General features: G+C 40.7%; 3 protein-coding genes and 1 pseudogene across 10 annotated transcripts in view; all 4 read right to left on the bottom strand.

The window, feature by feature from the left end:
* Positions 1 to 11,659, bottom strand: part of LOC128123448 (uncharacterized) — a 33,917-nt gene extending 22,258 nt beyond the window's left edge. Inside the window, exon 1 of the mRNA XM_052759868.1 lies at positions 11,592 to 11,659. Within this exon, the coding sequence (XP_052615828.1) occupies positions 11,592 to 11,659 (68 nt within the window). The remainder of the gene's footprint in view (positions 1 to 11,591) is intronic.
* A 120,938-nt stretch (positions 11,660 to 132,597) lies between these two features.
* Abca8 (ATP binding cassette subfamily A member 8) lies at positions 132,598 to 210,254 on the bottom strand. Of its 3 annotated transcripts, XM_052756479.1 has the most exons (39): positions 209,375 to 210,253; positions 205,089 to 205,190; positions 203,320 to 203,524; positions 193,001 to 193,165; positions 189,556 to 189,659; positions 188,634 to 188,860; positions 185,255 to 185,396; positions 184,806 to 184,991; positions 183,413 to 183,554; positions 179,877 to 180,042; positions 176,776 to 176,834; positions 176,076 to 176,186; positions 175,006 to 175,181; positions 174,460 to 174,579; positions 174,132 to 174,270; positions 173,404 to 173,494; positions 172,634 to 172,773; positions 169,753 to 169,872; positions 167,667 to 167,856; positions 166,237 to 166,403; positions 165,132 to 165,265; positions 163,876 to 164,013; positions 162,933 to 163,040; positions 158,398 to 158,571; positions 157,611 to 157,724; positions 154,485 to 154,604; positions 153,293 to 153,361; positions 152,170 to 152,261; positions 150,259 to 150,379; positions 147,833 to 147,950; positions 145,556 to 145,647; positions 139,563 to 139,723; positions 139,029 to 139,104; positions 138,328 to 138,422; positions 137,533 to 137,652; positions 137,028 to 137,168; positions 135,341 to 135,420; positions 133,504 to 133,559; positions 132,598 to 133,328 (listed from the first exon to the last, which is right to left on the bottom strand). In XM_052756479.1, the coding sequence occupies exons 2-39, from the start codon at positions 205,182 to 205,184 to the stop codon at positions 133,230 to 133,232; spliced, it is 4,854 nt and encodes a 1,617-aa protein (XP_052612439.1). In that variant the 5' UTR covers positions 205,185 to 205,190; positions 209,375 to 210,253; the 3' UTR covers positions 132,598 to 133,229. The 3 variants fall into 3 exon arrangements, with proteins under 3 accessions (XP_052612439.1, XP_052612440.1, XP_052612441.1); XM_052756480.1 differs by lacking the exons at positions 203,320 to 203,524; positions 205,089 to 205,190; positions 209,375 to 210,253 and adding an exon at positions 199,573 to 199,682; XM_052756481.1 differs by lacking the exons at positions 132,598 to 133,328; positions 133,504 to 133,559; positions 135,341 to 135,420; positions 137,028 to 137,168; positions 139,563 to 139,723 and having other exon boundaries at positions 137,539 to 137,652; positions 209,375 to 210,254.
* LOC128123299 (transformer-2 protein homolog alpha-like) lies at positions 161,316 to 162,686 on the bottom strand (annotated as a pseudogene).
* A 2,972-nt stretch (positions 210,255 to 213,226) lies between the features above and the next one.
* Positions 213,227 to 283,839, bottom strand: Abca9 (ATP binding cassette subfamily A member 9). Of its 6 annotated transcripts, none has more exons than XM_052756475.1 (39): positions 283,579 to 283,839; positions 281,380 to 281,535; positions 278,758 to 278,965; positions 275,088 to 275,252; positions 273,737 to 273,840; positions 273,000 to 273,226; positions 269,494 to 269,635; positions 268,718 to 268,903; positions 265,101 to 265,248; positions 262,136 to 262,304; positions 260,721 to 260,779; positions 260,381 to 260,491; positions 257,794 to 257,969; positions 257,365 to 257,484; positions 257,037 to 257,175; positions 256,434 to 256,524; positions 253,930 to 254,069; positions 251,011 to 251,130; positions 249,880 to 250,078; positions 247,569 to 247,735; positions 245,205 to 245,338; positions 243,363 to 243,500; positions 240,539 to 240,646; positions 237,486 to 237,659; positions 235,012 to 235,125; positions 232,340 to 232,459; positions 230,377 to 230,445; positions 228,754 to 228,845; positions 227,069 to 227,204; positions 226,005 to 226,122; positions 224,920 to 225,011; positions 221,950 to 222,110; positions 221,242 to 221,317; positions 221,074 to 221,168; positions 220,256 to 220,375; positions 219,921 to 220,061; positions 218,909 to 218,988; positions 215,031 to 215,086; positions 213,227 to 214,536 (listed from the first exon to the last, which is right to left on the bottom strand). In XM_052756475.1, the coding sequence occupies exons 2-39, from the start codon at positions 281,515 to 281,517 to the stop codon at positions 214,438 to 214,440; spliced, it is 4,932 nt and encodes a 1,643-aa protein (XP_052612435.1). In that variant the 5' UTR covers positions 281,518 to 281,535; positions 283,579 to 283,839; the 3' UTR covers positions 213,227 to 214,437. The 6 variants fall into 6 exon arrangements, with proteins under 6 accessions (XP_052612435.1, XP_052612433.1, XP_052612436.1 ...); XM_052756473.1 differs by having other exon boundaries at positions 281,380 to 281,567; positions 283,579 to 283,838; XM_052756476.1 differs by having other exon boundaries at positions 227,084 to 227,204; positions 281,380 to 281,567; positions 283,579 to 283,836.
* Between the last annotated feature and the right edge of the window lie 4,519 nt (positions 283,840 to 288,358).

Genomic DNA, 288,358 nt, shown 5'->3' with positions numbered 1-288,358 from the left:
TAGATATTATAAAAGGCTTGATATTGTAACTGTAATTCTTGCTTAATAATTGTTTTGCTATATGTAATTTTACTATGCTAAAGTTAAAACCTTACTTTTTGAAAAAAAAGAAAAGGGGAAGTGCTGTGGATATTGCTCTGTATGCTGTGAATGTGTTGCTCTGATTGGTTAATAAATAAAGTGCTGATTGGCCAGTAGCCAGGCAGGAAGTATAAGTGGGACAAGAGAGAAGAGAATTCTGGGAATAGGAAGGCTGAGGAGAGAGACACTGCCAGCTGCCACCATGAGAAGCAAGATGTAAGATACTGGTAAGCCACGAGCCATGTGGCAAGGTATAGATTTATAGAAATGGGTTAATTTAAGATGTAAGATCTAGCTAGCAAGAAGCCTGAGCCATTAGGCCATACAGTTCATAATTACTATAAGCCCCTGTGTGTTCATTTGGGTCTGAGCAGCTGCAGGAGTGATGGACCACAGGAGCCAGGTGGGACCAGGAAAACTTTAGCTACACTGCCAGCTGGTGACCAAGCATTTAAACTCATGAGTTCTATGGGGAGACATTTCATATTCAAATCAGACCAATTTTTTGATCTGGGATGTTCCCCCCCAAACCCATACATTGAAGATACCCAACTCGTGGTATTCCTCTCCCCTTCTCTTTCTGCAGCCTGATGATGAGATGAGCAGCTTTATACTTGGGTCCACTCCTTACCGTGATGACTATCTCACTGTGATGCTTTGACATTCTGACATTCAGGCTCAGAGACAACGGAGCCAACTCACCTAATACTGAGATGGTGAACAGAAGCAAATCTTCCTCCTTCGTGCTGTTAGGGGTGGACTTTTTCTTCTGCATTGAATCACTTTGTATCTTTTAGGATCTTCAAACATGGATGTTCAGGGACTCCCAAGCACCCTTCACCTCACTCTAGAAGAGTCCTCCTGTTCTCCCTGATTCAGATCGGCTCCCATCTCTGTCCTTGCTGTGACTCCTTTCCTAGTGATGTTTCAGACTCCTGAGCCTTTGTGACTTAGCCCAAGTTTCTCCCTCCATCCAGAATGCAGCGGTGTCCTTCCTTCTGCCAACTCTGTTCCTGTCCCCATTCTCCTGGGACTACCTAGGGTCACTTCTTTTGTCTACTGTCCATGACACCTCCCACTCCTACCTCCAGATGCAGACCCATCTTTCCTTTGGTCACCAACACATTGTGAGTAAATTCACTTTTATAATAGCCAGCCACGCTGTAATGGTCAGGTCACATGTCTACTCCTTTATGAGGTTATTGGTTGGTTCCGTGAGGTCCTAGTTTCTGCTTACTTTGAGCACAGTTGTCTCTCTGTCACATGGTGCTGCACTTGGCAAGAGGTAGACAATGTGTATTTGATGGGCAGATGGGAGCAGAGTGGGTGGGTGAGGGTAGAGAGAAACAAAAGCAAGTGATTGAAAATATTAACTACAAGGGAGGGAGAGTTGAGGCATGCTTTTGTGTGTGTGTGTGTGTGTGTGTGTGTGTGTGTGTGTGTGAGAGAGAGAGAGAGAGAGAGAGAGAGAGAGAGAGAGAGAGAGAGAGAGAGAACTAAATTTAGGATTTGGAGTATAATAGGCACTGTCTCTACCGATGGATAAACTATATTCTCAGGTCCCCTTCTCTCCTTTTTGTGATAGGGTCTTATGCAGTCCCAGCTGGCCTCACTGTGTAGCTGAGGATAGCCTTGTACTTCAAATCCTCCTGTCTTTACCTCCTAAATGCTAGGATTACATATGTGTGCCACTGTGTCCATTTATATGGTGCTGGGCACTGAACTCAGGGATGTTTTGTTTTGTTTTGTTTTGTTTTGTGTGTGTGTTGTGTGTATAGGCAAGCATTCTACTAATAGAGCCACATTCCTAACCCCAACTAGCTTTTAAAAAAAGCATTATTTTCACTTTTGAGACAGGGTCTTGCTAATGCAACCAGTTGCACTTGGAATCACCATTTTTCAGTCTCCTGAGTAGCTATGACTACAGGCCTGTACCACTAGGCCTGACTTGCATTATATCTTTTTGAGAAACCTGAAATCCACAGTAATGACCAGAAAATCAATAGAATGCATTTATATCTGAGAAGATTACGTCTGGAGTTGATTAAGGGTGCCTTGGGGTTGAGTCAGAATATCTTAGCACTGGCCAAAGGTGTTCTGGGGTTAGATAGGTTGTCCTGGGATTGGGTTAAGGTGTCCTGGGATTGAATGAATCAGGCTGTCTTGGGATTGGTTAAGAGTGTTCTGGGGGGGGGGGGGTCAGGTTAGTTAAAGTTTTTTAGGATTGAGTCAGGGTATCCAGTAATTGGGTCAAGACTCAGAAGGCAGGACATAACTTTTCTTTGGTATTTTGAGGTTAGTCTGTCTGCAGGAGTACTAAATGATAATATATCTCTTGAATTTAATTATTTTTTTTTCTGCCCAAACCAAAGAAACTAGGTTTGAACACCATCGTCCTAGCTGTGGTTACTGGGATTGAGAAATAATAGACTTCTAGATGGCCCCTTCTGTCCTCTGTCTCTGAAGTACACACACTGATTCTGGGACAGGAACCTGATGTTTTCCTCTTGCATCCAGATGTAAAAATCCGTGCTATTTTCCTTTTATGGGTTTGAACTTGGTTTCTGACATGTGGTTTCCAAAGCCTATACTCCCTTCTGATGTGTCTCTTGTTCCTCTCCAAAGACTCAGCTTAAGCAGTTCCTGTATACACAGCGGTGGGAAACTAGGCATTTTTTTTCCAAAGGAAAACAAAATTGTTAAGCTTAGAAAAACATCTGCTCTGTGTCCACTCAATGGATTCCTCAACATTTCTAGCAAGCTGTGACATTTGAACTGACAACCCTGAGGCATATTTTGGCACATTAAGGAAATCTACACTCAATAAATAAGTGATTATGCATTTCTCCAGTGGCCCATTCCAAAAGTGCGCCACATACCTTGGAATTCTTGTTTATAAAGTAGCAGTGAGGCATTAGCACTCTACCTTATTAGACACATATGCAAATGGATCTGAGCCCACAGGACTCAATTAAGCCAGGCCTTGTCAAGAGGAATGGAGTCATCCAGGAGCTGCTGGGGAGCTGAGATGCTCTTCCAGAAAACAGCTACTGACACTTAAAAATTATGCTCATAAAATATTGATGAGAAAAATAATAATTTTCAAAAGACCCCAAATCCAGGAACTAAGAGGATGTGGCCAAATTTCTATCTTTCTGAAAGTAAGCGTGTTTATTACCACTTCCCTCCATGTAATCAGAAAATATCTTCTGCAATCTTAACAAGCTTTTCTTTGTTAAAAGTAGTGGTATTTTCCCTTTTTTGTTCATTTGTTTCTCATACATGTTTTATTGAAGGTGGAGAGTGTTGTTCATTGGCTCTATGTGTTAACATTTATTTATTTATTTATCTGCTTATTTGTTGTTATCTGTTCTGCCTCCCAGGATCTATGCTATATGTTAGAGGTACAGCAGGACAAAGTCAGTAAATAGGTCAGTAAGGTAACTGCACTTTATGGAAGCTGCCAGAAAGAAATGTAGGAGCTACAGGGGGAGGAGCTGAAATGAGGAGGTTGGAAGAGGCTCTTCGGCAACAGCATTGAAAGCAGAGATCCTGAGGCTTGGAGCAGCCACCCAGACGGAGCCTGGAGATTGCCCAGTGCACAAGGGGTAAACAAAGTCCTTGAAGCAGAGTTTAAGAATATTTGAGGGACAGAGAGAAGCCATTGTGGTCAGAGTGGCTGAGATGGGAAGTGGCTGAGATGAGGCTAAAGAGAAGCCTGAGCCAGGCTACACGGGCCTTATGAGTATTAGCTATGATTTGACATCTTATTCTGAAAGTGATGGAACCAGGCGGGAAACGTGCCATGGTGGAATTTGTACTTTATGAAAATTAATCTGGCTGACCTTTGAGGAGCAGATTGAAGAGGAGAAGGATGAAGTCTGGAGGGAGAGAGAGAGGGAGGCATGGAGGGAGGGAGGGAGGGAGGGAGGAGGGAGGGAGGGAGGAGGTGAGGATTTGGTAGAGTTCACAGGACTAGTGTTGCAGAAGGTGGAGAAGGGAGGCTGGCTGGATGATGGTTTTGGAGGGGATTGAGGAAAGAGAGACTTAAGTGTATTTCTTTGCATATGTATGTGTTCATGTTTACATTCTGGTACACAAGTCTCTACATACACATGTATCTGTATAGAAGCCAGAGGACAACCTTCTGTGCCCTCCTCAGGAACGCGATCCACTTCCTTTGAGATAGCGTCTCTCATTGGCTGGAAACTCACCAGTTAAGCTATACTGGCTCACCAGTGAGTCCAAGGGATCCTCCTGTTTTGAATTCCCCAGTGTTGAGATTGCAGGCAAACATCACTATGACCAGCATTTTTATGTGCATTCTGGTGATCAAACTCTGGTTTCCATGCTGGCAAGGCAAGCACTTTGCCCACTAAGACTCCTTCCCAGTCCCATTGCTAGTGTTTGGAAATGAGCAGCAGGGTTGTTGGTGTTGCTGGATGCCAGAAAACTCTTAAAGAAGGGTTTTCATAGGAAATGCTGAGGATGAAGACATAGGAGCTCTTAAGTTGGGGAAACCTGTTACTAGTGTTATGAAGAAATGATGCCTTATGGCAACACATCGTTTGAATGTAAAGCCTTGTCATTTACTGCTGTAACTCTCAAAATGATGCTAGAAATACTCAAAGAACAGATCACAGAGCTCGAGATGCCTGGTCTGGGGCATTAGAGGTGGTTCAAGTATTGACAATATGTGTAACAAATGATTTAGAGCAGACGGAAGTGCGTAATCTTAGGTTTCTCTTTCTTGCAGCCTGCCTGATCAGATCTTGTTCCTGCTTTTGAACTAGATGAGCTAGAGGACATGCAGGTGCAGGGAGAGTGAAGGCTGTGCTGAAGGAGATGGCCAGAGGCTCTAGAAAGAATGAGGATGACGATTCAAAAGGGAAAAAAGTGAGCTAGCGAGATGACTCAGCGGGCGAAGGTGCTTGCTGCCAAACCCGAGGACCTGAGTGATGCCTCTCTCTCTCTCTCTCTCTCTCTCTCTCTCTCTCTCTCTCTCTCTCTCTCTCTCTCTCTCTCTCTCCCCCTCACCAAATAGATAGGTAATAAAAGACAGAGCACGCCTGACACTCTAAGATAGCACAATCTATTCATTTAGCACTGTCCCTGGAGTTTCAGAATGTATAGCTTCACTTTCTAAAATCTACTCTTCCAGATGAATTTTTTTCTTTCCAAACCAAGTATTTAAACAAAAGGCGAAAGCCCTGAAGCCCCTCATAGCATCCTCCAGCAGAGCTGCCTTCCTATTAAATTTCACAGTTTGCTTTGCTGCCAGCCTGCCCACTGCCGAGGACACACTGTCCTGTGCTTCGCTCGGCTTATCTCAGTTTCTGTTTGCTGTTCTGACAGTGTCCGTGGTGCTTTAGGAAGCATAATATTTGGATGGTTAGTTAGCAGTCGGCAGAGCAGAATGCATAATTTGGGGGAAGACAGAGGGCAAGACACATGAGTAGAAGAACAGAGTGTTACAAGGGGTTTCTGGTTTGGGGGGTCTAGAATTTTGGTGTTGTGCAGGGCTAGTTCTGCTTGTCTGGTATAATGCACTTAAATTTTGGAGTGAGAGAGAAGCCTGAGTTCAGTGCTGAGCTCTGCTGTTTTCTACTGTGTAACTTTAGGCTTGTGACTTCACGTCTTTGAACGCTGTGCTGTCATTAGTAAAGTATGGATAATTATAGATATGCAAATTGCTGGGTTGTTGTGAAGGGTAACGGCTATAACTCATGTAAAGCGCTTAGCATGCTACTTAACTCATGCTGGAAACCACCAAATCTATTATGACCACCATATTATAATAATTGAGCTTCAAATGTGGCTGTCAGTTTGACAGGAAATGCAGTCTGTGTTTGGAACCCTCAAGGACTATAACCCTGATGTCATGAGTGGAGGATGTTGAAATGATGGGTGAGTCTACTCTAATCCAGCAATGCTTGCCAACTGGAAACTCCTGGCCTGTTGCACGCATTCAGTTTTCAAATTCAATTAAAAATTTAAAATTAAACAATTAACGGTAGATGGGTATGGCTAGATGGGTAGATTACAGGTATGGATGAGGTGTGCTTGTAATGCCAGCATCCAAGAGAATCAGGAGGCTGAGGCAGGAATATCCTAAGTTTGAGGCTATCCTAGGCTCCATAGTGATATACTATCAGAGAGAGGTGAGGAGGGGCTAGGGAGATAACTTAATTGGTAAAGTGCTTGCCTTGCAAGACTGAGAACCTGTGTTTGATCCTCAGAATCCATGTTTTTTTTTTTTTTTTAAAGTTGGACATGATGGCATGAGCAGGCAATCCTAATGCTGAGAAGTCAGAGTTAGGTGGATCCCTGAGGCTCACCCTACTTGGCAAGTTCCAGGCTCATGTTTCATAAAACAAGATGGATAGTACCTGAAGAATGATGCTAGAGCTCGTCCTCTGGCCTCCAAAGGTATATGGACACACATGAATGCAATCTGCATGTACACACATTACATCCACATATAAATGAAGAAAAATTTCAGTGGCCAAAATGGGCCCTTTCCTATACAATGTAGATTGTTAGCACTAGAACATAGCCACACACACACACACACACACACACACACACACACACACACACCCTTCTCAGGCAGCCACCTCAGCTGTCACTTCAGAGGCCATCTTTTCCCATGCTTGTCTTCTCTCCCCAGCTACAGGCCTGGCTCAATCTGGTTTCAGTGTTAGACCTTTAAGCAGCTCATAGTCATATTCCTTTGGCATCTCCTTGGCTCCTGAGCTCTTTTAGCCTCAGTTACCCCATCTGCAACCTGGGGATGGTAGTGTTGTTCACCCCCAGAAGGCTCTTACGGAGATGGTGTAACATCAACATAAACAGATTTGCCAGGAGGGAACAGAGACTAGCCACGGTTACCACCAGAAAGCTTTGCCAAGTAGTGGGTGTCAAAGTGACTGACCTTCCTGATAACCCTGTCAGTTCTTGGAGAAGCAGGAAGAAGGACACACATGTCCTCTTGGAGGAGGTAGAGGTGGGCTGTGTAGTCTAGTCAGCATAGAGGGGGCTGCTGACAACTTTACGTGTTTGGAAGTGGTTTCTACAAGATTTCCTCATGGTTCTGTGGGGTAAGACAGTGAGGGATTAAGTTTCCTGGGGCTGCAGAGATGGCGCAGTTGGTAAAGTACTTGCCATGAGGCATGAGGGTCTGACTTTGGATCATCCCTATCGTCCTACAGATGGAGATAAGTGGACCCCCAGAGCCCCCTGGCCAGCCCATCTTCAATAAATTTGATACAGGGTTCAGTGAGAAACTCTGTCTTAAAAAGTAAGGTAGCGAATGATAGAGGAGACACCTGACACTGGCTTCTGGCCTCCACATGCACATATGTGTGCATTCATCTCCCTGAACGTGGACACACAAATAAACCTGTACACAGGCGTACATCAGAACACACATACATACATGCATGCATGCACGCACCAAACACACAGATTCTCTCAAGCTTCACATGAGTGACTGTGGGTACATGGAGCTGCTATTTGTTGAGATACATTGGGTGATTCTAATGCATTGTCCAAATCCCAGGTAACTCTCTCCACATCCAAGGATTCTGCACACATAGGTTCAGGCAGCTGTGGATTGAAAGGCTTCAGAGGGAAAAAATGCATTGGTCCTGCACATGGGAAGACTTACTTTCCACAACCTCATCTCCTAAACTACTCAGCATAACCGTGATTTCCATTGTATCAGGATGACTGAGCATGCATCGGCGGTATGCAGATGCTACACTAGGAGTTTTTCCCTGTTTTAAAATTGATCCTTTGATGGTTTCCTATGTGTATATGCTGTGGGATGGTCTGTATGTCAAGTGTGTTGCTGATTGGTCAATAAATAAATCACTGATTGGCCAGTGGTTAGGCAGGAAGTATAGGCGGGACAAGGAGGAGAATAGAGCTGGGAAGTGGAAGGCTGAGTCAGAGATAGTGCCAGCCGCCACCAGGACAAACAGCATGTGAAGATGCCGGTAAGCCACAAGCCATGTGGTAAGGTATAGATTTATAGAAATGGATTAATTTAAGATATAAGAACAGTTAGCAAGAAGCCTGCCACGGCCATACAGTTTGTAACCAATATAAGTCTCTGTGTTTACTTGGTTGGGTCTGAGCGGCTGTGGGACTGGTGGGTGAGAGAGATTTGTCCTGACTGTGGGCCAGGCAGGAAAACTCTTTTACCACATGTATATGATATGTGTTGATCATATCAACTCCCCTATTCCCCTTCCAACTCTCCCCAGATCCCCCACCACATTCATCTTTATGACTGCTCTTCAGATCCCGCTGAGTCCAATCAGTACTGTCCTCGTGTGCATGGATGTTGGGTTATCCACTGGAGCATGGACAACCCAACAAAGGCCATCTCCCTGAAGAAAACTGACTCTCCCTCTCCCAGCAGTTTCCAACTACCTGAGCTCCCAGCTCTGTTAGAACATTGGTGGGCTTGATCTTATGTGGTCTCAAGCAGATAGCCACAGCTGCTGTGGGCTCTTGAACAACGTGGCTCTGATGTGTCCAGAAGACATGGCTTCTCAGAAGTCCTCCCTGATCTCCGGCTCTTACCACCTTTCTGTCCCCTCTTATCCAATATTTCCTGAGCATGGGGAGAGGGCCTGCTATGGATATCTCATCCAGGCAGACTGACCATTTCACACTTATTCATCCTCTGCACGCTGAACAGTTGCTGGCCTCTGTACTGATTGCCATACTCTGCACAAATGAAATGATACACCATGTATGTGTGGGTCTTGAGCATCTGTGCATGAACCAGTCCCCCAGGGACAACTACATGTATAGACAAACACTGACTTGTCTCCGACATCCAGCTAAGTTGGGCTGCTCCAGAGGGAGCTCAAAAGAAAGTCAGGCAGTGGTGGCTCCCGCCTTTAGTCCCAGCACTTGGGAGGCAGAACCAGGCGGATCTCTGTGAGTTCGAGGCCAGCCTGGGCTACAGAGTGAGTTTCAGGAAAGGCACCAAAGCTACACAGAGAAACCCTGTCTCTAAAAAACAAGAAAAAAAAGAAAGAAAGAAAGAAAGAAAGAAAGAAAGAAAGAAAGAAAGGAAAGAAAGAAAGAAAAGAAAAGAGGGCAGTGGTATTTCCATCCTTCCCTGAGAAGGGGGCTTGGGATCCAGAAGACCTTGATGGAAGGTTGTCTTTGTGCACACTCTCCTGAGTTTGATGCCCGTTCCCTGAGTTTAGCAGGCCTTGGGCTTTGGGTTCATAGCAATCACATAGTCAATCAGTTCCTTGCAGTGTTCTTACACATCTGTGATATCTTGTTTTGATTTATTTTAGCTTGATTTCCCCCTGTATTTCCCTTTTCCTTCTCTTCCTCTTTCCTCCTTCCTTTCCACACCCTTTCCCCCTTCCCTCCTCAGTCCTCTCTTGTTTCATAGTTCTGCCTGTCTTTGAACCCGTGATCCCATTTGCTTCAGCTTCCCAGGTCCTGGGATTATAAGTGGGTTACAGCCTTGCCCCCCCCACCTGTCCTGGCTCATCTTATTTTGAGTAAATGGAAAGTGGTAAGTGTCAGAAAGAGTGGAGAAAATTAGGATGGTTACAGTGTGAAGTGAAACAAAGGAGTCAGGTTTAATGTTCTAAATATCAAGAGGGTATTTTTAGTCTACAGCAAGATGTCATTCTAGAAATAAGCCTCTATGAAGAAGGAAAATACTTTGCCAAGCATCTAGAGACTTTTTTATGTAAGGAGTCCAGTTAGATCATATAAGATCAATGTCACCATATAGAGCAAGCAGAGAAATTGACTAATGGAAATTTCTGGTAGAAAGGAAGAGGAAATGGAAAACATTGGCAAGGGAGGAGGGAGGAAGCAGAGAGACTCTGAGAGAGCACAATGGGTCACTGCAGAATGACTGTGAGCTTCTCCACTCTGCCATGATTAAACAAACTTGGGACAGCACATTAGAGACTCAAGGACCCTTAGAGGCTGTGTAGGAGGGCCAGTCCTCCCTAGCATGCCCACTATGTCTCCACCATGGCCAAGAAGGGTTCCTCGTGGTCTGGATCTCCTGCTACCTTGGTAAGAAGTCACCAACATGTTGAGGACAACACTGTCCTGGCACAGGCTTGGGACCGGGGCGAGTACACAAGAGGGCACAGAGAGCATGGGTCTGAGTGATGCTGGGCATCAGTAGCAGATGTCAACAGGACTCACCATAAAGGACAGTGGAATCAGCTAAACTCCAGCAAAAACTAGTCAGATGCCAGTATGTGGGCAATATGTTGGGGCACCAAAGGCTCCAAGGACCTTTGCCACAGGACACTTCTGTTTTCTTTTCCACCTGGTAAAGTGGGGAGCTTGCAGTCTTCTCAGTGACTGGGTTGGACCTTCCCAGAATCACTCTTCCTCCATAAACAATGCTTTCTAGTTCCTTTTTCTATCTTCTAGAAATTTCCTTTAGTCATTTTTTTTCTTGGCCTGTGTTTGGAGAGGAGGAATGGCCAAAGGGACTTCTGAGAAGGAAAGTTGTGTCCTTTGAATTAAGTGGCTATTTTCTCAATGAAGTTGAGTTCATCTCAGGGTGACCTGTTTCTCACAGGGGCAGCAGAAGGAATCTCTATTAACAATTTCCATTCTTCTCTGCCGTTAGGATAGATGGGGGCTCCAGAGGAACAGAGTATGATTTCAAAAGGAAATAATGAGACAGCTGTTGTGGCATACGCTTTTAATACCAGTGCTCATGAGGCAGAGGCAGGAGAATCTCTGCTGGTTCTAATCTAGCCTGGTCTATATAGTGAGTTCCAGGCCAGCCAAAACTACATAGTGAGACCTTGTATAAAAAACAGTTATGATAGCCGGGCGGTGGTGGCGCACGCCTTTAATCCCAGCACTCGGGAGGCAGAGCCAGGCGGATCTCTGTGAGTTCGAGGCCAGTCTGGGCTACCAAGTGAGTCTCAGGAAAGGCGCAAAGCTACGCAGAGAAACCCTGTCTCGAAAAACCAAAAAAAAAAAAAAAAAAAACCAGTTATGATGAATTTCATCTTCCTAGAAAAGTCTGAGTGTTCTGTGTAAATTTTGACATTTTGGGGGGAGTTCTCTCCCAAGCTTGATCCTTTCCTGAACCTTCATTGTGAGCTGTGGAGTCATCAAGGAAGTGTGGCAGGTGGTTTTCATCTAACATAATCAGTACTTATACTTATTAAGTGATTTTCAATATAATCACATTAAAGGAAATCAATACAAAGAAAAATATCTATCCACAAAACAAAAGTATCCCTTTAATAATGTGTTGTCTTTGCCTGTGTTAAAAACATGGCTCTGGGGGGAGAGGTGAGGTGGCAGGGGTGACTTGGAGGAGAGGAGGGAGGGGAAACTATGGTTGGGATGTATTGTATGAGATAATTTATATATATATATTTGGTTGGCTGACTGACTAAATCTTTTGCCTCAGGAAGTCTGTGCTACCCACATCCTTTGCTCACCCCTGTTGACGCAAAGGGAAAGAGAGGAGCAATTACCTGATGCTGTCATGTGACATCAAGCTCTGGCTCATTTGGGTGCTCTTCCAATTATTGAAATAGGACATTCTTAGGATGGTACCCAGACTCAACAGTTGTGGCAAGCTTTTGCTATTTCTTCCTTCTTAGCCGTTGCCTTTATACAAAGCCCCAGGATTTGTGGGGATTGCTCTCCATCCTTTCTCTGGCATCCTAGATCCTGACTCTGAGGCTCTGGACTCCTTTGGAATGTTGACATTATGATGTGATGGAAAGGGTGTTGGCAATGTCATCCCTAGGATTCCACAGAGTGGAAGCTATAGAACAGATGTTAGCTCTGTGCAACCTCTGCGCGTTTGCCCCGCTGTGTTCTACAGCCCGTGATATTTGGAGGAAGAGTTTTCCTTGGTTGACTGAGGACTGGATGGGCTGCAAACACACAGCCCTGCTTTTGTTTGCTTTGTTCTGATTCAGGAGCATCTGATGTTTTAAGGACTGCTGGGTTGTGTGCTTCCTTTAACTCAGAACTCTGTCCACATCCGAGAGTAGGGGAGGTCCCTGCGTCAGCAGCAGTGACTATCAGAGCTGCAACCGTGGCTGTGGAAACCACTACATGGCTTTTACTGTGTGACCAAAGGTGACCATGTGAATCCAATCAAATGCACAGTGTTCATAATTTTCATCATGGTGTCCTTTCTGACCTGTAAAGAATTTAAAACCATTTTTAAGCTTCCAGATACGCAAGACTATGTTTGTCTAATTCTCAATTTCTCTGTGTCTCTGTCCCCTCTGCCTTTCCTCATCCCTCCTCTCCCCTCCCCTCTCCTTTCCTCTCTTCATCTTCCCTCTTCTCCCAACACTTTCTTTTTTAGAAGGCCATGCCTCTTTCTTTCTTCTGCCTCTTCCTCCTCCTCTTTCTACTATCTCTTCTGCCTTTCTGGAACTCAGCTCCCATCTTGCTATATCGTGGTCAGCTTTTATAATCGATGTGGCTTTAAAAACATTCATGGAAATGTCCTGTTTGGCCTGCGATGTGCTGTCTTTAAAAATATTCCCTGGATAATTGGAAAGAATGCAGATTATTGAAGAGTTGGCAGAATGTTCTACAGATGTGATCACAATCAAGTGTTGTAGGTTCAACTTCCGACATCATTGTTAATTTTTCGATGACTTAATTAATTTGCAATAATTTAATGTTAACTTCACACTTGAAAACATTCACAGTTTTATACTTCTGTTAAAAGTATAAACAAGGGGCTGGAGAGATGGCTCAGAGGTTAAGAGCACTGGCTGCTCTTCCAGAGGTCCTGAGTTCAATTCCCAGCAACCACATGGTGGCTCACAACCATCTGTAATGAGATCTGGTGCCCTCTTCTGGCCTGCAGACATACATGCAGGCAGAACAATGTATACATAATAAATAAATAAAATCTTTAAAAAAAAAAAAAAAAAAAAAGTATAAACAAAACAAAAACCAAAACAAAAACCACACAAACATATAAAGTCAAATACTGGCTTGAGAATGTTTCAAACCAATGTTTAAACCTCAAATTTGTTAGTTTTCTGGTATATTACATAATCGCTTTCCATCTCACTAAATAATGTTATAGTCTGAAGTTTATTTAATCTGAAATTCTATGATTAAAGTATCTTAATTTTATGAATATTTTAAAAATTATAATTTATGTTTCTTTGTTCTGATTACATTTTGTTTGGATTGATGTTTTTGTTTTTTTATTTTTCTGTGCTTTGCTTCAATTCTTTATTCCCATTCAGATTAAGCCAATTTTTCCCAGTGTGTTTCCTTCCTCTCTCACACTTTTCTTTTAGAGTTACTTATTCTATTTAACAAGGATTTCAATGGGTAGCTTACTTCAGCATGCTAAGCAAGCACCCTACCACCTAAGCTCCATCCCAGCTCTCTCTTCAGGTTTATCAGGACCCTAAATTTTGAGCATTTTAATGGCAAGAAAGAACTTTGGTCAAGCCGGTTTCTGCTTTAATTTTCTCCCTCAAGCTGTTACTATTGCTTGTCATAACCTTTGTCATAGTTCATTTTGTCAGTCTGACACAAACCTAGACACACCTGGGAAAAGGGAACTTTAGTTGAGGAATTGCCTCCATCAAATTGGCCTATGGTCATGACTTGGGGTGACATTTTCTTGATTGTTGATTGATGTAGAAGGGCCCAGCCCACTGTGGGTGGTGCCATTCCTAGGCAGGTGGGCCTGGGTTGTATAAGGAAGGAAGCTGAGAAAGCCAGAGGAAGCAATCTAGTAAGCAGTACTCCTCTGCGGTTTCTGCTTTAAGCTCCTGCTTTGAACTCGTGCCCTGGCTTGCCCCTTGTCTCGATTTTAGATTGTAACCTGTAAATTGTAATAAACCCTTTCCTCCTCAAGGTTGCTTTTGGTCATGGTGTTCATCACACCAACAGAAAGCCAACTAGAACAACCATATATTTAACGTATTAGAAGTGCATTTCTGGAACTCGTTTTTACTTTCCCCCGATTGTAATCCAGTTCGTAAACAAGATCACACAGATGGAAAAGAGTGTTCCAACAACCTCATACATATCTAAGAGAAGTGTTGAAGAATGTGAAATTCCTCAAGCCAAGAGCACCTTTATGGATTCAGTTCAAAAAGATTAAGAACCCTTAGAGCTTGTAACATATCTTCTTCTACTTTATATGTTTGTTCATTAAGAAAACTCCATGCAAACACTAAGACACTATAATACATATTTTATTATTTATATGTTATTGTACTTGTGTTCAGACAGTTAACAATATGTTCCTTTGGAATATGTCACCTATTAAATGTCCTGTGATATATTCTTGTTCTTAGTCAATAGATAGATTTATTTATTCTTTATTTATTTAGAGACAGAGTCTTACTGTGTGGCCCAGGCTGGGCTAGATCTCATAGCAACAGTTGCATTCAAATACTGGACAGTGATAGAGATACCGGAGAAAAGGACCAATAAGCAAAATAAGACATTGTGTCTTTTTTTGTGGGATAAAACTTGTGGAAGATTGGTCATTTCACAGAGCCCAGTTTGCTAAATTCCATCCCCAAATGCAATGCTCTTCGCTACTCAACAAACATTAAGGAAGATATATGTAAACATAATTAACCTCAGGGACTCAGGCTTAAATATTAAGCATAGAATCAAAATACTAAACGTTCAAATCCTCCTGAAGGCCGTGCCTCCACCTTGCTTCACGTCTCCCCAGGTGGCAAAGGATGCCCAGTACTTATGCAAGACTGAGCCGTGGTGCTTGGTGCTTGGTACAGGATTGTCCTATATTTGCTTAGCGTCTTCTCTCCCTGGGGTGCGCCTGCCCCCTTCCCTGCCCTCAGGGCTCTGTGCAGGGACAGAATGAAGCTCAGATACAAGCACAGGTAGAGAGATACAGGAGTGCTGTGGTTGAGAGATCGGGTCTGCTGCGGATCTGGTGTTCCCACCGCCTATGTCTGCGAGTCTGGGTAAGTCAGTCAACCTCTCTGCACTAGTGTCTTCATCTTCATGGCGGCTCCTCCTCAAGAAGCGAACACGAGGGTTAAATAAACCAACAGCTCAGGGACATTGAAAATGACAAACCAGATGGTTCAATAATCATTAGTTACTACTCCAGGGTCAAAACCTTTTTGTTGGTTTGAAAGGATAGGTGAAGAGACAAACAGGAAACGCAATAAAATTTAATTAGAATGTTATCTGTATTCAAAGAGATGTATGCGAAAAGGTGTATAGAATTTCCTGGCTTATGGATTATTATATCTTTATTGCTTTATTTTTTTCTAAAATGACTGTGCCTTACTTGTATTCAAAGGCGCTCTGAAGGAGAGCTACTTATATGCTTTCTGTATGTGGATTCAAATGACGGGGCTATAATTGAGAGAGTTTACAGTTGATTCTGGTCATCTTTCTGGGTTCACATTGTTGGTAGGCAGCCAATCAGACAGGTACCCTCCACCTAACAGAAAGCCTGTCTGAGAATTCTAAAGCTTCTTGGTGCTCAGAAAGGACTTCACAGTTCTCAACAACACCCAGGGTAGGATTTCTTCAGAGAGAACCAGGCCATTTTCCCAAGGCCCTTAGGGAACAAAATGTATCTTGTATTCTATTTATTGGGGGAGGGAGGGCTGGATCAGAGAGTCCACAGGGAGTGGAAACCAGAAAACCTGCCTAATAGTATAGGGTATCCCAAATGCCTTTGCTGTACCCACTCTCTCTCTCTTTTTAAACTTTTCTTGTCATTTTTTAAAAAAACAAAAACCGTTCTAATTTCAGTGGAAGCAAACATCTCAGCTTTCCGGAGAAGCCACTGTTCTATGCCATTGTCTTGACCATAATTATTTATCTCCTTTCTCCTTATTTTCAAAAGCACTTCAGGTTGGAGAAAGCAATCCTCTGGAATGTCTTTTGAAGTCTCATGTGACTCTGACTACCGGTGGGTTAGAGACTTCAGCTATGGGCCAGACCTAAGCTGGGCTGATGTAGCAACTGTAAACTGATACTGAAGCAGGAAACGGCACCAAACTGGCTGTTAGTGACTTATCGTGTTCATTCTCTCAACTCTCACCAGAGAAGCATCTATTTGCAGCAGATGGTGATTAGCACAGAGACCCACCACTGGTTATAGTGCAGAGAAGAATTGTGGGGTGCTTTTCCCTAAGTGGGTCTTCTCTATCATACTCCCTCCTCCCAAGACTCAGGGGTCATGGCAGAAGAGACAAGAGTGTAAGAACTAGAGATGGTAGATGGCTATAAGGAAATGGTGTTTTCTGGACACAGCAGAGGAGCTGCCCGTGGGAACTCACAGTGACCATGACAACATGCACAAGCTCTGAGCAAGCTGAAGACAGACCAAATCCCAGCCTGAAGAGGGGAGGTGGGAATGAATTGCTGTTCCTAGAAGAGAAGCGATTGGCAATGGACAGCTGCTGGTAGAGGGAGTCAATTTTCTTTAGGCGGATAACTGCTGGGAAGTTGACCATTCTCCAGTGGAAGGCCACACATCCAAAGATCTATGTGCAGTACAAGTTTGACTTGAAGGATTAATGAAAAAAAAAGAGGACAGAGAGTAGGGTGGGTAGAAAAGGGGTGCAGGGTGGGTCTTTAAGGAGCTGGGGGAGGAGTGGATAGGATGAAACCACATTGTACGGAATTCTTAAAGGACTAATGAAACAACAAAAATCCAACACTGAAGCAGAGGCTGGGGGATGGTTTAGACAGTATGAGGACCTGATCTCAGATCTCCAGCACCCAAAAAGCCAGATGCAACAGCATGTACCTGTGATCCCAGTGCTGTGGAGGAAAGGACTGGAGGATCCCCGGGGCTGACTGGCCAGCTTGTTTTGCTAGCAGTGGTGAGCTCCCCGTTCAGTGAAAGGACTTGTCTCAAAAATTAAGGCAGAGACACAGCAGAAGAAATGCTGCTCCTTTCACACACCCAACATGTAGGACCAGAAATGGGGGCAGGAAACTACCAGGAAAGGACTTACAAACTCCTTCCACGCACCAGATGCCTGCAGAGACCAGTGGCTTCCATTCATCCTTTTTGGGCACAGTACCTCGTGGTGCCTGCTAAACCCAGAGGGATCTGAGATCCCCACCTTACAACTCAGCACAGCCGTGGAGGTGATTGACTCCATAAGTGAGTGCTGCTTTCAACTTCAACTGGAGAAGCATCTTTTGCGGTGAGTACAGAGACTGACTCCTAACTGGTCGAAGTATTGAGAACAAGTGACTGTTGAATGCTCAGCCCTAAATGGGACATCTATGTCGAGCCAATCTGCCTCAGCAGGCTCAGGCAACACTGCAGAAGAAGAGGAGGGAAGAATGGAAGAGCTGGGGGTAGGGAGGAGTGCTGTGCAATGCTGTCTCCTGGATGTGTGTTGCGGAATATTCTTCTTTTTTTTTTTTTTTTTTTAGCGGAATGTTCTTTTAAGGTGTGTTACTTTTGTTTATGTTGCATTTGTTTAACTCTGTGAAGCTGTGTTACTGTGCCTGTCGAAAACACCTGGTGGTCTAATAAAGAACTGAATGGCCAATAGTAAGGTAGGAGAAAGGATAGGCGGGGCTGGCAGGCAGAGAGAATATATAGAAGGAGAAATCTGGGAGGAGGAAGAAGTAGCCAGAGAAGGAGGAGGACTCCAGGAGCCAGCCACCCAGCTACACAGCAAGCCACGGAGTAAGAAACAAAGAAAGGTATACAGGAATAGAAAAGGAAAAGCCCAGAGGCAAAAGATAGATGGGATCATTTAAAGTTAAAGAAAGCTGACAAGAAACAAGCCAAGCTAAAGCTGGGTGTTCATAAGTAAGAGTAAGACTCTGTGATTTCTCTGGGAGCTGGGTGGTGCCCCCCCCACAAAAAAAGGAGTAAAAAAAACAAACAAACAACAACAGATGTGACACGACTTTCACTCATGAACTCACTGAAGGTGTGGTTACCTGTCTACGACCAAAAGATCTACACAAGACCAGTCAGTATTTCAGCAGGCAGCTCCAACTGGACTCAGTGGGTTATTTAAAATCGTAAATGAAAGGCCATGAAGGTGGGAAGGAAATGTGTTGGGGAATGTTCTAGTTTCTTCTCCATGACTGGTAAAGTAGCCTGACAAAATGCAGCCCAGGGAAAAGTGGGTAGATTTTAGCTCACAATTCCAGGTAATAGTCGATTAAAGGGAGGTGAAGGCAGAAACCTTAAACAGCTGTTCACATCCACAGTCAAAAGCAGCTGGCTTCCTTGGTTGGGCTCAGCATAATTCTTCCATTCTCATACAGCTCAAGCCCCTCTATCTAGGGAATGGAATTATCCACAGTGGGCTGGGTCTTCCCACAATCGATTAAGACAATTCCCCCCAGACATGCCCAAAGTCTATGCTAATATAGACAGCTCCCTTATTAAAGCTCTCTTCCCAGACCCTAGTTGAAAAATTTGACAACACTCACAGGTGGTGTTGGGGATTTGAGAGGGAAAGTTGGTAATGGATACGATCAATGTATACCTATATGAAAATTTCAAAGAACAAAAGATTATATAAAAATCAACAACATATGTGTAGAGCAATTGAAGAGGACACCAAACATTGACCTCTGCCCTACACACAGAGGCACATATACACACACAGACACACACATATGCACACATACAAACATTCACATAGGCGTACACGCACTCCCAACACCCCACAGTGGAGAAATTAGCTCTTGTGTAGAGGAACTGAGGATCATCTGAAGAAGTCTAGTTCCAGCCCATCCTGGGGTGAGTGTTGTGTGTGACAGACTTCAAGCAGTACCTACACTCCCTGCAATCCCAGCTCCCATGCTTGTAACCCAGCTCTTGTGGGTTCCTCATTCTGCAAACAAATGCTCTGGGGATTTCCACACACTGCTTCTTACAGTCCCTCAGAACCCTTCACTACCAGACCTTTTCCTGGCTTACCTGATCGTGTTGGAAGTTTGCTTTGGTTTAACAGCAGCAGGGTGGGTGATAAGAGCCTCAATATAGCTATGGGATTGGCACTCCCTCCCCACAATTGTTAATAATGATCGGCTCCGGTCCCATAAAAAGAACTATAACACCAGGAGTGGAAGAAATCGTCCTTTGAGACTTCCCATCCTGAATTTCAATTTTTCAGAGAGGACCAGGGTCAAGACGTGCCCTTTAGATGCAGGGCACGGAGGCTCCGAGAAGTGAATAACAATACGGTCACATGATTTCATTTCCATTTCTAAATGTTTGCAATAGAATATGAAAACAAGAGATTTCAACCCAAGAAACCAAAGCTTATTGCTCTAGGACACAGCAATTTCCTCTGAGTCAGACTAGATGTCATTTGAGGCCACATAAAGCACTGAGTTTCTTATAATTTTTTTTTTTTTTTTTTTAACTGAAGAAGTGCAATGTCTCCCAGTTAATAACAAAAAATGAACCCAGAATTTTGGTCTCTCGATTCCAAGCTCACCATCCCTCTTATGAAGCTACCCAGGTGTCCCCCATAGTTAGGATTGATGGATATAATCTGTTCTGAGGCACTCATTTTTAAATGACCATGCACAAACTATGATTTGATTATTGTGATTTATTTTGTTGTTGTTGGGTACATACATGTGTGTGTCTGGGTACACGTGTGTGTGCAGGTCAGGTGTGGTCCCCAGTCATTTCTTGTCCTGGTTAGCTTTCTATTGCTGTGACAGCCACCATGACCAAAAGGAACTTAAAGAAGAGAGCTTATTTGGGACTAACAGTTCCATCAGGTTGGAGTCCATAATGGCAGGGACAGTGGGCAGCAGACAGGGAGGACAGAGCTGCAAGCTGAGAATTCACATCTCAAAGCACTAGACAGAGAGCAAATTGGAATGGGTGCAAGTCTTTTAAGCACTCATCTTCCACCCCCTACAGTAAGGCCACACCTCCTAAGCCTCCCCAGACAGGGCCATCATCTGACAACCAAACATTCTAATGCCAAAGACTATAGGGGACGTTTGTCATTCAAATCACCACACTTCTCCACCTTATTTCTTTGAGACTAAAGACTAGTCCCTCACTAAACCTGAAGCTTGCTGGTTAGCCTGACTGGTCTACAAGCTGAAGGGACCCTCTTGTCTCTGCCTACCCAGCACTGGGATTCCAGGTACATGAGGCTGTACGTAGTTCTTTACATGGGTACCCAGGATCTTTGTTCTTGTGTGACAAGCCCTTTACTGACTGAGCTATTTCCCCAGACCCACAAATTATTTATTATTATATTTCATATAAAATATTTTAATAATATTATTTTCCCTCTCCCAACTCCTCCCAGGTCAATCCCACCTCCGTACCCATCCAAGTTCATGTTCTCTCTTCCTCTGCCTCTCTCTCTCTCTCTCTCTCTCTCTCTCTCTCTCTCTCAAAAAACCCAAACAAAACAAATATACAAATAAAAACACCACCAAAAAATCAAAAGAAACTTAAAAAAGAAAACAATAAGACAAAAAAAACCAAAAGACAAAAAATGCATGCATGTGCGCACACACACACACACACACACACACACACACACACACACACACACACACACACACAGAGTCCATTTTGTATTGGTCAACTACCTTGGGGCATGGGGCCTGCCTTGGAGTGTGATTTATATACCCAGTGAAACTCCTTTGGAGAAGACTGATTTTCTTTCTCCCAGCAGGTGTTGATTGTAAATAGCTTCTTGGTTAGGTGTGACATTGTGTCCACTCCCCCTTCTCAGTGCTAGGGTTCTGTTTGGTTCGAATCTGTGCAATTCTTTCGTATGATGTCACAATTTCTGTGAGTTCATATAAGTGTCAGCTCCGTTGTGCTGGAAAGTGCATTTCTCATTGGATCTCTTCTCTTGCAGTAGGGCTTAATAGCCCTTCATAGAAATCAAGAGGACTTGCTGGGGCTACCCTGGAAGACACTATCAGGAGATTCTAAGATCCTTCTGGAAGGGGTGAAAGGGAGTCAGAACATCCTAGAGGGGTGGAGATGGAGCCTGAGAAATGCTCTCTGGAAATGTCCTTGGACCTCCATTTTTTTTTTCAGTAGGATCAAGAGTTAGAGAATTGGACCTGGAGAGACGGGCTCAGTAGTTAAGAGCATGTATTGCTCTTGCAGATGACCTGAGGTCAGTTCCCAGCACCCAATAGCAACCCCAACCAGCTATAACTCCTATCCAGGGGCTCTTCTGGCCTCAATGGGCATCACATGCATGTGGCACACACACATGCATACAGTCAAATACTCATACACACAAAATATTAAATAAATCTTTAAATAAAAGAGTTGGAGAAGCAATCATAATACAGGCTGATGGTGCCGCACCCCCCAATTCATCATCAGGACCTGTTGTCATTCAGTATCAGAAGTTCCCACCTTCACAAAGTCTTCTGGGCCAGGCATACTCACATCTATGAATCCAGGGCAGGAGTGTGACCCGGTTCCTTAGGAACCCACACAAGCTCTCAAAGCCTACAGATTCTCTGTAATTATCTCGTATCATCGTTGTGCTAAGAGAATTGTAACCGACTATAATTCATTAGCTCAAGAGTGAAATAAAACTACACCAGGCAGATTCTGCAGGCTGCCTCCATCATAAGCATGACAGGAACTTTCTAGCTTAATTTCCATTTTTTCTGGCACAATGTTCTTACTCTTTCTGAATTAGGCTGTTCTAAGCTCATCCAAGAAAAAGTATCAGTTTCATGTAATGCCCAAGGAAAAAAATGAACCCAGAAAGAGCTGGAAATGCCTCCTTATTATTGAAAGAGAATTAAGGGAGAGCTAGTTACTGTGACTTAGAAGAAAACACTCAAATAAAAACACAGTTTGAATGAATTATATCTGAGGATTGAAGTTAAGTATTTAAGGGTTCACTAGTACACTTCCATGAAGAGAAGGATTTTAATGACTCGGGATGTTGGTGGCTATCTACCTGTGGTCCAGGGATTTATCTTGCTTTCTGTTGCTGTGATAAACACCATGACCAAATGACAACTGGGGAATAAATACTGTATTTGACTTACACCTCCTAATCATAGTCCATCACTGAGAGAAGCCAAGGCAGGAACCCAGGCAGGGCAGGAGCCTGGAGTAGGAACTGAAACAGACCATGGTGGGCTGTTGCTTACTGACTTGCTTCCCGTGGTTTGCTCGGCCTGCTTTCTCACAGAAACCTAGGCCCACCTGCTCAGTCACTGGCCACAGTTGGCCAAACCCTCCCACAACAATCATTAACCAAGAAAATGCATCACAGACCAATCTGATGGAGGCAGTTCCTCAACTGACATTCCTTCCCAGATGACCCCCTTTGGGTCAAGGTGACAAAAAGTGACCATTACACCCAGTGAGGAAACAAATACAGACAGCAGCACTCCAATCAGCAGCACTCCTCATTTATAAAAGTCACACGCATTGTCCCATTTGACCCCTTCAACAATCCTGTATGAGGAATGATGTTTTCTCCGTTCTACAAGCAGGAGAAACTAAAGCCAAGGGATGTCCTGAGACCTAGCTATGTTTCTGGTTATTAGTAAATCCAGGACATTTGAAACATTCTCATTGTTGTGATTTGAATATGGAATGTATTTCCTGGGCTTACGTATGTGAATAATGATTGCTGGTGCTGGTTTTGGGGGGTCGTGGAAACTTTAGGAGGTGGAACCTTGATGGAGGAAGTGGGTTACTGGAGGTTGGTCTTTAAAGATAATGTCCACCCCTGGTTCCAGCCTGAGTGCTATGCATCTTGATCTGCAGAGATGTGAGTAAGTTGTGCCACGAGCTTCTGCCGTGGAACAAACTGCGCTAGCTGCCATGCCTTCTTGCTGTGATGGACTGACAGCCAGGAGGCAGAATAAATACTTGAGGTTGTCACAGCAATAAGAGGAATAACTAAACCCACTTACCTCACTCCGTTGTCCCTTACTTAAAAAATAAGGAATAAAATTATTGTAGTGAAGTGTGATGTTCGTAAAAGTAGAGAGAGCATGACACTGGATATAAAAGTTTGCAAAGAAATGACCCAAAGGAAATTAGCTCATGAAATTGCTACACAAGTAGCAATCCAGATTTGCCAGGCATAATACACATGTAATATTTTTCTACAAGCCTCTCAGTCCACTTTCCCTCCCCAGAACATAGGGAACTGACTATCTACAAAGTTGTTTAGTTGACTGACTTACTTCTTTTAGGACAGACATCAGTCAGCAAAGATTTTATCCCATTCTGTAGGCTGCCTCTTTGGTTGAGTGACAGTTTCCCTAATCCATGTTCCAGGGAACATTGTGGAAGAGGAGGTGGAAAGAATGTAAGAAACTGAGGCTGGAGAAGAGTGCTGTTAAATGCTGGATCTGGATAAAACATAGACATCGAATCATGAACACATCATAGCTATGCTTACCGCTATAAGGTCTACAGGAAATGAGGCTCTTCAATGTTCCAACATTGATGGGGTGGTGTCCATGAGGCCCCACCCTTTCCTGAGGAGCTTTTGGCAGTTTTGAAAGTTAATGATTATTATAGACAGTGTCATTTTTCTTCAGTGGTGTAGCCACTGCTAAGTTGCCCAAGTTCCAATAAATAACACTCTGCTCATGCTCATGTGAGCAACCCTAATTAAACTTTGTGAGGCAGAAGTGGGGACAGGATAAGGACTAGTTGGGAATAAAGAAGTTCAGAGGGAGAAGGAGAAAGATAAGTGTGGTGATATTGTGTTCCCCAAAATATTGTGCACCCTAATAAACTTATCTGGGGTCAGAGAACAGAACAGCCACTAGATATAGAGACCAGAAAATGGTGGCACACATGCCTTTAATCCTAGCATTCCAGAGGCAGAGATCCGTCTGGATCTCTGTGAGTTCAAAGCCACACTGGAAACAGCTAGGCGTGGTAACAAGAGCCTTTAATCCCAGGAAGTGATGGCAGAAAGCAAAAAGGTATTTAAGGCATGAACTAGAGCTGGTTAAGCTTTTAGGCTGTTAGCAGCAGTTCAGCTAAGATCCATTTGGATGAGGACTCAGAGGCTTCCAGTCTGAGGAAACAGGATCAGCTGAGAAATTGGCAAGGTGAGGAAGCTGTGGCTTGTTCTGCTTCTCTGATCTTCCAGCATTCACCCCAATACCCAGCTCCGGGTTTGTTTTTATTAATAAGACCTTTTAAGATTCCTGCTACAGATAAGAGTAGCTAATTGGGGGTGAATATAATCACTATACTTCCTATATCTGTATTAAATTGTAAAGAAATAAAAAAGAACAACCAGTTCAGCTTTGGGGCCACACTGAAACACTGTTACATTGTATCCTCTGAGAAATCTTGGATGGTCACATTCAAAAAGAGGAGCCTACCTAGTCTCTTAAAATGATATTGAAAGAAGATGATGATAATAATTCTCTTTATAAAATGACATTTTATGGGATTTATATATAGATTGTGAGTATAAATTATTATGAGAAAGCCTATTAACAGAAAGGTTTTACCTTCATCTGATCACTAACTATAGCTTGGAGGGAAGCCAGCCTGGAACTCAATGTTCCTTCCTCATTCAATGGCTCTCTTGAGAGGGATGCAATGTCTTCCTGGATTAGAAGAGGACCAACTGAGTCCCTGCATTTCACATCATTCTGTCTCCATCAAACTAATGATAGCAAAAAGATGCAGAGGTGGACAGTCATCCACAGCTCAGAGAGACTCTATGTGGAGCTGCCTTCTATCCCATGTGCATGCCCTTACATGATTATTCCAGAAAGAATCACCCAGTTCTGGTGCACATCCTTAATCCCAGCACTTGGGGGGCAAAGGCAGGCAGATCTCTGAGTTTGAGGTCAACCTGGTCTATAGAGTGAGTTCCAGGACAGCCAGGGCTACAGAGTGAGACTCTATCTCAAACAGTAAAAAAGAACCACCTCAGTGGAAAGTAATGCAGATTTCCAATGAGGACAGGCCACTCTTGCACATTGGATTATGCAGAGTATGGCACACACTCTACACAAAGAATTTTACCAAAGCAGGGCTCTGACCATCCCTGCCCCTCCCACCGGGGGAGTGCATGCAAGATGAGGTGCCTACAGACGGCTTCCTGCTCTGGGGACTAATGACTAGGAGAAACAGCGACGACATAACAATCAGCCTCTTTGCCCTCAGTGATCTTGTATCTCCTCTCTCCCACCTCACCACCTCTCAATGTATTAGGCTGACAGTTGTTTTCTGTGTATTTATGATGATTGCATATTTGTGGCTTTTGTCTCCCATACACCCTCTCAACGGGGTATGGACAGATGTTTTAATTTATGTACCTGTCCACGTCTTCATGTGCACATGCACACTATGGTACACATGTAGAGATCAGAGGACAACACATGAAAGTTGGTTATCTTCCACCATGAGACTTTCAGGGACTGAACTCAAATTCCCAGCCTTGGAAGCAAGCATCTTCAACTACTAAGCACCCTACCAACGCTGGGTAGGCTTTTTCTTCACTTCCAGTCATCTTCTCGTCCCAGGACTTGGGGGTCTCTAGAGGAATGTGTGGAATTGCTTGTTCAGGAAGTGCTGGGTCCTCCGTTTGCTGTTCCTTGCACTCATGGAGGAGGTCTGATTAAACTCTCAGTCAGTTCTGGTTGATGCTATTCACAGCTAATAAGCTCCTGTTATGAGTGAAATGTAGCGTTAGGACCTTTAAGAGAATAAGACAGTGTATGCCTCTCAGTGCCTTTCAGGAAGAAGGAGATTTCTCACCAGCTTTCCATTTGGCAGTTGACAGATCCTGATGGGTATAGGTAGTTGCGAGATGTGTCATCAGTAATCTGTTACTAATAATAAATAGGATGAGTTGTCTTTTAAAAAAACATAAATATGAGTGAATTCAAAGTGACCTTTTTATAGTTCCCCTTTAGATTTTTCTCCTTTATGAGTTGTGATGCTCTAGTTTTCCACTGTATTTGTTTTCCCTTGTTGCACCTGCCCAGCACCGTGTTCCTCTATAAGAACTGATGGTTCCATTTCATTTGAGATGTGAATAAGAGAGGTGGTTATGTGTGTGTGTGTGTGTGTGTGTGTGTGTGTGTGTGTGTGTGTGTGTGTGACATACAGCACCCTGGCTCTGACTCTGTGCCTTTCCCTTGAATGTCAGAAAGATTATTGAATACAGTGTCATTAATGTTGACATTATTGTAGACCCTGCTTATTGGGAGGGCATGTCATAACTAAGAGGATTCGAGCCAAGTTGTCTAAGGGGGACAATATGGGAAATGTTCTGAGTTGCCCAGCATCAGAAACAGAATAATGGGAAGGGAACGGGGGTAGCTGTGTTCTAGACTAGGCAGGTAAAATTCTTGGAGGCCTCTAAATGGAAGGTGATATTATTTAGGTGGTCTCTGTACAGAATGGGGAGCCATCTAAGTTACTCAGATTGAGTACATGAACCAAATAGTTACAGGTGCCAGACACGGAATAATTCTAAAAGGCTCCTGGGTGTATCTTTCCACTGCTTGAAAGCCTTTAATATCATTTCTAAACATAGCACAAGAGCTAACTTCAGAACTGCTTTTTGTTTATTTATTTGTATTATTTTTGTGGAGACAGGGTCTCTAGTCCAGGCTGGCCTCAATTTGCTATGTAGGCCAGGATGACCCTGAGCTTCTGGTGGCCCTGCTTCTGTCTCTGGCTGAGATTAGAGGTGTGCTCCACCATGCCTGGTTTATGTTATGCCAGGGATTGAACTGAGGTCAACAAGCATGCTAGGCAAGAATTCTGCCAACTGTGACCCTATCATTTATGAGGGATAAATAAAACTGGATTATTGTGCTTTAGTTCTGTCATCTAAATAGAGGAAAAGAGTGAGCAACATCTCACAGGTCCATTGCGTCTTGAATAGGCTGAAACACCAGTGCTTAGAACTTAGTACAGAATAAGCATCCAGCACAACTCAACTGCTTGTAAGATTGCTGTTGGCAGCAAGTACTCTTCTGTGAGTGCACATGTGTGCACAGGCGTGTAGAGGGTGATGGGAAGTGCCACGTGTCTTCCTCAACCCCTCTACATTTTATTTTTTGAGACAGAGTCTCCCACTGACTTTGAAGCTCACGGATTCATCTAGACTGGTTGACCACCAAACACCGGGAATCTGCCTGCCTCTGTTGCCTGCCCCACACCGCATCCCAGTGCTGGGGTTATAAATATGAGCCATCTTGCCTGGATTTTATGTGGGTTCCAGAGATCAAAAATTAGCTTTTTTGTACTTACGTAGCAAAGCACTTTGTCCCAGGCCCTGTTGATAGTGCTTCCCCCCCCCCCCACCCCACCCCCCCCCACCCCCTGACCAGGTACATGCCTTGGGGTTGTTTCCTGATAGTGTGAATAAAGTAGGATCACACTTAACACATAAATGCACACCCGTTGAGTGACCCTTGTAGGCACTGTGCAATGTTCTGAGGGAACCGGAGAGGAAAGTCAAAGACATAGTTCCCAGCAATCTTGCAATATTTGAAAAAAATGAAACACACACGTTTGTAAAAAGCAATGAACTATGAAGCAAAACTTTAGTAGTTTATTGGATGGCACAACCCAGTGCCAACTGGTGTTCGTGACAGCACACTTATTATTAAGAGTATAGAGAAAAGAGGGGTGAGATTGATTGTTTGGGGAAACAATCTTTCACACTGATGCGGGTTTGAGCTGAATGAGAGAATGGAATGCCTCCCCTATCTTTCTTGATGTGTATCATGAGTCCAGCTTTTCACCCTTTGTTCTCTTCCATTTTCATGCTGTTTGGTAGTTAAAGGGGTCATCTACATTTTCTCAAGCTCTCCTCTGCGTGTGCACACGTATGTTTTCTGAATCGTGTTTATCTTTGCAGAGCATCCCCGGGCTGTAGTGTAGAGCTCTGATGCTGGGTTTCTAAGAAATGACCTTCTTCTGGTTCTAGGATTTATAAACATGGCCGTCACATTTGTCTCTTAGAATAATCTGAACACACAAATCTTTTAATCCTTTCAAGGAGACATTTCTTTTCCTTTGCCCAGACCCTTTTCTTTTCTTGGTGAGCTAGTCAGTCAGGAACCACTTATGGCATATTGAGAATCTCTGTGTGCTTCATGTCTACTGAGGAAAAAACATGCCGGAAGAACTCTGCAGAATAAGCTCCCCTGACGTGGCCAGAGGAGGAAGAACAAAGGGAAAGGAACCAAGAGGGAGACACCATTGTGTATCTAAGGAAGCCAAATAGAAGAAAAATAGAATTCAGGAGTACTTGATACAGGAAATTGTCGGGGAGAATTTAAATTGAATCTTTGCTATTCCCTGCTCATAATTATTTTGTCATTATCTTTCATTTCTTGTGAAAGGACAGACTCCATGGAAGGAGGAACTGCATCTAGCCCAAAACAGGTGGCCTTGAGTGTGAGGACATGTTTGTAGGGTGCTCAGGTCAGCAGGTCTAGGGACACAAAGGTACAAAGGAGGGGAGGGAGGAGAGTCCCCAAGAGAGCAGCAGAGGGCGGTTCCCAAGCATGTGCAGAAGATCCTGTAAACTAGTGCTCTGGGTGGTGTCCTCACTCAGCAGTGCAGACATTTGATGACGAAAGGACCCAGGGGAGAAGAGAAGACTAAGGGAGTTGAAGCGATGAATGAATGGTTCAAGAATAAGGGATGTGAAGGAGAGGGAATGATATTGACCTCTAGTGTATGTTGCTGTTCGTTGTGATTTGAGTGAGAAATGTCTCCCATGAGCACTTGTATTTGAACATGTGGTCCTCGGCTGGTGGTGCTGTTTGGGGAGGGTTATGTTACCCTTAGGAGAGAGAATATTGTTGGAGGAAGTATGTCACTGGGCTCTGAGTTTATAGCTTTGCCTGATTTCCAGCTCTCTCTCTCTCTCTCTCTCTCTCTCTCTCTCTCTCTCTCTCTCTCTCTCTCTCTCTCTCTCTCATGTGGATGGAGATATGATCAGCCACCTTCCTGTTCCTTCACCCACGTTTTCCCTGACACAATTCCTTCTCTGCCATGTTGGACTCTATCCCTCTGGAAAGATAAAATAAATCCTTTTCTTCCCTAAATTGCTTTTGGTCATGGTATTTAACCACAGTCAGTGAAAAGTAGCCAATGCACAATTATAGTGATTGATTCTACTGTTGAACTTACCTGAGCTACAATGCCCAGATAGTTGGTCAAAAACATTGTTTAAGATGTTTCTGGGAGGCTGTATTTGATAGCACTAACATTTAAATCCATGTGGCAGTCTTCAACTAGAGAAGATTTTCTTCTATAATATGGATGGGCTGCATCCCATCTGTGGAAGCCTAACAACCTTGAGCAGGAGAAACCTTTGACTTCCTCTGTAGCCTTGGCACTTTATGGTTTATTAGCAGGCTCCTGGCCATCAGCCTTCTGGGTCAGATTTTGGGCTTACAAAGCCACCGCTATAACATGGACCAACTCGGATCTCTGTGAGCCCTTTAGCTTCAGTGGAAGAACAGGCCAAGTTTTTCCTGTCACAGTGCTGGGAAGTTCATAGAACAAACACATTATCCTGCCAAAGACCTGCCTCACCGTCCCTTCTCTGTTCCCTGATACAGACCCTTCTATCATCCCTGCCCCTTTCCACATAAATGTGGGACCTGAAAAGCACAGATATGGGAGAGAGGGAAGAAACTCCAAGTCTGTGACGGAGGAGAGGGGCTGCTATCGACTGAGGGACCATGAAGCTCTTTCATTAGTTAATTAAGTTTTGAGACAGGCTTTCACATAGGTTGGCCTCAAATTCACTGTATAGCTGAGGATGACCTTGAATTTTTTTATCTCCCTATCTCTACCTCCCAAATATTGGGATTGCAGGCATGTATCATCACATCTGGTTTATACAATGCTGGGGATTGGACCCAGGTATTTTGTACATGCTAAGCAGGCACTCTACCAATTGAGCTACACCCCACCCCCAGCCTTCCTTCCCAAGCTTCCCTTGTTAGCACAGAAGAGATGAGATGAAGGACTTTTCTTAGAATTTCTTTCTCCCTTTGGGCAGCTTGGAGTTTCAGGACTGCAAAGCAGCAGGTTTTTCCAATTGCTCTGAGCGGCAGAGGGAGTCCCAGATGTCACATGCTTGAACTCCTTCACGTCTTGAAAGGAGGGCCAGCTGCTGACAGCTAGCAGCCACGAGGGTGGAAGAGCCTGTTGGTACACAGGAAAAATAAAACCCTTCACACTAACTGGTTTGTGGCTCCTCTGGGCCCTGGAAGCAGGACATGGGAAGGGTCGTATGCTGGTTTTATTCCTCACTTGTTTTCTTTGAAGGGAATCTACAATTAGACCATAAATATTCAGTATGCCCAAAGTTATAGATCCCAGGGAGTATTAAACACATTAATCCTTATCAAGTGCTATCCACATGACCAAAAATCTCTGATAGGATGTAAGTCTTCTGTAGTCACTGTTTCTTTGACTTCATTCAGAACCTTGCACAGAAGCCAATACATTCAAACAAATTAAAATTAATCCTATCTAGCATGCCATTGACTATAAATGGGCCAAATACCATATTTTTTTTTTTTAAAAATGACTGGTTAACAAAACAAAATCAAACTCAGTAGAAGCTGAGGAAAGAGACATATTTAACACAAAGTAGCTCATAGAAGATGAAGATAAAAGCATGAGAAAAGGCATGCCCAGGAAAAGGCAAGTTAAAAGGAAGCGTGATGTTAAAACTAAGTAAAGAAGTTAAAAATCTCATCCAACCCCCAGCCTCTGCCACAAAAAACCAACAAAACAACCCACCAGCACAAGAGCACTAAATAAAATATTTTACAGTCTTAAAGGCAATCATATTTAAGCTCTAAGACTGCCCTGGGGTCCACAGGGCTTTGAAGAGTTTTTTTCTTTCTTTGTGTGTATGTGTAAGAACCTGGGTTCAGTTCCCACACTGTCAACTACAAACAACAACAACAAAATCTCAAAATAGAGATTGTTAAAGAAAGAAAAACAGCAGGCTGATTCTGTCATGACCACGTGTAGGCGGATTTTTCATTGGGCCATCAGCTCACAAAAAATGACATGGAGACTTATTATTAATTATGAAAGCTCAGCCTATAGCTTAGGCTTATCCTACTAGCTCACAAATTAAATCAACCCATTTATATTAATCTACATTTTGCCGCATGGCTTTTTACCTCTCCTCCATCTTGCACCTCCTGTTTCCCCTCCATGTCCTCTGGCTTCTCTCCCACACATAGGTTCATCTCTCCTTCTTCTCTCTCTGCCCGGAAGTCCTGTCTAATCTTTCTCTGCCTAGCTATTGGCCATTCAGCTCTCTATTAAACCAATCAAAAGGCTCCTTGGCAAAGACACATCATCTGCACAGTGTCTAAAATGATTATTCTGCAACAACCCTGTCTACCATGTTTTTGTAAACACAGTTTAATTGGAACACAGGCATGGCCATTTGCTCCCTTACACTCCATTACAGCATTCACATTACCACGGCAGAATCCAGTCGTTATGGCAGAGACTACCTGGTACATAGAGCCTGGTGTGTGTATAAGCTCACCTTTTGCAGAACCAATTGACTGGTTAGTTAGTTCAACAGCTGAAAAATAATTCTCTCCCTCAGGCCTGTTCAGTTTTATGAATACTCACTTAGTTCTAAGTCAGTTTGGTTCCATGTACATAATGTACAAACACATGTATAACATAAACATCTGTGAAGACATACACAACATACACACATGTACACATTGAAGACACTTAAAGGCAAATGCCTCCAGCCTTCTGCTCTCTTTACACAGGACATGGAGACATGCCCTGCGTGCTGTCTCACACCCAGATGACTTTTCTCACTTGTTGTTGGTCTACTTAGGCCTCTAACAGGTTTGCAAAATTGTTTTATGGCCACACTTGCTTTTCTTTACCCACAATACTTAGTTCTAGCTTATTAAAGTGAGCTGAGAAATGTTTCCTGGTCTATTTTTTTTTTCCAGAAAGAGTTCATGTAGAATTTGTGTTAATTCTTCCTTAGGTGTTTACAGGAATCTATTGAGAAGTCTTCTAGGTTTGGAAGTTCTGTGACAAGTGAATGTGGCTCATTTACAAACATCTGATCACCTTTAAACATGGAAGTCTCTGGGACAGGTGGGATGGTTTGAAGCCATCCAACAATGTCACTGCTAGCAATCAGGAAAGATTCAAACGAAGCAAAGCAAAACAATACAATACAAAACAAAACAAAACAAAACTCTTTCTGTCAAGGTGGGAGGCAGCCAAAGCTGTGGAGCCCCAGGGGGCCAAGATTCTGAGGACCAGGAAAAGCCCTGAGGTGGCAGCACATTTGGTTTCTTCCCCTCAGGGAATTTGCCAGCTACACCACAGGTCTCAAAACAAAATGAGGTTGCCTGCAGTTTGGGGCAGCTGTGCTGGGAGCGGGTGGATGGTGGGTTCAGGATCACTAAGGGAACCAGGACTGTAGACGCCAATGTCTCAGGGAACTGCAGGGAAGTAAGCATCGTGTTCTAAGTGTGGTTTCCCTTTGAAGCAGCTGCTGACTCCTGACCTCTATGTTCTAAAATCCAATTCTATTTTTCTCATTCTTTTATTAGTTCTTTGAGAATTTTGTACAATACATTTTGATTATACTCACCCCAGCCCTCCTACCCTTCAAGGTTCATCTGTTCCTCCTTTCTATCTACTCAAATTTGTGTCTTTTTTTTTTAAACCCATGTAGTACAGTTTGTGTTGTTCATATACTCTTGGATGTGTGGCCTTCACCGGAGGGTGGTCGGTCTACCCATTAGAGGGCCACAAGAGCAGAGAAAAACGACTCTGCCAATGGATGCTTAGCCAGGGGTGGGACTTCGTACCCACCTCCCCACTCCATGCTGGAATTTTGAGCTGGCACAGGTCTGCTGCATGCTGTTTGCACTGCTGTGAGTTCGTTTGTACAGCTGTCCTGCTCTATCCAGAGAACACTGTTTCCTTTCACTCATCTGCCACCTCTGGCTTTTCACAATCTTTCTGTCTCCTCTTCAACCAAAATATGAAGTGGAGGAAGATCACAGAGCAGAAGAAGCTAAATAGAGGTTGCGAGACAACGAAACGCTGATTTAGTTGTTTATATCTATTTATTTTTAAGATGAAGGGCTTGATAAGCATCCCAGGGAAGGTTGATTAGCAGCATCGTGGGCAGGGTTTGGTAGGCATCCCAAGGAAGATGTGTTAAGCATCCTGTGGAAGGTTTGGGGAGGACTCTGGACTTTCAGTTCAATCCCCTAAAGTACTATATACCAGGATCCAGGGGAACCAGATATTCACCAGCTCTTACACAGCCTGAAGACAGCTCTGTGTGACCTTTGTCTCCAGGTGGAGCTGACTTAACCAAGTCACATTTGTTTAATCATCTTTGAAGAAAATAACATTATCAAGAATATCCTTCTGTTTTTTTAGTTTTGTTTTTGTTTTGTAGGGTCTGAGGAAACACTGAAGGAAGGCCCCAGACTCAAATGGGATGCAAGAACAAAGAACGCCTGTTATACAAGCGTGCATGTGGGGTTGTTCACCTGTACAACACAGCGATGACCCAGAGAGGGATGCGCAGGCTCCTTTTAAACACAGCTAAGGAGAGCTTCAGGGTCAACTACATAATTGGTTAAGCAAGCAGCAGTTACATGAGTATATTTCTGATTGGCTGAGTCTTATTGTTTTGGGGCACATCTGCACAAGCTTGGACATGACTCAGAAGGGGGCTGCTGGGTTTGTCCTTGAGATACTGTGAGGCTGAATGTAAGGGCCTTGTAGATAAATGGCCCTTTGTTGGACAAGACACCCATGTGCCCTTCTCAGAGAACTGGGACCTAAATTCAGTTGTGAAAGCGGGAGATTTAACCCTTCAGTTTGATACCCAGCACTTAAAAACCAAAAAACTGAAAAGGTTAAACTCTCTCACTTCCACAACTACTATTTAAGGCAAGTATTCCACCAATGAGCTGAATCTCCAGCCTGGAACTTCATATTATTTTTTAATATATAATGCCTGACAGCCAACTAAAAATACCAGACATGCCCAGAAACAGGGCCAGCTGACCCGATATTAAAAAGCAAACCAGACTGCAGTGAGATACAGACATTAAAATAAGTATGTTAAATATGTTTAATATAGATTGCAATCTGGAGAATTCAGTAGGGAATTGGAAATGATCTCATTTATGTACAAAATGAGTCAAGACAAAATTATTGATTTAAAAAATGAGAAATTAAGAACACAGTAGGTGGATTTAATGGGGGATTAGAACCAGAAAAAGAAATGATTAGCAAATTGTCCTTATTTTTTTTTTGTTTGTTATAGAGAGTTATATAAAGGCACTTGAGAAAATTGTCTTTAAAGGACAGGAAATAGATTGAAGCACCGATATTAAAACGAAGAATGGAAAACGCATCAAAAAAGTTTAAGAAACATGAAAATTTCTGAAACTAACATGTATAATTGGAGTGCCAGAAAGAAGAGGAATAAGGAGAGGCAGGGAATAATTAAAGGAATCCCAACTGATGATTTCCCACAGCTGACAGAGGAAGTCAATACAGACTCAAGAGTCTTTCACTATAAGCAAAATATATAAGGAAAACTGTAACAGGGCCCCAGACCTTAGCACAACTGACTCCATGGTGGAAATACCAATCAGGTTGTAAAACTCAGCACATAGACAGCACCACCTGCCAAAACTGAAACAGAGGCCTAATCCATCAAAGTCCACAGTTCTGGGAAAGTCTAAAATGTGTTCATCTTATCTTTTAGCTTTTGCAGTACTGCTTCTGGCTAACTGTTCTTGCTAACTGGTGTATGTCAACCCAGAACATGGCTTTTGTGCTTCAAAGCTCACCTTGAGAAAGACTTGGGGCTCGCTGGGATCCTGAGCACCTAGCGGAGTCGCCAGCTGGCTAATGAAGACTTTCTATTGGCTTAAACCCATGTCTAAGCAGTTGTCGCTGGTGAACGTCCCACAACAAAAAACACACTAGAGTCTATCCAAAACTGGGACAAGATTAAGAAGACAATAAAATTAATAAAAAAAAATGCAATGGGAAGAATAGAGGATGCCATACAGTTCCCCCCCAAACTAACAACATCTGAGGATTTCTTCCCCCCAAATATGGTCATATTGATAAGTCTGGAGACATCCACATATCCCTTGGGCAGGGGCACAATTTGATGCATTCTAATTATTGAAAGAAATTAATAATATCTGACAAATATAATAAAAGAAGCAGCAGTGGCCAGTCCAGAAAGAAAACTGACCCATAATTCACAGTTCCTCCTCAGAACAAGATTTATCAGAATGAGATGGCACCAGGGACAGGACTGGACCCTGATGTGGATGGGAGGGTGTTAGGCAGAAAGCATACGATTTTATGGAGATCCAGACTTGGCAGGACCTTAAAGGGAGGGGGAAGCTTCACTTTAAAGGTTGGGAAGAGCTGTCATTAAGAGGAACACAGAAAACCAGAAAACCAGGTGGTGGTGGCGCACACCTTTAATCCCAGCCCTTGGGAGGCAGAGGCAGATGGATCTCTGTGAGTTCGAGGCCAGCCTGGTTTACAAAGTGAGTTCAGGCACAGAAAAACTGAGAGAGAGAGAGAGAGAGAGAGAGAGAGAGAGAGAGAGAGAGAGAGAGAGAGAGAGGTATGTGTGATACAAGGACAAGCATCTTGGAAACTACCTTGTTCTCTTGTCTGAGCATGGAGGAAGAAGATTGCTTACCTCTGGCAGCCAGAGGGAATCTGAAACAAGAATGGATTTTTATCTTATCTCTGCCTATATCATTTAATACATACTTGTTGAATACCTACTCTGAATTAGGTTCAGGGGATATAAAGATAAATAAAACATGATCTCTCCCTGCAGGGAACATTTGATGTACCTGGGAAACTGGGCATATAAATTAGTAGTAAAAGCATCACCTGATTAGGGGTTATGATAGACATGTGCAAACAGTCCCACATCTTCTACACGATTACACCTTCTTCTCTCATCTCTTCCCTGGTTGTAGAGAGGCTGAAGGAGGATGAGCAGAGGGAAAGGCCAAAGGTGTTTAGGAAACTTTAAGCCAGACTGCAGTATTTAAGAAAAAAGCTTGCAGAGAAAAGAGAGAACATACATATGAGGCTGTGGTGGAAGGCGTGTGGACAAGGTATTCAGGCTGGAGAGTTAAGCAGCGTGTCTTTAAAATCCGTAATACAGAACCTGAATTTTATCAGCTCAAGAGGTTTTAACCGTGAACATGATATACTCAATTTGATATAAGGAAGAATCTTGGGTAAGAATATATTGTGTGAGAAATTATTATTATTATTATCATTATTGTTATTACTATTATTATTTTGTTTTTTTGAAACAGGATTTCTCTGTGTAGCCCTGGCTATTCTGGAACTCACTCAGTAGCCCAGGCTGGCCTTGAACTTGGAGATCCGCCTGCCTCTGCCTCCCTAGTGCTGGGATTAAAGGCGTGGGCCACCACTGCCAGAAAAAATTATTTTTCTTTAAAGAAAGAAATTATTTTTAATTAAAAAAAACAATCTTGGAGAAACAACATGGCTCAGAAGATGGAGGTCTTGAACCAAGATAGTAGAGGTGAAAGATGAAAGGTGAAAGGTTAGACTGAACTGAGGAGACTTGGAGAATGGCTGAATGTAAGGAACATCTATTTCAACAAAATATTTATCAAAGGCCTGGAAGGTGTTATTACTGTAGGTGCTTGGAAAACATTTTAATGCCATAACTGTGGGGGAGCAATAGGAAGCAAACAAAAATTAATATACTTCAGATCACGGCAAGAGCTTTAAGAAGTCATGTGGTGGGGAGGTAATGGTGGCTGAGGAGTAGAAACCTTTACAATGATTCAGGGAAACAGTGACCTGCGGTAGTAACAGGACTCCCTAATTCGGGATTAGCAGGAATCACAGGGCTCTGATTGCTGGGAACTGACTACAACTCCAGCTTACACAGGGACGCCAGGCCACAGCCCAGGAGGTCTTGGCCACAGAACAGAGCCCTACTGAACAGTCCTGTTCTGCTTCTGTTCGGAACCCTGTCCCTCCTCCGTTCTAGCAGAACATTGTCTTGACCTCAAGCGACAGTAGGAACCACTAGAAAACCACTCCGACCAATTATTTGCTTTCAGGACTGGGGAGTGACGTTGGCACATTGATCAGTGCTTTGGGTAGTTGCATGGGAAGAACACTCGGGCAGCGGACACCTAAAGACGGCGGCCACAGGCATGCATCTCTCGGCAACCCTGCAGCATGGGCAGAATGAGAGAAACTAAGAAGCCGTTTTCTCTACTCTTCAGGGTTCCTAAATTTGACTTTACCCAGATAAACTCTGTCTTCCTTTCCTCCCTCTCTCCCTCCCTCCCTTCCTTCCTCCTTCCTTCCCTCCCTTCCTTCTTTCCATCCCTCCCTTCCTTCTTCTCCTTCCTTCTTTCTATCCCTCCTTTTTTTCTTGTCCTTCCTTCCTTCCTCCCTCCCTCCCTCCCTCTCTCCCTTCCTTCCTTCCTTCCTTCCTTCCTTCCTTCCTTCCTTCCTTCCTTCCTTCTTTCCTTCCTTCCTCCCTCCCCCTCCCTCCCTCCCTCCCTCTCTCCCTTCCTTCCTTCTTTCCTTCCTTCCTTCCTTCCTTCCTTCCTTCCTTCCTTCCTTCCTCACTCCTTCCCTCTCTCTTTCTTTCCCCCTCCTACATTCCCTTCCTCCCTCTGTCTCTCCTTCTCTCCCTTAAAAAATGAGGAAGGACCAAGAATTTACTCTATGGCTTTGTGAGTTGCTCAACCCAACTAAGCCTTAGCATTTTCCCCCAGTTTTAATTGTGGCTAATAATTGTACTGTAATTGTAGCTAATAATTATTGTGGCTAATAATTGTAGATAAACAGTTTGATGAGAGAACTTGATGAGAAAGCCCATGTAAGGCACTTAATATACTGCCCAGAATATTGCAAGGACTTTGATAAGTTTTTTCACCCCATAAGCCTCTCCGCCAATGCAACCATCCAAATCAGACCAAATCAAACCAAACTAGAAAAAGCCCCGGTTTAATGGGTAAAGCGTTACTGGTGACTCTCTGGCCCCCCAGAGAGAAGACTGGAGAGACCTGGAAAACCACATGTCTGTTTTCTGGGATGCAGTTTAAATACCCTGTGGGAGTGGTCTTGAGCCTCTCTGGGGGAGGAGCTGCATTTGGCGGACTTTGTGCGGGTTTGGAGAAAGAGATGGATGAGGGGAGTTGAGGTGGATCTTTCACTAGAATATTCCAGACTCTCTGGGTATATGGATGCCAGGGTGCCAGGGGCTGAGGTGGAGCATCCGCCCAAACAGACTTGATGGAGATTTAAGGAAGATTTGAAAATAGTTTTTATCAGTTAACTGTGATTTATTGATTCTGAACCTTCACCTTCTTTAAAATATCACGTTGCCTTAATTTCATTTCAGACTTTTTTTATCCCCTTCTAAGGGTATTTGATATAGGTCTGGGAGTCCCAGTGGTAGACCTGTCCATGGGTTACTACAGCTGCTGTTTATTTATTGGTGCCAGAAACCCAGGAACCCAGGACCTCACAAATGCTAAGCAAGTGCCATCCTGAACCCCAACTCCACCTTCAGCCTGTAGCTGATAAAAATGCCCCCCCCCCCCAGGCAGCGGGTGGATTGCTGAAGCCTTATCAACAAGAAGGGCAGGGTTTTCTCTGCCAAGTACAGTCAGCAAATAACATTTTGCTCTTCCTTAACTGTGGGATGTACATAAGACATCTGTGGACAGCAAGAGGCAACGCACACAAAGCCCGTTCACCGAATGCTTGGAGTCCTGAAGAATGTGACCCTGAGTTGCCCCAATGGTCCTGCCATGTCCTCAGAGAGTGGCTGTCGGGTGACTGATGACTTAGGAAGCTGACAGTAGTGCAGAGCTCCTGGCTCCTCCAGGAGCAGCAACATTTAAGGCAGCTGACCCCTTGGAGAGCGAACGACATTGACAGGGTTTGGGAACAGGCAGCACTGTGAACGGACAGCGCAGAGGGGCAGTGGGAATGGGCAGTACTGTGAATGGGCAGCACAGAGGGACTGTGGGAATGGGCAGTACTGTGAATGGGCAGCACAGAGGGACTGTGGGAATGGGCAGCACAGAGGGGCAGTGGGAATGGGCGGTACAGAGGGGCAGTGTTCTCCCCCTGACCCTTCAAGGTATAGGTTATGGGCTCCAACTTCACCTTTCAACATTCCTCTTGAAGGCTTTTCTGTGGTTGATGTCTCTGATTATCATGGGCATTGGGGAGCTGGCAGAGAATGAAATGACCTAATTCTCTGTAGTGTCCTAGATTGGAAATGGCTTTATAGTGTAGAAAGTGGCTGTGTCTTTTTACTTCTTAGGGATGGAAGACAGATAAGTGGCAATTGGCTTTTTATCAAAGGTTAGCTCTCTGTTGGCCCCTGCACAACCTACTTTTGATGAACATTCTTGGTTAATCCTCATGACAAGTTTATAGACAGGAGCTATGATGGCATTCAACTTCAAATTACATTTATTCATTTATGTTATCTGTGTATTTGTGTGCGTAGGCATGTGCATGCTACAGTGCATGTATGAATATACTCTTTGCAAGGCTTGGCTTAAATATGTACAGAGACAGCCTAGTTGGTCACCAATGCAAAGTGAGGGATTGGAGTACTTAATGGAGGTGGTCACGTTCAGACATTTGTTCTCTTGTCCTCAAAACTCGGAGTTGACTGGGAACTGAATTTATCTACAACTATGGGAACCCCGGAGGTCCTGAAAGTCAGCAGTCTTGAAATCAAAACCACACTGGTTTGCATTCTAGAACATCCTTGACAGCTGACTTCATCTCCACTGAGCACAGGGATGAAAAGAGCTCTCTTCAGCCCCCCAGCCATCTCTCCTTGATGTGATTCATGTGGACTCTGACATCTTAGTTCCACCTCCATACTGTCTGTCCAGGTTGATCTGTGACTCCCATGTCAACATCTATGCATACAGAGATGACTTGTTTGAATGTCTCCTTATCTATTGGAAAGGCCACAGAACAGTGCATTTCTGAAGCTCTGTGTGTGTGTGTGTGTGTGTGTGTGTGTGTGTGTGTTCTTATCTATTGGAAAGGCCACAGAACAGTGCATTTCTGAAGTTGTGTGTGTGCATATGAGCTCATGTGTCTGTGGAGGTCAGAGGTCAACCTTGGGTATTATTTGTTCCTAGGAACTGTCCATCTTAGTTTTCTTTGGGGCAGGGTCTCTCCTTGGCCTGAAGCTCTAAAGAATGCTAGGCTGTCTGGCCTTGATCCAAAGGGACCTGCCCGTCTTCGATGTCTCAGTGCTGAGATTACAAGCACAAGTCACCACACTGGGATTGTTTACATAAGTTCTAAGGATTGCACTCAGGTCCTCACTTTCCCACTTTGCCAAATGAGCTATTTTGCCCTGTGGCTTTTCCGTTTTTGAACATTTCAGTATTGTGAGACATATGCTGCGCATGCTTCCACAGTCATAGGAAACACAGTTTCTTGTTGGTTTTCACCTTGGACAGAGCAACCCTAGTCAGCCTGCAAGACGGCCTCATGTGACATCTGCCTCCTACTAGTCACCTTTTTGTCTGTTTTCTGTTAATAATTGACTTATTTTTATTTTATGTGCATTGGTGTTTTGCCTGCACGTATGTATGTGTGGTGGTGCTGTGTCCCCTGGGGCTGGAGTGACAGACAGTGTGAGCTGCTGAGTGGGTGCTGGGAATCAAACCTGGGTCCTCTGGAAGAGCAGCCAGTTTTCTTAACTGCTGAGCCATCTCTCCAGCCCGTCTTCTGCGTTTTGACACTTACACAGATTAAGGCGGAATACACAGCATGAAGCCATTGCCAAGTCGTGAGCAACCCATGGAGAGGCCCAAGTGGCAGAACTAGTGCCTCCTGCCAGTGCCGTGTGAATGAGTTCTGAAACAGATCTGGGTTGATGACAGGAGCTCTGGCTGACAGCTTGGGCCAGAGGCACCTAGCTAAGCTCTTCCTGCATTCTCCACCCTTAGAAGCTATGAGATAAGAAACACATGCTGTTTCCAGTGGCTAAATGTTAGTGTAATTTCAAACACAGCAACAGATAATGCAGGCAGTTTCTCATGCTTAAGATACGTATTTGTCTTTCACAATAAGATTTAGCCTGTGGACAATGTTCTGGGGGTGGAGGGATGGTTGTACTGAACAGTTTTAGCCATAGGACAATCTGGTTTGCCACTGAGCAGGCAGAGCTCAGAGTAAAGCCACTGTTGCCTCCAAGCAGGACCATTGTGTCCTCAGAGTGTCCGTCACACACAACAAGTCCTAGCGGCAAAATGCGGACACCAGTTTAGTTGTCTTGAGTCATATCTGACTCAGGACAACACTATCATTGCCGCAAGATCATACCATCACTAACCATGAAAAGCCCCAGATGCAATTATCATCAGACACCGTGACATTGAAACCCTCCCCGAGGGTCCCCCTAGAAGCTGCTCTCTCAAAAACAGCCCTGTAGATAGGTCTCAGAAGGCTTCCCTGTTGTGACCGCACCACAGTGTATCTAATGGACAACTTCACATTCCTTTATTTTTGGTGAATTCATTCCCAGCCTGGGTCATCGGTCTGTCAATGCCATCCCCAGCGTGACCAGCCTAAATGGCTTCCATTTACCAGACAAGAAGCAATTTAAGGAAGGAAGGACTTACCTTGGCTCACAATTGAAAGATGCTCACATTGGTGAGTGAGCTACGGTGGCGGCAGGATGGTTCACCGTTGGAAGATGCTGCCCACCATGGTGAGCGAGCTATGGTAACAGGATCTTGAGGGGGCAGCTGGTCACATGGCATCAGCAGTCTGGAAGCAGAGAGTGAAAATGCCCATGCACAGTTAGCTTTCTCTTTTGCATTTACTTCAGGACCCCAGCCCATAGAATGGTGCTCCCTAAAATAAGATTGACTCTACCTACCTCAGGAAACTTAATCCAGAAAGTTCCTCACAGGCACGCCTAGATGTAGCTTGAGTTTTCCTGCCTGGCCCACAGTCAGGACAAATCTCTCTCACCTGCCAGTCCCACAGCCACTCAGACCTGACCAAGTAAACACAGAGACTTATATTGGTTACAAACTGTATGGCTGTGGCAGACTTCTTGCTAACTGTTCTTACAGCTTAAATTAATCCATTTCCATTAATCTATACCTTATCACATGGCTCTTGGCTTACCGGCATCTTCACATGCTGTTTCTCATCATGGCGGCTGGCAGTGTCTCTCCCACTCAGCCTTCCACTTCCCAGCTCTATTCTCCTCCTTGTCCCGCCTATACTTCCTGCCTGGCCACGGGCCAATCAGTGATTTATTTATTGACCAATCAGCAACACATTTGACATAGAGACCATCCCACAGCACTTCCCCTTTTCTTTTCTTAAAAAGGAAGGTTTTAACCTTTACACATCTCCAAAGTCAGCTTGGTATATTTGGGAATTTGGGCGTAGCTTCTCTTACTACTTCCTGCTGGAGGGGGGCGCTGTATCTTATGGGGACACAAAGAATATTTTAGGATTATGGAGTAGTCCATGAGGGTGTATCGTCTGAGCCAGTTGCCTTCAAACCATTCTGGATGTTGGATCATCTGGGCCATGGTGTCATCAGAGACCTTTCAGGGGGTCTTGGCTGGTCAAACCTGATGTATCTTAATCTGGAACAAATCCATAGCCTCTGGCTTTCTGTGGAAACAAAAGCAGAGCCTCCTTTCCAAAGGAACATATCCTTACATCCAAATTTTGAAGTCAAGGTACCTTTAAAATATACATTTTGGCATAACTCAACAGCTTTTGCAATCAAATGTTTTTCTTTAGTTACGAATATCAGAGATCATAATCCAGATTCTCTGTGTGGTAGCCATCTTTACGTGGCTTATTTTTTTTTATATTAGCTTGAGCCTATTGCTTTAAGCTGCAGCATTCTAAGCCTGAAAGGGCGCTGGCGCTGCTGACTCCGCCCACTTCAGCTTCCCAACATGGCGGTGATACGTTTTCCACCAGCTCTGGGAGCCATCAACTCTCAGAAATAGTGGGTCTATGCTTCTATCAAAGCAGCGTGTAGCCCAGAAACCTCTTTTTTTTTTGTTTTGTTTTGCTTTGTACTAGCAAAGGCTAAATCCACCACACAGCTTAATGTGCCACTTGCAGAGGCCTCATTCTCGCCATACTGCAGGTCGAGCATGCACGCACGCTAGGAACCCGCCAGTAGCTCAAACCGGCAGCTGCCGCTCATTTGAGAGAGACAATTAGGAAGCTGTTTTTAGCTCCATTTTAGAATCTTTTTTCTCAGTTTTTAGGTGGAAACTCTTGCCACCACGTTGGATGCCATTTGTAGCTTGAGTTTTCCTGACTGGCCCACAGTCAGGACAGATCTCTGTCACCCGCCAGTATTGGTGAAATTATTAAGGCCACTCCACGTAGTTAAAAGGAGATTTATTTAATGGTGTAACTTACAAATTAAGGGATAGGTAGGTCGCGGGGTCTGGGGAAGGTGTATCGCAGTCCAGCGGTGTTCTCTGGAGCTCTGCTTGGTCCACCTCTCCAGTCCAGGGTCCCGCAACAGAGAGAGCGCCTGCCGATCCAGATCTTGGGTCCCCAGGCGCCTCCCTTCGCCCTGCCTTGTAGGCGTGACAGTTGCCGAAGTCTCAGTGGGGGTTGGAACTTCCAGATCAAAGCTGGAATGGCTACCCACTACATCTCCCCCTTTTTGTCTAAATAAGAAAGTTCTAACCTAATACAAGACTATATACAAAGGAATGGTTATCAAATATTGTCCAGGAATAATGAGGGATAGTGACCTAGATAAGTTGGAAGTACAACCAATGCAAACAATATCAAGCAAGAAACACATACTAAAATCCAGAGAAGTATAGAGCATAGGTAAATGGCATGTTACAAAGATCATTCCAAAAGGTGTCCTATCCTAAATAACCTGAATCTAATACTTAATATGTTCTATCTACTAAGTTGTAACTATAACTGCTAGTCTTCAATCCCATCAAAGACCTGAGAAGGAATATAATGGTACCCGAGAAATGGTAGATGGATGCAAGCAACTTTCGGGAATCTTGCGAGAGTAGACTGAGACAGCTGGCAGCCTGGACAGTCACCTAATGTTTCTCAGCATTGTTGGTACATTCAAATTGGCTACAGGCCTAAAGTATCTGACAGACCATTTTCAGAAGCAGGAATTCTGAAAGACCATCTTACCCTGTCTTGGCAGAGTACAGTGGTCGCTTTCCTTGTGTCCCGCTTGTCCAGAAAGGATAGCATTGCATTTGTACTGTCAGCCGTCGAGGCAAGGGCAGTTCTTTGCCCAGTAGGCCATTTCGTGCCAAGAAGACAAACTTCCAAATGGAAATGTTTTAGAAGCCCAACATTCTCTCGGGATCAAATTGGTGCAGCCAGGAGCAATTGTGTCTCACATCAACAGAATTCTAAGTTATTTAAATGCCATATTCTCTAGGTCTATGAAGTGTTTGAAGATTACCTGTCCATCTGACCTATGTATCTGTAAATCTGGATGACCTAACTAACGTAACTATAGAGATGACAAGCATAGGTGACTATAAATCTATAAGTCTTATCTACCAAAATAACCTAAGGACTAAGGCTTCACGTAAACAAGGTAAACAGTCTATAAGCAAGTATATGGTAAAGAACAATGACTTCAAAATTGTGACAATACACAAGATGCTATAACAGAGGTAGGAGTATATAGTGCGATATGCAATATGACAATAATCTTAAATATATATCAATATACCAAATATCCTAAACAGAAGTAGAACCTACATTAAGTATGACAGATATAAATTTACATTTGTATCAATATACAAATATTTCAAATAAGAGTAGAAATATATGTACATTATAACAATATAGTTCTGTATTTGTATCAATATACAAATTATCTTAAACAGGAATATAAAAATAGTTTACATTTGTATCAACATATAAGAATCCATAACAGTGCAAATTACAGTTTTGTTGCAAATTATTTAAGGCTGCTATTTTACTAAATTTGTTTACTAGTATACATAATAATCTACCATAATATCTTATACCTATCCATTCCATTTCTTCTTTTCTTTTTTTTTTTTTAGAATACTGAGTTTAATATTTTCTTCCACCCCCAACCCTATAACCATCATCCATAACCCTGAGAATTATGAAACCTAAGGGAGAAGGGGCGTCGTTTTCTTAGAATTGCTTCCTGCTGTTTAGGGGGTGATGTTATCTCTGTTGGGTACTGTGAGAAAGCTCAGATAGTTAAATCTCAGTTAGACTAACTGTAGGTTCTGCAGCAAGTCTTAGAGTAATGGGTAAGATTGTCTGAAATTCTGGTAAGAAGTGTAGTATGATGATGATTACCATGGCATCATTCTGGATTGGGTAGAGTTGTTGTTGGGGCCCCATCTTCCTTCTGGAGACTTCTGAGATTGCTATTAGAAAAACTTATTTGTTATCAAAATGGAAGATTTGGATTTAAAGAGGACATAGCATGTAAGAAAGGATTCTGAGAAATCAAGAGTAAGCATGGAGAGAGTTAGAATGTAGAAGACAATGGTCCCTTTTTATTGGTTTCCTTCTGTCGCACACCAGAGGGCTCTTCAGATATGGGACTGAAGAATCTCTCAAACTTCCTTTTAGCAATATGCTTGGGTTTAGAGAAGGAGTGAGCCAATTCCATCTCCAAAGTCAGCTTGGCTTATAATTGAATTGGAACCACCACTTTTCTAGATTGATAGAGAGATAGATATTAGACAGTGAGATTTTACCGTGTGTAGATTGGTACCAATAAATTCTTTCTTTCTGCTGTAAACATCCAGATATCCAAGGCCTTATGATTTCTGTAAGATGGGTATTTCCATTATTCTGGAAAGACAAAAACAGAACCCTACCCCAACCTTTGATTGTTAAATTTTTCTTACAACTTGTAGAGATGTCACATTGGTGGATGATCTTTTACTTCTCCTCATCAAGGGGTTTTTCCTGTTCGAATCGAATTTTTATTAATTTTGTTGGTATCCATAGCTTTTCTTCTCCTGCAGAAACAAAGGCAAAACCCCTTCCCCAACGTAGAACATATCCAGGTTTCCATTCTGAGGTCAGCACATCCTTGAAATAAACTGGTTGGTTTAGCTCAGGAGTTTTGTCTGTCGTCCAATGTCTCTCCGCAGCTGTTGTTCCTTTCTCATCAGCATTGAGAAAATTCAAGGTTAATAAAGCACTATGCAATCTATTTCTAGGAGTCATTGTTACCTGTTGCTGTTTATTTAGCATATCTTTTAAAGTTCGATTGGATCTTTCTATGACTGCTTGGCCTGTGGGATTGTGTGGTATACCTGTAACATGCTTTATATTGTAATAAGCAAAGAATTGTCTCATTTTATTGGAGACATATGCTGGGGCATTGTCTGTCTTAATTTGTACAGGTATTCCCATGATGGCCATAACTTCTAATAGGTGTGTAATCACAGAATCAGCCTTTTCAGAACTCATAGGAGTTGCCCACTGAAATCCTGAATAGGTGTCAATGGTATGATGCACATACTTTAATCTTCCAAATTCTGCAAAATGAAACACATCCATCTTCCAAATTTCATTTCTTTGTATACCTTTTGGATTGCTCCCTGCAGGTAATGGAAGTTGGTTATAGATGGAACAAGTAGGACATTTTTTCACAATATCCTTAGCCTGTTGACAAGTGATGGAGAAATCCTTCTTCAAACCTTTGCTATTTACATGGTATTTCTTATGAAATTCTGAAGCTTCTAGCACATTACCTATTAGTAACTGATCAATCTCATCATTACCTTGTGCTAGAGGTCCAGGCAGACCTGTATGGGATCTGATATGTGTTATATATATAGGATGTTCCCTTTTTCTGATGATTTCCTGCAATTGTATGAATAATGAAGTTAATTCTGTATTATCAGGAATAAATTCAGCAGTTTCAATATGTAAAACAACTCTCTCTGCATATTGAGAGTCAGTGACTATATTGAGGGGTTCTGTGAAGTCCATCAGTACCATAAGAATGGCATACAGGTCTGCCTTTTGTACAGAGCTGTATGGACTTTGTACCACTTTACTTAAGTCTCCTGATTTATATCCTGCTTTCCCTGATTTATTTGCATCAGTATAGAATGTGAGGACTCCAGAAATTGGCTTTTGTCGTACAATGTGAGGAAGGACCCATTCAGTCTTCTTTATGAATTCTATTCTCTTGCTTTTGGGATAGTGGTTGTTAATCTCTCCCAAAAAGTTACTGCAGGCTCTCTGCCAGTATTCATTATCTTTCCATAGTGATGAAATTTCTTCATTAGTTAAAGGTACTACAATTTCTGCTGGGTCCATTCCTGTCAACTGGCGAAGTCTTAGTTTACCTTTTTGAATCTAATCAGAGATCTTTTCTATATAAGTCTTTAATTTCTTATTTGGTTTATGTGGTTGGGAATATCCATTCCAATATAATATCTTCCCTCTGCATCAAAATACCTGTTGGGGAATGTCTGGAGGGGAATATGACAAGAATGCATTTAAGTTCTGGATCCACACGATCCACATGTGCTTCTCGAATTGTCTTTTCTACTAGAGCCAATTCCTTCTCAGCTTCAGCTGATAATTCTCTTGGACTATTTAATTCTTTGTCCCCTTCTAGAGTATTAGCCAAATTTTGTAGTCCATCTTTGGGTATTCCCATGATACCCAGTAAGTTGGAAATGCTTCCTAATAACTTTTGAAAATCATTAAGAGTCTTCAATTGATCTCTCCTTAGCTCTACCTTTTGGGGTCTAATTTTTTGTAGCTCTATCTTATATCCTAAGTAGTTAATAGAATCTCCTCTTTGTATTTTTTCAGGAGCAATTTGCAGTCCCCAGCGAGGCAAAACTTTTTTTTACTTCTTCAAACATGCTTTCTAATGTATCTAACTTTGGATCAGCTAATAGGATATCATCCATATAGTGATAAATTATGGATTTTGGAAACTTTACACGAATTATCTCCAATGGTTTCTGCACAAAGTATTGGCACAAAACAGGGCTGTTTAACATTTCCTGTGGGAGGACCTTCCATTGATATCTCTTGACTGGCTGAGAATTGTTATAATTAGGTACTGTGAAGGCAAATTTTTCTCTATCATTTTCTTGTAAGGGTATGGTAAAGAAACAGTCAATAACTATTATAGGCCATTCTTTAGGTAGCAGAGAGGGCAAGGGCATCCCAGTCTGTAGGGAGCCCATTGGCTGAATTACTTTATTAATAGCTCTCAGATCTGTCAGCATTCTCCAATTACCAGACTTTTTTTTAAATAACAAATACAGGAGAATTCCAAGGGCTGGTAGATTCTTCAATGTGTTGAGCATTTAACTGCTCTTGAACCAGCTGTTCTAAAGCTTGTAGCTTGTCTTTTGTCAAAGGCCATTGTCCAACCCAGACAGGTTTATTAGTTAGCCATTTTAAAGGTAAGGCAGTTGGTACTTCTGAGAGTTCAACAGCAGTTGTGCTCTGTTTGTGAACAGCCTGAATGGTTGGTGCCTGATTTTTATAGCATGTGATGATATTATTCCTAGAAACATGCATTTGTCTGTATTCTTTTTCTGAAAGTGTAGGAATTTTAATCTGGGTATTCCATTGTTGTAACAGATCTCGGCCCCAAAGATTTACTGCTACATTTGCTACATATGGCTTCAGCCTTCCTCTCTGTCCTTCTGGCCCTATGCATTCAACCCATCTCGAACTCTGTTTTATCTGAGATAGGGTGCCAATCCCTAAAAGTTGGACATCTACCTTTTGAAGAGGCCAATTTGGATGCCATGATTTTGGTGTAATTATAGTCACATCTGCACCTGTGTCTACCAGTCCCTCCATAACCAGGCCATTAATTAGAATTCTAAGCTTTGGTCTTTGATCATTTATGGAAGTCTGCCAAAATATTTGTTTTATAGTGTTCTTTGTAAACTGTGATCCATCCATCAGAGCTGTTTTATCATCCATTGCAGTATCGGTTTTTACATTAAGCATTGGTTTATTCAGTTGTCTTGGAGAGGAATTTCTTCCACAGTGGCTGGGAATGTTCGTACTACATTTGATTTGGGGGCCTGCAAGAGGCCCCCTGAGGCGTTTCCCGCCAGTAAAGGGTTACCTCGTATATCTATTTTTGATCTGCACTCACTGGTCCAATGTCGGCCTTTGCCACACCTTCTACATAATCCGGGAGGTGGTTGGGGGTCTCCTGTTTAGGCTATTCCTAAAAGGAGTATTACTCCTAGGAGTACCCCACATACAGTTTTTACTTATATGACCTGGTGTACCACATTTAAAACATTTGGTAACATGGGGCCTTCTTTCACCTCTGGGATTTGTCTCTCCTATCCAAGCCTCATTACTGTAGTTACGAGACTCAACACCATTAGTATACTGAATCCATTCTTCCAAAGGAGCTGATCTGATCTTTAATGGTGTAAGTATTCTTCTGCATTCTGCATTAGCATTGTCGAATGCCAAGGACTCAGTTAATACTTTTCTTAATTCTTTATCTGATACAGCTCTTGTTATAGCTGTGTTCAGTCTTTGTAAAAAATCAGTGAAGGGTTCGTGCGGTCCCTGAAATATCTTTGTGTATACCTCAGTTGGTTTTCCAGGTTCTGGAATTTTTTCCCAAGCGTTTAGAGCTGCTGTATGGCATAGGGATATTGTATGCTCATCATAAATGGCTTGTACATTCCTGTCAGCAAAACATCCCTCACCAAGTATTTGATCTTGGGAGATCACAAAACCTCTGAGTTTACCTTGTTGTTCTAAAATTTTTGCCTCTTCTCTCAACCAGCTTTTCCACTGTAGCTGCTGGCTATATTCTAGAACAGCTGAAATTAACTGATGCCAGTCATCTGGTATGATTCTATGTGAGGTAGACCACGAATTTAACATCTGTTTTACGTACGTGGAGTGTATCCCATACCTAACTACTGCTTCCTTTATATTTTTAAAGTCCCTTGTTGAAATTGGTTGTAATGTATATGTAGTATATGGCTCGGGGTGTGTGTCATCCACTGGCTTCTCATGGATGATAACAGGATAAGCCATTGTGTGAGAGCCATTTGGAGATGTTACAACCTCTATGGTCTTGCCCTTCTGCTTATTAGGTCCCTTGTCATGTTTACTGAGAGTTTCTTCTAAGGCCTGCAAACGAGCACCTAGGGTCTGTTCTATGGAGTGGGCCTCCTCTCTGGCAAGGGACTCCAGATTTCTCATGGAATCATAGAAGTTTTTATGTTCCTTAGAAACACATGATTCCATGGACCTTATCTTATCAATTAATGATAATCTTTCTTCCTTATATAGTGTCTGGAGAGTTAGTGTTCTGTCCATTAAATATTCACATTTATTATCAATAAGATCAATTTTTGGTACAAGCCTGTTTTGTAAATCCTGATCAGCAGATTCCAGAGAAAGAATCTTTTTCTCTAAGGTCTCATTGCTATCCATTAAAGCAGATTCCAGAGATAGAATCTTTTTCTGTAAGCCTTCATTGTTAGTTTTGAAAGCCTGTAAATCCTGGTTAGCAGATTCCAGAGAAAGAATCTTTCTCTCTAAGGTCTCATTGCTATCCCTTAAAGCAGATTCCAGAGATAGAATCTTTTTCTGTAAGCCTTCATTGCTCTCGCTTAAAGCCTGTATCAGTCCCAATAATGACTCATCTTTGTTCTTGTTATTAAACCAGTATTTGAACACTGTGTGGATTATTACAATGAATGCCAAAATGGTACAGGCCAGATATGCCTTAGGAAGGTCGTATATTTCCAGGAAGATGTAATTCATCATACAGGCAAAAAGGTTTTCAAATTCTTGTGAGGCAATGTTGTCAGCCATATTACAAGAATTACTCAAAATTTGTTAGTCAATTTTAAGGTGTAAAATTATCAGGTGCCTTTGCTTACCTTTCGTGGTTTTGGGGGGTGTAGTAGCACTTTTCAGCCAGCAGGTGGCGTTGGTACAGCTCCAAAGCAGGGCCTGCTGGGGATCTTGGCTGACTGCAGCTCGCTGGAGTCAAGATGGCGGGAGCCAGAGCTGGCGCCGGCACTCAGGAAGCCGGGGAGTGCCTCTTTCGCTGGTCTCGGGGCTAAGCTAGGCGACTGAGACCGGACTAGCTGCTCCCTCTTTAGGGAATGGAACCGTGTAGGCGTTCCCTGGTTATATGGAACTTTGCAGGCGGGTTTAGGTACCCGCTAGCCGGGGAGGAGGCTGAGGGTGGGAGCCACCCAGGCCTTTGGAATTTGCCCCACGTGAGCGCCAGATATTGGTGAAATTATTAAGGCCACTCCATGTAGTTAAAAGGAGATTTATTTAATGGTGTAACTTACAAATTAAGGGATAGGTAGGTCGCGGGGTCTGGGGAAGGTGTATCGCAGTCCAGCGGTGTTCTCTGGAGCTCTGCTTGGTCCACCTCTCCAGTCCAGGGTCCCACAACAGAGAGAGCGCCTGCCGATCCAGATCTCGGGTCTTCAGGCACCTCCCTTCGCCCTGCCTTGTAGGCGTGACAGTTGCCCAAGTCTCAATGGGGGTTGGAACTTCCAGATCAAAGCTGGAATGGCTACCCACTACACCTAGACTTTTGTCTCATGAGTGATTCTAGCTTCTGTCAAATTGAAAGTCAATATTAATTATCTCATAGACCAATTTAAGACAAATTTCTACTGAAGTGACTGATTCTACCAAGTCTTATCTTTGTAATTATGTAAAGGAAAACTAAGGTTATGATCCTGATATGAGATCTCCAGAACCCACAAAGTAAAGCCACAAAATGAACCCAAACCTTCTTGGGAAATCAGGAGAAATTGCCTAGCATAGATGGCCACTTGGCTCCAGAAAATGTCTCTTTCTAAGTTAGTGTGTTTTTCTGGGGTGAGACCGGAAAAAGCTACTATTTGGAAACTTAACATTCCACAGCCAATTCCTGCCACACAGGGTCATTTTGATAAGACCATTGGCCTCCAAGCCTTTGAACTAACTCTGTGGCTTTTCCTATTTTTCTCAAGACCTCCAGGGTGGAATGAGACACTTCAGTCAAGTTACAAAGCTGCTTTGCCTTAGACAAGTGAAAAGGATGAGGGATGTGCTCTCCCAAGAGAACTGGGGCTTTTAGAACGGTGGAAAAGACAGTGACCATCTTAGGGCAGTGACTTTGTATTGGGGCTGAATGAACTAAGCAAGTGTTCTGGAATATCTGCTAATCAAGCTGTTTTTAGAGGACCAGGGAACTGAAAGAAACTTCTAGAAGACTCTGTGTAGGCAGCATCCACTGATGCTGATGGTGAAACAGTTGGAAAGGTGGCCTGGATGGAGATGTCCATGTGATCTGAAAGGAGAGAAAGACTCATCTGTTCCCTGCTCCTCTGTCTCAGGACTGCAAAGCTACCACAGAGTTGGACACTTGTCAACCCTTAGGACGCTCTACAAAAATTCAACATCCAGTGAATTCTAACTGGTCCCCCAAGGAATTGCTCAGCATAAACATGGTGGACTAACAGAGTGAAAATGGTCATGCTATAGACCAGGTGTGACTTAACTCCCAAGTATCCATGTATTGGAGGCTTGACCATCAGTGTGGCAATGAGGGAAGTGGAGTCTCATGGGAAATCCTCAGATCCGCCTGGAGGTGTGGCCTTAGAAAGAATTTCCTGTAAGACTCTTAGTTCTCAAGAAAGAATGATAGTAAACATGTGAGCCTGGACCCTCCCAGCCTCTCTCTGGCTTGTCTATGAGGTCATGACTCACTCTTACATATGCGTCTGCCATTGTCTTTCACCAACGATGATGACAGTGACCATAGCCAACAGGGCCTTCTCTGGAGCTGAGCGAATGCAGATGTCATGCCCTTGAACCTTTGGCATTACAACAAGAAAACCTCTTTTAAAAGAATGTAATCATTCACCACAGCTGTTGTGTTCGTCCTGCGTGCAGCTGTCCATTCATGTCTTGAAGACACTTTTGCTCTGGTTGTCCCTGACCTCTGGCTCTGACTCTTCCAAGATGGTCACTTATGACTGATGTGGCAAGACATGCCTGTGAGTCCACTGTATTATCTGAAACAGGGTCTCTCACTGAGCCTGAAAGACACTGTTCCAACCAAACTGGCTGGATAGTAAGACTCAGGGACCCTCTTGTCTGCACCCCTCACCCCAACACATCCCCAAGAACCAAGATCACAGGGCCATGCCACAAGGCCCAGTTCACATGGATGCTGTGGATCCAAACTGCATGATCAAGGAGCAAATATTTAACTTTCTAAGCCATCCCCTCAGCCCCAGGAGCCACGGCTTCTTACTCTGATGTTGAGTTGACATTGCTCTGTATATCTGGTTCTGTTTCCTCATATGAAAGAAGAAGTTTAAAAAGTGAAGGCATTTTAAACTTTTCTTAGAGAAATCACAAGACTTGGAGAAACCTACGAATTAGGACGTTTTGAGACCTGTGGCTAAGTTCGCAACTAAATGACAGGGTATAGTTCTGACCGCCAGCAGATAACCCAAGCGGTTGCACAGAAGCCCAGACAGATCCTGTCCAGGATTGTGGGCAGCAGACATCCTGGGCGCAGCATGAGTCATGTCCGGTGTGCAAAAACATGCGAGCAAACAGGCTGCATCTTGAGGCTACGGTGGCCTCCGTCCTTCTAGAGCAGCCTGGACAATGAGGAAAGAAAGAAAACACGCAAGGAACAGTTGTCTCTTACTGTAGAGAGAATAAGAGAAATGGGATAGCCAAGCCCCAACAAGCACACCACCTGGGTCTTCCTTTAAGCCCATGCAAGGAAGGTCGCCTCTAAACAGCTACTTTTCTAGACCACAGAGACAGTAAGCTTGCGTCTACTGGCCCTTGGCAATCTCCTTTGTTTAAACTGCGTGCTTTTGTGATTTTTCATCACTGAGTCACGGTCACCAACCAGCCTCGGAAACACCAGCAAAGCCCAGCAAACAGTCTCTGGATCCGGTCTTACCGCCAGGACGCCTGGCTCACTGGGATAGAGCAAGAGCGCCACCGTGTGTCTGGTGTGATTACTGCAGGCTCCTCTATGGAAGCGATGAATGGTGGCTCACTTTGGTAACTAGGAAAGCAGGGCCATGGAGCCCGAGTGTGTCTGTGGCATCCCGAGTTGATTTCAGTAAGATTTGGCACATCACTCAGGGATCTACAGAGACACAGAACCAATCGGATATTTACCTAAAGGAAGTGCTTCACATATATGTGGGTGCCAAGACACAGGTAATGGGTGGGACTGGCCGGCAGGCTGCAGTGTAAGCAGAAGTTAGGGTTACAGTTGTTGATTTTAATTTTTTTTTTTGTATTTTTTACTTATTCTCAGATGTCTGTGTGTGGTTATGTGTATGTAAGTACAGGTGCCCACGGAGGCCAAAGGCATCGGATCTGGAACTGGAGTTATATAGGTGGTTGTAAACCAGCTGATGTGGTTGCTGGGAATCAAACTCAGGTCCACAGGAACAGGATGTTTTCATAACTGCCGGATCATCTCTCCCGCTCACGGGGTTGTCGTTTTGAAAGTAATACCTCGTTGTTAAAAAGTGCTTCGTGTCAACTGGGATTTTCCAGTGTCAGTTATGAAGCTACGGCAGAGCAAGCCATTTGATTTTTAGAGCATGAAGGATAAAAGAACGAACGACTTAACAGACACTCAATAGGTTTTTTTTTTTTTTTTTTTTTTTTTTTTTGTTTTTTGTTTTTTGTTTTTTAAAGAACAGGCCTTGGAAAAGCAATGTCATACTTCAAGGCTGAAGTTTGTGACTGCCTCATCAAACCTGAATGGAGGACTCCGCTCATCAGAGATTCATCCGCGCAATGCACATGCGCACCTTTTCTTTGGTCTGAAACTGGTGATTCTGTATGCATTCGTTGCCTTCCTCTTTGCTGCAGCCAGGTACTTGAGGGAAACAAAGGACCCCTCCTTTTATCTTGGGTTATTGTTTCAGAGGGTCCGGTCCATCTGGTCCACCATACAGCCTCAGCTGCTTGGGTAGAATTTTATGGTGGCAGGCTGGGACATGGTAGAGGCTGTTCCTCACTTCTTGGCAGACAGGAAACAGAGCTAAGGAGATTTATCGGATTGAAAGCTGGGTAGTCCAACCACGGCTGTCTGCACCCTAGAGAGACAGAGAAATCAGTCCACGAAGATGGAAACCTTAGAGCAAAAGGAGGCCGATGACAGAGCCCAATCTGATGCTCTCGGAGATGTCACTGGTAACAGTCCAAACAGAGAGACTGTAGAAGCTGGAGTCTGCTCTCCCTTGGTGATGGAAACAGCCATAGATGCCCCCTTTAGGAAGAATGGAGCCTGCACATGCTGGCTGACTTCTTCCACGTCTACATCCCTACCTGCTGGATAGTGCTGTCCTCAGCCAGGGAGAGTCTTTCTACCCCAGTCACCATCCCAGATGTCAATAACTTCATTGGCATCTCTAGGTCTAGTGAAAGTAACTGTTGGTCAGTGAAATGGCCTGGCAGCTAGAAGTGCTTGCCACACAAACCTGATGATCTGGTTCATCTCTAGAACCCCCAGTGGAAGGAGAGAACAGACTCCTGAAAGTTGTTCTCTGACCTCCACAGGTACGTGCACACACCACATACACTTACTAATTAAAAATTTAAAAGTTAGCTATCACACTGTGCAACTTTCCCTTCAAATCCCTTCATAAACTTTATTCCAAGCACTTTTCTTTCTTTCTTTCTTTCTTTCTTTCTTTCTTTCTTTCTTTCTTTCTTTCTTTCTTTCTTTCTTCCTTTCTTCCTTCCTTCCTTCCTTCCTTTCTTCCTTTCTTTCTTTCTTTCTTTCTTTCTTTCTTTCTTTCTTTCTTTCTTTCTTTCTTTCTTTCTTTTTCTCTCTCTCTCTCTCTCTCTCTCTCTCTCTCTCTCTCTCTCTCTCTCAGCTTTTTGAGACAGGGTTTCTCTGTGTAGTTTTGTGTCCTGGATCTCACTCTGTAGACCAGTGTCTGCCTAGAGCAGCTATCTGCCTTTCATTATATTTCTTGGATTAAAAATTTTCACATTTATTTATTTAATTTATATTCCTGTATGAGTTCTTGTGTACACACCACAGCACATGCATGGAGGTCAGAGGACACCGGGCAGGATTGGTCCTCTCCTTCTTTCATGTGTGTTCTGGAGACAACTGAAGCCATCAGCTTGATGACAAGCTCCTGTACCTGCTGAGCCGTCTTGTCCACCTGAATCACCTCGTCAGTCCTGAGGATTTTTCTTTTGTTTTTGCTGTTTGTATACTCTGGATATACAGAGGAGTGGCTGACTCAGATGATCTCTCATTCTTGCTTGTTGTTTTTTCATTCTGGTGACTGTCTTCTCTACTGTGTAGAAGGTTTTTTTTTTTTTCCTCCTTTGAGACAGGGTTTCTCTATGTAGCCTTGTTTGTCCTGGGACTCCCTAGGCAGACAGGCAGGCCATGAACTCACAGAGATCCACCTGCCTCTGTCTCCCGAATGCTGGGATCAAAGGCGTGCGCCGCCATGCCTGGCCAGGGGTTGGGTTTTTTTGTTTGTTTGGTTGGTTGGTTTTGGTTTTCTTTCCTGCACCTTTACATCCTTGAATTTATTCCTAGTTTGTGGCTGTGTGAATCCTGCATTTAATCACTTGCCTGTTTCTCCCTCAGTAAGTTCGTGACTGGTTGGTTGAAAAACTGTTGACTTTTGTGCATTGAGTTTCACCTTGCAGTTTTAATGGTTTCGTTTATTAGTTCTAAAACACTGTTGGAAGATTACTTAGGGGTTTCAGATATAGAATTATATAACCTCTGAACGGGATAATTTGACTTCTCCCTTTCCAGTCTTTGGCCTTTTATTGACTTGGTTCCTAAATGCTCTGCGTAGCATCTTTAGTGGTACCCTGAACAGAAATGATGAATGTTGATCTGCTCATCTCATTCCTCATCCTAGGGGAAGTGCGCTTGGGCCTGCTGAGGCAGAGACAGGTGGATCCCTGGGGCCCAAGTGTCAGTGAGTCCAGCTTGCTTAGTGAATTCCTGGCCGGAGAGAGTGAGACTCTATCTCTTAAAAGAAAACAAACAAACAAACAAACAAACAAGGTGAGCTGGAGACAGTGATGGCTCTGCGATTCTGACACTTACTGCTCTTACCAAGGAACCAGGGATGATGCCCAGCACCCTATGGCAGCTCACCACCACCGACACCTCTAGTTCCAGAGATCTGACTCCGCTTCTGTTCTCCATGGGCTCCTGAACACATGGGGTGCACAGAGACACACTCAGGCACACACATGCGCACATAAAATTAAATACATTTTAAACAAGTAAACAAGCAAACAAGGTGGCTGGCATCTGAGGTGAAATAGTGCCCAAGGAGAACCCCCGGCCTCCACACACACGCACCACACACACACACACACACTCACACACACACACACACACACACACACACACACACACATTCACAGATACATGCCCCTACTGGAAAGATCATTGGCAACTTTATGAATTAAAATAAAAGAAGAAAAAGAACAAAATGAACGTGCTGTGCTTGTGATCACTTAGAAAACGTTGATTCATATGTCCTGTAGAGGGCAGTAGTTCTCCTTGCCTAAAAGGTTCTCACTCTTGCAAGCGTACCTATAAGGTACCTGTAAGGCAAAGCAGTTTCATCCAAGGAGAACAGAAAATTTAAGAACCGTCTGGGTTCGGTGTTGCTAGCAAATGCCCACTGGAAAGGAGACGTCCTTGAAAACTGCGGTTGTTGCCGCGATTTATTCTTTAGCAGCTAGGGGCTAACACTGGGCCTTTCATGTTCAGAAAGAGACAGAATGAAACTGGGGAAAGGTGAGACGGTGATAGTTCCCACCAACTCTCCATGTGACCGCCAGACGTGTGCACCAAGAAACTGACCAGCAGAGGACTCTCAGGTGTCCCCAGGACTTCCACTTAGCTCAGTTCCCACTGCTGATGTTGCCTACTCAACACTCTTTGTGCATCCATCCACTTGCCTACTCAGACCTGGTGCTGTGCTTCTGACCTTGCTAGTCACCTTTACAGTCTCCGTGGTCCTGTATCTTGCCTCAAGATCTCAAGCCAGCTCAAAGACTTGGAACTCCATGGCTTTACAGTCTGTCCTGTGCGCTTCCAGCAGCCCTCCAACTGATTTCTTAATATCTAACTCTTGCAGTACCTCTTCCTATTTCTCTCAGCTTTGTCTCTGTCTCTGATAAAGTATCTCTGAGCTAATGTTTCTCAACTTTCCTAGTGTTGTAACCCTTTAGCACAGTTCCTCATGTGGTAACCCCCAGCCATAAAATTATTTCATTGCTACTTCATAATCGTAATATAAATATCTGATATTCAGGATATCTTATATGTGACCCACTGTCATGACCCACAGGTTGAGGACCACTGTCTGAGCTCTGCTGAGGCCACTTTAATTCTTTGGTAGTCATTCCCTATCATCTATCTATCTATCTATCTATCTATCTATCTATCTATCTATCATCTATAAATAAAGCTACTGTGTATTGTGTAATGTATATTCTGAGAGTTCATATTAGCAGCTAATACTAGAGTAAAGGTGATCTGGAGAGATGTTCATATCTGGTGCTTCACCTTACCTCCGTGGTCCTCTGATCTTTATGGCCCCCTTTCTAGCATCCATGGGTCTGTATCTTTGCTCTATAGCCTCTGTACTAAATTTCTCCAGGGAGACATGTTTGACCCTTAACAGCTTTCATATACAGCTTAGTGGTTAAGAGCACTTGCTGTTCTCCCAGAAGACTTGAAGCCAGTCCCCAGAACCCGCTGGGGCAGCTCACCACCACATGTAACTCCAGCTCCAGGATATCTGACGTCTTTTCCTGGCCTTCCTTGACACTGAACTCACATGCATACACTTACACATAGAGGTATTTTTATTTTTAAAGATTAGAACCCATGTTTGCCAATGGCCAGCTTTTAATTTAGGAGCAGGCTTGTAGTGGGTAGCCATTCCAGTTTTGATCTGGAAGTTCCAACCCCCATTGAGGCTTCGGTAACTGTCATGCTACAAGGAGGAGGGGCCGAGAGGACCCTGGAGACCCGAGATCAGGATGCACCGGCTCTCTTGGTTCCTGGACCCTGGACGCTGGAGATAGACTGAGCAGAGTTCTCCAGAGAACACTGCCGGACTGCGCCACACCTTTCCCAGACCCTGTTACCTATCCCTTCACTTGTGAGTTACCCCACAAAATAAACCTCCCTTTTAACTATGTGGAGTTGCCTTAATAATTTCACCAATATGGCTAGTGGCCCAAAAGAAAAGCCCTGGTAGTCTTCTTTCCCAGAGTCCATTTCGACAAGTGCCATAAGAATTCACCAATATGATTTTTTTCTTGTACCTGTCTTCTTCTTTCTCTATTTGATTCAAGAAAGCTCTGGAATGAAAGATTCATCCTGATTTTTTGAGTGGAGGAAGAAACTGAATTTGTGGGACTCATTTACCTGGGTCCATCTTTCTTTCTCCTTTCTTACCTAGATACTTAGGTCAATTAGTGGGCTGAGGGATAGGTGTTATGGAACACGCCTTTAATTCCAGCACTTGGTAAGCAGAAGCAGGCAGATCTCCATGAGCTCATGGGCAGCCTGGTCTACACAGCGAGTACCAGGTCATCCAGAGCTCCTTGGTGGGACCCTGTCTTAAAAAGGGGGGTCAGAGAAACAGGTTAAGAGGTCAGTTAATCTCTTTGGGGGGATTAAAGTAGGTGCACAAAGCATCCTGCTGGCTCATTTGTCATGTGACTGGATCCCCAGGTTTCACAAGTCAGACACTTGTTTTCTGGTGCAATAATATTAAGATGTTGACCCTTTGGGAGTTTATTGGATCACAAGAGGTTATCTCTAATGAATGGATGAATCCATTCATGAGTTAACAGGCTATCTCAGGAACAACTTTGCTATACTAAGCTCTCTCCAGCTTGCTAGCTCCCTTGCTGTGTGATGCCCTTGGCCATCCTCTGATGCAACAGGAAGACTCTCACTAGATGCTGAGTGGGTGCTATGGCCATGCTCTTGGGCTTCTCAGCCTCCAGGGACAGTAATTAAATAAACCTGTACACTTTACAGGTATTTTGTTACCAGAAACTTGGACTTCCAGGCTCCATAGCCAATAATTAAATCAACCTGCATGCTCTGTAGGAATTTCGTTATCAGAAACTGTCAGGGTCCATGCAAGAGGAACAGCAAACAACTTTAGAATTCATGGAAATCAGCCCAGTGGTCAGCATAAATATGCTGGATGAGCCTTGGAGAGGCAGAACCCTGAGGACAAGGACTACATCTCTTGAGGACCTCCTGCTGTTATTGAGCATAACTCTGCTTATTACCCTCTCAGTCACCACGTCCCTCATAATCAATGAGTTGTATGAAAACTCTCAGGGGGCTTCTAGCCCCTCACTGGGCAGTGTCACTGGTACTTACAATAATGGTTGGTGACGTTTTCCAAGCACTGCTGCTGGAGCAGATTAATGATCCAACCACCATTCTTTTTATTTATTTATTTATTTTTTTTGCAATACAATTCAGTTCTACATATCAGCCACAGATTCCCTTGTTCTACCCCTCCCGCCCCCCTCCCCTTCCCCGCAGCCCACCCCCATTCCCACCTCCTCCAGGGCAAAGCCTCCCCCGCGGACTGAGATCAACCTGGTAGACTCAGAGTCCAGGCAGGTCCAGTCCCCTCCTCCCAGGCCGAGCCAAGCAATCCTGCATAAGCCCCAAGTTTCAAACAGCCAACTCATGCAATGAGCACAGGACCTGGTCCCACTGCCTGGATGCCTCCCAAACAGATCAAGCCAATCAACTGTCTCACCCATTCAGAGGGCCTGATCCAGTTGGGGACTCCTCAGCCACTGGTTCATAGTTCATGTGTTTCCATTCGTTTGGCTATTTGTCCCTGTGCTTTATCCAACCTTGGTCTCAACAATTCTTGATCATATAAACCCTCCTCATTCTCGCTAATTGGACTCCCAGAGATCCACCCGGGGCCTAGCCATGGATCTCTGCATCCAGATCCCTCAGTCTTTGGATGGGGTTTCTAGCACGACAATTAGGATGTTTGGCCATCCTATCACCAGAGTAGGTCAGTTCAGGCTGTCTCTCAACCATTGCCAGGAGTCTGTTGTGGGGATATCTTTGTGGATTTCTGTGGGCCTCTCTAGCACTTTGCTTCTTCCTATTCTCATGTGGTCTTCATTTACCATGGTCTCCTATTCCTGTTCTCCCCCTCTGTTGTCCAACCACCATTCTTAGAAAGAATGTAGACATGTAGATTGCTAGTAAACTCAGGTTGAGATGTTTTTCTTAATGGCTTTGATGTAGAAAATCTTGGGGAACAATGTAAAGTTTAGAGAGGCACACATTTTATAGTTGGACAAGGGTCTTGCTGAGGTCAGGGAACAAGGACAAAGGCGGCCTGGTTCTTACTAGCTGACATGCCTTTCTTGCAAAAGATGGGTTGGTGACCAAAGGCAATGATTAATTTCTTGTACCCATTTTTACCTTTGGCTTCCCGGTATGATTTAATAAAAAATGTTGATGTGTAGGTGTGCACTCTGAGGACTTAAACTAGAAATGACTTGTAGCTAGAGTTTTCCTGCCTGGCCCACAGTCAGGACAAATCTCTGACACCCGCCAGTCCCACAACCATTCAGACCCAACCAAATAAACACAGAGACTTATATTGGTTACAAACTGTATGGCCGTGGCAGGCTTCTTGCTAACTGTTCTTACAGCTTAAATTAATCCATTTCTATTAATCTGTACCTTGCCACGTGGCTTGTGGCTTGTGGCTTACCGGTACTTTACATTTTCCTTGTCCTGATGGCGGCTGGCAGTGTCTCTCTCACCCAGCTTCCTGTTCTCTCAATTCTCCTCTCTGTTAGTCCCGCCTATACTTCCTGCCTGGCCACTGACCAATCAGTGATTTATTCATTGACCAATCAGCAACACATTTGACATACAGACCATCCCACAGCAATGACTGATTGTTTTTATATAAAATTTAGATTTGGCAACTGGTCTAAGCCGATTTCCTCAACCCTATGGGCCTGTCCTACTAAAGGTTCCAGGAAGCAGAGAGCAACTCAGCTCTTGTAGTAAATGGAAACTTATTTTCAACAATACAGCATAATGGCTCCTGCCTTCAAAACAGAGTCAGGCAGGTTCCCCAAGGACTTGGAATCCAGCAAGAAACAAAGACTCAGTCAGTGGTCCCAGGGTGCAGCTGAGAAAAATCCCTCAATGTACTAACCTTGCTACAGAAGGTACTAACCTTTTGTATTTCATTCCTTGCTAACTGTTCTTCTTAACTGAAGTGTGTCAACTTAGAATATGTCTTTGTGTGTGTGTGTGTGTGTGTGTGTGTGCTTAAGAAGCCCAAAATGGTAAGGCCTGGGGCTGCATGATTTGGGCAAGTTCCCTATGCAGTCAGCCAGCTATAAAGCTATAAAGACTTTCTATTCAGCTTTAAAAGTTTGTCTTCTCTGAAGGAGTTACCTCACAACAATTTGAGATGACAAATGAAGGAGTTTTTATAAAGCGATTCATTTGCATGTATTCTTTTTAAAAATCTTCAATTTATGTGTATGAGTGCTTGTCTTCATGTGTGTCTGTGCACCACATACATGCCTGGTACCGAAGGAGGTCAGAAGAGGATGTCAGACTCCCCAGACCTGGAGTTAGGGATGGTTGCAAACCACCACATGGGGTGCTGGGAACCAAACTCAGGTCCTCTGCAAGAGCAGCAAGTGCTCTTAACTGTTGAGCCGTTGCTCCACCCCCAATTTGCATATATTCTAATTAACCTTCCTTTGTAATAAATAGAGATTTCAGATCCTTGACCTTGGTCTCACACCTCCCGCTGCCCGCTGCCTCCAAGTCACGGAAGTAGTTTTGAGTGTGTTCAGACAACTAAAATGACTTGTGGTGTACCAGGCTTTTTTCTTTTGGGCCACCAACCAGTTTTCAAATCATGACTTAGAGACTTATTACTGGTTTTGAATGCTTGGCCTATCTTCAGGACATTTCTGGCTAGCTCTTTTAACTTACATTAACCTGTTTCCCTTTATGTACATTTTGCCTTGGGGCTTTTTACCTTTTCTTACTTTCTTGCTGTCTGTCTGTCTGGCTGTTTGTCTGGCTGGCTTCTGGCCTTGGACGTCTCTCTCGTTTTTTTCTCCTCCTTCTTCTCTCATTCCTTCTTCTCTGAAGCCTAGATTTCTCCTCCTAGTTATTCTCTTTGCTTGGCAGCCCCACCTATCCCTCTCCTGTCTAGCTATTGGCTGTTCAGCTTTTTATTAGACCAATCAGGTGCCTTAGGCAGGCAAGGCAAAACAAATGCAGCCATCTTTACATAGTTAATATATACAGTATAAACAAATGCAGCACATCTTTACACTAAATAAATGCAGTATAAACAAATGTTAACTCACCTTTACACAGTTAAAGTAATATTCCCCAGCATAAACAAATGTAACACATCTTTGCCCAGTTAAAGTAATATTCCACAACATATGTGCCTAGTAACATTGGCAGCTAGAGGTTGAGCCTGTATCTGAGGTAAACCGGCAATTGTTCTTCAGCAGGGACTGTGCCGCTTAGTAAACAGAACAAGTTCTGGTTTGATCTGAATGCAATTCAAGCTGCTATCTCCCAAGAAGTCGGGATCAAATTCCGGGAAGACAGACATTTCCTGCTCTACTTTCCTGGGGTGGGGGTTGGTGGTGGCTGGTATTAAAAATAAGAAAGCTGTCAGGTTGTTTTCCAGATTCTACCAGAAGATGGCACAATCTGAAAACTTATTTCTGCATCTCCACAAAACAAGATCTTGCTGTTTTTCACAGTGAAGCTAAGATCTGAAACAGAGCTGGATGAAAACCAAGTATTAGAAAACACAGTTCATATTATGAAAATTCTTTGCAGTCCTTGGGGGTATTTCTATGAAAAGTTTTGGAAAAAAGGTACAAATAGCAGCCCCCCCCCCCCCCCGCCCCCATCTGTGTGCATTCTGGAATGTTAGAACACGTTCTCAGGTTCCCGAAGGGAAGGGTACAAGAACAAAGGACTCTTCTGTGGCTGTAAATAACAAGACGGGTTGGGACTGGGAGTGGGGGCGTCCAGAAAGACCCAGTTTCACAGCTGTGACTCTCTGACCTTTCCTGCTGCCCCAGAGGAGCAGAAACTTCCTGACTGCTACAGTTCAACCATTTGGCTTTTCTTAAGCTCATGGAATTTAAGAGTTGGATAGGACTTTTGAGAACATTTGGTTCAAACATTCTCCCAGCACGGAAGTCATTTCCATTATCTCCCTGGCCACAGAAACAACATCTCCACATCTGTCCGTGAACCTCACCCCAGTGATCCCATGTCTATGAGGCTCCCAGGGCAGCCTCACAAACATGGCGGGGATTGCTTCTTCAGCTGTGTTGCTGTGACACTATTTCATGAGTGCGGCACACTCATATTTTTTCATTGAATACCTTCATTCCTCTAATGGACATGGTGCTCTTGTGAGCCAGACAGTTAGCAGACCAGACTGCATGCTTCTCTTTACTGAATTTCACAGCCAGCATTGGAGACAAGTACTATTGTTCCCTCCTGTGCAAATGAAGGACGTGGTGCGCAGACAGCCTAAGTCACCTGCCCCAGAAAACTTGGCTCCTAAGGAGTGATGAGTGGTAAGAGTAGCAAAGGCTTGCCATGAATGGTCTATCTGACCCAAAGTTTGTATCTTGATCTTTGATACTCATATTAATGCATTTGTGTGTGTGTGTGTGTGTGTGTGTGTGTGTGTGTGTGTGTGTGTGTGTGTGTGAACAGCTTGGGAGGAATCAAAAATCACTGCTTTTTCTCCTGAACCTCACAAGGTGCAGCTAATTTACAGGGCTTCTAGATCATTCTCCTGCAGCTGGTCAGCAATGTGTCTAAGCTCTAGACCTTCTACCTCATAATAACCCTCTAGATATTTCATACTAAGATCATTCTATATTTCTAAATTGGATTGTCAATCCAGTGTTCTAACTGCTCTCTGAAGATATGGCTATTGGGGTTGGGGAGATGGTCTAGTCAATAAAATACTTGCCTCACCATCATGAGGACTTGAATTTTATCCCCATGACCCAGATGAAAACCAGGTGCAGCTGCTGCAGTCCTAATGTTAGGGAGGCAGAGACAGGTAGATCCCTGGAATTCATGGACTAGCCAGTCTAGCAGAACTGGTGAGTACCAGGTTCAGTGAGAGACCCTGTCTCAAAATTAAAGTGGAGAGTAACTGAGGAAGACACAGCATCAATCTCTGGCCTACACACACACACACACACACACACACACACACACACACACACACACACTCACTCACACACACACACACACTCACTCACACAAATATGGCTGTCGACCAGCTATCTCATGGCCCCTTGTAAATCACAACCCCCCATGGAGTCCTGTTTTCTTGTCTGTAGGCCTCTCACTATACATGTTGTGATCTTCTGAGACCCGCAGTAACTCATTGGACATCTGCCTTCCTCATTAGACTCGGTGAGGGCCAGAGTTGTTCTGTTTCCATCAACTCTCTGGAGCCTCATCCAGTTCCATGAATGGTGCAGCTGTTCAGTTGATAAAACAACCAGTCGACGAATAGGAATAATCATACCTCCCTTCCTCCTCCACAGGATGATCGTGAGAAACAAATAAGGGATGCACTTATGCAAAAGCACTATGACCTGTTAAGAAACAATGCTGCCATCATCAGTAACCCACACATTACACGCTGGCTGGGTAGATTCAGCCACCAGCTTCTTTCTTGGCTAAAAGCCAAAAATGTCCTCATGCCTCTTGGCAGCCTTACGGGAGGCCAAAGATGCCAAAAGTATTTGGGAGGCTCTGCTCTGATTCCTAAGTGATTTTAGTGTTCTACCTTCAGAGGGTCAGGGTTAGGATAGCAGTAAAGACCTGCTGATTGAACACCTCTTCCGGTCTCCAGGGTAGACTCTCTGGCCTGGGTGGAGCCCTACCACTCCAGTTGGACTGGTCAAGAAACTATCACTAGGAAGATGGGCAGGACAGGGAGGTGTCCTTCATCCAGGCTAACGAAGTAGGTGGGATAGTTAGTCCTTTAATGAGACACTGTACTCCCCCCCCCCCCAATCCCTGATCCTAGGACAGTAGCTTATTGAACTGCATCTACATAGATTTTATGAAAATCTACTCGATTTTATGAAGTATTCTGAAAAGTGTGACTTCACCTTTTCTTCTTTTTTCTGAGCATGCTTTCTTTGGCACCTTGCCCTTCTCTAACTCTTTCCCTAAAGCCTCCTTCTTCCTCTTCCACATTCTTTATCTTCTGTCAAGTGGCTGCTTGTCCACCGTGTGTCTGACCCCCATGCCAACTTAAATGGCCTAGCTTTCCTACTTCTCCATTCTTCCTGTCTGGGCAGCTGCTGAGATTTACAGCTGGACCTTTAATGCCTGCCCTAGGGGTTTTGCTTTAAATCCTAATAAAATTGTCCTTGAGGTTCAAAAAATAAAAATAATAAAATTGTATTGTTCATTTGTATGGAAGACAAAAACTCCATCTACTCATTAAATTGTTCGGTTGTTCTTTCATTCCCTGTCTGTTAAGGGAATGAAAGTTTGTTAGGTGCTCAGACAGTGTATTTTAATTAAATGTTTATTTATTTATTTTGTGGGGGGTGGGCCATGTGCATTCCACAGCATGTAGATATCAGAGGACAACGTGTAGGAATCAGGTCTCTCCACCCTGTGGGTTCTGGGGATCAAACTCAGGACTTCATTCTTGGAGGCAGGTTCTTTTCCCCCACTGAACAATCTCGCTGACTCTACATCTCAGTATTTGAGTTCAAGGCCCAGGGATGTGGCTCAGTTCTAGAGTTCTTGTCTAGTGTGCATATTGTCTTGGGTTGAAAAAAAAACCAAAAAGATGCTTTTCCTTATGAGTTCAGCAAATTCTTCCGCTCTGCAGTGGTTGCGCCCTTTACCTCGATCCTAACCCTGGCGCTTTTCCTGTTCCAGCTACATGTGTTCATCTTCTTCTCTTCTCCATCCAACACGTGAAGAACCAGCTGGGCTTCTTCTTGCATCGCTTAGACACATGATCCACATATTTGGTTTTCCTTGTTTTCTAGAATTATTTTGTTGGAGGGAGATAGACCGTTAGACCTATTTAGACACAGGAAGGTATTGGTGTATTTTAATCTGCCTCTATTGATGGAGGCAGCGATAGAAGGCATGAATTAACGTGATTTAATCACATCATGAAATGTTAATTGTGGCTGAAAGTAATCCACCCTAGGGGGCATTTTAGGCTAAAAGAATCATAAAAAATACCTCATGAAAAATTGGTATTAGTAGTGGTGTGCATTTTTCTTTTCCATAAGAAGTCTCACAGTAGGATAAATTCTATTTTACTTTCCAACGATTACTTTGAATGTACTCCATGAAACTTTATCTTGTTAGATTCTCCATGGACAATGTCTGGTATATGCTCCTCTGAGAAATAAATTATACATCTCCCAAACCTTTGTTTAACCCATTGGGCAACCTGAATGTTTTGTTATTATTTTTGAGACAAGGTCTCACTACATTGCCCCAGCTGATCTAGAACTCACTATGTAGATCAGGCTGGCCTCAAACTCACAGAGATCTGCCTGCTTCTGTCTCCTGAGCTCTGTGATGAAAGTCATGAGTCACTACTCTAGGCTCCGTTTCCAAATTCCACTTAATTGCAGAATCCCTTATTCAGGAATATCTAGTCACCATGCTGCAAAGCGTGGCATAGCGTGAGTTTCCAGAGGGTCCGTTAGAAAGCAGTTCCCGTAACCTCTTCTTTCTCTTCCTTTCTAGACATTGTTGTTTGCAAGAGTCTTCAGAAAATATATGAGAGAGGCTAAAAGTCTCATTTCTTCTTGTAAGAAGAAACACAGACATTCAATGAAACCTCAGAATTTGATGATAATTCATGGGGGTCAATGTTAAGCCCTGAACCTCGGCCATTTGACTGGACTGAGAGGGACACTCAATGCTGTTTTAATTTGCATTTCCCGGATGGCCTAGGGTGTTGAACATTTTCTCAAGTATTTATTGTCCCTTTTTGTTTCCTCGTTTGAGAACTCCCTGTTCAGTTCATGAGCCCATTTACTGACTGGATGGTTTGTCTCTCACCCTGGGGGTGAGGGAGGTTCAACTCAGACGCCCTGACTTGTGGGTATTCTCTGTTCTCAGGCCCTCAGAATAGCTCAGTTTTAAACATGGTGGGAAAACGCCTGTAGTGGGAACGGGAAGGAGAAGACCATCCATGGTGACACAGTCGGAGCTCCGCTGTCTGCCTCTTCCTGAGCTGGTTTCTGCTGGGTGTTGAATGCACTGGTCTGAGGATGTTGCTGTGCTTGCTCACTCAGTCAGACTGCTGCAATCATCTGCTCTGGATATTTGAGCTCCTGATTTGGTGATGTTTTGCTGTTTATCTGTTGCTTGCTGATTGCTCTTCAGATGGTACCCAGCCAGTGCCTCAGAGTTACAGAGAATGAGAAAATGGGGTTCCTGTCCACTGCTGATCCTCTGTCAGAGGATCACACACACACACACACACACACACACACACACACACACACACACACACACACACACACACACACACAGAGTTGAATTTGATGCTTGTGAGGCGGTGGGCATGTCTTGTGTGTAGGGCTGCTGATACTGTTTCACAAGAATTGCCTGGCTTGCTTTTGGGGTAAGGGTTCTGCTTCCCTTCTGGCTACCACAGAGCCCGGAGACTGGAGCTACGTTCGTTCTGCTCAGTTTTATTCTTTTGAGTGGATCACTTGTCTTTTCCTCTCCACTTTTCGGGCATCTTCACACTATCTTTGTGGGTTTATCTATCAATTGTGTAGCAAGCAAAACAACAGACAGCAAGCAGCCATTTGAAGTGAAATGGCAGATAAACAGCAAAACATCACCAAATCAGGAGCTCAAATATCCAGAGCAGATGATTGCTGCAGTCTGACTGAGTGAGCAAGCAGAAGCAACATCCTCAAAGCAGTGCATTCAACACCCAGCAGAAACCAGCTCAGGAAGAGGCAGCCATGCCAGCCAGCAGAGCTCCGACTGTGCCTCCATGGATGGTCTTCTTCCTGTTCCCGCTGCAGGCATTTTTACACCCTCTGAAACCAATAGTAACTCCTGCTGAGAATGGTTTACTCTGGACTGTCTTCCCCTCTCTTCATCAGGGAGCCAGGGCTCAGCCTGACTCAGGACAAGAGGTCTTGGGGGCCACTTGTCATAAACGTGCTTGAATCTGAAACAGGAGAGGGCCTCTTGTTCCAGAGTCCCCTTTTAACAAACTTAAACAGCACATGATAATTTACCAGTAGACTGTGTGTGGCATGGGGCCTCAAGTTCCTCTGGCTGGCCTCACACTTGCTAGACAGCTGAGAGGGACCTTGAATTTCCAGTTCTCCTGCTTCTGGGTTTACATGTGCTTGCCATCATGCCTGGCTTTCCTTTTTGCTTTCTTGATAACATCCCTTGACTAACAGACGTTTTTAATTTTGATGAAGTTCATTTGATCAGGTTTTTTCTCTTTTGTTCTTGTGGTTACTAAGAAAGCATTGCCTAATCCAAAATCCTAAGGATCATACTTATGTTCCCCTTTTAAGGGTTTTCATAACTTCAGCTCTTCAGTTTAAATTTTTGAACCCTTGAGCTCTCTTTTGTTACAGAGTAAGGCGGGGATCCAGTTTCATCGCTTCGTCTATGGAATGCTCCCTTGCTTTGTACTTTTGTGTAGGGCAAAGACCTCGCCATGTCTTGAAGAGCTTTCATTTTCCAGACCAGGAAGCTATTGACTTACACCCAGTTCCACACATGTATTGCTGGAACCCCGAGTTAGGGGGCAGTCGTCTGGCATAGACTCTCCTTCTGGAGACTTCTATATGCTCATGACAGCTTTTCTCTATAGAAATCTGAGGCTTCAGACTCTGCCCTGGTGTCCAGGCTCTTGGCTAGGACGTTCACAACTTTTACGCAGACGGAATGGTTGGTTATGGTTGCAGTTGGGTGGGTAATGGAATTTGGCTCGCAGAGATCTTGCAACGGTCTTACAGAGTCACTGAAGAAGGATAATGTGAGGACGGGGTCAGTTCTTGGCCCAGTTGATGAGCTGACAGCAGGTTTTCCTGTGGGAAATCTCTCTCTTTTCTGAATGCCACAGGCACTCAAAAATACACGACACAACAGACCCAGAAAAACAATGTTAAAAATTCTGCCCTTTCCACAAAGGGGACGCAGAGATGAAAATGGATGGCAGGGCAGTGTTTATTCTTATTTCTTAGTAGATACTGATGTTCCTTTCCCCGTCTTAGAACAAGTCAGGCTTTCTGAGAGTTTTGGTGGAGTGCCTCAGAGCCTCATTTTTAGGATCATCTTACCACTCTTAGATATGATTGGTATCCAAAGATTTCATTTGGATCAGTATTTGCCACAAGCCCCTGTTATCTCTCCCTGACAAACATACATTGCTGAATGTATATATTGTTCCTGGGTAGTTAAAGTAGGAGATCCCCTTAGCCATGGGGTTCAACCCAAAGGGCTCTTACTGACAGATCCTTGGAAGTGGTGAAGGGGCTACTTGTTCAGTCGAGTTGCTATATTTCACTAAAACAAGCGTAAATTGTTCCAGCTCCTGCAAACACCCTGGAGTGGAATGTCATGTCACCCCTCAGGGTGATAGAAGTCAGGCTCCCACAGAATGAAGCCAGTTCTATGGATAGAACCTCATGGAGAAGGGGTTGCTTGTCCCCTTGGCATGCACAAAGCCCATGTTGTGTCCGTGTAACATCGTGTGTATCAGCTCTCAGCAGCACTGAGGGGACTTCAGTGTACTACGGTAGCTCGGGATAAAGGTGCCAAATGCCTGTGCTCTGACTACACTGAGTATTGGATAGGAAGGACCCAACATAATGGAGAGCCAAGGGTTATCTCCCCACCCTTTATGTCTCATATAACTCAGTCTCCAACTTCTAATCCTCTTGCCTCCACCTCCTAAGTACTTCTTGCTGGGATTATAGGCATGCACTACCATGTTTGACTTTTCCAGTGCTGGGGATCATACCCAAGGCTTTGTGTAGTTGGTAGGGGCAACTGGGCTACATCCCTGGCCTGGTTATTATTAAGTTTTTTTTCCCCACATAAACCAAAGAGAACCCCCATCACTTAGGGAACTGGTATCTGGCTCTAAGATTTCCTGACATCTCACTCCACCTCAATCCTGCCTTTGCCAAGGAAGAAGACCAGGGAGAGTAGACAGAGGAAGAATTTTAGTGAACTCCCGCTTTGAGCAGCCACAATCTTGTGGTTGGTGCTGAGGATCTGAAAGTTCACAGAGGGAAAGGATAAATGATTAGAAGGCTTGTACTGAAACAAGGAGAGGTTGACAAGGGACTAGAGGCTGGAAACAAGACTATTGTGTTTGTTAGTTGCAGTATGACAGAGACGGAGACACTGTGGTTTGAGAGAGGTAGACTCATAACGGTTTTCTTGGTGCTCTAGTTTGTTTTCTGTTGCTAATATATAATATATACTATAATATAATTATAGTATATAAATGTATATACTCATCATGCTATATATAATTGTAAGCTAATCACCATGACCCAAAGAGGCCTGAGGAAGAAAATGTTTATTTAGCTTATATGTCTATCACAGTCTGTCACTCAGAGATGTTAGGGCAAGGACTCAAATGGGAACCTGGAGGCAGGAACTGAAACAGAGACCATGGGGGAATACTGCTTGCTAGCTCACTTCCACAGCTTGCTCAGCTTCCTTTCTTATGCATCCTAGGACCACTTGGCCAAGGGTGAAACTCCCCTAAGTGGTCTACCCTGCCCCCTCATCAGACCTCTATCAAGAAAATGTCCATAGATCTGCCTACAGGCAACTCTGACATAGGCATTTCCTCAGATGAAGGTCCCTCCTTCTAGGTGACTGTAGTTAGTGCCAAGTTGACAAAAACTAGCCAGCATAGTTAGGATGTTTTCAGTTTTAAAACAAAGTCCTTTATCCCGGGACTATTAGTTTTTTGTACAGCTTTAGAGAGTTGATAACCTAGTGTGCCATGGGTGGTAGAGGGATATCTATCAGAGGAGGCTTTGTCACCCCAAGAACAGTTAACAGATCCCAGTGGGTCAGAGACATCAGCCTTTGTAACATTACCACCAGGGCTTCTGCACACCAGTCTGCAAAGTGGATAAGTAAGAAGGAAAAAGAACACATGCTCTTTTTTCATTTCTCTCCAAAGTCTAAATATATACTAATAGCCCCCAGAAATCAGTAACTAATAACACACATCATGCCCACACAAAATGTCAGGGATAGAAAGACTATCCAAAAACATTGAATCCCAAGTTCAGCAGAGAGAGATGATGATGGCTAGATAAAAAGATTGTGGATTCATTTGCCAGATAATTTGTGGAGTTAGTTCTCATAGCTTAAAGGAGAACTTGGTTTATTGTTGATGAAACTGATGAGTATTTCTGGGAACCTAATGAGACACTGAACAACACTAAGTGTTCTACAAAACAATATGGAAGCCAAACTTCTCACATTTCTTTTGTCTTTTCTGATTTATTTAATAAAGAATGTGTTACTCTCATTCCAAAACAAATACTTGAATATCACTCCAAACTTATTGAGTAATGTGAAGAACTGAAGGGAAACATAATGAATAGGAGGAAAGGAATTGATGGTTTCCAAATGTTGAGAGGCAAAAAAAAAAAAAGTGAATGAACAAAGAATAAAGCCTCTCCTAGTTGGTTTTGACTGTCAATTTGATTACAGCCTAGGGTCATGTGACAGCTGAGTCTCAACTGATGAATTGTCCAAATCACATAGTCTGTCCTGAGGATGTGTGTGCCTATAGGGTATTGTTTTGATTGTTTACTGATGTAGGAGGGCCCAGCCCACTGTGGGCGACATCATCCCTAGGCAGGTAGTCCTAAACTGTCTAAGAATCTGATCAACACAAGCCTGTGCATGAGCCAGCAAGCAGTGTTCCTCCATTGTTTCTGCTTTGCATTTCTGCCCTGACTTCTCTCAGGGGTAGACTGTGGCCTGGAAGTGTATGCTAAAGACATCCTTTCCTCCTTTGAGTTGCTTTTGGTCATGGTATTTGTCATAGCAGCAGGAGGAAACTAGAACAGAGCCCACCCGTGCAGAGTAGCTCATAATTTAAAGATACGATTTATACTTCTCTCTCATTCAGAGTGAGAAGGTGGAACAGTGAAAAAGTGGGTCAGGAGAAAGAGAAAGAGACTGAGCAGAGCATCTAGGCAGAGTTGACTTGCCTGGGACAACCAGAAACCCAAACAGAAAGGAGAGTGAGGCAAAAATTCTTTTCTCATATTCCATGTTTGGCGAGTGGCTAATTTCGATTGCTATTTCCACATACACTATAATCAGAAGAACTTCATGAGTGGAAAGTTTTGAGGCTGTGTATTTCCCTTTGTTTGTTTTGTGCTTCATTCCCTGGTAGAGAAATGCATTCATAACAAATCTTGAAGGGAGGCCATGTTTTAGCAATGTTCCTTGACCTCTCTTTTTCTTCCTTTCATCAATCAAGGTTGACAGAAGGAAATGACAATATCTCTGCTGTTATTTTCTCTGTCTATTAATTCTCGGGCATGGAGACTTTCATAGTTTAGTCTCTGACAATTTTTCCTAGTTCATCTCTCTTCTTCCTTCAGGTTTTCCTGGACTCAGTCAAAGACCCGCACACCACAACAGACCACAGTTGCAAAGAGCTGCTGAGCCATGGATCCAGCCCATTACCAGTTAGAGTACACTTGCCGAGAAAACCACCCCTGGGGGTTTCAGCCATTAGTTACCTAAATCATGACCTTCAGGGTATGTCCTTAGGTTCCCACGGTTGTGGCCTTGTCACCAGTTCTGTTCAGGTGACCTTTGGCATATTTTGTTTTCCTACAGCTTAGCCATGTCTGTTGTTCCTTGCTTCACTGCTAAGTATTATTAGCTTCCAATATGGAACTCAAAGTCTGCCTCAAAATTCTATGTGAAATGGAGAAACATCTGCTTCTGTGTTTGTTCCTGCAATTTCATTTTTTGGACATCTTGACTTCGCTTAGTCAGATGACTAATGTAAAAAGGACATACAAAAATCAAATTTAAGAATACATAATCTGGTAAAATATTTATTTTTTATGGAATTTGCAAACTATGGAAAAGCAAATGAGGAATTCCACATTCATTCTTCTTTAAGGTAGCTGTGTTTATGGTGTGAATGTGTATATTATATGCATGCTGTATTTCACGTGTGTGCATGCACGTATGTGCTTGAGTTCATGTGCATATGCGTTTGTGTGTAAGGTTATGTGTGGAGGGCAAGGTTGATACCAAGAATCGTCTTCGACTACTCTTCTACATAATTTTTTTGAGGTGTGGTCTCTCAGTCAAACCTAGGACCTGCCATTATGGCTAGTCTATGGGAATCTCTTGTCTCCGCACTGTGAGGCTAGAATGATGGGCAGGTTGCCACACCTGCCTGGCATTTACATGGGTTTCTGGGGTTCGAACTCCAGTCTTCAGGTGCGTACGGCAAGCACTTTATCTGCTGAGCCTTCTTCGCAGGTCTGCTGCCTCCCTCTTAAATTCTTTCTCTTTTCTGACGAAACTTCTGCTCCAGAGTGTTTCCTCAGTGCAGCGTGGTTCCTTAAAGACTTTGGTTGTAAAGAGGATGCAGATCTTTTCTGAAAACAAAAACAAAAAAAACCCCCACCAACTAAGACAATAGCCTCATTCTTTGTCTCCATTCATTGCCACTAGACGACTGGAGCCAAGCAAGGCTGCATAAAATCTGACACTTTTTCTGATTCACAGATGAGGTCTGGATGCTGGAAGCCACAGCTGTAGCAGAATCTTAAAAGTTCTTATTGATAAAAACAAACCCAGAGCCAGGTATTAGGGTGAATGCTGGAAGATCAGAGAAGCAGAACAAGCCACAGCTAACCTCACCTCGCCAGTTCCTCAGCTGATCCTGTTTCCTCAGACTGGAAGCCTCTCAGCTGAATTGTGCTGCTCAAAGCCTAAAAGCTTAACCAGGCTAAAAGCTTCTAGTTTCTGGTCTTCACACCTTATATATCTTTCTGCTTTCTGCCATCACTCCCTGGGATTAAAGGCATGAGTCACCATGCTTGGCTGTATCCTTGAACACACAGAGATCCAGGCGGATCTTTGCCTCTGGAATGCTAGGATTAAAGGCATGTGCTGCCACTGTCTATCCTCTATGTTTAATATTGTGGCTGTTCTGTTCTCTGACCCAGGATAAGTTTATTAGATTGCATAATATTTTGGGGAACACAATACCACCACACACAACTACCTTACAACTTACTCGAAAATGAAGACAGCAATGTTGTGCCTGTAAAAGCCTTGAAAGTAAAACATTTTTAGTATTTGTTTAAAAAAAAAAGCAAGAATTTGAACATTCCCATTCTAAACCACTTGCTTTGAGGTAGAATCCAGTCAGGGTCAAGCAGCCAGTATGCCAGAACAGGGTTGTTTGAATGAGAAGCTTCAGAACTTTGCAACCCAGGTTGTCATCAAGCCATGATGGAGAACATAGTTCATTATCTGAGGTCTGTAGAAATGGAAACTAGCCACCAGGAAATGGGTGTGTGTGGTGCTGAAATGGCTAACCATCCAAAAGTGCCACAACAAAGCTTCCATCCATCACCTCCATGGGATGTTCCAGTTAACACAGAGGGTCACCACACTATAATATCCCTATGTCCTCTCAGGGCTTACGTACAGGAAGATTCCTCAGGCGAAGAGCCCTCTTTTTGCATCATTATTTCAATTTTTCATCTACATTTTTTTTAAAAAAAAATCCTGAAGGTTGACAGAAGAGGGAGCACTTGTAATTTAGAAATCACACACACACACACACACACACACACACACACACACACACACACACACACACACACAGAGAGAGAGAGAGAGAGAGAGAGAGAAGCCATCCCTTTTCACAGCTGCACAGAGTACCAGCTGTTCTCTGCTGTGAGTCTCGAGCATAGAAAGTTCTTCATGGCTCCAAGCTTAAACTGTTTCCAGAACACCCTGCCCCCTACCATCTCTGGTTTCCAATTGTTTGCACAGAATATCCATTATTCTTACCACCAGGCAACTTGGGACTATGTATAATCCTCTAAGCGTACAGGAACAAAACAAAACAAGCAACCCCAAAGCAAACTGTGAAGATGCTAGAAATTAGGAGAAAAACCCAGCAGATCCCAAAGTAGGGAAAAGGCAATGAAGGAAGACATTGCAAAACACATTTGCATGTTTCAAAGGAAATTGGCTGCAAACCAGCAAAACACAAGAGCAAACAACACAACAACCCTCCCCGAGTCTTCGGCCATTTGGATGGTTTGTTTCCCATTATGTAAAATGTTTGGCGTGGTGGATTTTGTTTTCCCACCATTACAAGTTGCCTTCTTCTTCACAGATGTGAACAGAAGGGGAAAATGAGACCAGGAGGGACTGAAGCCTTAGCTCACAGTAACTGTCTTCACTTGCAGGGTGAATGGCATAGATAGTCTCCAACATTCTGCTACTTTGCAGCTATAGAAATGAAGATTTCTTATTGTTCAAGCCCATATGGTTGTGAAAGAGAACCTGATGTTGAGTGGAGTGTGCAGAGAATTGCCATATGGATCACAAGCCAGTCGGAGCCACTGTGGCGGCTTCGGCGCTTCATGTCTCTCTGCTGAGTAAACTAGAGGAGTGTCTTGGTGTGGGCCAGATCTGACCCATCTTTGTACGGGCGGGCCATGAGCTAAAAGCAGTTTTCATATCCTTCCCTTTCCCTCCTCCTATCCCTCTAGCCTCCCCCGCCCCCAACCAACTCCCATTCCCTCTTACAAGAAGGTAAGGCATCCAATGGCGAGTCAGCAGAGCCTGGTACACTCAGCAGAGGCAGGTTCAAGCCCCTTCCACTGCCTCAAGGCTGTGCGAGGTGTCCCATTTTTTTCATATTATAAAAAGGAGGAGAAAGTGCTACCAAACCCACACATGGCCCATCTATGACCTTTGTAGAAAAATATCTGTGACCAGTAGAAGAAGCCATAAGAACATTGACCCGTCCCGCGGGCCAGGTTATTGGGGAGACCCGAGGAGGCACCTCCTGAAAGATCAATGGGGGCGAGAGAGAAAGGAGACCAGGCACAATAAGGGAAGACAGAGTCAGTCTGAGTCGCGTCAAGGTCTCGTTTATTGACTGGGTATTGAGGTTTATAAGCAGGGCTTCAGGCAGGGAGGGGGAGCAGGGAAAGCAGAGAGAGAAGAATGAAAAATTCCTGAGGAAGGGTGAGGTCGCTTTGGTCCCAGGCCCCTGCAGCTAATTGATTAGCACATACTACCGGAAGTTGTACAGCCTGAGGTTAGGCCAGGAACCTGTTTTTGCAAGGTTTGATAAAGTAAGGAAGGTCACACAAAATTCAAGACACAGCTGTCCGGAGTCGGCCCCCAACAGTTGCCCCCTTTTTCTCAAAAATGGATCGGGGTGGCTAGGGTCCGAGAGAGTCCCTGTCTTAGGCTACACAGGGGGCTTCCCACGCTCGGCAGCGTGCCATGTTGAGCCGGTCTCGAGGACCTCTGTACGCTGTTGTCTCCGGCGTGGGCCCTGTACTATTCCCGTCATTGGGTACCCTCTAGCAGGACCGTGGGGACGCTAGGGCCTTAGGACACTGAATCTGAGTCCTTGATGGGGCTCCTGGCCGACTCCCTCAGAATCTACTCTGTGATAATGAATTGAGACGTGTCGTGGTAAGGCCGAATTAATCTGATTTTTGATAAACCGAGTCAACCGCTGAAAGGCCCAGGGACCAAAGGTAAACTCCCTTTTTCTTTGGGCTAGCCTTTCCCTTAATTTTTCCATCGATTCCCTGACAATACCAGTATGGTCGGCATAAAAGCAGCATTCTTCCTTCAAGGCTGCACATAATCCCCCCTCCTTTAAAATAGTAAATCCAGACCTCTTATGTTTTGTAACACAACCTCAGAGAGCGAGGTTAAAGATTTCTCCAGAGCAGAAATGGATCTTTCTATGGCCTCTAGGTTAGTAGTCATAGCCATTTGTAACTGCATAAGGTGGTTGCTCTGCACGAGGGCAGTAGTTCCTGTACCAATTACTGCAGTGATGCCCCCAACACCTAACAATAGGGCAATAGTCATAGACATAGGTTCTCGAGTGTATCTGTCTCTCTGCTCAAAGAATTCCATATCGGAGACTAATTGGACCAGAACATAAGAGTTTTCCCATTATCAATGGCAAAGCGAGCTTCCCCTTATTCAGTTTTTGCCATCTGCAAGTGTGTCATGGGTTCAGAGGTGGATATTGAAATTCTAGCATCCTCAGTTTAGTGGTACCCAGACATGAATCATCATTTAGTTAAGACATCAGTGATATAAGAGCCAACAATAATTAGCAGAAGCACAAGGGCCAAAAACCTTGTGATGGCTGACAGAGTTCCTTATCCTCAAGGAACTTGGAACTTTATCTCAGGTTCCCTATGACAAGAAATTCCCTTTTGATCTAACATTCCGGGGTGGCGGGAAACAAGGGCGATGTTTTCTCTTCTATAATTACTTCCTGCTGACATTGGGGCGTTGTTGTCAAGGCCCTGGAAAGCCAGAATGTTAGTCAAAGACAAGAGGGAACGTTTTATTGACCAGCTGAAGAGATGGTATGCATATCGGCTGAATTGGTCCATATCAGCTCTCAGCAAGTTCAGGGCTCACAGTCATTTGCAGTAGGTTGTCACCAGCAAATGATGCTAGGATGTATCTGTCAGCCAAGTGGAAACCTGTTGAGATACATATAAACTAGGAACAGGAGTTAAAACTTACGAACTTATTTGGAACCTTTAGACCCATAGTCTTAGTAATTGTAGTATTATCAATTTGCCCTGAAATCCATAGTGTCTTTTCTATCTAGAGAGCCAAGTATAGATTGGATTGAAATTTCCTTGGCCCAATGAAAAGCATCTGTAAGTCTATATTTAGAACCTGTTTATCTTTTTTAAAGAGACTTATTAGCTTTAATTAATTAATCCATTGATCAATCAATTACTAAGCTGAGAAAGCTATAGCTAGTCCAGTCATCAATGTCATCAAAGATCTGAGAAGGATAAACTTTACCTGAGTGCAGACTTTTAAATCTATTAAAAAAAAAAAAAAAAAACAACATAGACTATCCATAACCCAGACTGCCATCATCCCAGGCTCCTATAGTCTTCATAGTGTTGGCAGGACAGGTGTCAGGACAGCATCAGTCTTGGCTGCTGGGCCCATAATGTGAAATTCTCCCTGTTGAGGAGCAACTTGGTAAAAACTGACCTTATCTTGTCAGTGTCTCATAGGCCAGATCCCTGGCAGCAGGTGTTGAGTCAGAATGTCTTGCCCAGTGGTCGGTGTTGTCCGCAATTCAGGTGGCATCTTCTTGTCATTGCTCCATATCTTTTTTGGAGACCTTGGGAGTCATTGCTAGGAGCTGGGGAGCTTGGAGTCTCTGTTTGTTATAGTAAGCTTTTTATCAAATAATGTAAATGCCATATTTAGCAGATCTTCGACAGGTTTGAGGACCATTATCTATTAAATGTATCTGAGCCAAACAAATCTAGGCCCAATCTTGAAAATATCTCTAAGTTTGGTAACAATAACCAGGCCAATTTGTTCTCCTATAGATATATTAGTCAAATATACCTCTCAGTTTTTTTTTTTATTAAAATAGAACAGTTTATGCTTTAAACTAGTATCTGCCTGCATATATGTCTGTGTGAGGGTGTCAGATCCCCTGGAACAGGAGTTATAGACAGTTCTGAGCCACCATGTGGGTGCTGGGACTTGAACCCAGGTCCTCTGGAAAAGCAGCTAGTGCTCTTAACCGCTGAGCCTTCTCTCCAGCCCCTAAACTAGTATCTGAATAGCCAGATGACTAGTATTAACTTGTATTCCTTAACATAAAGGACATGCAAACTCAGACATTCAAAACCAAACATACATGTGGCCACATTTTTCATTCATACCTGTAGAGTAGACAGACATTTTACAACTATGACTCTTTGGAGTCTCAATGTAACAGCAGAATAGCAAGACAAAGAAATCTGAAACATGTTTCTTTTTTTATATATCTCAAGTCATTTTTTTAAAATCATTATATAAGCCTTTTTATCCTCAGACCTTTATACCTTGCTTTTACATATTTTAATAACTTGCATTTTACATATTTTTTAAAACATTTTTTTTTGTTAACCAACAATAATTTGAAACCAATTCTCTTAAATGATGGCAAGTATTTGTAACCCATTGAACTCAAATGACCAAAACCCATGTAAATTTTTATTTTTCCTGTGGAAACAAAAGCATAATTTTCTCAGTATCTTGAACTGATAATTTAACATTTCTTTTTAAGCAATATCAGGACAGAGAAGGGTTAACAAGAGAAGCTGCTGGCCGGCAGAAGAAACCTTGAAGTTATCACAGTAAAGGAAGGGAAGGGGAGCAGTGGGCATAGAGCGTGTCCTTGGCTGCCAGTGTTCCTGAAAAAAAGTTTTTGTTAACTCCTCTGACTAAAGTCAGATTCTCTGCTCAGTGTTCACACAGTTTTTGTCAATTGCAAGCAGTCCCCATTGCCCTGTCCAGAGCTCCTGTCTTTGCCCGCCTGTAAGGAGAGCATGCACACCCACCCTCGTGAGAGCAGCCAGCTGGCTGCAGTCCTGATAGCAAGAGAGCTAAGGAGGGACGGAGGTGGCCTTAGTTATGCCTCTCTTTCCTCCTCTTTCTTTAGGAAAATAAGGGAGGTTAGTAGACAGAAACAAATAACATTTACACAGACAATCCAAGAACCGGAACATCAGCACTGAGACGATGGCCTCATTCACAGCCAGCAAGTCCCTCTTGCAGTATGCAAGCCCCCATCGGGCAGGAGCTACCTGTTTATCTCAGTTCAGTCAGGGAGTGGGGGTGGGGAACCCAGTTCCCTCTATTGTGGCTCAAACATTCTTCCAGTGGGCTAGGCAAAGGTCTAGTGGAGAAGAAGGGAACTGTCCCATAGCGTCCGTCACAGTCAAGTCAACAATGAGAACAGTTAATACATTACACACAAGACCAAGGGCACACGAAAAAACTTTGCCCCAACAAGACAACCAACAAAGCTCCAAGAACAATGACAGCCTGATGTGCTCTGGGTGGGTGGGTGGGGGGGGGTTGACCCTCCAGGCCCAATCACATCAAAAACAATCCAGACTTGAGGATCTCTGTCCTTAATCAAACAGACATCAGGGACTTCCACATCCCTGTCAGTCAGACATGCACCTTTTTTTTTTTTGGAAGAGGAGAGAGTAAAGTAACAATGATCACAACAAAACATACAAAAAAACCCACAAAATGGCTCTGACAATTTCCCAGGACAAAATACAAAGTGGCACTTCCTCCCACCGTGGGGGAAGATACCCAAAGATGCTCCTAAACCAAATGGTCACCTCTGAGGTGGCCTTAGGGATCTGGGACGTCTCCCTTCGCCGCAGGTTCACTGTCAGGACACGTCTGTCCCAGTGAGAGCCTGCAAAGTACAAAACAAAAGTAACAAGACAGAGAGACACAGACAAGACAGAGAGCGCTCTTACCGGTAGATGTTAATAAACCTCTGGACCCTTGGGTGTCAGGCAGGGGGAGTTTGAGAGAAAATCCTCTGCAAGGGCTAGTAAATATGAAACATGCCCATCTCCCTCTGCTTCCTTTAGAACATCTCCAATCACACCATAAAAACTAAAAAAGGTATCGGGGACATTTTCCCGTCTCTGATTAATTTGGTAATATCTTTTCCAACCTTGTTCCAAGTCAAAGGGTGAATTCCTGGTCCATTAATCACTAACCAGGGACATTTCTCCTCCACATATTGGAAGAATTTTATCAAATCCTTTTTTTTTTTTTTTTTTTTTTTGGTTTTTCGAGACAGGGTTTCTCTGTGTAGCTTTGCGCCTTTCCTGGATCTTGCTCTGTAGACCAGGCTGGCCTCGAACTCACAAAGATGCGCCTGGCTCTGCCTCCCGAGTTCTGGGATTAAAGGCGTGCGCCACCACCGCCTGGCCTCAAATCCTTTTTCTTAACTCTTATTCCTCTCTCCTAAGATTACCTTTCATCTCCTTGAGAAAAACAGCCTCTTTAGATACCTTTTTGCCCATGATCGATGGGACGACATACTTACCTCAAGACTCTCCTGCGTTGCACGAGTCATGCAGTCCAGGCGTCTCTACCCTGATCCTCTCCGGGGCCCCTTCTGTTGTCCGTCGTCCGGCAGGTCACCGTGCCTCGGGCCCCACGTTCGGGCGCCACTTGACCCGTCCCGCGGGCCAGGTTATTGGGGAGACCCGAGGAGGCACCTCCTGAAAGATCAATGGGGGCGAGAGAGAAAGGAGACCAGGCGCAATAAGGGAAGACAGAGTCAGTCTGAGTCGCGTCAAGGTCTCGTTTATTGACTGGGTATTGAGGTTTATAAGCAGGGCTTCAGGCAGGGAGGGGGAGCAGGGAAAGCAGAGAGAGAAGAATGAAAAATTCCTGAGGAAGGGTGAGGTCGCTTTGGTCCCAGGCCCCTGCAGCTAATTGATTAGCACATACTACCGGAAGTTGTACAGCCTGAGGTTAGGCCAGGAACCTGTTTTTGCAAGGTTTGATAAAGTAAGGAAGGTCACACAAAATTCAAGACACAGCTGTCCGGAGTCGGCCCCCAACAGAACATATATTCTGATTTTATTATTATTAACCTCAATATTAACGTTATTGCTTTAACAACTCTTAAATTCTTGAAGATAATGAAAAACTTGCCTGTTAATACGTCTTTCAAATGGAAATTTGCCAGTTCAGAGTCCAGAGCCTCAACCACTGATTTTACTTCAACTTCTCAGGCCTCTTCTAATCAGCTAGGGAAAATCACCAAATCCCAGAAAATTAGGGACAGCTACTCTGCCCAGAACACTACTGAAAATTTCCAGATAGCCAGTGATAACTGTGGTCACATGTCTAACTCTCCCCTTCCCTAGAAAACTACAATAAAATTTTCTGCCCGTGTTTCCCTTTCTCTTTCCTAGTATTTGACCCATCGACTCTCCAGCTACCACTGTCAATGGTATTGTGTGCCCACTTCTCTTGGGACATGTGAGTTTAAAAATATATTTCAAATGGCAGTTGTTTTCTAAATTGAGAATTTCATACATATGTATAATGTGTATCGTCAAATATATCCCCCATTCTCTATCCCCAGCTTCTTTCCTATCCCTCTACCACTTCCTGCTCCCAGCTTCATCATGTGCTCGCTCTCTCTCTCTCTCTCTCTCTCTCTCTCTCCCTCCCTCCCTCCCTCCCCCGTGAGTAGTTAGCTCACTTAGTGCTGTCCACATGAGCACAGGTTCAGGGCCATCTTGGAATACCGTTAGCCTTCCTGTCTACAGACAATTGTGTTTTGATCTGTTGGTTTCATCAATACCTACCTAAAGAATACAATTTTTAAAAGAAATGAATTCAACTGTACTCTCAAGGGAGGTATGTTTGAGTTATACCCTCAGCAGCTGCAAACGCGATTTTATTTAGAAGTAGAATCTGCAAAGATACAATCAAATTAAGATGTAGACCCTAAGTGCAAGGTGTATTATACTTATAAGGAGAGGAAGTAAGAGACAGATGCACAGAGAAGCCACATGAAATCTGAGGTTGAGATCAGAGTGGTGTGGCTACAAGCCAAAGAACACCAAGGGTTGTTGGAGTCACAGCAAGCCAGAGAGAATCCAGAGAATTCTTCCCCAGGGCCTCGGGGGAAACATGACTCTGCTAATGTCTTCATTTTGGACACTCAGCCTCATAACTGAGTGAATGCAAGGCTATGAACTACTCAGTTTGAAGAACTTTGTTCTGGTCACCCTGGGAAATTGTGTAGGTTACTCAACTCCTTTGCAAAAGAGGAATAGTATGAAATTCTGCTGAAAAGACAGCTGTGAACTATATGAACAAAGAGAGAACATGGCAGTTGTCACGTTCTTATCACTGTTTCCCTTCTTGAGTTGTAAGCCAAACTGTTTTTGATGAAGACTGGGGAAGGGGAACACACACACACACACACACACACACACACACACACACACACACAAGGAACAGACATAGCTAATACATGGTAGATGCTTCTGGTGGATCAGACTGCATACTAAGCATTTAACTTGCTAACTTGTTTATTTACAACCTTAGGAAGAAAAAAATCCTCCGTTGACTGTCTGGAGAGGCTGAGTAGGGCCTGGATTCAAACTCATCAGTTTTCCTGAAGAGCCTCAGTGAGTGTGATATTGGCACTGGAAAACACTAAAACATGAATAGTATTTATGCAGAGAATGCAAAGATGCTCTAGACATGAAGTTCAGTGTATAATATCTACTTGGCTGGAGGCAATTACCTAAGCCACCTCACAAAGTAGATGGAGGAATGAGGATCTGTGTTTCCAACCACTTAATGTTAGATGGGAAAAAGGAAACATAGTCTCGGGGTGTGAGCTTGGTTAAGCCAAGAGACAAGTGAGGGAAATCGGACAAAATCAGTGGTCCAAGAGATTGAAGTTGCATAATACTGTAGAGAAGAGCTGGCTTGATGCTTAAAAGTTAACATAGCAAGAGAAAATAACAACTATAAAAACTAGTTATTCTTTGGGAAACAGAGAATATATTTCTTGATAACTGTAATTCTTAAAATTTTTATTACAATTATTTATTGTGTGACCATGTTTGTGTGTGTGTGCAAGTGTGTCCATGTGTGTCCGTGTGTGTGTCTGTGTGTGTGTCCGTGTGTGTGTCCACACACATTTGTCAGAGGATAACTTGTTAGAGTTATTTCTTTCCGTCTACCACATAGTAACTGGCAGATAGAACTCTGGTCATCAGGCCTGGTAGCAAGTGCCTTATCCACTGAGCCATTTTCCTGGTCCAATTTAAAAAAAAAAATTAGATAATTTCTAAAAAGAGTGACCTCGGTCCTCCTCACTGACAGCATTATAGATACTGATGTTCTGGTCACCCTAGACACTGAACCTAAATGTCTCTTGCAGGAATATTTACCTCCCTAGGGCAATATCTGAGTCACTATTTTGATTATACCATCACTCACAGCCCGAATAGCCTAAGCCTCACCATGTGATTCAGCAAAAAGGACTACTACATCCTTGTTGGTGAAAAGGATAAATAATTTTAATTTGAGACCTGCTGCAAGCACCACATTGGCATGCTATAGCAGCTGTCTTTGGTTTGTCAAGGAAACCACTGGGACCTAGAGGCTTATGTAACTATGTTGGCTGGCTGCAGAGGCTCCACTGTGGACTGTCAAGGAGATGTCACTGTGAAGATGATGGTGGCACATTACTCAGACTGGCATACTACTGTCACAGAGTTGGCCAATGTCTTTCTCAACTCTCCTGTGGATAGAAGACATCTTTAATAGAAAGGAATCACACAATGGCTAGCGTGCCTCTTTGGATACTGGAGACAGAATGCATCCTCCGGACCCATCAGTCAAAGTGTCACAGAAGGTACCAGCAGTCCAAGCTTGGCCCTGAGTACTGACTCAGCCCTTGAGAGGCTGTGAGTCTGATGGAACTGTGGGTGTTTCCTGTCCCCCACCCATGCTGATGAGAGTCTATGGTAGCCAAAAGCTGCCACCAGGATGTGCTAACTTCTTGGGTTCTGTCATGCATGCTGTGGCAGCTTTGCTGCCCAAGATACACACTTCTTGATTGGCAGTTTCTCACAAGCTGGGGGCTCTGCTATAAATAGGTCATCTCACACCCCAACACTATAGGTGGCTTTAAAGCCTCAGGAGGGTTTTCTTTTTCAGTTCTCACCAACCCAATTAACAAAAATCAAGCTACCCTAGCAGGGCTCTACCATCAGTTAAAAATATATTCAAAGCATATTCAAATCCCAGTCAGGCCTGGACCCAAAGTGACTAGTTGACTCCATAAGCTGGTGATTGCCATACTGGAGGGGACAGAGCATCCTGTAGGGTACATACCAGTCCCTTCACTTGCTCTTTTGGGGCAACAGTTTGAAGGGTTATAGCTAACGGCATGGTCGTGACCAACTGCCCTGTGAGTGGCCTGCCTCTTAACTCTGCCTGGAGTAAGATGAACCAAAACCAGAATTATCCAGTTTGAGAAGGTGTGAGTACGTGTGCCACTATACATGATATTTCTTGACGCATCTTTAGAAATTCCTGGGATGGGACAAATGCAACTTAATCTTTGAATAAGAGACTGGTACTTATTGCATGGAGCAGATAAATCTTTGTCACTCATGTGGGTGCTTCTGATGGCTAATCTTGGCTGGCATCAAGACATCTTGACACAGTTGGGAAGAGGGAACCTTAACTGAGGAATTGCCTACTTCAGATTAGCCCATGGGCATGTCTTTGGGGACATTTTTTAAATTACTGATTAACATGAGAGGTCCCAGACCATTGTGGGCAGTGCCATACCTAGGCTGGTGGGACTGGGCTGCAGAAGAAAAGTAGCTGGGTATGAGCAAGGCAGTGAGCCAGCAAACTGTTCTCCCATGGTCTCTGCTTCAAGTTCTGCCTTGGCATCCCTCCACGAGGTTCTGTCAGATGAAATAAACCCCTTCCTCTCCGAGTTGCTTTTGATGGTGACATTTATTACAGTAACAGAAAAGCAAACTAGAACAGATAATCATAAAAAGGGTTTAACAAGTGAGAGAAGGAATAGAATTCTCCAACTGACAAAGCATGGATCAGCAGAGCAGTTATAGGCGTTTACTTGAAATGCAGGCATGGACCAAATCAAGGAAATGATCCTTGAAGATGCTTGTAAGAGTCTTGTGATTTCTTCCAACCAGCCCAAGCAACACAAGCATGGAAACTCAGTCCATCTGGCAGGTCTACTAGCTTGGCTCGGCTTGGGCAGACTGATCACACTGTGCCTTTATAGTCTGGCTATGCTTTTGCTGGTTCCTTAAGCAGCTATACAGCCATCCTTCCTGGCATGAGAGTGCCAGTGTTGCCGAAATCATCTAGAACAGTGGCTCTCAACCTTCCTAATGCTGCAACCCTTTAATACAGCTCCTCATGTCGTCGTGACCCCCAAACATAAAATTATTTTTGTTGCTACTTCATAACTATAATTTTTCTGTGGTTATGAAATGTAATGTAAATATTTTTGGAGATAGAGGTTTGCCAAAGGGATCGTGAACCACAGGTTGAGAACCACTGATCTAGAGAAAAATCTCTGTATTTGAGTAGGTTATTTGACTTGTTTTCTGGCTAGGCTTTATTCTCAGCATTGGGGTGTCTGGCTATTTTCCTTAGGAAAGGAGCTGGGTAAATAGGCCATTTTCCTAGTGTATGGTCGCATTACCTCCTGTCAGGTAGCTGCAGCAAAATACCTGACCAAAGCAGCTTAAGGGAGAAAGGGTCTATTTTTGCTCTCTGCTCCAGAAGAGAAATATCATGATGGGGAGGATGTGGCCCACAGGACCATGAGGCTGGCCTGGCAATCAGCAAGTAGAGTGATTGCATTTCATCTGGACACAGAGAGAGGGAGAGGAAGAAAGAGAAAGAGAGAGAGAGAGAGAGAGAGAGAGAGAGAGAGAGAGAGAGAGAGAGAGAGAGAGAGAGAATGCCCAATGACCTATCTTCCAGCAAGGTTCCACATCCTAACAGTTCCATAATACCACCCACAGCTGGGGACCGAGGTCTCAAACACATGAGCCTATGTGGGGACATTTCATATGCAAATCACAAAAGTGGACAAGAGTCATAACTTATCCAGTTTTTGTCAGCTTTGGTCATTCTCTGCCTTTGAAATGTTAGGATTAGGAACATCTGGCATAGAGATACTTTGTCATGTTAAAACTGGTGATAACTCATTAAGAATGTATGTACATTGTACATTGTCCTTGGAGGAGGAAGGTGGGACTTTAACATTCACTATGACAAAACATTTAGTAACTGCTCTGAATAAGGGATGTTGACGTATTTTTTTTTTAATAAGCTTCAGACTTATAGGACTACCATTGCTTGAGTATGTGCAAAAATCTGGAAACCATATAGCTTGCAGACTTCTGGTTCTTTTGGCAGTAAAGAGCATCTGGGAGCAGCAGCCTGTCCCTGTTGTAGAGACTAAGTGTTGTTTATAAGACATCATGTTGACACTTGAAACCTTCCAATCTGCAGACACATATGCAGCTGCCAAGGAGCTCAGGTCACATTCTCTCAGGAGAGACACTTGATGCCACGCGGTCATCCAGAAGTGGAAAGCAGCGATCTCACTTCTAGTACAGGCCAGCGAGCACGAAACTTATAGATCCTTCATGGAACTGCAAGATCTGGGTGTTTTTCAAATTGGACCCCAAACAGCATCCTTTAGATATTTTTATATTGGAAAAGTAAAGGGAAAACGGAGCTAAGTTCTTTAGGTCAATTAAAAAGTGTAATGCAGCGTTGGGAAAAGAGCAGCCTTTGTGAGACTTTGGATGATATCCTAATGGTGAGCTCAAGCTCTGAAGGATTTTTGCTCTTGTTAAATTGTTTTGGGTTTTGAAAAATTGGCAAAGGAAGCCCGTGTGTCCTGAGAGAGCTGGAAACATTTTTCAATGTTCCAGTGAGGTTACAAACAAAGGCCTTTTGTTGATCTAAGTAACAGGATGGAGGCGGCTCTTTTTTTTATAACTCTTCATTCTTTCTTTCTTAGGTAAGACTAGCTAATGACTCCTGAGGCAAGAAGAAAATACGACCCTAAGCCATGACCGCTTCAAGTGCTGTTTCATGTAGCTGTCATAAATCGACTTCCTAACGCTCGGCATCAAGTATGGTCATTTTTCTCTATCGTGAGTCAAGAGTGCTCAGTATGAGAATTTACTGATAATCCTACTCTGTTTAGAAGCTGTGGCTCCTGGGAATAGCTTTTACTGTGGAGCATATGCTATTCACATTCTTCATGCATGTCTCAGAGGTGTGATAGGTCCAAGCACAGAAATAAATCTTAATAGTTACTTAGCTGATGTTACAGAAAATTGGGAAATATTTGGCATTCTTTCGTACTCCTGATTCCTGCATTTAAAGATGTTCCTGGTTGATTGGAAATGGTTTCTCATTCAAGAGACCATCAGTTGGGAAGTTCTCACCTCACCAACTGTTGTTCTGGTGCTTGAGATCAAATGGAAGATTGAATATGCCGTCCTGGGATTCTGGAAATCCACCACATAAGCTTCCAGAGTACAGCTCTCTTCAGCTCTCAGGATTTCTGTCGACTCAGAATGTTCTCTGCATACGGAGAAGGAGGGTCTTAAGTGCACTATCACATCTTGTAGCCAGAAGTTCCTCTGGTTCCGCCCGGCCCCACTGTCTCTCAGCTGCTTATAAAATAACCATTCAGAGGCTTAATATTAATTACCAATTGCGTGGCCTATGGCAGGCTTCTTCCCCACTAGCTCTTATAACTTGACCCATTTCTATTAATCTATAAGTTGTCACGTGGCCATGGCATTACCAGTCCGCTGGCATCTTGCTGTTCTTTCTGCAGCGGCTGGCATCTCCCTTCTCTCTCCTTTCTTCTCTCCTTATGTCAGTTTGGATTTCCCACCTGCCTCTAAACTGCCCTGCCATAGGCCAATGCAGCTTTATTTATCAACCAATCAGAGCAACACATATTCACAGCATACAGGAAGGCATCCCATAGCGACACCTCTTCAGACTCATCACTATGCCTTTGCCTCTTGGTCCCTCTCTCTCTTCACCATCTCAGATGATTCCTCCACCAACTTTATTCTCTGATGAGTTTATAAAGCATTTCAACTCTACACTAGGAAGTGGGTTCTGTTCGATAGATGGGTGTCTGTGGGAACAGTAGACAAGGAAGACGTAGGTAGCAATGGTGCAGTATGTGGAGATGACACCTCCAAAGCACCAGACAGAGAAATGATGACAGACGGACAAAAAGATGGACAAAAGCCGCCATGAGATAGAGCAACAGGTTGCACAGCTTTTTTTTTTTTTTTTTTAATTTTTGAGATAAGGTCTTACTATGTAGCCCTGCCTGTCCTGGAACTTGCTCGGTAAACCATGCTGGTCTTGAACTCAGAGAGATCTGCCTGCTTCTGCCTCCTGAGTGCTGGGATTAAAGGTGTGCACCATCATATCCAGCAGACTTCATGACTCCTCACATTTTCTAGGGATGAGATTTGTTCTCAGCTCTCACTTGGAAGTAAATAATTCTGATACCAATTTTCTATACTTTGTAACATGTACTCACAGGCACACAGGTGGATAACATTAATAACTTTAAAAAGTCCTCTGTTGAACAACAATGCATGTTTTATATCATGGGTGAAGCCCTGTGGTTTAGAGGAAACTTTTTCTTTTCTTTTCCTTTTCTTGTCTGCCATTCCAGACAACCAAAGCTCTTGTGTTGTTATCACAGTTTCCTGTCTCTGCACCTTAGTTCTGATCACTTTCTTCTTATATCTTCCCTGGCTGGTACCATCCAGCCACAAATCTGCATGTGAGTATATGTACCCCAGAGCCTATGAGAGTATGTCAGGCTTATTATTACAATGCCTCACCGTGGAGCCTTTCCTTATCCCATCTCCTTTCTCATCATTATCTCAGTAAAAAGAGAAGGGGAAGTTTTAGTGGTTTTTCCCCATGATTCCCACCCAATGATTCCCACCCAGTGCTTATATCTTTTTAAAGCCTCTGGATAGCTTGAGTCCCAAGCACTTGCCAATCAGCATAGATACTATTTCCAACCCCTCTGGGATTCAATACTTTCTGACATAGTGTCAACAGGGGCACATCCCTTAAAGGTACAGTAAAAGGGAAGTGGGCTCAAATCCCAGTGCAGAGACTGCAGTGGGAACTCCTTCCCAAAATAGGACAACCAACAAAAGACCAGATTAAATACGACTCAAGAAGGAAGTCCTGGAAGTTTAATATACTGAATTAAAATGAAATAAAAATCTTATCTAAAAATGTATTTTTCTTTAGACAACTTGGTTAGGATTCTTTTTCCATTTTATAATAAAAAGCTTGTTTATCATTTGCATTTTGATTCCATTGGTTTTGAGTATATTTTATATCAAGGATATTCACAACTCAGTAGTAAAGATCAGTCTTTATAACAAGTCCTAGATGTTTCTATAAGCATTTTTGTAATACTAAATGTCTCGTCTTCGGGACATTATAAAGTTACCATATGACTCCACCATTCCACTCCTGGGTGCAAACCCAGAGAACTTCAAACCTTACCGGGGAGGTACTTGCACCCCAGTGTTTACTGCTTTATCCACCGTAACAAATAAATGGACTAAATTGAGTTGCCCTTCAACAGACAAATGGGTAATGAAAATTTGTAATATATGTGAATAACATTCAACTCTAAAGAAATAAATCACAAAATTATCAAGAAAATGGAATCAGCTTAGAATGTATAATATTAAGTGAGGTCATATAATTTCAAGAAGAAAAGAATTACTGCATGTCCTCTCTCATATATGAAGTCTAACCAATAAAACATGTATACATGTAAACAAATGCACATGTGGGTACAGAGACATGTAGAAAAGAGCACAAGGAAGAACAAATATTAGGGGATGAGGAAAGATAAGGAAGGTAATAAACATGAGTTATGGAAGAGGATATAAATCTAATTGCTTTCCTAATTCTAACTCTACCATGAACTTTTCAGTTTTGGTGGTGGATAAGTACATACAAATATATTTGATGCTAAAAATGTAAAATCCACTGTGGAGTTGTACAGATTCCATTCTGAATGGCTACTCTAAATGTATAGAAGTTCATGGAGGTATATAGTCATCGGGTCTGGTTAATTTCAGAGTGCTGATGTTTCATTGGTGTCAATGTAAATAAATAGCCTTTAAAAAAATGTTTAAGTTCATGGTTTCCTAAATTCCTCCTTAGTATCTTCGACTTCTCTTGTCATAAGAAAACTGCCCCAACCCATGACATATGACAGCTGAGATCAAATGCTGTGGACAGATTCCATCATGCAGTGGCTTTGTGCAGCTACCAATATGCTTGATCTTAATCCAATATCGTTCCATTATTTCTTCTGTTGGCATTCTCAACTACAATTGAGATAACATACACAGTAAATCTCAAACAAACAGCAGTGAGAGCTGGTGAGTCTGTGAGGTACGGCTATGTTAATAAGCTTGGGCCAGTCATTCCGCAAGGTATTTATTTCAAAATAGCATGTTACACTTTTACTTTGTTTATTTAGTATGTGCATGTGTGTAGTCCCATATGTGCAGAAGCAAATATATATATATGTACATATACATATATACACACATACATACACACACATATACATGCGCACGCGCACACACACACACACACACACACACACACACACACACACACACACACATATATATATATATATATATATATATATATATATAGAGAGAGAGAGAGAGAGAGAGAGAGAGAGAGAGAGAGGTCAGAGGGTAACTCTCAAGAGTTAGTTCTCTTCTTCTACTGTGTGGATCCTGGGAATCAAACCCAGGTCAACAGACTTGGTGGCAATCCTCTTCACCCTAAACCACCTTACAGCCCAATATCTACAATACTTATTTCTCAATTTAAAATAAGTTGAAAAATTAGGGAGAAAAAAACCCCACATGATATTAACTTTGTTAGCTTATCTTAAACAGTGGTATGGACTTGCCCAGTATCCTTAACACTGATCTTTGACATATTTTATAATGAACTGTTGTCTCCTTATAGCGGATCACAATTGCAGTGGTCACTATGGTTACTGAGGAGTTACAACAGCAAAACAATGTCATTAACAGAGAAAACAATGCTTATCTTTGTTTTTGCTAGGAGAGTTCATGCTTTACAAATTGAAAACATCTGTGCAACGTCTGGGAATCCCAGGGAACCGAGAAATTTTAAACTGAACCATAGACAAGTGTGGCTGTCCCTGAGCTCACAAGCGTGGGGTGAACGTCAGTGAAAAATAACTGAGCCTCAGTGTGCTCATCTCGCCAAAAGCTTTCTGCGTTAGCAGTAGGAGCAGGACTCCAACTCAGCATAGAAAAAGACTAAGACGTGTGTTTACCTGTATTTAATTCTTCTAATCTTCATAATACTTTGGTCTCTCTCTCTCAGCTGCAAAACAGAGGCAATGCTACCCTCTTTTTAAAGCCTTTGCTGTTTTGAGGTTTTAATGTTTTATTCCAGTCTATTTAATCTATTTGATTTTCGTTATATTACTTCAAAATTTTAAGTGAAGGAAAAACATTTTTAGGTGAAGGATTAAACTCTAACATTTTAGGAAATGATTTGGTCCTTCACCAAAGTTGGGTCTCATGAAACCTCGGTGTGATGGTCTCTTCAGGGGAATGTGTATGAGTGGGGAAAGGCTGCATGTAGCTATCGCAGCTAAGCATACATGTATATTATAGTATGTTATAGGCATTTTATATTAACTTTTTAAAATTCTGGCAAACGTGTACAAAATTTATCCTCTTTAACAATTTCTAAAGGCAGTTTGGTGGCTTTGGTTACACTCACATTTTGGGACAACTGTCACAACCATCTGTCTCTAGAACTCCCTTCAACTTGGAAAACTGAACCTCTGTACTCATTATTCATCAACCTTCTACGCTCCTTTGCCCCCTTCTTAAATTGCAGGGTACTTAGAATCCTAGACTGGTTTCTTTCCAGCTTTGTGATGAACAGGAAATCCTTTAATCCTGTTATCCCCTGACTTCCCACTCACATTCTGCTCACCTACTGAGTCGTTTTGAGAGTCAATAAAAAGTCACCGTAGGAGATCTTGGGGGCACAGACAGTCTTTAGGAGCAGAGAACTGGATTCTGCTGGGTGCATTGTTTGACATGGACAAAACAAATGGCTTACCCAGCAAAACTGAAATGCTTCACTGTTAGGCAGACTCTAGCCTGCCAAGTGTGTGGGGGCAGATTCCAAACACTAAGTTTTACAAAACAGGCCTTCAATGCTTACTGTTCAACCGTGTTTACAACAGTGTTTATCAATTTAGTAACTTAATAGAGATCAGATAACACGTGATTAGCTTAACTAGGATTAAAACCTGTATTAACCTAATATCAAAGCATGTTTTTCTCTACTGCTCCTCCTACCTCAGACTCATCAGACATAGACTGGGGTAGAAACCCACTCTCTCCAATTTCTTCACAATTCAAACAAGAAGGAAACTGTAGATATTTAGTGCAACTCGTCAAAGAGATCAGAAGGGCATATAGTCAGAGATTCCATTGACAACTACGAATAAGTACTCCACTGAAGGAAGGGGGCTCCGTTGTGAACTAGGGGCACCTGGTGAAACTTAAAAACTAATATTGTTTTTTATACTTTGAAAATTTCATACAGTATATTTTAGCCATATATATTCCTTCTACTTCTTTAACTCCTCCCAGATCCTCTTGTATTGATTTAGGGACAGAAGGGGAGCTACAAAATCACACCGTGCAACAGATCTCATGTGCGAGGTTTATTGAGAGAGTTTATTGGGTACAGAGGCTGCCTCTGAGCAAAAGTGGAAGGGAGAAGAGAGAGGGGAGAGAAGGCATTTGCTTTTTATAAGGGGATATAGGACATGTGCATAGAGAGAGTGTGTGACTTGTGACTGTGAAGGCCTAGACTTAACTTTTAGGCTCAGGAATATGCCATGATAACTCAAACGGTTACAGAGCAGTATCCTCCTGCAGACGTCCTGTCTGCTATTTATATAGAAAAGCCTAACAGTATCCAGATACTCCTGCAGACATCCTGTCTGCTGTTTATACAGGAAAGGAAAGCTTAACAAGATCCTGTCTGTGGTTTATGGCTCTTGGAGATACCTAGATAATCCTGCTGAGCAGTCCAGATAATCATGTTCAGCGGGTTGTCCTTCCCTGCCAAAAGTCTAGACCAATAGTTTCAAAAAATCACCTTGCCCCTTCTACCCAATCCCAAGTTACCAATTCCTGGCTTGTGGTTTTTCCCTATAAAAACCCTCTACACCTGGGCTCATGGCCATCGCCACATTTCCTTCCATCTGCCATGCGTCGGCTCAGGTTGAACCTGAATAAAAGGACCCTGATGTGCTTGCGTCGGAAGCCGACTCCTTGGTGGTCTCTGGGGGTTTCACGAAACGGGTACAACAGTGACAGTGTTGCATCTCTGCAGCTTACGATGATGTGTTCTGCAGTCGCTCAGATCCTGAGGGCAGACCAGTGGGAATGCCTGAATGCTAACATCTCCCCTACCTCTTTACCCACTCAATTTCACATTCTCTCTTTCCTAAAACTAAAAACAAGAGCCAAAGAAATTTTTAAAAAGGTGGGATCTAGTTTGTGTTGACAGACTCCTGGATATACAGCCTGTCTTGGAGTGAGGTTTATATGTCACATCATATAGATCATTTCTTGAAAACTGACTATTGTCATTTGATTGCTATTAGGTGAGACAAAAATCTGTTTTCTTCAAAGGAATAGTTGATGAAACATTTTATGGATAGTTAGACATACAAGTCCTTGGTGGTTCGAATGAGAATGGCCCCCATAGGCTGATATATTTGAATGATTGGTTCAGTTGGAGGAATTGTTTGGGAAGGATTAGAAGGGGTGGCCTTGTTGGAGGAGGTGTGTCACTAGAGGTGGGCTTTGAGGCTTCAAAAGCCCATGCCATACATACTCAGTTCTCTCTCTCTCTCTCTCTCTCTCTCTCTCTCTCTCTCTCTCTCTCTCTCTCTGCCTCATGCTTGTGAACTAGTTGTAAGTTCTCACCTACATCTACAGCACCATGCTTGCCTGCCTGCTGCCTTGCTCCCCACCATGGTGATCATGAATTAACCCTCTGAAACTATAAGCCTCAGATAAACTCTTTCAAGTTACCACAGTCATGGAATCTTATTACAGCTGTATAAAGTAACTAAGACAGAGTCAAACACAAATAGTAGTCACTCACAGAACATTATATTAAGGAAAAAAATATAATTTAGTTATAAATCAACATAAAATCTGGTAGAAACTCTGCAATAGTGTTTAAGAATGTTTTCTCTGAGTCTATAACACTAAAGAAGAAAGCATAATTCTTATCTTAATGAAGTTCTTTTGAAAGATTTATTTTTGTGTATGTGTACATGCACATGTGTGCACCACTCAGATGCAGGTGCTTCCTCTTCAGGAGGCCAAAAGAGGACATTGAATTCCTTGGTGCTGGAGTTAAAATCTGATGTGAGCTCCTCAACATAACAGCTAAGAAGTGAACTCAGGTGTAGCTGAAAGTTTTCCTGTGTCCTGCCTGGTCTGTAGCCACTCAGACCCAAGTAAACACACAGAGGCTTATATTATTTTTAAACTATGGCCATGGCAGGCTTCCTGCTAGCTAGCTCTTACATCTAAAATTAACCCGTTTCTATTAATCTATGTTTTGTCATGTTTTCTGTGGCTTTACCTGTTTCCCATTACATGTTGCTCCTTGGGCAGCTGGCTGGTGTCTCTCTCTGCCTTCTTCCTGTCTCTCTAGTTAGAATGTTCTACCTAACCTTATTCTGCCTCACCATTGGCCAAACAGCTTTATTTATCAACGAATCAGAACAACACAAATTCATAACACACAGAATGACATCCCTATCACTCCGATCCTTTGGTGAGTAGCAAGCACTGTTTATTTTTAGATTTTATTTTATTTTTGATCGATTTTGCGTATGTGTGTGTATATGCTTGTGAGTACAGTTGCCCGCGGAGAACAGAAGAAGGTGTCAGATCCCCTGGAGCTGGAGTTACAGGCATTTGTGAGACACCTGACATGGCTGCTAGGAACTAAATTTTGCTCTGTTGGGAGAACAGCAAATCATCTTAACTGATGAGCCATCTTTCTGGCTCCTGGTAATGAGGTTTTAATCCAGGTAAGGAAAGAAAAGAATAGTCTTAAAAAAGGAATCCTAATCCTGTTATTTATTTATTTATTTATTTATTTGGTTTTTTTTGAGACAGGGTTTCTCTGTGTAGCTTTGCACTTTTCCTGGATCTCACTCTGTAGACCAGGCTGGCCTTGTATTCACAAAGATCCACCTGCCTCTGCCTCCCAAGTGCTGGGATTAAAGGCGTGCACTACCACCGCCCCCTAATCCTGTTATAAAAATACATTTTTCAGCCTGTGAAATCTATTTCTTAAAAAATATTTTATGTGTATGAGTGTTTTGCCTACATGTATGTCTGTGCACAAAGTGTGCACCTAGTCCCCGAGGAGTCCAGAGGAGGGTGTCAGATGCCCTGGAACTAGATTTACAGGTGGCTTTGAGCCTCCAAGTGGGTGCTGGGAATTGGATCCAGGTCCTCTGCCAGAGCAGCCAAGTGCTCTTAACCACTGAGACATATCTCCAGTCTCTAAAGTCTACTTCTTGATTGTATTTTTTTGATGAAAGGTAGTTTGTTCTTAGAATATTCCAGAGATAAAAATATAATACCCATGGCAACAATATGGTGGGATGAGGGTTGCTTCTTTAAGGTCATTTTGGTGTCTTTTTTTTTTTTTTTTTTTTTTTTTTTTTTTGGTTTTTTGAGACAGGGTTTCTCTGTGTAGTTTTGCGCCTTTTCCTGGAACTTACTTGGTAGCCCAGGCTGGCCTCGAACTCACAGAGATCTGCCTGCCTCTGCCTCCCGAGTGCTGGGATTAAAGGCGTGCGCCACCACCGCCCGGCCTTTTTTTTTTTTAAAATCAATTGTTTTGTAGGCTTTCCACACTTCAATGTCTTCTCAGAGCTGCATCTTCAAAAGGACTATGGCTGCCTTGTCTTCTTAATTACTGTCTCTTACAGAGGTATTTATTTGTTATTTTATTGATTTCTGAGACAGGTCTTAGTCTGGAGCACAGCCTGGTCTGGAACTCACTATGTAGCCCAAGCTGGACTCAAACTCACAGTGAACCCTTTGCTTCAACTTGCCAAGTGCTGGGGTTACAAGTGTAAGTTACTGTCTCAGGCCTTAAAATAGCATTCTTAGTGAAAACATTTGCTTGGGCATAAGAGCAAAGGATCTACATCTGGGACCCCCATTGTATTACTGTGGTAGCTACTCTTGGTTGTCAACTTGACTACATCTGGAATTAACTGAAACCCAAATGGCTGGCCAGGCACACCTGGGATGATTTTTCTTAGTTAAATCATTTGATGTGGGAAGATTCACTTTTTTTTTGGTTTTTCGAAACAGGGTTTCTCTATGTAGTTTTGGTGTCTGCCCTGGATCTTGCTCTGTAGACCAGGCTGGCCTCGAACTCACAGAGATCTGCCTGGCTCTGCCTCTCGAGTGCTGGGATTAAAGGCGTGCGCCACCATCACCCAGTGGGAAGATCTACTTCTTTTTTTTTTTTTTTGAGCTGAGGATCGAACCCAGGGCCTTGCACTTGCTAGGCGAGTGCTCTACCACTGAGCTAAATCCCCAACCCCGGGAAGATCTACTTCTAATCCAGATCTTTGAGGTGGGAAGATAAACCTTTAATCCAGATCTTTTGAGATGAGATCCACTCTTAATCTAGACCATACCTTTTGCTGGCAGTCTATATAAAGGACATGGAAAAAGGAAGCTGTTTCTCTTTGCCTGCTTGCTCTTGCTAGCAAATCCATTCCTTCACTGGCTTTAGAATCTACTTCTTTGCAATTCTTGTGTATACTGAAGACCAGCTGAGACATCTAGCCTCATGGACTGAACAAGCAAGTAAGCAGCACCCCTCCATAGCTTCTGCATCAGCGCCTGTCTCCAGGTTCCTGTCCAGTTTGAGTTCCTGTCCTGACTTCCTTCAATGATGAACAGTGATTTGGAAGTGTAAGCAAATAAACCTTTCCCTCCCTAAATTACGTTGGCCAGGATATCTCATCACAGTGATGATAATCCTAACTAGGACAGTTACCATTCATGGAAAAAGCTCTGGTGCAACCCTGGACCTTCATATTTCTTCTCACTTGGGCAGTTTTTCACTGACCATGGGCTGGGCAGGCAGTATGGAGCAGGCACATCTAGCTAAACTGTCCAAGGTGCTTGGAACACCAACAAGTGTCATCTGAGAATAATGACATCTAGAAAGTGCCACTGGCTCTGGTTGTAGGATGGAGAAAGAAAAGAGAAGGTAGTAGGTAGGTTCCAAGACCGGGACTGTAAAGAAGAGTTAGGGGAATTTTGTTCTAAGTTGCATGATGCATCATCTCTCTCAAGGCTTCATAGGAAGACCTTCCATGTACAGTTATCTTGGCACACTTGGAGCTATTCAACCTTATCCTTGACATCACAACTACAATGATATCAAGAGCAAGGCTGCTCATGGGTAGTTATGCTAGAGTTGTATATGCACATAGTCTCAGTGGATGAGGATCATTATTGAGTTATCTATGACTGATGCATGTGGATTAGGATAATTATTGAACCATTCATCATTGCCATATCTGAATAAGGCCCACTATTCAGCCATTTGTGGTTGTGACACATGGATGATGGCTTGTGTATTGAGCTATTCTTTACTGCTGTATGTGGATGGGGGCCATTATTGAGTTCATAATTGCTACATGTGGAAGAACTCCAAACCACAAAGAGAACATGGCAGTGAATTCAGAGACTGTTGACACCAGAATGTCCATCACATATTATTTTGGGACAAAAAGAAGCAGCACATAATAGAGACATTCCCTTAAAGATTTTACAGTGAGCCTTGGTTACATGACCCAATTATAAAAATTTATGCCTAATTATGTTATATCCTGAACCACCTTTCAAAATTCATAATAATTTTAAAAATTGTTCATTGACAGTTTCATGGATGCTTTGCTAGAAATAAAAAGAAAACCCAAGAAGTTGTTTCGGGAAAGGATACAAAATTGACCTCAAAGAGAGCTTTATTGGAGAGGGTTCCCTGTGGAGGAGATTAAGGCTCTGACTCCCACATGGAGCTACATTAGGAGAGATAGTAGGCCAGTGATTGTGGGGCTATCTGACGAAAATCCTGCAAATACTCAACTCCATTCACCTCCATTCACAGGGGATGCCTGACTTTCATAAGTTTCCAGAAGGCAGAGAGAAGATCCATGTCATGTAATTCAGCCCGGCACAGATGTAGGTAGGGCCATACACTTACCTCATACACTCACCTTGCAGCTGCAAGACTCAACTTGTTTCCTCACCAGCACTCTGTCCCAATGAGCTGCAGGTAGGCAAAGATGCAATTTCTGGGAGAGAGAGCGTGCGCGCGCGAGAGAGCGAGAGCGAGCGAGAGGGTTTGCGATCTAACATGTGTCACGTATCTTGGTCATTTCCACACCCATCACTTTTCTCATCCGGCTCTCATTCCTCGGATCCCTCTTCTTCCAATGAGCTTCCAGCCCTATTCTCATGTGTTTTGGTTTTACTTTTGTATTTTTGTGATCCATTGACTTTAATCACTGTTGTTTGCATGAGCGTAGGTGAGGAATTCTTTACTGGAGCCTGGCCGGATTACCAGTGGCCAGACTACGGGGAGTAAAAATAACTCCTCTCCACCAGAAGCCATTACCTGCCAACCTAGCCACACGAGCACCTCCTTGACCCATGGTAGAATGATACTTGCCCCGTTTTGTCAACTCTTGTCTGTAGCACATTGTAACTCCATTTTCTTATTCCTCTGGTCTATAGACCATGACAAACCATGCCACCCCTTTTGGCTACGCCATCTGTACCTTAATCCACATATTCTCACCACAAAATAAAGTATTTTTGTTGTTCCCCTTTCTTTTCTGTCTTTTTGAGACAAGACCTCACTACTCACTGTGCAGTTCAGCCTGGTCTATGAAGTTGATCCCTAGCCTTCCCTGGCTTCTAACTTGTATTTTTCCTGTCTCAGCTTCCCATGGACCGGATTTGCAGGCAGGTGCCACTGTGTTATACAAAGCAAAACATTCTTAATGTTAACTTTGAAGGAAGATAGCGTGATCTCTTGTCCAGCAGATCTCTTTAATGAGAATGACATCAACTTGAACTTGATAATTTTCACTTTGCCAAATTGGCTGGGAATGTGAGTTGATTTATTATTTGTGTGCGGTATTCAAGAAGAAAAATATTACTGGAGAAGCTTGGAGTTCTCTGGTGTTAATTCGAAAATTTTTCAACAGCTGCAGGAAATCAACAACTTAATAAGAAACAGTGCTGATATCTAATCTATTGAGAGTGAGCACAACCCTAAGTTCCCACTCTAATAGAGAAAGAAGAACAAAATACTAACTCAAGCAGCATGACATAAGGCAAACACAGGCCTCCTCCTCCTTTTCAAGTTGGTTCAGAAAATCAGGGCTCAGTCCCAAGATGAGGTTTCTCACAACCATTGTCACTTAGATGTCAGGGGCTAAGTAGTACAAAACTTTCTTGCAGAGATTGAGATATTATTTAACCATAATTGACTTATGAGTCCAACAAGAAAGTCATACAATTACAAGTGTTTCATTTTCCTCCTCCTTCCTGAATTACAATCCACATTTCATGTGTAGCTGGGTCACTGGTTGAAGGAGCAGTAGATGTCTTCTGTGAACAAAGTACAAAGGAGTATTAGCCTGGACAGCCAAAGGAGAGAGACTAAATTAAGGAGAAAATTAGTCAGATTAGAATTTATCATCTCACAATAACAGAAGTAACCACAGGTTATAGGAGCTAGTAGGTAACTTTGCAAACCCAGAGAGAAAACGCAATGGCAGTACCATTACTTTATCTGAGCCTAAAATCATGTCTTGGTACTTTTTTTTTTAATGCTTAATGTTAATTGTTTAAGGTCAGAGTTTTACATGAACTTAATTTTAGTAAAAATAAATGCACAGCCTCTTGATGTTATCAGATATCACATGAAAATGCTTTAATCATTTAGAAAAGGTACAAGCATTTTTAATTACATATGACAATAAACACAATCATGTATGCAATATATATGTTTATATATGTATATGTGTGTGTATGTATTTCTCATGTACAGAATAGATAGTTTGCTGATGTAATGAGTTGTCAATGAATTGTTTTTTTGATGGAAATTTTATGTGGAGTTTTCCATATTTGTATTAAAGTATTCTAACCTTGGTATATAATCTATAAAAGTCTATTTTTATCTTCCCTATCTCAAAATATAAGTCATTCAGATATGTGCACGTTTATTACATGTCTTGGTACTTTTATCCTGAGCTATTTCTTCTCAAAAGTTTTTGGAAGTAAAGCTTTTTTATGAATTTTATTTTAAAATTTAGATTGAGAATTATATTACATTTAATGACATATATGTATCTCTGTGCATGTTCATTTTTGTTCAAGTGTGGATGTGCATATAATTATGTCCTTGTGTCTTGTTCTTCAGCACACCATCACCTTATTTCTTTTTTAAGACAGGTCTCTTCATTAGCCTATAACTAACCTATTTGCCTGGGCCAAGGACTGACTTTACTCCTCTTCCCCATTGCTGGGGTTACAAACGCATACTATCATGCCCAGCTTTCTTACATGGGTTCTAGGACACAAACTCAGGTCCCCTTGTGTGTGTGGCAAGCACTTTATTAGTCAAGCTACTTTTCCAGCTGTTTAATAACATATATTAATGTTCATACATCCCTTTGACCTCATGGCCAGTTAGGAGACAAAGATGATGGCAGCCATTTTGGAGAAAAATTCCCTGGAAGTGCTCTTAACTCCCTTTTCTTTGATTCTCTGATACATTATTCACATTCAGGGACTTATAATATTTTATTGGAATCATCCAATTTATTCTTGTCTCTTCTATTTAGTTGTGTTTCTTGAAAGTAGAAAATATATCCATCATTGTGTGCTTAGAATAAACCACACGTTAACGATGCAATAAAGCTTTAGCTAGTGAATGAAATATGTGGTTTAGTCATTGGAGAGGTGTAAACAGTGACATATTTTGCATATATTAGAATAATGCATACATTATTCTAAAAAAGAAATATCCAAAGTTTTGTGGAATAAGAATCTCTTTGAAAAATTCTTTTATGTGTTATAGTTAACATTTAAAACTGTGCTACAATTTTAAAAAATAGGTATAATTGTAAGCTGGGGAATTTGGCTTATTGGTAAGGCATCTGCGCACCATATGCAAGGCCTTGGGTTTGAGACACACACACACACACACACACACACACACATACACACACACACACAAAACCTCACACACACACACATACACACACAAAAAAAACCACACACACACACACACACACACACACACACACACACACACACATACACACACACAACCTTGCACACAGAGGCATAACCGACATTTGCATATGGGGCAATAACCAAGATTGCTTTGTGCAGTATAGCTTCCCCATCTTGGATCCGCTAAGAACCTCCTAAAATCTGCAGCTTCACCTGGGATCTCAGCCCTCGTTCACTGCAGTGCACACCAGGAACACCAAATCATTGTTAACCTGCTGCCTGCTTACTGTGCAGGTGCTGCAATGAACTCACTTACCATACGGTGAGTTAGCAATTTGTACATGTTTTTAAATAACCACAATTATCTGGCAAAATTATTATGGAATTAAATGGACATTTTAAATAGCCGAGCACCAATTTCTTCAAAGAAGCCTCTCTCTTCTGGTTTGCATTTACTTATTTGGTTTAAATGCTTCTTAACTTTGGACTCACTAATAATGGTCAGATGAAACTCTGGCAGATAAAATTTTGGCATTTAAGTAAGTAATTAAAGAAAAAAAAGGTGAAGAAAACAAAGCCCTCAACCACAGATGTGAGAAAAACTCATGTGTGCGTTTGCTGACTGGTAGAACTAGAATTTAGGAGTTGTGTGTTAAATTGCTGTCTAAGCATATTCCAACAGGAAGGAAATAATCATTTCCACTTTATTTTATAGTTATTTAAGAACTGCTGGAAAGGTTCACATGTTCAGCAGCGGAAGATGAATGGCAGCTGCCTGGTGGCTTGTCAGTGATTTTCCATCGTGCTGGTCTCTGAGTTGAGGGACTTTGTGTTCTGAAAAGTTAGTCTCCTTTCTTGTGTAACATTACTGAGTTTCTCATGCTTTACCTAAACCAGCCAGAAGAACAAAACAAAGCCCCCAAAAAACAACTGTAAGGAAAAACTTGCAAGGATCTTCAGTCTATAGATCCAGGCTCTACCTGTGAGTTTTGCCACACCCCCTAGAGATCCTTCTTATGATTATGTCAATTATTTAAAATGTCTGCCTTATTCTAATTGCTCAGGCAATGTGTGACAAGTGGAATATACATAGTCTTGATTGAGTATATATTGGCACAGCCATATCTGAATGGAATGGCAGAAGTCATAAAGCCAGCACAGCTGTTTGACAAAGATCCAGCAAAGCTGAGCCACATGATGATGTGCATTGTGTGCACATGTACTTTTTTGGTTTTCATCTCCACCTGTTACATACTTGGGGCACTTTTAATATTTGTACAACTTGAGGATGTTGGATTGATGGAAAATTCCTTATAAATCATTTATGCCTTCTCCCAGTAATGCTGCTTCTAAGCTTACCCAGGAAAGTCCTGAACATACTACCCCCCCACTTTGAGGGGGATATCCTTATCTACTTGAAGGTCTTCCTTATGCCTTGGAGGTTGTGACACATAAAGAAGAAGCCAGAGGTATCTTCATGGGGCTAGAGCCACTATAATGTCATATGACCAAGGAACAACAGAATGCTAAGATTAGACATATGGACAAATTCTATAAAGATATAAATGTGAACATTGATTGTATTATGCCAGAATTTAAATAATAACTACAGCAGTTTTAGACTGAGGATTTTTCCTGGGCACTCTGACCACTAAGAGTTAATAATACACTGCTTAGGACATGTCAAAATGCCCAGGGTGTTTGAAGATTTTGTTTTGGTCTAATGTCCTTGAAGCAACCAAAACAACCAGCCTGAGCACAGACTGTCATATGTCTCTAGATTCTCAAAAATTGGGTTTTGGGGTTAATGAGTAAGAATGATAACTCTGTTTATTAATGATGTTAAAACTTGAGGGAAAATGATTGGAAATGATAACTCTATTCTGTCATATTTTATTAATAATGACTAAAAGATGAGCAAAAGGAAGTGCAACACATGTCCAAAAACAAAAATGATATGATCTATGTTTTGGAACATCATGAATGTATCCCTCCTAACTAAATTCTGTATAAATAAAGAAACACTCTGGATGGTAGTCAGTCAGGCTGCAAGATTCTCCCAACCACCATGGCCTGGCTCACTTCCTTTTCCCGCCGACTCCTTATACCCTCTGCAGGACCCATCTACTTCTGGGGAATGGCTCCCGGCAATATATTATACTCTAAGTAGATCTCATTTTGAGGGCTATTTGGCCTGTGTAATAGTTCTTTGTTGATAGCTCTGCTGTCAGTTAATTGATTAGTTAATTTTCTTTGAAGGAGAATGGTTTTGGAGGAAAAGGGTAAAATTCTTCATAGAGTATGAAATTCTTTAATTTTATTTTTATTATATACATACACAAAAAGTACCTGTGCACACAATGAATGTGTATACTGCCCCAGACACAAACACACACACATACATACACATGCACACTCACTCACAATACAAGGGCAGGGAACATGGCCTAGTCAGTAAAGTGCATGAGGATTGGAGTTCAGATTCACTGAAGCCATGTGGGAGAAGCTGAGTTCCAGTGAGCACCTGTATCCTAGCACCAGGGCTGCTAGGTGGAGACAAGAGAGTGCTTGAGACTTCCGGTCAGGCGGTTTAGCCAAATAGGTGAGCTCCAAGTTCAGTGATAGACCTCAAGAAAAATAAAGTGAGCAACAACTGAGGGAGGTAATCATGTTGGCCTTTGGCCACCACCTGCATGTTCTCACATTTGCGTGGGCAGCTACACACACATGTGCACACACATGAACACTATACCCACTGAAATGTTTGTATTTATTTTCTCTATTCTTGTTTTCTCACTACATATATTTATACTTTACATAAATTAGAATATATTATACATGCATTCCTATGTACACATATATACATATTTGCATGTGTGTGCATGTAATAGATGATGCTACTTTCACAAATCAACTATCAAGCTTTCCCCATCTTCACTTTTTTGAGTCATAATCGAGATTATTTAAGAAGGAAACAAGTGTTAAGAGAGACTTTTGCTATGTCAGCCCTTGGCTGCTCATCTTTACATACCTTTCTTTAACGTGACTCCCCCAAAAGTCCTCATCTAAAAGAATTCAGAATTCTGTAATCTCTGACCTCTGCTCATCTGAATAGCTACTTCGTTTCTTCCAACTCTGCTTTTCTCTGACTCTAGAGCCTTTTGCAGACAGCTTCACGCTCCCATCTCCTTACCATAACCATCACTAGTAAAATAAGCTCACATGCTTCAGCTCTGAACACCAGAGTGATAAAAAGTGTCTTTTCCCGGGTCACAAGCTCATTGTCTGGACCTCCCCAGGGTTCCACTGGACAGTGCTGTGGGAGACCAAGTTCCCTTGAGAAAAAATGTGTTTAAAGAGTAGAGATGAGAGAAGTGCTGAGAAAAAGCATGGTCCCACACACCATGCTGGAAAAAAATGCTTTGACATTTCAAAGGGGGAAAAAAAACCTCTTCAAATATTTATAACCAAAAGACAAAATGATCATCCTATCTTAGGGAGTGTCCCAGAAATGTATGATGGGTTTTAAGTACCGTAGCCATTGATATTTTACTACCATGGCTTATATTTTATCCCCTCAAAGTGATGCTTCCCCACAAACCACAACTGGCAAAGCCTAAGCAAAATCACTAAAGCCAAAAGAACTGGTGTAACTCTTGATCTTACTGACCTGGCCACTTGACGTCCTAAATCCAGGCTATCCCCCAAATAAAGAGAAAATCCAACTTTTTGTGGAAGCTGATGCAAGGTTTAGGCCACATCACTGTGGCCACAAATCGATGTTTTAATTTTAAAAAGAAAAATCTAGTTTCTCTGGAGTAACTCTAAATTCCGCTTTGAACAGGTTCATGTTCCTGCCTTTGCCAACACCTGCTATTGCAATTCCTGTTTACTTACACAACTCTATAATCAGCTTTTCTAAAAATAGTGCATGTTATTCTCCAAGAAAACAATTCACAAACAAATGCATATAAAGCACTAGAGGTAATCTATATATTTTAAATTTTATCAGATTTAAAATGTTTTAATTATATGAATATATGTGTATCTGTGGATGGGTAGGTGTATGAGAGCATTGGTGCCTGTGGTAGCCAGAAAAGGGTGTTGGGGTTCCTGAGGCTAGAGTTATAGATGACTATAAGGTACCTTATGTGAGTGATAGAAACCAAATGAAGGTCCTTGGCAAGAGCAGAAAGTACTCCAAACCACTAAGCCATTTCTCCAGCCCCTACTTTATTTACGTATGTATTTATTTAGTATGCGTGCATGTATGTACCTGTGAGCTTCAACGTACATGTGAAAGTCAGAGGACAGCTTTTGAAATTGTTTTTTTTTTCTACCAAGTCTGGCCCAGGGATCAAACTCAAGTCATCAGGCTTGGCAGCACGCACCTTAACCTGACACAACCATATAATTGTATTTATTATGGCCTCTGGATTCTTGCAATCCTAACATATCTTCAAATATCATAATAAAAACAAGAGCAAAAGTGATTACATTTGATCAGAACACAGCGGTTGCAGGAGAGACAGGGGAGCCAAGCCTAGACACAGAGATTCTGTCAGGACAGTGGGATCCACTTTGGAGGGAGCATAACCTAAATTCATAATGGGTATTACACCAAGCATGAACCTAATGGAGACTATGGGCTGTGGGGGATAACAGTGTGTGAAAATGGGCTTTGTAACAAATGTACTGTGGTGGGGGTGCTGGTTGAAGGTTGTACATGTGTAAATTTCCTGCTCAGGTTTGCTATTAAAGTGTTCTGAAAGTCTATCCAAACTGTGATGGTTTGGATGATGAATGTCCCACATAGGTTGATGTCTTTGAATACTTAGTTCCCAGTTGGTGGTGCTGTGTAGGGCTGTTGTGGAACTTTCAGGATATGGAGACTTGACGGAGGAAGTACATCACAGGGGGCAGGGCTCTGAGGGTTTAGAGCCTCACCCCACTTCCAGTTTATTCACTTTCTGCTTCCTCTGTGTGTGTGTGTGTGTGTGTGTGTGTGTGTGTGTGTGTGTGTGTGTGTGTAAAAGACGTGATGTCTCAGCTTCCTGCTCCTGCTGGCGTGCCTTCCCGGCCATTATGAACTACGGAACTTTTAGTTCTAGCTTTTTCTAGCCAAAATAAACGTTCTTACTTAAGTCGCCTCTGGTCATGGTATTTTTATCACAGCAACAGAAAAGTAACCGATACAAAATCCAAATTAAATAAAACAATTCCATAAAATCCCTACTTCAGAGGCAGACTCTTGAAATGTTCACTTTTAGGACAGAAAAGAAGAGATAGGCACACCACAGATCACTGGGGACTCCAGAGACAGGTATATTAGCAGGCAGAGCTGGGTACTGGGCTAGGTCCACACGCCCAGATGAGAAGTGATGCCTCCTGTGCTGTCTCCTGAGAGAATGTTCGGGAACATTCCTGAGCAACCATCAATACATTCATCTTGACTTAGAAGAAAAGAGAGTCGGGACTCAGGAGGGAAGCAGAAGCAGCCAAGCTGAACGACCTCAGTGGGAAAGAAAGCACCACTATGGAAGCACGGACCATCCATCAGCAACCACACATGCTGCGGGCTCTGTAAGCAGAAGCCGATGAGGTAAAAAGCTTTCATGTTGACATATGCAGGGCTGCTCTAGTGGACACGTAGTTTTGGTACCAACACATCCCTCCATCCTGGTCTTGTGCTTATTACCCAGTGCCCTCTTCTATTTCTTAGTAGTGTTGCGTGAAAATGACTGGCTTATATGAGAAATAATGCAGAGGGGTGTGGGAGACCTTCTCCCACTTTTTCCCCCAGGGAGAAGTGAAAGATATTTAGAAAGAAATATAGAGGAGAGAGACAGACAGAAACATAAGATAACCTTGGGAGGGCCTGGGTCAAAACCCACCAGCCCTTCTGTCTCTTCTAAAGGGCTATTTATAGAAATGCCAAGGGGTGGAGCAAAAGACCTCCCCCTAGCACAGCCAATTGCAGACCCTTCCAAACACTGGGTAACCACGCACATGGTCAATCCATCCCTTTATGCAGCCCTGCTGTATAAAGCAAGCTCAGATCTCACTAGGAAACCTCTGTGGACCCCAACAGAGGGGAAGTCTGTCCCCAAGTCATCATGTCATTGGGTTTCTATGCCCTGCTTCTTCTGATGTCTATTTTGTTGAGTGTGGAGCTCTGTAGCTATCAGTCCCCTCTTTTTCTGTCATCCTCTGTGATCTGCATTTTGGGACAATTTTCTATTTTCAACCTGCTTTTTCTAGCTTTTTTTTTCTCCATAAGAATTCTTTACAATTTCTGGTCCACCAATTGTCTCGTTTATTTATATTTTTCATATTCATTATAAATTTGTTGTTACAAGTCTGGTGATTTAGAATGGGCTGGAAGGATGCATTTATATTGGAAGGGAAATCATCCACTTCAGATTGAGATAGCAAGAAACAAGGCAAACAAACACTGATTTCTTTCTCTTTTCCATTCTCTGTTCCCACAAAACTCATGGCCTTCTAGTAAATTTGGTAAATTATGGGCATGCTGTACCATAGTCATTCCTGAGTTAGCAAAGAGGCATTTCTCAAAGTACATTTCTCTTTCTGCACTGTGAACAGCCCAGGCTCTGCTTCTGTACCTAGTTTAGATTCTGCCTTGCATGTGGCTTCCTCACAGCAAGCTTCACTGGGGAGCTCTTTGGGTAGGATGCAAGCTTGCACAATTCTTATTTTCCTTCTCTTTATTCTCTGAAGATTCTGTGTAAAGACTTTACTGAGTAATTACACTGTTTACAGGGTAACAGTGGACACACTGTGAGGCTCCATTATTCTCCTGCTCAATTAAAAACCCTGAGTATGCTGGGAAGAGCATCTCAGGGGCATCCCAGGTTAGGGTGGTGAAAATTGGTTTCATCACATGTCAAAGTCTCTACAATAAGCAAAAAAGAGAAATTGCTTTTTGTTTTAATTGCCTTTTCAAGGGTGGTTTATGTAAGAGCCCAGGTGTTTTGTTTTTCTCCCAGCATTTATCAAAAATTTTTAGTTCTTTAGACCTGGGCTTTCCCCCTCCTGATTTGTAATAGCCACAAAATAAAGTATACGTGGTTTCTTATGGCATCAACTCCAAGCTCCCAAACAAGAAATACAAAGCAAAGGGTGCAATGAAAATTTTCTTTCATTTACCTCTAATATTGATCCTGTTTGTGGCACTTCAGGTTTCGGTTTTGACTTTGAAAGTATCATTTGGCAAATTAACTAAATTGTAAAATATTTCTTATTGGAGTAAATGTTTGGCAAAAATTTGCATGGATATAGCCAGTGTAGATTTGAGGAAAAAGGAGAGAAAAGCTCCTAGAATATGGCTCAAAGAATGGTTCCAAAAGCAACCAGAAAATTGATCAAAGCTATTACAAGTAGATATGGCCAACGGATTTCTAATATGTCAGCTCATGGATGTGGGCTATCCTGGGGAAACACAAAGACTATTAAATTAGTAGAGTCTCTGGATAAAGAGCTAGCATCTAGTGCTTTGTTTTGATCTAGAATGTTTTATTCGAGTACAGAAAAAAATCTTGTGTGAAGCCTGAATATTTCAAATATTTAAGTCATATAATAATTGATGAGAATCAAGACATGTATAAGGATCTCTAATAATCATTATTCCAAGTGTACTATCTCCAAGGGGTGGAACAAAAAACACTGCAATAAATCTGATGTTCTGTTTGTCATTAAGAGACCGTCCCCTCTCACAAACCCTTCCAGAACACTCTTACCCAGATGTTCTCTCCTGAGAAGCTGTCTTTTAAAGGACTGTATTTCTTTCGCTATGAGTCATCTTTCTCAGTCTCTGAAGTTTTCTGTGCTCAAAACAAGAGCTTTCCCCCACCCCAGAAACCATCATGCAAGCCTCCTTAAATTTGAACACAATTCTTTGAGTACTGCCATTGAGTATTGTATATATTTTGAGCTTTGGTAGAAGACAGAAGTAGACTGCCCACTACAGAAATCAAATATTCCTTCTTACACTCCCCTGGGAACCTGGGTCAGGCAGAGATACTCACCTCTGATGTTCTTGCTTGAGCCTTTGGACCTAGGGAAAGCATTCAAAGATAAATGGAAAGAAGAGACAACTTCTTTGCAGCAATATTGGCCAACCATACTGAGAATTTGATGGCTGCATCTGGTTCTTCTGTCATCCACTTTTTTGTGGTAGTGGTAGTAACATTGTGACCCTCAGACTGTCTGTGAGGACAGCTGTACTCTGCTACCTCACTTCTGGTTTCCAAGACGGATTCTTCAGCTTTTCTAGAATTTCTGTGAACTCCCCAATTACCTTTATAGTAGACCCCTTAACATCAGCTAGATGTGACTTCTATGATTTCCATAAAGATGTTTAAAGCATCTACAAAGCAGTCCCAGGAGGCATTGGGTTGGGAGTAGCAATCCTCTTGAGTTGCTGTTGGTGGCACAAAAGTATGTATGTGAAAATTCATGGGTCATTATATGGATGTACTGGCTCATCTCATCAGAAAGCTGGAAGAGAGAAAAGATATCAACTATAACTGGGTAAATTAGTTTGATCCAGGTCCTTGTTCTAGGAATAGCACTATATTGATTAAAAGCCAGTTAGGGAGGCAGAGAGGCCATGCACCCACTGATCCTTGCTTGTGTCTATCTCCCAGCAGGAACTGCTCAGTTTAAACACTCCTATGCCTTTCTCTTTGATGTGGGTACATTTTCACACTGCATACTGCTCCAGTTTGTTCTCTGTGGAATGAGGACCTTGTCTTGCCTTGTTCCATGTCTGCATTGGGCATATGCTCTGTGGTGCTTGCCCATCACAACCCTACCTTTAATTTCCAGTACTAATGCAACCTGTTTTATAAGTGTTTCTTTCCCTGGTCTCAAAGTGCCCTTGAACCACATGGAAAACATGGTTGAGTAATAATGGCTCCCTGGGTAGGTAGAGCAGACGTAAGGATTGAGTTTGACTCCTTGCAGGTCCCCCCAGTGTCTTTTCACTTTGAAGAGAGATTACATTCCAGACACTCCGGGCATGCAAGGCCTTCTTCAGCTGCTGCCTGGCCCATGTGGAAGCTGAGGAAGGGTTCAGCTCTCATGCCCCTCAACTTCTATACTTTCTCAGCTGTCATGGATGTGCCCCATGCACCCACAGGTTTGTAGACAGGACTATTAGTCACTTTTGTTCTAAGGCTGTAATATCTGACAGGAACAATTTCAGGGAGGAAGTGTTTGTTTTGGCTCATGAGTTTTGGAGGAGAGTTCAGTCCATCATGGGGAAGGCATGAGGGGAGAGAAAGTCTTTACCAGACTCTACTTACATATGTGGGCAGAAAACAATCTAGGACCAGGCTCAGGAATCACCTTTAAAGGCCCTCCTTTGGTGACATGCTTCCTGCTGGGTAGACCACACTTCTTAAAGGCGCTACCCAGGCTTCAAAATATCTCTGTAAGCTGGGGACCAAGTGCTCAAAATATGAACCTATGGAGGCCATTTCAGAGTCAAACATAACCAAAGTTTTCTGCGAAAAGATTAGTTTCTCTGTTTTTCTATGACATTTCAATGTCTAGACTATCTCTATTAAATTTCCACCTATTCTGCTCACTGGCCTGCTGAGTCCTCTACCTCCAGTGGCTGAGCTTTGGGTCTTTGCAGCCAGCTCCAAACTGAGTGTAAGTCTCTTTCCCCAGGTAAGGCTCACAGAAGGTTCTGCAGGTTCCTTTGGGGGGGGGGGCAGTGATGAGAATACTTCAGACAGGAATACCAGGCACCTGACATTGTTCAACCACAGAAACAATTTTATCAAGAAAATGGTGACAATTAGATATCTTTTTCAGGTCTTTCCATCACCACCTCAGGATGGTCCTTTTTTATTCGTTTAAACAATTTTATCTAGTTTTGCACTGGGTCTGTGTGAAGGAAATTATCTGAACTCACACTGTTTTTACCTGAAGCTGTCCTCATGACTGTTCTGGGAAGCAAGACAAATGGATTTAAGGTTCTCATGTGCAAGCATTTCTATTCTTTTTTCAATAGAAAAAAATTAGTTTTTCTTGATATAATGCCAGCATTATAGAGTTATTTTCTTACCTATCTACAAAGAGTATTTTTCATTTCCTTTCTGGTTTGTGGGATATTCCTCACAGATGCATCCTTCTGTCCCAGGGGTCTTCAGCAGCTGTAGTACAAATGCTCATTGATTGTGAAATGTGGCTGGACAGATGAAATTAATTCCTCAGAGATACAGCTGTAGCCACTTCTGATGGTGAAAAATTGTCTTTTAAAGCCATTTGTGGAAATGAAAATGGAATAATAACTTTCCATGTGCCTAGTTTTTACTCCTCATTTTCCTCCTCTCATTATGTGTTTCCCACATATCATTGTTTTATTTTTTTCTGTTCTTTTACTTTTGTCCAAATAGAATAGTGATGTTTTTATTATTTAATATAAAGGTAGATTATCTTCATTATTGCAATACAAGAAGGCACAAATAAAAAAATGAGAATGTTAGGGAATTGAGACTATGGCTTAGTTAGTAAAAGTCTGCCATACAAACAAGGATTTGCGTTTAGATTCCTCTTACCCAATTAAAAAACCTGGTGTGGTTGTGTGCATCTGTAGCCCTGCAGTGCTGGGAAGCAGGGCTCATTGGCCGCCAGCCCTAGCTGAGTCAATTAGCTCTAGGATAAATAACAGAACACGTCTCAAAAAAATAAGCCAAGAATGATCAAAGAAGAACCCCAGACCTCAACCTCTGCCATCAACAGGCACTCACAAATGTACATACCTACATGAAGACATACCTACTTCACACATGTGGACACATACATGAAACAGACACACAGACATACAAACCAGAATGTTACCCTATAATTCTGTAGGGTTTTTTTCTTAAAAATACTTGCATGCTTAATCTGATACAGGTTTTTAATATACGGCAACAAACAGCTACTAAATAACTCCCATGCTTTCTGCACTCGTTCTTGCAAACATCTTAAGAGAGCAAGCAATTAGGAAAAAGCAACAGAACAAAACAAAACAAAAAAATGACCTCAATTTCTCAGTCATCTAAAAACCCAGGTCCTTCTAAACGATAAAACTACTCTTGCCGGGCGGTGGTGGCGGCGCACGCCTTTAGTCCCAGCACTCGGGAGGCAGAGCCAGGCGGATCTCTGTGAGTTCAAGGCCAGCCTGGGCTACCAAGTGAGTTCCAGGAAAGGCGCAAAGCTACACAGAGAAACCCTGTCTCGAAAAAACCAAAAAAAAAAAAAAAAAAAAAAACTACTCTTGTCCTGCTATTGATATTATGGAAAATGTGTAATAAAACATGCACACATTTGAGATAACTTAGTCTATCATTTTAATAACGTGGGACCTGTGGTGGTTTCAATGAGAATGGCCTGCATAGGCTCATATATTTGAATACTTGGTTCCCACTTGGTGGAACTGTTTGGGAAGGATCAAGAAGTTTGGCCTTATTGGAGGAGGTGTGTCACTGGGGGTGGGCTTTGGGGTTTCAGAAGACTCATGCCATTCCCAGTGTGCTCTCTGCTTCCTTTTTGTGGGTCTAAATGTGAGTTCTCAGCTGCTTCTCCAGTGTCATGCCTGCTGCCATGCTCCCTGCCATGATGGTGATGGACGTCTATCCCTATGGAACTGTAACCCAAATAAACCTTTCCTCTGTAAGTTGCCTTATCATGGTGTTTTTTATCACAACAACTGAAAAGTAACTAAGACAGGTCCCAGTGGAGGGGGACAACAGAGTTCCAGCACCCACTGAGATATTTTAATATGTTAACATAAGTAGGTGCCCTGAGATAAAGTTGGTAATAGAACTTAATACTATTTGTTTGGTTGGAGCCTGTCGGATGCTTGGTTGGAGCCTCTAGCTCACCCCTGTACAACCCAGAAAGGCCCACTCCTATCTCTTTCTCTCTCTCCAAACCCCGCTATACTAATATATCCACAGGAGTCTGCTTAAGGGGTAAAAGGGACTGTACCATCCAGCCCACTAGCAAGAGAAGAGAGCAGTGTATATGCATGTCAGGTCTTTTTTTTTTTTTTTTTTTTTTTTTGGTTTTTCGAGACAGGGTTTCTCTGTGTAGCTTTGCGCCTTTCCTGGAACTCGCTTTGGAGACCAGGCTGGCCTCGAACTCACAGAGATCCGCCTGGCTCTGCCTCCCGAGTGCTGGGATTAAAGGCGTGCGCCACTACTGCCCGGCACATGTCAGGTCTTAATAGCAGCTCCGAGCCATGCCCTAGGGGCAGGTACTTCAAGGTCATAGACAGAACAGCTATCCACTACAGCCCGCCCCCTCAGAGAGTCTCCAAACAAAGGAAAGGCGCCAAAAGTCCAGTTTAGCATTCTTGATGGCTAGGCTATTGCAGCTTCCTCCCCTGAAGTTGTCAGCCACACAAGTCCCCGCCTAAATGCTCAGCTTTTGACCGTACGTGGGCACAAACCCAGCTTATGGTGAGCAAGCACACCATCACCCTTCACCTACAACCAATCAAATCTCCCTGCTTTAGTTCAGGGGACAACTTCCTTGGCCTTGATCTCAGGAACCTGAGAACCTGCCCAGGAGTTGCTTTGCTCAATACACCTGTTGCTATACTGTTTCAGTTTGGCTTAATCTGGCTTACTGCATCAGTGGAGAAACTCATTATTGGGAGGCAGAAAACCTATTACCATTAAAGTTCTAGATCCAACATGCATGTATTGGTGGGGCTGAGAGTACATATCTTTGCCTTCTCAAGAGACTTATTAAATTATTATTAGCTCTATAGTTTGGCAATTATTTCAGCCAAAATTAAGGGAACAGTATAAGATGAAGCCTTTGCCAATTTCTTGTCCTGAAGCTTCTGGAGTCTACACTGAGTTGTCATGATGAATAGTTAAGGTCAGCTGTCAGCTTGACACAGACCTTGAGACACTTGAGAAGAGGGGAAATTCAACTGGAGAATTTTCTAGATCAGATTGGCCTTTGGCAAAGTCTGTGAGGAATTTTCTTAATTTCTAATTAATGAAGGAGGGCCCAGACCTTTGTGGGTAGTACCATTCCTAGACAGGTAGGTGGGCCTGGGCTATATAAGAAGGGGTAGGGGCCAAGCCAGCTGCTTTAGTTTCAACCTCCAAGTTCCTGCATTGAGTTCCTGTATTGGCTTCAGCTGGAAGATGAAATAAACCCGTTTCTTCCCAAGTTTATTTTTGTCAACTTTTTCTCACAGCCACAGAAAACAGACTAGGGCATAAATTGGTACTGGAGAATAGGGTCTTGCTATGATAGAGCTTGTCATGTTCTTTGGGGGAGGATTGTAGAGTTTTGGGCTAGAAAAGCCACAGAGTGCTCAGAGCTTAATGGGCTCTTCTGTGGGAAGTCAGAGGATCAAAATCCTGAGAGAAATGAGGATTCTAAGGCCTGACTTGTGAAGTTTCAGAGGAAAGTTTGGGCATCCCTCCCTAAAAGGCTCTATCAAGGCTGTTTGTGTGATATATTTAAAATAACAATCTTTAGAAGTGAAACCTTCTATGTCTTAACTGGGATAAAGGATGCTGATCAGCTGGGGTTGAAAATTCAGCTGATCAGTAAGAGATCAGTGGTCAGTAAGAGACAAGCATCATTGAGGTGCAATCTTCTGAGAAGTATTTCTACAGGGTCAACACACAGAAACTGTGGTCCAGAGGGGGCCAAAGCTGGACCTTGAGCTGGCACCTGAACTTTGCAATGTTTAATTGTCTCCTACATGGTACCTGTTTTAAAGGCATGAAAGGGTCATGGAGAGCAGCTGAGCTTTGGTACTGTGTAGCAAGTTAGAAGAGAGGCCAGGAGAGGCCACTGATGAAGGTACTGTCTCAGTCGCAACGAAGACCCTAGGATTGAGGGGTCATGAGGGGAAGTTGATGTTTGGCATCCTGAAAGGCCAAGATAAGCCTCTGTTGGAAGCTCAGCCTCAGTTGTGTGGAAACCATAGGATATTTGAGATGCCAGGATCATGGGATGACCACCAAGGACAGCAGCAGGTGTGGTGTGAAGCTGCCCTGAACCTTAGAGACACACTGTGTGTGTTGTAGATGGCAGAGCTAGAGAATTGGGACTTTCTGAGTCCATTAGAGGCCAGAAGATCACAAGCAAGTCCAAGGTATAGGACATTGACCTGCTTATAGTATTGGATTTTGGTTTTGCTTTAATTCTACAGTTCTTATGTTCTAGTTCTTTATTTTTTGAATAAAAAATATGTAACTTGTTTTTTATTCTACAGAAGCCCACAGTTAAGAGATTTTGGAATTTTAAAGGGAACTTGTTCTTTTAAACAATTGTAATGTTTTGCAGAAAAATGAATGAAACTTGAAAAGATCATATTGAATGAAGTAACCCAGAGCCAGAAAGACAAACAACATGTATTCTTTCTTATCACAGGCTCCTAACTCCAAATCTTCAGATGTGAGTACATATCCTGGAGTAACTGCAGAAACCAGAAAAATACAATGTAACATTATTATCTACCTATATTCAATTTCAGTCGCTGATATCTACCCAGTTCTTGGGAAAAAAATCAATGTCAGATATCATGCATTTTATTTCCATATATGCAAATTTACCAGTAAGGTGGACTGTATAATATAAAATATTTCTCAGCTTGCAAATTCTGCAAATGATTTATGAATTCTTTTGGATCATACATCAAAATACAAAGAGAAACAAGAAAATAAGTGTTTGACATTATGAGAAAATGAAATGTAGGCCTGCAATAATCTTTAGATGCATGCTACCCAGTAATGTACTATATTATCTGACAAACTAATCTGTTCCTCCTCTAAATTAAACCCTTCTATAGCCCTGATTTTCCCTGCAGGCTGAAGCAGCATCCCTCTCAGTAGGGAAGCTGAGACCAACGAATCTTCATGTAATCTGAATATAATCTCTTTGGCTTTGAGGACACACAGCAAGAAATATGAAGTTTCTCCCAAAGCCTGAGACAATGTTGGTCCTAAGAATGGATGGTTAGGACCTTTGGTCACATTATGCCAGCAAGAAATCCTATGTGTTCTTTCACAAATTGCATGTGCATGTATATGTGCTTATATTCATGTATATACATGTGCATGCATGTATTTGAGTGTGCACATGCATGAGTGTGTATGTGTGTGTGTGCATACATGTGCACACTATCGCTGTGAGGGTTTCTAAAGCTCAGAACCTGAAATAAACACTTTCTTTGACTCTAAGTAGACTATTATTAGTTTCAGATCTTAGAATCCAAACACAAGAACTTTTGCAGTCACTCAGTTGAGAATGCTTGGACTACAGATGAGAATTCCTGCATCTTCAGGACTGGCTTGTTTTAGCTTTTATCATTGAGTAAACAAACAGTGCATCTCAAATCTATCACTTAGGTTATGGACTAAATAATACAGTTGAGATAATGACCCTTATAGGATGAACAAGACCATGGCAAAGTGTTTAACAGTGAGAAACAAGAGTTCTGTCTTACTTTATGTCTTTCAGTAAAACAGTGACACCCCCCCCACCCCCCGCAAGACAATCTTGTATGGTTAAATCCACTTTGCACACATCCAACAAACACCATGCAGATCAGTGAGCAGAGAGGGACAATGTATCACACCCCCTGCCTCCAGCATAACTAGAAAACAGAAATAATACTGATGCCAGTTTTCATAATTAGGTAAACAAGTATTGCGGCAGGGTCCTGTGCTGTTGTTCCCTTTGGGGGAGGGGGCCAAGTAGGTGCAGAGTCAACAACACAGATTCTGGGAGAATGTTGAAACAAACTCAGTTTATTCAGGAAGAGGCAAGCCTTATATACCCTCTACCCTGCCTCGGGGGAAGGTCTGATGAATACTCATCTACTGGTGTGACATGGCTGCCTCTCATTGGTCCAGGTCATCTCCAGATCATGTTTCAACTGCTGTTGTTAAGGCCCTTAGGCAGACCCAGGTTGCTCTCAGAAAGTATCGTTTTTACTGGCTTGGGCCAGCTGGCCCTCAAGCCTGTTAGGAATGAGTCATCCCACAGAAGGGCTCTTTGCCTATCCCATGATTTTGGTGAAGCTACTGATCTTTGACTATTGATTTGTAGGTTGGAAATATGTAGATGTAACCAACCGTCTTTTTAAATAAGAAACACAGAACCAATGCAAAGAAGAAAGCCAAGAGGTCAGAGCTAAGAGCTAAAACCTTACCCTTCCTCCTGTGGTGATCCTACCTCTCCGAACCAGAGCTACTTTCTGTGTTAAAGTCTTTATATATAGTTTCGGTTCTGCCTTCTCATTGGTTGTAAACCCAACCACGTGACTGCCTCGTCACGGCCTGTCTGTAAAGGCCTCCAGGTTTTCTATGATTGGTATTGAGATTAAAGGCATGTGTATCCAATACTGGCTGTATCCCTGAACACAGAAGAGACTTACCTAGCTCTGCCTACCAAGTGCTGGGATTACAAGTGTACGCCACCACCGCCCGGCTTTCCTATGGCTTGCTAATAGCTCTGACCCTGGGCAACTTTATTAACATACAAATAACATTTTAATACAAATAAAATATCACCATAGAAATATGCCTCCTCCCCAAAGTCTGAGGCTAGTGCTGGGCTCAGAGTAGAGCTGCGGAGTGCAGCAAATGACCATGAAGACTGGACAGTGGGATGCTCAGCAGGAGGGAGGAGCAGGAGGGAGATGCAGCACTACAGCTGCAGATGTTGCCAACAGGAGTCGCAAAGGTTTTCTAGATCCAGTAGATCTAACAGAGCAGGTGACAAGGGAGTGACGATACCACCGAGCAGTAGTCACAGAAAGCAGTACAGGGAAGTGTTCAGGCCAGCACAGTCCAGAGCAGAGGCATGTGGGATTGGATGGCAAGGCTGATAGCAACCTATGATGACAGTATAGACTATTCAGCCTAAGGCATTACACAAGATGGTAGTTTCAGTGGACACAGGGCACTCAGCTCAGTTTCTTTTTTTTTTTTCTGAGACATTGTTTCACACCACAGCTTTGGCTGGCCTAGAACACGTGGCAATCTCCTTCTTTAGTCTCCTGAGTATTTGGATTGTAGGCATGAGTTACTATGCCTAGCAGTCAGTTTCTTAATATATTAAGGCAATAAAACAATATACCAGGCCATAGAAAATTTGATTGAAAATTAAAGTAGCATGTGCATCAGTATTCTGAAAGCATTTTCTTAAATGTAACTAAGTGTTCTAGGCTGTACCTATATATGCAAAAACACACCAAATCCCGGAAATCAGAAGTAAAATTTATCTCCATTTTTATTTCCCCCACCACGAGCAGCCTTTCTTTACTCCTTGGTGTTGGTGCTTCCAAAATTCAGTTTAAGATTTTAACTTTTAATCTTAATGTATTATGTCACATCTCAGTTCTGTTATGAGCACAGATTATCATAAGATTTAAAGTTATTTTCTTCCCAGGGTCTTACTTTCTGAGACATGGCTCTTACTCTTCACTAGCTTGAAGAATGCTTGGGATAAAGGTCACACATCTTCTACTGGTAACTTGTAAACCATCATCAGAGAGTGAAGGAAAGACACACCAGCTAAGGCAGATGTAAACCAACTACAAGCATCACTGTGGTCAGTTGTTACTGTTTTTAATTAAGACTAAGAATTCTTTTTTTTGGTTTTTCGAGACAGGGTTTCTCTGTGTAGCTTTGCGCCTCTCCTGGAACTCACTTGGTAGCCCAGGCTGGCCTCGAACTCACAGAGATCCGCCTGGCTCTGCCTCCCGAGTGCTGGGACTAAAGGCGTGCGCCACCACCGCCCGGCAAGACTAAGAATTCTTAACAGATCTATTCTCTTACTCTCTGGGTATGTCCATGTTGTGTGTGAATGTGTGTGTGTATGTATGTGCATACACACTTGGAAGCCAGAGAACCTTAGGCACTGTTCCCAGGACATCCACATTTTTGTTTTGTATTTCAGTCTCTCCAGGCTGGATTCTGCCAAGTAGGACTGGGCTGGCTGGCCAGTGAGCCCCAGAGACTTTCCTTTTCCTGCTTTCCTATGAAAATCTGCAGCGCTAGGGTTACAAATGGGTGTCACCACATTCTTAATGTTTTTTTTTTTGTGTGTGTGTGAATTATATGGATTAAACTCGGGGCAAGCACTTTACTGACTGGTGATTTTGCCCATTATCAAAACTTAAAGTGCAGGATAGAGTGATAGAGATCAATGCTGCACAGCTGAGCCTTTTCATTTGTTTAACTGAAACTCCTCATTTCCCTACTCCCAGACCCTGGAAATCAGCATTTTACCTTTTGTTTCTAAAACTTTGACTATTTGATAGACCTCACGAGTAGAATCATGCAGCATTTACCTTTATATGATTAACTTATTTTGCTTAGTGTGACGTTCTCAAGCTGTGCATTGCAGTTTCTTTCTGCAATGAACAGTATTTCATCACACACACATAAAACTTAAAAAAAAAATCTATTGCCTATTCATCTACATCACACCACTGCCAGGCTCAGAGAACATCACGGAAAGAGGGGCAGAAAGACTGTTAAGAGCCAGAGGATGGGGAGAACTGGCTTGAGACAGTGTCTTCAGGGCATGTTGGGACAACCGCACTTATGTCCTGTGGTTGCCTATCCAAGACAGGTGCATCAAGATAGTCCACATTCCAACACGGAGCAGGAAGGGGCTCATGAAACTCACCCTTAACCAAAGAGCTACTGATAGTTTCCGACTTTGAGGGGAGAGTCAGTTTTCTTTTACAGGGTAGCCCCTGGTAGATAGACCATGCTCCAGTGGGTTCCCCAAATGCGTGAGTACATGGACTCTTAATAGAACCATTAACACTTTAAAAACTTAAGCAAAACATCCAAAAGCAATTTCTTAATAAAACTCTTTGCACTCTAAAGCAATCTCTTAATATAACCATTTGCATTTTTTAACTAACACAATATAGGATAAACTTCTGATGCATCTGCATCAAACTTAAATATTCCCTCAGCTTCACCAAACTATGGTGTATCAATATCATTAGATTAACATAACTCTATCATAAATATTACCATACAAATCTACATTCATAATCAATATTCTCAATATAACCATTAACACTTTAAAAACTTTAGCAAAACATCCAAAAGCAATTTTTAATAAAACTCTTTATACTTTAAAGCAATCTCTTAGTATAACCATTTGCATTTCTTACTAACGAAACACAGCATTAATCCACTTAACTAGACTAAGGAATATTAAGGTTTTTTTGAAACCTTTTTGTAGTTTTATCTCATTTTTTTTTTAAGTTCAAAAGGTTCAAATAAATTCTGGTACTAGACTTTTACTTCCTAATATGAAGAAACGTTTTACAACCAAGAACTTTTTTCAGCTAACAATTTTAGTTCAAACAAGAGTCTCTGCCACTTCCTTCTCATGGACAGAGGTACTTTCAGTTACAATCAGCATTTTATGGTAGTCTTTTACTCAGGGAGAAAGCTATTAGCTCCATAGGAGCTGATTAGTACAAAGTCCTCTCAAAAGAGACTTTCTTACAGTCAGCAAACAGAAACTGCAAAACGTTTGCTGCTGGGAGCTCAGGCTGTATCTCAGCAGTTCCCCCAGAGCTCCAGTCTGTCTGTTCAGTCTGGAGTACACTTTTCACTTCCATGGTTCCAGCCCCACCTTGCTGCCCATTGACTCTTGGCCTCTCCCATGGCACCTCTGCTCAGCCACCTGCTCAGCTCTCTGCCTTCCCATGGCGTCTTGTGGCTCTGACCCAGGGGCTGTGGCTCCAGGAGACAGGCCTATGCAGCTGGAGTCTGAAGTCTTAGCTGCATTTCAAGCCGCTGCCTGCCACCTCTGGCTGGCTTACTGCATTCTCCCGCCATGGGTCTTTCACCGCCGAAAGCACGCAGAACCTCGCCCCTAGTGCTGGCTCTGCTTTCGCTGGCCCTTGGCATCGCCACTCTGCTCCTCACTATGGCTTCCTTTCTGCAGAAAGCTTACAGACCGTCTGGCATCTGCAACCTGCGTTGCGCTGCATCCTCAGGTCTCAACTGTGGATGCCTGGCCGAGACGGTTGTACTGGCTCTGGCATCCGCCATTCTTAGTGGCTTCTGGAGCTTCTGAAACCGCTCAGACTGCCAGCCTGCAGTCTGCTGGGGACCCTACCTTCTGGGTCCCAGATTGGGAAAATCTACTCTACTATTTTTTTTAATTAAACCTTCACCATATAATCCCTCTATAAGACCTTCACTCTATCTCTAGACCTAAAGCTTGTTCTCTGATATCTTAAATTAAACGTATGACTTGCTTTACTAGAAAGAGAAACATAAGCAGAGAAACACAAAGACAAACACTTGCTGCAGCACTTGGGCATACTTACAGCCCCTTATTCTTCCTCCCGAGAATAACACACTCCCCACCCCCTCCCCCACCCCCCTCACCTTTATTTCTACTACAAAACCGGACTGGTCCAACTGCTTCCCTCAGGGTCCTCTACCCTACCAATTCCCTGGCATCCCTGTTTAGGTACCATCTGTAGTGGACCAGCTGCCCCTTTTATGACCCAGGGTACTCTTGAGTAGGGAGAAGTGAGAAATCTTAGCTAGAAAAAGATGCCTAGATTGACGAGAGGAAAGACAGAAAACACAGGACAGCCTAGGGAGGGCCTAGGTCTCAATTCACCAGCCCAGAACTCTCTTCCAAAGGGTTTTTTATCACAATGCCAAGAGGAGGAGCAAAGACCTGCCCCTTGTGAGATACAGCCAAGTGTAGACCCTTCCAAACACCTGCACTGGGGCCCTTGGTCCAATCATCCTATTCATGCAGACCTGCTGGATAAATCTACCAGGAAACCCAGATGGGCTCCAACAGTTGACTATTGTTCTCATGGTGGAGTGAGTTCCACTAACTGCCAATCAATTATTAAGATGTATTTACAACCCCCCCCCCCATATATGTTCAGATAGGTTTCTTGCTAAGTAATTGTACTGGCTAGTTTTGTGTCAACTTGGCACAAGCTAGAGTCATCAGAGAGGAAGGAGCCTCAGTTGGGGAAATATCTTCATGAGATCCAGTTGTAAGTCATTTTCTCAATTAGTGATCAATGGGGGAGAGTCTAGCCCACTGTGGGTGGTGCCATCCCTGGGGCTGGTGATCCTGGGTTCTATAAGAAAGCAGGCTGAGCAAGTAAGGGGAAACAAGCCAGTAAGCAGCACCCTCCATGACCTCTGCATCAGCTCCTGACTCTGGGATAATGCCCTGTTTGAGTTCCTGTCCTGACTTCCTTTGGTGATTAACAGCAATGTGGAAGTGTAAGGCAAATAAACCCTTTCTGCTGCAAGCCGCAAAAATATATGAAGTAGGATTTCAGCTGATTATGACAAGCTAATACCTAGAAGAAGCCAAGGGCCTTCCAGAGGTCAACTAAGGCTCAAGGAGCCTTGGTGATATTTGGCTTTTGATTATTATCCGTTTCCTACTATGGGTTTCTTGTGTGCTATTGTAGCTTTTCCATCATTCATTTGGGCACCATTTCCCCTCTACTAAAGGAATATTTAGCTAACATTCTGTGCAGTAACGCAGCCAGGATCCCTAATTTCAGGCCTTTCTGTAATTATTGTCATTAGCAGCATCTGACCAGGACCATCCCCGAACAGCCGAACAGATGAAAGTATCTTATCAGAAATACCTCTGTACTCTCTTCTAAGAACAAACTTAAGCATCTAGACTTATGAGAAGGCCTGGTGGATGTGCTAATTAAGCTTAACTTTCTCCTTTCCAAAGTCTTATCTCTGGTTTTAGATCCACCCTTAACAATTAACTCAGAACTGAAGGGTTCCTACTTACAGGTACATCTAGCTGTGACGGAAGTTGCTTAGCCAAGTTGCCTAGTGATGGGGCACACTTGCCAGAAATGGTGAGAGCAGAGATAGCTTGGAGAGATAAGGGTCAAAGGGATAAAAAGGCAGTTTTATTTTCGGAGAGGGGCGACTTGATGGAGAAAAGAGAATGGAAGAACTAGATGGGTAAGAACTGGAGGGGAACGAACTGAGATGGGGAAGAGCTAGAAGAGAGTACTAGAGGAATGAGATGGAAAATGAGGAAGAGCCAGATGGGGAAGAACAAGATGAGGAAGAAGGAGATGGGAGAAGAGCTAAGATGGGAAAGAACTAGATGGATGAGAACCTAGATGGGGCAGAACTAAGATGAGAGAATTAAGATAGAACTTAGAGGGGACAGCAGATAAATGCAGAGAGAAATGAGGCAAGAAAGGAGCTAGGCATGAGAGCACAACTGAAGCTGTGTAGACAGAGTCTTATCCCAGAGGAATAAAGCAGATGGACTAAAAAGCTGGGTATACTTAGATTCTTTTCCCCAAAATAATTTGTGCTGTTCGTAGCTTCTCTTCTGGGCCCCTGGGAAGAAGATTACTAAGGCTGGTCCTTAATAATTCTTGAGACCTTTCCCCTCCAACTCTCTTTTTGGTCATGGTGTTTCATCACAGCAATGGAAACCCTAACTAAGACAGTAACCAATGACAATTTGATCTCTGTAGTCAACATAATCCTATATACTATGGTTATATCACAATTCATGCAGAAATGAACTTTCTACTCTCCAACAAAGAGCTTCTGTTTAGACAGTACTGAACAAAAGACACTCTTTTTTAAACACACGCTGACTCTCCAGGATTATTTTTTTGGTGATGTCTCCCAGGAGAGCCTTTTGATCAGTTTAGGGAACAGCCTCATCTAATCAGATGACTTCTCTCCAATTTTAACAACCTTTGCAACAGTTGAAGTTTTTGAAATGATATTGATCTCACTCTACCTCATGTTCTTTGATTCTTTGCTTTCCTCTGTACAGATGATTTACAGGGGATTGAGCAACTTGACTTTGTATCTCATGTCCTTTTGCTAATGTTCAACAGATCCATGAACTTCAAATAGAAGTTGATTGGTCTCCTATTCCTTGTTCTCCCTCTCTGTTGTTGATCCAGCTGGGATCTCCCGCTCCCCCAAGCTCTCTTTCCCTCAACCCTCGCCTTTCATTACCCCCACTCAAGTCCAGGCTGTTCATGTAGATCTCTTCCATTTCTCTGTCATTGGGCGATCCCTGTGTCTTTCTTGGGGTCCTGTTTTCCAGGTAGCCTCCCTGGTGATGTGAGTAGCAGACAAGTCATCCTTGTTTCATGTCTAGTATCCTGCTATGAGTGAGTACATACCATGTTTGTCTTTCTGAGTCTGGGTTACCTCACTCAGGATGATTTTTTCTAGATCCATCCATTTGTCTGCAAACCTCATGATGCCATTGTTTTTCTCTGCTGAGTAGTATTCCATTGTGTATATGTACCACATTTTGTTTATCCATTCTTCAGTTGAAGGACATCTGGGTTGTTTCCATGTTCTGGCTATTACAAACAATGCTGATATGAACATAGCTGAACAAGTGCTCTTATGGTGTGGTTGAGCATTTCTTGGGTATATGCCCAAGAATGGTATAGCTGGATCTTGGGGGAGATTGATTCCCAACTTTCTAAGAAAGCGCCATATTGATTTCCAAAGTGGTTGTACAAGCTTGCATTCCCACCAGCAGTGGAGGAGAGTTCCCCTAGCTCCACATCCTCTCCAGCATAAGGTGTCTTCAGTGTTTTTGATCTTAGCCATTCTGACAGGCGTAAGGTGGTATCTCAGAGTTGTTTTGATTTGCATTTCCCTGATGATTAGGGATGTTGAGCAATTCCTTAAATGTCTTTCGGCCATTTGAGTTTCCTCTGTTGAGAATTCTCTGTTTAGTTCTATAGCCCATTTCTTAATTGGACTGTTGGGCATTTTGATGTCTAATTTCTTGAATTCCTTATATATTCTGGATATCAGTCCTCTGTCAGATGTGGGAATAGGAGACCATGGTAAATGAAGACCACATGAGAATAGGAAGAAGCAAAGTGCTAGAGAGGCCCACAGAAATCCACAAAGATACCCACACAACAGACTGCTGGCAATGGTCGAGAGACAGCCCGAACTGACCTACTCTGGTGATGGGATGGCCAAACACCCTAATTGTTGTGCTAGAAACCTCATCCAACTACTGAGGGATCTGGATGCAGAGATCCATGACTAGGCCCCAGGTGGATCTCTGGGAGTCCAATTAGCGAGAATGAGGAGGGTTTATATGATCGAGAATTGTTGAGACCAAGGTTGGATAAAGCACAGGGACAAATAGCCAAATGAATGGAAACACATGAACTATGAACCAATGGCTGAGGGGTCCCCACTGGATCAGGCCCTCTGAATGGGTGAGACAGTTGATTGGCTTGATCTGTTTGGGAGGCATCCAGGCAGTGGGACCAGATCTTGTGCTCATTGCATGAGTTGGCTGTTTGAAACCTGGGGCCTATGCAGGATTGTTTGGCTCGGCCGCTGGAGGAGGGGACTAGACCTACCTGGACTGAGTCTACCAGGTTGACCTCTGTCTGTGGGGAAGGCTTTGCCCTGGAGGAGATGGGAATGGGGGGGGGTTGGGGGGAAGGTGAGGGGGACGGGAGGGGGGAGAACAAGGGAATCCGTGGCTGATATGTAGAACTGAATTATATTGCGAAATAAATTAAAAAAAAAAAAAAGAAGTTGATTGGGTATCTGTGACTTTGGATAGGATGTAGCAGATTGACTTAGATCATTGATTTTTCTGAGGAGGGATACGTGTGAAAGTGTGTGTGTGTGTGTGTGTGTGTGTGTGTGTGTGTGTGTGTGTGTGTAGGGCAGAGATCAATCTTGAGTGTTCCTCAGGCACTTTATTTCTTGAGACAGGATCTCTCACTAGCCTGGAATTCTCCAAGTAGGCTAAACTGGATGATTAGCAAGTCCCAGAGATCTGCCTGTCTCCTTCCTACACTGAGAGTATAAGTATCCACTGGCATACCTTGCTTTTTTCACATGGGTTCTGGGCATCAGAGTTCATGTCCACAAGCACTACACTAACCAAACTATCTCCCAGTTTTAGATTACTGTTTCTGTAACAATTATATAAAAGCCAGACCAATCTTATCAGAAACCACACAAGCAAACAGATAACAGAGTAAGCTCTTCAGCATATACGAAGAATTTAGTCAATGTAGGCCTCCCACTAAGGAACAATAAATTATAAACTGAAGACAAAATAAAATACTTTTTGGAAAAATGAACACATCTGAGAGAATTTGGCACATAGTAAATACTGACCATATTACTTTAGCCCTAGACAACCACAAAATAAATATGGAAATAAAAAAATGCAGCTAAAAACCCATGGTGTACATAAAATGAAATACTAAAATATGCCATTAGTCAAAAAGAAGGTAAGAATAGAGAAAAAAGGTATGGGAAGGGAAAAACACACACACAGCAGGTCTTCCAACCACTTCAATGATTATGCTAACATAGTCATTCAAGTACTCGAATCATAAGATTGATTCATAGATTTAATTTTAGGGAGGCATGATATTAATATATGCTATCAACAGCAACAAAAAGACTAAATAAATAAAAAATTAAAAACCCTACTTTAAATTTAAAGATTCACAGATGAGGGCTAAAAAACTAGGGAAAGATATTTCAGATAAACAGTCATCATAGAAAACTTGAGAGCCTCTGTGAATTTATGGAAAGTGAATTTTGGGGCCAAAGTTACTGGCAGAGATAATATATTTAATTGTATAGGAGTTAATTCATTTAAAAACATTAGAAACATAACTGTGCTTAGGCTTGACACTATAGCTCCACAATTCATGAATGAAATAAAGTGGAAAAAACCCTAAAGGGACAATAAACAAATCTGTACTTAAAATTTTTTTATTTCCCTGTAATTGATAAAACCAATGGATAAAAGCATCAGTAAGGGGATTGGAGGTTTGAACAAAACATCAAAGTAATTGGCCTACGTGGCCTTTTATTAAACACATTAGGTAAAAAAAAAAAAATCCCCCAAACAAATGAGAATTCTTTTATGGATGTAATGGAATTAACCTTTTTGCTGCTGTGAAAAAGTATTATGACCAAAATCAACTTAGGGGAGAAAGGATTTATTTTAGGTCACATTTCCAGATCACAGCCATCACAGCAGAGAAGCCAAGGCAGCAGAAATGTAAAACAGCTGTCACATCACATCTCTAGTCAAGAGCAGAGAGGAGTGAATGGATGCATACATTAACCCTTCGGCACATTGATACAGTCCAGGACCCCCTGCTCAGGGAATAGTGTCTCCCACCATGAGCGGGGTCTTCTCACATCAATTACCATTACTAATCGAGACAACCCTCCCCCCCCCAGATATGTCTACAGGTCAGTCCCATTTACAATCCTTCACTGGTGATTTGCTCTTCTCAGATGATTCAGTTTGACAATTATAATGACCCTCTAATGAACCATAAACAAATATCAACAAATTAAAATATTTAAAAGTACACTTTGTTTTTTGAGATAGAGTTTCTCTGTGTAGCCCTGGCTGTCCTAGAACTCAATCTGTAGACCAGGCTGGCCTCTAACTCATAGCGATCCACCTGACTCTGCCTCCTGAGTGCTGGAATTAAAGGCATGCGCTTAGATCAAAAAAGGAGTAAGACTAAATTTAATAAAAAAAATATGTCTGGAAAATTCTCAAGTAATTGAAATATAACCATATGTTTCTAATAATCTACATTTTAAAACACATTTAAAAATAAAATATTTTCATGTGATAAAAGTAAAATCCAACCTATCAAATTTGTGACATGAACATAAAATAGTTTACACAGAAATGTTTATAGTTTTACATACTACCATTAAAAATTCTGAAATTAATGACCAAAGTTCCCACTATATAAAACTAGCACAAATTAAGCAATGTGTAAATAGATAAAAGGATTCATTGAACAATTTTTTCTCATGGAGACCACTACTTCAAAACTAATGAGTCCCATTTTAATCACAAAATCACTCACTGGGTATGGCAAACACAGGCTTTTGGTATCATAAACATGTTACATAAATCAGCTGTTGGTAATCTGAAGGTTGCTGGTAACTGTCCTATCCAAATATCACTGCCTGGTTGGTAACACACCATTTAGTCCGTGCACTACAATTCATGAGCTGGGTGTAATACACCTAGGTTGACTATAAGGATCCCCAATTCCACTTTGCATCACCTCTCCCGTGTGTTCCTGCCACATGATGCTGAACTTCAACTTCTCTCTGTGACCCCTTCAGTTCTGAGTTTCTACAGAAACTGGGGCTTCACCTTCAATGGACTCTCCTTGCCTCCTCTCACAGAGCCAAGCCTCAGTTACTCTCTATGACTTCTCCCATGCCTTCACACCATTACCACTCAGGAAACCCTTACACATTTACCACGTTGAGTGGCAAGCACCAGGTAGATCCTGAGGAAACAATTCTCAGATCTTTCCTCAATGATACTGGTATCCTCTTAATCACAACTGATTTTCATTGCCAACAGATCCTTCATTCCAGATTCTGAGCAGTCCTGATAGTCTTTAAGGGGCTCTCAAACTTTTCTCTAAAACTTCACAAGGTGGCCTCCACTATTCTCACTGCTCTTAGCATTGCCTTTCACGTTCCCATAACAGCCCATCAAAAAATCCATGCATTTTCTAGCTCCAAGTTCTAAACTCTTCCCACAATTCTCCCCAAAACAACATGGTCTATTCTGTCACAGCAATAGCCCATGAACCTGGTATGAATTTCTACCCACTGTGGTAAGCACCATAACCAAAAGAATCTTGGGGGAGGAAAGGGTTTATTTCATCTTGTAATTCTCAGGTCACTCCATCACCGAGGGCAAGACAAAGCAGGAACTCAAAGCAGGAACCTGAAGGCAGTAACTAAAGAAGCCATGGAGGAATGCTGCTTGCTAGCTTGCTCCTCATATCTTGCTCAACCCTTTTTCTTATATAAACCCAAGACCACCTTCCCAGGCATAGCACTGTTTTCTGGTAGCTGGGTCCTCCCACCTTAATCATTACATCAAGAAAATGCCATAGAGTTAGTGTTGACTTTCTGCCAACCTATGCAGATCTGTGTCTGTGATACCTGGGATCTGAGGACCTGAATGAATGGGGCTGACTAGAGTCTAATGCTGCAGACAACTTTACTTCAGTTTCAGTGTACTTTTATACATGAATGTAACAAAGAAAGCAATGATCCAAGGAAGGTTGTTTGAATTCAGAGAATCATGTAAATAAACGCCAGTAAGCACATATTAAATATTAACAGAGCAGCTCTTTCCCAGAACTTTTTCAGAACAGACCAATTTAAACCCAATTGCCTGCCACATACTGTAGACTGTATCAGGGAAAGCATGAAAACAAGGCAGAAGGTCATGTCCAGATTCAGGTACACTGAGGACAGCACTCTGCACATCCTCTCACCAGATCGGGTTCAATAGCTGCTCTGACACGCAACAAGAGTAAACATATCTTATAAATTGAGTGTAAATGTTTGCCACGTTTGTCCCAGGAGGCATGAAATCACATCCAGGAACAATCTGGGGAACAAAATGCACCTGAGGTAAAGGGCCCTCTGCCTTCTCGCCTGGAGCCTCTCACAGTTCTCCACGATTAATATTCCTTCTTCCCAGATGCGTCTAGGTTTGTGTCAAGCTGACAAAAACCAACCAGCACAGGGTTTTATACAAAGGAATCAGTCATCAAAACAAATGGGAGAGAAAATTTGCCAACTCTTCATCTGTTGTAAGGCTAATATCCTTGATGTATAAAGAACTAAAAAGTACAGCCAACCTAAAAGTAATCCAATCAAATAAGCAAAGAATCTGCACAGCCATTTCCCAACAGAAGAAATACAAGTGTCCAATAAATATATTAAAAAATCAACTCTTGTCTTATGGGAAATAAAAATCAAAGCTATAATGAGAATCTATTTCATCCTAGTTGGAATAGCTATTATTAAATTTTTTAAGTTGCTGATGAAAATGTAGAGAAAAAGCAATGTTTATACAGTATTGGTGGGAATGTATATTAATATAGCCACTCTGAAAAGCAATATAGAAATTCCCTCAAAACCAAAAATATCCCTATCATAGGATCCACTTATTCTGATTTTATGTGTATGTCTAAAATAAGTGAGTCAACATTAAAAAAATGCATGCATATTCATGTTTATTGTGGTACTATTCATAATACATAAGATATAGTATTAGCCTAGAAATCCATCATAAATGAAGGTATAAAGCAAAAATATCTACACACAATGAAGGATCATTAACCTGTAATGAAGAAGGAATCCTATCATCTGAAGAAAAATACATGGAATTGGAGTGCATCTTGCTGAGCAAAACAAGCCAGACACAAAGTCAAGAAGTGCGTGTTTTCTCTTATGTGTAGAAAGACACAAAACAAAATATCTGAAAGTAGAAGGACATAAAGGACAATGAAGGGTCCTGAGGGAGGATGGTGGGAATGGACAGGAAAGAGGATGGGTGCTCTTTGTGCACAGTATACACATGTACTGAAATGTCACCGTGAAACTCATTAATGCATACAATTAATGTGTGTTAAAATGATGACAATATAGAGAAAATTTGTAGAGAAGGAGCTGGTTCAATGGCTCTTTTTATGATCACTAATCCCATTCATAAAAGCTTCACATTCATATTCATCCGTGTCTGCCTCCATGGTCAATGATTTCTTCATCAACAATGAATACGTAGCATTAAAGACAAAATTACTTTAATCTACTGGAAGAGAAAACATCCATAGCTAAAAGTTTCAGTGTTAAGCCTCTTCCTGTGGGAGGAGCTTCCACTTCACTGAGGGATCAAGTTCATCTTCAAAACCATCCAGCTCCTGCTCCTTGGAGAGCTCCAGGAAGACCTGGAACAGAGAGAGAGAGAGAGAGAGAGAGAGAGAGAGAGAGAGAGAGAGAGAGAGAGAGAGAGAGAGAGAGAGAGAAAGAGAGAGAAGCTAAGATCGTATTGCTTCTTATAACACTGAATTCAAAGACCATGCATTTAATCTTTGTAAACAAAAGCCACTGAAATTGACCCACCTGCTCCAGGGTGGACTGTGAGAGGCTGTACTCCTCCAGGTCAAAGCTCTGTTTAACTGTATAAGGATGGCCATATGTCAGGACTCTTGTATGTTAAGTCTTATATGTTTACTAAATCATCACAAGGCAAAAATAGCAGCAAATTGCAGGGAACCATTAAACAAAGTGACAGACATTCTTTTTCTGAGCACGTTACACAACTGAAATATGCACAACGTTTGCTTAGATTTGGAGGGGAAAGAGCCAGCGCTACATTTGCGGGCTGTGCAGGTTTTAAGATCTGCATCATGGGACACTATGAAGTTGTGTTACTGTGCCTGTGTAAAACACCTGATGGTCTAATAAAGAACTGAATGGCCAATAGTAAGGCAGGAGAAGGGATAGGTAGGACTGGCAGGCAAAGAGAAGATATGAAGAAGGAGAAATCTGGGAGAAGAAATCTAGGAGCAAGAGAAGGAGGAGGACTCTAAGGGGCAGCCACCTAGCTACACAGCAAGCCACAGAGTAAAAGTAAGCTTTACAGAAGTAAGATAATGGGAAAAGCCCAGAGGCAAAAGACAGATGGGCTAACTTAAGAAAAGCTAGCAAGCCAAGCCAAGGCCAGGTATTTATAGTTGGTATGCCAGCCTACATTGACTACCCAAGGGAGGCCTTACCCTCTATGAAGAGGGGATGAGGGTAGGATGGAGGTAGTTGAGGAGAGCAGGAGAAGGGGAGGGAGGCAGAACAGGGGTCAGCATGTAAAAGGAAAGAAAAAAAATTTTTAAATAAAAAAAAGAAGCAGCCTTGGTATGTGATTTATTTGGGAGCTGGGTGGCAGCCCCCCTAAAAGAGCAAAAACAAAAATGACATTCTTCCCGTAATGTGGACCATTGATTCAGTAGACTTGGCACAGAAGTAAGTTGTAGGGGAAGATATTTTGGGAAAAAATAAAAGAAAGGCACAGAGATAACCTCAAAGGTTATCTAACAAGTGACCACAGCATTGAAAACTCTCTATTTACCAATTTATACAGAAAGACAGTTCAAGTCATGATAAATGGTATACTAGTTTTTAGTGGAAAGATGCCACCAAAAAGTCCCAGAAGAATCATGGCAGTAGTGTTAATCTTAGGAGTACAAGAAGGATCACATACCCAGAAAGTCTAGGTGCTGAATTTAGACAATCTAGACAATCTAGAAAGAAGGTACATCCAAGACAGCTTTGGATGTAGCTAGCAGAAACCAGGAGATATCTATGGGACAGGAGATGGCTAGCTTTTCCTTAGTAGGGTGGGTGACAGGCAAGAGGAGATGTCACTGAGCCTTACAAACAAAGGGCTCCTGGGATAAGTCACGCAAGCAGACAAGGAAAACCAAGGTGAACAACAGAAAACTCTGCTAGAGGGATGCATACAGTGTGTTTGAATTTACACTAAAGCCCAACAATGGATACTGGATTGTTCACACTTATATGGGAATTTATAGATCATTACTGGCCTGAGCCAATAAAACAAAATTTACTTTGAAATTATACACTTTTAATATGATCTCTGAAGTGAAATAGATTTTATGTCTAAAATAATGTAACCTTCAAAGTGTAGTGAGTTTTGTCTTATGTGTAAAGTAAAATAAATAAAATAAAAATACTAAACAAAAGTAAAAGCAACAACCCTTGTCACACACACACCCATACAGAACAACCTTACCTCCTTAGTTTTCTGCTTCTCTATTTTAAAATGAACTTTGAATGTTTACATTTAGCATAGAATGCTCTAATTCAATTTCTCACCACTGTGGGTTCTTTCAAGTTCTGGAATTATTTGCTCTCAGGGTTTCATCTCTAACCAGCTTCTTACCCATCTCTAATTTGAAGAAGGCTTGGGATAAAGGTTGCACATCATCCCTGGGCAGTTTGTAGACCATCAGAGAAGAGTACCTGGGAAGAAAGGAGAGCGAGGTTGGTCTCTGAGCACATAGATCAACATGTATGGCATTCACTGTTTCTCTTCATAAACTCTTTGGCACGATTGAATCTCTGCGAGTGAGCCCACTGAGGCAGGCCAGTCGACAAGAAGGAAGGTAGAGAAAGAAGGCTGAGAGCTGGTTCAATATCTTGGACTCCTTGGAAGGACACATGTAGGGCCAGTCGAAGCAACATTTAGAGACGAATCTTTCCCACCCAGTCTCAACACTGGGAACTCAGGCTCCTTCTATCACCTTACAGCTTTCTAGAATTTCCAAACTGGGTAGGAATCCAGGCCTCTGCAGTACAGAGCCCACATTCAGGCACCGCTCCTTCAACTCTCCAATGCTGTTCTCATGTAAAAGCGTTTCTGAAAGCAAAGTGAAAGTCCTCAGGAAATGAAATCAAGTTTTCTTCAGAAGGGCCCAGAGTTCATCAATTGCTGCTCAGGTATATATTTAGCTACCTGTTGTCAACACATAATCAGAAGAGATTGATTTGATTTCAAAGGAATTTTGAAATAATTTTCTTTCATTTACAGAGCATTGTATTTCACCTACAGTGTTTGTTTATTATGTCTGTGTGAGATGGTTTATATAGAATTAGGGCTCTTACAAACCTGTAATAAAAACAGGAGCTGCATCCTTGTTTTGTCATTAGCCACCCCTGTCATTGTGACCTCACTTGTGTCTGTATGAAGCTTCTATTGCTTCCATTAGTGAAGACACTAATGAAATACAATCAGGGCATTCCTATAAACACTGAGTCTTTACCCAAGTAATTCATCCAGCAGATCTTCTTTGCCAAATTTGTTCTGTAGTTGTTGGATTGATCCAATGTATCTGGAGCAGCAGTAGGAATTACAAAGGCTCAAGGCAAATGCGGGAAGGGTACCTGTGAGCATGCTCAGATGGCTACTCCATCGTAGACAGACATCCAGAGTCTCCTCACTGTTAAGCGGGAAGTAGCAATTCCAACTCTTACCCATGAATGTTGGTTTGCTTAAAACAGTACTTACTTTTAAAGATCAGGATGACAATTGGATAACCCAAGACCAGGACAGGACCTGGCACATAGTAGGTCATACACATGTGACCTCAGATTCACAATCAGCCCTTTGTTCTCTATGACATTTTTAGTGGTACCCACAATTCAGTGATCTCTTTGTGGTTACTTACAGTATAAACGTGACCCACAGTGTATACCATGCCTCAGGGAAAGTGGGTATACTTTGCCGTATCAAAAACAGGAAGTGTGGACTGGGGAGATGACTCAGTCAGGAAAGTGCCTGCCATGTAAGCATGAGGACCTAAGTTTAGAACTCAGAACTCAGAAAAATCAGACGTGGCTAAGTGTATCTGTAATCCCAGCACTGGTCGGAGGTAGGGGAGAGCTGGGCAGAAACAGGCTGATCCCTAGAGCTTGCTGGCAAGCCACTGAAGCTAAATGCTGAGCTCAGGCTCAGTGAAAGACACTGTTTCAAATGATAAGATAGTGATAGTGGAAGGCAAGGGACATTGACTTCTGGCTTACGCACGCACGCACGCATGCATGCATACACTCCCAGAAACTGTGTTTACCTTTCCTGCCGAGCAGCCTGAGGGAAAAGCCTCATGATCTCCGTGTTGATGGGCTCCACCTGCGCAAGGGTCTTCACCTTCATCTCCAGCAGGTAATCTTTGCCAAATTTGCTCTTTAGGTGTTGGATGGATCCAATACATCTGGAGCAGGAACAGGAATTACAAAGGCACAAGACAGACAGGTGTCGGAAGAGTACCTGTGAATATGCTGTGAATATGTAGTGACCACTTGGTCACTACACCCCAAACCAGAGTCCCACCATTGTTGAGTAGGGAAGTGACAGATCTCCAACTCTTTCCCAGAAATGCCGAGTTGCTTAGAAGCACACTTGTTGCCTCTGCTCATCACAGAGTGGGTAGGTGTGGGATGAAACTTGTTAAAAGCAAACTTGTTTCCTCTGCTCATCACAGAGTGGGTAGGTGTGGGATGAAACTTGTTAAAAGCAAACTTGTTGCCTCTGCTCATCACAGAGTGGGTAGGTGTGGGATGAAAGCAGGCACCCACCTCAGTCTTCCAGATACCATGATGGCCACGCGGTCACACACAGCCTCTGCCTCTGCCATGTAATGTGTGGTCAGGAGGGCGCCTCTCTCTGTGTTTGTAAAGGTGGCCCGGATGACCTTCCTATATTGTCAAGAGAAGAAGTGTGATGATGAATGGAAATCCTCCCACTCTCCTGGGTATCGCAGAGAGGAAATTCTACAAGGCAGAGCTGAGAACAACAGTGCAGACTAGGAAAGATGGAGTCACAGAGGAAGAGGACTGTGGAGGCAGTTCCCAGGGAAACACTGGCGATGTGTCAGAGGCTGCCGTGAGAAAACACTTTGAAGGACACTTGAAAGGGAGCGTTCCGAGTAGAAAGGAACTGTTGATGAGGCAGACAGGGAGGACAGACAGAGATAAGCAGTGCCCTCCTGGGAACCTTCTGGGTTGAGGAGCTAGGCAGAGAGTGTGCATGGTGACAGCAGGTGGACACCCAGACCTCGTGAGCTGTGTGACAAACCAGATCTTCCAGCCAGGATTAGAGTTGCTGACTGTACTAACATGAGCTGCTTTACAGCCACAAGCTTGATCAAACAGGTTAAAACTGGACAAGGGTTGAATTCGACAAAGCTTATTTCTCCTCCAGTGAACAGGATTGTAAACCATCAAGAAATGTTTTCATGTTTTCTCCCAAAATACTGGGAGTTTTTAAGGACCTGGATGGTGCTGGCCACAGTTTGTTTGTCTAACAATACTGATAAAATTCTTGAACTCTCCATCAGCCATGGTTGAGCCTCGATGGTGACAGCTTCTTACCACATTTGCTGCTGCCCCTCAGGGTCCATCCCGGTCGATGGCTCATCCAGAAGCACCACGAATGGGTTCCCCAGGATGCTCAGCATGAAACACAGCTGCAACAAGAGGAACAGCTCATCTGGCACCAGCCGGAAGTGTGCCCTGAGCAACAGTGGAGCACCAGCCTGAAGTGTGCCCAGATGGAGCACCAGCCTGAAGTGTGCCCAGGTGGAGCACCAACCTGAAGTGTGCCCAGATGGAACACCAGCCTGAAGTGTGCCCAGGTGGAGCACCAGCCTGAAGTGTGCCCAGATGGAGCACTAGCCTGAAGTGTGCCCAGATGGAACACTAGCCTGAAGTGTGCCCAGATGGAACACCAGCCTGAAGTGTGCCCAGATGGAGCACCAGCCTGAAGTGTGCCCAGATGGAGCACCAGCCTGAAGTGTGCCCAGATGGAACACCAGCCTGAAGTGTGCCCAGATGGAACACTAGCCTGAAGTGTGCCCAGATGGAACACCAGCCTGAAGTGTGCCCAGATGGAGCACCAGCCTGAAGTGTGCCCAGATGGAGCACCAGCCTGAAGTGTGCCCAGATGGAACATTAGCCTGAAGTGTGCCCAGATGGAACACCAGCCTGAAGTGTGCCCAGATGGAACACCAGCCTGAAGTGTGCCCAAATGGAGCACCAGCCTGAAGTGTGCCCAGATGGAGCCCTCCGCATACCTTTCTCTTCACTCCCTCTGACAGTGTCTTCACGGGAGCCTTCATCTGCTCCTGTAGCTTGAGCGCATCTGCCAACCTGAAGAGAGACAGTGGAGCATCACAGTCCATTCCACAATGAAGAGAGATGACGGGAGGATGGGGTGCTGAGCCCTGCAAGAGGAGGAGCCGGGCCCAGGCAGGCAGTTCAGGAAACGCACGCACGGAAACATTCAACAGGGGTAGGCTGATAAAGGTTGTGAGTCCCCCTACCAAAAGAGATGCATGAACCTCTTGTAAAACTATTAGAACAGTGTTCAAATATTTCTGCAATTTAGTTTATAGTTAAGTGTTAAGTACACTCAGTCATTTACCACTGAATACTAACCATTTTCTCTCCATGCTTAAAATGAAAGTGAAGAAAACTTTGGGAGTTTCCTCTACCCCACCTAGGTAGGCAATCGAGCCTCCTACCCTAGATGTCTGTGGAAGTGGCTACCTCCAGCCTTCTCCCCATCACCCGGACGCAGAAGCAAACAGGTGCAGACCCCTGTGTACCGTGCAATGGCCACTGCAGCATCACCTTTGCTCATCCCCTTCACGGCGGCAAATATCTCCAGGTGTTCCCTCACCGTTAGGCTGGGCCACAGAGCGTTTTCCTGAGGACAGTACCCCAGGAACCCCAGGGTGTCCCCTGTGCTGTTCCCTTTCAGCAGCACCTATAGATAACAGGTCACTGTCAGGGATCTCACACTGTGCTGTGACCACATTCAGTGATAATCCCACAAAGGAGAAAGCCTTCATTCAGAGAATGGATACTTGAACTCAAGTGTATAAAAGGTGTCACATCATCTTATGTCAGAGGATGATCCACAGGGGAATGCAAAAACCTCAGCCAGGAGCTGGGAAATGACTCAGTCGGGATAGCACTTGCTGCAAAGCACAAGGAACCAAATCCAATCCCCAACATCAACATTACGGGTGCAGCAGCAGGGCACACCTGTAATCCCAAAGCTAGATAGACAGTGACAGAAAGATGCCTGGGACATGATGACCAGCCAGGCTTTGCAAATCAGTAAACCCAGGTTCACAGGAAGACAGTCTCAGAAAAAAAGAGCTGTTGAGGAAGACATCCAACATCAGCCTCTGGGCTCCATATACATGCTCACACATGAACATGTACACACATACACAGACACAAAAACCCAATGAGCTATCACTTCACATCCGTTAGAAAGGCTACTATCAAAAGGAGGAAAGTTAAAGGATAAGGAGGTGGAGAAACGGAACTCTGGTGCAGGGTTGGTGCAAATGCATGTTAGTATAGTCAGTTATGGGAAATAGTGCAATGTCTCCTCAAAAACATAGGTATGATCCTCAACATGAGGTAGGATCGGGAAAGCCTACTTCCTGGTATGTTCCCAAAGTGATTGAAAGCTTTCCCCCCACCCTTTTTTCTTTTCTTTTTTCCCCCCCAAAATGACATTTTCAGTCCTGTGTTTTTTGTTGCACTCTTTGCAATAGAGAAGATATGAAATCAACCAAATATCCATTAAGGGGTTAATGGATTTTCAAATATGTTGATAATAGACACAACATAATACGTTCAGCCTTTAAAATGTGAAGGTCTCCTTTTGTCTGTGACAACATGGATGAGCCTAGAAAATACGCTATGCTTTGCTTTCTATTGCTGTGATAAAACACTGGTCCAAAGAACTTGATGAGGAAAGAGTTTGCTGGGCTTGCACTTCCAATCACAGTCCATTCTTGAGGGAAGTCAAGGCAGGAACTCAATATAGGACGTTGGAAGCAGGAACAGAAGCAGCAACTGTGGAGGAACGCTGCTTAGTGGCTTACTTCCCCTGGCTTGCTCATTTACCCTTCTTATACAGTCTAGACCCACCTGCCCAAAGGTGGTACTGCCGGCAGTGGTATGTACCCTTCTACATCAATGAGCAATCAAGAAAATGTCCCCACAGACACGCCCACAGTGCAATCTGATGGTGGCAATTCCTCAGTGGAGAGTCCCTCTTCCCAAGTATGTCTAGGTCTGTGTCAAGTTGACAAAAACTAACCATGATAATGGGGGGGTGTGAAATAAGACAGGCAACAGATGCCGCCTGACCTGATTAATATGCACATGCAGTTGGAGTAAGTTGAACTTGCAACAGTAGAAAGTAGAGTGATGGGCACCAGAGGTTGGAAGAAGGGACATAAAAGGAAGGGGGGAGATAGAGCTAAATCAGCTGTTTCATTTAGACAGGCAGAGTGAGCCCTAGGGATTTATTGCACAGAATGACAATGATTACAAGCACATACGAGAAAAGTGATAAGTACTGTGAAATGGCTGATTTGTTAATTAGCCTGATTTACTCATTCCATGTTGTAAGCATGTCAAAACATCACATCATATCTCATGAAGATGTCCAGTTGTAATGTCAGTTAAAAGTTCTTTAAAGATCAACTCATATTTTTTAAGCTCAGTGTGTGTATGTATGTCTGTGTGAGTGTGTGTGAGTGTGGGCACATGCATGATACCTCAAGTGTCATCCCTCGCCCTCTTCCTCACACAAGATTAGGGTCTCTTGTTGGCCGCTGTGCACCCCAGGCTAGCTGGCCTGTGAGTTTCCTAGTGTTCTCCTTTCTGCCTTCCATCTTGCAGTATGGACACTGGGATTGTGCTCTCCAGCACCCAGCTTTAGGTGTGTCCGCACGCTCAGGTCCACACACTTGTGTGGCAAGTGCTTTACCCACTGAGCCATCTCTCCAGCCCTAATTATTTTTACTTATTTGTGTGCATGTGTGTTTGTATGTGTAGGGGTGTGTGTGTGTGTGTGTGTGTGTGTGTGAGAGAGAGAGAGAGAGAGAGAGAGAGAGAGAGAGAGAGAGAGAGAGAGAGAGAAAGTTCATTGGGTAGGCAGAGGACAATCTAGAGTATCATTCCTCAATCACTGTCCACATTTTCTTTCTGTTTGTGTTCTATGTGCTTATGTCTAACATATGTATCTTTTCATGTGGGTGTGTGCATGCGCCAGTCAGTGCTGGGTGGCTCCCTCAATTGTTCTCCAACTGTTTTTAAGATAAGATCTGAACCTTGGTTCATTGAGTCAGCTAGGCTGGTGGGCCAGTAAGCTCTAGGGGGCCCCACCTGTCTCTACCTTCTCAGTGATGGGATTATTGATGCTTACTGCCATGCTCAGGTCCTTATGTGAGTACTGGGGATCTGAACCCAGGTCCTCATATTTGTATAGCAAGTTCTTTACTAACTGAGTTATCACCTCAGATCCTACTTTGGTTTTTGGGTTTCTGGAACTTACCAAGTAGGCAAGGCAGGATTGTGCCAGTCTTTCTCCCTAGCTAATTGTGTTTTGGTGGTGGCGCACGCCTTTAATCCCAGCACTCGGGAGGCAGAGCCAGGCAGATCTCTGTGAGTTCGAGGCCAGCCTGGTCTACAGAGCGAGATCCAGGTAAGGCGCAAAGCTACACAGAGATACCCTGTCTCGAAAAACAAAACAAAAAACAAAAAAACAAACAAACAAACAAAAAGAAAAAGAAAGTAGGATCTGAGGTGATAACTCAGTTAGTAAAGAACTTGCTATACAAATATGAGGACCTGGGTTCAGATCCCCAGTACTCACTAGGAGACAGGCAGACTGTAGATACATAGTTTTGTTTCTTGTGCAAAAGAAGCTCAGACCATCCCTTGCCTTCAGGTCTAGTAGCATTGCAGAGCTATTGACTCAGGACAACAGGGCTTTTTGCAGAACCAGGTGCAGTAAAGACTGGAGCAGAATTCCTAGGACAAGCAGAGTTGTGTGGCCAGAGAGGAAGGAACAGGGCAGATCTTTTGTAGAGTGTGGCTCAGGCCAAGGAACAAATAAAAGTTTTTCGTAGATTGTGGGTGAATCAGGTCAAGAGAGGAGAAGAAGGAGGAAAGATGGAGGATGAAAGAACTGAAGACGAAGATGTGATCAAAAGCATAGGAGCTTACTATGAGGACAGAAAAAGAAGGGACAGAGAGGAACTGAGTGTCAGGATGAAACTGAAGCTGTGTAGATAGAAGTTTGTTATAGAGAAATAAAGTAAATGGATGAAAAGAGATTCTTCTCCCTCAGATAACCCCATGCCAGACATAGCATCTTCCCCAGGACCCTGGGAAGGATATTCTAAGGGCAGACCATTGGGAAAATTCTGATAACCCTAGATGTTTGAACTGATACTGGCTAAGTTCTGTTGAACTGAGTTTCCTTCTTGCCTCATGCAGATCATTATCCTGCCAACTGTGGCATTTGTTTTTGCATTCCTTCTATGTCCCAGGTCCTCTTTTGTTCAGAGTGCAGGTCAGCCTCACCAGTATACATGCCCATATGATGCCTCCACTCTGTAATGTGGTTGACAAATAATAAATGTGAAAATACCGTCTTTTGATTGGTGCTTTGAGGGGCGTATCCAGGAGTCTGGGATGGAGACTAACAGGGATAGGACTTAAGGTTGGATGGTTTAAGACTATGTCTGCCTGCTAAATGGCCATGTAAGGAGAGGAGAAGGTACTGGCTGTGGACCGGACTGGGAGGAACAAATTTGGAGCAGAACAAACAGCAGGAGAAAAGCCCTGTAGAGAGATGAAGTTTGATGTATCCTTGGCTAAACCCAGAGGACAGAATAAGTGGCAAGAGCAGGGTGAAGAAGGGCACAGGGACAGAAGTTCTGAATGGACATGAAAAGCAGATCTTGAAGCCACCTGAAAGACAAGTTAAAGGTGACTTGCCAGTCACAGAGCAGACAGATCACTGAAGTAGCTAATCTGGAGAATAAGGTGGTTGAAAACAATTACACTGGCTGCTCTGATTAAACCCATTTCACAACACTCCAACAGTTGGCCATATATTTACAGCTTCCATACAATGCAAAATATTTCATTCCAATGCACCAATGAGCAGCCATCTTCCTTCCCCTTCCTCCCTTTTATGAATAATACAAAACTTCACTGAAGTACAGGTCAGGTGGTGAGTGGCAAGGAAGGGCAGCTGTGGTTAAAGAGGGAAGTTCAGTTAGGGTCAGCTACGCAATGGACATTACAGAGACTGGCTTCTGATTTTCTCATCCACCACAGCTTCAGAGGGACCATGAACATGAGTTTCTCCTCTCTACACAGTGGAATGTTTGACAGTTTTATTCCTGTCTCTCTTCTTCCTCTCTGGCTTGGCCACCAACACTCTCTTCTAGCATAACTACATAGATTTCTGCCTTCTCTTGGACACTTTCTAAAGCAGTTCTGCCATGTAACTGGGAGGAAGGAGAGTGATCTTGTCTCTCTTCCCTGTGATCACCTCTCTTGGCTAATTCAGAACTTTCTTTGCCTGGCTGTTTTGCTTCCGAGACAAGTGATGAGCTGGCAAACAATTCAGTTTTACACTCATACTTCTCAACTTTCTGCTGCTCTAGAAAGCACCTTATTGAATTTGCACTTGGAAAAACTTTAGTCCAATTGTATACATTCCAAGGTTTATGAATTGGTAATAGCACTTCATGAAGACAAGTAAATAAGAACTTTTGTTTTAAACATTTCTATTCAAGATTGAGCAGTAGCATGCTGAAACGCTAATGTTCATTTAAAATGATAATGAATGGATTATGTGGTCCAACAAACAGAATCCATCAAGATTTTCATAATGATTACTATTCTGAGGATGAATAGTTAGATTCTTTCTTAGTAGACTCATAGGTAAAAAATAGTTTCAAAGCATTCCCAGATGGCTTCTACGCATTTATGTTTATACTCAGAGATCAGTGCTGCTCTCAGCCTTGGTCAAAGAAGGCTCTTTTTGCAGTGGGATGAGATTCATAATTGGTGTTGACACTAAGTGATTCTTTAGTGCTCAGAACTGAATGGAATACCTATGTCACCTCCTCCAAGGCTCAGGAAACATTGAAGAAGAGGCAAAAAGAATATAAGAGTCATACAGTAGGTTGGAGTGCTGTGAACTCCTGGATATGATGTGGGCTTTGCACTCATAAACTCATGGCAGCTGTAGTTACCTACACAAGACCTGTATACTATTGGACCTGTCAACATTTCCTCATGGATGAAGGAGACACTCAGGAGGCCTATCTCTTCCTGAGAGACTATTGGCAGTTAATAGCAGCCAGTGGAGTAGCTACTGGTAAGCTGTTCATACTCTAGTAAATATACCCTAGCCCATGCTGATGCAAGCAACCCTAATGAAATTTAACATGTCACAAAGAGAAATGAAGCAGGAGGGGGACTTTAGGGGAATAGAAATGGTCTTGGTGTGAGAGGGAAGGGGATGGGAAAGGTCAATGGGTGCTGAATACAATAAAAATGAATTACACACACACACACACACACACACACACACACAATTATCAAAGAATAAAAAAACATCCCCACTGAATGACTAGTATCTGTGCCACTTAAAGTAAGAACTTGTTTGTAATTCAATGTAATATTTTAAAAACTTTGAGTAATAACATTTTTCAAGTTGTCATCTGGATATTGTTATATAAAACATTACATCTCATCTACCTACCTGTCCAGCACTTGGCTTTGTTTCTCCAGTTATCATCTTAATGGATGTGCTTTTACCAGCTCCACTGTGTCCTAATAATCCTACAATCTCACCTGAGAAAAAGAAGACACATTAGTAATGGTGGTGACTATTACAAATCTCACTGTGTGATAAGTGCTATGGAATGTGTCTTGTCGAGGACCTAAGCTTGGGTCTTAGTACCCACAGCAAACATCTTATCACCTCTTATAACTCCAGCTCCAGAGAATCTGATTCTCAATCTCGATCTGGCAGCATCTGCTCTCACAAGTGCACATACCCACACATAGACACACAATATACACATAATTAAAAACAAAATAAATCTTTTGAAGGATCATGCTCAGGTGTAATAAAGACTACATGTTAAAAACCCTTAGTAAACATCATATTTCATGGAGAAAACTAAAAACCTGGTTCTAATATCAGGAAAAGGATTGGGTGTCCACTTTTACTCCTTTTATTCCACATACTACAAAAATTTCAACCATAGCAATTATATAAGAAATAAAAAGCCTACAGGCAGAAAGTCGGCAATCAAATCATCCCTGTCAGCCAATAATATGATTCTATACATAGAAAAATCTCTAAAAATTTCACAGGAAGATGAGAGTAACAAGATAGGAAATCAGCATACAAAATGGGTAGCTTATCTTCTCACTTTAAATTGAATTATTTTATTTTATTTGTATAGGTGTTTGGTCTGCATTTATACCTGTGCATCACATGAGTGCCAGGTGACTGCAGAGGTCAGAAAAGGGGGTAAGATCCCTCAGAACTGGAATTACTGATGGTTGTGAGCCACCATGTGGGTACTAGTAACCAAATGCAGGTCCTCTGTAAGAGCAAGTGGTCTTAACCACTGAGTCATATCTCTAGCCCCCAGTGATTTTCTATCCATCAATAATGAATGCACTAAGAAACCCAACCCACTCACAATTACACAAATTAAGATATGTAGCAATAAGCCTAACTAAATGGGTGAAAAAAATCTCTATAATGAAAAGTACAGAATGACAGAAAAAGAAATTGGAGACACTGAGAAATGAAACACAACCAAACAAAAAAATGAAGTGAAAGCTGAAGAGGAACAGTAGATACTGGATAGATGGTGCACAAAGAGTGGAGTGGAGTAGAGGGCCAGGCGGATTTTGGGTGGCTGGCTATAATAGTATACCACATTTGCATGTATGGAAATGTCAGAGTGAATCCCATTAACTTGTACAATTAATATGTATTAATGAAAAAAAACTATATGATGCTGTGAGTGGGATAATGGCCTCAAAAGGAATAGAAACTCTTGGGTTTCAGCCACTTGACCAGAGCCACAGGAGGAGTGACTGAGTCATACTGTGTCCAATGGAAAAAGACAGAAGTCAGCAAATAGGTTCCTCTTATCCTGTGGTTAAGATATCAGGATGGATGCAGAGACTCACAGCCAAGCACTTGACCAAGCTCCTAGAGTTCAGCTGAAGAGAGGGAGGAGGGATTATAGGAGCAAGAGGGAGTCAAGATCCTGATGGGAAAAACCACACAGACAGCTGACCCAAGCTAGTGGGAGCTCACAGACTCTGGACTGACAGCTGGGGAGCCTGAATGGGACTGAACTAGGCCCTCTGAATGTGGTGACAGTCATGTTGACAGTCAATCTGTTTGTGGGGCCTCTGGCAATGGGACCAGGACCTATCCTGGGTACATGAACTGGCTTTTTAGAGCCCATTCCCTATGGTGAGATTCCTTACTCAACCTTGATGCAGTGGGGAGGGGCTTAGTCCTGCCCCAACTTGGTATGCCAGCCCTGTTGACCACCCAAGGGAGGCCTTACCCCCTATGAGGAGTGAATGGGGGGTGAGATAGGGGGCCGGTAGGAGGGGAACTAGGAGGGGAACGGGAGGAGGGGAGGGAGGGGGAAGAGTGTAAAATGAAACAAACAAACAAAAAAGATATCAGAATGGAATAGCAGAATGTAGGTCAGTTCCCTGGTAAACAGTATTGATCACTAGGAGAGCAACAGCACTGACTGAATAGGAAGACCATATTTTAAAAGGTTCAACAATATTAACAACAACAAAATGTGATATTTTTTTTCATGTCGTGTGACTGTGCCCCTTTTCAAAGGCAAAGTCATTTTCATCAAAAAGGAAACAGTCAAGATCACTCCACTGTGAAAAAAAAGAAATAGCACAGCTTCTGAAGCATGCAGAAGGGACAGGGACTCTAACATCTGGAGGGTGCTTCTGAGCAGAACCTCTGTCCAACCTTTTCGAACACAGAGAGAGATGTTTCTTGTTGCGATCTTCTTCTTGCTCTTAAAAACAAAGCATTTCTTCTTTTCCCTGTACTCCTTGCGAAGGCAGCTGGCGATGATGGCTGGCTTCTGCAAGCAACAAGGCATGCCAGTGAATGGCGGTTACAAGCATGCATCTGCATGGAGCGTCTTAAAACCAACTTAGCTTGACCTTGGTATTTCTACCCATTTCCAGCTAGCACAGCTATTATCTATGTAATCTCATTGATGTCCAATGAATAGATAGTTTGAATCCCTAGAACTGTCTTTGCATTGACATGGGAACACAGCAAGAAAGAAATACTTTCCTTGTGTTTTAGTAATATCCTAAAATATTTTTGAAACACATCTGCAACTGTAAATTTTACCTAAAATCCACTAATCTCAAATTTAATAATGTTTCAAAATAATATAATTTTATTATTGTTTTACATTTAAGGATGAATTTTTAGCCTTCAAAGAGACCTGATTTGTAGCTTAAGTTTTCCTGCCTGGCCCACAGTCAGGACAAATCTCTATCACCTGCCAGTCCCATAGCCCCTCAGACCCGACCAAGTAAACACAGAGACTAATATTGGTTACAAACTGTATGGCCGTGGCAGGCTTCTTGCTAACTGTTCTTACAGCTTAAATTAATCCATTTCCATTAATCTATACCTTGCCACATGGCTCGTGGCTTACCGGCATCTTCACATGCTGTTTGTCATCGTGGTGGCTGGCAGTGTCTCTCTGACTCAGCCTTCCACTTCCCAGCTTTATTCTCCTCCTTGTCCCGCCTACACTTCCTGCCTAGCCAATGGCCAATCAGTGTTTTATCTATTGACTAATGAGCAACATATTTGCCATACAGAACATCCCACAGCACTGATTTCTTGAGTTCACTGAAGGAAAAGATCTATTATAAAAATAAAATAAAGCAGAAGCAAGTATAATAAAGCCTGTCATTTACCTTTGGTTTAAAAGCGCTAATCATGTCCCTTATTGTACAGAACATCTTGAATATTACTCTGTGGGTGGTGAGTGTTTGTATCAGTCTGGGAACAATCATTAGGGTAAAAAACTTATGGTCAATAGAATAGAGTCTCTCAACATTCCAGCTGGGCTAGGTCTTTTACTTGGCCAGGGGCCCACCCCTGGGAAGGTGGGGTCATCATCGTAAGCCATGCTAGAGAGGAAGGTGTAACAGTTACTTCCTTGATGAGATGTTGTACTGCCCTGACACCTTCAAGAACCCTCACCTCATACAGAGTGCAGCTGTGTAAAGGCCCCAAACCTGCCTACAAAGTTTCTGAATTTTTCAGAAAACTGTAACTTCTCATTCTCTTCCTTCTATCTCTTTTCTAAGCATGTGTTCCTTAACACTTCAGGCTTTTCTTCCAACATTTGAGTTTTCTTGTTCTTTCTCTAAAGCCTCCCTCCCTGCAATATGGCTACTCATCCACCATCTGTCTGATCTCCATGTCAGCTTAAAATGGCATGAGTTTTTTTTCCTTCCTTCCCCGCCCCCTGTTCTCCTTTTCCAGGCACCTGCTGTGGTGCTACAATTTACCTGCCATGGGGGTTTTTCTTTGAAAATATAATAAAATTGTCCTTAAGTTTCCATTTGAGCCCAGTCTTAAATTGTTTTAGTAATGAGCCTTAGAACCTCCAAAGGGCATCCCAATTTCTACTCTATCACAGTCACTCAGAAGGGAATGATGACAAGGTGATTTAGTAGTTAAATATACTTGCTCGTGTTTGAAAGAGCCCAAAAGGGTTACAGCTTTTACTGAAAGAAATAAAAGGCCCACTGTGACATCCTCTGGGTGTTTAATTATAGAACAATTAAAAAAGAAATTTGCATAGTGTCTGAGGGACTCAAAAAGCTTGGTAAAGGTACATTCTCCAGTGAGGGGTGAATGAAAGGACATCAGAAGCAGTCACAGTGGTGGCTATTTCCAACAATAATATTTTTAGCTGCAAATTTGACATCTGAACTCATATCTCATTTATATCACTAGACTGTCATCTTTCAAATAGATAAGATAGCTCTTGTAACCTAGTTTACACTCTATTATCAGAGCTCGTGGAACTGGATTGACAAAATCTAAGCATGGATGAAATAGATTGAATATCTCTGCACCTCACCTTTTCAATCAGGACTGAGTGCAGTAAGATTTTTACCCGAAATGCAAATTTATTGAAGAGTAAGGCTGCTGGTCCCTGAGCATGAGATCAAGTCAGCGGCCACTCAATGATGCTTTATCACCATGCATTCAGGAAAAGTGCTCATTTCTTTTAAGAGGATATGTGACATAGTTGCAGGTGTTCCTTCTTTTAAAGTGGAACTCTTGAACACATGCCTTAACTGCAAACAGTCTTAGGTCACTTCTGCTGTGAGCTGCTTTACAGGGTTTACCTCCTGGAAGTCTGCCGAAGTCAAAGCATTTGCTGTCCATACTCTTTCTAGATGCACATCTTCATCTTCTCCTTCAGGTTCTTCTGGATTGTTAAATACATGACCACTTCTTGAAGAAATTCTACAGACAAAGCAATCCATTAGTAAGTGATCCTTGGGGTCCATGGATGTATCAAGACCAATTCTGTTCTCTACATTTTATATCGGAGTAGACTGGATGAACAATAAATCTTTACACTATTCATCTCTTGTCAGCAAATCCATTTCCCTCCCACCTCAACAACTACTGGTTGAAGTGTCACCAAGTAAAGCAGTTACTGCATCTTGACTCTTGTCAGTTCTCTTTCTTAGGGACATGTCATTTTTTTTACCTCAATGGGCAGCTTCACATGTATAGTTTAGCAAACAAATTTCACATCACATCTTATGGAATAAGTACTCTGGGAATAAAATGAATACAAATCACGAACATTGTCAAGAGTGTTTTTAGAGCGATGGACCAGAATGCTCAGAATCAGTCTAGCTGTGTGAATAGGCACAGCCACTTCTTTGGGGTGTGTCAGAGGAACCCTTGCCTCTCCATTCCAGCTCACACTTTCCTGACTAGATAATTACTTTGGGCTCTCTTCTCTTTCTCCCTTTCTCGTTGTGGTCATAGGTGATAGATCAAAGGTTGACTCTACTATCCAACTTTCTGTAACAAAGATGGCGCTAATGTGGGAGTAGACTGGCCAGCCATTCTCATTTAGCTAGGACAGAAGGGCTTTGACACCTGGGATTCACAGGGGCAAACTGTGAAGTCCCAGCCAAGTGGAGACTCATTTTCTGGGTTTTTGTTTGGTTGGTTTTTGCCATTTGTCATTTTGTTTGTTTTGTTTTTTTAAGACAAAGATTCTCTGTGTAAACAGATCTGGCTCTCCTGGAATTCACTTTGTAGACCAGATTGACCTCAAACTCACAGAAATCTGCTTGCCTCCCAAGTGCTGGGATTAAAAGCATGTAGCATTCCCGCTCATCATTTTTGTTATTTTTTGTTTTTGTTTGTTTCTACATTTGTTTATTTATTGTGTGTATGTGTGTGTGTGTGTGTGTGTGTGTGTGTGTGTGTGTGTGTGTGTGTGTGTGTGAGAGAGAGAGAGAGAGAGAGAGAGAGAGAGAGAGAGAGAGAGAGAGAGAGAGAGAGAGAGAGAGAGGAGGTGAAAAGGGAAAGAACAACTTTCAAGAGTTTGTTCTGTCCTACCACAACGTAGGACTGGGCTTGACCTCAGACCCCCAGTGTTGGTGGCAGGTGCCTTTATCCATTCAGCCACTCCCTTCTCCCACACAAGTGGTGAACTCCAAAGGTAGAATCCAAAAAGTAATGAAGACTAAAAAGGACTAATATGCTTCTGATTGTTTTCTTGAGTCTTGAATAGAGCATACTTACTTTCAAGCTCCCTGGATACCTAATCCCATTTCTTTTTCTATTATAGTTTGATAGAAAATGCACATGACCCACTAGCTAGGCTTCTTACTCCATGAGCAAGAGAATTATTGTTGCTGTCATAGTTCCTTCCCCCCCTTTACCTCTGTGGTCCTTCCTGCATTGGCTATGTCCCTGAAGCTTTCCAGTACACAGAGCAGTTGTCATTCAACCTAATCTTGTTGTGTGTGATGATTCTTGCTCCTTTCTTGCATACAGTGACAGATGAAACCCTGGATTTCCTGTGTTTCTAGTGTGTTGGACCCATTTTGATCATGGAATCACAATCATCTTTAAGACCCAGACCCCATGTTTTGATGATTGCATCTCTGTTCCCATAGTTATCTCCTCACCATAGCCCAATGGGCAGGATGTCTATGAGAACTTGTATGTTGCTCTCATACAAAATCATTCAGTAAAGAACACAACACTATTTGATTTCTCCAAACCTAAACACAGGATCCATTCTCATTGTTTTCATTCCAAGTTTGCTTTCCAAACATCGAAGAATAGCTAGGAAGATGGCAAAATGTAGGAAAGGCTGGGGAAAGAGAGACGTTGTCAATTAGAAATACCAAATGCTAACATTAGAAGTAAACTGCAAGCTCTCAGCCTTCTACAGATGTACATGAGACAGGATGGTTAAAATTTCAAGAACCAGCTATGCTTTTGCTTACAAAACAAGTCAAATCCAATTGCATTTCTTTGTACAGAAACACTGGAAGTGTTCACAATATACTACATTATATTATACATTGAACTTCATTCATTCTTTGGTTACACTATATGTATGTATGTACATATGTATGTATGTATGTGCATGCATGTATGCATATAGGTGTCTGGAAGGGTCAGAGGATGACACTAGGTGTCATTCTCAATCACTCTCCAGCTTATTAACTGAGCCTGCATCTCTCTCACTTAAACCCAGACCATGTTGGTTCTTGTTCAGAGATGTCATGCCCACCTGGCATTTAAGTGAATACTGGAAATATAAATATACACCCAAGTCTTGACTCTTGTATAATAATCAATTTATCCATTGAGCTATATCCCCAACCATCTAGACTAGTGGCTCTTAACCTTCCTAATTCTGAAACCCTTTAATACAGTCCCTCAGGCTGTGATGACCCTAACCATAAAATTATTTTCATTTCTACTTCATAACTGTACTTTTGCTACTATTATAAATTGTAATGTAAATATTTTCGGAGACAGATGTTTGCCAAAGGGGTCATGACCCACCAGTTGAGAACTACTGCTCTAGACTATGTCTTTAGAATTGGAAGGTACAGTTTATTTTGTCACTGGTTATTCGTAAAAAATCAATGGCTCTATACTTAGAAACATATTACCTTTCTGGAAATTAGTTAGGTAAAACATCTTAATTTTCAAACTAGGGCTGGGGATGTTGCTTAGTGACAGAACATTTGTGTAACAGGTACACATTCTGGATTTGGTCTCCAGAATTGGTTTTATTTTTCTCCCCAAAATATGATCAAGAAAGCACCCATGCACCATTTACTTAAGGGTATCTCTGTGTGCAGTAATATCAAATGAGGGGGTACTTACTACTAGGAACCACAGAAAGGAATAGTCCATGCTTGAGTCTTCAAAACCTATATCATAAAATTGAGAATTCTGCAAAAGAAAGAGCAATTTAAATACAAAGGTTTATAAGTTATAAATGTTATCCAAATGTGATTGGACCATTGATCAACTCTGTAAGTTTTCCATGGGCACAAAGGAAGTACCAATTGTTAAATATGTAGTGAGAGCTTGCCATTCTTTTCATGGTGTGGGAGCCATGCAGCTTTTCTCTGAAGGATGACATTCAATGTTTGTGGATCATCTACTGAGAGAACCCAGGAAGCAGAGGAGACAGGGTCTCTCCCAGCACCTTCCCCTCCTACACTCATGGCCCTCTCTGATACCTCACTCCGTCCTTTGATCCTCCACTAGAAACTCTAAAGGGTGAAGTGATAATCGTTTTCAGGGAATACATCTAGTCTGTGAGTAAAGCTGGTGTGGAGACCCACAGAGGTTTCCTAATGAGAATCTGAACTTGCTTTACCCAGCAGAGCTGCATAAGGGAATGATTTGACCACAGGTGTAGTTACCAGTTGTGCAGAAGGGTCTGCACTTGGCTGTGCAGTGTGCTTTGATCTAGCAAGGGGGAGGTCTTTTGACCTGTCCCTTGGCATTGTTATAAAAAGCCCTTTTGAAAAGATAGACGGGACCAGTGGATTTTGATCCAGGTCCTCCCAAAGCTATCCTGTGTTTCTGTCTGTCTCCTCTCTGATATCTTTCTATCTAAAAGTTTCTTATTCCTCTCTCTTCCTCATAGAAACCCTTTAAAAGGTGGGAGCAGGCCTCCCACAAGCTGGAATTGCTGTTGTATCAGCTCTAGTTAGAGTGTATCGAATACAAAAATGTAGCATAAAAATTGATACAAATACTAGCACTTGAAAGCCTCAAAGCTCAAAAATTAGGAAAGAATTTCATATGTACTATCAGGGTTGAGCATGTCCAAGGATTTTATTAATATTAGTGTTCTTTTCCCTACTGCTCACTACCAATATCCCCAGGAAATAGCCACAAAGGCTACATTTTCTTTTTAACTTGTAGGTAAATGGAGCTATGGTCTCCCCTCAGGCAAAATCTTCATGGCTCTTCCAAGTACATATTTTCTAACTTGAGGACAAAGCTTTTCTAACTGACCTCCTATTCAGAGACACTTATACAAATGTTATATATTTCTTACCTGCAAATGTAGTAATGTGCAGCCTATTAGAGTAGCAGGCGGAATTAGGGCAATGGCACAAAACAGAAATTCATCTGGAAAGGGACCAAGAATCATAAAACATATAGAAAAGAGAGTGACCTAAAAGAAAATGAAATACACATTTTAAGTTGTTTTCTAAAATGCAATGTAAGGGGCTACAGGTTGGCTCAGCAGTTAAGAGCATGTACTACTCTTACAGAGGACCTGAATTTAGTTCCCAGTACTCATATCAAGGAGCTCACATCTTCCTGTAACTCCAGCTTCAAGGGACACAGCATCTCTTTTTTTTGCAGCTCTGTTTTTGAAAATACACACCCATATACATAATTACAAATAAAAATAAATCTTAAAACCAAAAATTTAATGTGTGTTGCTCAAATTCTAAATGGTCTTACTAATAATAAAAACCTGGAGCCAGATATTGGAGTAAATGCTGAAAGACAGAGACAAAGGAACAAGTCACTAGAGAAATTTCTCTCCACTACAGAATTCTCAGGCTGAATGGAAGGTGAGATCCTATCTCCACAAATCCTCTGACTGAAAGTCTCTTTGTCCTCAGCCAAAAAGCTGTAGTTCCTGTCTTCTCACGCCTTCTATACCTTTCTCCATCCAGCCATTTCACTTCCTTCCTAGTGCTGGGATTAATGGAGTGTGTGCTTCCCAAATACTGGTAGCAAAGGCATGAGATCTCTCCAAGTACTGGGATTAAAGGTGTGTGCCACCACTACCTGGCTCTGTCTCTCTTCTAGACTGAGTCAATCTCATGTAGTTCAGGTTGGCTTTGAACTCACAGAGGTCCAGCTGAATCTCTGCCTCCTGAGTGCTAGGATTAAAGGTGTGTGCCACCACTGCCTGGCATCTATGTTTAATCTAGTGGCTGTCTCTGTTCTCTGATTCTTAGGCAAGCTTTATTTATCAATATATATCAATATTTATTTATTTATATTTAACAATATATCACCACAAATGTGCTTTCAATTTAGAGAAAACTTGCACTGAATATATTCTAATCTGATTTCCATTTCATAAACTAGGTTAAAATTGACTTTTCTTCCTTGACTTAGCTAAAAGCATTTGACTTGACATTCAAAATTTGGCAAAGCTGGACAGATATAGGATCTGATGCATGAAGTTTCTATATCCAGTTTCAGTTATAGAAGAACAAAAATAAAATTGGTTTGATGTTGTCTAGGGAGTGAAATAAGCTATAGGCAATAATCAAAGAGAAATGGTTTGAAATTGAATGGAAGCAATACTCTTTTAGAGGGTTCCCCCACCCAGATATATTGATAAGAGAATTTTAGGCGTGCAACATGGCTCTGAGTAGCACTGGAACCTGTAGTAGAATATTATTTTAAGGTGTGCTAATTTTGTTTATGTTGCATTTGTTTAACTATGATGCTGTTACTGTGCCTATCTAAAACACCTGGTGGTCTAATAAAGAGTTGAACAGCCAATTAGCAAGGCAGGAGAAAGGATAGGCAGGGCTGGCAGGCAGAGAGAATACTTAGAGGGAAAAATCTGGGAGGAGAGATGGAACAGCCAGAGAAGGAGGAAGACTCCAGGGACCAGCCACCCAGCTACACAGCAAGCCACAGAGTAAGAGTAAGATTTACAGAAGTAAAAGAATGGGAAAAGCCCAGAGGCAAAAGATAAATTGGATAAGTTAGCTAGAAAAGCTGTCTAGAAACTAAGCCAAGCTTAAGAATAAGTCTCTGTGAGTGATTTATTTGGGAGCTGAGTGGCGGACCCCCTAAAAGAATAAAAAGCAAACAACAACAGTTACCAACAGAACAGAAGTCACAGGTGCAAACTTTAAAACATCATGGCCTCACCTTTTCATTTCTAAGATATGCCAAAGCTTTTCTAGAAGGTTCTTTGCTTTTCTTCAGTTCATTCTGATGCCAGAGTACTTTTCCCTGACTGTATTTCCATTCTAAAACCTTCTAAGTTTTCCCTTAACAAAACATAGACAACTGTAGGATTCATGGGTGAGAACATCATTCACGGCGAGCCATGATTCTAGCCTTAATTTCCACCCTAACAAGGTCCCTTCCTGTGCTCTGCTTTCTACTCTACACCGTTTCTTCAGGTTCTACTGTTTTACAGGAGAGGCCCGGATTTCTCTTCTTTTGGCTTTTTGTCCTATTTGCCTTTTCTTATAAAGAAGAAAAATGTGTCTTTAGAAAAATATCATTATTAGGAAATCTTACTCCCTATTAACTTTCAGGAATTAATCTCTGCTTCGTATATGGTTTTAATTATTCAGTTGTGTGGATGTGCAGTGTGTATATATATATTATTTTAATTATTCAGTTTTATGGTACTATGCCATGGTATATGTCAATGTTCATGCTAACTTGTGGAAATAAGTGACTATAAACTATTGCAATTAATTTGTACAAAATGAGAATGTGAGTAGTGTGGCAAATACAAAAATACAAATGCAGCATCATTTGATGCTGAAGTATATCAAGCCCTCCAGTGCCTCAAATACAAAATATTAGGCGCAAAGGTTAGTTCTTATTTAGCTCCCTGGAAGCAGAGACTAAATAATCTGCATGTTTCCTTCCTCAAGTTCTAGTACAGAGAGAAAAATCAAGTATTTGTTAGATAGTGATGTAATTAAGACATTCAAAAAATAAAAGCCACAATAAGTACATATAAGCCACACATATTTCCCTTATAAGTTTAGAAAGAGATGTCATTTGATGATTCTTAACAAGGAATCTCTCAAGAATCATGTTTTAGTTTTAGATTTTTAAATTAACAAAATTTCTAGTCTTCTGAAATTACCATGTCCTTTGTACCTCATTTAATTCTTTTTTCCCAAAAGAAATATCAAAACTATCTCTAGGTTTATTTTATGACCCTATAACTTATTCTGTTACCTTTAAAGAAAGTAATGTAAATAGAGAAATTTTAACATATATACATATATCACACATTTCCATAATTTTATCATGGAACAAGTGAAAATTCTCAGAAAAATACATGTGAAATATTTTAAAGTATAATTAGTTTATTTTACACCAACCAAAAACATTAAAAAAGTGTTAGTACTAAACTTCACCATAAAAATAAAAATATAGTAAATATACTTACAATATAAAAGCAAAGTGACCAAATGCCACTATTTTTCCTTCCCTTGCGATAGATGAATGAAATCACATAAGTCATAAAAACAATTGACATGGCATAACCACCAACATACAGAATCTGAAATTGATAGGGATATGAGAATAAATATTGTGATACATGAAAACATTTGAATGTATTAATATCATGAAACAATATTTTCATGTTCCTTCATCTATAATAACTTAAATATCACAGAGAGTGGTAGAGTAGGTGGCTTAGACTTCTCATTTCTCAGCAGGAACATTATAAACTACACAAAACCAGGAGAGAGGCAACTGTCAGTTTTCTGCAAACAAAAGTTTACATACAACAACTAACTCAAAAAACAACAACTTAGAGGGTTTTGGTGTGTTCTGATCACTCTTGGCCTACCACAGCCTCTGCTTGGAGATAGTCATACCGATGGATGCTTGTATTCTCAGTACAGGATCTCGGTTTCTGGTGCTACTTAACTGAAGCTTTGTGTGTGGGGATGACAAAAAAAGTTTGAGAATATAATTTGAGAATATGCAACCAGTGTTAGCACTCAGGAGGATCTCCATAAGTTCAAAGCCAGCTAGAACTACACAGTTAGACCCTGTCCAAAAAAAAAGCCATATCAACAATTTTATGTCATATATATTTTAACCCCACTTTAAGAAAGCCTTATAAAAATGAAAATATTAAAAACTGAAATAGTGTATTATATGTTAATGTCAAGTTTTTGGTTGAATCATTTAATAATAGTTGTTTTAGGAATGTTGTCACTTACCTGAATAAGTAGATCTCCAGTTGCAAGCATACTCTCTTCAGGGACTGAGGCATAGAATGCAACATACATAGATAAAGTGAGTGCCCAGTAGATTGGAACCTCAACCAGAGCCTGCCCGAACCAGTATGCAGATGAGCAGAGACCTGAAATCCACAGCTGGAGCTGAGCTCTGTTCTGATATGAAAGTGCAATCATCAGTTGGATATTATTTTTGTAAAACTATAAATCATATAGAAAATAAGCAAATGAGATAGTCATCATTAGTGATTAGACACTACACAGACTAAGGGAAGCAGATCATCCTAAAGTTTCTCTATCAAAACTTGCTGTTGCTATTAATAAAAATATTTTATCCTAATGTGCTGTTGTAGTTAATAAAAATAAATCATCCAAAGTCATTGACAGAGCAATAGTGCAGTCAATTAAACATTGACTTAATAGCCGAAGAAGGAAAATTCCCCATCTAAGCACTAACTTTCAGTGGTAAAACAATTACTCTCTTACACTAATGAAGGTAGCCATTTTTTTCTATGTAAAATTCTCATTGTTTTATTCTGATTAAAACACTGTAAATAATTGCATATGGCATGATAGCTTTGGAGTTGCTTATTTTAAAGTCATTAATATATTTCATAATAATATATATTGGTTGTGTAGTTATTTTATGTTCCAGATATATGCTGCACTAAATTTTATATTTAAAAAAATCTACCAAGTGATACAAATTTCAAAAGTTTTCTTCAAGTGTATTAACTGTCGTTTCTATCTCTCCTGCTTTGGATAATCTAATTAAATGTATGATAGATCAATTAATATTATCCCATGAATCATTAAAGCTTAGATTATTTTTCCGGAGTTGTTTTTCCTTTCTGTGCTTCAGTTTTACGGTCTATTGTTGCTGTCTTCCAGTTCACGCTTTTTTTCACCTGTGTGTTTTATTCTAAGTCACATTCGTTGGTTTTCATACAGATATGTCAGGTACTTATAGGATTTCCACTTGAGTTGTTTCTTATACCTTTCCTTACCATGCTCATTCTTTTAGTTAAAACCTTGATCATATTAACATTTTCTTTTTACATGTTACTTCTTTTATTTTCCTTGTCATTTCTGGGTCTGTTTTCAATTGACTTTTTCCCTTCTTGTTTCAGTATGTTTTCTTGTTTCTTTGAAATCCAAGCAATTTTTCTTGGATATTGGACACTGTGAATTTACCTTGTCACATACTTGGTTTGTATTCTTATTTAAGAAGGTTTGATTTTGTCCTGGCAAGTGTTAAAGTTTCCTGTAGATTAACTTAAGCCTTTTGTTTTTAAAGAATGCTTTACTCAAGAACTACTTTAGCCCTATTCTTTTGGATGAGGTGTGTGTGTGTGTGTGTGTGTGTGTGTGTGTGTGTGTGTGTGTGTATGTGTGTGTGTGTATACATATGTGTGTTCACATGTGAATGCACAGGTGTGGGTTTGCATCCTATGGATGTTTGTGCCTTTGGAGGCTGGTGATTGATGTTGGATTGTGGTGATGTATTGTGTACCCTAATAAATTTGTCAGGATCAGAGGACAGAGCCAGCCACTGGATTAGACATAGAGGTTAGGCAGTGGTGGCACACACCTTTAATCCCAGCACTTGAGATCTCATGCCTTTGCTTGGGAAGTACACATGACTTTAATCCCAGAAAGTAATATGGCAGGGCAGAGAAAGGTATGTAAGGTGTGTGGAAACAGTTACTCACTCTCTTTAGAATGAGGATTTCACAGAGGTAAGAACTAGTGGCTGGCTGTTCTGCTTCTCTAATCTTTCAGCTTTCACCCTGATATCTGGTTCTGGGTTTTCTATTAAAAGATCATTTAAGATTCTAACAACATTGGGTATCTCCCTCTATCATTATAACATTATTATTATTATTACTATTATTAATTTTAGACAAGATCTCTCACTGAACACAGGACTCATTGATTTGACTAGAGTGAGTTCCTAGAATCTTCTTGTCTCTGCTTCCTAGTGCTGGAGTTGAAAGCATACCACCACTGATTGGCTTTTACGTGGATGCTGGAGATCAAAGTCAGGTCCCGCTGCCTGGACGTCCGGCACTTTACTCACTCAACTGTATCCCTGGTTCTTTTTTTTTTTTTTTTTTCAAATTAACTTTTATTTGAAATTACTCTTCCCCACATGAATTTTAGAATCCTATCCTATACAATAACCCATGAAACCAATAACCAACCAATACCAAAATTTCTAACAGCAAGTTATACAATTGTTCTAGGTAATAAATAAAGGTTTTCCTTCAGTGATTAAGGGAATACTTAAGTTTCTGTAAATTTAACATAAAAACCACACTTTAAGTTTATAAGGTTTAACATGTAACTTCAAATATAACAAGTTTTATAGGAATCTACAAGCTTTTAATTCCTAAAAGGTGACTTAATTTTTTAGGTTCAAAGTTACATTCTTCATATTTTCTCCTACAGCTTCAAACTTTCTGCACTCAACTAATCAACTGTTCCATGCCACTCCAGACAAACTTGACATGACGGATCTACTTCAAGTGTTATTTATCTTTCCCCAAAGAAGGTTAAAAAGCAGTTTGTTATAACTGCAGATTTCTAATAAAAGGACATCTACTACAATATCTGTCACAAAAGCTTTCAAAAGATCATTTCTTTCCTCATAGTAAAGGCAGAGAACCACAAAGTCTAAAACTGGGCTCCTTTTTACTCAGATGTTCAACGACTTAAATGACAATTACACCTTTAAGAGTATAACAAAGGGTGGAAAACAGCAACACAACTGACCACATTATAGATGAAATAAACCGGGTTTTTGTTTATTTTTAGGACTGGGAAGCATTGGAAGCTTGGAAGTCCAGAATCAAAGAGGGAAGAAAAAGAAAAAAAAAAAAAAAAGGAAAGTCCTTGGCCACAACCACTCCATTATCAATAACGTCTTGGGCTATAGGAACGAGAACTTGACCGTGACCTGTATCGACTGTAATAAGGAGAAGGTGACTTTCTTCTGTACCGGTAATCATAATTTTCATGTCTGTCATAGCCTCGATCATATCCTGTATCATAGTAAGAATCTCGTTGTCTACCACCACTGCCGCCTCCACTGCCACCTCCTCCTCCTCCTCCACCACCACTGAGTCGGTCTGCCCATGTAAATGCCTGGTGTAGGCATGTGTGCTCTCTTGGTGATAGAATAATCCACACGAATTCTTCTCCATCCAGCTCCATCCCATTTGCCCTTTCCATAGCCTCCTTAGTGTCATCTATCCCCTCAAAATACACAAAAGCAAATCCATGTGACCTTCCAGTTCGCTGATCACAAACTACATTGATACCACTCAATGGTCCATATCAAGAGAATACTTCACGAAGATCTCTCTCTGTGTACAAACTGAGGCCAAAGACACCTAGGCAAGTGTTGGGATCTGTATTTTCCCTGCTGCCTGTATATCTTCTGCGATTAGACGTTGGAGAGTGACTTCCGGCTTCTTTGTCGATGATACTCTGGCATATAGGATCTACTTCGAGATCGTCTTCTATGAGAGTGGGACCGGGACTGAGTGTAGCATCTATGAGAATGTCTCCTTGACCTTGACCTGGATTTTGATCTTGATTGAGAATGGGATTCAGAATGTTTGGAAACTCTTGATGGACTATGAGATCCTGACCTGCTCTCTGATTTTACGCGAGCAGGAGCTCCCAAGAACTAAATAAGAGACAAGTCTCGGCTCCAGGGCCGATGGCCTAGTCACCCCTCTGTCTGGAGTTTGGGGAGGAGGAAGGTGACGGCGACAACGGCCGGTGCGCTCCACTCCCACTAGCTCACATGCTCAGGCAAAATCTGTCCCTAGTTCTTAAATCTTGCTCCGAAGTTGAATCCTTTGGTGAACCCCTACAACTGATGATTGGAAATAGATATGAACTTGCTCATCTTATGGAGACCATGAAGTTCTGCTGTATGTATGCATGACTCAGTATTGGCACAGACTCTAAACAACCCTGTGTACAGTTCTATAGGCCTTGCTCTGTGTAATTTCTTCTTTGACACACTTATATGCAACTTCTAGCCACTGTAATCTTTTTGGATTCCGAGTTCTTCTTTTTAGTTTAATAAGACCTTTGAGTGTTGCTTGAGATCTCTCTCTGTTTCATGAATTAGTTCCAAGAAGAAATGTGTGACATATAACTCAAATTTATTGTTTCTTTTTCTAAGGAAATCTCACCCAGTCTTCTACTGAAAAGATTAAGTTTTAGGGGGTCAAATCTCATCACAATGCCTCCATTATCCAGAAGTAAAACAAACCAAGCTTTTATCTACTTCTCATTTTCTTTTCTCTTCATCTTTCCATCTGCTCCTCCCTCCTCCATTTATTTCAGTCTTGCTTTTTACATCTATAATATGCAATTGTATTTGAGTCAACTGCTCAGTGTATAAACATGCACACCATACTACAGAAAAGTCCCACTATCACATTATAAATAACTTCCAATTGCTTAAATCAACTAAAATTTCCATTATTTTCTACTACCTTATAGTCATCAATGCTGGTCATGGAGATATAAGGAGGAACAGAGGCCATCATGAGGATACATGAGAAGAAATAAGGCAAATGATCAAACGGTCTGTAGTTATTATCCTAGGAATGAAAGTAATGCAGTGTACTTAGTGTGCAAAGTTGAAAGTCATTATCTAGATTACATTGCTCAAAACATAATCAATTTCCTATAATATTGCCTTGGGTTTGTTTTGAGATTTCCTCCTTTTTATATCCTAATTCAATTTTCAATATAGATTTTGCTATTTTTTAAATCCTAATTCAATTTTCAATATAGATTTTGCTTATATATATATATCCATGATTATGAAAATGGAAATAATAATGAGAACAAGGCATTATTATGACTGTAAAATTCTAAAATTTAGGCTGACATTTAAAGATGATCAATAATTTTAGGCTTCCAATAACTGTTGTGATATTTTGGCAGTTTAAACCAATGCAACCAATTTAATATTCAGGAATTCTAACCTTACAAGTTTCACATTCTATTTTTCCCCTCCTCCCTGTCTTCCTCCTTCTGTTTTATATATATATATATATATATATATATATATATATATATATATATATATATATATATATTCTTATTATGAAAATGCAAGTTAGCCTTGAACTCATAATGTTCCTGCCTTAACCTCACAAGTGCTAGAATTATAGGTGTGAGTCAGCGTGTTTGGATTCTCTCTCCTAATTTATCATTTAGTACTTACAGGCAACAGCTCAACTGAATATGCATAGTCATATATAATATACTGTAACAGTGTATATATCAAATTAATATAAATACATCCTAAGATAGATCCAAATGCTGATCTAATGTAGGAAAGAAACTCTAACAATAACATAGAGATCATTCTGAATGGAATGATCCTGAAAACTTGAGATACAGTAGAACCTACACATACACACCAACCTCAGGAAATGAGCTGCGGTCAGTTTGAATGTGTGCTGATGGTGTGAACAGTCCAAGTAGCCCATTACTCACAATATCCACCAGAACTGGAAAACAATTCAGTCTCTTGGTGTTGCATACTAACATAAAGTTGTAATTCTAGAATGTAACAAAAAGATTATCAGCACAGAAAGAGGAAACATAAAAGCAGTGTGTGCAATGTGTAAACACTCTTTTCAAATACTGACTGACAGGAGGGTGCATTCTTTGTGATGTAGTTGATGTACTGGTGCTTCTTCAATTCCCTTTTCCTTAAAGATGCACAAATCAACACCATAATTTTTAAATACCCTAATTAAGTATTGGAAAATTTAAAACAAACCTTTAATAGGACAAACTAATTATGACTACAGTCAGGTAGCTATTCCTTAGAATTGAAACATTCCCTCCTGAAAAAGATGTGAGATGGATAAGAATCAAGAAGTTCAAGAAATTACATGGCCTATGAGGCCCCTTCTTGTGGCTATGAAATAGTTAAGTTGCTGAGGGAGAAGAGACTCTTCTGTGGAGCTAGCTGTCTACAAACTGTGCAGTAAATTGTAGTGATGCATCTTTTGGGAACTGTTACTCATGCTGGGGTGAACTCTATGATAATACAGATGCCAGATTCACCCATACTCCTGTAAGAAAACCCAACAAACTGATTGGTTTACTAAGCTAGATGTGTAGAATAAGGTCTTTGGTTTTATTCACATCTCCTCAAGAAAGGCCATGTAACATTTACAGACTGTACCTAATTTAGGGGTTACACTTGGGTCTCTGGCCTGCAGTTTCAAATAACAACTAGAAATTGTATTGTTTTTAATTTTTTACATTCATTAATCAATGTGTGTGTGTCTACATCTATGCATGTACACATATGTGCATGTGTGGAGGTCAGAGGACAACTTGCAGGAGTCAGTTCTCTCCACCATGTGGATTCCAGGAATCAAACTCAGGTAATAATTGTATATTGAGCTAGTAATTAATATAACTTTATTATTATTAAACTCATGAACAAAGTTCTCTGAATAATGAATGAAAGTAGGAATCTTATGCATTCTCTTAAGTAAGTTTTAGGTTTAAATGGTATAATCATAGCTCTAATTCTCTCCCCAAATTTAAAATATATGGTCATATACATTATTGGTATAAAATGTCTCAGACTCCATTTTTCATCAAATTGCCCTATCAGAGCCACAGCTCTGTTCCTAGTCACTAACTGGAGATGCACGTACATTCTCACCACCAGACAGTATGATAGCTCCATTGTACAGAGTCTCCTCTGTGCCATTTCTAGTCCCAAAGGCATCAACATCCAAAGATATGTTCTGTTTCTCCAGCGAATGTATGAAGTCATCAATCTGTGCTCCTAATAGTAAAACAGGCACTATAAACCAAGGGAATGCAACATGATTATGTATCAAAATGACTCTTTTGTCATTTATATATTACAGCATGGAATAGTATAGATTTTAATTCTCCTCTGAACAAATACCTGTTGTTCCCTCTTTGCTTTATGTATCTGCATGCATGTTAGCATATGTGTGGGAGCACATGTGAGTATATGCATGTGGAGGCCAAAGTAGAAGCCAGGCATCTTCTTTGATTGCTCTTTACTGTATGTATTGAAGCAGGGTCTCTCACGTGGGCCAGACACGCCCATTCAGTTGGTCTTTATGGCCACCTTGTTCTGGGTAGCGCTGTCTCTGCCTCCTGAGCTCTGGGATTATAGAGAGGCCTCCATACCCAACAAGCATTTATGTGGGCTCTGGAGATCAGAACTCTGTCCTCACACTTGCACTGAACCTTCTTCCTAGGTCTTCTTTTATAGACTTTCTAAATATGGTTCAATAATGATATTAATAATAATGCTTGTATACTTCTGATTTCTTTTAGTTAAAAAATAACTGATCATTAAAAATAACTTTTGCTAACATCTTTTGAGTTTTAGAATAGAAATAGAAATAGAAATGAACTAAACAATATATTATTGCCTTATCCTAATGGCTGCAACGGTGGTCATATAATTAAAATGTTTTAAATTTTACAAATTATTCCTATCAACATGCTATTCTATCCAACTTCTCAAATCTCCTGTTATGGTCATTGTGACAGTAAACTTTCACAGTATTTTTATGTAAAACTTCTTGATTTTCAATGTGTGCTGACATAATACATATCTCCTTTATCATATATTTCTGGCATCATTGTTCTAATTTAGGATGGAGTTTCCTAAACTAGGTGCAAAACATGTTCATCATTTTTTCATGTGTGTCTTTTCTAAGCAATGTTTTTTAACAGTGACAATATTCCTCAACTACATATTAGTGGCATTTTTACCTGTTTTGTTGATGATCAGTAAGTTAGTGAGAGGCTCATGTGGTTGTTGGCCAGGGGTGAGGAAGTACATATGAGGAGACAGTTCCCAGCAGTAATCGCTGTCATGGACTATCCTATGAATATTTGCTGACAAAATATGCAGAAGTCCAATCCCCAAAATCAGAATCCTACATAGAAAAAAAATTGACAACATAGACCTGTAGACCAGTCTTCAAAACATTCTTTTAAAGATACGGATAGAATACAAGCAAGACATTAGTAAAAGTAGACAGTCGTATGCATGGTGCTTTGTTTTAGTTCTTGAACTTTTCCTCATCTCTGAAATGGGAGTGATAACCAGGACTTCTCCTCAGTACACTTCCCTTGCTGTTCTCTGACCATGGGACAGCCCGTACAGTTTTAGAATGGAGTTCCTTAGATTATAAGCTGAGCTTTAGTCTCACTTTCACCTGCTTCTATTCTAATGTCCCGCTGCCCCCCACCCCCATACTCAAGTCTTGCTCTCTTCCCTCCCACCCCACTGTCTCTACTCTTGCTCATGGCAACACAGTTTTCTAATCCTCATAGGGTCAAAATGCCATCCATTTTTGTGTTTCTCTTTCCTTTGATCCGTATCTGAAAACATGTAAAAATTGTATTTCAGAACTCCAGCACTAATGCCGAAACTTCATCCTTATGTCCTTTGCAGGCATGGGGATCTCCAAGACTTCTCACCTGCTGGACTCTGTGGTTGCCAAACCTCTGTTCTTGATTCTCCCACTCTGATTTTCAAAGCATTTCTGAATTATCTGCAAAGATTTTTTTCTTTTGATCTCAACCTTGTAAATGTTTTCAATTTGAATCACTTATTCAACAAGTACGACTAGAATTCTCAATATGTCCTGGCTCCCATGTGTGAACAGATTGACATCTTATTGATTGACTATGAGATGAGCACAGGGGTCTAATGTCACGAGACAAATTCCTTGGGAGTCAACTTATGTCTTTCATGTCCAGCTCCTAACAGTGCCCGATATTTGGCAGGCATTGAGAAGGGTCAGCCTTCACATAAGAGACCCAGAGACACGGTAGAATGTGAACAGGTATCAACTTTACAGACACATTCCAGTTCCAGAGAATTCTGTGAAATCTGTGAGTCAGGAGTCACATACACACACCTACAACATTAAGTTCTAAGGTGTCCATTGTTTCTACTTCGGAGACTTTAATGGAGTAACAGTAATAAAGAAAGAGTCTATGCCTCATATTATTTCTGAGAGATTTTTCATCCAATGCATTAATATAATAATGTATAAATACCAAGACTGTTAACAGAAATAACAGGTACATACTTGCACTGAAATTTATTTTTTATCATTTTTTTCCTGCTGTTCTACTTAGGTGTATTTTAATGCAACAATTGGAAGATGCCAGGATATCTTAATACTCACAGAAAAAAGACAGATTTCCTTTCGTGTTTAAACTTCAAGAAGCGAAGCCTGGCAACTGCATAGAGTTGTTGCCACCAGAGCATCATGCCCCCTTTCCTATTGCTCGCCTCATTGAGTAAAGAGACAAGTTGTTCCATTTCAGCAAGCCTCCCTGTGCCCCTTGTTCCTGCAGCTTCTGATACATTGACATCTATGAAACAAAAGCAAGCAATCTCTAATAAGTGATTAAATTTTTCTCTCAAAGCATTTTTTAATCCAGATATTTAAAAAAAATTCTCTTGTGGGAAAACAGAATTCCAAGATAAAACAAAAATGTGTCAATACAACCTTGAAAGTTGAAACTATTTCAAATGATGTTTCTTTAAAAGAGAGCTGTGAAATATAACAGCATAGGGAATATCCACATGCTAATGCATATGATAGCAGAGCTGACCTAAAAGAATGTAAAACAGTATTTTTTCCATTTATATATTAAGGCACAGAGCAGAGAAAAGTATAAGTTACTTAAGGAGAATCTTGTGGGGGAGATACTTGTGGAGGGCACAAAGCAGCTTTCTGGGTAAAGAAAACATTCTAAAGCTTGCTTTACATGAGTGTTACAGAGCAGCTGATGCTGAACTCCTCAATAGGAAAAAACAGCAGATGAACAGCTCATGTTATATAAATTACAATTCATTAACTAGATAATAACATTGACCCATAAACTCAACAGTTTCTCTAACAAACTGTGACAATAATAAGAGAACCCACAAGAGTCTTTTGGGGTTTTGTTTTTGTTACAAGGTCAATTTACACAAGTTAAATGTATTTGTGTGTACTGAAATATTAGAAATAGATTTTAAATTTTGTGGGTCTTTTTGAGAAGGGACCTCACTTTGTAATACAGGTCAGCCTTGAGCTCATGATGTTCCTGCCTCAGTCTCCCAAGAGCTACGATTATAGGTGGGTACCACCAGGCCCAGTTAGAAGTGCTTTGTGAACAGACTTATTGACTCCCCAATGACACACATCCCTCTTTGAACAAATTACTGGAACTCAAGGGTGTTACAAAAGATAATGAAAAGTGGATATGAGTAACTACTATTAGGCCACACCACTGTAGCCAAGACCGGGTGAGACCAATGACTTCTGACAAGGAGACAGAGTAGTATTCCTATTACTTGCTTCTTTTCCTGTCTGCCCACAAGAAACTCAACAACAAGAGAGACCATGAACGTTGGAGTAACTGACTCAAGTACTCCTGAAGGCAGGTAGCCCTGGAATGTACTTTATTCCTAGAGGAACTCAAAACCATGTTGAACCCAGACAGCTGTGAAAAGATGGGTAAGAAATAGCCTCAAGAATTTGAGTTCTTACTAGAGAAGCAGCCTCTCTTTCCTTTACCTTGATGGCTCCAACTTGTTTTCAATGAAACCTGGGTGGATTTTCATTAATAAAGTCAAAGGAAAGTTATCTTCAAAAATTATTCCTTTTCCTCAAACTACATCCATTATTGATCCTACTGTTGAATGTCTTAAGCTTCCTGTTTTAGAAATGTATTCCTATTGGAACTGGAGAGATGGCTTAGTGGTTAATACTGCTCTTCCAGAGGTTCTGAATTTGGTTTCCAGCATCCATGTTGGCAGCTCAGAACTGCCTAAAACTCCAGCTTCAGGGGATCCAATGCCTCTGGACTCCATGGACGGACACACACACACACACACACACACACACACACACACACACACACACACATACACACACACACCTAAAAATGAAATAAATCTTTTTAAAAAGTAATTTATCCCTATGTATCAAGTAACATAAGTAACATGTCCAAAGTTTAAATGGATCATTTTTTAAAAATAGAAGTTTCCAAGAAAGCATTTTGATGGACACAGGATAGAGAATCTAGGATACATAAACACTTGGTCAGTTCTTGTCAGACATCCCAGGTGAGGCACATCTGTGGTAGAGATGGCAACAGATGGTGATGGATTTCCTCATTTCTATAGAACTTCAAAGAGCAACAACAACTGTCGTGACTGTTGAAATGTAGCATTTTCAGAATGGACATATCATGATGGCTTTCATTCTTTTTACCTACCCGACTGGTCAATTGTTGATTTTCCTTCCAGTTTCAGGAACACCTCATTCAATGTTGTTAGAGAAACACCATAGTTCTCAATTCCCAGGTCTGGGCATCTCTCAAGATCCCTGTAAAGATCTAATGAACAATTTTTAAAATGTGGTCATCAGGGAAATGCAAATGAAAACTGCTTTGGCATTCTATCTCATCCCAGTCTGAAAGGAGATCATCAAAAACCACAAATAACAACAAATGCTGGAGAGGATGCTGGGAATGTTGCATTCCTATTCACTGCTGATGAGAGTGTAACTTGGTTCAACAACTATGGAAATCAATGTGAAGATTTCTCAGAAAGCTCAACAAACAAACAAATAAACAAAACAAAAACCAAACAAACCAACCAACAAAGAAACAAACAAAACAGAACTACCATATGACCCAGCTATACCACTATTGAGCACATACCCAAAGGCCTGTATATCCTATTACAGAGATGTCTGCACATCAATGCTCATTGCTACTCTTTTCACAATAGATAGGAGTGGAATAAACCTAGATGTCCATGAATAGACAATGAAAATGTGGTGCATGCACAAAATGGAATTCTTTCTATTCAGCCATAAAGAAAAATAAAATTAAGAAAATTTCAAGAAAATGGATGGAACTAGAGCTGGAGAGATGACATAGAGAGCAAACGCACTTGCTACCAAGCCTGGTGACCTTATTTTACTTCCTGGAACCCAGAAGGCATAAAGGGAGAACCCTCTCACAAGTTGTCCTCTGACCACATTCAAACTGTAGCGTTCATGCATCCCTCCCCCAAAACATGTAAAATAAATAAAATATGTGTGGGAGGGAGCCTTCAAGAAGGCTGTTTTTATGGTCGATGATGCTTAATGCAGAGACTCACACACAATTTCTCATCAATCTAAGAATGAGTTTGTTGGCAAGCTCAACCCTAAATGCAGGCATCTATGTCTATCACTCCCTCCAAGGCTCAGAGAGCATCACAAGAGAGGAAGCAGAAAGAGTGCGAGAGCTGGAGGATGGGAGGAGAGCCATGAAATTGTCTTCTGGATATGGCATGGCTTTTGCAATCATGAACACACAGCATCTCTGACTACCTGCTCTAGACCTGTACAAGACTGGACCCTTCAACACCAATTCATGGATGGAAAGATGCTCATGAACCTCACCTTTCCCCGAGGTGCTATTGGCAGTTAATGGTGGCTGGCTGAGGGACTGCCACAGTCTTCAGTGGTTAGTAAGTACTGATTGCCAGGTTTCACTCTACCTGAATTTCTGCTGTTTTCTAGATTATGTCTTTTTAAGTGGAATGATTATTGTTCAGTTAACATGTCTCATGATTCTAAAGCATACTTATATTTTCCTAACAAAGTATATATTTGAGTTTCCTTCCTTAGTAATTTATCTGCCTGTGGTGGTTTGAATGAGAACAGCCCCTGTAGGTTCATATATTGGGAATGTTTAGTCACAAGTGTTGAAACTGTTTGAGAAGGATTAGGAGGTGTGTCTTTGTTGGAATAAGTATGTACTTGTTGGAGGAAGTGTGACATTGGAGGGGGACTTTGAGGTTTCAAAAGCCCATACCCGGCCCAGGCTCTTCTCTTTGTCTATTGCCTTTGGATCAGGATGTAAAGCTCTCAGTTAATGATCCAGTGCCATGCCAGCCTACCACCACACTCCCCATAAATATGGTCACAGATTAACCCTCTGAAACTGTAAACAATCTCCCAATTAAATACTTTTTTTTTTTATAAAAGTTCCCATGGTCATGGTATCCCTTTACACACTAGAACAGTGACTAAGACACTGCCTTTGTTAAGCATATATATAGCAAATCTTTCTGGTCTTGTTCACTTAACATGGGCTCTCATAGTCCCTAATGATCTTGGGCAAACACCCTGAAAGCCAAACACAATTATTCTATTTCATGCACTGTCCTGACACCAAGGATAGTTTCTCAAGTCATGACACCCCCCAAAAAAAATAAAAAAATAAAAAAGTAAATAAAATAACCACATAATGGGACTTTTAGCCAATGAGTGAAGCTGAAAGTTTTAAGTCACTATGTTCATTGCAGATTAATGAGCCCTAGCATATTGCTATAATACATCAAGGATACTGAAAGACTATGAAAAACAAACAAGAGACTTACTTAAAAGTCATTCGGCATTATGATACAATCTCTGAAGCATTTTCTTATTTCTGAATATTTATGAAACAGTCCACGTGTCACACACTAGCTGTGCAATCATCTTTAACTCTGCTGTCCATCAGCATATATCATTATGACTCAGGTGCTTCTTCCTCATACACTCACACACATATTCCTTGAAGGTTTTGATAAACTCCCATTGTTTGATTGTCTCTTATTTGCTTTGTTCTTTTATTCCTCCCCCACCCCCATGGCAGGTTATGCTTTATTCTCTACTGTTTGGTAAGAGACATCCAACTCAGTTTTCAGAATGAAGCAACAATAAGAGTCGTTTTATCCGGTATTAAGTAGACACTGCTACTGTAAACCTGTATTTAGCACCACCATTGTGAGAAGTTCAGAAAACATGGAAAAAGCTCCTAGTATTTGAAACTATGACTAAAGGATTTAACACACCCTCACTTTTGAGGAGATGGGGTTGGAGGCAGAACTCGCCTTTGCAACAGTGACTTCTGCTAAGTAACTTCACTCTCTCTGCTTCTGTTTCCTGTGTCTAAAGTGTGACAGTCATTGCATCAAGCTTTTATTATTATTAAGAGAACTCTGAGTGATGCATCACCTCAAATGCTTAATGTTATACTTCATGCATATCAACCTGATGCTCCATGCTATTCACTATTATTGTGGATTTCATTTTATAGCTCATGGATAATGAATTACCTGGAAATTTATTTGTTCTTTCTAGGGGTAATATGTAGTTCAGTTTTCCTTCGCTTTCTGCCGACAATTTGCATTCAGGGATGTGTTGTTTGACAAGCGATGTTATTCTCTCATGCACACACGTTTCATTCAGCTGCAAGCTGTTATTTAAAAAATGGAATATGTTGTTTCAAGCAGTCTCCAACATCCAAAAATAACCAGAAAAGAACACTTATAAATTCAATGTAAAAAAACAAGTTGTGCAAATTTGAAATAAAGAGGTAAGTCAGTTAATGCAAATACATACAAACTAACTAGGATATTAGTTAAGAGACAATATTACTACTCTGGGTTAGTGAGAATAAGGATGTTAAGTAGAATCTTGTTGGGATTGAGAAAGTTGTTGGACTTTAGAGTAATCAAATAGTGTAAACATTTAGCTACATCTTTACTATACTTTCTCATACTTCCTCTACAATATGACAGTTATCTTATATTCCAACCTGGCCCTCTCTTCCACCATTTACTTCTTCCTACATACACACGTACACACACACGATGTATACATGCACACTTATACGCATATAAATTTTATTTTGAAATATATTTTCATTAATTCTTTGAAAATTTCAGACACGTATACAATGTATGCTGATTGTATTCACCGCTGCTCATCCCTCTATCTCCTTGCAGATCCCTGTGGCCCTCTCCTCTTGCAAGGATTGCATCCAGCACCACCTTTTGCTCTAGCCCAGTTCCCATCTCCCCCCACCTTCCCCTAGAAGACCTACCTGAGGTGATAGTCAATCCCCCACTTCTTCTTCAGGAACAGAGATGAGCCCACACACTTCAGCTTCCCCTTGGAGATGAACACTTTCCTGTCTGAAGAGGAAGAAACAAAGAAAGGAGATATCATTCATTTTAGAGAAATATGAAGTATAGTGAACTGCACAGGAGTTTATACAACTTTAAAAGTCAGATGCTATTAAGTTAGAAAAGCCCACTATCAAGCCGGGCGGTGGTGGTGCACACCTTTAATCCCAGCACTCAGGAGGCAGAGGCAAGCGGATCTCTGTGAGTTCGAGGCCAGCCTGGTCTACAAAGTGAGTTCCAGGAAAGGCGCAAAACTACGCAGAGAAACCCTGTCTCGACAAACCAAAAAAAAAAAAGAAAAAAAGAAAAGCCCGCCATCATCTCTGATGATTATGTAGATTATTTATGTGTCAAACACCTGAACAGAATGTTTGTTGTGCACAAACATTTCAAGTTGATTTATTCAATTATGAAATTCAACTGAATGGCATTTATCTTGCAATTAGTGAGCTTCCTAAGCAGGCCATGCTCTGCGTCATCACAATGCTGTAGAACGTGCTGTAGAACGTGAAGGGATACAGACACCTCAAACTTTTGTCAAAAAGACCTGGGTCATAGCATCCAGCAACATAAAAACACCAAGAAAATAATTCAAGATTTTCAGACCTAAGTCCTCATCGTGATGCTTAAGGAAGTCAGCAATTACCAGCCAGGATGTCAGCCTCATCCATGAACTGAGTGCTGAAGAGGACCACGCGGTCTGCTTTGCGTTCCTTCAGGAGATTCCACACCCGGTGCCTTGAGAAGGGGTCCAGCCCAGCAGTGGGCTCATCCAGTAGGAAAATCTGGAGGAGGGATCCAATGAAAGAATTTTCACTGACTATGGGAGCAGGCAGAATAGAGGCTAAGTATGTATATAGTTCACTACAGCACCCACTGCTTTACCATAGGACCTCCATCACAGTGCCTTTGTGGGTGAGAAGGTCATTTCCAAATTGATTTTTGAATTTATCTATTAATCTTCTCTGACTTACCTGAGGGTCTCCTAAAATTGCAATTCCAAAAGTCAGTTTTCTCTTCTGTCCACCACTTAGGTTTTGAGCAAGGATATCCTGAATATTCCTCATTTCCAATTCCATCAAAACTCTTTGTATCTACACAAACACACACACACAAAGATACGTTTAAGCCACAACAAGAATGCTTTTTGAAACTTTTAACACTATACAATAAAGTAATGGTTTTCAAAAAGTAACGATATCTTCTTGGGCTTCATATGACTCCATGTTTACTTGATACATGACTTGGGGAAATTATCTACCTCTTCATGATTTAATCTCATTTGAAGGTGAAGAAAATCAAATTATTTATCTAAGGCTCTTTTAAGATTAAAGGAATATACTTAATGATCTAAGACGGTATCACAGGTTACATGTGTTTGTTATTCCTATATTTTTGCAGCCAACCTTAATACATTGATTTGTATGTAGGTAATTTAATGCAACCAAAATCAAAATAAAGTGGATTAAACATTTTAGAAACATTTGGAATTTTCATGTTAGTCTTTGCATATCATGTACCTCATTGTCCACTTCATGTGCTTGAATCCCTTTTATTTTAGCAAATAGCCTGAGATTTTCCCTTACAGTGAGGAAATCAAATTGTACATTACATTGTGGACAAATTCCAGTGAGCTTGATGATACTTTCCAAATCAGTCATTTCTGAGAGTTTGTTATCATAGATAGTGACACAGCCTGTAAACAGGGGTTTCAAAAAACATTATCAAGATAAAATAGCACATTTCACCTACAGTTACTTAAAAAACTTTACAAAATAAAATTAGATATGTGATTTTATATTACTCCTGTGGTCTATCTATTCCAAATTTCATTTTAGTATCCTATCTCACCTGTATTTGAGAATATGGTAATCCTACCTTTTACCACCAAGAAATGAAGTCAATTCCTCTAAACCTCTTAGCTATGTGTGTAACTTGCTTGGATCAGTGAAATGTGAGTTAATAATAGTGAAAGAACACGAGACTGCTGTTTTACGTTGGCATTGATTCCTTTGCTGCTCAAAATCTTTAGAACCTCAGCCATAGAAATTTTCCGGAGATGAGAGAGAGACAGAAACAGAGAGAAAGAGACACAGAGAGACAACTAGAGAGAGACACCGAGACAGGGGACACAGACAGACACACACACAGGCAGAGACACACACAGAGAGAAAGACAGACAGAGAAGAAGAGAGAGAGAATAAGGCTAAAATTTCAGATGTATAGGTAAAGCCATCCTAGGCCATAAGTTACAGTCAAACAGTAAGATTAAGAGACCTTTCCAGTTAACCCATCTAATTATGATAAATATACATGATTGATATTTTTAAAGTTGCTGAGTTTTGAGAGTACTTTATGTATACAGAAGACTGTGATCAATATCTATTGAAACAATGTGAATTCTATGAAAATTGAATATTCCTAAAATACTAAAATTCTGTAAGTTAAGCTAATATCATATACATTTTATAAAATATATATATTAAATGTCAGTTTCTGTGAGTTTAATTATCTCTGTCTTTACTTAATGCTCAGATGTGTAACAAAAGCACAGATGATCCGCTTGTCAACCTTGAGGAAAGTCTCTTACCTTTGGTGGGAACACACAGCCCACTAAGGACATTTAACAGTGTTGATTTCCCAGCTCCACTATGACCAAGGATTGCAGTGATCTGACCTTTATATATGTCCAATGCTAGATCTGGGAGGGAAACGACATGAAGGTTTAAAATCACAAATGTAGGTTTAATGCAGGGCTCATATTGTGCTTATGTATTTATAGTATGCAGCTAAAATTTATGAAAGAATACATTCATTCATTTATTAAAGCAAAATTAATGCTATATTTTTCACTTTCAAAAATGTTGAAGTATGCAGTTTTAGTGGAATGGAAACTGTTTTGCCTGAACAGATTCAACATCACCTTGGCACATTATAGCCATTTGATAATTTCTTAAATTTAAAACAAATCAATAGTGTTATTATGCAACTAAAAATCCTATGAACCAAATAAAATTTTGCTTTCTTCCTTCACAAATGTACACACAATATTGAAGAAGGTCATCTGATTGCCATACTGAACTAAAAGTGGTAGACAAAAGTGTTCTTAAATTTCCTACTAGTTTCATGTGATAACAAAAATTACCCAGCATGACAATATTAGTTCAGTTAGGAGGGGAGCAAAACAATAACAACATGAGACTCAATACCTACTTACAAAGTCTAGAACTCATCACAGAGAGAATGTTAACTAACTAAAAGTTAAGATTTTCTGTATCTTAATTACTTACCTTTCAAAGCCTCTGTACGCTTAGACTTTTCTATGTATTCTTTTGTAAGACTTCTGATTCTGGAGAAGAGAGCAAGAAATAAATTGTTTAAAAGGCAGTATTTTTCTTTATTGTCTAGCTCTGAGTTTGGTTGAAAAATCTGGGTAAATTTGGGGTGCAAGAGTATGAGGGGAAGCATGTGAGCTTCATTTAGCTGTAATGAAACAGCAATGGTACTTTAACTAATGTTTGAAAACTTAACAAGTACCTGAGCTCCCTTGGAAGAAAGGTTGCTTCTTTCAGTGTGGGCAAAGGCTTGAATGTTGTTCTTGAGCATTAGTCCTGACCTGACTCATATCTAGCGATGGGGAAGCTCGGTAAGGATACAACATAGACAGCTAACACAACAAGGCTGATCAGGGAACAGAGCGACATACAAATGTTAGAGGTGATATCTTCATGAAGCCCAGAATCTCTTTAGGTCAGTCAGGCAGGAGAGAGTGGCAAGAAGAATGTCGTGAACAATATCCGAAGCTTTTAGCTATCATTGTACTTTAACTGTTTAGTAGCTGACAAATATAATTATTCCCTATAACTACTTTCCTGCTCTGAAAGGAATACTAACAGTACATGCATTGTAGTTAGTTTGAAGACTAACAAAGTGTTTCATGTTATATGCTGAGAAAGTGGTCCATGAAAAGTATTGGATGCCATTGATTCTATAATGAAGATTATGGTTACTAAGAGGGGTGTGAACAATCATAATTTAAGTACTGTGAAACACTAAATTCTATATGTTGCAATTCAGAAACCACTGTAGTTCTGGAAATGTAGGCATATTATCTATCTGGTTGTGTTCTATCAAGTAACTGTACATTTGTTTTATGCCACCAACTGTCTTTTCTCATGCAGCTCAGGGTTTATGTATGTTGCTTAAAATATATTTCTCACAGCTGCTTCTTGCAGTAGATGATAATTAACACACAGACAACAAGGCATTGTGCAGACAGTGAGAGACTTTGAATCACTCAGCCCCTCAGGAGATGTCTTTATCTAATATTTCCCCTCAAGCAGGGCTCAGAAAGGATGTAGAAAGATTTTAAGAGCCAGACATGGTGGATGACTCCAAGGGAACAGCATCTTTAAGGCACAGCAGGGATGATATACATATGAACTCACAGAGACAGCATGTACAAGCCCTGCACAGATTCAAACCAGACAAAATCCCAGCATGAAGAAGTGGACATGGGGTCCCATTCCAATCAAGAAGCTGTTTGCAACTGATACCTGCTGGGAAATAGAGTCATTTCTTCTCTCATGGAGCGCCACTGGGTATCTCATCCACACTCCAGGTGAGGCCCCAGGCCCTGGAGTAGTTGGCCAACACAAAATGAATTCCATGTTTTGTTTTGTTTTTTTCAGGGAGGGGACATTTTGTTTTGTTTTGGAATTTTTTGTCTTATTGGCTTTGTTTGTTTGATTTGTTTTTCTTTTGTGGGGTTGAGAAAGAGAAAGAACACGGATCATGAAGTTGGGTGGGTAGAGAGATAGGGAGGGTCTGGAGAAAGTTGAGAAAGGGGAAAGAATATGATCAAAATATATTACATGAAAATAAAAAGGTTTCAAGTAAAAAGAAAGAAAAATTGATTTCTTATTTCATTCAAACATTAACTCCTCATTCTTCCACATCACTTTTTGTTCAGTGAAATACCAAAGAGAAAATGAGAGATACCAGTAGACCGAACAACCATTGTCTTACTATGACTTTCTCTGCCTGAGGTTAAAAGTTATCCAAACTCAGGACAATAAGGGTAACTATAAAGCAGGTCACGTGTTAGGAATTGAAAGTTATGGCTAGAAGTTAGAAAATACCAACACCTGTCGCCCAGGCCCAGGGAACAGAGCAGGAGATAGAAAAAATGTAAAAGCTGGAGGATGGGAGGAGTGCTGGCAAACTCTATCCATGTGGCTGTCTGCACAAGATCAAGCCAGTCCAAATTCCACTATGAAAGGAGGATGGGCTGGGCGGTGGTGGCACACGCCTTTAATCCCAGCACTTGGGAGGCAGAGCCAGTTGGATCTCTGTGAGTTCGAGGCCAGCCTAGGCTACAGAGTGAGTTCCAGGACAGGCTCCAAAGCTACACAGAGAAACCCTGTCTCAAAAAGAAAAGGAAAGGAGGATGGACTTACGAGACACATCCCTACTTGAGGGCTATTGGCTTTTGATGGTTGCTAAGAGAGCCATTTTTCTTTGGGTGTGTGATCACTGACAGGTTGGTTGCCCATATTTCAGTGGATATTCTCACAATATACATGTGCAAATGGACAGTACTCATTGGATTCAATGGGATATATATTAATATTTATATTTATATATATTAATGAACAGGGCATGAAATTGGGAGGAGGACATGTTAGTAGTGAGCCGTGAGAGTTGGAAGTGGCTAGTGGGGTGCTGGATATGATTAAAATACACTGTATATATTCGTAAAATTTACAAAAAAAATAAATAAAAAATATTATCTAAAGTAAGAGTAGCAAACATAAGGACCTTGAGGATTTCTTCCTTATATGAAATAAATGCAAATAGTACTACGTGAAACAGGTATTTTATGGTAACCCAGAATGAGGATATGCATAACTGAAAGGCATACTGAGCTGACTTCCCGTTTGTCTCCAGGCCTTTTCACTTCATTCTTCCCTTTTCCTTTGTCTTCTTAGTAGAAACAATGACTTCATAAGGGAAGAACTATTAAGATGAGCAAAGGGAAAATGGCTGGTATAACTAACAAGGTGGAATCATGAATCCCTGAAGCTAAGGAAAAGAAAAAGAGGGGAGAACAGAAGCAGTAAGTGACAGGCAGAGAGGAGGTTTGCTGAATTGTGGCTGCTGATGTCTTACATTTAAGTTTGGCACTAAAAGAAGCATGCCATAGTTTTTAGAAGCATCAGAATACAGGACAGAAAATCACAGGCAATGCACATGAGATTAGGTCGGAACCCTGCGAAGGACTCAATGGAGGGTTTGCAGGGCTTAACTGCAATGCATGTCTGGAGCAAGTTTTAGGCTGTGGATAGCATTGCCCCATCCTGGCTTTCCTCTGCACCACATGAAATCTCACCTGATGGCTTCTTTCCCATGGAATTCTGTAGACACAGGTTCAAATAAGTCATCAGAAAACTCATAGTCTGTCTCATTGTCAAGGGCTATCTGATCAGCTTGATTTTGTTGTGACCAAAACGAGGATTTCAGAAAAAACAAGGGTGGATGTCGTCGTCCATATTCACCTATTAAACCAGTGTAATTACATATGGGATCAGCCACTGTTCTAAAATCCCCTCTAAATGTGAATATATTTCAACACAAGCAAACACTGTCTTAAGGTGTTTTGACATTGGGACTACTAGAGAAAAATATGAAGATATTAGATTAGCTACATAAATAATGATTTTTTGAGGGAAAATAAAGAGAAAATATAAAGCAAAATGAAAGACATTTCTAATCTTGGGTTATCCAAAATGCAGATCCGAATATATTATGTCTATACAGTCACTAAAAGGATGAGGAAATTACTAATTACATATCCAAATATAGTATGAGTTCACACAGTCAATTAAACAATTACTAACTATTAAATGAACATTTTAAAGCAAGACAACATAACAAAACAATTATTTGATGGGCCATAAGAAAGAGTGGAAAGGGGCACAGCACATCAATCCAAACAATATGAAGGGCAGGAGAAGCTAAGTATATAATCAAAGTAAGTTCATTTTTTCTATAAGTTCCTCTCATTGTGTCAACTTGCTTGGTACAAGAAAAATAAAGATAAAAAGATAGCCAGTGAGCTAGCTATGAGGTAATCTCAACTGGTCTAGTACCAGTGAGCTAGCTATGAGGTAATCTCAACTGGTCTAGTACCAGTGAGCTAGCTATGAGATAATCTCAACTGGGCTAGTACCAGTGAGCTAGCTATGAGGTAATCTCACCTGGTCTAGTACCAGTGAGCTAGCTATGAGGTAATCTCACCTGGTCTAGTACCAGTGAGCTAGCTATGAGGTAATCTCAATTGGTCTAGTGCTCATTCAAAATTCCTAAAAGAACAGCGAATGTAAAGAAAATTAATTTCCCAATTTTTCCCAGAATTGATGAAATTTATGGTCATAAATTTAAAAATCTTAAGGAAATCTAAATATGAGCATGTATGTGTGCACATAAGTGTACACACACACACACACACATACACACGAGACAAATTCATTTTAAATTTAGAAGGCTTTTTAAAAGCAACAAAAAGAAAAGATAAAAATCTTAAAAGATGCCAAAAATAAACTGGACATTACAAAGGAAATAATGATAACAATGAACAGACATTTCCTGTTGGGGACCATGCAAGACAGAAGATCGTGATGTCTCAAGTTTAAATAACATTAAAAACAGCAGATTTATATTATTGAAATAAAAACAAATCTGCCAGCTTAGAGCTCTGCATTCAGTGTAAACGTATCTTTTAAAAATGAAGGCAAAATAAAGACTAGTGTAAACATAAGATAATCAGGTAGAAATATACCAAAACAATATGAAATATTGGTAAGTAAAAATTGGAAAAGCACATATTTCAAACTAAATTTAAAAATTTTTTAAATTGAGACGAGAAAAAATGAATTATATCACATATTGCATAAGGTTTTAGTCAAAAATAAAAGGAAGAACATTAAAATCTCTACTTATTTGCAGAGAAGCCATTTGCCTAAGATGCTGCTACCATGACGGGGCAATGGAGATGTAATAGATTTTTGTCAACTCAAGTGCTGGTGGGGGGGAATTCAAAGAATAAGCAACCTTTAGGGATTAAAAAATATGGTAACATCTTTCTATAATAAGATTTGGAATGAATTACAGTAATTCTGAGTCACCTGAAATATGAGTGCACCAGAAATAAAAACTAAAATTTGACTCCCAAACAAGGACTTTGGCAATTTAACAATAAAGGCAAAAACTTAACACTAAAGCACAGAAAAAAGTATTGTAAACATTTCTTAAGGAAATTTGTCCAAGTTAGATCAGTATTACTTAGACTATGCATTACTCCTTCACTAGAAGTTTTGTTTAATCAGTACTGGAAATAAAACATATAAGCATATATGATACATATATATATATCATATAAACACTATACTTACACACATAAACATATATATAATTCTTGGTTATATATATATACACTATTCATCTTCTATGTATACACATATTAACAAAGCTGATAAATTGAATAACTTATTCTTCAGTAAACTTTGGGAAAGTCACCAGAGACAATTACCATGTATGCATGATTCACTCAAAATCAGGAAGAACAACTATTAACTAAAAAGGAAAATCTCTCTGTGCTGCTTCTCACTGATTCACCTTTTCTTCATGTGTTTACCCATGGCTGCTCTGGGATGGAGCACTGGCCCCGGTGTCTTGCATAGGAAATGCACATAGGAAAAACAGTCTGTGCTCTCGAGCAGAGAAAGTATACTAGACAGGAGCAAAGGAAGGACCTTTTACAGGTATTTACTGAGTCCCAGGATGTACCAAGTCCTCTTGGGGTGTTTGAGCTCAGTCAGCCAATAAGACCAAAATCATAGCCTTTGAGAAGCTTATATGGATTAATAAATTGAAAGGAAATACAATTATAAATGTCCTTCAGATGTGGCTATATATTATTGTAGGATAGCTGCATTATCCCTGTCCGACCTTGAAAATACAGGTGCCCTGGTTCCTCTCACAACCATTTAAGTAAGCATGGCTTAGCTTGAGCAGAGTTGCTCTTACTTTAAACCACCTATAATGACATGGGTGAACTAAATTATTGTTAAATGAAGGAAAGTAAACACAGTAGGGAAAGTGTCACTTGATTTGACATATTTGGGAATAAAGAGTTGAGTTCATAAATACAGAGCAGAATGGTGGTCCCCGGGGCCAAATGGCAGGGTAAGACTTGGGAGATTTGACAAAAACCCATACAGTTTCAGCAAAAAGGGAGAAGTGAGTTCAAGGGATCTCAGAACATGGCACTACAGTCAGTAACAGTGTATTGTACTCTTGAAAATCTCATGTAGTAGGTTACCACAAAAACAAGTATGTGAGGTAATATACATACACATGTTGATTAGCTCAACGGAGTCAATCACAATGTAGCTATGTTTCAAAACATAATATGTTAGGTGGTAAATATGTGTTCATTTATCAGTTGAATGATAAAGCTCATGACATAGCTCAGATCAGTCAGCAACTACAAACATTTAGGAATAAAAAGCCCTAAATTGTAGGAAGTAGTCAGAGACAAATAAAGAGAAATGGACTGCACACTCATCTAAAATTCTATATTCCACAATCACAAACTTCTGATTTCAGTTTCGAGCTGATAAATTGCAAGAGAGATGAAAGAACCAGTTCTTCCCGAGTGACTCTGCTCATTGTCTTCCTGTAAATGGACATATTCTGGAGATGTGGGTGATGCATTTGAAGGACATATTTTTAAAATCTCACATTTTAATTAATTATTAACTAATTAATCAAAATTTTTATCAAATAATTAGTTAATTGTATATAAAATATTATTAAAAATGAGATTACAAACATTCTATTAAGTCTTATCGTGGAACTACTTACTTGGTAAAACCTTTTCAAAGTAAAATGTCAATATCAGGTAGAAGACACTATCAAAGAACAACATGAAAATTGTGGCAATGATTAGATTTGGGTTGCCTGATGGGTTTGCATTAGAATTCACATCATAATCCAAGTGTAAGAGCTGGAAATTAAAAATAACCCAGTAAGTCAAAGGCAAATAATCATCTTTTTAAAATAGCTTAGCTATTTCATGAACTGTAACTGTTATCTTTTACCAGGTCCCTGAAAGACAAAGTTAAATCACTTGACTGTCAAGACTACAGATTTTGACTGGAAAACAAAGATATGTAAAAACTATAATGCAATTTACCAATCGTGAATGTATGTTCCAAATGAGACACACATTAAGTAGAAAGAGAACTTAGCAAAAGTGTGATAGTCACATAAGGGCTTGTTAATTGGAAAAAGGAACAAGAAAAGACTTTCTGGGAGATGCTGCCTGACAATAAAAAATTAATGATAATGCATTTCATGTTTAAACAAAGACCGTAGGAAAACTGATGGAAGGGGTTGGATAGTTGCCTGAGGGGTCAAGAGCACTTGATGCTCTTGCAGAGGATTCATGTTCTGTTTCCAGCACCCACACTGAGTGGCTCACAACTACCTGTAACTTTAGCTCCAGAATATCTGATACCCTCTTCTGGCCAGTTCAGGTACCTGCACACAGGTGAGCATGTGTATACACACACACACACACACACACACACACACACACACACACACACACACACACACAGAGGGGGAGAGAGAAAAAAATAAAAATAAATTTTTAGTAAAAGAAAAAATGGACTGATCCATAATTTTCGAGAGAATCAGCATTACATGCCATATATATTATATAGTTACAGTAATTCTTATCATCACATCATAATGGAGATTAAATAATTCCATATCTGAGGGAAAGAGTTGGTCTGTTCAGCTTAAGAACTAAGTAGAAAAGGAGAATAAAAAAATACTTGAGGATCAAAAAGGGATTTACCAGTCAATGGTTGAGCATCATTTTCATTTTATTTTGCTTTGTGTTATTGCCTCAGAATTAAACCACATAGCCTTTTAAAATTAAATAAGATGGCTAACTGGGGTACATCAGTTCAAACTCAATTTATAACATAAACTTTGGAAAGTGACAAAACATTTACACTACATTAAAGAACTATGAATCCATTTGTCTTTCTTGACATATAAAAGAACTTATTTTCCAGGAGAAAATGACTTCTGGCTTTTAGGGTTATTCTCTGAAAACTCACAAGTACATTCCATTGAACTACAGTGCTCAAAAGGCTACATGTAGAAATGACTATATACTATAGAGTTCCAGGGAGGAAAGATATTTCAGAAATATCATTAATAAACTAGCTGGCATCCCACTCACCTGGGCCATTCCAAGCATAAAGGCAAAGGGGCTGAGCAAACTTAGAACCCACTCCAAGGACACAGGAAGGTATCTGTACAATGCTGTGAATCCCAGACTTCCGGAGAAGACAGTGAGAAAGAACACCACAAAGTCGGTGAGGAAAGACTTCCTTAGTAAGACACTCATTAAGAAAGACAAAGAGATCTACAACAAGAGAAGACCCAGTTGATGTATGTTTATCTGAGAATTATTACTATAACAAAACAAATGATTTCTTATATAGAATTAGTTTTCTCTACAAATTTTACAGAAAATTAGAACTATCAAGAACTATAGATCAATATTATTTATCTACAGATTGTCTCATGCAAATAAAAAATAGGGATACACAGAAATTGCCTAATTGGTTCCAACTTTGCTTCTTAGACTGAAAGCTAGACACAGAGAGATTTTATTCACCAACTCACCAAAGATAAGCCATAGAAGAAAAAGAGGCTGAAGATCGTCATGAATCCGGCCAAAATGACAAATTGAACCAACTTTACAATAAATGCCAAGAGAAGGGCCACAATGAGGACAATGACACCATAGAGCAAACCCCAGGACAGCCTTAATTAAAAACAAAATTCTATTAGTATTTCATAGTTAGATGGAAAGGATTCCCTACTCTGGCTGCTTATATTACCCTTCTTTCAGCCCCATACTCACTCAACAGACTTCATAGAATCTTCTCTAGAATACATAAGAAGAATAGAGTAATTTGGTAAATAAACTTACATAGAATTAATACAAAGATTCAAGATGAATCTCCTGAATATTGACAGTCTTTTTCATCTTTCAGGTGTGAATATACATGTATCTTGCTGAATTTCAATCCTTTAATATAACTAAGTTAAAGTCTCTTTATTCCATGTAAAGTTACTCTGATCTAACTTTTTTTTTCCATGGCTTTACTATGGAAGCAAGAATACCTAATTCTATACTTCCCTCTTCTCCCTAATGTGCTTACAATAAAGTTCCTTTTTCTCCTTATAGGAACACTAACTGTTTTATACACTTTGACATCAGTCAGATATTGTTTGGGATAGCATGATATGAGGATTCATATTATTATTATTATTATTATTATTATTATTATTATTATTATTATTATAGCACTATAATGTCTTTCCTTTGTCCATTTTCCTTTTCTTCATTAATACTTTCTGACAAATTACAGTCTTAAAGTGTTTATAGCAAATGCCAATAAGATATACAGGGAGCCATCTTGGTAAGTAAAGTGCTGGGCAATGCAAGCATGAAGACTTGAGTTTGATTCCTAGAACCTACAAAACAAACAACAACAAAAATAAACAACTGTGCACAGTGGTGAATGCTTGTAATCCTAGAACTGGGGGAAAGGAGACAGGTAGATGCCAATAGATCACAGATAGAGCTCTAGTTAGCCAATCAAATCTAATCAAAGAATCTCAGGCCAATAAAAGACTCAGTCAGATGGACAATAACTGAGGAACCTCACTATAGGTTGACCTCTGGCCACCACACATGCACACATATGTGTGCACACACAAGAACACACACATACACTAACACATGAAGCTTAGTGACCAGTAAAAAATACTGTGTGAATGTATTATTATAGACATAAGAAATTAACGAGTTTTATTATTTTTAATAGATAATTCCTATAGCATTTCCTACTTTATCTACATTATTATTTACTGATTTACAGCTTATGGTATGCCCATAGTTGTTAGTTATTATTTAACTAACATATTTATACTAGGGTTCACTAATAATAATAATGAGAGCATATTTAAATGAGGGCTCACTCTGTATTGCACAGTGGAAATGATTGTCAACAAATGGGTACTGTCTTATGTCTACAGCTCCAGTAGCTGTTATTATTTCTCCCAATTTAACAAAACAGAATCCTACAAAAAAGATATGATTCATTTACTTCCTCTGATCTCAGAGACAGATGGATATTAATTTGTAGGAGCTTGATAAGATGAATGCTTCCTGCTCCCTAATTATACATGCAATTCCTATTCATGCAATATAAATTATTTTGTCACGACAAGAATATAAATCTTAAGTTATATCTTTATCTCAACTACCTACCATTTTCCTGATCATTCTAAAAAAAAAAAACCCAAAAATAAAACAAAAACCATTGTAAATATAGATCCCAACTTGAAAATAAGCTAACTATAGAGCTTAAAATAGCCAGTAATTTCTAGGAGTACAGAGAGAGAGAGACTAAAGTTGAACAAATGGAACACAGAACAGTTTTGGGAGAGTAAAGCTATAATCCATGATACTGGGACTCTAGACATAAGACAGTACCCATTTGTTGACAATCCTTTCACTGTGCAACACAGAGTGAGCCCCAGTTTAAATATGCTCTTTATTAACTAACAACTACTGTTTTGTTAATTATGATAAATACACAACATTTATGCACATGACTAACAAGGGAAAGTCTACAGGAAGGAGTGAGCTGCCTCTGCTTTCTGCTCAAGAAATAAAGACTATTATTTTTAAAAAGTATGAATTGAATAATGCTTTTGCCATGGCATGATTCTGATATATCCCACGACCAAGGGACACTATATCACTTTATGGTAATTAAAGAGCAGAAACTTGGGCTTTCAACTTGAAGTTTTATGATATTTCATACAGAGATCATAACTCTAACTGCCAAAACACATGTTAATATTTAGCATCTACTGATCACCAAATACTTTTCAAAGTGTAGGCTAGAGTTTTACAAGAAAGGGCCTAGGGGCCAGAAATATGGCTCAGTGGTTAAGAGCACCGACTGCTCTTGTAGAGGACCCAGTTTTGATTCCCACATCCACATAGTGACTCACAAATATCTGTAATCTAGCATTGGACATGCAGGCACCAGGTACACATGCCATGCACAGAAATGTGTGAAGGCAGGCAAAACACCCATGCACATAAAATAAGAAAATATATTTTTTTAAAAGAGAATGAGCATACTTAATCATGTCAACAACCATCCAAGGATGGTATGGTTGGATATATTCCCCACTCTTGCAGAGGCAGAAATTGAGGCTCACTGATTTATGCAGTTTTCCTATGATAACAACTGGTGAGGGGCAAGTAAGACGTAAGTAAACACTGATACTATTTTCTTGTTCCTCTGTTTCTCTTGGTTAAAGCTGCTGCTTGAGGAGCATAACATTTAATATATTCAGCTCCACAGTGAATTTTTTCATAATGCTTTTAGCATAACACCCCATTTAAGGGATCAAGCGAATTGCTTGTTGATCCAACAACAACAAACAGCTCGAAAGCAAGCATTTTATTGAATATTAGAAGTTCTAAGTTCTCATGTATTTGAAAGCAAGAGACATTGGCTGCACAATATCTGAAATATCATTCAACGGCAAATATGTAATTCATTGCTCAATTCAGAGTTAAGTGTGGTGAAGTTCATCCTTTTTCTCTGCAGTATTACACCAGGGAGAGCCCACGTAATTCACAGGAAATGAAAGCAAGAAAGATTTACATTTTAATAATGATGGAGAGTTTGGAAGGGTCGTTGTTTTGTTTGAAACAGTGTCATGTACCCAAGGTTGACTTTGAACTCCATATATGGCCAATGATGATCTTTAACTTCTGTTTCTTCTACATCTCCCTCCCACAAGCTGAGATTATAGATATGTACCACCACACCCAGTAAATATAGTGCTGTGGATCAAAGTCAAAGGCTTTATAAATGCAAGGCAAGCGCTCTGCCAGCTGAAATACATTCCCTCTGTCAATGATGTTTTCTCCCTAGAGACTCGCTTTCCGAGCCCTCCATCAACTTACCAGAATGCAGAATCTCGAAGACCCATCACTGTCATCAAGCCCTTCATCTTTTTCCTTTCTCTTGTAACACCCGCTGAGATATAGTAGGTGAGTGGGGAAAAACAAATAATATATAAAAAAAGGAAAGAATCAGTCGTTATTCCTCCTTGGGCAATGAAAGGCTCTATCTTCATGTATTTTCCGGTTACTGACATCATCTCTTCCATCACCGAGTGATTTGTTGTGATCTAAACAAAGATATCAGTGAAGAGAACAGGCATAACAATGGTACACAGAGAACATCCTGCTTCCCCTGAATGTATAACTGGATCTGATGCTAGCCTGAGTTTCTTCTCACATGTTCTGTGGTTATTTAGGTTCTTGAGTCATATCTTTCATCCTGGTCTCCCTACACTACTTAGAATCTTATCAGCTTCATGATAACCAATGGCTGTTCATTTTTCGTGGAATTTTTTTTCTATTATATAAGGTAGACGTGATTCCCACCTGATCATTCAGTGATTCATTTAAATCATTAATTTAATCATTAGTGATTAAAATGATCATTCAGAAGATCATTTTAATGAGAATTCTTCCATCAAGGCTGGGAACTGTGTGTTTCTTTATAGACAAGAGCACTGTTTATAATTCCATGACAGTACAAGTTTCCTGTTCTAACTATGTGATTACACATCCAGCTTCCTTAGAGTACTGATTCCCTGGAGAAAAGAAAATCTTATTCTGTTGATGTTACTATCTACACTGTTCTACCACAACTGGACATGTAGCAGCCTTGGTGAACTTCAGTGGGGGAAAGCGAGTAGATGAATGAATTCGAGTGAAAGAGTAACTGAGTAAGTGAGAGAGTGAAAGAACACAGCTATCGACTGACACAGTCACAGAACTGAACAGAATTGTGTTTCGTCCCACATTTTGCACTCACTTCTATGATGGCTGAATTAATGGCAGCCTGAAGAGCCACAAACCCATCTGTCCAGAAGTATGAAAGGTCACAAATAATATTATCTTCATATGCAGAACAATGAGCTTTGAGAACAAAGAAAAGAATATGAGTATGGGGTGTGAGTCTAATTATTGCAAGCAGAGAATTTTACAATCTCCTCCCATACCAAAAGCACATTTGTTGCCTTGAAATCCATAAAGCCTCAGATTTATAATTACTAATAATTGTTGAAGTGAGGATACAAAGCCATTACCCTAGAAAGTATTCTTTGTTTCTACATTTTCTAAGTCAATACCTTTCTCATATTTTCTTCCGTTTCTCTATTGTTCATATTTTGAGCTTTTTCTTCCTGCTTTTGTATTTATTATTATTATTATTATTATTAGGAAGTTTGGTGTGGAGGAATTAAATTTATAACCTTATACTTGGTCGGCAAGCATTATACCAGTAAGTTATACTCCCAACCTTTGTATTAGTGATTTAAAATAACTTTTACGATTATCAAAAAGTAGTACTATAGTCTAAAATAAGACCAAGACCCCACTGCAATCAAGTATTTTCTAGTGAGATAATTGGATATAATAAAATAATGGGCAAATGGAGCTCATAATAAGATAAGAATTAGGTAGTCTTTTGAAGAAAAGTTATTTTGAAAATGAAAAGTCAAAATTACTCCTCCACTGAAATTTTATCTACAGTTTATTAAAGATAAGCCATCATTAAATTAGAAAATTTGTTCTACACTATATTAACTTTAAGTGATAAGGGCATATGTAGACTTTAAAATGGCATAAATACAAGCAGAAGAAATATCTGTACATTAACCCACACACCTTAAGAAGTAAGATCTAACCAGAAGAATACAGTCCACAGAATCAGCTAACCAGGGCTCGTAGGGACTCACAGACAGAAGTGGCAATCAGGGAGCCTGTGTGGGTCTGAGCTAAGTCCTCTGCATGTTATGGTACAGCTTTGTATTTTTGTGGAACTGCTAACAGTGGGCGTCAGGGTGTCTCTGACTCTTTTGCCTGCTTTAAGCACCCTTTTACTCCTACTGGGTTGCCTTGTCCAGCCTTGATATGAGGGTATGTGCCTAATCTTTTTGTAATTGGTTATGTCATGTTTGGTTGATATCCCTGGGAGGTCTGCCCTCTTCTGAAGGGAAACAGAGAAGGAGTGGATCTGTGGGAGAGGGGAGTTGGGGAGAGGAACTGTGAGGAGAGGAAGGAGGGGGATGTAATATATGAGAGAAGAATAAAAAATAAATAAATAAAGAAGAAGTGAAGACTAGAAAGGCAAAATTCCCCATTTCTTCTGTGGACTTATTCTACCAATAAAATCTATCATCATCCTATGACAACGACTTCCCTATACTTTATGGCCATTTATAGATTTCTAAAAAGATGTCTATATTCCTAAGCAATACTTACTAAGTAGTTTTAAAATTATGCAAATCTTACCACATAGTTTTACAAGCTAATAATGTCTTTTGTATTTTCAGAATCATATTTTTGGTCCGTTTGATCTGATGTAAAAATAAGATTCCTTTTCATTAATAGAATTATTGTGGTCCTTTTAAAAGCATTTCATAAAATGTTTTCTCTTCTTATTTAGAGACTCTTTCCTCTTCAGATTACAATAATATAATTACAATTATTGAACATATTTCAATTTTTTCTTTGATAAGCAATTGTTAACAGTGCCTCTGGAGTTTCCTAGTGGTACACTGTTTTTCTTTTTATGAGTCACAGTTGTTTTTGCAGTCTTGTGTTTCATCGTTTATTTTCTGTATGTCTGACTATCAAATGCTTTTTTTCCTATGAACTCTTGCATATAGTATCTTTTTAGTAATTGTGAACTGAGACTTCCTACTCAGAAATACATCTTTGTGTTCTGGGTTGGTATGAGAACATTCCAGACAAGTTTGATAATGCCTTCAATTTATGTAACTGATGCACTCCTATTTTTCACTTGGCTGTTATTTCTACTTGAAGGTTTGAAGTTGAAGTCTTTTAAAAGACATAATATTGCCCAGAACCCAAAAGAAAGAAGTTTCCTTGTTCCATTCTTTTTTTCTGCTACAAGATGATTCCTCCTCCACTCTTCCCATTGATGAAAGGCACATCTTTTGTTGATGTTGTTTGTTTTTGCTTTTAGTTTTGAAGAAAGGGTCTCATTCTGTTACCTAAGTTGGCCTAAAACGTGGTGGGTATCCCAGGCTGGCCTTGACTTTACAATCATCCTCTCATCTCGAGTGCTGGGATTACAGATCGAAGTCATTACATTTGGTTTGAAGGATACATCTTTCTGAAAGTTCCAGCCTGATGACATAGCTCCAACTGAGGCAAGCTTGACACCATCTGATTTATCCTAAATTTGCCATTGAAGCTCAAGCTTCTTGTTGGAAAAAAACTGTTAGACCCATATGTCATCAGGAAACATAAACACAACACACTGATGTTTAGCAATCACTTTCACTACTGGCTGCTGTGATTTTCTTTTTCATGTGATTTTAGTTTAGGATGAATATATGTGCACTCTTGTGTGTGTATGTGTGGGCAACATTTCTTGTTTGTCTAATTTTATTTACTTCTAGAAATTGACTTTATCTTTGTTATAGTGGGAGGTAGGATGAATGAGTTAATATGTATGCTCATGTGTGCATATGTGTGTGACGGTCAGAGGTCAGCCCTGAGTGTTGTTCTCAGGAGCAATCCACCATGTCTTTTGAGACAGGGTCTCTCACTAGGACCTTGGACTCACTAATTGGGGCAGCCTGGCTTTCTGGGGAGCCATCTCTGACTGCTTCTCTAGCACTACAATCACAAGCATGCACCACCACACCATGAGTTTTACATGTGTTCTAGGCATCAAACTACCATCCTCACACTTGCACAACAAGTATGTTACTAACTAAGCTATCTCCTCAGTTCCTTGCCTTTGTTGTTGAAACTTATTAATTTGCATTAATTAATATCCTGTTCAAGTTTACTTTCTCTTGCTGTGATATAACCAATAAAGCTTACCAAAAGTAACTAAGGAATTAAGGGGTGTATTTTAGCTTATAGGTTATAGTATATCATTAAGGAAAGCCAAGGCAGGATCATGAAGCAGAGATCACTGAGAAATGTTGCTTACTAGCTTGTTTCCCTTTGCTTGTTCAGTTACATTTATTTATAAACTAGGTTCATCTCCCTAGGGATGGGATCACCAACAGTGGACAAGATGCTCCTACATCAATTAGCAGTTAAGAAAATGTGATACAGACATGCCCACAGGCCAATCCAAGGGAAGCAATTCTCCAGTTGAGTTCCCTTTTCCCAAGTTGTCCAGTTAACAACAAAACTAGCCAGGATATATCCCTACATACTCCTATAATATTGGAGGAATGGAAAACCATCCAGTTTGGGAGCTTCATAGTTACCTGTGTGGTCCTTATGCTCTTCTATGGTTGGAATCCTTAGTCCTTTATGGAATTTCAAATGATAGGAGTAAGTGTTGGTGAATATGACCCTCACTACATCTTGGTAATGGTTTGAAATTAGTTCTGTCATATTTTCTTCATCTGGAAAAGCCAATATTTCTTTTCCTGGAATTTCAAGAAAAACATTACTACTATAAGTAAATTCCTATAAGCAATACCTATGAGAAGTTGCATTAGTTACTTTTCTGTTGCTGTGATAAAACACCATGACCAAAGTCAATTTAAGGAAAAGGGAGTTGATTTTAGCTTATGGTTCCAAAGTGATAAGAGTGCATCTTGAAAAATTGGAGGAAATCAATAAATCCCTTAAAGAATGCCAAGAAGCCAAGGGGGAAAAACAGATGAAGGAAACTATTCAAGACCTGAAAATCAAAATAGAAGCAATAAAACACAAACTGAGGGAATTCTGGAAATGAAAAATCTGGTTAAAGAAACAGGAACTACAGATACAAGCATCACCAACAGAATGCAAGAGATGGAAGAGAGAATCTCAGGCATTGAAGATACAATAGAAGAAATGGATTCATCAGTCAATGAAAATGTTAAATCTAAAAGACTCCTAACACAAAACATCCAATAAATCTGGAACAGTATGAAAAGTCCAAACCTAAGAATAATAGGAATAGAAGACATAGAAGAATCCCAGCTCAAAAACCCAGAAAATATATTTAACAAAATCATAGAAGAAAAATTTTCTAACCTAAAGAATGACATGCCTTAAAAGGTACAAGAAGCTTACAGAACACCAAACAGATTTGATCCAAAAAGAAAGTCCTCACATCACATAATAATCAAAACATCAAAACATACAGGAAAAAGAAAAAGTATTAAAAGCTGCAGGGGAAAAGACCAAATAATATAAAAAGGCATACCTACTAAAATCACACCCAAAACTTCTCAACAGAAACTACAAAGTCAGAAGGGTCTGGAAAGACATCTTGCAGACTCTAAGAGACCACAGATGCCAGCCCAGACTACTATACTCAACAAAACTTTCAATAACCATAGATGGAGAAAGCAAGATATTTCATGACAAAGTCAAATTTAAACCATTTATATCCATAAATTCAGTCCTACAGAAGGTGCTAGAAGGAAAATTCCAACTCAAGGAAGTTAACTACACCCACAAAAACACAAGAAATAGTTAATCTCGCACCAGCAAAATCCAAAGAAGAGACACACACATGCATACACACACACAACACACACACACACACACACACACACACACACACACACACACACACACACACTACCACCACCACCAAAATAACAGTAATTAACAATCACTGGTAGTTAATATCCCTCAACATCTATGGACTAAATTTGAAAATAAAATGACACAGGCTAACAGAATGGATATGAAAAGAGTATCCATCATTCTACTGCATAAAAGAAACATACCTCAACAACAAACATAGATATTACCTCAGAGTAAAGTACTGGAAAAAGATTTTCCAAGCAAATAGACCCAAGAAGCAAGTTGGTGTAGCTATCCTATTATCAAACAAAATAGATTCTAAACCAAAATTAAAAGAGTGGAGAGGCAAATTTCATAATCATCAAGGGAAAAAAATCTACTAGGATAACATCTCAATTCTGAACATCTATGCCCCAAATGCAAGGGCACCCTCATTTGTAAAAGAAACATTACTAAAGCTTAAATCACACATAGAAACCCACACATAAATAGTGGGAGACTTCAACACTCACTCTTGCCAATGCACAGGTTGTTCAGACAGAAACTACACAGAGAAATAATGGAATTAATAGACATTATGACTAAAATGGACCTAACAGATGTCTATAGAACATTTCATGCAAACACAAAAGAATATACCTTCTCAGCACCCCCTGGAACCTTCTCCAAAATTAACCATACTCAGTCACAAAACTAATCTCAACAGATACAAGAAACTGAAATAGTCCTCTGTACCTTATCAGGCCACCATAGATTAAAGCTGGATTTCAACAACAATAGAAACAACAGAAAGCCTAGAAACTCATGGAAACTGAACAACTCTCTACTGAACTACCACTGGGTCAAGGAGGAAATAAAGAAATTAAAGCCTTCTAAGAATTCAATGAAAATGAAGACACAACATACCCAAACTTACGGAACACAATGAAAGTAAGAGGAAAGTTCATAGCACTAAGGGAGATCTCATACCAGTGATTTAACTGAAAGCATAACTGAAAGCATACCTGAAAACTCTAGAACAAACAGAAGCAAACACACCCAAGAGGAATGGATGACAGGAAATAGTCAAACTGAGGGCTGAAATCAATAAAATAGAAAAAAAGAGAACAATACAAAGAAACAAAGAGCTGGTTCTTTGAGAAAATCAGCTAGACAGACAAACCCTTATCAAAATTTACTAAAAGGCAGAGAAAGAATATTCAAATCAACAAAATTAGAAATGAAAAGGTGGGTATAACAGAAACTAAGAAAATCCAAAGTATCATTAGGTCATACTTCAAAAACTTGTACTCCACATTTTCTATAGATATCACTTACTAAAATTAAATCAAGATCAGATAAACAATTTACATAGATCTATAACACCCAAGGAAATAGAAGCAGTCATTAAAAGTCTCCCAACCAAAAAAAGCCTAGATGGTTTTAGCTCAGAATTCTACCAGACTTTCAAAGAAGATCTAACACCAATACTCCTCAAATTATTCCATAAAATAGAAATAGAAGGAACATTCTCAAATTCATTTTATAAGGCCACAGTCACTCTGATACCCAAACAACACAAAGACTCAACAAAGAAAGAGAATTATAGACCAATTTCCTTCATGAACATAGATGCAAAAATACAAAAAAAAACCCTCAAAAATTGAATCTAAGAGCACATCAAAAAGATTATCCACCACAATCAAGTGGACTTTATTCCAGAGATGCAGGGATGTTTCAATATAGGAAAATCTGTTCTTGTAATCTACCACATAAACAAACTGAAAAAAAACCACATGATTATCTCATTAGATGCTGAAAGAGCCTTTGACAAAGTTCAACACACCTTCATGATAAAAGTCTTGGAGAGATCAGGATTACAAGGGGCATATGTGGTGATATTGTGTCCCCCAATATATTGTGCACCCTAATAAACTTATCTAAGGTCAGAGAACAGAACAGCCACTAGACAGACATAGAGGCCAGAAAATGGTGGCACACACACCTTTAATCCTATCACTTGGGAGACAGAGATCCATCCAGATCTCTGTGAGTTCAAGGCCACACTGGAAACTGCCAGGCATGGTGACACACACCTTTAATCTCAGGAAGCAGAAAGGTGTGTAAGGCATGAGGACCAGGAACTAAGTTTGTTAAGCCTTTAGGCTTTTAGCAGCAGTTCAGCTGAGAGCCATTCGGATGAAGACACAGAGGTTTCCACTTTGAGGAAATAAGATCAGCTGAGAATTGGTAAGGTGAGGTTAGCTGTGGCTTGTTCTGTTTCTCTGATCTTTCAGTGTTCACCCCAATATTTGGCTCCCATGTTTTTTATTTAATAAGACCTTTTTAAAGATTCATGCTACAGGCATACCTAAACATAGAGCAAACCAATAGCCAACATCAAATTAAAGGGAGAGAAACTTAAAGCAATGTCACTAAAATCAGAAACAAGAGAAGTCTGTGCACTCTCTCCATATCTATTCAATATAGTACTTGAAGTTTTAGCTAGAGCAATAAGATAACTTAAGGAGATAAAGGGGATACAAATTCAATAGGAAGAAATCAAAATATCAACATTTTCAGATGATATGATAGTATACATAATTTTACTAGGGAATTCCTACAAATGATAAACATCTTCAGTGCGGTAGCTGGATACAAGATTAACTAAAAGAAAAATCAGTAGCCCTCCTATAAATAAAACTGTAAATGGGCTGAGAAAGAAATCAGGGAACAACACCCTTCACAACAGCCCCCAAATAATATAAAATATCTTGGGATAACTCTAACCAAGCAAGTGAAAGACCCCCATATGATAAAAACTTCAAGTTTTTGAAGAAGGAAATTGAAAAAGATATCAGAAGATAGAAAAATCTCCCATGCTCATGTATCATCAGTAGGACCAACATAGTAAAAATGGCCATGTTACAAACACAATCTACAGATTCAATTCAATCCCCATAAAAATTCCATCACAATTCTTTACAAATCTTGAAAAAACAATAATCAACTTCATATTTGAAAAAAAACAGGATAGCTAAAACAATCCTGTACAATAAAAGAACTTCTGGAGGTATCATCATCCTGATTTGAAGCTGTACTATAGAGCTGTAGTAATAAAAAACCACATGGTATTGACATTAAAAACAGATAGGTTGATTAATGAAATCTAATTAAAGACCCAGAAGTAAATCCAAAAATCTATGGACACTTGATTTTTACAAAGAAGGCAAAATTATTCAATAGAAAGAAGAAAGCATCCTCAACAAATAGTGCAGGTCTAACTGGATGTCACTATGTAGAAGAATGCAAATAGATCCATATCTATCATCCTGCACAAAACTCAAGTCCAAGTGGGTCACAAACTCAACACGAAACCAGATACATTGAATCTAATAGACAAGAAATTGAGGAGTAGCCTTGAATGCACTGGCACAGGAGACAACTTCCAGAATAGAACACCAATAGGACAGGTGATAAGATTGATAATTAATAAATATATAAAGAACTCAAGAAACTAGATAAGAACAAACCAAATAATCCAATTAAAAATGGGGTACAGAGCCGGGTGGTGGTGGCGCACGCCTTTAATCCTAGCACTCAGGAGGCAGAGCCAGGTGGATCTCTGTGAGTTCGAGGCCAGCCTGGGCTACCAAGTGAGTTCCAGGAAAGGCACAAAGCTACACAGAGAAACCCTGTCTCGAAAAACCAAAAAAAAAAAAAAAAATGGGGTACAGATCTAAACAGGGAATTCTTAATAGAGGACTCTCAAATGGCCGAGAAACACTTAAAGAAATGTTCGACGTCCTTAGCCATCAGGGAAATGCAAATCAAACGGACTCTGAGATTCTATCTTATACCTGTCAGAATGGTTAAGATCAAAAACAAAAGTGACAGCTCCTGCTGGTGAGGATGTGAAACAAGAGGTACATTCTTCCATTGCTGATGGGAGTGCAAACTTGTACAGCCACTTTGGAAATCAATATGGTGGTTTATCTGAAAATTGGGAATCCATCTACCTCAAAACCCAGCTATATCACTCCTGGGCATGTACCCAAAAGATGTTCTACCATACCACAAGGACACTTGCTCAACTATGTTTATAGCAACATCGTTCGTAATAGCCAGAAACTGCAAACAACCTAGATGTCCATTACCCTAAGAATGGATAAAGAAAATATGGTACATTTACACAATGGAGTATTACTCATCTGTCGAAAATGACATCATGAAATTTGGTGGCAAATGGATGGAACTAAAAAAGATCATCCTGAGTAAGGTAACTCAGGCCTAGAAAGACAAAGGTGGTATGTACTCATTTATAGGTGGATATTAGTTGTAAAGTAAAGGATAACCATGCTACAATCCACAGACCCAGAGAAGCTAAGTAACAAGGAGCACTCAAGGAGGAGGAGGATGCATGAATATCACTGTAAAGGAGAAATAGACTAGACATTGCCTTTGGATATGTGGAAGGCTCTGGATAGGGAGTGAACATGGGAACAGGAGGGATTAGGTATGGGGAGGATGGAGGGAAAGAGTACTGGGAGAGACAACTGGAATATGGGGCATCTCTGGGATGAGCTAGAAACCTAGAGCGATGGAAACTCCCAGGAATCCATGAGGGTGACCCTTAGCTAAGATTCCTAGCAATGGGGGATACGGAGCCTGAACCAGCCATCTCCTATAACCAGGCAAGACTTCCAGTGGAGGAACTGGGACACCAACCCAGCCACAAAACCTTTTACCTACAATTTGTCCTGTGCTCAAGGTATGCTGGGGTAAAGGTGACACAGAAATTGTGGGAGTGACCAACCAATGACTGGCTTAGCTTGAGACTCATACCATGAGAGGGAACTCACCCCTGAGGCCCAGGACCCAGACGTAGGATAGCCCAGAGATTTAGAATAGAACCAAACACGACTGGGAAAAAAAAGTCAATGTAATGACGCTTAACGACATTCTGCTCTACTCATAGATTGGTGCCTAGCCCAGCTGTCATCCAAGAGGCTTCATCCAGCATCTGATAGAAGCAGAAGTAGAGCTCCACAGTCAAACATTAGGCAGAGGTTGGGGAATCCTGCTGAAGAGAGGGAGGATGGATTGTAGGAGCTAGAGTATTCAAGGGCATCACAAGAAAACCCACCGAATCAACTAACCTGGGTTCATAGGTGCTAACAGAGACTGAACTGACAACCAGTGAGCCAGCATGGGACTGACCTAGGCCCTCTGCGCATGTGTTACAGTTGTGTAGCTTGATCTTCTCGTGGGACTCCTAACAGTGGAAGCAGGAGTTGTCTCTGACTCTGTCATCTGCTTTTGGGACCCTTACCTCTTACTGGGTTGCCTCATCCAGCCTTAATAGGAGAGGAAGTGCCTAGTTTCACAGCGACTTGCTATGCCACGGCTAGCTGATGTACGTGGGAGGCTTGCCCTGTTCTGAATAGAAACAGAGGAGAGAGAAGGAGTGGATGAGGGGGAGGGGCATAGGTAAGGTGGGAGGAAGGAAGGAGAGAGGGAGGGGAAACTGCAGTAGGGGTGTAAAAACAAAATCAAAGAAACAACAACAAAAAAAACAGTAAAGATAAATGGCAAACTATTAAATAAAAAATATATATATAAAAAAGAGTCCATCCTGGCAAGGCAGAGCCCTGGCAGAAAGCCACAGACATGGAGGAAGGTGGGAGCCCATATCTTCAAATGTAAGCATGAAGCAGAGAGAGTGGCCTGCAAATAGGGTAGGGCTATACACTCTCAAAGGCTGCCCCCAGAGAAATTGAGAGATGTGGGCCATGGGTGGAAGCTTAGACCATGATATGATCTTAACTCAGAAGTGGATTTAGTGTTGAGGACTAAGATGCCCAGTGCAGACATTCAAGTTCAGGGGTCAATATCAGTAAGATGGTTAATGAGGTGTCAGGTGGAAACAGGTTTAGGATGGTTTCTATCCTTGTGGCCCATGGTGTCCAGGGAGGCATAGACAGGAAGGAAAACCTCAGCACTGCCTGGGAACTAAGGCCGCAGAGACTCCTATTAGCCAGTGGTTTGCCAAAGCATACAATGTGTTGATAGTGGCCTCTGAGCTGTTGAACCTGCTGCTGAGGTCAAAGTCCAAATGCAAAAGTAATGGTTACCTGAGCCAGAGCAACTCTTTGGACAGCATATGACTAAGAAAGGGAGGAAAGATTATAAAGATTTCCAGTGACTGTGTTCAGTCAACTGGTCAACCACCTTACAGTAGTGCCTTTGATGGACCATGTTAATAGTGCCAATTAATGACCAGTTCCTTCTAAGATGCATTCACACTCAGATTCAACTCACATCATGGGGCTATTGCCACACTGAGATTCATTTCCACTTGCTTTATACTAAAGAACATTGTAGGATTTGAACTTGTATTTAAGAAAAATGAAAAGAAAAAGAAAAAAAATCTGTTGTTTTTCACTCGCTAGTTTAACTTGTCTTCCTTCTAGTAAACATTCTAAGATTCACTTGCAACACTACACTACTCTACTTGGTTTTTTGTTTGTCTGTTTGTTTTTTTAGCTTAACATGGTTTGGGTGTGTTCTTGGGGTGGCTTAGAAACTGAGCTGGATCTAATAGGAAAGATATGCTTGATGTCTACCTGTGCTGCTGAACTTGTTGAAATTAATTCTCAATACTCTACAGAACAAACTTAGAACAAGACAAAAAGGTAATGAATTATCGTTTCATTTAAAACATGTACATTAGAATGACACGTTATTGTCCTTATGTTATAAATGAGGAGAAAGGGCCTCAAAGGCACTTTAGGAAATACTTGAAGTACTACATCAGAATATAGCAAAACCATTTTTGGTCACTGACTGATGTGGACCTGGAGTGGAACTGAATCATTTAATGACTCTATCATTCTGAAAAGAAAAATTGTTACCAAGTTCTTTTGACTATCATAATGCTCTTTCTGTGTAAATAACCTAATATAAAAAGATTGAAACAAATGATGCATTTTTAAAGAACCTTTAAATTGAATGCTGAAGCTGCATACCATGGCATATGCCATGCCAGCACTTGGGAAGTCAGTGGAGGATTATGAGTTCCAGGTCAGCCTGGGACACACAGTGAGAACCTGTCTTGGATTTTATTTTTATTTAATAAAGAAATATATATTTTGGTGTTAAAGGGCCAATAATTGAATTTTAAATTGGAAAAAAGCAATGCTAATTATTCTTAGGCCAAGAATATGATCAAGGGATATCATGCTAATGTACTATTAGGTAATTTTGACGATTGAGATTTTATCAAGTGAGGTGGGAGAGATAGCTCAGCAGTTAAGAGCACTGACTGCTTTTGCACGGGACCCAGGTTCAGTTCCCAGAATCCACATGGCGGCTCACAATCATCTGTAGCTCCAGGTCTGCCACACCAACTCCAGTGTCGTCTGTGTGACATAAACAATTATGTCAATAATAGCGGACGGGAGATAGTATCCTATGGGACTAAGCTCCCTGGAGGACCCTGGCAGAGTGCCCGCATTATGCCTCCTTCTCGAAGAAGACGTGCTTCACGGATCATGAGCTCCCTGAGCTATGGGTTCTGTATAACTGCTTTTTTGATAATGTTCTAATTAATCTATAAAGCACAGCAAAAATTAATGAATGCTTGGGTTGTGAACTATGGAGGAAAGGGGAAGCTGAACATGGATCTTAATCAGGTATAGCAAAATGAGCTATTTCTTTAAGACCCCAAGCCGCTAGATAAAGAAAGTATAAAGGTTCAGGCACTTCTAGGGAATGAACACTCACCCACTAGGAATCCTTTAGGAATCCCAACTTAAGTGATTTATGGCAGAAAACATTATCTCATAGGAGGCAGATGGTGGGCCCCTCCGTTGAGGAAGTTCAGCATGGGAAACTTAAGGACTACAGCAGAACCCCTTCCCCTTACAGGCGTAAAAGTATGAGTCCATATTTCAGCAGATAAAAAGGTTTTATATTAAAAGAGATATGTGATAAAATAACTGAAGAAAAACTTAGAGAGGGTCTGCAGCATCCAAATTGGCTAAGTGGGTCATGAGAACCAGAAAAGTAGAAGTGCATAATAAACTAGATAAGATGAAGGACACAGCTGCAACCGCAAAGAAGCCTTCACAAGTCTAGGGACTGTACTAAGATTAAAAAACACAGACTGCTCTTTGGGTCATAAAGTTCTTGTGGGTGAAGGGATATGTCTAGTGCCGATTAATAATTGTGTGCTTGCTGTTTTTTTAAAGATGATGTAATTGAATTATTGCCAAGCTCTTGTTGTTCCTTGTATGACTTGATAGGTTTCTTTTCTGTATATAAACTACTGATTTGCAGAAGTAAAATTGCAGCAGATTCAAACCACTTCTGAGTGTGTTGTCTGTCTGTCATTCGCTGAATCCTTGCCTTCCTGACTACCCAAGCCCTGGTTCTCCTACGGTCGTGGTACTCCCGGTGGGCCAGTTCATAGCACAGGTCCAGAAGATCTGATGCTTTCTTCTGGCCTCCAAAGGTGCTGCATGCATGTGGTATACAAGCATACACGCAGACCAAAAAACAAAAACAAAAACAAAAAAACAAAAAAACCTCATACACATAAAATAGAAGTAAATCTTTTTGAAAATATTCAATTAAATAATGTGCTGAAGAGATGGCTCGATGGGTAAGGTGTTGCCCCACAAATATGAGGACCTCAATTCCAATTCCCAGGTCCCATATAAAAAACTAGACATGGTTACACATGCCTGTAACCCTGGCTATTAAAATATATAGACAGGGGATTCAGAGAGCTTTCTGGCCAGTCAGCCTAACCTATCCTAAACAGTGATATCCCAATGAGAGATCAGCTCAAGGCAAGGTAGAGGGTGATAAATGAAGACAGGCCATATCCTGTTTGAGCCTCGCTGGCTTCCACACCTGGGTGCTATTGTGCATGGAACACACACACACACACACACACACACACACACACACACACACACACCCCAGAGCTTATCAAGTGAAGTATACATTAACCAGGGTGTGTAACCAAATTAACTAGGAAGACAGATTCCTTCTGATTTAGCAGAAAACTCACCTGTCATGTAGGAGACCAAAGAGACTCTATTCATTATCCTCTGAGTTGTTTCAGTGACAGGTGTGTACGCAATCAAAAAGGTGGAGTCATTAAAAGAGTCAATACGTCCCAGGTCCACATCAGGCCGAGATGAAAAATCATAAATCTTATGGATTTCAGGAAATATAGATAAGCTAAACAGTATAATTGATATGTACAGGAATTCCTACAAAGCCAGAGAAAACAGTACAGACGATTGTGATGTAAAATAAGTCAAACACCATCAGTTTTGCCATATAGCTATGATTATTGTTGACTAATTTTCCAATTTCTCTGTCTCCTAGGATAGATTTAAAAAAAAATATTCAGTCTACAGCCATTAAACTTGCCCTATAATTCTCGACTTGTTTTTTAAAGATATTATCTTGCTGTATACCCTAAGCTGACTTTGAAGTTGTGATCCTCCTGCTTTAGCCTACCAAGTGTGGGCATAGAGACACCACACCTAGCCTCCTCTAGGGAATTTTGGATGGCAGTGAAATTTCCTCCTCTGTAACGCTGGTGTGAGGAGATGAGTTGAATATAAAAACACTGCAAAACTCTAAGAAGTAGGCTGTGATAGGGCACAAACTCTCGGCAGCTCAGCCAAGACAGTTCCAAGACATTGATAATTTAACAATTATTATTGTCTTGGCATTGATATTTTAATAATAATTTCTATTTTGGTCATATTTTTAACTGGGCGGGGTAGAAAACTCAACAAAGAAAGCAGGTACCTCAGAATACTGTTCTGACTTGATAGGTATCCATCAAGGATACCTGTGAGCTACAAAGAGCAATCACTTTACACGTTTTTTAATTTTCAGAATGTGTGTGTGTGTATGTGTGTGTGCGCACATGCACACACACCTGCACACATGCACTCATATGCACAAGCACCACAGTACACGTGCAGAGGTCAATGACAACTCACAGGAGTCGGTTCTCTTTCCATCATGGGTTTAGGGACCAGATCCGGGTCCTCGGGCTTGGATGCAAGGGCTTTTACCCTCCTAGCCATCTTACCAACCCTGGTATCTTTTTTCAATACTTGGCTTTTTAAAAGCTCACTGAATATGTACTTACTAAAATTACAGTTTAATTACCAAATGCTACCTGGTTCCACTATCTGATACTTAAATGGAAAGATTATACGGGAAGGTTTTTCTTCGTGACAATTTCCCAAAGTCTCTGTGTTCTTAAGCAACCAAATGTCTTTTTACAAGAGAAAGAGATCCCTTACAAGAGTAAGGCCTCTGCCATCAGTGTGTGCATCCATTAGCACAGTCACTTTCACAGAATACTGTCTTAATCTTGTCAGTGAGGAAAAAACAGTTTTGAATACCTTTGGGTTTGGGGTTTTTTGTTTGTTTGTTTTGGTTTGGTTCTGGTTTGGGTTTGGGTTTTCGAGACAGAGTTTCTCTGTGTAGCTTTGGAGCCTTTCCTGAACTCATTCTGTAGCCCAGGCTGGCCTCGAACTCACAGAGATCCACCTGCCTCTGCCTCCCCAGTGCTGGGGATTAAAGGTGTGCACCACCACCGCCTGGCTTGAATTCCTTTGTAAGGTTTTAAGGTATTTATTGTGTTCTCATTTGGCACCCTCCTTTGTTACATTTAGCCCTTAGAGAATGGCCTTCTGCTTCTGTTTAGAGGAGTGATTTCTTTTGGGGGGCATGCTCTTCAGTACTTGCACCCAGGAGAAGCACACTGTGCTATCACAAACAGGAAGCGTGGCAGATCCCAAGTCGTACCAAAAATGTATCTCTTCTCATTCTCCATTTTCTAAGCAGATTCTTGCACAGTAAGGCCCATGTTTGTTGACACACATTTATCTCTCTGCTAACCATTTTGGCCTGTTTAATAAGAGAAAAAGAGAAGAGCCAATAAATACTAAGATCTTAAGAGGACCTTTTCTGCAGATGTCAGAGCCTGGTTGCCCTTTATTCCCAAGGAAGTGCTTCAATTCTGGGCATTCCCAGCTTATCCACTGGGGATCTCTTCTATTTCCTTCCCTTCTCCTCTCCTCACACATAGACTCCTTCATTTTCTTAAATGACATGCAGCTCTTGGTTTTGTAAATATGTTAATATTCTAATTTGTATAATAAACACAAAGAGAGAAGGGAGGGAGGGAGAGAAAGAAAGAGAGAATGAATTAAATGAATCTAGACCTGGATATCCTTTACATATAATTTATAAATCAGCATATCTCGCACAATGTAATGGGTATATATTGATTTGGTGTGAGAAGACTACTATATTTCACTTTCTCTAGAAGAAAAACCTTAATCTGTGAAGACACTGAACTGTTGAAGTAACAGTTCCAAAAACAGATCAGAATTTTGGATCTGAATGGTTGCTTTTCCAACACTATAAAGAAATCAGTATCAGGAATAGTATTGGTGCCCTGTGCGTATATGGGAGAATATGTCTACAAGAACTGAAAGTATTGGGTGAGGAGCTTAATCCTCTTAGCCCTTGTTATTGTTGCAAAGAAGTTTGTTCTATCTTTATAATGCATCAAAGTAGATGTACTATTGTACATACTATGAACTGAATAGGTGATGAAATAAATTTCACAGGTTGGCATGGGAAAGCCACATTGTGTTTGGGCATGTGCTTGAGGTGATGCTAAAGTTTCCCTTGAAACTGAGATTCAAGTAGGCTTTAGCTGGGTTAAAACTCATGAGCTTTGACATAACTTTTTCAATTTTCTGTTGTTGATCATCTCAAGGGATCAAAATGACACGGATTAAAAAGGAAGTAGTTGTCATTTTAATGAGGTAGGCATACTGCATAAAAGTGTGTTTGTTTGGGTGGGAGAAGCTGGGAATGGGGAGAAGTGGTATTTACTGTTTTAGTCATAGTAGTAGCAAGGTAGAGAATACAGACACAGTGGTGAGTGAGCCTGATGAGTAAACATAACTTCCTTAATACTCTTCTCTGATAAACGATGCTGATTACAGTGGGCACCATGCCCAATAATTTCACACTAGGCACCCGAGGAGGCTGCCATTACTCAATGTATTTTAGGTTACTAGTCAGTGAAGAAGTGAAGAGTTTGAGAAGTTTTTATAGCAATGTTTAACTTTCTTGCAACATAACTCTACATGTTGGATTTTTTTTTTAAGCAGTGGTCTTCAGAAAAGAACTAAAATGTTCCTTCCTCACAAATAGCTTGAGAAATACTTCAGAGGAATGCCTTGAGAGAACAGGGCTCTTTCCAATGCTGACAACCAGCTAAAGTTGAGATAAAGCCTATTGAAATGCACCACAGGGATTTCCATGGAAAGCCATGGCATGAAGAAGGGGCAGAGGATGATGTGGGTGCAGTATGTGGCAGGTCTAGTCACCCTGAACTTCTTGAGAGAGTAGTAGCCAATAGTATGAAGCAATGATGTCTGGTGTGTGTGTGTGTGTGTGTGTGTGTGTGTGTGTGTGTGTGTGTGTGTGTGTGTGTGTGTTATCCATGGGTACCATGGAATTTCTGGATGGAGAGATGACCTTGGTGAGTGGTAGAGCATTATAGACACCGAAATGAAGGCTAGCCCTGGAAGTCTTTGGAAGGAGCTCTGTGTGTGAGCAGCCAGAAAGCACAGTGTAGCTGCAGAGCATCCACTTCCCAGCAGAAACCACAAGTCAGTCGCAGCATTTATCACTAGTAGTGAAAGTGTTCACTGAGCCTGTGGACTTCTGAGAATTGGCTAAAGTGTGCTCTTCCAGGCTCTTCAGAGAAACAGAGAGAACAGGGCACAAGTGTATCAACATCTAGCAATCTAGAGATTTTTTTTTTTTTAATGTGAAAGAAGAAGCTATGTGCAAAGACAAAGACCAGTCAGTTTACTTTCAGGAACTGGCTTCTTTAACTATGTGGGCTAGTTATTTCATGACCGATAGGGAAGGCAAGGAGGACGCCAATGGAGGGATGAATTGTTGCAGCCTTTCATACAAATCTGTGTTACAGCAAGCTGGAAACTCAGCTGGAGCTTCTAGGTTTTAAAGTCTGAAGAGAATTTCTTTGGTGAACCTCAGACTGCATGTGCAAGGCCCTCATGTGATTAAGTGAAGTCCATTCACACTAATGAAGGGTTATCTTGTTGATGTATAATATAATGATGAATCCGCAAGACGACACAATGTGTGAAGGCACTTGCTAACAAGCCTAACAACCTGAGAGGGATTCTCAGGAGTCACATATTGGAAAGAAAGAGCTGATTCGCACAAGTTGTCCTCGGATCACATACAGTGACACCCTTCCTTTCCACACCCACACCCCTGCCACCCCAATAAATAAATAAGTGTAAAAAAACCTTATAAGCTTTCTGATTTAAATGTTAATTGTATTTAAAACCACTTTCACAACAGCATCTAAACTAGCATCTGGTCTAACAGTTGGATCCCATAGTTCAACCAAGGTGACACATGAAATTAACTGTCACAATGTGGGAACTTAAACAAATATTTTCCTTTAGCAGAACATTCCCCAAAATAGAAGTTTCAGAACATAGTTGAATATAACATCTTCCCATACCCCAACCAAGAAATCATACACAAATCCAGTTTGTCAGGCCTTTCTGGAAGCTACACATAAAAGAAAACAAAACAGAAAAAAGTTCATTAAAACTTTACATTGTGTAAAGAAAGAGTTTGCTTAGAATGATTCACACAATCAAGTTACTTTATAGGGAACATCAATTTTGGGGGGAGGTGTGCCAGTGTCAATTGGTTCTTAGGTCCTAATAATTGGTAGAAATAACCTTTTTACCACCGTGTTGCCTAAAAATGGTCCACAAGGTTGTGGTGGAATATTGCCATATAGATAAAGAATAGAAGTTTCTCTGCATGAAGTTCTCATCCCATTCATGAGACAGGTTCAGCCAGAGAGCTGCCTGTTTCCCGGGAAGAAAGTCCAGGTGAAGTGTTGAGGGGACAGTCCCATTGGGAGGACCACAGCAGCCACAGCAGGCTCACAGGGTTATTTCCAGAAAAGAAAACAATATGTGGCCATTAAGTAAGGCGTACTACAAAAGGATGGAGAGAAGGTATTAGGAAGTATGTGGACTGACAAATGGAGGGGACTGCTGAACTAGTAAAAATTTATAATAATAATAATAATAATAATAATAATAATAATAATAAATGTTTTAGGTCAGGGTGCCCAGGAGTCCCAAGAATTTCTCCTGGTAATGTAAACATTTTTAAGAAATGGGACAGCTTGAACCAGCCAAGAAAGCAGCCACCACCCTTTGTAGGCAGAAGAACTGAGTCTACCTCCCAATCCCAGAATTTCACTGTAAATCAGTTGTGCAGGATAAATAAGCTCATTAAAATATCCCTACTCCTTGCTTTTCCTTCCTTCTCTGACTCCTAGATGCTTGCTAGCCCGTGTACAAATAAAAATGAAGATTTTGTTTCAGCATGAATGACTATTACTGACTCTCAACAAAATCCTGTTTTACTACAAACTCTTGTAGACAGCAAAGGATGTAACATTTGAAATACTATTGTAATGAAATGGCACTTGTCTCAATAGGATTAAATACATCATGCACAACAAATAAAAATGTGCAGGAAAGTATCTTACATTTTTAAAAAACTATAAGTTTGAGAATGACAAGCTGACATACAAAAACATTTCTCTAAATGACATTCTAAACAATTCTCAGGATTAGAGAAAGAGTATTGGAAGTGCCTGCAAATTATTGTGCAATAAAATTGCATGTGTGTATAAATGCAGCCTGGCAACAGATTCATGTTCAGATTCACACTGTAAATGCTTCCAGAAGATCTTCTTACATCCTTCATGATCACTAACACATCACTGGCACATTCACACATTTTTACTTAGAATAACAAAATATGACAATGTCTTTAAAACTACCCATTCCTTTTCCTGTAGACCACATAAAAAATAAATCCCAAAACACTGAAGTCACTGTTTTTAAAAATAATTTCTCCCTAAAAACTGGTCTTTGATTACATGAAATCTCATTTGTAATTACATAGCACAAACAAGACAGAAGCAAAAATGGACTTACTTTTGGAATATCTGAAGAAAATATTCTAGAAAGTTAATTTGCCCCTGTGTTTCCTTGCTTCAAGAAAATGGTTTCTATTTCTTCCCTGTCTCTATCACGTCTGTACTGTGCTCATTCTGTTTGCCTGTTTTGAGTATTCCCAGTCAGAATGACTGCTTTTGGAGGAAGATCGTGGTTGTCATTTTCTTGCCCTGCTGAGCATTGTGTTCACGTGACCACCCTTGAACAAATTTCCTCTTTATTGACTTCCAGCCAGTTCCCACGGCAGAGAACTGCCAGCCCTACTTATTTGACTAACTATAATGGCTTAAAAATGTGTGTTGCAGAGAGAATCCAAATTTGTGACTTGTCTATGCCCCTCAAAAAAAGAAATAGGCAGATTTCAAAGAACAAAATACTGTCTTTTAAAAGGTGAAACATAAAGAGCTCAGAGTTCTGAACTCATTTTCTGGTCTTGAGTCAGATAATCTAATCAGGTTTTGAACAGCACAGAAAGCAATACCTCGATTTTGTTTTCCTTCTGTGCCACATCTTCCCTCCTATCCCCTTCATCACTTCCTGGTCTTAACGGCACCAGCCAATGAGCTTCACCTCTGAAATGTGCTCACAATGAGGCTTGGGAAATATGGCTCAGAACAACATTGAGCTATATGTAGGAGATGAAAATCTAAACGAAGACAACCATAAAAGGGCCTTTCATCTTGGTAAAAACCAAGCCATACTTTAATGCAGAGTTATTAGTAAGGAGGGAAGCATAAGCCACTGTCCAGCCAATACTTAGAAAATTCTATCTTACTTACGTAGCTTGAAATAACGAAAATTAGTTTCTGTGAATCAGTGCACTTTCGAAATACAAGTCTACAAAAATTACTTGTAACTTCAGATAATAGTCTCTGTGATTACACAATGAATCCTGTCAGATTTTAACTTATAAAACAAGCAAATACAGTTGAATCTCTGAGATTCAAGATTCAATTCTGAGATTATTTCTGCGCTGCTGATTGAAATAAACTCACAAGCTCTTGGAAGGGGTTGTTGCTCAGTAAGAACCGAGGTCTATGTTTGTGCTCTGATTTCAAGTTTCCCGGTCAAGACACTCAAAGAAACAGCCTTTTCTTCTATAATTGCTGCTGTCCTCCTTGAAAAGAGTCTTCATGTCCAGAAATCTGCCACATTTGCTTTGTCAAAGGTTTTCCGGAGTTAGCTCTGCTTTGTCGAGTCCCCCAGCCCCCACAGGAATGATTTACAGATTACTGTGCAACACACCACTGGGACCTCTGCTGTCTTGTAAACATGCAAAGAGCCAGGAACTACAAAATAAGATGGTATTGTGACATCTGCACTACATGATTTCATACTGACCATTTTTATACTAATTCACTAATTTGTTCTAAAACAGTTTTGATTTTGTTGTTGTTGTTGTTTTTGTAGATTGGCTCAGTGTTCTGAGAGCAAGGACCCAAAACTCCCCCATGAAGAAAATCTACCGGGTTTTTGTTTTATATTTGTTTGCTTGTTTGTGTGTGGTTTGTTTGTTTGTTTTTGTTTTGTATGAAGATGGTAAGATTATCAAACCATTGGCTTGACAGAGAACATGGCTTAGTTCAAAGGTTTCAACAGTTTATCAATGCCCTGGATGAGAAACACATAATTCAGGTTTTTAACATAGGCTTTCTCTGGCTTGAATTACTACTTCGGTCAATGTAATCCTAAGTAATTGTTATAATAAACAATCCTAAAATTTCAATTATTTTGATATCACAAAGCAGTTTGTAGAAGTTCATCTTTCTTCTTTATTACTCCTCTCAACTACTCCACTGTAGGATATCTACATCCTTGTCTCATGACCCCATAATTTTCAAAAACAAGCGGATAGCATGGTTCTCCTGCTCTGAACCTCTGCAATTTCTTCCTTCCGCTGGTCGGACGGAAAAAGCTCTGAAGTCAGGTGATTAGATTATCTGTCCCCACACAGATGATATTAATACCAAGTGTGTCATGCAATGTAACAGATACGAAGGAGTAATCAGATACCAGTCTTGGTCTCTAGAGATTAGAAGAGACAGCTTTTGTGGGCCATTTTAACATTTACTTAAGTTATTGGATTTTGAATTTTATCATTGACAGTTTCATGTCTTTACATAATGACTTTAAAGTGGTTTGTAGCTCCTATTTCCTTTTCATCTGTACCCATCCTCTCTCACTGAAACCTTTCTTCCCAACTTCCCAACAACTTTTCAGCGGCTATACCACTAAGGAAAAATGATGCCTTCTCTCTCAACAACCATTAACTTCTCAGGGGAGCTGTGGGCCTTTTTGGAAACCTGCATTCTACAAGTGCCAATTGCAAATAAAAACAATGTACTGCAATATTGTTAGGAGCATTTTCTAAAACAATCCATTTGTTCACAGAAATGACCACAGAGTATGCATTCTTAGTCATCTAAATGTTAGTGATGTTGAAATGAACACAGTTCTGAAATTCTATTTGGCTCAAGTCTGTAGTATTGTTTTCTTTCATAGAACTCTGAGCTGTAAGTCTTCTTGAGACATTCTCGGTTTTACCTTCTTTCTTATCCTGGAGAAGGTACTGTTGGGATACTAAAATGATACATACCTTTCTTGGTTGGCTCCCATAATGTAGTCCACCAACACATTCTCATTAGCGTGTTTTACTACAAGGATGCTCATAGTGCAAATGAAGAGAGTCTTGAAGGCCGATAGAGGCAAGCAGTGTAACAAGAGACTAATTGCACTGCTTGGGCTTTTGGTTTATGGTGGGTAAAGTGCTTGCCTGGGGACATGCTCAAAGGATTGGAAGTCTCTCCATGGAAATATTTGCATATCTATATTTACTGCTGCACCATTCCCAATAACTAAGAGCCTAGTGCTCTAACAACAGATGAATGGGTAAGGAAAATGTGGTACATGCAAATGGTGGAATTTTATTCACTTGTAACGAAAACTAAAAGCATGACATTTGTTAAAAAAAAGGGGGGGGTGGAATTAATACTATGTTATTTGAAATATCCCAGACTGGGAGAAATGCTCCTTATTTATGCTTGTATGTAGACCCTAGATTCCGATGAAAGAGGAAAAGGGGGACTCAGGATTGGAGTCCTAGTTGCTTTTGTTATTATAACAAACACCATGAGCAAAAGTCACTAGAAGGGAAGACTTTGATTTTAGCTTACAGGTTACAGTCTGTCTTCCTGGTAAGGCAAGAACTCAAGATAGGAACCTAGAGTCAGGAACTGAAGCAGAGACCGTGGAGGAATGCTGCTTACTGGCTTGCCCTGGTTTGCTCAGCTTCCTTCCTTACCCATCCCAGGCTCACTTGCCTAAAGATGGTGCCATCAAGAGTAGGCTGGAGAAGCTTCTATCAGTTGATAATCAAGAAAATGCCTGGGGCCTGGAGAGACATCTCAGTCCTAAAAGCACTGGCTGCTCTGCCAGAGGACTTGGGTTCAATTTCCAGCACACAGAAACTATCATTGTATGTAATTCCAGTCTTTGGTGGTCTTATGCCCTCCTCTGGTCTCCACTGGCATTGCATACATGTGATGCACAGATAAACATGCAATTAAGATAAAAATAAAATGTAAAGAAAATGCCTCACAGACATGCCAACAATTCCTCAATTGAGGTGGCTTTGTTCCAAGTAATTCTAGTCTGTGTCAAGCTGAGAGACACTAGCAAGCACAGTTAAAGAAGACTTTGGAATGAATGCTCCATAAAAATAGAGGAAGACTAGTGGGTGAGGAAGACGACCATCAGGAGTAGTGCAGGGGTGAGGGAGGGGAGCGATCGAGAAGGATCAACAAAAACAAAATACATATGAAAACACCACAATGAAACCCAGTATATTTTTATTTCATTTTTGTTTGTTCTTAGTGCATGTGTGTAGACACATGTGTGTGTGTGTGTGTGTGTGTGTGTGTGTGTGTGTGTGTGTGTGTGTGTGTGTAGGTCAGAAAACAACTTGAGAGATGGCTCTCTCCTTCCACGATTTGGGGCCGCCAGGATCAAACTCTGGTCATCAGGCTTGAAAAGTCATCAGCCTTCACTGCTGAGCCATTTTTCTGGCCCCAAGTAAAGTGCTTTTAATGTACTGACTTGTACCAATTACTTTATCATTTATAAGGCCAGGTAAATCAGTAGGGCCAGTATTAATGTCTTTTTTTTTTTTTAAATTAAAGGCTTGGAGCCTTTGCTCAAGATCTTGTGTGAGAATTCTCATACACTGAGGGCAATTGGTATTCACATACACCATATACAACTCCAGAATCAAGGTAAATTTTTTCACATAACTGCCTGTAAATGTTTGGTTAACTAGTAAAAATAATAGTAACAACAAAAATCTCATAGATAAGAGATTGTGGCAATTGTAATGATGTTGCAGTAGATAGGTTTCAGCATACACAGACTTGGTAAATAAAGACTTGCAAAGCTAGTCTTTTTATCTAAGAGTACACATTTACATCATTAAAAAAATCAACATTTCAGAAATGGTTCAAATTTGCATGTAAATATGCACTTAGTCATTAACGACTGCAATACTGACTCCCACAAGTTTAGAGTAAGTCTGCAAAGTGTTCAGTAAAGAAGAACCAAGGAATGACGAACAGGTCAGAGTGAGTTACAAAAAACAAATAGTGTGCTGTTGGGAAATCAGCTGATTCCCTTCTCCCTGAAATCAATATTTTTAAATTATACCTTACCTAGTCAATAAGGAAAGAAAATAGCTAATGTTTTGAAGTTCAGGGGAGGGGGGAAAATCAATCAGTCGCTGCAGCTTACTCTGAAACATCCATACTATTATAAATGGGTTTTAAAACTTCATTCCATGTGAAATGTGACTTGGTTGTGAAATGTGACCTGGCTGCACATTCTAGCCTGTTCTCACTTTGGCCACCACTGTCAGAAATATTATTCAGAAAAATTCTGACATGAGTTTCGAAAATACTTAGCGCCACATCTGAGATAACTAAGACACATCAATGATATTGAATACTGTCTTTAAAAGGGACGTGAGCTTGAAGATAAACAGAACATTTTGAACTTTAAAGCTCTTCCTGTGGGAGGAGCTTCCACTTCACTGAGGAATCTAGTTCCTCATCAAAATCATCCAGCTCCTGTTCCTTGGAGAGCTCCAGGAAGACCTGGAAAAGAGAATGAACAAAGAAAAAAATGAGAGGCACACCATACGACCTTCTATAGCTGCAAATGATGCAAAGATTGTGTGTTCTTCCTAAGCTTACTCATGTGCTTGCATGTGGATGTGATGTGCATGCACTCATGTCCACATTATGTTGGTTTGTGTATGTACAGGTATCCGTGGTGACCTCGAGTTGATGTCATGTGTCTTCTTCAATTGCTCTTCACACTTTATTTACAGAGGCACAGACACTCAACTGAACCTAGAGCTCTCTAATCAGCTAGTCCATCTAGCCAGGTGCTCTGATTGAGGATTTTGCCTCTGCTTCCGTGGTTTTAGGATTACAGGAGTCAGCCATGCCCACCTGGCTTTTGTGTGGACTCTAGGGATTCAAACTATGGCTTTCACACTTGCTCAGAAAGTGCTTTATCCAATGAGCTGTCTCCTCAGCTATTAACTTATTTCTAGGATGATATACAATCACTAAAAATTACCCACCTGCTCCAGAGTGGACTGTGAGAGGCTGTATTCTTCCAAGTCAAAGTTCTCTTTCACTGTGTAAGATGAATACCCATTAGGAGCTCATTTTTTTCTCAAGAAATTTCACCAATTCATGTACAAATAATAAAAATACAAGATAATAAGTATTTTGAGTTAACTATTAGAAATTAAATACACCATTTAGTCGTATAAAAAGATAGAAATACTGTCCTGTTTTCTTAGAGTTTTGTCAAAGGCACAAGAAAATGAAAAAGGAGAATATTCTAGAATACCAATCTGAAGTAAAGGTAAAACAGGGCTCTCTTTTTGCTAGAAAATTTCCATGTGCCTCCTAAACCTGCCCTTCTTTCTGCCTCAGGAGCTGGTGCTAAGTAACATGTCCCAGTGGGTTTTCAACAGGAAGGAAAAAAAGAAAGAGAGGTCATGGCGTTTATTTTTTCACTCCCTCCCTGACAGGAGTCTCTTGACTGATGGTCACTATTTCTCTCATGGTGATAAATTCTACACCACTCTGCCCCAGGCTGTGTCTTTCTGTCTCTTTAGATCTAATGACAATGGTAACCATTGTGCTCATTTATAGTCTCAAGATGATGTTCTGTGTTCCCATACAGATGTGATGACTACAGAGCCCATGGTCAAGCCATCTTGCAGCCATGCTACTTCTTCTCTCTTCCTTTCCTACTTTCCCACAGAGGGGGCCTCCTAATACCAGCTTATAAGACAAGGAAGGAACAGAATAAGAAGAGAGATTAAATAAAACAACGCACCTTCCTGGCTATAGTCAAGTGTGACCTGAGAGAGGAAAGACCCTAGAGTTGTGCTGGGGTTTGCATTACCCACATTTGATCTGCTAGTATGGAAAAATGAATCTATATGGATGCTCATGGAGCATGCATTGTTCTTGAAAAGTTCTGAACCTAGTTCCTTCAATAAATGTATTAAAGCTGAGAGCATAATGGTGTCTAATGACACTTGAGGAAACGTTAATTACATGCCTACATTTGGCACTTTGTATAATCTTCCCAGAATAAGGTAGAAAAATGGCATTAAAAATTGTTTAAAAATCTCCCAAAATGAGAACCTCAATGTTAACAAATTAAATAAAAGGAAAGGAATATAAGTTAGAAAATGATATTGCTGAAAGCATAAATATCAGAAGGCTTTTAAAGAAGAGCTTTACAGTATTCCAGGGAGTCAGCCTTCCTGGAATACCAATCCCATTGATACTTATCTATTACAAAATACATCCTGTTTATAAGAGCCCCATGGAATCCTTATCATAATGATGCAAACCTATCAACCAGGCTAAAATGAGCCCTACTGAAAAACAGACCATAGTGTAAGAGTGTACTGTAAGATAAGAAAAGAACAACCTATATGGGTGGCCCTACCCATGTGTCAAGAAGACACAAGCTGGGCAGTGTGAGTTCTCAACAGAAGACAGTGGGCAAGATTGAAAGCACAGCCCAAAAAGAGGCATGGGGGATATATCAGTATGAATCTGGAATGTCCTTCACAAGCTATCCAAATAGTCCCAAGTTTGTGAAACTAACTTGAAAGCTTTGGAGCCTTTAAGAGATGGGACCTGACTAATGGAAGTATGTCACTACAGATAAGCCTTTGAAGATTGCACATTCTCTTTGCTCTGCTTCTGGTCTGACACAATAATGTGAGGAGCCCCAGTAACATGCTCCCATCTAACAGAGTTGCCCTATTATACTTTCCCTGCTATGATGGATTGCAATTGTCTGAAACCACATGTCAAATTAAGCTTTTCTACTCATAAGTTGTTTCTGGTATATATTTGGTCACAACAACACTGAGGTAATACAGAAAGTGGTACCATAAGTGTGGTCATTTCTGTGATTAAACATGACCATTTGGTCCTCAAACCTTTGAAACTGGTTTATGGGAGGAATGTGGAAAAGGTTGAGGAGAGGGCTATATGGTGATATTTTATTTGTATTAAAATGTTATTTGTAGGTTAATAAATAAAGTTGCCTGGGGGTCAGAGCTATTAGCAAGCCATAGGAAAGCAGGGCAGTGGTGGTGTACTCTTGTAATCTCAGCACTTGGTAGGCAGAGCTGGGTAAGTCTCTGTGTGTTCAGGGATACAGCCATTATTGGATACACATGCCTTTAATCAATACCAACCATGGAAAACCTGGAGGCCTATACAGACAGGCCGTGAGGAGGCAGTCATGTGGTTGGGTTTACAACCAATGAGAAGGCAGAACAGGAACTCTATATAAAGACTTTAACACAGGGATAGCTCTGGTTCGGAGAGGTAGGACCACCGCAGGAGGAAGGGTAAGGTTTTAGCTCTTAGCTCTGACCTCTTGGCTTTCTTCTTTGCATTGGTTCTGTGTTTCTTATTTAATAAGAAGGTTGGTTACATTTACAGGGCTATAAGAATCCTAGATTACTATAAGCAGAGTCTTCTGGAGGAAGACCCAGATGCCAGTAGAAATGCAGCTGGTAAACACTGTACTCATGTGGTTTCAGATGAGAACAACCCAGAGGTTTCAGGTGATAACTTCATTGGGAGTTAGCCTGAAAGTCATTTGTGTGACTTCCGGAAAAGATGTCTGCTCCAGTTTGTGTCCTGAGAATCTGAGTGAAGCTACATTCATGCATTAGACTGATTAGCTGGGTGGAGAAATTTGAGACAAAACAGCAATCAGAATACAGCATAACTGTTGTTTGTTGCCTTTAGCCAATTCTACAATGAGAGAGAGGAACAAGTGAAATAAACATTTTGAAAAAGTGTGGATTGTGGGTACGTTTAAAGTTACTGTAGACGAAGTTGGTGCAGACAGAGTGACTGCAACTCTTAGAATCATTAGTGCCAGTAAAGAAAAAGAGTGGAAAAATAGGAAAGTTGCCTTGAGAGCCAGACTTCTTCCATAAAAGACCATAAGGTCTAGAAATGTAAGCTCAGCTGGAAAGTAAGTGACTGAGCAGGGAGAGTACCAGGGCACTCTGCTGGTGATCATGGATATAGAACTTTCTGGTTTCAGATAGCCAGGCACTCAGAGGCTGCTGCAGCCTTGGTGAAAAGGCATCTGGGTATTTCTTAAATTGACCACAGAACCTGGAATCATTCACGTGATGCAAGTTTTGCATGTATTCATAATGCAAAAGTTATGGAGTGATTGGGTCTTGCACCAAGGTTCCCAAGAAAAGCTTGGGAGGCCGGAAATGTATCGTAGAGTCAGATTCGTAGGCAAGCCATCACGAAGCTTTGAAGTGTAAAGTCTAAGTTGCAGTAAAGACTTTGGGATGTTGGAGATGCCAGAGCTGAAGAACATCTGCTAAGGAAGTGTTCAGGTTTTGAGTAGAATAGGCCTAAGAAGGAGGTCATATGTGCTAGAAGTGGCAGACTCATAGGAAGGGCATTCAAAATGCTGTAGGCAGTCACCTCATGCCAAAACACAAGCTGGATGTCTGACATGGAGCTACAAGAGTTAATGTGACTGACCCTGTGTGTTTTGTGATTTTCTGAAATCTCTGCCTGCTATCCTTCTGCTACTCCCTTTAAATAGGAATTGTTTCTCTGGGCCATTGTTTGTTGGAAGTATGTAGCGTTCTCTTTTGTTTTACCAGGGTTCACAAATCAGAGTGTGTCTTGAGTCCCATGAAAGACTTTTGAACAGAATTGGGACTTTTAAGAATTATGGGGACTTTTGAAGATAGACTGAATGCATTTTGCATTATGAGATGGACATGCCAAATCACTTCTTGTTGAGAACCACTGGATTGGATGTCTTAGCAATTTATTAATTGTGTATCATGAACATTCTATGCTTTTTAAATCTGGTTTGAATTTTTATGGGGTTTTTTTTTTGGAGTTTTAGTTCTAAACATTCACTTACGTCTCTCCAGTTTGAAGAAAGCCTGTGATAATGGCCGTACATCTTCAACAGGCAACTTGTAGACCATCAGAGAGGAGTATCTGTGAAGAAGGAGGAAGAACACTGGGTTTCAAGGTTGTACCCTCAGATGCGTGCATGCCTGAATACAAACAACAATCCTGTCAACTATTTGTGTAAATGTACATCTTTTTTTCTTTTTGGTTTTTTTGAGACAGAATATCTCTGTAGAACAGCTCTGGCTGTCCTGGAACACGCTTTAGAGAGCAAGCTGGCCTCGAACTCACAGAAATCTGCCTGCCTCTGCTTCCCAAGTGCTGGGATTAAAGGCATGCGCTACCACACCCAGCATAAATGTGCATCTTATGACCTGAGATGGCTGCAGTTCCAGTACTCTCTGATCAACAAGAAGTCAGTCTTTGAGGAGCAAGACTGGGACACAAGAGAGGAGACCAGTAGCAAGATGCCTTAAGAAGGGAGGGAACAAGACTGTTCCTCCATGTTAGGAACAAGAGAGTATCTAAGCAGAAACTGTGAGTTATTTGGTATCACCTTATTGAGCCTCAAGAACCACCACTAATACAAATGCTGAGAGATGCCATTCATGGACTGTGTTGGATGTCTACTACCACCACATAGTACAAATGCTGAGAGATGCCATTCATGGATTCTGATGGATGTCTACTACTACCACTGAGTCTTATCAGGGACATCTCCTTTAATAAGGACTGTTACACCCTCTGGCAAAGATAATATAGCCACAAACATACAGTAGTACATGGCACATTTCAGAGCCCCACAAATGCTAATTCCCTCACAAGAGCCAGCCTCCAATGAGCAATTTATTGTCTTAGTTATTTCCTGTGGCAGCCATTGGGACATAGGGCTTTCCTTAGTCATGAAGGTTCTCACATTGACTGAAGTTAAAAACAATGAGGAGATAGAACTTTCATTTCTCATGATTCAAAAAAAAACCCCACCAAAAATAAAGATTAAAATGATACATTTGCATTACCTTTCCTGCCGAGCAGCCTGGGGGAAAAGCCTCATGATCTCTGTGTTGATGGGCTCCACCTGCATGGAGGTCTTCACCTTCATCTCTAGCAGGTAATCTTTGCCAAATTTGCTTTTCAGATGTTGGATAGAACCAATACATCTGGAGATAAATAGGAGGAGGCTAAAGTCAAGCAAGGCAAAAAAACTCTCTATGGCTCGTGCAATTCATCACCTGGGTGTTAGGGGCAGGGCCAGGCAGAAACTGGCACTGATTCTCCAGCTTGTCACAGTGGGCAATGTTCTTCTATCACAGAAGGTAACCTGGGGTCAAGGGCAGGCCTGGCTGGTACTCACCTCAGCCTCCCAGACACCATGATGGCCACGCGGTCACACACAGCCTCTGCCTCTGCCATGTAATGTGTGGTCAGGAGGGCGCCCCTCTCTGTGTTTGTAAAGGTGGCCCGGATCGCCTGCCTAGGGTTAGGTCAAGGAGAGCCACTGATTAAAGAGAATTCTCAAGGAATCGTAGAACCTTTTAAAGATGTTTCCATTAGCACACAGGCAAAACAAGAAGTGCATCCAGGAGAAATCAAAACCAAGGTATTTTTGTAAGATTGACAGATACATAACCTAACTTTTGGTTAGGGTGTATCATTTAGAAATGGTTTGGGGCCAGGCATGGAGGTTGATAGTGACGAAATGTTGCTCTCAAAAGTGCTGAACAGCAGGAGAACTAGTGAGAAGGCAGAGGGGAAGAAGTGAGGACTTCCTAGAATATGTGATAATCATAATGTATCTATATGATCGATTTTAGAAATTTCATAAACTAATTAATATATTGAGGACTTGGGGTTTTTATTTTCATCTCCACATCAGGTTGTTATTGCAGAGGATTTGAAGTTTAATAATTGATTGAGTGGACTAACTGTGCCCTATGCATACTGAGATCCAAGAGGAAAACAGGATTCTTACAGTGGGTGTTAGATGTAAGGAATATGTCTCTTGCTTTTGTATTACAAGTGTTGGCCAGAATATGAAACTGCATACTTTTTCTATTAATGTTGCTTTTCCTGCTAAAGGATGAATATCTTTATGCTTTTAAGGAAACCATGCTGAAAGCCAGTTTTTACAAGATACATAAATCTACATGAGTACTGCTCCTGAGATCTTACCACATTTGCTGCTGCCCCTCAGGGTCCATCCCAGTTGACGGCTCATCCAGAAGCACCACAGATGGGTTCCCCAGGATGCTCAGCCCAAAACACAGCTGCAACAAGAGGAACAACCTGTCTATCATCAGCCTGCGGGATGCAGAGTAAGATACTGAGCCCTGTTCATACCTTTCTCTTCACTCCCTCCGATAGGGTCTTTACTGGAGCCTTCAACTGGTCCTGCAGGTTGAGTGCATCCACCAACCTGAAAAATACAATGAGTCGATCTTCATTATGCTTGAGCAGGAAGGAACATAGCAAGCAAATGTAAATAATACTACAGTAGTGAGAGATTTAAAAGTCAACAGAGTGGTCACAACTTCGATATCCCTTAGGTTACTACTACTGTTTAGTTGTGGTTTGCTCACCAAGGATTCATGCACTTATTCTTATCTTTCTCTGGTTTCCTGTCTGGCCATATCATCTCCCACTCATAAACAATGCTGCACTGATATCATTGCTATTTGGCCCTCACCAAAGGCTAGATCAAAGGCTGACATCTTGAACTTTCACCTCCAAAATGGAGTTAAATAGATAAATCTCTTTTCTTCAAATGTAGTCAGACACATAGATTAAAATGACATGAAGCTAGCTAATGCTGGTATTTTATAGCCCATTTTGCTCATCACACTCTTATTTCCATATTAAAAAAATTTGGCAGACTTTACTCTCTAGACTTAAAGTAAGAAAAAACAATAGTGAGCTAGGTTCTAGATGGCCAAGTCTCCCACAATCAAGGGGCCACTAGTTAGGAGCTCCAATCTTTAATTTTGTGTGAACACCATTAATAAGATATCACCCTCCTAAGCAGGTAATGAGTGTGACTTTTCCATGTACCGTGTAATAGTGTCCAAGGCATCTTTTTTCTTCAGCCCCTTCACAGCAGCATACAGCTCCAGATGTTCCTTCACTGTCAGGACGGGCCACAGCACATTCTCCTGAGGACAGTACCCCAAGAACCCGAGGGCAGCACCTTCACCACACCCTTTCAAAAATACCTACACACAATAAAATCTTTCTCAGATTCTTTTCAAAGCTGTGCATGTGCATGCATGCATGCGTGCATGTGTGCATGTAAGTGATACCAGAAATGATGTTCTCTTCATGCACCTGGGTACTAAGAGCATAATAGTAAAAATACAATTGCTTTAACAAGACTATGTTATAACAACACCATTTGACATGTCAAGCCAGATAAGAGAAATTTCACATGGTCCCAGGCTCCAGATGACAATCTACAGTTTGTCAATGGCTGCTGAGAGAGGAAGAATCAGTTTCCTCCAGGGATGAGCTTCTACATAGCTTGTCTAAACCTAAGTGGTCAGGTCTGGACACATGTTCATATGAACAATGCTATTCAGACTCAGTAGCTTGTATATATGTGCGTATAGAAAGATGGATAGAGGTGTATTTCTCTCTCTCTCTCTCTCTCTCTCTCTCTCTCTCTCTCTCTCTCTCTATCTATCTATCTATCTATCTCTATCTGTATGTTTACATGTAGCAATGATAATTAAGAGACCATGAATTTGAGAGGTAGGAGTGGAACATGGGAGAAGTTGGAGAGGAGGAGGAAGAGGCAGGAATGATGTACATGCAGTGCTCATGTATGAAGTTCACACAAAAATCATTAAATGTTTAAGGAGTTAAGTAATCACTTAGCTCTGGGGAAGTGATGGACCTCTCAACCATTTAAAAGGCAAATGTTCCACATTATTATATCTTAGGATTCTAAGTTTAGACTTTATGACTAAATCCACCACTGCAGTTCAAGTTAAGATTGCTTAGTCGGTGACTTATTACTTGAGTTCTTTCACTGATCCAAATGTTCAAAACAATGGATACTTGTTAAGCATTCCATTTCCCCAGTAGGGCAGTGGTGCTTAGTAAAGAGCACTTCTCTTCTCAGGGTACATCTCACACTATCTAGAGACACAATATTTGCTTGTCACAACTGTGTTCACTTCTGTGGTGGAAAGGGTACTACTGGCATCTAGTGGGTAAAAGCCAGAGATGCTGTGAAATATTCTATACACAACATTTATCCAATCCACAATGCCATTCATTCTAAAGTTGAGCAACATTGAAGTGACTAACAGAGAAAAATCCCTTAGCAATGTATCTACTACATGAGAACCAACAAAATGGTAATATTTATTATTTTGATGAGACCAGCACTGTGCTGTATTTAACAGCTAATGTGTACTCAGTGATCCTGTGTGCTGAAACCTAAGCATTTAATAGATCTTAAATTATATTATCCTCAGAAATCCCTACAGTTAGCTGTGTTCTTATTAGATATTTGAACCTAATGCATTCAAAGGTTGAGAAATTTGCACAAGGGTCACAGAAGACAAACTTGGGACCTGAAACTAACTTTAGTCTAATTGACTTTTAGAACCTAAGCCTTTGACCATGATCCTCTGTTATTGTCTCTCTCTGGTACAAAAGAAGAAGAAAAAAACAAGTTAACTTTGCCTTGGAGAACTTTCATTCTAGAGAGAAAACAGGAAATAATAATTTGAAACATAGGTGGACTGATGCCAGCCTCTGCTTTCATGAGAATACATGCACTTAATATATAAATTAATAAAGTAAATAATCCAGGCAATAAAAGGTCCTTTGAGCAAGTGGAACTTAGTGATACTAAGCAGATGGCCAAGCACCTGAAGATTGCTCTGTCCACTGGGAGTTCAAGCCTGCATACCCTACAGTGAAAAGAGCAAGGGCCAATCCAAGGGGCAGAGCAAGAGGGAGGCAGTTGGCACAGCCCACATTGTGCTAAGCCATCTGCAGCCATGGTAGAGTTTGGACCACTGTGTTAAGAGTTGGCAATCAGGAGAGTGATGTGTTTTCATTTGCATTTTCAAAGGACTGCTCCAGTATCTGCATCAGGTAAGAGCGGAAACGGAAAGGCAATTCATGAAATATCTTTAGCAATCAGTACCCTGTACAGCAATCCTCCATTAACCTGCCCTCTGACCTTCACCTCAGATCAAATGGCAACAGCATGTTCCTCTGAAGTCGTAACTCTGGTTTCTGTCCATCATTTATCTAATTTGGCCTAGAAAAGTGCAGTTTATATACAATTTAGGAATTTATCCTAGACCATGGACAGTTGTGTTGCTTATCTCTAATGTCTGTCATCTTAGGAAGTTCTAGGTCTCCTCACAGCACCAGAGTGGTGCTTTGAGAACCCAGTACAACTCCAGGAGCATCTGACACTGCCAGCATCTCTCCTGTCACTGGAGATATCATCTGCCTTCTGGCCAGGTTTTATCTCAGTTATCACCAGAAAGTTTGGCTGACTGTCTTCTTTGCAAAGACACCCTTGGCCTCCGGCTACACAAATGGCATGTAGCCTTTAATTACAGCATGGAAGCAGAGAACAGTTATTAAATATGGGGCTTCATGACTGTAACCACATTAGCAAGACTTGTTGGGGATTTAGCAGATGTCTTTAGTGTAATCCTGGATGAGAAAACTCAGTTTACCAAGTTCTTGGGACAATCAACAAAACCATGGTGTCTTCATGAAAGTATACATGAGTGTGTGTGTGTGTGTGTATTTGTATAATGTATATAATATTTTCATTAATATTCTCTACTCAAGGGCACTATACTGATAAGATTAGCTCTTCTCAAAAATTATTTTTTGCGTTAAGCAGAAAAAATTAATCAACCATCTTCAATTCATATCACTATAATCGACTAAGGACCAACCGTGTATTCTTAGGTTGACATGAATGATCACTATAAAATGCTTGTTCTAGTCAACATTGTGGAACATATTTCTTCATGTGTTACTGACCTTCCCTGCAGTTGGTTTTGTGTCTCCGGTTATCATACTAATTGTTGTACTTTTACCAGCTCCATTGTGTCCTAAAAGCCCCAGAACTTCACCTGGAAGAAACAGGTACACTCAAGAGCACACAAATAAGTTAAAAAATAAAACTAAATACAATTTGTGCACTCTCTCTGCAGAGAGGCACTATACAAAATGTACTACGTACATTATTTCAATCTCTTTCCCTCCCTCCCTTTCTCTCTCTGTCTCTGTCTCTCTCTGTCTCTGTCTCTGTCTCTCTCTCTCACACACACACACACAAACATACACACACTCTTGACGTCATTACTAATTTCATCTTATAGGGGAGAGATCTGAATCTTAAAGAATGCAGACAACTTGCCTAAGGTAAGTTACTAAGAGACCAAGCTAGAATTTCAAAGAACACTTATTACAGTTACTTCCACAGCAAACACTATTTTTTTTTCTCAACTTGAGACAGGTTCTGACTATGTAGTCCAGACTGCCCTGGAACTCATGTATATATCTCAGGGTGGCCTTGAATGTTTTATAATATTCTTGCTTTAGCCTCCCAAGTTCTGGCATTATAGGCATGAATTGTTATCCCTAACTACCATAAACTATTTGTTAAGAATGAAATATACACTACCGTGACTCAGTCAGTCCTGTTTATTTTGGAAAATTTCAATTTTCCCTGTGCCAGGAATTAATCAACCCTATGCCAGGAATTAGAACATATCTCATTGGTAGAATCTTTGCCTAGCATTCATGAGGCTCTGGATTTATCCTCAATACTGAAAAGTAAACAAATAATTGAAATACTTAAAAATTAAATAAAGTCTATGCTATCCTTTTTACCTCTTTCAGTGTGTTTTAAGAGAGAGGCTTAACTTTCCCTTTGCAAAGAAAAACTGTTACGATTAAAACTGAGGTTTGTCAGCTGGAAGGCACAGCCTGAAGCTCCTGGTGAGGCAGCTGCCTTTCAGTGTTCACCAACAGATGATCACAGTCTCACACTCATAGCCCCTTAGAAAGGCCCAGGCTTCAGAGCCCACAACAGCTCTAGTGACAGAACCATGGTTCCTAACCTTTTTTAACACAGAAGGAGACGTTCCTTGTGGCGACCTTTTTCTTTGCTTTGGAAAAGCATTTTTTCTTTTTGCTTGTGTATTCCTTCCGCAGACAGCTAGCAATGATGACTGGCCTCTGTAAAGAGAGGTGAATATCAGTGCAGCATTCTTCTCACTTTCCCTGGAGAGACTTCTTCACACCCCTTCCACCAGGACTTCCCTTGCGTAGAATCACAAGCCAAACCACTCCTGCTACAGACTGCTGTTTTCAAGTGAACTCTCCCAAGTCCCTCTGTGGGCATTTGATTTTGCAGTGTTGTGTGTGATTTGCGCTTGCTCTTCTGCAGAGAGCTAGAATAAGGCCACTCACATAACCAATAATTTGTTACAGCTCACACACACACCCACACACACTCATACATGCACAGGCACAGACTCAGGCACAGGAGAACTCTCTTCTGAATTGTTTGCAACTAGCTTAGCTTTGATTAGAAAACTCATAAAAACTGGGGCTGGAGAGATGCACAGTGGTTAAGAGCACTGGCTGCTCCTGTAGACGACCTGAGTTTGGTTCCTGGCACCCATACGAGGCGGCTCAGAACTGCCTGTAACTCCACTTCTAGGGGAATCTGATGCCCTCATTTGGCTTCTAGCATTTGTGGGCATCTATGAAAAATGATGCCCATTCATACACTCAGGCACATGAATGTCCACATAAAATACAAAACAGTCCTTTAAAAGAAACTCATTAAAATATTAAATTTTCTAATGTTTAACTGTACATATCAAACTATGACTCTGAAAAATAACAAGTTGGTGTGTGTGTGTGTGTGTGTGTGTGTGTGTGTGTGTGTGTGTTTGAGTGTGTGTGAGTGTGAGTGTGTGTGTGTGTGTGTGTGTGTGTGTGTGTGTGTGTGTGTGTTCCTTTTGCTTTCATAGCTTGTGGTCACTGCATACCTACGGACATCAAGTGATGAACCGTAAGAGCAAAAGAACCCCCATCCCCCAGCTTTGAAGAGAATTAAGATTGGAATGTTTCTCGTCTAGCTGGCAGAATTGTTTGAGGAAGAAAGGAAGAATACTTTTATGAGCTCCACCTCTTCCATCTGTAGGGCAGTCACAGCACCTGCTGTTCTCATTCTTTCCATCTGAACATCTTCATCCTCTTCTCCGGGTTCTTCTGGGTTTGGAAAAGCATTACAGCTTCTTGGAGAAATTCTAAAATCCAAACAGTGTGTTAAACTTATCAGGTATTGAAATAGACGACTGGGAACAGCACCACTCCAGTCTTCTGCTCTATTGTGTACCTTTCAAATACCCTCATTTTTTTCTACCAATGAGTCAAATGACTCTGCTCCTATTCATTCTTGTGTTTTAAATAAATATAGTTCTCTTAATCAGTGATGACATTTCTCCCGTCAACTATCAAACAGCACACTCCCACTGTTATGAATGTTAAGGCAGCTTTCCTTGAGGAAAGAAATCTAGAAGTGAATTGGGGGTATATTTTATGATGCTGTAAGTTTCATAAAAAACGAAGGGCCAGAGCACATGAAATTAGGAACATAGCCCAGTGAGACTGGAGTGTCTGATCAGCATCCCAAAGTCCATTCAGTTACTTGGTGTGCTCTTAAGAATGTGTTTGTCAGCCCTTCCTGCTGCTGTCAAACAAGACTTCTAATCAACAATAATGAGTTGGTTGATTCTTTCTTCTCTCCCTTGGGTCACCTTAGTTACTATGCTTGGATGGTTTCCCTAAACCATGATATCAGCTGGTCACTCTTTTTTTTTCTTTTCATCAAATGTAGATTTAAGTTTGATTTTTTATTTTGTGTGAGAAATTGGGTGTGTGTGTGGTGATCTGAATGAGAATGGCCTCCATAGGCCCAGATATTTGAATGTTTAGTCACCAGATAGTGAAACTGCTTTGGAAGGACTGGGGTGTGATCTTGTTGAAGTAGGTGTGGCCTTGTTGGAGTCAGTGTGTCACTAGGGGTAGGCATAGAGGTTTCAAGAGCCCATGCCAAGCCCAGTCTTCCTCTCTATCTCTCTGCCTGTTGTCTGTGCATCAGGATGTAAATGTCTCAGCTAGTGCTCCAGCGCCATGCCTGTATGCTTCCCTCCATGTTAATCATGTACTAACCCTCTAAAACTGTAAGTAAGTCTCCAGTTAGGTGCTTTCTTTTATAAGAGTTGCCTTAGTTATGGTGTCTCTTCGAAGAAATAGGACAGTAACTAAGTGTGCAAAACATATGAGCAATACATCAGTTGCTCATTAATTAATTTTTAATACCTTCCCCATACTTCCCTATTTCAGTGTCTTCCAATATCCAGCTTCACTTTTATTTTCTGCTATCCTTCAACACAAGCCTTTAAATTTGTTGCAGCTGTCTCCTCAAGTCTGTGGGAAAAGGGCCTACATCTCAACCATTGTCTTATTGCTCAGTGTATTTCTTTCATGGACTGTCAACATGTATCCAATTGCTTATCTGTATTTTCCCATTCTTTTAAAGATACCACCTCTTGTGGTATAAACCTAAGTGTGCCAGTGAAATTTCCATCTCTCCTAATTTGTCAGGGTCTTGTGAACACTAATGTCACTTTGCCTACTAGACTGTAAGATCGTGAATTATAATAATTTTGCTGGCAACACAGGCCCTTAAAAACAACCATGGGTTGTCCCCCCCACTAATTAATTTAGGCAAATTAAAATGTCTAAAGAATGAAGATGAAATGAAACACGAAATTGTATTTGAATGCTCTCAACCTGAACACAGGGTCCATTCTCAGTGATTTCTTCCTGAGGTACCTTTCCAGACATCGCAGAACAAAAAAGAAAAGGAGAAAATGGAAGTAAGGCTAGGGACAGAGAAAGAAAAACAAAATTAGCTTCATCATAAACACAATCGCTTTCATATTGGAGTTAATTTATGAGACTGACCATGTATAAAATGGCATTTGATAACATTCTCACAAACCTGAATATAATCTACTTGATATTGTCTGAATCTGTCAAAGTTAGTCCTTTTGTTACTCAAAAAAGGAATACTATAGACATAGTAATAGTGGGCCAGCGAGAAAGCGCAGTTGATAAAGATGCTTGCTGCCAAGCCTGATGACCCGAGTTCAATCCCCGGGACCCACATGGTGGAAGGGGAAAATGATTCCCACAAGTTGTTCTCTGACTTCCACATGCATGCCATAGCATGTCTCCCCTCCCAAGTAAATAAATGAATGAATGAATGAATGAATGTTTAAAAAAAACTAACAGTAGTAATGAGTTGATACAAGCACTAGTAGTGCTGTTTAGAGTTTGGGCTCCACACTTGTCATCAAATGATCACTGTCATGTGAGTGGCTCAGATTTAAAGGTGTGTGTGTGTGTGTGTGTGTGTGTGTGTGTGTGTGTGTGTGTGTGTGATTTCTTATGCCCCCAAATTTCCACATAATTTGTTGAAACTCAAAGAAACACAAAAATGTACAAATGTCCTATTGTTACCTGCTGTGGGATGTCTTTCTGTATGCTGTGAATATGTGTTGCTCTCATTGGTTGATTTGGCCAGTGGCGAGGCAGATAAGGTTAGGCGGTACATTCAAACTGAAGAGGGAGATGAAGAAGGGTGGAGTCATGGCAGAAGCTGTGAGCTGCTGCCAGGAGAAGCAAGATGTGAGAGACCAGGTAAGGCCATGAAGCCATGTGGCAAAATATAGATTAATAGAAATGGGTTGAAATAAGTTATAAGATCTAGTTAATAATGAGCCTGAGCCATAGGCTAAACAGTTTGTAATTAATATAAGTCTCTGTGTAATTATTTTATCAGCAGCTGTGGGACTGTGGGTGGGAGAGATTTGTCTGGACTGCCGGGCAAGATAGGACTGAGAAACTTTTGTCTACAGTTTTCCCTGTGTTATGGAGATCATGTAGTTTTGGATCTGTGGGTCAGGTCCCTTCATATGCTCCAGCAGATCTTAGATAGGGTAGATGTTAGAGCAGGCCAAGTCATAACCCTGATTCTGGGAGTGGGCAGCTGCAGAGCCTTAGCGAGGGTCCAGCATTGATAGTGTAGTAGAAACCAGAGGCCTCAAACCAGAGCAACGACTTTTCACAATGAACACTTGCAAGTAAGGATACATGGACAAAGGGGTTTACTTCGTGACTCACTGTGTCACACTGCAGCTTCCATGATGAGATTTCTAATTTTTCCCCTTTTTTCTCTCTTAAATTTTGTTTTATTGGGTGGGGGGAGTGCAGGGGTAGAGGGTGGATTAGAAGGGACAGGGAAATGAATGGGATCAAGATACATGATGTAAAAAAGACACATAGAATAAATACAAAGAAAGCTTAAAAATGTACAAATGTGTCTCCTAATGAAAGGAAACGCCATCTTACTATCAGCAACGCCAGAAACAGGACTTGAGATTCCGAGGCTCCTAAGTAATCCACAGAGTCATAAGAAACCTGCAAAATGAGAAGACAAGTTCGAGTGAACATTCCTCTGGTCATGATTCATCCTGTTTGCAGTGAACCCATGTAACCTGGGTACTGGGCAGAGTCTGTTCCTGACCTGGGTATGCTGCCCTTGTTCTCTAGTGTTTCCGTGAACCTGAGCTTGTGCACAGGCCTAGGAGGAGGATACTGTTCTGTGCAACACGGGGAATGAGCAAGATTGTGGGCAGTGCTGGCAGACACTGCCCCTGAAGATGACGCTGGCAAGTCTTTCTGAAGCAGACCATCTCCCCAAGCTGAGTTCACCTGCTTTTCTGTTCTTACTCATACTCCTTCTCGCTATTCCTCCTTTGAGGACCCTGGATTCATCTTGTTCTTATCTCCTGACACTCATTTTAGAAAATAATCATGACTGACCTCCAAACCAGGCAAATTTTTCATATGGAGTTTCACGTGCTCCACATTTAAATACCCTGTTCCATTAGATCTCAATAAAGGAGATCTCATTGTATCATGGATAAAAGGTAATGGCTAATTTCACTTCTTGGGCTGTATTCATCAAGAGATCTTTCTGGATAGCTTTAACTCTCAATTTTGCCTACTCCACTTGAAAAGCGAGTTCTGCTCTCACAGCTCTGCCAATTCTACTGATTCAATCCCAGAAATAATTTTTCATATAATTTTTTTATATATTTTCTTCTGGCATCAAAGTGTTAATTCTGCCTTGAACATGTCACACACAGTTAATGACCGCAATTCCTTCAAAAGAGAGACATCTCATTCTCCAAAAGAGAGACAGCCTATTCTCTATCTCCACACACTCGGTTTTCTTACATGGATGATGGATTCTGTGTAATGGACAGCAACCTCTCCACTTGCACAATGCATGCTGATGGTTTTCATTCACCTTTTCAGAGTTTACTCCCTGGACAATGCTCTTCTCTCTTACTATGAGGAATTTCATATTTCACATTAGGGCAGTATGACACTCCTTAGCAAAACTGAATTGAAAACATCAACCACCTTCCTGATTTTCCACTCCGACTGTCTTGACGTAAAATGCGTAGACATGCTTGCCATACCAGCGCTTGCTCGCCTCCCACCCTCTACTAGGCTCACTGAGTAAAGCTGATGCTTTCACTGAAACTGACACTGCTAATATCACCAGTGACCTTTCTGTCCTTAGACAGAATGGTCTTTTTCCACCTGGCATCCTTCTGGACTGTTCAGTAGCAGTTGGTGGCTTACTAGATCTTTATTTATAGAAACACTCTTATTTCATCCCTGGAAACTGACCTTTCACTGCTGAGGCAGAGCTTGGGCGAGGGGATGTGACAGTCTGAAGTCAGTCATTTCTCTGGCTCCTGTTCACACTGATTTACTGACTCTTCTCTCCAAACTTCTCAATTTGGGAGTTCAAAGTCAAGTCCTGACTCTTTTTATTCCAACTTCTATTTGCTGTGTAAGTTACATTACTCAGTTATACTGATTTTACCAACACTCATAAACTGATGAATCTCAGATATCTGCTGTCTTAATCTCTTCAGAGGCTACACTCCAGGTCAATATCTACAACGGGCTGTTGTGTGATTCTTTTCAGGTAACACATCCTAACCTGAACAGAAGAGGGACTTTTCTTCTGACTTATAGTAGGGTTCCAAGGAGAGAAGGCTGTGAAATGCTACTAGTCTGGAGTTTCCATTGGCCTTCATGAACCAGGGTAGGGCTTTTTAGCAATAAAGAACGTGGCTGTGCTCTTTGCATGTTGTAGAGAAATCACTTTCTGAAAATCACAGCTTCAAACATTGCACAGCCAGGGGCTGACTTTGCCTGAATTGATAATATTCAAGGCTTTCTTTGGTAGTGTTACACTTGATGATGGTAGGAGAAGAGTGAAACTACTTACCTCAGAAAAAATTAATAGAGAGCCAATCAGCGTGAAGGGCGGTACTAAAAAGGTGCAGAATAGGAGCGCTAGAAACCCATACTCATTTATGTCAGTAGCTACGATGCAGAAGATGGTGACCTGAAATGAAAGCACAGTATGGCGTCACTAAAGCACAGTGACATGAATGACAGCTTCTTTTCAGAGAGAATAGGAGTTCACCTCATCAATGCTCCTACTACAGATTTGTATCTCATGCGATACAGCATTGCCATCATACTTTTTCCTTTGTGTCCCAACCATGTCACAATTTTATTGGAAGGCAACGCTTTTCAAACACAATGTGTGTAAAAAATCAGATTTTGATGATGGCATTCTTTCGTCATTCATTTCTACACATCTTTTTTTTTTTCACTTCAACATAAGTCTTGGATATATTTCTAAGTCTAAGGATACTATCAATTTTTACAGCTGGATATTTCCTTGATTGAATGTGTAAGAGTTGATAATTTTGTCGTCAATTTTTGTTGTTTGATTTTTCTGGTCATATTAATTGTGGTATACCTTAATATTTTCTATATTGACACTTTCAGTGTTGGAGATTAAAATCTTTCTATTGGATTTTTCATTTCTATAATTATTTTATGTGTCCAGGATTATGTTTTTGCCTACACACATGCCTGCACACTATGTGAATGCCTGGTACCTGAGGAGGCCAAAAAGAGGATGTTGGATTCCCTGGGACTGAAGTTATAGACAGTTGTGAGCAAACATGTAAGTGTTGGGAATTAAACTCTGGTCCTCTAGAAGAGAAGCCAATGCTCTTAACCACTCAGCCATCTGTCCAACTCCCCCAAATTAAAATCTTCTTTGTGCATTTAAAAATCAACAGTTGTCAAAAATATTTCCAAAAATATTTGTGATATTCTGTTCCTCCAAAAGCCGTGATGGGAGTGTATGTTATGCTGTGCCTCGCTCACTCAAGGTGTTATAGCTAACTATTGTAGGCATCACTGTCCAAGAGCTAACACTGAATGAGTAATTTATAATTTTAACATTTATTATGGCATTTGCCATTGGCTTCTCCAATCTGTACTCTTGAATTTATGTTTATTTTTGACTGGGCATGTTTCAGAAACCATATGATGTTTCTTTAACCTGTGTGATTCCCTCCTTTACTTTGACAGTTGCTAATAATCAACATTGCATTCTGGAATCAATCATTATTGGTTATTGTTCATTATTATTCTTTTTGCAGTATTTAAATATTTTTATTCTGGGAAGAAGGTAACCATGCATTTATACAAAGAATACTGATCATATCCATCCAACACTACCTCCTCCCTTGAGCTCCTTCTAGTACATACTCAAGGTCTTCCCAGCTTCATGTCCTCTTTTACTTTTTGTTGTTATTACTCTCTTAAATTTCTTCTAAGCCAGGTGAGGTGGTGTACACCTTTGATCCCAGCACCCAGGAAGCAGATACAGATCTCAGGTTTTGTTGAAGTTTCAATAACACGTATTTACCATTGTAGTATTATGCAAAGTAATTCATTGTCCTAAAAGTTCCCCATGCTCACCTACCCATCTTTCCACCTCCATAACTCTTGGCAACCACTAATCTTATTATTTTCATAGTTTTTCTGGAATATCATGTAATTAGAATCATATGTAGCCCTTTCATGTTGTCTTTAAGTTTATTTCTTGTCTTTCCAGAGATTGAGAGTTCATTTCTTCTTAGAAGTAAATAATATTCTATCACATGGCAATTCTCCCATTTATTTAACCATTTACCATCTTGGTAAGTCTTGGTTAGCTCTATATTTGGGCAATTATTGATAAAGCTGCTATAGACATTCGTGAAGCTTTTGTGTGTGCTGAATGCTTTTATTCAGTTTTTGTTTTGAAGGAACTGTATAAGAAATTAATTCTTTGAGTTCATGTTGCTGTAAACAACTCATTTGCATGACATACTAAAGGTGAATATATAAATAATTATTCCTAAGAATTCCATTGTTAGGTTTGTATCCCCGAATACATATAGGCATGTACACATAAATGTGCCAAAGTATACACAATACTGACTTCCTGTCAGTATTATCAATAACAGCTCCAAACAGGAAGCCATTTGATAGGTATCAACAATGGATAAATCAATTGATGGATATATCTATCAATGGTATAGTATAGCAATGGAAATAAATGAATGGCCATGGGGGTAGAAATCTCTACTCCTGGATCCCTCAAGCTCTGTATACATACACCCACACATACAGTACAATTTACATAGATCTATGATCATCTTAAAGCAATTAAAATTTTCTAAAAAGAATTATTAATTTGTTGCTCTGCTTAGTACAGTGATTAAAATATATGCTCCTTGAGGCTGGGGAGGCTCAGGGTTTAAGAGCTCTTGCTGCTCTTCAAGAGAACCCAGGTTCATTTCTCAGTGCATACATGGTGTCTCACAACCAGCCTTAACTCCAGTTCCAAGGGATCTGATGTCCTCTTCTGAATTCCAAAGGCACCAGGCACACATGTGGTATACATACATACAAGCAGGCAAAACACTCATACACATAATAGAAAATAAATAAGTCTAAAACAAATTTTAAGTAAAATAAAATATATGCTCCTAGATTTATTCAAGAAAGAGTTATAAATAAAACAAGAAGCATCACATGCATACTTACAATTAAGAAGAAAAATGACCAAATGCCACTATTTTTTCTGCCATTACGAAAAATGAATGAAATTCCGTATGTCAAGAAAACAAGAGATGATGCATATCCAATACTACACAGGATCTGAAAACAGAAGCATTCAGGTTACATGGGTGACTACTACTTAGGAAAGCATTCATACTTAACCCTCAACTCTCCAAAATCATCAGAAGCATAGGCAATTTGAAGTTCTTTGGTTTAATAATAATAATAATAATGGTGGGGAAGGCTAGGCAGGAGAGAAGGGAATGAAAAAGCCCCCTGCTGCCATCTCCTTTCCAGGCATCATTTGAGACATGAATCCCAACATGTCTGCTTCCTCCCAAATGAATGGCCTGACTGATGGTTGCTAATACCTGGCAGATAAGGAATTTTAAAAATGTCAAAGTAGACAAATTTTAAGTGCTACACTGAAATATTTCTAAACTGCTTGTAACAAATTTTCAAGTACTAGTCTTCCATGACTTGATAAAATAAACCAGTGTGGAGAACCTTCTATTTGTAGTAGATGGAAATTAGCACAGTGACCCACAACTGGCCAAAGGCCAGAGTATAAGAGACTGCAGAATGCTGAGTCCTAAATGGAACATAAACACCGCACACCTCTCCCCACCACCCTGCAAGGCTCAGACATCACCGCAGAAGAGGGGGCGGCATGGGTGTAAGAGCCAGAGGTGATAGACGACAAAAGGAAACATCTGGACACAGCAGGGCAGCTGCCCCTATGAACTCACGGCAGTTGTGGTAGCACGCATAAGATTGTGTGGGCCCAAGTTAGGCACACAACTCCACTCCGAGCCATGGAGCTACTGGCAATTATTAGGGGTGGAGAGGCGGTGTTTTCTAAGAGTCTAGCCCCTGGTAAGTTGCATAATCTCCAGAGGAAGACCACACTTGTGAAACTATTTGGGCAGCATGAGCTGGTCTTGAAAGATTTTTAAGGACGTGAGGTATGAAGCCAGAGTAGAAGCCATGGTGGCTTCACTTCAACACAGGAGCCATATTGTTGTTAAGTTCCCATACCCTACGAGAATAGTTTTCTACAGAGGAGGACTGTACTGGCGGGTGGAGACAGAACGGGGTGGGGGAGGGACTGGCAGGAGAGGAGGGAGGGGAAACTGTGACCGGGATATAAAATAAATAAATTAATTTAAATAAATAAATAACGGGGATGGGGGTGGGAGAGACGAACTTTCTGTTTTCTAAACCTGCTGTACCTTGCAAAACATGTCTTTGAACCTGCACTGAGCTTGTGACCCCGTGATGCATCACTGTCCCTTGCCTTGTAAAATATGTTTTCAGGATACCTTGATCTATACCCGCGGCCGCCAACCCCAAGATATATGACTCTCCACCTTCATGATGTATGTTCTTGCCTTTTGACAACAGCCCCCGAGAATGCGCTTGCAGCTCTTTTCTATTAACCTTGTGGCTCTTCCTCATAAAAGGCACCTCAAAAAGCTAGCGCATGGCTGCTCTCTAAAGTTCTGACTGAGGGTGAGACAGCTGGCTGGCCAGACCTGGGTGCACCTTTAAAATAAAGTTTGCTTTATTTGGTCGGTTGTGGAAGTGGCTTTTCTCCTCACGGATTAGAGATTAACAAAGGCTGAATGGGTGAATTAAGAGTTGGGGGACAGGGGATGCATAGGATCAAAACATGTATGAAGCTCTCGAAGAACCAGCTTAAAATAAGATCAAAGCAATACAACGTTGCTGGCCGTTCAGTAGGCAATAACAGTCCTCAAGGTTCGTGACAGGGCCTTCAAAATGGCCCAACAACAGCAACACTGAAGGGTAAAGTGACAATATAAGATGGTGTCTGTTACTCGTTCTTTGTCCAAAGCTAATACAACCAAAAGGTAAGCTAATAACATGAGCAGTTCGTTACTATCTATTCTTATCCTTGACATATCTTGGGGCCTAAGCCCCCCAGAGCAACTGACAGCTCACTACAGGGCTAAGTCAAACAATGCTAATAATATTAATGTGAGATAGTTCCCACTCTGTTGATCCAAAAGTGTGGAGAGCTGCTTTCGAGCTGATTTTGTGCCCAAACCGCTATTACCTTGGAAAAGGACCGTTTTTTCACCCTGTCAGTGAAAATGGCCACCTTTCTTTCTCTTTTCACAGCGTTCTCACCTTCCTCCACGGTCTATCTTTTTCCTGGGGCTCTATGAAAGTGTAACTATTCCTCTTATTGTTCCCGACCCCTTCTCTTGGCAGTTGCTAACATTTCCAGCTTGCATGTCCTGGAATTTTTCTCTTTTGAACCTCAACAAATTATTCTCAAGTTCCTTTCCGAGTAAGTTTTTTAAATTCTTACATCAATGGGACCCAGATAGAACCTGCAAGAGACTTGTGATCGTAGTGACAACATTCGTGGAAAAGATGGTCTAATAAAACTTTATTCCAAAATGTACGGGATTCTAAATCTTTGCACTTACCTGGATTAACAGGTTTTCAATTATAAATATAATCTCCTCCTGGCTAAAAACACAGTCCATTATTTGCATGAGAAGGAGAATCAAAAAGTACAGGGGAATGTCCACCAGAGCCTGTCCACACCAGTAAGCAGAAGGGTATAAGCCTGAGGTCCACAGCTGGGAAAGAATTTTTTTCTGATACAACAAACAAACAAACAAACAAAAAACCAGAAAGATCATCATAAAATTCTGAAAAGCCGAAACTAGGGAAACTGTGAATACATAGTTACAGCAACTATTTTTACTATATCTCTTTACAGTTATTACTTTTGTTTGGCAAATGACATTGCTACTTGCCATAACCATACCCGAGAGGAACTGATACTATTTCAAAACGAGATGGATAGATTGACCCAATTCTCCATAAAGTTATTCATCTAGGGCTTGAGCATTGTTGAATACTGTCAAGAATATTGATGTTAATAATAGATCTTTATTGAAAGCTTTTTACATCTAATTTCCTTTTGATAAAACTGTTGGGCATGGCTCTTTGATTGGTAGCTATCACATTCTGTGCTTGGCTGCTTTGGGCAGAGACAGATATTTTAATTCCAGGGAATCTGACATGCTTAATGACCTCTGTTGGGCACTACATACATGAGTTATATAATGTACATGCAGAAAACACTCTTACACTTAAAATAAGTCTTAAGAAACAGAAGAATGAAAACTGACCCATTATTCATGGAAATAAGAAATGATAGAATAGGCAGAATTTACAGGAAAAAATATTCCTATTTTAGTGGTGTTCATTACTAGGGAGAAGAAACAGTTAACAAATGAGAGAAGTCCTATGATCATAAGTGCCATTTATATATTTCTTAAATGAGTTCACATGGCAGTGATGGGTATCTATTCAGACTTATTAAACAGGGGAGGGGATTGGTCTGAAATTATTTTTGTGTTGACATATGAATAACAGGAAGTCTTCTGTATAAATAAAGAACAGGGTGAAGGAGAGGACAATGGGTCTCAAAGAATAATCAAGTGATATTTGACATTGGTAAGTGTGAAAGCCATATTAAAAAAATGGGATAGATAAAGGGCAATTTGCAGTAAAGAACGAGGAGAAATGGACAGAAGATGAATAGTGCAGGGCTCTGACAGACAATGTAAAAAATTAAGACAATTCTAGCTGCATGGAGAAGTTAACTAGATACTGTTATTTGAACTTCTGAATGTTCATTCTGGTTGAGTGGAAGGAATTCATTGCAAGTAAGAATACCGTGGTCCAAGCAGGAATAGTGGTGATACAGACTAGGATGTAAACAGCGACAGTAAGAAATTGATGGATTTGATCATTGGGAACAGAACGTAAAGGAATTACTGATGAAGTGTACAAGGAATAAGGAAAGAAATAAAGGTAAATCCAGAGTTTTACACCAGAGCAAATGTAGATTATTAATAAGACTTACTGAGGTGAAAAGGGTTAGAGATGACAGATCTACCCAGGAAAACTTTTCCTTTTTGTTCAAATTTGAAATATCTATTTCTCATCTCCATGGAAATATCAGCTGGTTTGTGACATATGTAGACAGTGATAATTTTGAGAGTAGTGAAAGGGGACCCTCACACTAAACTCTATTGTAGAGGGCAAAAAGGCCTTGTGCACACAGATAAGCACTGGAAAAGCCAGGAAAGTTAAACACACAGCTTATCTCTTGTTGAAGAGATTAATGAGATGCACAGCTGCTCTTCCTGGACTGCCAGGAATGACGTAGCTTTACAACCTGGTGATCTTTGCTTTTTGATGAGACAGCCTCTGCCTTATCTCCAAGAAATTTATGTTTTTTCTTATCCAAGACCTTTTCCCCTAAACCGTGAGCATTGCTTTTAGACCATAAAACCCACTCTTAAAAATGATGTCATTTGTGCTGTACAACACAGCCTAAGTGACATCTATGTTATCTTAGGGCCAGATCAATCCAGACTCCCACAGGCATTATGTTCAGTCATTCTTCTTAGACCCTAAATCTTTGGCGCTATCTCTGAGTCAACAGTACCCATTCTTCTGAAAGAAGCCAGATGTATTTTGTAAGGAATCTCAATGCAAATATGTCTTAAATTGTGCACTTGGGACTGGGTTAATTGTTATCTGAATACTTTTTTTCAAAAATTGTGCTGTGCCTAAGTATGGCTAAAGTAAAATGATCTGGGTCAGACTCTGGAAGTCCTGATCCAGAGTCGGTTACAATAAAATCAGGCTGAGGAGAGTTTCATTCTTGTCTCTTGGTGGATCATTTTTCCCTGACTGCTGTAAAACCTGTAGGGGAATCACCACACTTTATATATTTAGACATCAAATACACTAAGTATTACTTCACCGACTCCTCATGGGAACCCACTGTAACCCAGGTGTAACCATCATGCAGTTCATCGGTGACAAACTAAGGCAAGTGTGTGAATAAACAGCTTTTAAAATTTATTCAGCCTGAAAACCAAGGAGTTAAGAGCAGAAGAAACTAAAATTAACTCCAGCCCATAAAGACATCTCCTGGGCACTCACATGGTTCCATGTGACAAAACCAGCACCTGGTGCTGATGTCAACACCATGAAGAGGGGAAAGGGGTTCATTATGGGCACTGGGAGTACCGGGGAGGCACAAAGACTGACAAAGACTTCTGGAATTTTATGTGAAAACATCACAAATTTAAGTTAAAGGGGAATTTTTTTCAACAATAGTCAAAATACTGTAGAAATTGGATCTGGACTATTTAACTGAGTAATTTCATTACCAAGTGAGAGTGTGGTTATGTCTGTCTGTAGATGTCTATTAATGAGACTAAGTGATACATACTTAAAAGTTGTCTTTAATACAAGCTGGTGGTATTTCCCTGTTTAAGGAAAATGTATTTTACTCATATTTTGACAACCTATTATTGAAATGATTGGTTATACATTGCAATAAATACATACATTAGATTCACTACCTGCATGCAAATCTATGTGCACAACATTCAAAGGAAATTTTCCAGGGCAAAAAAAAAAATCTGAAGACTTTAATGCTTCTTACTTTGTGGTCACTGATGCTGCTCATTGCGATGTAAGGAGTGAGACTGGCAGCCAACGGTATCCAGAAGAATGCGTTGCTCATGTATCCATGCTCATAAAACATATGCTCCTAAAATTGTGCAGACACGGTGAGCAGATAGAAACCAGGTCTCTGATTCATTTATACTGTCTTCACCATATCAACCAAATAAATGAACTGAGATACACCTCAAAGCCCTTCCCAAATCCTCATGAAGCTCCAGTCTCTGACTCTGAGATTACAGCATTCCACACATCAATAGCATGCATATCTATATCTACATTGAACTATATCTCTTTCTGCACACACACATACACACACACACACACACACACACACACACACACACACACACACACACCACTTATTTAATAATACATATTCTTGGACCACCAATGGAGAAGATATTTTTTCTAATCTTAGAAACTTGTGCCAAAGCAGCTCAGTTCAACATTTATAAAGAGTTATTCCTCTGCTTCCTGATAATGCAAAAGTATCAAATTTAAATGTTTTCAGACAGAAAGTAGTAAGTACATAAACGTTAGAAAATAATTCATCTGAAAGCTCCTCCCTGAGGACAAACTTTCATGGTACCAGAAGGTTCCATGTGAATTTCCAAAGGAGCCCAGTGTGGCAGAGGTCAATAACCCTACCATCTATGATGCCTATGAACTAAAATAATGGCCAACATGACTCTTATCTTCTTGGTAACCAACAGTTGTCTAATTGGACTTAAAGCCCTGCTCAGCAAAAGGGAAATCATTCCTGGTACAGGAAACCTAGCCAACTACCCAGGGCTAGTAAAGTCATGGATCTTGAAGGAGAACCTGCAATCATTACTAATAATAATAGTAGTGTAATTTATGACCACATTCTAAATTTACCTATGTATAAATTCAAAGTCACCTGAGCTAGTAGCTAGCAATTTTTTGTTGTTAAGACATCTTATTTCTATCATTAACCAAGTTTCATGATATAGCCTAGACTGACATTAAACCAGTGAGCTCCCTGCACCTTCTGAGTGCCAAGATCAAACACTTGTGGCACCATGCTCAACAAGATACTTAAAAATAGATGGATAGATAGATAGATAGATAGATAGATAGATAGATAGATAGATAGATAGATAGATAACAAAAAACCCACAACCATCTCAGAAGGAAAAGGAATGCAGGCATTTAGGGCTGAGCCACACTTCCTTTTCTAATCCAACATATCAGACTTTTGTAAAGGAAATGAAGGAGCAACACACAGTCTCCATCTCTTACCCATGTCTCACACCACAACTTAGCAGTGCAGCATGATTTTTTTCTTTTATTGAAAACAGATTCTTTTCTCATACAACATATCCTGATTATAGTTTCTTTTCCCTCCACTTCTCCCAGTTCCTCCCTACAATCCCTCCCCTCTGGATCCATTCCCTTTCTGTTTCCCATTAGGAAAGAACAAGTTTCTAAGAGGTAACAATCAGGCATGGAAAAATAGACTATAATGAGATGAAGCAAAAACTATCATATCAAAGTTGCACAAGGCAAACCAACAGGGGGAAGAGAGTCCCAAGAGCAGGCACATTCTTAATAACAAAAGGTGATTTTAAAAACAATGGAATATGCTCATAGTATCACTTTCTAAGACAAAAGAAATTCAACACAGCAAGGTAAAATGATGACTCAACACTACAATCCTTTCCCCAACCTAGATACTGTTAGAGGATATAAGCACATATGGACAAAATATTTTACATAAGAAAAAGAAAAGTGGTATTGATATCATTAAGGAGCTACTTTTATATGTGATAAGGATATTATAGCTGTTCATAAATGATTCTTTTAAAAAATTAGTGTGTGTGTGTGTGTGTGTGTGTGTGTGTGTGTGTGTGTGTGGGTGTGCAGGGAACAACTTTCAAGAGTCAGTTCTCTTTTTCTGCCATGTAGGTCCCGGGGGTTGAACTCAGGACATCAGGCTTGGCAGCAAGCACCTTCTACCAACTGTGCCATCTCATCAACCACAACAATTCTTTCCTTTAACAGATATATACAGTAAAATATTTATAAATACAATAATATGATCTTAAATTTAATTCAAATACTCCTAAGGCTATGCTTTTTATAATAACTGAAGTTGGCCTGTCAGTGTGGGAGGTTATTAAATTCTCTGTTAATGTGTTTGAAATTTTTATATAATAGTTGCCTTTAAAATAATCAAGAACTATTCCCATGTTCCCACTTATAATCACGCTAATCTGGTCAAGGGTGGAAGTTCTATATTGAAAGATCCTCTTAATGTATCTCCAAGTGAAATAGTATTAACAGCAATAATGACCAGAACTGTAATTCACTGAGCAAATTACCTACATTCGCATGCCTCATTGTTTGGCTTTGTACTACCTTAACCAAGTTAGTCGGGTGCACATCTTACCACATTTACCTCAGCAGAAACTTTTGTGGTGAATTTTTTTTTGTACATTCTGTTAATTAGTGTATTAAAGACTACAAAAATCAGTTGTTTTTTTAAGGAAGAACACATAGTCAAATATTGAAAAGCTGCTACAACTATGCCCCATTATCAAGGGCTGCAAAAAAAAAAAAGGAAAACCAAAGTTTTTCCAATTGATAATACTTCTTGCTGTCTCAATGCCCCCAAACCATACTGTTCATACTGTTTTATATTCACAGCTAAATCATGAAGGAATATGTGTTATTTGTATATAAAATATGAGATCATCAGGTTCATCAAAACTGAGATGATGTTATTTCTTGCATTACAAGGACTTTCTTAAAACCATCCAAGGTCTTCATATACTTACTTCAAAAAATGTGCTTCTGTCAGTCTGAATTCGTCCTGAAGAATTAAAGATTCCAAGCAGCCCATTGCTAATAATATCCATGAGAACTGGAAAGCAGTTTAGTCTTTTGGTGTTACATGCTATTGAAAACCTGAGATCCTAAAATATAATGAATATTTCTTAATTCTCAGACCTAATTACATGACTTAATTACAGAATGATATAGTAACAAAATAATTAAATGGCATATTATGTTTGAAAATCATTGAAATCACTGATAATATAGTAAGACAAGGGCAGAAAAGCAACATTCCCACTATGTTATTTAATTCCCAATATACTTAAAGAATTTATCACTTTGATATGAATTTCTACACCACTACCCCCAAACATCAGCCACATAACCAGCTGTGCCCAGAATCTCACAAAATTAAATAAAGTGATTTTCAGTAGCAATAGTAGCATGAATGTTATGGGATTACCAACCACTCTGGTTGGATTTAAGGCCCACTCCATGAGATGGAGCTCTGACCTGATACTATTATCAGGAACAAGAACCTGTGACTAAATAAATATCAGGCCCTAGAAAGGAATCTATTACTATTATTCTGCCAAATCAGAGGTTTTCAACCTGTATGTCATGACCCCTTTGGGGGTTGCATATCAGATATTTACACTATAATTCATAGCAGTAGCAAAATTACAGTTATGAAATAGTAACAACATAATTTTATGGTTGGGGGTCACCACAAGAAGAGGAACTATATTAAAAGGTCACATCATTAGGAAGGTTGAGAACCACTGTACTAAATAAACATAGTATTAAACAGACTCCTAATGATTTATTGCTATACCCATAAATTAGTGCATCTCTCAACCCCTTATTAGGGAAGCTTCTTGCAGTGGGTGGAAATTAACAGAGGTCCTCAAGTGGTCAATGTGCAGAGAACAAGAGACTGTGGAGTTCTCAGTCCTACATGAGACATCTTTATTCTTTATTAGATATGTTCTCCCAAGGGCTGAGGAATCTTCAAGGAAGAAAGACTTTAAGAGCGAGAAGTGAAGGATTACTACAAGGAAAAGGTGTTTTCTGAACACAGCAGGTTGATTGCATATGGACTCAGAGTTGTTGTGACAACATGCACAAGATCTGTACAAATTCAAGCCAGAAGAAATCTCAGCATGGTGTGGGAGAAGTAGGCACAAAGTTCCACTCCTAGTTGAAGAGCTATTGGCATTTGATAGCTTCTGGGATAGGGAAAATCAGTTTTCTTTAAGGGTGTGATGTCTAGTAAGTCAATCACACTCTAAGGCAGGAAATTATACACAAGAGTAGTTGGGCAATTCAAACTGAACTTGGTGGATGGATGGATAGATAGATAGATAGATAGATAGATAGATAGATAGATAGATAGATGGATGGATGGATGGATAGATAGATGATAGATAGATAGATAGATAGATAGATAGATAGATAGATAGATAGATGAAATTCTCAAAGAATTAATTAAAACATTTTTAAAACTCCTTCAAGATCTAGGCAAGTGATATAAATGAATGAGCAGTATGGAAATGCAGCAGACTGCAGATTCAAGGCTAAATCTAACTGAGCAGTTATTCTCAGCTCCACTAAGAATACAATTTAAAATAATTAATGGGGCAGAATTTAATTGATATAATTTTTAAATTATTGTTAAAGTCCTTGGTAGTTATATGGGAGATAGTAAGCAAATAATTACAGCTCAGCTTCTCCTATGAAAATGGGAAATAATTTGTTTGTATCAAGTCAGTTAATTTGAGTTCTTCAAATTGTACCTCCACAATCTGTCTTTGGTGAAATACAGTCATCAGAGTCTAACATACCTTTCCGTCACCCAACACAGTGATAGCACCATTGTATAGTGCCTCTTCTGTGCCATTTCTGGTTCCCAGGACATCTATGTCTAATGCTATGTTCTGCTGTCTTAGTGAATGTACAAAGTTATCAATTCTTGAACCTACCATGAAGGCAAAATTCAAAAGAAGCAAAGATAAGTCAATTAGTATAAAAAGCAACAAAAAATTAAATGACATAACTCAAAGCATGTTATTACTACTTATAGATACCCTTAGAAGGCAGAATTAGAGTTCAGTACAAAAATCCATTATGTTGACATGTATATAATAAAGATCCTCTACATATAGCCTAAAATTTATTAATATTTCTAATATTGTATAATTTCTAGGAGTGTCACTCCATTTTTCTTTAAAGAGGATTGATTATAAATACAATCTCTTAAAAAAAATAAATGAATAGAAAAAAAATACAATCTCTTTTTAAAGAAGAAAAAGGGATAGTATGATAGGATGAAAGGGTAGATTATTGAACCTACTTTTAAAGAGCAACAACTTGTTTGAAATATTTTACAATGCTATGGATTTTAGTTTATTGATATAAATTTAAAATTAATTTTGTTATACTGTATGTATACTTATACTCTTCTTTAAATTATTTTGTTTCTACAACTCATTTGAAATTGTAGTGTATAGTTGAGAAATACAGATTAATAATTAGTCATCTATGATAATCAAACTTATAGTCATGTTAGTTAAGTTTTCTAGGTATACATAGATATATTTCAATTAGGTAGGCAATCTTCAAACACTTCAAAGACCTACAGAATATGGCATTTAAAATGTTTTAAAAACTTGGACTTTCCTGGACAATGAGACACAGCTGTTCCTTGCAGCACCAACTTACTTCAAAGAGAAAGATGGGCATCAAAGACACGCTATATGTAGTTTATCTTCTTCTTGGTACAAAATGGCCATTTGGGCAAGAAATTGCTCTTGCCTGGACTGCTTGACAGGATGTTATATAAACTAGACATGCAGCACTCATAGGAAGGTGACCGCTAAATTTGCCTAAACAAGGCGAAATGGTCCTTCAGGTTTCTGCTTCACAGAGAAAACTGCCAGACATTCTACAGGACACAGGAAAAAGTGTCTGATAGACTAGGCCTATGGGCTGAAGATGGATGCTCCAACGTTGCAGAGGAACTTTGGATGACTGTCCATGCGGGCAGCTGTCTCTGTCATTTCCAGAATTTTAGAAGTTGCTTACAATGCATTTCCTGTTTACTTAGGTAATATTATATCCTTCTGGGGTCTTTGATGTAGTTAAAGACTAAATAGTTATAATTTTCCTTGGTTATCATAAAAGATAAAATAGATATGAAACTTTAGACTCACAAATATAGGATAGATAGATTATTTTCTTTAATTTTGCCAAATACAAATAGACTAAATATTATAACTCTAATTCTTGCTTGATAACTGTTCTATTATATGTAATTTTACTATGTTAAAGTTAAAACCTTCCTTTTTGATTAGACAGAAAAGGGGAAGTGCTGTGGAATGTCATTCTGTATGCTGTGAATGTGTGTTGCTCTGATTGGTTGATAAAATCCTGATTGGCTAGTAGCCAGGCAGGAAGTATAGGCAGGATAAGCAGATGAGGAGAATTCTGGGAAGAGGAGAGCTAAGTCAGGAGTCGCCAGACAGACACGGAGGAAGCAAGATGACAAGGCAGAACTGAGAAAAGGTACCAAGCTATGTGGCTAAACATAGATAAGAATTATAGGCTAATTTAAGTGTAAGAGTGAGTCAGTATTAAGCCTGAGCTAATGGCCTAGCAGTTATAATTAATATAAACCTCTGAGTGATTATTTTATAAGCTGCTGCAGGACTGTGGGTGAGAGAGAGTTATCAGGACTGGGCAGGACACTGGAAAACTCCCAGCTACATTTCCTAAAATGCATGAGACCCCGGGTTCAGTGCCCAACACCATAAATTAACAATACAAACAAAACCACAATTAGCCAAACCAGCAGTGTGATCTTTGATGCTATAAGTTTTGATCTTCTTATAAATATGGAGCATTTTGTTCACAGAGCCCAGCAATACAGGGAATTACAAAATGATACAGTAAGATCTCAAAGACCAGTTAATGATTTGCCTTTCTAAAGTCCCTTTGGTTGTTTTGGTAAAAGCCTTAGAGTTCAAGTAAACTTAAAAAAAAAGTATTTCTAAAACAAACTAAATTGTGGTTTTTATTTTTTAATTAATTTTCTGTTTGGCCTTATAAATATTTTTTACTACACAGAAAACATTCTTTTCTTCATGTTTTATGTTTTTTAGGCCATCTCCCACCAAAAAAAAAAAATGTGTTTGGATGTTACAGCTTACCTGTTCTATTGATGACCAGTAGGTGGGTCAGAGGAGCCTGTGGAGGCTGTCCTGGAGAAAGGAAATACATACTTGGAGACAATCCCCATGAGTAACTTTCATGGTATAGCTCATAGAACAGATGTTCCAAAAGTTGAGGAAGAAAGCTAATACCAAACAGCAATAACCTATGTGGAAGAAGAGAAATATTAAATAGCAAGAGTTAATAATCTATAGCCACTTTCATGGGGCTCTATGTTTCAGTAGATGATGGACAGTGATAAAACATGGGCAAAAGGAATGTTCAAATCATGTTGCTTCCTCCTTCTTCTTTCTAAAATGAAACGACACAGCTTTGGTCTTAACTACCCACTTCTGCTTTTGACATTTTCTTTGAGCCTTCCAACTCTGCTGATGCTGACTCTGATTTGTGTTAGATGGGGTCTTGTGTAGGCCAGGAGGGCCTTGAATTTGTGAGGACCTAGAACTTCTGATCCCTCTGCTCTTACTTCCTGAGTGTTGGGATTACAGGCATACTAAAATCTCATGTGAGACCCAATACTCTGAAATTACTGGAAGAAAAAGGAATGGGGACAAATATCTGGCACTGTCAACTTGTCTAACAACTCAGGTCTGGGGAGATAGAAAGCCCACATGGAAAGCATATTCCTAGTGGTTAACTAAACTGACATAGCAGACAAGTGCCTTCTAAATAACTTTTTATATCTGCAGACAAAAGCAGCTCTTACTTAGCCTAATCAGAGAAGCCCTTCCTTACAATGAACAATGGTGAATGCAGAGACTCATGGCTGCCTAGGATGCAGAAAATAAGCAGAGGATGTGTGCCCAGCCCCAAACAAGTCACTGAGAGCATCCCCTCTAACACTCAGGAAGCATTGCACAGGGGGTGGGAAGTACATAAGAGCCAGAGGATAGGGTGAAGGAGTATGACACTTAGGTTACTGAGGTATGTCCTTAAATAAAACTGTTGGAATTCAGATGCTTGGGGCACCCTGGTCTTGGATAGGAACCTACTTGGCTGTGAAGCAGAACAGCTTACCTCTTTATAAGTGCATCATCTTGGGTATTCCATTACAGTAATAGAAAGATAATACAAGACTTATGTCTGATTTATTTTAATATATGTGCAAACATTAGACAATAGGATTACGTGTAGGAGTGATTACAAATAGTTGAGTAAAGAAGTCTCCGGAGAGTGGTTAGATTCATACCAGGAGGCAGCCCTTACCAATGAGGTGGAAGCTGCAGGGGTTTGGTCTTTACAAGAGGTTCTAGATACCACTGAGAAGTTAAATAAGAGAGGCACAGAGTCTCAGTGCCCAACTTGTTGGCGGGAACATTAACACTAACCTGAGTTTTCAGACTGCTGATCTCTCCTATGAATTCCAGTTTCTAATCCACATAGTAGTACAAGCAAATTCCTTAAAATCAACTATCTATCTATCTATCTATCTATCTATCTATCTATCTATCTATCTGTCATCTGTCTGTCTATATATCTATCTGTCTATTTGTATATCTATACATCTACATATCATCTCCCTCTCTCTGTCTTCCTGTCCCTTTCTCTACCTTATTCTATGGAAAATACTAAGAGATTTTGATGTCTTAGGAAAACAGAGAAAGCAGTCTTTGGTAAGGGAAAAAAAAGGGGGGGGAATTACAATAATCTCAAACTTTATATATTTTGACTACATATCCACAAGGGCAGGTGTTTCAAATGAAACATTTAGAAGACTATGTGTGGTGATATTTTATTTGTGCACCCCAACAAAGCTTATCTGAGGACCAGAGGAAAAAGCCAGCCACTATATTAAGCATAGAGGTCAGCAGTGGTAGCACACACTTTTAATCCTAGCATTCGGGAGGCAGAGATTCATCTGGATCTCTGTGAGTTCAAGGCCACACTGAGAATAGAGCCAGGCGTGGTGGCATACACCTTTAATCCCAGCACTAGTTAACCATAGAGGTCTAGAGGTCTGTACAGACAGACAGGAAGTGATAGAGCTGGGTGGAAAGAGGAAGTGATGTAGCTGGGCGGAGAGAGGAAGTTAGATGGCAGGGTATAGAAAGGTATATAGGCATGAGTATACAGGAAGTAGCTCTCACTTGGGCTGAGGATTTCCTAGTGGTAAGAACTTGTGGCTTAGCTTGTTCTATTCCTCTGATCTCTCAGTTTTCACCCCAATATCTGGCTCCAGGTTTTTTTATTAAAAAGACCTTTTAAAATTCGTGTTACAACTATGTACAATTACTGGAATTTATTTTATCTGCTTTTTACATTGTGCTCTCAACCAATTTGGAGACTCACATGGTCATTAGACTTTTTCTTTCATTCTTGAGCTTGAGGAAGCGAACCTTGGCAACTGCACAGAGCTGCTGCCTCCACAGTGCCATGCCACTGATTGTGTTTCCTGATGACTCTAGGGAGGACACGACTCGCTCCAGCTCAACAAGGCTTCCCATGTCTTTTGCCCCTTCGCTTTGTAAGTGCCCACAGATTCCAACATCTGCAATGTAATATCAGTCATCTATAAGGCGCAGTTTACTGTGCATTGCTTAGCTTTTCCCACAACCATTTACTCAACAGGAAGTTCCAGCATTAGTGTTGTGAGCAAATATGCGCTCTAATTCATGGCTATATTAAAGCAAATAGTGAGGAAATGAGAGAGAAGCAAAACAATTTGAAGCAATAAAAAGAAACATTGTAATTTTTTAAAAGGCATGTGCAGCTTTCTATGACATATTCTAGGAAATCCACGAAAATAAACCCATGCAGAAGTGTCCTTGTTACAAGAAATAAACCACCTTGGTATTTCTGGACAAATTAACAATGATAATACTTGCAGAAGTCTCCTCTCCCTTCAAGAACATAAGGATGGTAGACATGACATTTTTGATACAGCCATATTATAAAACCTAGATAAAACTTTGCTTCTTTTTATTAGAAACCTTGGAAAAATGAGATTTCTAGAAAATTACAAAATGTGTGCACATGAAGTACTGGGTAAAAGACAGTAGCATAGCTCTTGCCTAGCATGATACTGAAAAATAAAAGTGGATGGATGAGTGTAGGAGTATCTGCCTTTAAACCGAACACTTGGTAGGCAGAACCAAGTAGATCTCTGTGAGTTCAAGGCCAGTCTGATTTTCATAGCAAGCTCCAAGCAGCCAGAGCTACTCAATGAGACTGTCTCAAAAATGAATGAATTCATTTTTTCACCATAATCTCTAATTTTCCCTCCTCCACAGCCTTTTATATCCATGTAATATGACACCTCATTTTTTATTGTCTATTCTATGTGGACCTAATGTGGTACATTGCCATCTCCTATAAGTCTATATTTCTTCTCTACTTTTTTCCCAAGGCTAGTACCAACAAAGAAAGGCATGCATATCATCTCACTCAAAGCTCCCCTCCTTTGTACATCTTCTCCCTTACCTGATTCATCAGCCATTGACTTCCCTTCTAATTTCAGGAACACCTCATTCAGAGTTGTCATGGAAACACCATAATTCTCAATGCCTTGGTTAGAACACCTATCAAGATCCCGGTAAAGGTCTAAAAGTAGGCACATAGTAGATTACAGTATAACTTATAACAAGGCAGTAAATAATATCTTTCAAAGTGAGAAAATATTGATAAGAATCTACATGTACTTTTATCATAAACTGATATCAATGTTCACTTAATTTATAAAACATAACTATAGAATATATTAGTTTCCACGGTTTCTTCAGCATCCAAGTATAACATAAATATTTATGCTTCCATACTTAGAAAACTACTCAGTTTTTTTTTAAAAAATGATTTATGTGTTTAAAACTTTTTAATTCCAAAGGCTGAAGAGATGATTCGGTGGTTAAGAGAACATGCTGCTCTTGCAGAGACCCCAGATTCTGTTCCCAGCACCCACATGACAACTCACAGCCACCTATGACCCTAGGTCTGGGGGATCTGAGACCCTCTTCTAGTTTCAGGGACATCATGCACGCACATGGTGCACAGGTGTACAGGTGGGTAAAGCACTCATATACATAAAAAATATTATATATTTTTAAATTTCAAAATTTTAGGTATATGTGTGTGTGTGTGAGAGAGAGAAACAGAGACAGAGACAGAGACAGAGACCATGGAGTCCCGAGGAGGTCTCCTATAGATGGAGCTACAGGTAGTTGTGAGCTGCCTGACATGGATGCTAGGAAGTGAACTTGGGGCCCCTGGAAGAGAGGTTACAAGCACTCTCAATTACTGAGCCCTCTCTCTAACCCCTTTCATTCTATTTTAAATTCTCTTACAGTGGGGACAGGGGGGAGTTAATTCTAAGCTCTGATTAAAGATTAGTATCGAGAGAATAAAAATTTATTCTTTTAGGTTAAGATTAGTTAAGAAACTGTAATAACTGTCTTAGGGTTTCTGTTGCTGTGAAGAGACACCAAGACCACAGCAACTCTTATCAAGGGAAAACATTTAATTGCGGTGGCTTACTTTTTCAGATGTTTAGTCCATTGTCATTATGATGTGACATGGTGGTGTGCAGGCAGACATGGTGCTGGAGAAGTAGCCGAGTGTCCTACATCTTTGCTTGCAAGCAACAGGAAGTGGTCTCTGAGACTGAGCGTGGCTTGAGCATGTATGAAACCTCAAAGCCCACCTCCACAGTGACATACTTCCTCCAACAAGGCCATACCTACTCCAACAAAGCCACATCTGCTAGTAGTGCCACTCCTTTTGGGGGCCATTTTCTTTCAAATCACCACAAAAACCAACGTGAAAACACTGATGCTTACAGAAATAAGTAATTTCCATGAACTCTGAAAAGTACAAATTAAGACAAGGACAAAGGACATAGTGTGCCTCTGTGCTTCCCTTGAAAGACCTTCTGTTCACTTATATTCTCTCTCCTCCCTACCCCTCCTCTCTCTTTATCTCTCCTTTCCTCACTCCCTTCCTGTGGTGGCCCACAGAGGCTATCTAGGGAGAAATTACTCAGGGTCAGAGAATATGAGCTTGCTTTACCCAGCAGGGCTGCATAAGGAAATGATTTGACCATGGGTGTGGTTGCCAGGTATTTGGAAGGGTCTACACTTGGCTGTGTAGTGTGCTTTGATCTTGCAAGGGAGAGGTCTTTTACCCCAGCCCTTGGCATTGTTATAAAAAGCCCCTTTGAATAAACAGAAGAGGCAGTTGGGTAGTGATCCACACCCTCCCAAGGCTATCCTGTGTTTCTGTCTTTCTTCTCGTTCTCTAGGCCTCTTTCTACCTGATACTTCTTGTCCCTCTCTCCTCCTCCTAAGAACCCTTCAAATGGTGGGAGCTGGTCTCCCACACCTTTCTTCCTCCTTTTTCTTCTTAACCTGGTATGAGAATTACTCAGAGACACTGACATAGGGTACATCCATGTGAAGGATTAGCAGGCCATTTTGAGAATTTTTAAATGATGTTGGGAATTGAAGCTACCTTAATTATATGCTGAAGAAAAATAGATAAGTGCTCCTACTTTCTTCAGTTCACTCTTCAGTTGGTCTCTAAATCAGTGGTTCTCAACCTGTGGGTGTTGACCCACCGGGGGCAAAGATCAGATATCCTGCATATTAGATATTTACATTACAATTCATAACAGTAGCAAAATTACAGTCATGAAGTAGAAATGGAAATAATTTTATTGTTAGGGATCACCACAACATGAGGAAATGTATTAAAGGGTCACAGCATTAGGAAGTTTAAGAACCACTGGTCTAAATGATTCAGCACTTTGGAATGCATTTTAAAAGATAGTCACGTAAACCATGTTGTTCAATCTTCATAAAGTCTTCAGAATGATATATATCTCAAATACATTGTGTGTATATCTAAGAATAAATCATGTCCCTGCTTCCAAGATGAGTTCATCTCTTCCATTATTAATATATAAAATGTTATTTATTCTTTCAGAATTCATAGGTGAACATAACATATTTCGATCATATTCACTCCACAGCTCTCCTCCCCAACCCCTCCCAACTACATGTGGTGCTCTTATTGTGTCTGTTGTTACGATTAAATGATCCTTAAGAGAAATGATTCTTAAATGAAAGAACGCTGCCATTTCTGATAATCTAATGTGAGGATGGATCATGATATGAAACTACAGAACTCATTCTTTTTGTCTTATGCTCACAAGTCCTACTTATTGATATCTTAGAGCTGGAGAAACACCACAGTAACCACATGTCAGACAAGGTCCCTTTATGCATTATAGATATTTAATAATGTTTTGCACAATAATTTAACCATCAGGACGGACCCATAAAGGTATAACGGCCATTTCCTTTACGAAAGTGAGAAAACTGAAGAGCAACGTAACTTGTTCAGGATTACCTGGAAATTTGTTTGTCCTTTCCAGGGGCAGGATATAGACAAGTCTTTCTTCACTTTGTGCAGTCAGTCTGGCATCAGGGATGTGCTTTTTGACCAGTGATGTTATACTCTCTGGCTCACATATGTCATTCAGATGCAAACTAATATTCAGAAAGAGTAAGATAAAGTTATTTTGTTTAACACTGACTCTAAAAGCAACTTCTTATGTAGTATGTTTGCCACTTCATGAATACTTATAAGACAAAATTGTGTAATTTACAGAGGAACTAGATGCAATGATACTAATGTAATTCAAACAATCTGCACAACATAGCAGAGTAACTAGTAAAAGGGAAGACTAGATTCATTTAAGGTAATTCAAGAACTGTCATTTGAAGGAAAGAAATAATTGACCAAATCCTCACTGGGGTAAGGTAAATGGGAATACACCATCTACTAAGAAAACCCAGTAATGAATTCTCCTTTTTCAGTTATGCATGAGCTCTGCAAACACTTGCTTGAACTTTGTAAAAGCAAGATGGAGATAATCTGTGGTCATTAAGAATATGGTATTGACATCATATTATACAGGCCCCAGAGTCTAGGTGAGCTGGTCACCATCTCTGAATATCAGAATTCTTATCTGTGAGATAAAATAATACCCAGATCTTAAATCAACCTTAACAGGTAGAATGAAATAGTATTTATGAGATAGTATTGGGTGTTTAATGGAGTAAACTCTCAATATATGATAGATAATTTTATCATTTTGTGCAAAATTTATTCAAGTAATAGCTGAAGTCTTTCATAACAGTCTATGTAGTTCTTTTCTTTAATTAAGAGATTTTTTTCTATTCATTTTACATATCAACCATGGGTTCCCCTGTCCTCCCTAGTTCTTTATGAAAATTGGGGTTTTTAGAAACACCATTGTTCGTCATGTCTACTGAAATGTACTGAGAAGACAGAGTGGTGTAAACATCACACTTCACTGATTACATAAATCTAGTTTAATTTTAAGATTGTTCTGTGCTTTGGAAGTGCTGTGCTTAGCATTATCAAAGACACCAAGCAGGAGAAATTCAGCCCCTTCCCTAACATAGCTTGCCGCAGAATGATGATGCAAAGCAAGAGGTTTTCAGAGAAAGTGAGGGAGAGCGAAGCTGTGTTAATTCAGTTAAGTACTCTGCACTCTGTCAAGTACTCATCAACTACCATCAACTAAAAAAAAATAGGTATTATTACTGCTGTTTTACAAATGAAGTTACTCAAGACCAAAGAAATTAATTAAGCAACCATTTGAATTAGCACTTTCTGGATTCCAGCACAGGATATTCATTAAGGAGGAAATATTCAGGAACAGCCTCCAAGAACAGGTAAATGGACTGGACAGATAGATCAGCAGTTAAGAGAAATTGCTGCTCTTATACAAGATATGGGTTTGGTTCTGAGCACCTCCATCTGGCCACTCACAGTCACCTGTAACTCTAGCTCCAGGTATCTGACGCTCTAATCTGGTCTGTGTGGACACCCATGCACATATTCACATGCCCACACATAGACACACACATATGCAGGGGTAATGTTCATATGTGGTTGAGTGTGATGAAGGAAGATGTAACAGATATCCTCCATAAGACAGAAACAAGACAACTACAAAGACCTTCATCGAGACTTTCTCAGAGACCAATGTGTACACCTTTTATTAGAGGGAAATTATTTAATCTATTTGTAATAATGGATAGTACTGGTACTGTAGATTTGACCAGCTTAAGAAATCAAAGAAAGTAATTGTGAGGTCTATTGAACCTCCAGTATGATGTTATTTTTATTGTATTTTTAAAGATTTATTTATAATAATCATATGATTATCCTGAAGTGAAAGATACCTAAAAGGAACGTGGCAAAAAAGAAATCAGAGAGGATAGAGAATGTATTGAAATTATCTGTCTGAAAAGAAATATGCTCTGAGGACCTGTCCTCAGTGCATGAGCTGGCTGTTTGGAACCTGGGGCTTATGTAGGGACACTTTGCCTGGGAGGAGGGGACTGGACCTGCCTGGACTGAATCTACCAGGTTGAACTCAATCCCCAGGGGAGTCTTTGCCCTGGAGGAGATGGTAATGGGGGGTGGGCTAGGGGGAAGGCGGGGGGGGGGGGAGGACAAGGGAATCTGTGGCTGATATGTAAAATTAAATTAAATTATAAAATAAAAAATTATATAAAAAAAGAAATACGCTCTGAAATAGGATGAGAGAAAGGATCAAATACCAATAAATTATTCTCAGAAAGCAATGTATCATGAAAACATTTTCCAAACACTTTCTTTATACCTGCTTTAACGTGTAGATTTTTAGTGTGTACGATGCCATGTATCTTATCTTCTTGCTAAGAGCACACATAAGTTAATTCTAACGTGTCTCTTGAAGTCACCTTTGTGGCTGTATATCGACTTTGACCTGATACCAATGACACCTGTCACCAGTGTGTTTATCATGCATCTGTCTCCAGTAGTGAGAGCTGTACCTTAGATGATAGCCAATGCCCCATTTCTTCTTCAGGAACAGAGAAGAACCTGCACACCTCAGCCTCCCACTGGATATAAACACCTTCCTGTCTGGTTGGGAAGAACCAAAAGATACATTTTAATAAAGAGTGATTTTTTTTTCAGTGATCATAAATGTGAAAATCAAAATCTATGAACAAATGATGTTTCAGAAGCATGCCACACTAGAATAGTGACATACTCATTCTGAGACTTCCTAGGTACTCTAGTAACTGAAATGATGAATTATGTTTGCTTATTCTCTGCACAGTTAGGAAAGTTATTAACCATGTACATAGTGAATTACAAGCCTGCCGACATCTATCCATGTGGAATAAAGCATGCTTGAGACAATACTGTATACTTTACAACCTTCACTTCTCTGTGATGGGATAAGACTCCGTCCATGGGACAAAGTCCTCTGTCTAGAACACAGAGATTCAAATGGGTGAAAGCAATTCTCCAATGTTGGCTGTGGCTATTGCTAGTGAGATGCGTCTATGGGGCCTGTTCGTAACCCATATTTGAGTCCTACTTTCTCACTCTGAAACATTAAAAAAACAAAAACAAAAAACTATAGTTACCAGCCAGGATATCGGCCTCATCCATGAACTGGGTACTGAAGACAATCACTCTGTCTAGTTTCCTCTCTTTCAGTAGGTTCCATATACGATGCCTTGAGAGTGGATCCAACCCAGAAGTTGGCTCATCGAGTAGCAAAACCTGGACAGTAGAAAGTGCCACAGAGTCATTTTTCCCTCTGGGGCAAGATGATTCTAAAAACACTGTAGTTTTGAAAGTATTGGTATATGTGCTTAAAAGTTTTCTTAAATTTATCATTTGCAAATGTATCGAATATAATAGTTTCTTAGTCTCCAAACTGATTTCATGAGTGGTTTTTGTTCACCTTACCTGAGGGTCTCCTAAAATGGCAATCCCAAAAGTCAGTTTCCTTTTTTGTCCACCACTTAAATTCTGAGCAAGAATGTCTTGAATATTTTCCATTTCTAAGTCCCGTAAAACTCGGTGTATCTAACAAAATAAAGAACATTTAGTCTAAAACCCAAGATGTTTGTTCTCTTTTTGTGACCAAGTCTCCCTCTGTAGCCCAGGCTGGCTTAAACTTCAGCAATATTCCTGCCTTGGCCTCCCAAATGCTGGGATTACAGGCATGTACCACCCTGACTACCTTACTTTTAAAACACAGCTTTCTATCTTTATAAAGAACCTTTGTGGCAAACTTCAGACAGTGGATGTGTGCAGACAACACAAGTACATTCAGTGTCTTCCAGGTGACCCATTTCATTTCATCGTTGCCTAACAGTGGACCTGTTCATTTACCTCTTGCTCCACCTCATGTGGCAGAATTCCCTTTATCTTAGCAAAAAGCCTGAGATTTTCTCTCACGGTGAGAAAACCAAATTGTATGTTGGATTGTGGACAAACTCCGGTGAGCTTGATGACAGCATCCAAGTCATCCATTTCTGAAAGTGTCTGATTATAGATGGTGACGGAACCTATGCAGAGAAAGTAAAGAGTTACCATCAGGACAAAGTATAAATTATGTAAATCACAAGATTCATTCGAGCATATTCTTCCTGCTTGCAACACACAGAGGGTAAAGGGTTTCTTATGCGGTATGAGAACTGGAGTTTAGATCTCCAGCATCACGTAAAACTTTTGTGTGTGTGAGTGTGCCAGCATGCACCTGGAGTCTTACTGCTAGGAAGGACAGGTGGAGATAGGAAGACACTTTGAGCTCATTGATCACCGAGCCTGGTCAAAACAGTGAGCTTCGGTTAAGTGCAAAACCTTGTCTCAAAGAATAAGATGAAGGCAATATGAAGAGACTTCAAATTTCCAGCATGGATGGGAGAGGGGCTCCCAGTGCCCCACCTTAAGCTGAAGAGCTAATGGCTTCTGAGAGTGGCAGAGTTACTTTGCTTTGTGTGTGAAGGGTAGGTTTCCTGTGCCCCAGAGGATGACCACACACACACTTATGCATATGGACAGCACTACTTGAATTTATGGTTTTTTTTTTTAAAGACATGAAGCATGAAGTTGGGAGAAAGAGAGGAAATAAGTTGGGGTGGGACAGGGAGGTGCTGGAGAGTGGGAGTGTGGGGTGGATATGACCCAGATACACTGTACACATATATAAAATTTCCAAAAATAAAAAGAATTTTTAAACTAAAAAATAATTTAAAACAGCCGGGCGGTGGTGGCGCACGCCTTTAATCCCAGCACTCGGGAGGCAGAGCCAGGCGGATCTCTGTGAGTTCGAGGCCAGCCTGGACTACCAAGTGAGTTCCAGGAAAGGCGCAAAGCTACACAGAGAAACCCTGTCTCGGAAAAAAAAAAAAAAAAAAAAAAAAAAAAAAAAAAAAAAAAAAAAAAAAAATAATTTAAAACAAAAGGATGAATGTCAGGAGCAATTATCATGAGCTATTGTGGCCCATGACCCAATAACAGCTTATAGCAATTGGTAATTTAGATATCAACCCACCAGAGGAATGATTCTCTGATGGGACACCCCATCAGCAAAGCTTGCAGATCACTGACTCTGAAAACTGTTGCTCTCACCTGTAATTCCACTTGTGCAATAACAGCTATGATGTCTCCCCATTACCATGCATTTTCAAGTAATGTGTACATGTAATCTCATGATTATATCTCAATATTATGGGTGCACATATTGTCAGGATGGTCAGGAAGATGACTTCTCATTTAGCTGTATAATTTTGATATATAGAAAGTATACTAGAATATGCTTCATAACTAGATCTATTGTTCCATGTGACTGTTAGACATTGAGAGGTCTGTTCTCCATCCTTGGCTTACTGGCAGGGCAAACTGGCCAAAGGAAGTGCCGTTGGGATAGATTACAGGCAGAACTTTCACAGATTTTATTCTTGAGTGAAACTGCAGATGTTTGGCCTTTTTGGATCAAAGCCCTTCAAAAGGTTTATAGTGAACTAGGGTGAAGTCACAGGTGTCTAACCAAGGTTCTTAACACAAGCAGCCTAAAATATCATGCCAATTCTTCACTTGCCAAGTACAGCTGATAAAAGACCTATGTCTCAAGCTTATCTAACTGGGCACTGTGCCACCGGACTCTGATCACAGTCTTAGTCCTGAAACTTGAAACTTTGTGTTGCCATGGTAAATAGCTCTACCCTTATTGCTCACCTAATGAGATGTGAATCTTGTAATTGCTTCAAGCCTCCTGAAAAAAAAGTGTATTTAAGCTAGATGAACAAGAAGCTGCGAGGAATTGGAACTAGAGAATTAGAGTTTAGAATTTATAGACAATTAGCACAAGAAAATTAGAAGAAAACAGAACAATATAGAGACATAACTGGAAAAACATGCATGTGAATTATTCTATAAACCCTCAGATTAGAGACATCACAAATTCCCTTCACTTGGATGTAGTGTCTGGCCTGAACCCTGAAGGGGTCTTGTAAGCTGGACTCAAAGGACCCCATTAGGTGAAGAAGCGATTGGGAAAGGCATCAACCTCCACATGTCCTCACCCAACCAAGGTCACCCACACATACCCACATACTACACACATAGAGACAGGAGGGGGGTTCAAAATCACATCTAATCTAGCAGAAATGTCAATTAATAACTGAATAATTATAAAGCAATTTGTATCAAGTACAAACATTTTCACAAATATGTGCAATTATATAAAAATAAAGAAACATCTAAAACTTTTCTTAGCTTCTCAACTGACGTATGAAAACATAAAAACAGTGTCTACTAATGGGGAAACATGATTCAACATGTGCATATATTGTGCAACATTTAAGGAAAATTCCAATTTTTTTTGTCTTAATGACATGATGCAGCAAGTTAACTAGTGAAAAGCACAACTTAATCATTCGCCTTTGAGCTTGTCTTTGAATAAGTGTCCTCTTACCTGTAGTTGGGGGTGACAGTCCACAGAGTGTATTTATCAGTGTAGTTTTCCCAGCTCCACTGTGGCCAAGGAGGGCAGTGATCTGGCCTTCATATATGTCAAATCCCAGACCTGACATAATTTCAAAGAGATTACATTCACTACTTCTATAGTCATTTTATAGTCTCCACAGCTCACAATTTCTCACTGCATAGATGTATGTGGGTACTAATTTTCAAAATAAAATCAGTCTTAAAATTTGTCCAGCTATCTGTAATATCTCTTCTTCATCTACTGAAGTTTTACAACAAGTCTCTAAATCAAACACCCATGTTAAATGTAATCTTATTTTATTACCTACCTCTTAAAGCTTCTACTTTTCCATGCTTTCCTGTGTATTCCTTTTTAAGATTTTTGATCCTGCAGAAAAGAAAAACTGTTTTGAGGAAATTACAGAGATTGGAGGAGGCTTGATAAAACCTGGAGGTTCTTTATTTTGCATAGGCACAGTCAGAAGCATCCTGGGCATCCCATGAGATGCAGCATCTCTGACAGTTGCAGCTCAACAGAAAATAAGTGGAGGGAGTAGCTGGCGTGTGACTCCATGCAGCTGTACATACAGATTCTAGCAGATGACTGGAGAAGAAACCAATGGTAGGAGATTCCCGTGGCGTGGGTGAAGGGAATCATGTCAGTGCAGAAAATCTTGAGCTTTGGAGTCAAACACTCTGAGTGAAGTCCCATCTGTGTCATTTACACAGAGCTCTGGTACAAATACGGAACTCACAGAGCCCAAGTCCTCAGTAATAAAGCAGGGATGACAACACTAATTATCACATAGGGTTGATTGAGTCCTACAGAAAACAAGAATTACAGAACCCAAGACGTTTGAAATTTCAGAAGAAGAGGAAAGGAGAAGAAAATGATGAGGTGGTTTTAAGAGCCTGTAGAAGTGCATTCCATATCCAAGCACTTGGGACTGAGGGAGGAAGTTTAGGAATCTGAGGCCAACCTGGGATACATTGTGAGTTCCAGACCAGACTGGCTTACAAACTAAGATCCTGTCTTAAAGAAAGAAAAAGTATACAGAAGATTTTCAATGAGTTGAAAGTCTACTATGTTCCAGATCCTGTGCAGACTACAGGCATTAATTTTGTATAACATCAAAGCAATGCATCATGCGGGCTACAGACAAAATTCAAATAAAGATAAGGGTCTTTGGGATGTGTAGCTGTTTGGAAGTCACAGAACTGACCACAGCTCATGCATGGCTTCTGGGGGAGGGGATGCAGGGCATTAGTGCCCTACAGTCTGTCGGATCATCTCTTCCTGACTTTCTGAAATGTCTCTAGCTCCCTTTCTGCATCACTTATATTTTTGTTTTCATCTTATCCACCAAGAAGGGACGTGAAAAGAGACAAAGCAGATTATAGAGAAAAGGTATGAGAACAGGGGAGAGGTGGTGGAACTGTTTATCACCAAGAGAACATCGTAGCAAAACATGAAGAAAAGACAAGGAGGATGCTGAGAGTGTGGATGTCAACTTATCTGCTGACAGTGGTTACTGTACCAAAGATGTTAGTAAGGATGAATGACAGAGATGGGATAAAATACAGTGCTATCTAGAATAACAATATCCTTTTGTGAGAACAGTGGGCTGAAAGGATGTGGGCACAGAGGGACTCAGAAGGAAATCTTCGTACATCGTTGTCTTGCCTGGTAGGTCCCCGATTTGGGGCCTGTTTTCTATTGCACTTCCATGTGATTATTTGTTACCTGATGGCCTCTTTTCCCTGGAATTCTGGAGGCACTGGTTCAAATGAGTCATCCAGTGAAGGATCAGAATCTATTTCATTCTCAAGGACCACGTGATTAGCTCCTCTGTTTTGAAACCAATAAGATGACTTCAGGAAAAACAATGGAGACCGTTGATGTCCATACTTGCCTACATGGACAGGAGACAGGTAAGTATCAGGTCAGTCACCACTTCGAGGATTGCAGTCTGTTCAGTGCAGAATGCCAAATCAACCTCTTTTACTGTCACCCTGAGCCCACACTTATCACCTTACGTAGTACCACCTAATGTGGTACTTCCAATATGAAAAAAAATGCAGCATTGTAAACTAAAAGAAAAAGTCTTTAGGGCAGAGTGACTTGTTTCAAGAGGAACTTAAACATTCTATTATGACCAAAATGAATGGATAAATGTGGTACATATAAACATGAAATATTACTCAGCTCTAAGAAAAATTAAATTTGCAAGCAAACAGATGGAACTGGAAAAAAATTATACTAAGTGAGGTAACTCAGTCTCAGAAAGACAAATGAATGCCCTATGTTCTTTCTCATATGCAGAGCCTAGCTTCAATATTTTATTTTGTGTGTTTAACTTGGAGCAAAATAGAAGCCAGGAAACTAGAGAGGTGGGGTTTGGGGAAATATTAGGGGAGGGGCATAGTGGATTAGAGATAAAATGAGAGTGGTGAAGTGGATTATCAGGGTAGAAAGACTTAAACACGGAAGGGTCATTGGTTGGGAGGTAGGAGGGAGTGAAACGGGGCTAACCCAAAAGACGAGGATAAGAAAAACCACATATACTTCTTCTATCTCACAACCCAACCTAAAAACAATATCACCAGAAGGATAGTAGAACACATGGAAAATGAAAGAAGAGGGAAATACTAAGGGTTAATGGATTGAAGGGAGATAGGGATGGGAGAAGAGCAAGAGGAGGGAGTAATGAGTGAGTTAACCACAACTAAGAGTTTATGAAAGGGCCTTATGGAAACCCACTAGTTAGTAAGCTAATTTCAAGAGTTCAAATGGAATTACCATGCATGAGTGGACAATGTCACTCCAAAAGATATGGGTAATTATTAAATGAAAATTGAAATACAAAGCATAAGACACCTTCCTATGAGTTATTGGTCAGGGAATCCCCAGGGATTTCAAAAAAAAAAAGGCATTGACATTGTCTTTAGACACCCACCCTAACTATATGGTAAGATCCTAGACACCACATACTTTGGGTAAGGACATAGAGAAATTAATACTCAGCTACCCAAAAAGCTTCCTCCATACTGGCCAGCTTCCATAGTGCCAGAAGGTACGATGCAGGTTTCAGAGGGGAGAAAAGACAACTATAGTCTTACTCAGCACTGGACCATGTGTGTTACAGCACTAACAAGCCAAGCAAGATGTATCTACTGAAATAATGGCACAGCTATTAGCAGGTAAATAGCTACTTTATAATTGGATTTGAGGTCTGCCCCACAGGAGGAAATTTCATGCCTGGTACTGTAATGCTGGTCAAAAACCCGTGACTTGGAGGTCATGGGCCCTAGGGAAGATCCTGGTATTGTTATTTTACTGAATGGCCATGTTTTCAAATTGTCTTCTAAATACTTATGCCTATACCCATTTTCTTAGTTAGGGTTTCAATTGATGTAATACTATGACCAAAAGTAACTTGGGGAGGAAAGGGTTTATTTTACCTTACAACGTATTAGTCCATCACTGAGGGAACTCAGGGCAAGAACTGAAGCAAGGAAGAAACCTGAAGGTGGAAACTGAAGCATAGGCCATGGAAGAGAGATGCTTACTGGCTTGATTCCCAGGGCTTCCTCGGACTGTTTTCTTATAGAACCCAAGACCATCAGCCCAAGGGTAACACTGCCCAGAGTATATCAAACTGACAGAAAACTAACCAGCACACCCGTAGACCTAGGCTGCTCTCAACCTTCATCAGAGAAGCTTCTTTTTGCAGTGGAGAGCAGTCAACAAATAACTGACTAAAGTGCTGAGAGTAAGAGGCTGCTGAATGTTCAGCCCTAAATGAGACGTCAATATAAACACCACCATCACCAAGGCTCAGGAAACATTGCGGAAGAAGAGGTATAAAGATCGTAAGTGTTGAAGGATGGGGAGGAGTGTTATGAAGTACTGTCTTCTAGACATGATGTGGCTATTGCAAACATGAGCTAAGATGTAGTGTAAGTGTAGTTTTAAGTTTAAGCTAAGTGTAGTTTTCTGAATAAGACCTATACAAGACCAAGCCAGTCAAAATGTCAGCACAGGTGGGATGGAGGAGCTCCAGGCCCCATGCCATTCTGAAGAGACAGTGTTAATGCATAGTTGCTGGGAAAGGGAGGCTCATGTTTTATGGGGGTATGGTCACTGACTGGTTTCCCATACTCCAGTGGAGAGCCACTACCCATGCATATAGGGGCACTACTAACTGGAATTAATGGATTATTTAAAACAAAAATAAATGAGGGAAAACATCTTTTGAAGGACATGGAGGAAGTTGGAAGTGGAATGGAGAGTTGATATGATCATGTTTCATTGTATATAGGTATGGAATTCTCAAAATGTTACCTATAATTTCAGAAATTTTGAAAAGAAAATGCTATACCATTTATATTCAATACATTGTAGAAAAGTGATTCTCAACCTGTGGAACACAACCCCTTTGGGGATCGAATGACCCTCTCACAGGGGTTGCCTAAGACCATTGGAAATATCAGATATTTACTTCATGATTCATAACAGCAGCAAAATTGTAGTTATAAAGTAGTAATAAAAATAATGTTATGGTTGCGGGGGTGGAGTCACCACAACATGACGAACTGTATTGAAGGGTCACAGCATTAGGAAGGTTGAGAACCACTGTCATAGACAGTTACTTTTAGTAAATGCAGATAATAAAAATGTATGAAATTACAATAATTCTACTACTTACTGAGTAAAATTTTGTTAAAATACAATGCCAGTACCAAATAGAGAAAAGCATCCAAAACCAACATAAAAAGGATGGCTATGATGAGGTACGAGTTGTTTGGAGAGTCCAAATTAACATTAGAATTCACATCGTAGTCCAAATGTATAAGCTGAAAAAGAGATGCATAGAGTTTTTAAAAGATTAATGAAAGTTTACAGATAATTGTTGTCTTAGTTCTGTTAGATACCAAAAAGAACGATAAATGATTTATAATTTATATCTCTATACAGCTCAGCCTATTGCCATTCATAGCAGCTACTATGGTTAACTCTCCTCAGAGGAGGTAAAAGGTCCAGGAAGGTGGTATTTGAGACATGTCAAATACAAAAATTCATCTGGATTAAAAGGAATGAAGGGTGAAGGTGTTCTTGAGTGGGGCACTCCATATCAGAGTAAAAAACTTTGAGGAATGAAAGTTTGTGAGTTGGCACAGCCTTATCTGATAGGAACAGCAAAGCATAAAGCCAGCACAGCTGCCTGACAAAGAGCCAGCAAAGCTGAGCCTCAGGATAGCCGCCATGCAACCTTTGGTTATCATCTCCACCTGTTGTATACTTGGGGGACTTTTAATATTTGTATTTGGGGATATTGGATTGATGGAAAATTTTTTATGAGTCATTTATGCCTTCTCCCAGGAGTATTGCTTCTAAGCTTCCCCAGGAAAGTCCTGAACATACTACCCCTCCAGCTTTTAGGGAGATATATATCCTTATCTACTTCAAGGTCTTCCTTATGCCTTGGAGGTTGTGACACACATAAAGAAGCCAGAGGTCTCGTTATGAGGCTATGAGACATTCTTGAAACATCCGTCCTTGTACTTACTCAGGAACAAGATATTCAAAACAAAGTAAACTTTAAAAAGTCAACAAGATTTGGTGGGCTAGAGGAGTTGGCCACAGTTCAGATTGCAAGTCTCTTCTTATATACACTCAGGCAATTACATGGCATATACAGTAACAAAGTTAGATTATCTGAAGTTACCTCTGCCCTACACAGAGACTTATATTGATGAGCAAAGAATGGAGTGGAAAGATGATATAAGAATGAGACCTCCCTTACCACATGCAGAGTCACTGTGATGTCATATGATTGATCAAAGAACAAAAGAATGCCAGGATTAGACATATAAACAAATTTTATATGGATATAAAATATGAACATTGTATTATATCAGAATTTGAATAATAACTGCAGCAGCTTTGGCCTGAGGACTTTTCTTGGGCACTCTGACCATTAAGAGTTAATAATACACTCCTTGGGACATGGCAATATGCCTGGGCTGGCTTGAAGATTTTGTTTTGGTCTAGCATCCTTGAAGCAACCAGAGCTACTAGCCTGAGAACAGGCTGTCCTATGCCTCTAGAGTCTTAAAAACTGGGTTATAAGTTAATGAGGAAAAATGATAACTCTGTTTATCAATGATGTCAAATCTTGAGGGGAAATGATTGGAAATGAAAACTCTGTTCTGTCGTAATTTACTAATGATGGCTAAAAGATGAGCAAGAAACACCAAAACCAAAAATGATATGATCAATGTTTTGGAACAACAGGAATCTATCCCTGCTTACTAAATTCTTTATAAATAAAGAAGCACTCTGGCTGTTAGTCAGGTTGCAAGGTTCTCCCGACCATCATGGCTAGGTTACTCCTTCCCTCACCAAATCCATACATCCTCTAGGAACCTGTTTACCATTGGGGATGGCTTCCAGTAGTTTATAGTTGGGCAGAAAAGAGAAGAATAATTCCAATAGCATATAATGATTTCACATGAATTAACTTTTTGAGAGATTTAATTTCATGTAGAAATGCTCAATTAAATTAAATTTTTTCAAATTCTCAAATTTCTAATATTTGTGATACTATTAAGGCTCATGTTTCTCAGGCTTAAATCAGACAAATATTTAGTTAGAAGCATAAGCTGAGCCACATCAACTGTCAAATGTCATTCTATATTTAGAGCTACAAACTAACAAAAATCTTAGGGCCAGTCATGAGAAACCCCCTTTCAAGTTGTTTATGGGAGTCCAAGATATTGCCCAAACAATACAGGCTATTGCTGCTATCTCCCAGATGTTGGAGGTAGGTCTCTATTGCTAAAAGCACCATGCACTTTGTACACAAGACTGGGAGGATTTGACCTAGATCTGACTTGAAAGCCTCCTCCCTAAAGACTAATTTTCACAGTACTGGACAATGATATGAAAGCTGCCAAGAGAGGGAGCTAAGAGTCCTACCCAGCTGTGATGCCTACTAACCACAACAATGACCAGCACAGCAAAGCAACCCTAAACACCCAATAGCGGTATTCATATCTTAGTGTTAACCAACAGCTCTGAAGCCTCACTGAACTTGGACTGAAGCCTTACTCAACAGGAGGGGATTCATGCCTGGTACAAAAAATCCAGCCAACTACTCAGGGCTGGTGAGGTCATTGATCTTAGAGGAAAACCTACAACTGTCACTTTACTGAATCAGCACAGCTCCTAACTGCATTTTAAACATTTACCCTTATAGCCACAGTTAAGTGCAGCTCTAACTTCTCATCAAAGATGCTTTTCTTCGAAACAGATGGAGACCATTATAGAAAATTACATTGGTCAAAATGTAAACAACAACTGATTGTGGGGTTCTTTGCTGAAATGGATACAACACAACTTATACTTACTGCTCAGGGAACAGAAGAGAGAGAAGAAAGATTTTAAGAACCAAAGGAGGAGGAAAATTGCTGTGAGGTGTGTCTGCTATAAGTGACAGGGAAAATGCGCTCATTATACCTCAAGAATATGCCTAAACAAAACCTGAAAAAGGACAACACCAATAGGCATACTAATGTAGAAGAGGGAAATCTCACAGGGTCCCACCCCTGATCAAAGAAACTACAGGCAACTAAGGATGATGAGAGAGAATGAGTCTTCCCAAAGGATGAGTCCCCTAATTGGTTATCCAATATCAAGTAGTCAGCCCTGAAACCACATACATACAAGTAACACTAAAAGGATTCAGTTTGTATTTATATCTTTATGCATTTGTGTGTGTGTGTGTGTGTGTGTGTGTGTGTGTGTGTGTGTGTGTGTGTGGATGTAACAATAATAAAGAAAAAGAGGCTGTGAATTTGAATGGGAGTGATGCAGATGGGAAGGAGGGGCATGGAAAGGGGTGGAAGAAGAAGGAAAGGGGGAAATGATGTGATCATATTATAATTGTTAAAAATTACAAAAAATTTATTAAAAAATAACAGAAAAACAAAAATGTCTCTTATCTCTTAAATTTCTCTCTCTCTAAAAATAGGGAGACAACTTTAGTGTTTGGTGCATATTACATAAATCACAGAAGGAATGTGTTTAGAGTGTTGTGTACGTAAATACAATCGTGGGACAGCTCAGCTGGTAAAAGTGCCTAAGTTTGACCCCTGCAATCCACATGGTGGAAGGAGAGAACTGACACCTGCCAAGTTGTCCTCTGACCTCTAATGTCACAGCATGCCTGTGCATGTGTACACACACATACACACATCCAAATAAATAAAAATAAATTTTAGTAACATGGAAAAAACAAAAAACGATGATCTTACTTCTTACCTGGGCCATTCCAGTCGTGAAGGCAAAGGGGCTAAGAAAACACAAGCTCCATTCCATAAAGGCAGGAAGATGTTTGTACAATGCTGTGAATCCCAGACTTCCCCAAAAGATGGTAAGGAGGAAGACGGCCAAACCAGTGAGAAAAGGTTTCTTTAACAACACACTCATGAGGAAAGCTAAAGTTATCTGAGGGGAGAAAGAAATTAACTGGAATGGTGGTCTGAGGACCATGGCTTGCACACGAAAAGGAAATTCATGTTGGGATAAGTGTTATCCAAAGGCACCCGTGCTAAAGTCTTCAGCCCAAGGTACTACTGAGAGGTGGTAGAATGTTTAAGAAGTGGAGCATGTGGGAAGCTTTCCTGTCATTGGATGTTCATCCTTAAAGGGGATTGTGAGAGCCCAGCCTCTTCCTCTTTCTGACATCCCGGCCATGACGTAAGCAACTTTGATCTACCATGAACTGCTAACATGATATGCTGCTCAGATACAGGCCAACGCAACAGGGTCAACCAACCCTGGACTGAGGTCTCCAAAACTATGGGGAAAAAACCAAAACCATTTTCTTCTTGTTAGCTGATTCTCGCGGGTGTGTGGTATAGGGACTGAAAGCTGACCCGTACAGTATTTGGAAAATATGTCTCATCATTTTCAGTTGGATACTACATGGATAGTGCCTTATTGCAAATACTGCATAGAACAGAAAAGGCAGAAACACAATTAGTGATGCATGATTGGAGGGAGGGAAGCGGGGCAGGAAGAACTCACCAACTTACCAAAGACAGGCCATAAAGGAGAAAAAGAAGGAACACCACCATGAAACCAGTTAAGACGACAACTTGGGCAGATTTCACAATAAGAGACATCAAAGTAGCCACGACAAGGATAAAGCCAGCATACATCAAACCCCAGGAAAGCCTGGCCAGAAAACACAGGATTAGTGCAAATGCTATGACTCAGTCACTCCATTCATCCACTTACTAAGCAAATGGATTTTAAACTTGTGATAAATTTGTGATTTATCAAGAGTTTCTTTTAAAAGGGTAATTCCTAATGAATCAGAAAACTTCCTCATCTTAAAGCTCATATTCTTTTTTGTTGTTGTTGTTGTTTTCAAGACAGGGTTTCTCTGTGTAGTTTTGGTGCCTGTCCTGGATCTCCCTCTGTAGACCAGGCTGGCCTTGAACTCACAGAGATCCACCTGGCTCTGCCTCCTGAGTGCTGGGATTAAAGGCGTGTGCCACCACTGCCCATCTTAAAGCTCATGTTCTATAGAGTAAAGTAGACAATAAGCAAGTCAATGTGTACAATAATAAATAGCCGCCTTAGTTAATGTTGTCAACTTGATAGAGACTAGAGTCTTCTGGGAGGGGAGAAGTGTCAGTTGCATAATTGCCTAGATCAGCTTGGTCTGTGGGCAGGTCTGTGAGGCATGGACCTATTGAATGATGCAGAAAGGCATCATCCCCTGTGGGTGGCAACATTCCTCAGGCAGGTGGTCCTGTATAAAAAGCTAGCTAAGCACAAGCCAGAGAGCAAGCCAGAGAAGGAGCCAGCAAACAGCATTCTTCCATGGTTCCTGCCTCTGAGATCTTATTGTGAGTTATGGTCCAGCCTTCCCTCAATGATGGACTCTGACCAGGGAAGTATAATCCAAGTAAATCCTTTCCTTCCCTGGGTAGCTTTTTGCTTATCACAGCAACAGAGTGAAACTGAGACAGTAGTTAAGTGTGCAAAGTTAGAAGGACATGAACTGGACAATAAGATGAGTGTGATGGAGAAAGGATTTTAGGAAGAGTTTAAGGAAGAATCTGTGCTGCTTTTTCAGTTCTGCTCAACTTCTTTCATAAGGAAGTCATGGAAACAACATGGGCACTAAAGAGACACACTACCCACATTTTAGGCTTCCCAAGCCAAATAACCTTTGTCGCTATCAGTGCTGCCTTCACGGCAGAAGAGCAATCACAGACAATCTATGCCCAATGTGTGGCTGTATCCCAATGAGAACGTGTTTGTAGACAACGGCATTTGAGTTTCCAATCGATTTTTGTGTCCCCTAAACAATTGCTGCTCTTTTCATTTTCTTCCCAGCTCTGAAAGTGAAGATGCCACTCCTACTTCACAGCCTGCATAAAAGTAGTTTGCCAGCTGCGGACATCGATGATTCAGTGCAGGAAGACCCAGAGCATATCCATGGGGAACACAGCCAAGTAGGTGGATATGAAGAGGTGTATTTACTATTGATGCCAAAGACAGAAGGGGGCTCTGCACAGGGTCCAGTAATGCCACAGACTTAGGTTCGAATTTTCTCTGTTACATTATAATGAAATATGGTAAGAAGCAATTGTTTAATTTCCTTACATTTCAATTTCCTCTCTGGGGAAAAAAATTAAAGAATTAAATTAGTTGGGTATTTTTGTGGATATAACATGGTGATATATCTACAATGGACAGCTAGCTTCCTTTCATTTATAGCAGAAAATCCCATCAACTTCAGGAAGTCTTGTTTCTCCTGTTCAATTTTAATAATGCCCTTTTCACAGTATACTGAAACTATTCATCCATCTGCCTTCTATAAACTTGTTAATTTCATTCAAATAAATATCAGTTTTTCCTCCAAGGAGGAAAAAAAGTCCCTAATATTTTTTAAACTCTTCCTCACCAGATTTTTTTTTAATGTATTACCTTCCATTGGCTCCTTATAGTTTTCAATATCTTTTAAAATATAGTGAACAAATTCTCTTCAATATTATGGACATGATTTTAATACACAAAGGTACAAAAGAAAAAAATCTGCATTGTATCAAACCTGCCATCTCTTTTCTTTTTTCAAAGATGTATTCTATTTTACACTTTGTATATGTGTATCTCTGTGGGTGGGTGTGGAGGAGAGTATGTGCACATGTGTGTGTGCCTGTGGAGACCAGAAGCATGAGCTGCCCTGACCTCTAGTTACAGGCACTTGGAAGCTATCAGATTGGAATGCTGGGAAGCGAACTCGGGTCCTCAAGAGCTGCATGTGCTCTAAACAGCTGATTCATCTCTCCAGCCTCTATCTTCTTTACTTCCACACTTAGTACAGTGAACATTATTTTAGAAAAAAAATAACAAATTTGGCACAAGCCAGCCAGTAAAATGTGCATTCTTCCTATTCAATAGTTTTTCTCTTCAGACACTAGCATGTTCCTGTAAATGTGCATAGTCTCTTTACCATCTTTTTTGTTTTGTTTTGTTTTGGTTTGGTTTTTCGAGACAGGGTTTCTCTGTGTAGTTTTGGTGCCTGTCCTGGATCTTGCTCTGTAGACCAGACTGGCCTTGAACTCACAGAGATCCACCTGCCTCTGCCTCCTGAGTGCTGGGATTAAAGGCATGTGCCACCACCGCCTGGCTTTTCCACACCATCTTTAACACTGAAAATAATGGTCAGTTTGTGAAAGACAAACCTGACATTCAAATCACTGCTTTCTGACTCTGTACTCATTTCTACCTCTCTGCCTGTGTCTGATATGTCATTTGGCTGATCTTATTTTAAATCTTGTCACTAACTACTGGATCCTTGGTTTCTTAACTTACATCTACTGCCCTTTCACGATACACTGTCGTCTACACTTCCATCAACTGACATCTAGAGAGTGTTCAATGTTTCTCAGCTTCAGTGTAAGGCCCTCTAGGTACATTTAATTTAATCCCTCGGTCAACAAGAAGTAGAACTATGATCAGAGCTTCACAGAAAAGAAAACTGCAGTTGAAAGAGTTTGAATAACACATCCAAGGTGGTAGCTACTAAGTGCTGAGATGAAGACAACCTACAGCTTCCCACTGGGTTGGTCATTGTCCTAACCCCTCTGCTTTCTTGTCTCTATTAAGAAAAGCTCAGTGCTCAGGACATAATAGCTTCTCTTAAATAACCCATGTAAAGTGGGGTCAAATCATCATCACTTTTAACATAGTATCTGAAATACATATTTCATTTTACATAAAAAAACTCTTAACTTCTCACAGATGTTGGTTCACATAAACATAATAACTAGTAACTAAGAGTAACAACAACTCTGTGTTGTTAGTGCCCTGAAAATGGGAAGCAACTCAGGCTTTCTTTAAGTCAAAGAAATAGAGAAAATTCCAGTTACCAAGCGTGTGAGTTCATGTATTTCAAACATTCAGATGCCCTAGTTTTCTAAAGTATCAAGTCTAGTATGGGATAAACAAGCCTAAGGAGTCCCCACAGTTAAGTTAATCTGTTTGTAAGTGCTGATTGGTGTATCACAGACATGCAGTTTACCAGAAGGCAGACTCCCGAAGTCCCATCGTTGCCATCAATGCTGCAATGTATTGCCTTTCTTGAGCAATGTTGATGGATAAATAGTATATAAATGAAGAAAAGGAGATGACACAGAAGAAAATTAAAAAATCTGTTGTAACTCCTCCTTGGCCAATAAAAGGTAGTATCTTCATATTTGAACCAATAACTGACATCAGTTCTTCCATCACTGAATGATTTGTTGTGATCTAAACAAAGACACCACAATGAACAAATTATTATTGTAATCTAATTACAGCCTTGGGCTCTTTTCCTCAAACTGTAAGAAGGCATGTAGTTCTTGGAATGTCCAAGGTTCTACTTTAAGTTCAGTAAAAAAAATTTTTTATTCTTGTTTTTAAAATTAACTGGAGTAACACTTCAAACTAGATCTTCTCTGGAGTTTCTATCAGAGTAGCTCCTGTTTTATTGTTCATGCAGCACACGATTTACTACCCCACAATAGACCCTGAACCCTTATAATGACTGTATATCTATATTTCTACCTCTGTCTTACCAGGATCTCTGCTTAAAAGTGCCTATACTGTGTGTATTTTTAAGTTACCAGTGTGTTGACACTACAGTCTGGATATAGAAGGTGTTCGGCATACTATGCTTAGTGGCTAAAAACAACCAAATTACAAAATAAGACAATCCACATCTCCACCTATCAAAATTCAGTATATAATGGACTTAGTTTCCTTTAACCTAATACTCACCTCTATGATGCCAGCATTAATGGCAGCTTGAAAGGCCACAAAGCCTTTCTCCCAGAAGATTGAATTTTTACAAGTTATTTTGTTGTTCACTGTTTCACAAGGAGCTTCAAGAAAAGAAGACACAACCACGATTATGTGACCAGACAATCTTAGCTACAGGATAAATAAAAATCTGTAATTATCCAAAATGTGTTTAAAATCTACACTAGGACAGTATATGGTAAGGCATATAGGTTCAGATTGTAGAGCATGCCCAAAGAGGACATACCAAAATTGCTTTGTTAAAATCCTTTAAGATTAGCTCTTGAAAAAAAATAAAATAAAATAAAAGATGAGCTCTTGATTATTTTTCATACTATTTTATATTACTTCAATTTTTAAATGTTTGTTTCGGCTGCTTCCTTCTGTTGTTTGTGCCAAAAAAAAACAAACAAAGAATAAACTCATTAACACAAAAAACACTGAGCTATTTTTAAATGGGTGGGAATGACTGAGAAGATTTCTTGAAGGTTTTAATGAAGCAAAGAACAGAAAAAATAACATTTGTAACGTTTAGTTTTTTTTGAAACAGGATTTCATTCTGTAGTTCAGGCTGGTATTGGACTCATGGCAAGGCTGTAAGTTCTTAGTGGAACAGTGAAATTAAAAGTGTAACTTTGAAATAAGCATGGAGGCTCCTAAAGACACTCACAGTGGAGCTGTTATATGTGTAAAAAAGCTGCAGTTCGTGCCAGGACTCTGGATCTACATGTCATAAAGATGCTTCAACACCTATGTTTACTGCAGCATTATTCACACTAGTTGGAGGTAGAGCCTGTCTAAGCATCTACCAACAGGTGAGTAGATGCACTTACATACAGTGAAGTTTTATTCAGCCATAAAGAAAAAGAATTGTTGTAGTTTGAAGAAAAATGAATACAATAGCTCATCATATTAAACAAAATGAGTCAAACTCAGGACAAATGATCATATTCCTCCCATTCATAGAATCTAGATTTTATATAAATACATAAAACCATATATACATATAAGTGAATGACATGAATAGAAAAAGACTGAATGGGGATAATAGGAGGGGAGAGGAGAAAAGGGTGGGGGGAAATATGGTCAAAGTACACAACAGGCTTGATTGAATGTTTTTATTAAATCCATCACTATATACAAGGAATATATACCAATATTATATTTTTTAGAAAATGTAGGTCTTATTTAATAAAGGTTAATCCATTGATGCTTGGAAATTAGCATAGGGGCTTGTGTCATTCATTTTGCTGTTTCTGTATGTGCCCCTTGGGTCTAATGACATATAGCAATATCTACATGAATATATATTTCCTAATGGCAAAGTTACCTGAATGGTCTTTGTGTTCTTTTACTTGAGGGATCCTCTGACCCCAAGAAAATTTCAAATGATATGAGAATGTGTCCTTAAAGATGACTCTCACCGCATCTATTGAGTAATTTAAGTCTAGTTCATTCATACATTTTTCATCAGGACATGCCACAATTCTTCTTCCTGCCATGTGAAGAAAGGGAATAATAGTTGAGTAAGATTCCTATGTAGTCCAATGACAGCATACCAGATTTAAGTGTACTGAGGCAATTTCATGTTCAAGTTATTTCTTCCCTAATACACTCACACTTAGAATGAAGTGGGATATTTCTAATTTTCTAATCAAGCTGAAAATATTCTATGGTAAACACTCTTTTTTTTAAGATTTATATATCTTGCATATGAATGTTTTGCCTGCATGTATGTGTGTGTGCCACATGTGTGCCCGGTGCCAGAGGAAATCAGAAGGCTTCAAAGTCCCTGGAACTGGAGTTATGGATAGTTATGAGCCACAAGGTGTGGCTGGGAATCAAACCCAGTTCCTCTACAAAGAGCGACAAGTGGTATTTACCACTGAACCATCTATCCAGCCCCTGGCAGATAATCTCATTGAAAAATATTTCATATCTCTCTGAAGAATTTAGCCAATAATTTAAGCCATAATGAACAAGGAAACCCACAGAAACAACTAACCTGGGCTCAGAGGAGCTAACAGACTCTGGATCTACAGGTAGGGAGCCTTCATGGGACTGACCTAGGCCTTCTACATATGTGTGACAGTTGTATACCTTGGTCTATTTGTGGGACTCCTAGCAGTGGGATCAAGGCCTGTCCCTAATGCTTGAATTGGCTTTTGGGAACCTATTCCTCATACTGTGTAGCCTCGCCCAGCCTTAATACAAAGGGAGGAGCTTAGTCCTACCTCAACTTGACTTGCCATGCTTTGCTGACACCCATGAGAGACCTGCCCCTTCCTGAACAGAAACAGAGGAGGAGTGGATGGGGGGAGGGGAGGCAAGGGGAGGGATTAGGAGGAGAAGGGGGAGGGGAAACTGTGATTGGGATGAGTCGACATGTAAAACAAATGGAAAAAGAATTAATTAAATTAAAAAGAGGGAAAAATTTAAACCATGATCAATTTTAAATAATAGCAATACTAATCCATTCATTTCAATGCACACACAGACAGACCTGTCTGATAAGAGAATACACTATTTTCGTTTGGCAATAGTGCCATGTGATCAAACAGACAAGGTAATACACAACTGTTAAATCTAAATATTGTTTACTTAAGTGACCATTGGTTCTAACTCATATAGTGGCATTGGCTGCTATTTATCCCAGGCCAGATAACCCTCATAATTTTGCAGTCTTGATTTTGTTATACACATATTCTTGGTACAATTCAACGTGTTCCTTGTAATGCAGCAGATTTCTTGAGGTTCAATAGCTGTATTAGAGGCTTTTAATCAGACTCGGGTATGATCCTTTTAGCCAGACTACAGGAGGTAATGTGTTGCTAGATTAGAAGCCAATCATTTCTTTTTTTAAAAAAAAAAAAATTATATATTTTTAAAAAAGTTTTTTTTTTTCATTTTACATACCAATCCTACTTCCCCCTCCCTCCCCTGCTCTTACCTCCCCCATGCATCTTCCCATCCCTCCCCCCATCCACTCCTCAGAGAGGGTAAGTCCTCCCTCTCCCTCGGGGAGTCAACAAAGTATGGCATACTAAATTGAGGCAGGACCAAGCCCCTATCCGCTGTGTCAAGGCTGAGCAAGGTATCCCACCCTAGGGAATGTGTTCCAAAAAGCCAGTTCATGCACCCGGGATAAGTCCTGGTCCCACTGTCAGGGACTCTCCAAATATCTAGCCATATAACTGTCACCCACATTTGGAGGACCTAGTTTGGTCCCATGCATGTTCCCCAGCTGACAGGCCAGAGTCCATGAGCTCCCACCAGCTTGGGTTATCTGTCTCTGTGGTTCTCCCCATCAAGATCTTGACCTCACTTGCTCCTGTGATCCCTCCTCCCATCTCTTCAACTGAAGCCTAGGAGCTCAGCCCAGTGCTTGGTTGTGGATCACTGCATCTGCTTCCATCAGTTACTGGATGAAGGTTCTATGATGACGATTAGGGTAGTCAGTAATATGATTATAGGGGAAGGTAAATTCAGGCACCCTCTCCATTATTGCTAGGAGTCTTAGCTGGGGTCATCCTTGTGGATTCCTGGGGATTTTCCTAGCCTCAAGTTTCTCCCTAACCCCATAATGGCTCCCTCTACCAAGACATCTCCTTCATTGCTCCCCTCTCCAATCCTCCCTCCAGTAGGTCATCTCAGTCCCTCCTGTTCCCATCCCTCATCCCTTCCCTTCTAACCCTTCTCCCAGTTTACCCAGGAGATCTTAACTATTTTCCCTTCTTGGGACCCTTCATGTGTGACCCTCTTAGGGTCCTCCTTTTTACCTAGTTAGAAGCTCCTAATTTCTGATAGTCTCTTTGGGGGACTATTAGCTGCCATCACTGCTGAATAACTAGATCCATCTACTCAGTGGGAGTTTCAAAACTGTGACGTTCTATTTCTATGGGTTTTTTTATTTACTAGCAGAAAACATTTATAAAATAATGGTTTCTATTGTCTATCTGGTTGTGTAATAACAGCATAGGTCACCTAGGGTTCATGCTGCTATTTCCTCTTAATTTAAAAAATTTCACTATAAGAGCTCATTTTTTTTATCATCTTCTAATAAAAAAATCAGATATTTCTTTCCACTTCATGCTGAAAATACAGACTTAAAATATCTATTTGTTGAGATCTGGATCATCATATGAGTAGAAGCCCAATTTATGCCAAATTGGCTGCCAGGTCCTTTTGACCTAACTATTAGTTCCGGTGGTTTCTTAGCTATCTGGAAAACAAGGACTCTCACTCCACAAAATTCCTAGCCTAGACTGTTGCCTCTCCTTTCTTCCACACTGAGACTTGCTGGTTTCAAAGTCATAAGAGGAGAGAATGAGACTATTCCCTGGGTATCTATTTGATCTCCCTACTTCACATATGGAGCGCCTCAGAACTGTATTCTCGGACTATCCTACCAGTACAATTACTAAAAACTGTTTTAGTTGATGTTCTGTATCCATATTAGCTCAAAGGGGAGTCTCCTCAGAGTCTCCATGTGTTCCATGACTTCTTTGCTATTGTACTGACCCCAAGGAAAGATGTCATGCCACTCTGGGGGCCTTAAGCACTTCCCCTTCCATCAATTACATCATGAAATACAGAGAACACTCTGTCACCTACTTCTGTTGTAAACACTGCCTATGGGTTCTGACACTGCTACTCACTTTCTCCTTTTTATAGCATATTTGGAAGTACTAAAAGTCAGGCTGCCACTGCCAATGAATATCCCCAGAATCTTGCAAAATCATACATCTAAATAATCCAGGACTCATCTCATTTTGATATGCTTTATAAAGAACATTAACCCTCTTTGAAGTACAATTGCTCAAATATGTTACTGGAGTAAGATATCCTTCTTGATATCACAAAAATAATACCCATCAATGTTGTTAATCAACTCTAGAAATGCCAACATTTAACACATTTGTTTTTCAAGAAAATCCTAAAAGTAAATTTGTGTATGTTGAAAGTAAGGAAATTATTCCATGAACTGCCACAAAACATACCTTTCATGAATGGAGATGATGCCACTTTGTACATAATCTCATAGATAGTTTCAGACTCAGGGGCAAATGCAATCATATAATTAGAATCATTAAAACTATCAACACGTCCCAGATCCATTTCAGGAATTTGAGGAGCATCATGAACTTGATGTAAATTGGAGGATAATCGGTATGCAAGCAATATTAGAAGAAATGAGAAAAACCATTCCTACATAGTAACGAGAGAAAAAGGAACACCAGGTTTTCTACCATAAACAATTGAAACAATGTCAACCTGTCATACTGCCATGTGTTCTCTCCACTCTATTTGTTCTCTCCCATTTTAATGTAATTGACTTTACTTCTGTTCTCTATAGATCCATTCCATTTATGTGCAGTGCACAGAAGAGGGAGTCAGATTCCCTGGAACTGGAGTTAACAGATGGCTGTGAACAACTATGTGGTGCTGGGAATCAAACCTAGGTCCTCTGCAGGAGCACCCAGTGCTCTTAACGACTGAGCCAGCCCTTCAGCTCCGACTTTCGTTCTTTTGTCTGCGTTGTTCACCAAGACAGAGTGTAACAGCAGGTCCAATGATAACTGAAAATGTTTTCTTATTCAACAATGCAAGGCCGGATGCTTGTCAACTCTAATGAAAGTCTCTTCAGACCCTTTAGAAACCACCTGTCCACAGGAATGGACCACTAGCTTGAACCTGAGAAGGCAGGTGGCATGGGATAGGGAAGTACTTCCATCAACAGAAGCAAGGCCTCATTTTGTTCTTCAGCTGCCTACACATGGAAGAAGCAGCAAAAATACTGTTCATCAAAAGAATTTTAAAGTTCTTTATGATGGTCACTGCATTTTAGAACTGTAGATACAACAGAACATGTCTGAAGCCCAGTGCCATTTTATCATCTTAGTTTGAATTCAAAGAGAGAACTCTAATTAAACTCAGTGGCTCACATACACACACAGAAGCATAAAAGCAGAATGGGCACCTGTGAGATGAAGGATTCTAGTGAAAGAGGATAATGATGATTAAAAGCAACTAAAAGCCATTATATAAATGCATGAAACTGTCAATTGTAAATTTTATTTATTTATTTACTTATTTACTTACTTATTTATTCTTCTCTCATGGTATACCACATTCATCATACACAATTTTAGCTGTGTATATGTATGTACATATATGTATGCATAGAGTTTAAAAGAGTAAACGTTTGGAAGTATAACAATTACTTAAAGTAGGTTCTCAGCTTCTTTATTAATGTTTTTATGACCATTGATTTATGCTTAAGGCTCTTCCATATTTTATTCATTTACAATCTAAAACATTCATCAAATATTTCTTGGATGAATACCCACACTATTCACAGAATCAGACATTAATTTGCTAATTCTTTTAATGGGTGACTTTAATTTGTGTTTATCATGAATTCTACAGGAAACATATCTAATCACTGTTAAAACAAAAAGAGTATTAGTGCAATAAAAATAAAGGCCCCAATATCATTTTTTCTGTTTAATTATAAGCACATTATTGCTTTCAGATTGACCTTGTAGCTACAATATAATTGTTGAGAAGAACATGATAACTACATGAGTATCTTTCCACAGTTTTATAATTTCTTTGTGGTGGGTACTTTTTTCTCCCAGCAAAAAAACCATTCTCTTTTTAAAAACCATTACATTTTTATGACATTTTAAATTATGTATGTGTTTGAGTTTTAAAAGACAAAAATTATATTCATTTATGTGTACAATGTATTTCAATATAGGTATGCATTGTAGAATGGTTAAGCAGAGCTAATTATATATCACTTGCATGTCACTTTCTTGATGAAATCACATGGATTGAATCTTTTGAAATATAAAGAAAAATCAGCATTATATTATTGCACACAACTATGTGCACACTCTGCTAAGCACATCATCTACATCATTGTAATCTATATTTATTATTATTTAGAAATGATCACAATCTTTTATTTTGTATACACCATCACTCTTTCATATATTCATGGTAATATGCAATAAATATTTTTAAAGTATCCACTGTGTATCACACTCCTATCCTACAGGACTGTATATATTTAACCTGAAGTCCTTTCCTTAAAATCACTTTTTCATGAGACATTTATCCATGTTAATGTCTAAACAAGTTTGCTTCCTTCTGTGTTTGAGAATACACACTGGTATAAACCTCAGTAAGTGAATTATTCTTGTCCTGTTGATGTCACAGAGAGTTCTGAGAATTGTTTTGGGCACGGAAATGTAGAGAAAGGAGAGAGCGCCAATGGTAGTTCTTTGTGAAAGGCTTTTTTATTTTTTTTAACCTTAGGTTACACTCTGAAGTAATTATGAATTAATTACTTTGAGTGTCTATGCCTTCATGAGACCCAAATTAAACCAGATGTTAATTACTATCTCTGTACAGCTTCATGTTATAGGGAATTTCTGAATGTGAGTTCTTTTAAAAATGTTTCTAGTAAGATATTTAATGCTACATATTTAAATTTTTCATTTGAAAAAATAGTAGCAAAGTCCAGGACTTGAAAATCTCTAGCCTATTAATTATATCTGGGATATATAAAAAATCATTGATTAATAACTGTGTTGACATCACTGTAAAAATACCTTTTCCTTTCTACATAGGAGAACATAGATCCTGAACCATACCATCAACGTCTCTCTTCTCATCCTGCACTTCTTGAGCCAGTTCTTGCAGAGAAGAGCCCACAATTGCTGACCCACTCCTAAGTGTCTCTTCCTCATTTTGACTTGTTTGTTTTTCTAAAGGATGCAAAGGAAGTAAATGTGGAAGTCTGAAATAGAAAACATTGTGCAATCAAACCAAAAGGAAACATTTTAACAGCTGTTTCCACTTAAATGCCTCCAAAAGAAGGGCTCCAAACACAGAAAACAGAGGAAAGGAAGGAAAATGTGAGAAGGCAGAATCTATTGAAAAAAATAAAAAAGGAAAACAGTTATGAGAGAGAGTCTTTTCTTCGATGGAATGACCTTTCAGAGATTACTAATGTCACATGGTGCTGTCCCCATGAAACTTGGCAGCTAAGCTGACCAAGCTTTATATAGGCTGGTAGAAGTCTCCTGTTATCCTGTCAGTTAGTTAGTTATTACTAATTACCAGTAGTTATTACTAGTTACCAGTAGTTAACTACTAATTACTAGTAGTTATTACTAATTACTAAGTTACTACTCAGCAGAACCCCACTACCAGTCAGTTCTGCTCCTGGGTCTGTATGCCAAGGCAAGGGTTCACAAGGGAACTGTACTCAGATTCTTCCATATATAGGTCACTGTGACAGGGTGTTAGAACACACACTTACAAATACTATTCAAACCTAACTCTGTAGGAATCAGAAGCAATGGGCTGATACTCATGGCTCAATATAAGAAATCTTAAATAACATGGTGTCAACTAAATCTTAAAAAAAAAAGGAAGGAGGAAAGAAGAAAGAAAGAAAAGGTTGACTTATATAACAATATAATTTATATGAATTCACACCATGAGCAATACATATTTCTAAATAGATTCTGGAACTAAAAGATCATTATCAAACACAATTTAAAAAGATTATTTTAGGCAGTGGGAAATAGAAATGGAGGTCAGGTGTGAAATGGGACTTTTGACTCAGAGGAAATAAATAAACAAAAAGAAAAGATAGGTGCTTTGTATGTCATAAACTCAAGACAATGATTAACTCAACCCTTTATTGACCCTTCACTGAAAAACTCCTAGGGAAAAAAAAAACCGAAAACCACAGGTCAATAGCATCTAAGTCCAAGGGAAACAAATGGACATTCTAGATAATTTAATATTGCTTAAAGTGTTTGAATTTTCCAGGTACATAAATAAAGTCCAAGTAATAATGTCATCAGTAGGCTCTGACAGTTGGAAACTGTCATAATAAATACTAAATACTAAATATATAAATAAATAAATAAATAAATAAATACTAAACTACATTTTCAATTAGAAATCAATACTGTGGCAAGCCTGGGTATCCAAAGCATAAAGATATTTTGTCCAAGTGGTGACTCTTCTTTCTTAATTATTATATATGGAGGAAAATAGTTATAAATAAGAACACTTTTATAATCTAACCACCATGCATTATTTGTTCCTGGCTGTTAAGACTTAATTATTCAGTGGTACACGTCCATGCAAAATGCTGTTTGCTCTAGCAGAATAAAATATTAAGTTAGCTTAAATTGCTCTGAATAGTAAATTGTGTAATTTTTAAAGTAACAAATTGGTTATTAAAAGCCAGTAATTTCCCAGTCAGACAGTATTCCTGGTACTCAGGGACTATTGCACAAGTCAGATCATTTTATATATTTAGTATGATAAACAGGTCAGTAGAGTATTTCCTAAGTTTTCTTGGTTAAATACTCTCAAGTCAGTTAAAAACAACTCAAAACTCATAAAATCTTGTATCCCGATGTTTACATTCCTCTGGCAGTAAACCGAAAACCGCCACACACAAAAAAGGAATAAGCAATTCAAGTAACTTTGAAAACAGCAAGAGGCAAACAAGCTACATTCCTTTCCACTTACCCACTTGCCTGTTCCATTATATGTGCTGTTTGCGCAAAATGCTTTAGTCATGGAGTAAAACGGAAAATTTTTAGTTTTTCCAACTGCTCTTTAGCCATGCAATATAAAATGCTCAAAGGACTGAAAAATCAAAGTGACTTACTAGTAACTTCCTACAGTTAATGACTTCCATCGAAATGTTTGACAGGACTTTGCTGCCTTTTCTTGTCCATTGCATTTAAGTGCTAATAACCACCGTTTCAAAGTTAACTTACTGAGGGAAGTTAAAGCAGGAATCTTCAAAAAGTTCATCCACAGATCTTTGTCCGGGAGGAGAATTCACATTTCTTCGTTTTCGGGTCACTGCTGCATCTTGATTTTAAGTTTACTTATGGGGAACGGTTCTGTTCCCTCTGGTTTCTGATGAGAATTCTTCGCTAAGTTCAGACTGACTGCCAAAGCTCTGCTCACTCCTGGGCTGTTTTTTCTTCCTCTGCCTCCCGCCAGTTCCTCGGCAGGGAATTTGTGGTTGCAGATGGTTGGCTGGACATATCTGCACATCAGCAACTATCAAACCAGGAAGAAGCTAGGCTTTTTAAAACCATTTTTATTTCTTTCAGATTAGACCCCAGTAGGAGAGTTTACTCTCAACAGAATCCTTTAAATAAAAATAGTAAAAGGCCAACTCAGAGCAGAGCAAAGCAGAAAAGATTTTCCTAAATTACAGGAATAGACATACAAATGATAAGATGATATCTCAAAGCCCCCCATAGATTTTTAGAAGGTGGATCTACACATGACAACCAAGCAATGTTTTCAGAGTAACAGGGTAAATCTGAATTTTTACTTGCATCTCAGCAGCATTGTGTGTATTCTACTTGCACCATCATTCTTAGGGCAGAAAGCAGACTACTTAGAGAGATGTTGTGTTCTCAGGCTGTGCAAGGATAAGGAACTGAGTTTGATTCCCAGAACCCATGTAAAAATGTCAGGAGTGTTGGCTTAGGGATAAATTCACAGTGCTGCAGGGAGGAAGACAGGAGGTCCCCTGGGGCTTGCTGGCTAGCCTGGCTCGCCCAATTAGTGAGCTCTGTCCTGGCTATTAGGAGACTTTGTCTCAAAGGAAACGAACGTTTCTCAGGAGAATAGTCAAGATTGTCTTCAGGTCTTCATCTGAATTATCTAAGTGCATACACATATACAATGTAACACACACACACACACACACACACACACACACACACACACACACACACACACGGAGTGCAGGGGAAGGAGGGGGGTGAAGGAAAATATTGAGTGTTACATTAACATCAGATCCCAGGAAGCAAGTTTCTCTGTAGACAACCACTGGTTTTCAATATGTCCTGTTGCCCATGTCGTCTATGTCTGCCGCAGGCAATGGCTACCTTATCATGAACATCTTGTGTGCGTGGAAGACAAAGTACCACACAGATACAAAATATTCCTTCAGTATTCCTTCAAGCATATTTGCTTGTTTGCTAATTATATTAGATCCAGAAATTGCTCAGCAAAGTCTGTACAACCAGATTGAACTCATAGTCGGTGAGAACAAGTCTCCTGATTGTTTCTGTATGTCTGTCGCCTTCTGTGGAACACACATTAGCACACTTAATAACAGTGCTAATATTTCATACACAGGGACTATAACTTAGAAAATGTCTTATTTCTTAGAAATGAATGTATTTCCTCTTTCCTCGGACCCAGTTGAACTGCATGCATGTAGATTTTGTCTGATAGTCTCCTTAAATATATACTGTTTCTTAAAAACAGTATTTGTCAAAAAAACCAAAAAAAAAAAAAAACCAGTATGTGAGGGACTAGAGAGATGCTCAGTGGTTAAGATCACTTTCTACTCTTTTTAGAGGACTGGTTTGGTTCCCAGCACTCACATGGCAGTTCCAGAGAGACCTGATGCCTTCTCCTGGCATCTATGGACCTTGCATGCATGTGAAGTAAAGACATATACTCAGGCCAATGACTCTCAATACAATTTCTCATGCTGTGCTGACCCCCAACCATAAAATTATTTCTGTTGTTACTTCATGCGGGACGTTTTCGCACCAACCCCACAGCTCCCCAGAGTTTTCTTGAGTGTGAGCAGCAGGAAATATTAGATAGAAGGATTTAGATTGTGGAGATAAACAGATAGAAAATAAAGGATAGCCTCGAGAGGGCCTATTCCAATGAGCCCCAACTGTCTCTGCCCCAGGGTATTTATAGAGACGCCAAGGGGTGGAGCAAAACACTTGCTCCCCCAGCACAGCCATCTCAGACACCTGCACTCAGGCCCGTGGTCCTAATCATCCTCTCTATGCGGACCTGCTGGGTAAAGCCACGAGGAACCTGAAAACGGGCTCCCACAACTTCATAAGTGTGATTTTTCTACTGTTATGAATCATAATGTAAATATCAGATATGCACACGACCTTAGGTGACTCCTGTGAAAGGGCCATTTGACCCCAGGAGTTACAACCCACAGGTTGAGAAGCAGTGATTTAGGCAAAACTCCTACAACTTATAAAATGAAAATAAGTAAATCTTTTTTTTTAAGATTGATTTATTATGTGTACAGTGTTCTGTCTGCATGTATGTTTGCAGGCCAGAAGAGGGTGCCAGATCTCACTACAGATGGTTGTGAGCCACCATGTGGTTGCTGGGAATTGAACTCAGGACCACTGGAAGAGCAGTCAGTGCTCTTAACCTCTGAGCCATCTCTCCAGCCCGTAAATCTTTATAGATATATATTAAAGAAATTATACTTGATTCTGTTTTATGTACTTTTCCCTGGAATATCCTTTTGATGATATATTCCAGCCCTCCACTTTTAACTTTCATTTGTTAGGTATATTTTGATCAAGCACCATTATTTTGTATGTAAGATTCCTTTTTAAGTAACGTAATTAGATTTTTCCTTTTATTTAATTTGATTTTTTAATTTCACTTTTATAGAAGAAGTACAAGTCAAATGGTGAATCAATTTCCTTCGCTCATTTTATTTTAAGTATATCTTAATTTTTTCCTGATGCTTTCCAGTTTTCCATTTCTGCACAGATTGTGTTTTCTCTGTTCCTTTCTGTGGATTCCTTTATACCAGATCTTGTCTAGAAAGTGCTGGATATTAATTTTGATCTACTAATGACGATCTTTAAATGTTAACAAACATACTTGAACTTCAGCTACTCTGTCTGCATTCAGCTTTTCTCTTCACCCTTCCAGCTCCCTACAGGTTAAACATATTTGAACCTGAAGCTTCACCTGTACACTTTATTCATTGTGCAGTTCCGAGCTGAGAATTTGCCCTAAACGCCTGAGTCTCCACATTTATGAGATTCAGAGCATACATGATGATATCCAAACAGGAATCATTTAAGATTTAATCCTTGAGATCTGAGGCTATAAGGGTGGCTCATGGGTTAAGAGCATTCATTGGCTGCTCTTCCCAAGAACCTGAATTTGATTCCCAGCTCATACATGATGACTCACAACCATCTGTAACTCCAGTGCCAGGGGAACCAATGTCCTCTTCTGGCCACAGGCAACAGGCACACACACAGTGCCCAGACATACATCCAGGCAAGACAGTCATGCACATAAAACTTAAAAAATAATTTAAGAAATACCTTTTGGATTTGAAGAATAAGATGGTAAAAATGGAAAGACATCAAATGTTGCTCTTGAAGTCTGTTGTTGGGTTTTGGTTATAATTAGTGTCTTCACCACAGTAAAATAACATGCAATTTTCTTGTCTCCTGTAGTTTTGCTGGTAAGAATGCATATATAAGTGCTGGAGAGATGGCTGAGAATTCAAGAATGCTTGTTGCTTTTGCAGACAACTTGAGTTCAGTTCCCTGTACTCTTGTGGGGTGTTTTGTTTTTCTTACTAGGAAATTTAAAGATTTTTCTCTTTCACCACAGTTGTATGAAATATAACAACATGTTCAGGTATGCATTTTGTTTTGTCTTGTATGGAACTTTGTAGTCACAAAGATCCTGAAGTTTGATTTGGTTTTGAGGTTCTGGGAAATTTTCAAATAAATACATTTGTCAAATATTTCTTCAGTTCTAATCTTTTTCCTGGAGATTTATTAGGTAGTGGAGACATACTATATGTTTCTATCTTTTGTCTACTTGCCTCTTAGAAATAAGAAAGCAATCCTCTTTCACACCAAATAAGCAATCTTGAAGACATGCTTTTTGTTACGTTCCTCTCAAGGATGCCTTGATGATGGCCTGCTTGCACTGAAAATACACAAGACTTTCTTCCATCTAGTTCTGCCTTGTCTATAACTCCAGCCTCACTGGGCTGTAACTATACCAAGTTCTATTTACTTCTTTTCTTCCCTAGACTTAACTCTACAAGCTCTCCACTGGATCTCTCTTAATGACAAAGATTGAGCCCTTTGGAGTTCAGCTTTGACCACTTTTTGCCCCTAGGATGCCTCCTTACTTGAATCCTGTAAGGGGTGCATATCACTGCCAGGTGCTCTTACAACATACAATGCATACCATGTAGAACTCATTTCTTTATAGACTGGGCATACTCATCTCTTACCACATAGTGTAAAGATCCAGATAATGATAAAGAATCTGTAAAGGGAGCTGAAGATGGGTTAAGAGCACTGGCCACTCTTGTAGAGGGCCTGGGTTCTGTTCCCAGCATATACATGTTTACGATGTCTTATCTTAGAGAGAGAGAGAGAGAGAGAGAGAGAGAGAGAGAGAGAGAGAGAGAGAGAGAGAGAGAGAATCTATATTGTACTTACCACACAACCTAGAATATGAAAGTTGCTCATAATAAGTGTTTTGAATTTGAATGTATAGTAAAGAAAAGGACATAGAGAAACAAAAGAAAAATATCTATTGTTTTCTAGCAGTATGGTTATGAGAGATTTGTGTGGCACCTAAAAACAAGTAGTTTGGGGTTCAAGAGAAGGTTCTTTGTGTGTTTTCTGTTGTTGTTCAGTGTAGGGTCTTACTAAATAACCCAGCCTTAAACTCACACCAATCTTCCAGTCTCATCCTCCCCAGTAC

Source organism: Peromyscus californicus, unplaced genomic scaffold, assembly GCF_007827085.1.
Source record: "Peromyscus californicus insignis strain IS unplaced genomic scaffold, ASM782708v3 Scaffold_3__1_contigs__length_106647218, whole genome shotgun sequence".
NCBI lineage: Eukaryota > Metazoa > Chordata > Mammalia > Rodentia > Cricetidae > Peromyscus > Peromyscus californicus.
This window is presented reverse-complemented; position numbering and strand designations above follow the sequence as displayed.

Bases quoted from the DNA above. Each gene is read 5' to 3' on its own strand.
- Abca8 (XM_052756479.1), bottom strand. From the start codon at position 205,184: ATGGTTAGCAGAGAGATAAATGTGTGTCAACAAACATGGGCCTTACTG. The intron at 174,580-175,005 runs GTACATGATATG...GTGTTTGTGTAG, and splicing joins CACATGAAGTGGACAATGAG to ATACAAAGAGTTTTGATGGA. The intron at 138,423-139,028 runs GTATGCGGAGGG...CTCTTGTTGCAG, and splicing joins CAGAGGGAGTGAAGAGAAAG to CTGTGTTTCATGCTGAGCAT.
- Abca9 (XM_052756475.1), bottom strand. From the start codon at position 281,517: ATGAGGAAGAGACACTTAGGAGTGGGTCAGCAATTGTGGGCTCTTCTC. The intron at 256,525-257,036 runs GTAACTATAGTT...CTTCCCAACCAG, and splicing joins TGAGGCCGATATCCTGGCTG to ACAGGAAGGTGTTTATATCC. The intron at 222,111-224,919 runs GTCAGTAACACA...TATTGTGTGTAG, and splicing joins CAAAACCAACTGCAGGGAAG to GTATTTTTGAAAGGGTGTGG.